Source organism: Barbus barbus (genome assembly GCF_936440315.1).
Source record: "Barbus barbus genome assembly, chromosome: 25".
In the NCBI taxonomy this organism is placed as follows: Eukaryota; Metazoa; Chordata; class Actinopteri; order Cypriniformes; family Cyprinidae; genus Barbus; species Barbus barbus.
Genome location: NC_136753.1, coordinates 16812840 through 17029964, shown reverse-complemented (window position 1 = coordinate 17029964; position 217125 = coordinate 16812840). Strand labels below are relative to the sequence as shown.

The window sequence follows — 217125 nt, the reverse complement described above, 5'->3', positions numbered from 1 at the left end:
CTATTTCATGTCAGTTACCCATGTCTTCAAACTGTTTTCCCATCGTTTATATAAATTAAGATGATATTGAGCACACTTTTGAGTATGTTCCAGGAAAACTAAAAATAGCCAGTTCTCCATCCTCTTTTACTGTTAATCAGGATACATATCGCAGCTGCTTCTGTGGAAACTATAGCTATAATAGTATAAATAAATACTTTGGGGGAAGTTTATGGGAAATGTTTAATTGGAGCCAGAATAACAGGTGTAAGGATTTCACACAGTAGCTTTGATGGGGCCCTTTATTCCGTCTGTCAAGAATAGAAAGCTTTTAAAGTTAAGATCACCAGATAGCTGTGAACAGCTGTGAACTGAGATACTGTGAGATATTGCAAAAGAGATTGTAATACATTTTTATTCAGGGAATGCAATGCAATGTTTACCACTTGAAAAACAATGATTAGGACCTGAATATTGACTGTATGCAAAACATTTATAAAGAAAGGTAAATATTTCTAATAAACATCATATTGAACTAAAATGCTATACTCCAGTTCACAATGTTTACTGAGAATATTTACTTTTTGTTATAAATATTCACTATTCTTTAAACAATTAACTTTAATGCAAACCATGCAACTGCCTAATAAAATATATTACAAACATTTTCCAGCAGGAAAATTGTATATATTGATCCACTGTTTTGCTGACGTCGAGGAACCATGCTGGCGCATAGTCATCCATGAAAACAGATCTGTCTTCATCTTTAGTGTCAGATTGACCTAGGTGATCATCCTGAATATGTAAACACATACAGATATTTTTAGCCAAAAATCTATTACTTTTTAAAACCCAGTATTTGTTGCCTGGCAAATTCAGAACAAGTCTTTGGCCAGATCGCACATGCGCGCACACACACACACACACACACACACACTAATAGTTGATTGGTGTGTATTTCTGGCACGCCTTCTCAAAATAGCTCCATGTTTGCCTAGAGACCCATGGGAAAGAAGAGATGGGGTCTACAAATTCACTGGAACAAAACTAAGCTCTCTTACTTTTCACAAACATTGACTGGTGGTTTCTCACTTTTGCCCACATAAACTAAATAGGTAAGTTTCTCAACTTTTTTGGCAAATCAGTGGCATTTTCTTCTTGATTCTTGCTTATTCTTGAGTTATCATTTATATATACTGTAACTGCTGCAAAAGGTAAATTCTTGAAGCCTTTAAAAGTAGGATTTATAAAGAAACTATGTAAAAGGTCACAGATGGTGATAACAGGTGGAAAATTCATTTGAGGGTTTCGTTTTGGTTGGTTATGGCTAACAGATGCAACATGTGTGGACATGACTGCTCTATCTATCCATTCCTAGGTCCCTGGTGTCAGTTCATCAATAAAAAAGGATTCATTTAGCTAGATTGAGTCAAACTGAAACCTAGGTTCAGGTGTTATGTCATATGTTTAATCAGTTCATCATGCACTAGGAGAACTGAGGATTGTTTTGTTGTCCTATAAGGACAGAAAGGGAGCCAATGAGGGCATCTTATTAGATCCTGATCTAGTCTTTGAAGTGTTATGAGCAGACTGTTCAGAATTACATCTAATTTTAGAAGCAGGTAAAAGCCCATTGTGTTGTCAACACTTGCATGAGGACTGTTCTTTTAAACTTGATGATGGCCCAGTGTATTCCTTACTTGTGTAAAGGCCTGTTTTGTGCTGAAATTTGAACCTAACCCCACTCCTAATAATCTGGCAGAGATTTTCAGCACAACAACAGTTCACAAAATACACATTTTAGTATTTCACTGCACTGCTTTTTTATTGCTTTTCAGTGTAAACATGTGACAGACATATTTGACCGGATACTATTGTGTGGTGTCTAATGGACCAAGGAAGTCTTGCTGATTAAGCAGTCCAATGGATTCACCAACACACCAGCAACCCAAACACTTCACATGCACATATTTAGATGCTTTTACCCCAAACAGCTTACATTGCATTTAAGGCATTTATTGGTTTCCCTGGAACTTTTCATCTTAGTATTGCTAGCACTATGCTCTACTGTTTGAGCTTGAGGAATGCTTGCTAGTCTTTTAAGGTCAATCTAATTCAGCATGTGTTTTTTTTTTATTTATGCTTAAAACCCCAAAGTGAATTAGTCATGGGTTTATAATATTTCATGGGTTTCTTCTTTTTAGCATAGCGGTTTTGAATGTATGAGCCAAATAAGGTCTGTGGTTAACATTGCCAGTGGAAAGCACACAGTGGTTTCAAACTTCATGTTTTTCGGTATTGACACATTTGTAATGGAATGGTGTTGATTTGCAAATGATGACTGAAAAGCCCTCTATAATATCCGGGTAGTAACTAAAATACTTTGCAGGTATTGTGTATGAATTCTCTATAGCATACTCTCATGCTAATTCATCATTTTTATTTTATTTTACATTTTGGTGAACTGGTGGCTAATTCAAATGATCTTATTAGTAGGTTTCATCAATTTCAAATTCATATACAATCACTACCTCATAAAATAGTTATGTTTCGGCATATCAGGTTTAATTCTGTAGGAAAACAGCAAAAGTTTGAACCACACAAGGTTCATTCCTAAGGCCAGAGAGATTTCAGAATTCAAATTCTGATTAGCCTTTTCAATGTGTAGCAGAATGAGAATGGCTCATATGATTATCTTCACTGCATTAACACCAATGACTTCAGCACAAAAGCTGAGGACCAGGCGAATGGCCGTTAGTGCAGGATGCAGGGTTGTTTTGTTGATGGGTCATCCAACGATTGTTCAGCAGTTCCAGGAATATGCACGCTGTCTTATTCCAATTATCAATTAACATTAGTGAATCAGAGCTGTGTGGTCTCGTTCCATTCAAGTGACAGTGTAATCCAGTGTATGGCTATATTATGTGCCATTAAGGCCAAGCTGTCGGGCCAGGTGGGTGGCAGGAGCTTGTGCCAAGACCCCTTCGGCACCCCATTATCCCAACGCTGATAGTTTACTTTAAGTGTTGTTCTGTTGTCACTGACATGAATACTAGCAATGGTCTGTTTATATTGTTAATTACTGAATGTCAGTGTTATCCCATATTATTCATCCAATCTAGATTTGTTTCCCTATTATATAATATATATATATATATGCTGTCAAACGATTAGTCGCAATTCAAATCACATCCAAAATAAAAGTTTTTGTTTACCTAATATGTGTGTGTACTGTGTGTATTTATTATGTATATATAAATACACAAACATGCATGTATATATTTAAAGCTGCAGTGCGTAACTTTTTTGGGTTAAAAATGATCCAAAATCAATATTTGAGCAAGTACATAACCAGCCAGTGTTTAAAACTATCACCTTACTTTAGCCTGATTCACAACGGTTAGCTTATAATGTTTTCTTTTCTAATTTGAGTGGTACGGTAGGTTTTCACGGGAAATTCAAGCATGGCACTGCATCATCACATCACGTCTGTAAACATAAACAAGTTATCCCGGCTAGTAGGCTATGGCATGTGAGGATCCTATAGGTGGGGGCTTGTTTATAGTCTTTTCTCACAGCAGCTGGAATAATTAAATGTATCATTTTGATGGCGGATTGAAATCCAGAAAGGATTATGCGTTTATGAAACACATGAATGAAATTAAATTATATGTGCTTCTGATTACAGATAGCCTGGGATTACACAAGATTTGTATTTTAAAAGACAGCCAGTTCGAAGGGAGCATAAATTTCTTAATATGAAATTCGAATGGTATGGCAATTAGAGATTAGACTGTACAGAAATTGAAATCTACAACCTAATACACACTATAGCCTACTCATAGTCACGCAATGCTGATGTTGTTAACATTAATAATTTGAGAATAAAGTATAACAATAATAATAATTTGCACGGTTTGATGTGATATGTGCTAACCGATCGTTAGATTTAATTACCATTGGTAGCGCTATTTATTGTAATGCTTTTTTCCTCAGTTGGTCAGAACAAACGTGGCAGACTTGTTGCTTACTTGTTCAGATGGCAATATACGGTGAAAATTATTACTTGGGGCATATATTCTAAAACGTAGGCTAGATTAATCTGTGATTCCTGAGTACAGTATCCACACCAGTGCGGTGACTGACAGCCAAACATACTCCTCATCCACACTGGAGCCTGCGAGAGTACAACCCCTCGCACGAAAGCTAATTCCACACAGAGCTGCAATTCCAGGTTTTCAAACAGAGATGGCGACAACGAGGCAAAACTTACGGACTGCAGCTTTAAGAAAATTTTTATATTTGCATATTAAATATATTTAAATAGAATATAAATTATATAAATATATACATGTAAATACATACTGTATGAAATATTTTCTAAATATATACTGTATGAGTGTGTATTTATATATACATAATAAATATTCACAGTATACACACACACACGTGTAAACAAAAACTTTTATTTTGGATGCGATTAATTGTTTGACAGCACTAATGATATTATATTAGTAATATATGTAGATTAGTTTCCTACCAATTTTTTGGCCAAGATCTTTCTTAGGATCTTCAATATTCGACATACACTTTGACCTGCATTAACTAGATTGCAAACACACACTCATTTTCCTTCTTTGAAAATTATATTAAATCACATTTAACCTCAACTTTTTCATTTTTGTCTTGAAGGAAATATTTTCAAATAAATGTTTTCCCCAAAGTGTAGAGCTGCTCTCTCTTACGCATTCTGTGATTTATTGCCCACATGCCATCAGTTATTTAGTTTGGCTCCATAACCTGCGCTGGTTCATTCAGAAAAACGGAGCTGTGCTGTGCATGAATGAGTCTAATAGGCCCCACATTCCCCGACCTGCTGGATGAATGGTGCTCATATATGAGACTCCGAATGTGAATTGCATTGTACAGTGCGCACATGCATTCCCTCTTCATGCATAATGTAGGATTATGTGGGTGAATTCAACAGTGTAATGTAGCTTTTATGGTCTATGTGTGACCTTTCCTGTCTTTATCTGACCCGGTTTGTCCCACCCTTCATCAGCACTCACACTCTGGACATGGATGATGTTAGAATTTATTTGATGCCTGCACACAGAGCAGTAGGAGACAAATGGAAAGTTCAGTCAAGTTATAGTTCCACCCACAGCAGTTCTCCATAGCTCTGCTGTACTTAATATAACAGTATGGTGTTCTAAACAAAACAGACAAAAATAATACAGGAATCTGAAATGTCAATTTCTCCATGACAATCAAACAGATGTTCCTTTTTTTCTAAACAATTCAATGCTGTCTCTTCCTTCTGTCTTTTTCTTATTAAACATATTGCCCTGCGATCGTATAAAACATTTTAAATCAAGCATGAATAACATGAATAGAAAAACTAAATATAAAGTAATGGATAATATGAGGTACATAAATTACACAGCTTACATCATCCATTTTATGGAATGTACGAGAAGTTAATGAAATACAAAATTTCTTAGTAAAACCATGAATTAAGTGCTTCACAAAATACAATTAGTACAAAACATTACTTAAAAATACAGAAAATGCACAACTGCATAAACGGAGTAAATTCGTAAACACTATGTGATAAAGAAATAATTACCTGCAAATGGAAAGTTCAGTCAAGTTATAGTTCCACCTATTCAGAATACGTTTCACTTCATTAGCACATGGCAAAATGGCGCACATGGAAAAGAGTAAGTTACACCAAAACGGAAATAAAAGTATCAAAATAACACGTATATAAAAGAAAACACATTCCACAAATAAATCAATGTCTATGATGTTCAGTACTTTTCAACCAGTGTATAACATTTCACATGAAACAATATTTTTTACTTTTAGTGTGGAGCTACAACAAAAATGACTCACCCACACAGCAGTTCTCCATAGCTCTGCTGCAGAATGTTAGAACTCATTGGGGCATAGCGCCACCGGCGCAACCAATAGGAAACGCGATCTCATTAACGCAGGAGAACCTAAGAACTGATATTTATATCTCGTTACATATGCATGTATTCATAACTTGCAATATGTTTTGTTCTTCATGTGCTGAGGACATTAGATGATTCAACTTATTTATACATTAGAACCAAGGCTATGATATGAAATTCCCGACAAGTTTCCTGATTTTCTGTCGACCCCTTGTGTGCTTAATTGCAGTAAAAGTGTACTTTTTGTGTACTTCAATTATTAAAAGTATACTTTTTAAAAAGTGCATATGCAGATAATATAATCTAAATTAAAGGCCACTTAAGTGTACTTAAAGAGAGTACACTTTAATGACAATAGGTCTTAACATTTTTAAAAAACATTTTAAAAATGCACTGTATAATAACTTTTACTTAAACATACATTTTACATAATTATGATTTTATTGTGTTTTAAATAAGTACACTTATTTTGAAATATTTATCAATATATTAAAGCACATGTAAATTAATTTATTTTAATTTCTACTTTAGTGTGTTCTTCAAAATTACATTTGTTAATGTATTTTAAATGTATTTAGTCTACAATATATACTATGTGCATTAATGCACTTGAAATGTATTTTTCTCCTAAACTTAAATGCACTTTCTTATACAGTATACTCCAATGAAACTTATTGTTGAAATATTCATCACCAGCTCTTGCGCTATGAACTTTATGAAGTTTAATTTTCGACATAACATTTGATACAGTGTCATTTATGAGAGTACTGCATTTGTATGTAATAGTACTGTACTTTACATCAGTGTACAGAATTATGTTGTTCTCACTTAAACACACATATAATTGCTTTAATTGCGAGCAAAAGTTTAACAGATCTACACTGTTAACGATTTTCTTGTATTTTTACAGTACAGTACTGGCAGCAAGGTTGCCAGCAAGTTACTGTATTTTGATTTACAGTAACTGTACTGTAATTTACTTTACAGTACACAGGATCAGTACTGTAAACTACAAAACAGTACTTTACTGTATTTTTACTGTATTTTTTGTAATGTTTCTGCTTCTGCTGTAATTAATTATACAGTATTGTACTGTAATATCTATATTGATACATTATTACTAAATATTATAATTTTCAAATTACTAATAATGATAATATTATATAATATGTAGTTATTACAGTATATACATTTACAGGTAATATTATAATGCAACTTCAAAATAACTGCAATCAATCAATCCAAACAATGTTATTGTCCAAAAAATTTTTTATTAATCAATTACACTATTGTGTATTCATGAAAAAACATTTCATTTAGGAACATTGCATGTCCAGTACACCAGCACTTTACAGGTAAACAGTTTTTAAAGGGATAGTTAAAGGAACACGCTGACTTTTTGGGACTTTAGCTTATTCACCGTATCCCCCAGAGTTAGATAAGTCCACACACACCCTTCTCATCTCCGTGCGTGCCGTAACTCTGTCTGACGCACCCACCGCTAGCCTAGCTTAGCACAAAGACTGGAGGTAAATGGCTCCAGCTAGCCTACTGCTCCCAATAAGTGACAAAATAACACCAACATTTTCCTATTTACATGTTGTGATTTGTATAGTCACAGCGTGTACAAATAACAAGGTCACATGAGACACAGCCATCTTCTAACCGTATACAAACTGGGAACTATATTCTCAGAAGGCGAAGCACTGCTACTTCTGCGGAGTGATTTGCTCGCAGCACCTGAGAAGCAGAGTTCGCTCAGAGTGTTGCACTAATCACTACGGTTGCACTAATCACAATTGTATACGGTTAGAAGATGGCTGTGTCTCATGTGACCTTGTTATTTGTACACGCTGTGACTATACAAATCACAACATGTAAATAGGAAAATGTTGGTGTTATTTTGTCACTTATTGTGAGCCGTATGCTAGCTGGAGCCGTTTACCTCCAGTCTTTGTGCTAAGTTAGGCCTAGCGGTGGGTGCATCAGACAGAGTTACGGCACGCACGGAGATGAAAAGGGTGTGTGTGGACTTATCTAACTCTGTGGGATACGGTGAATAAGCTAAAGTCCCAAAAATTCAGCGTGTTCCTTTAAAGAAGATATTTTAAAGAATCTTGGTAATCAAACAGTTGATGGTAGCTATTGACTTCCACAGTAGGAACAAAATAAATACTACGGAAGTCAATGGCTACCATCAACTGTTTGATTACCAAGATTCTTTAAAATATCTTCTTTTTGTGTTCAGCATAAGAAAGAAACTCGTACAGATTTGGAACAACATGAGGGTGAGTAAGTGATCACAAATTTCATTTTTGGGTGAACTTCAGGATTGGGTTATACAAAAGAATTACAAGTTAACAACTAAAACAAAAACAAGAACAAGTGTCCCACCAACAGTTTAGTTTGAGGTTTTCCACTCAAACTCCATCAAGGACCGAATAAAGCTATTTACATGAGGGTTGATGGTCGTCACCTTCCTCTGCACCACCCTCTTGGTCTTCTTGCTGACTCCCTGTCTGGCAGTAACTCTCTGACTGGCATTGCTGTCTTCAGGGTTGATTCTGACCAGGAACCTGTTAGCAATATCATACCAGTCAATAAATATGCTTAAAAAAGGAATAATGCACTCAACTTTGTCTTAAAATTCCTCCCATCCTGCAACTTTTAGTTCTTCTGTTGCACACCCGATTTAATAAAAATTCAAAAGCGAAATGCAGAAAGAAATTTACTTGCCTCTGAACAAGCTCTAGTGTACATGCAGCAGACTCCTGGTACTCGATGTTAAAAATGTAGTAGCTTGCAAAGAGCACTGCAAAGGCGAGTATAAAATTGTCACTGTTGTCCAGCGTCAATAGAACCTTTCCCTGGATGCTGTCATGTCTGAATCTCCTGAAAATTAAAGAACACAACGTTAATTACCTACAATGTTTTATTCTGAAACTTGCCGGCCCAGAAAGATAGTAAAGACATCGTTAAAATAGTCCAAGTGATTACAGTGGCTCAACCTTAAGTTTATCAAGTGACGAGAATACTTTGTGCGCAAAAAGCAAAACAAAAATAACGACTTTCTTCAACTAATAATTTTCTTCTGTGTGGGCCTGAATAAGTTCACGTAGTGTAACAGCGCATCACTTCTGGGTTGTACGTCAGAACGAACAGGTAGACTCACTGTTCGTCGTTATTTTTTTTGAGCACAAAAAGTATTCTCGTTGCTTGATAAACTTAAGGTTGAGCCACTGTAGTCACTTGGACTATTTTAAACATTGTCTTTTCTAACTTTCTGGGCTGGCAAGTTTCAATTCCATAGAAGCTATGGAGGAGTGAGACAGCTCTCAGATTTAATCAAAAATATCTTAATTTGTGTAACGAAGATGAACGAAAGTCTTACGGGGTTGGAACAACATGAAGGAGAGTAATTACTGACAGAATTTTCATTTTTGGGTGAACTAACCCTTTAATATGTATGGGTATAGAGTGTGTGTGTGTCTACATAAATAATAAATTGAAGGGGAAAACCACATACTTACCAAGCATAATGAGCCTGGGTGTGTCTGGTATCACCTGCTGTGCCTCAATGTCTGCCTGGGTTGCAGTGACCTAAACATATTAAAACAACACGAAGCAAAGTACAGAATATGAAGCAACTACATAAAACATGAGTATAACTCGTCAAATATTGTAATCTGCTTTTAGTCGGCACCAGTCTTGCCTTGCAATGGTGTCGATACATATGTGACTTAAAAGATTGAAAATTCTTAAAAGTGCAAGGGCACTCAGGTACCCCACATGCAAAGAGGTACTTAGCCACATTTCGGTGAACTTTTGCATGTATGGTGAGCGCATTTAAAAGGGAGGTTGAGAAACTGCATGACTTGCAGCTGTAGCTGGACATACTTTAAAATTTGGCTGGAACTTTGCTGAGGTGGTACTGGAACCTGGCGGTGACCAAAACTGAAAAAGACATGACAAACAAAAACACGTATGACAAAACCTGTTATCCACAGCACCAATAAAGATGAGCAGACTGTGTAAGAGAGAAATTGTAAAAGAAAATTCTTTAGAAATAAAAAAAACAGCCAATTAAAAAATAAAAATAAAAATGTAACCTTTAGATTTTAAAACTTTAAGTTTAAAACATTGTATTAACATGACAAATACTTACAGAAAACTCCTTCCCAGGCAGCACTGTAGAGCTGTAAGAAATCAAAATACATATTATTCAGTTATCTGTTATGTTTCTTGTTGAGGACTTCATACATCTGCTTATACATCTAGGTTAATAAAAATAAGCTTCACATTAAGCTTCACTTGACCTCTCTAAATATTCTAACTTGCTTTTTTGGCATGCATTTTACTTGTCTTTGTTGCCTAATAGATCATTATTAACTAGTTTTTTTAACAATTTACACCTTTATTCATATTTTTAATTATTATAATAATCATTATTTGTCATTACAAATCACAATGCTACAGTCTCCCGCCTAAATAGAAATTAAGTAAAATGCTAAACTGGTACCAATAGCCAATCTCTCTAAGCCCAAATCACCCATTTTGCGTTGAAAAGGAAAGTGCAGTATTTTTAACCCTTGTTTTTACGTGTTTAAATGACTTATTAAATTTAGTCCAGTATTTATGTCACCGGTTCTACTTCACCTCGCTCCGAGCGGGATTCGAACCGCGGTCTCCGGCGCGGGAGGCGGGCGCTCTAGCGTCAGTCGCCAGAGCGCCTCTTTTTGAGATCAGGGGAGTGAGGTTTACACGCACCAGCACTTACTTGCCTACGTCTGTTACATTTATCATAAAAGTTCGTAAAATCATAAAATCATCAAGTTCGCCATCCGAGAAACGGACTGCAAATATAGCAGTTTGAGCAAAATAACGTGCTTGTTTTTACCACTGACAGGATCGGATGTAATGGAAAGGATCCCTAAGTTAGCCATTTTTGTTATCATAAGATCCTTCAAACATAACATGTCAAATGCCATCGTATCACCCACATTTAACGTTAATTAACCACCTCGATTTGTCCTTCCACCGTTCCAACAATCACCAAGTCTGTTTTGATCGAAATAAACCGTGAGGTAATGTTAATTCAATGTTCAAAACTCGAGTTAGATTTGAAAATGTCGGACAAGCAACGGGGTGAAAGAGCAGATCTAACTAACGGTGTTTTTGCAACCGTCGCTGGCTAAACTTCCACTGTCATTTGTACACTATAGTGTAAAATCCTAAAACCTTATTATAAAATTGTAAATTAACTTACCAAATTTCCAAATATCCGCAGAGAGTGAGATCCATCCACCCAGCGAGTGATCTGCATCTGCCTGCAGTTGTGCTCTGACGTCAGTCGGGCGGCGCGCGCGCTCTCTGTTTACAGCAGCCCTGTATTATTGCCAGGCATTTTACAGCCAGGTTACAGCTAGGTTACAGCAACACTAAAATTCACTGTAAAATGTTCCCGCTCAAACAAAATTACCCACAATACAATCCAAATTACGGTACTTTACTGTAATATACAAATGCAGTATTGTACTGTAGGTTATTACAGTACTGTGCTGCTAAATCTACAGCGACATTTAACAGTGTAAACAAAATTCATTTGCATTCAAATACATTTGATTTTAATTAGACTAGGCTACACTGCACTGTCAAAAATGAATGAGTCTAACAATTTGGTCTAACTACACAATGAATTAGGACAACTTGAACTTGAACAGAAATGAAAAGCCTGAAATAACATGTAAGCACGCACAAAGTAGCTCTTTTGTTTTGCATGCGCCAAAAACACTACATCATGATGGCGTGCTACTTCAGCAGAGTTTGAAAAATGCACTGCGCGCCATGTTTCTGGAGTCTCGACCCGTGAGCTTCGCGGATCAAACGAGAACAGAGGATGAAGATGTGCGAGAGAAGCTTGCAAGACAAGATGAGGAAAAAAAATTGAAGGTACCTTTCTTCATTTTAATAGATTTTGGGATATTTATCTGTATTTGGGTAATTTATAAAGTTATGTTTTATTCCCTGTAAAGTAGGAATAACATTTTTTTGTAAAATTATTATTTATTTTTAAAGCCCAGTGTCAGTGAAGATGGTGTGGTCCGGAAATCTGAAGGAACATCTCCCAGCATTCTACTACGATTTTGCCCAGATGATTGAGGTAATTCACCTCTTAGGTGATGCAGATGTGGTCAAAAGTTTACACACACCTTGCAGAATAAACTGCTTCATCAGAGCAGAAATTGCAATTTTTTAATGATTCTATCCCTCTACCTTCTTACTGCTTAAATTATTAACATTTTGCAGATACTGCAAGATGCATATAAACTTTGGACTGCAACTGTCTATTGCTTTCACTCAACTGAACCATTTATAATGACTAGATATGTTTTATAACAATTGTTCTTCTTTTTTTCTTCAAGGAATTTTCTCCTGACTTTCCTGCCTCTTTGGAGCATTTCCGTTCACTGAGACTGTGGAGAGATGAAGAGCTTCTGGGACACTGACAAACAGCACCTCCCAGCAAGTTCATTTGGAACCTTATTTATTTAGTCAAACTTGCATTCACTAATGGTGGAGTAAGATTTTAGAAGAAACCTTTTGGTCTGGTTTAATTTTGGTGCTAGTAAAGGTTTGAGAATTTATGGCCTGGTTTCACAGACAGGGCTTAGACTAAGCCAAAATTCAATTAGGACATTTAAGTCATTTTCATTAACATGCCTTAGAAAAACCATTACTGGTGTGCATCTTGAGACAAAAAAGGCATTGATATTTTTAAAGACAGTCAGTGCAAGTTTCTTTCAGTCGAAACAGCTCAGACTTACATTTTAGTCTAGGACTAGGCTTAAGCCTTGTCTTAAGCCTTGTGGTAATGCTTTACAATAAGGTCTCATTTGTTGTACGAATGATCATTTTCTTTAATATTTTTTTGTATTAAGTGTGTGTTTTTGTGTTAGTAATCCTATACGATATGAGACCAAATGACTCCACAAGGATAGTAATACCAGTAAATTCTGACCTTGTGGACATTTTTAGATCCCCAATGAGGAAACAGGCTTATACTTCATACAGAATGATGTGTTCTATGATGGCGAGATTAGGTACTTTTGTACGTAAGTGATTTTGCATTGTTTTCCAGACTCTTTGTAATAAGTGAGTTAAAGTGTTGCAGCTGTGTATAGTTTTGGATTGTTCTTGTGCATAAGCAAAAAGCATTTTTGTGTATTTATTTTAGAGATTGTTTTGTCAATAAATGTAGTGGGTTTTCATTTTGTGTTTGTGTTGATTGTAACTAGATAATTAAGAGATTAAAAAAAAAAAATTAAATAGCCTGTACTAAATTTCAACTTCATTGCCAGAGATATATAACACTGAAGTACATTGAAATGACAATTAAGTATATTTTAGTTCACATTAATTGCTTATTGAGAAGTACATATTTACCATATTTCAAAGTGCATATAAAATATACTAAAGTCCCACTTAAGTGGTTCAAAAATATCACTCAAAAGTTCAACTAATTGCATTTAATGTAATTTTAAACTGTAATATATTTGCAATCAATTACAAATAACATACATTTAGTTGGTCAAAAACATTACATTTAATTCTTGCTTAAGTGTATTGTTAACTGACATTAAAGTGTATTTTAGTTAACATTAATTGCTTATTAGTATATTAGTGGTACACTTTAACCATATTTTAAAGACACTAGAAACAATTATGAAAGTACATATAAAGATGTACTAAAAAGTACCACTTAAGTGGTTTAAAAAAATCACTCAAAAGTTCAACTTATTGCATTTAATATCACTTTAAAATGTGATACATTTGAAGTTATTTATAATTACAATGTATTTAAACGTCGAAAATAACATTTAATTTGCACTTATGTGTTTTCTTTTAAAGTATATTATTTCTGCAATAAGTACACTTAAAGTATACTTAAGTGCACTTCTTTTTCACAAAAAATGGGGTGTGATGTGGCGCAAAAAAGGCCCAATCAGAGCAGTTGAAGCATAAACCAAAAAAATATCATGTACTTTTATGACTTCCATGATACTTGCGCGGATGTCTTTTTTATTGTGCAAACTGAGGGATTTGTCATATAATATAGACTACATGTCCACTTCCACAGTCGGTCTCTCTTGTCCATGCTGGATGTTTAATATACATGAGGGGTGATACTAAGGAACAGTGAGATTTTAGTGTGGGTGGAGCTACATGATGCGATGGTGAAAATTTAAGCAAAATTTATAGCAAAAAAAAAAAAATTCACGCTAGCATTCCGTTTGTTCAACTCAATGGTTCGGATACAGTTAAACTGACATTATGCCAGTGGTACAATTTGTGCTTAATTTAGAGCTCTGAAAGTTAAATTAATTTTATTTATGCTAGAAGAAGAGAAAAGTGCTGTTTTGACAATATAAGCTGTAACCTGAAAGTAAATCATGAACACAGATTGCTTAAACCTTGTTTTTAATTTATTCTCAAGCCAAACTAGGTGTCAGTATTAGTAAGATTGGGCTTCTGTTTTATGTTTCTAGAAAAGGCTCTGGTTAAACACATCTGGGAATGTTTGAATGCAGGACATGATGTAATACATTACTGCTCAGTTGTCTGCCAGCAAGATGTCAGTTATGAAAAACACTTGTTTGTTGTATAATCAGGCCATCCTGATGACACCAGACCCTTAGTGTTGCAATAGATCATTCAGAAGACAGGAAACTGTTAGTGCTTTACAACATGTAACCCTGTGAGAAGGTAATTGTTTATCTTTGCTTCTTAAAATATGAACTGAAATATTTGTTTTGACACAAGATGAAACAAAAACCATGGAAAATTTTGAACATTGTTATGTGGGCAAAAGTGTGAAATATTGATGAGATCTCTTCTGAAACTCTAGGAAACTCTGAGCAAAATGGGGGGAAAAATTACTCCTAAATATCCAGAATTTCCTATGACATTTTATTTTGGTAAAACTATAAACGGAATGTAAAGTATACTTCACATTACATTTACAGATTCTTATTGTGTATCCTGTTTGTGTGCTGCAATTCACACACTGATGAAGGTTACTTCCTCCCACTAATTTATTATTTATTTATTTCTTTTTGAGTACTTACTCATCATTGTGTCCTGACGTTCTTTGGCTGTGGGCGAAAGATGCTTTGGTGAATCAAACCTGTTTGTTTCAGAGTCCTTGTACCCAGTCTTTATTACTTCAGTGTGTCTCAGAGACAACACAATCAAGCAGACTGACGCAGTACAGCTGGGGGAACAAAGATGGGGAAGGAAAGTTAGAAGGCCAGTGGGTTCATGCTAAGGCCAAATGAGGACATCGCTATTTCTGGAGAACCAGCTCATTTGAGCTAGTTCACAAAAAACAAAACATACCCACAGTGCAAAATATTGTAATTTACTATTTATTTTTGATTACAGTATTTTGTACATTGAATGTTACATTTCACAAAAAAATGACAACTTGTATACTGGGACAATATGCATTATATGAGGCATTTTTTGTGCAATAAGGGTGAAAATGTTCAATATTTTTTTTTTTTTTTTTACTGGAGTCAAGTGTGACAACTAGCCCCAAGCTTGTACTGTTATATAACCATGAACATACGTTATGCTAAACATGCTAACAAACTGTAAAAACTAGCAAGTAAGCTCATACCTGAGGGATCTGTGAAATGGTTTTATTTATTTTAGTAAGACAAGGGAAGGTAGTTCATGTCATTTGGAAATGTCATTTGCTGTGGTCCCTGTTATAAAAACATTCAGAAAAAAAAAAACAGAATCACCTCCTCAGCAGTTTCAAGCGTTAACTTTCACTTTATCCGAATTGTTTTCCTTTTCCTTACTTTTTGGCGTAAAATAGACTTTGCTCACTTCTGGGAAACAAACATCTTTGAGTTAGGTTAGCCAGCTGGCATACACCGGTCAATCATGTGACATGACTTTATGAGCCACACTGCATAATTTCATGCAGTCTACAGCTAATACGGATAGTACTGCACAGTTTTCCTGCTCACACATATTAAACGCAAAACATATGAAAGTTTAAGTGGAAGTCACTGAACTCGTATATCAGCACAAAATCATAACACAAACTTTAGAGAAGAAATCCAGAGCTCAAATGTTTTCATCAAACCCATGTGCACCAAGAATGGAACTCTAGACTGACAACTGCACCATTTCACCTAGAAAACAGCCCTATACCTATTATGACGTAAACCTTGTGATTAACCTTTAGGCTAGAGCTAATTTCCTTTCTTTGAGAAGACAGCATTATTTATTCTGTCTCCTGTGGTGCTTAAAACCAAATCCAGTTATTGATCTGTTGACATGCATTCCGTTCTCCTATATCTGCTGGAAGACAAAGTCATTAATATTCCAGTTTGCGTCATTTTTCATAACAGCCATGATGGAAGCTTAAACCATCAGTGCAGGGTTCACAAATAAAAATTCCATCCACAGATAGCATAATTTTTAGCGCCCACTGTCTGTTTTGTTCTATCATACGATTCAGTAAAGGGATTATGCAAATCACGCAATGGCATATGGGTAAATACACCCAAAGTGGTCCTTGACTTTACAGAATAAGGTGAAATCTTTATAGAAAAGAGGTGTGTTTGCACTCAAAGTCATCAAATCAGAGTGCTAGTTCAGAACATTTTGCTCATGGTTAAACTGGATTGCATATATTCTATACACGTGGTGTTTTTCATTGGAATACTATACGCTAAAGTGGCATAAATTGGCATAACTCCCCCCAGAGTAATTTAGCATCTCAATGTGTCTAGTCAAAGTCTGCACACAGGTATTCATTCATATTGGACCCATCAAGGAACATGGCGCAGACCCAACAACAATAAGGTGGGAACATACTTTATAGACCTTCGACCGTCAGAAAAAAGGGCCTCTCTTGTATGATTTCAGAGGAAAGAAATGATTGCCTATGATTAGCACCTTTGCAGACATGAACGGAAGAAATGATCACTTATCATGTAGTTATGCGTCATTTGGCAGAAGTTGTTTTTCCAATGTGGCCTAAAGGTACACCTATTGCAGTGGTAGACCCCTTAGAGCAACCCAGTGTTAAGTGCCTTTCTCAAGGACACAATAACATGGTTAGAGCAACTAATAGGCTTTGCATTAGAAGTCTGGATCCTAAAATTTATGCACTTCTCTATAATTTACATAATTGGAATGTAGCCTTATCTTGAGCCTAAGCTGAGGTTTTTTTTTTCCTGTCACGATTTTGCCTACAGTATAGGCTTATCAGTAGATGCCAAATATCCGGTTCACAAGTCATTCCCCATTTTCAGGTGAAATAACATCAAATATGCAGTTGCCCAAAGACATATTTGGACAGTTAAGTCACACTTCAAATGTATGAATTTCATTGTATAATGTAACAAAACTGGACCAATTTATTTAAAAGAAATATAGAACAAGTAAAAAGGCATTTTAAGTGAATAAACAAGTATACAGTTCAAAATAAAGATAAAATGTCTTGAATGCATTTTAGTCAAAAGTTAGTAGCAATCCGGACATACTATTTGCCATGTTCGCATTGTCATGTGACCTACATTATCAGGGGCATGTTCAAGCTCAGACCGGTGCCCAACGTTTTGCTACGGTTTACGGGTTGAACGACATGTTTCCTGGAAACGGTGTGCAATGAGGTTTGAGATACCTTTTCTCTTGTTTGGTGGGTGTGTCAAAAATGTCAGCCCAATCAGCAGCAACATGTATATAAACTACGCGGTATTAAAGAGACAGCTCGCACTATGGGTCCATGTGATTCATGTAACATAAAAATACTGTATTTATATATTTTGCTATCGTATTGTGGAGTGACACTTTCATAAACTTTTCTATACTCCTCTGATTATATAATGATAAATATTACAATATCATAGCACAACAACAGTGGTCAGCAATAATGATAAGCCTAAAACTCACAATAAAAATAATAAGGTCATATAGATCATAACAGTCTCGGAGGTAAGAAGTGGATTATCCTTCACCTGAAATGTTTGTCTTTTCATCCTGAAATGTGAGGCAAATGTTGGATCACAATAATTAGGAACCACAGTTTCCTCAAATCCCTTGTTCTCTTTTATTTTGGACGGCAAGGGCCGTGACTGTAGCATCGAGCGTATTTTGCAGTATTAAAAACTTATTTATACTGATTTCATCAGGCTCCGAAAATTCTTCAAAAAGAACACAAAGAATGGCCTTCTCAGCTGCCATAGTTGCAACACTTGCGTCATCAGAACAGGGTGTTCAACACACCACCGTTTCCGTTTAATAAATGCTTTGCACCGTTTTGTTGGGGCTGAACGCAGCCCAGTTGTGTTGTTCCTTTTCCGTGGCCTTATGGGATATGCACTTCAGAATCTCGTCAGAAACAAATCTAATGAAAAGAAATGAAAAGAATCTTGCCCTTACATTTGTTAAAAAATAATCACAAAAATAGGTCAGAAAAGTGGTTCTGTGAATTTTTTCAGTTAGTGTTTTTTGCAGTTTGCTACTTTATCAAATCCAACTATTATTTATAACCAACTTAAACCCAATGTCTGTATATGCACAGTTTATTACAATATATTATGTGAAAAGTAGAATGTTGTCACGCTCATGGACCCGTTTTGTGTTTGTTTTCTTTCCCAAGTGCTCTGCATGACCTAGTTTTCCCTCATGTGTTCATGCCCATATTTGGTTTTCCTGTTCCTGTTCCCATTGTGTGCTAGTGATTTCAGGTGTATCTCGTGATCCCCTCGTTTAGTTGTGTATTTAAAGATTGTTCCGTTTAGTTTCCAGCGTCTGGTGTCTATTGTCATTTCCCCATGTTACTTTGTATTCCCTTTGTTTTTTTGTTATTAAAAGTGTGTTTTTGAGTGTTCTCCTCGCTCCGCACCCCCTTTGATGTGTGGGAAATGTCAAATCAGTAGCATTTGATTTATAATCGAAAAGTACAAATCATATACTATTTCTGCCAAAATTCTGAAGTGCAAATTCTATGGACATTGGAAATTGAAGTGACGAAACTGACAATGTAGGTCACATGACAATGCCAACATGGTGGCTTGTAAGTCCAGACTGCTAGTAGCTTTTGATAACTAAAATGTGAGTTTATTATTATTGTTTTATCATTTAAAATGCATTTTACTTCCTTTTTCTTTAAGTATGGCTTAAGTGTCCAAATTTAGAAATCTCTTAAAACTCATTACTCTACACAATTAACAGATTAGTAGTACAAACAGTATAGCCAATATCTTCCTTTGATTATAACTATAACTTAAAACTCTCCAGAACCCTTTTCCTACTGTGCATGTGCACTGATTTGTGGTGATTAAGCAGATGCTGCTATGAGTCAGCTCATTAGAGGGGGTTAATTGAAATGGTGACTTAAGCATCAAAAATGTGTCAGTTTGTCTGGGACCAACAGCTTCATACTCAGAATTAAACAACTAAATCTGTTACTGACCTTTTCAAAGCTTGCAGACCACGCACTACAATGACAAGAAAGAGAGGTGAAGTTCAAAGGGTTTAAATTGGTTTCAGGGGCGGCGTTTCCATATGGCAGTCGCCATACCTAGCCCAGTCAGGTGTGCCTGAAAATTATCCAAACTCTCTATTATATTTTGTTATTATTGTTTTAAATCACTGCTGTAAGTTGATGAAAACGTATAATGCGATGCACTTCAGATACTGCCGTTGTAATGACAGACAAAACACAGATCTCCGTCATTCGCTGGTCAAAAACACTGTTAACTCCATTTGAGCTTGATTTTCATAAAATGTTAAGTGCAAGTGTCTGATAAAGCCACATACCGACCCCCCCCCCGCCCGCCCTTCGATTTACGCCACTGCCATACCCTATGGTTTTGTGAAACGCCGCCACTGATTGGTTTCACAGATAATGTATCTTGTTATTGAGAAGATTGATATCTAGTAACAGCCAACAGTGAAAATAGAACATTTATTCCATATATATAAAAATGAGATGTTCGGTATAATTTCTCAGATTGGCCAAATGATCATTATCTTCCTGCTATCAACTAGTCTTCCTTGCTGTTCAGTTGTGATCTTGTAACCTAGAATAATAGCCAATAACATCAGAAATTAAGAGTTACTGTTTCTATCTGAAGGCTGAGCCAATACTGCTGACATTTTGTTCCTGAGTCCTTGCACTGATCGCCACGGCACACAGTGGATGCTTTGCAACCTCATTATGGTAACTATTCTTCTCGTTAGTTAGCCCATAAATCTCACAGTCCTCCTTGTAATATATATCTCAACCCTGTGAAAACAGGGGTACTTGTGAATGGTGCCTGGGCATTGGGTGCCAAAGGAAAGACTGTCTCAGTCATTGACTGTAAATCTCCTTTTGTGTTTAGCGTGCCGTAAAATTCTCCCTCACCAATTGCTTCATTTCTTCCCCAGGAGGAACAAATCTCTGACAGAGCTTGTTGTGCTTACAACGCTTTCACTTCAACATCTACCTCTGTATAGGTGTTGTTTTCGAATAAGGGAGAATTTGACCTCCTTTATTTTCAAAACTAGAGAGTGAGCAAACTTCTGAATATTTTATTAATGGCGCACATGCAAGTTCTCTGGAGAACATGACATATTGAGTGCATGAGGTCATATTTTTAACCCTCCTGGATAATGATGGTGAGAGATGACATCATTCACATGCTAAGTAAAGGAATTTGAGCACTCAAACCTCCCTGTCTTTTATCTAAATAATTGCTTCTGCCACACAAATTTGGACATACTACTCATTTAACAGTCATTCAATTTTTTGTTTATTCATTTATGATCATTCATTTAGTCATTTATGATCATTCAACTGAGACTTGTCACAGCACTTGTATACTGTTGCTCTGATTGATTCTATTGGTCTCCTAATTTGTAAGTCACTTTGCATAAAAGCATCTGCTAAATGACAATGTAATGCAGAGGCGTAAAGAGTACCTGAAAACCATACTTAAGTAAAAGTACAGATACCTTACAGTGAAAATGACTCCACTACAAGTTACAAGTCACCAATTCCAAAACAACTTGAGTAAAAGTATTAGAGTATCTGAATACTTATAATAAATATAGGCTCAAAGATGCACTAGTCAAAGAGACATGCCAGTCAAAAAAACTGTAACGTTGTGGAAAAGCTGGGAAAATAGGCAGAGGCAAAGATCTAAGTGCAGGTATTTCAAGGAAAAACTAGAACAAACAATAAACCAAAACCAAAGGGTACAAAGAACAGAATGATGGGCAAACAGACAACCATTACATTCAACAACTCACAAAGAACTAGTGAGAAACACTAGGGCTATATATACACACACATATATACATATATATACACACACACATACAGGAGGCTAACAAGCGTAACAAGATGTACAAACTGACTACAAATGCCATGACAGGAAGTGACATAAACAGGGCACAGAGGACATGTAATAAAGAAAAATTAAAAAATTAAATTAAAAAGTCAAAGTCTTCTTGCACTGGATGTGCTGGTTTCAGCCTCATTGCCAGCTACAGTCATGTCCTTATATTTAAAACACCTGTGATTCACAACTACTTGCTAAGGAACTCGCATTCATGTAAAGTAGCCTTGTTGACAAGTTTGGGTGAGTAAGGGCAAAACACACAAGATATAGTACCTTCAGTGCCCTGTAGTTGGCGATATCACATCTTTTGTAGCAGAAATAAACTGCTGCAGAAACGCTAGGTACCATGCAAAATGTAATGTGTAACTGCAACACTCATTTCAAATGTAGTGGGGTAAAGAGTACAGCTACTCATTCAAAAATGTAGTGAAGTAGACAGTAAAAGCTGTTAATATCTTTGATACTCAGTACAACTGTAAAGTATACAAAAATATACTCAAGTATAGTAATTAATTTTACTAATCTAAATAACTTTTTTCTACTATAAACAACCTTTTGTGCACTGTAAAGTTTCCATGAATTTTAAAGGTTCTTCAAGGAACAATTGATGTCAATAAATAACCTTCATTTTCACCTACAATGCAGTAGGTAAGTGTACATATTTTGAAACAGGCCTTTAGTTGGTTAAAAATAAATGCAAAAATGACTCAGAAAACTGATTATGAGAAAAGGTTTAGTAGAACATCTAAAACATTTAAATGTATTTATTTTTGTGGTTACCACTTGGTTTGAAAATTGCTGACACACCTACAGTGTTTTGAAATGACAGATGCAATATAAGAGTTAAAACAGATACAACAGATAAACAGACTCATGGCATTTTGAAGAATTTCTGATGCTATTATTTCATAAAAATCATTGCATATCGGTGCAACAGTTGCTGTGAAGCCATAATGCAGTATTAGAGGCCATGTCGTGACTCATTTGAAATGTCTCCCTTGGTGATGCTCCTGTGCCCTCGCCATTCAGACTCTGCAGGGCTTCCCAGGCGCTAGTGATTTAACCACAGCTAATGTTATGCATGACTAGTCTCATTCTTCAGGGTCAGACCTGGGCAGAAGGAGAGCGTCAACCCCCCTGCTATCAAAGAACACCTACACTATGCTGAGACTCATACCTAACATTGGCAGCCCACATGCAAACCCACACAAATGCATCTTTTATGCTGTAAATTTTTACTGCGGCAATATCTAACCATGCAAGGCCTGTGGGGAGAACAACATGAATGCTATGACTACTTTAAACAAACAAACATCTATTTGCAATGCATTTTAGTCGGTTTTATTAATGGATGATACAAATATAAATAAAAAAAAATGGCATGACCCTTAATACTAAATGGATTAATCATCTAATATAATTATAAAATTATAAAAAATGTAATTATTAGTACTGGGATAGCTGGGCTGCATTTCTCAAAAGCAGTGTGAGCTTAAATTGATCGTAGCTCCATTGGTTGGCTTGCGATGCTTTTGGGAAACGCAGCCCTGACCATTACACCAAAAGGGATTTAATGACATTGCATTTAAATACTTAAACATTAATATGGAGTTGGTCGACAACAGAACAAAACAAGAACAACAGAACAAGCTGCAACACAACAGAAACAAGCCACAAAACAACAAAATTAGCAAAACACACAGAAACAAGTCACAACACAATGGAAACAAGTCACAACACAATGAAATTAGCCCAATGCAACAGAAACAATCAACAATACAGTGAAATTAGCACAACACAATGAAATTAGACCTATGCGTTGTCTTGTGGTGATTTCAATGCGGAGATTTCGTTGTGGCCACCGTACGTTTTAAGTTTTTGGAGTGTTTCTATGGGAAGCTTTGAACATTTGTGAGATCAGGCACTGATGTTGAAGAAGGCCTGGCTAAAAATATCCATTCCAGTTTATCCCAAAGTTATTTGATAGAGTTGAGGTCAGGGCTCTGTGCGGACCAGTCAAATTCTTCCACACCAAACTCATCCAATCATTTCTTATTGGTACTGGGGCACAGTCATGCTGGTATTGAAAAGTGCCTTCCCCAGACTGTTCCCACAAAGTTGGAAGCATGGCATTGTCAAAAATGGTCTTGTATACTGATTAAGTTTTCATTGCTCCAGAGTTCAGTTGGCACCATGCCTTACACCACTCCATTCAACGATTGGTATTGTACTTGGTGATTTGAGGCTTGCACCTATTAAAGCTTCTACTCCTCAGCAAAGGCTTTCCCACGGTGGCCCAGTACTGCACAACACAGCGAAATCTCCATAACAGAATGGAACTAATAACAAAATTAGCACAGCATGACAGAAACAAGCTGCAATGCAATGAAATTAGAACAACACAATGGAAACAAGCCGCAAAACAACCAAATTTGCTCAACACAATGGAAACAAGTCGCAACACAAAAGGAAATAAGCCACAACACAACAAAATCAGCACAACGGAAACAAGCCACAAAACAACAAAATTAGCACAGCACAACGGAAACAAGCCACAACACAATACAATTAGCACAACACAACGGAAACAAGCCACAAAACAACGAAATTAGCACAACACAATGGAAACAAGCCACAAAACAACAAAATTAGCACAACACAATGGAAACAAGCCACAACACAATACAATTAGCACAACACAACGGAAACAAGCCACAAAACAACAAAATTAGCACAGCACAACGGAAACAAGCCACAACACAATACAATTAGCACAACACAACGGAAACAAGCCACAAAACAACAAAATTAGCACAGCACCATGGAAACAAGCCGCAACACAACAAAATTAGCACAACACACAGAAACATGCCGCAAAACAACCAAATTTGCCCAACAAAATGGAAATGTCGCAACACAATAGAGACAAGTTGCAACACAAAAAGAAATAAGCCACAACACAACAAAATTAGCACAACGGTAACAAGCCACAACACAACAAAACTAGCACAACACAACGGAAACAATCAACAATACAGTGAAATTAGCACAACACAATGAAATTAGTCCAATGCATTGCCTTGTGGTGATTTCATTAAGGAGATTTCGTTGTGGCCACCGTACGTTTTAAGTTTTTGGAGTGTTTCTATGGGAAGCTTTGCAAATTCATCCAGTAGAACATTTGTGAGATCAGGCACTGATGTTGAAGAAGGCTTGGCTCAAAATCTCCATTCCAGTTTATCCCAAAGCTGTTTGATAGAATTGAGGTCAGGGCTCTGTGCGGACCAGTCAAATTCTTCCACACCAAACTCATCCAATCATTTCTTATTGGAACTGGAGCACAGTCATGCTGGTATTGAAAAGTGCCTTCCCCAAACTGTTCCCACAGTTGGAAGCATGGCATTGTCAAAAATGGTCTTGTATACTGATTAAGATTTCCCTTCACTGGAAAGAAGTGGCCTAGTTTAGCTCCTGAAAAACAGTCCTATACCAATATATCTCCTCCACCATATGTGACAGTTGGGATAATACAGTCAGGCAGGTAACGTTCTCTTGGTATCTGCCAGACTTGCCCATCAGAGTGCCAAACACAGAAATGTGATTTGTCACTCAACAGAACACGTTACCATTGCTCCAGAGATCAGTTGGCACCATGCTTTACACCACTCCATTCAACACTTGGCATTGTACTTGGTGATTTGAGGCTTGCATGCAGCTGCTCCACCGTGGAAACCCCTTCCATTGAGCTGATACTAATGCCAGTGAAAGTTTGTAACTCTGCAGATGTGGAATCAGCAGAGCGTTGGTGACTTCCATGCACTATGTGCCTCAGCACTCGATGACCCCGCTCTGTGACTTTACGTGGTCTTCTGCTTCATGGCTGAGTTGCTGCTATTCCACTTTCCAATAATACCACTTACAGTTGAGCGTGGAATATCTAGCAGGGATGAAATTTCACAAACTGATTTATAGCAAAGGTGCATTCTATCACAGTGTCATGCTTGAATTCACTAAGCTCTTCAGAATGACAATGTTTGTAAATGCAGACTGCATGCCAGGTGCTTGATTTTATACACCTGTGGTATTGGGTCTGACTCAAACACCTCAATTCAATAATTAAGAGGTTTGTCCAAATACTTTTGGATATAGTTAATATTTCAGTTGTACACCCTATATCTTTGTTTTTTCACAGCTGTAAGTCTAATCCTAATATGTTTCTATGGTAATGGATTTTAAAGTTTTGATTTTGATAAGGTTTTGATAAGCTGGCTGCCACCTAAATTGCATCCCGCTGACTGTCTCCAACCTGCTGTGAACTGCCGAGGATATACATGGTGTTCTTGGTCTAGATCACAGCATGAGAGGGGCCACATAGTGCATGTCATGCATTTAAATGGTTATTGTGAACACAGGCTGTAGCAGCATAATGTGAATATGGGCCTGTAAAAGGCTGATAAAGGCTGATAAACATTTGAGCCTCTGAGCATCATTGTTAACTTCCGCTTTGGTGTTTGTTTCTCCATATGTATGTGACTCAAATTGTGAGTATTTTATGCAACCGAAAATCGCCCATGGCTTCAACATCATCCAAGGTCTAATAGATGTCAAGGCAGAGACAAATAAATGCTTTAATATTGCTATAATATTTAAGTTTAATAATATACCTAAATATTGATTAAATCAAATATATTTGCTTATGTTATGAAGAGCTATAATAAGTGAAGCACAAAACCAGTCATAAGTAGCACAGGTATATTTGTAGCAATAGCCATTGTATGGGGCAAAATGACTGATTTTTCTTTTATGCCAAAAATTAGGATATTAAAGATGTTCCATGAAGATATTTTGTAAATTTCCTACCGTAAATATATCAAAACTTAATCTTTGATTAGTAATATGCAAATATGTAAATATATGAACCCCTATATGTAATATGTAATATGCTAAGGACTTAATTTGGACAACTTTAAAGGCAATTTTCTAAATATTTTGATTTGTTTGCACCCTCAGAATTGACCCTTATGACTTTTTTTTTTTTTTGGTTCAGGGTCACAAATATGTTTCCATAATTGAGATATGGATTAAATATTAGTTCTACAGTGAAAATAAGTCGCAGAGTAAATTTAATTTGACCCCAGTGTGTGGTTACCACATTGATCCCATGTAAGATCATGTATATAAAGCACGTCACGTGGGAGCCTCCTCGCGCTCACTTTAGGTGATGACAGCATTTTGAGATCATGCGGATGACGTAATGTCGCTAAACTGCAACAGTGCAAGTGATACATTTTATTCAATTACCAATGACTCATTATTCATTATATTTAATTATTACCTTTCACAGATCTGTTGAAACAATAACTATCATTGTTAAAAATACCACATTATCATTTTTTTTGTGAGAAATTTCAGCTGAATATATATATATATATATATATATATATAGTTCTCGTGTAGCTTATTATTATGACTGAAAATAAATAAATTAGATAAATATAGGCTAACCAGAATATATGTAGGCTGGCTGAGTGAATTTCACTGGAATGGAGTACAATAAAGCAGTATTCAGGCATTTCCTCTAGGAAGGCGCGTACGTTGTTAAATAAAACAAATTCTGCAGACTTTCTTTCCCTTGCCAAAAATTAAACAATGAAGATGATTATAGTGTGACGCAATACGCTCCGTAGCTGGTGCCCCTCCCTCAGCAGCAGCAGCGGCGGCGCTCGAGCTCAGGATGCCGAGATCTGGAAACATTAGGAAAGTCTCACGCCTCTCCTAGTCTGTATAACCGACTACAGACACTCTTCATTACAGGAAGAAGAACTAAACTCTGAATCTGGAGCTTGAAGTAGGACACGTACAGTAAGACTTTGCCAGTATAGTTGGATCAAGTCCACGGACAGCCAGAGTGCGATCACCTCAGGTGAGACATTCTGCACATATTTCACTCGGATGAGCTCAGGCAGCTGTAATAGCGGTAAAACTGTCCTTCACTTAATCGCGCTTGAGATCTTTTAATCACAAAACCACGAAGACCTTTTTATTGGTTTCCTATTTCTTTACTCACCTTTTGTAATTTAGTGACCTGTTTTGTGCAGTCTTAAGTGTTCACTGGATAATGTTCTTCCAGATTAATGTTACACTGACACAGTTCATATTGTGGCTTTACTTTGTAGCTGAAGATTAGTGGCAGTATTATTCATTATCTTGGGGTTTCCTCATTTGTGTCAGTGTTTCCGTGCGTGGCCATATGTCCAATTCGTGACCGAATCGTTCTGTTGGAACTTTTAGTGAATCTTTTGAACCGGTTTACAAATCTGTCCGAGCAGTTCGCGAGTCAACTACTCACTGAACCGACTCATTGAACTGAGAATCAACTCTTTTTTTGGATGTGTCCGATCACAATGAACAGAAGGGCTGAATGAGCTGATAGTCATGTGGAGTGAACTGAGGATTTGATGGAGAAAAAAAGGTACAAATAAATGTAATGGAAGTATGATTACAGCTTCATTGTTTGGCCGTTTTAGCAACCCATACGAAGCAAATAAGAGATAAAAATTAATTGTAATATTGTTTAATGCAAATACATTATTTTCTGCAGATTATAAAATGAATTATAATTAGGGTTAAAATGTATTCAATATCATGCAACTGAAGAAAACTGAAATGGTACAAGAAATTACAATAAACATCCTTATTAATAAGGATAATCCAAACATACGTTTGAAGTTTTGCAGTGTTTATTGCCACTCTGGGATGTCAGCAACTAGGCCTACATGATAATCCAATTATGACAATCTCTAAATAGAGTGCAACAGTTGGTTCTGGAAGTAAAAATCCCAGTCCATTTTTTTACATAACTTACATAAACCTTTAAAGACAGACAGTGAAAAATGCTTTTGTCAAAACCATCAGCATAATGCAATCAGCTATGCACGATCGCCACCTCATTTTGCCTCAGTGGCCACAGACCTTCTGGTGCAGCATAGTGTATGGAAATTGTGAGAAAATCAAGCACAAAATTAAATCTTGAGGAAGTGTTATATGACAAAGGAATATTGTACGAATCACATTTACACTAAAGCTATTTAGAGCTTCTTGGACTCATAATTACAATGTATGGTTTAACATAATATACTAAAATGTTATGTTTACTAGTTAATAATACATAACATATAGAGTTAATAAGATATAGAGTCAATAAAGAGTTTGCTACTACCATAGCTTGTTATGAGAGAATGCTATACCAGAAGCTTGCGTACCACAGTGGAAATACATTTTTAAATTTGATTATATTATTCATAATGCTTCAATTTTGTGTCAACACCACCAAAATGAATAGTAACTCAGGCAGAATGCTAACATCTCAAAGCTGATGCACTCAATGTATTGCTTGCTTTGAATATTGCAGTGAGGAGGGAAACAGTGATACATTGAAGCCACTCAAAGGAAAACAAAGTCCAGATGTGCTAAGATAGGTTTTCTGTCTAACTTGAATGTGATGTGATTTTTTTTTTATTTTATTTTTTTACCAGTTTTTTAAAGGAACCCATCGAGCAGAGAATATCTGTTGGATGTAGCATCGCATTTGACTGTAGTAAATGAGAAGAGGAATTATTCCAGTTGATTATTAAGTCTGATACAATGATAAATTCTTAATCCTCTAATTAAAAATCATTGTTACTAGAATAGTTAAAGATCTGGGCTTGTAACTGAAAGATTGTAGGTTCAAATCCCTTAAGAGCATTAATTATCACCTTTGTGTCACTTTAAATTGGTCATTTAGGGGTTCATTGTTCGTTTTTGAAAAATTTATTTATTTTTAACATTTCCCAGTTCTGCACCATTTAATTCACACGTAGGTTAAACATGATAAGACCTATCCCAGAACATCTGGACTCTGTTTTCCATTGAGTGGCTTCACAATATTTCAGTTTTCCCTCGTCATGGCAATAGTCAAAGCAAGCAACGCTGAATGAATCAGCTTTGAGATGTTCTAGTATTCTGCCCGACTTAATATTCATTTTGGTGAGCGTTTGGTTTTATGTTGTTGACACAAAATTGAACATCATGAAAGTTGTTTTGATATTTGATAGGAGAATTTACATGAATATATGAGATGTTCACAAGAGCCTTCCTGGAAAAAAGGCTTTACTGAAGTGAATGGCCACTTGCCTTGTCTCCCTGCATATTCACGTCTGACCTGTTTTTATGTCAAATTATCTGATATCATGTTTGGTTCAGCAGCAACTCCAGGTGGCTCTAACAGATGGCGTAGAAAGCATTGCATTATGGGGCCTGTAGTGTTTTATTTGCAGGTTATGAAGCATATATTTTTTGTAGGCATTTACTTAGTTTATTAGGTCACTTGTGTTCTGACTCATCATCGCAGTATTGTAGCAAAACAGGTTTTAGATTTCACAATATTGCTCAGAATAAAATGCCAGGAAATGCTAAACATGGGTGTTGCTGTCGTTAACATGTTTGCGCAGGCACACAATCAAAATAGTGTTGCGCTTTGTTAATTTCACCTAGCATTTCAGTAAATCCAGGAACTGAGGATGTGGATAGCAAGAGGGAAGCAGTCATGCATGTTATTGCCTTGTACAAAAAAAGGTGACTCGTCTCATCAGAGAGAGTAAGCCAGGGAATCAAAAGCAAATATAGTCAGAGCAGAGTAATTCACTTGAAGCCGGTGTCATATTTCTGCCTGATACGTTTAATGCGGGCCAGAACTTTGCCTGCTTTATTTTCCATTAAGTGACTCAGGAATGACTTCTGCATCTCTTAAGAGAGTAAAACTATTCCTACGTTCTTCTTCTTCAGTGTTTAAGTTTAAATCAAATTTGTCTATCTTCCCACACAGAGGCCATTCCTCTCTTATACTCCATCACTCCATCAAGAAGAGAAATGATTCTCATATGAAATGATGTAAGTATCTCTAATTAGATTGTATTAGGGCTTGGATTTTAGCATGGCTTCTTTTGACTGTTGCTTTATATCATTGATTATTAATTTCAAAGGGATTAATAAATTAATGAGAGGGAATTTGTATTTCTGTGTGTAATTTGGTCATTTTGTTGTGGAATATGTACAACTGGCCAAGTAATATTGCACACACAGTGCACAGTATTGCTCAATATTACCCATTTCTTGAAATCTTGATGTTACGAAAGACAAATGTTCTTTAAGGGATAACTTTAACTTCCTTTTCTTAACGTTTTCCAAACCATGCAGCTTGACGGGTAGAGGCAAGCTGTGTGGTTTTAAGCAATCTTACTTAAACTTTTCTGCACCATGTATCCTTACCACATTGTTTATTGACTAATATGACAGATTTTTACTAGTGCTGTCAAATGATTAATCCCGATTAATCACATCCAAAAAGTTTTTGTTTACATAATATATCTGTGTGTACTGTGTATATTTACTTGTGTACATAAATACACACACATACAATATATATTTTGAAAATATTTACATGGATTTACATGTATAAATTTATATTTATATACTTTATATTATATATAAATACATTTAATAAACAACATATTTTTCTTAATTATATACATGCATGTGTGTATTTATATATACATAATAAACATACACCGCATACACACACACATATTATGTAAACAAAAACTTTTATTTTGCATGCGATTAATCACGATTAATCGTTTGACAGCACTAATGTTTACATTTATCAGTATCAGATGATATTGGATATTTATCATCTGGTATTGGATGTTTAATTGTGTGTTAATTTACCTTTGTCCTCAAATGAAGTTCCAAACATAGGTTCGGGAGGAGCCTAATCATTCAGTCCAGTCAATCATCACTGCGACTCTTAATAAGCAGCGGTCAAAGTTTGTTTACTATTAACCATAGGGCTGGGTATCGTTTAAAATTTTTCGATATCGATACCGATACCTTGAGTTCGATACCGGTTCCTGAACGATACTTTTTTTCGATACCAATTGTATGAAATCAGTTTTAACAAGATTACATTATCTCAAAAAAACAATTTTTTCAGCTTGTTGACATTTATACAGACTCAAAGCCTCATCTCCTCAGCCACTGCACAAACGAACAAAATATATCCTATTAACTATTAAAATTAAGACATGGAAGAAATGTTGTGTGATCATTACTAAAAAAAAAATAAAAAAAAAGTTTTAATAATTTGAATAGTAGGCTATAGTAGCAGTATGTACTGTCTGCTGAACAATATTAATATATGTCTGCCGCAGGGTCTTCCAAGCTAAACGGAACTTTTATTTTGACGGGTTGCCGTAAATCCCTTTACAGTTCTGTGTGTAGAATAGATGATATGACGCTAGTTTTACTCAAATCAAATGGTAAAATGTTCATGAAGTGACTTTCTGAGCAGGTCTGGAGATGTTGTTCATGTGTTGGTGTCCTCATTTAGCGCACTTCAGTCTGTGTGATAAACAAAACCGTGCGATGTAGAGAGCAGACTGCTCCGTAGGCTTTCGAATTGCTCTCGCGTATGTCAAACACTGAGTATAGTGTTGGAAAAATACTATGGAAGTCAATAGGGTCCAGGGACTTTTTGGTAGAGTACGAAACACATAAAAAAAATCAAGCACATAAAATTACTAAAACGCAAACTAAAAATTTAAATGAAAACAAAAATTAAGTATTAATAAAAAGTAATCGTATGTAAATAATACTAAACAATAGCAACAAGCTAGCATTGCGATGCTGACTTTATATAGGCTCCATTCAGAATTTTATAAGAAAATGTAAAAATCAAGTTAATTTAGCATTTTCAAAAAAAACAACAACAAAAGTGCTTTTGACTCAGGAAGCACTGGAATGGGACTCTGTAATATAATGAGTAGACTAAACACTGTCATGCTGTTTGAGCTTGAAGATTTGAGTATTCCATTGTGGAAGAAGATAGTGAGTCATATCTATACTGAACCATTTTACAGATGTCCTCTCTTTCCCGCAGGTCTCCGTTTATCATGCTTGCTCTTCTTGTGAATTTCATTACCATTTCACAAGGTGAGTCGTTGATGCATTAAGCTAAAATTACACTTCCTGTTTTCATTCAAATTCTGTAGCGTCTTTTCATTGTTTTCCATTTCCTATTTGCTGTCGAAGCAAAGACTTACGTAGTATGCTGGATACCCACCAGCTGTCAGCAGTCCCTCTGCCCACCTCAGAGATGCATTAGTGTGGGTTATGGTTGAGCGCACAGGAGTGCAGGAGGCTGATGAATGGACAGAGAGATAGAAGAAGACAGAAAGGTAGTGAGAGAGAGAGGTAGATTGAAAGTAAGGGGTGTAGGAGGGAGGTGATTACACCCACATCATGAATCAGACTATAAACTTTTAACGGTCGCCTAGGGGCCTCACATATAGATGGATGTACAGATGAGAAAGGGCCATAGGCCTTCAGGGTAGCAGTGCAGTTGATAACTGAAGGCGATATGTGTTGTCGCTTTGAAAAATGTTAAATTAAAATGGATATTATTGTAATTATTTAAATGAATAGGGATGGACAATTTATCAGAGCCACATTGATTAACGGATGATATCATGATATTAAAATAATTTGATAACATTGCTGAAATCTTTAGAAAATATAAACAAAAAATTTACATTGATATAAAATGTAAATACTGTGCCACTATTGATCATCCTGACCAGCCCGACATTTGGGGGCGGGGTCATCTATCTTACAACCAATGGAAGTTGGGGGAGTGTTTAGGAACTTGTTTCAAAACAGTTATTATTTTTGCAATTCCATGTGATAAATGTAGTGGTGCAGAAAGTTAACACTCTACATTTAATAAATTAACTGTGCTTTTTGTTTAAAACGAAATGTTAAGATTTCCTTAAGTAAGTACACACTTTTTTAAACTCAGAAGTACTAAATCTTTGTTTGGAAATATACTGTATGATGGCTTGCTTATGTTGCAGTCTTACACAGTTGTGTCGACCTTGTGTAGCTTTCAGATGAACGTTCAGTGTTGAGCACTTCTGAGAATTGAATCTGTCAATAGATTTTTCTATTATACGTAAGGTCTGTGTGTCCCCTGAGATTTTTTTCCCACTGTTTGTTAAATTTGAATAGTATTACAAATCAGTATCACTCACATTGAGATCCTTCTGTTCCAGGTCTTGCTGCTTTGAGCCCTTCTGATGGCAGTGGAGGTGTTTATGAAGACCTGAAGTGGAAGACTGTGCTATGTTGTGAGCTTCCCTTTGCTCAGACACTTGATGATGGTCTTTCAGAACACCCACCTGTAGGACGGTGTCAGCTACTAAATGCTACAAAACCAGAATTCTCAAGTAAATCACCCACCCTTTCTGGTAAAATCAATGAGATTTTACAATCATTGCTTTCGGAATGACATTTTCAAAATGAAGAAAGATCATGTAAAGTTTTTCATGTTTGTAAAATGTTGAAGTAGTAATATTTGTCAAAAACGTTGTTAGTCACAGTGTTGTTTATTTTCTAATTAAGTTGATAATATGTAAACCTAATCAGCATATTAGAATGATTTCTGAAGAATCGTGTGACATTGAAGACTGGAGTAATGGCTGCTGAAAATTAAATTTTAAAATATATTCAAAAGGAAAACAGTTATTTTAAATTGTAATAACTATTACTATTGTTTATGATCAAATAAATGCAGTCTTGGTTAGCATTAGAGACTTCTTTCAAAAACATTAAAAAACGTTTGTATAGTAGTTTCCAAAATAAATGAAAGGCAATTTATGACTTAGGTCTTGCCATTTTAAGGTCTCAAAAAAAGCAGTTATGTTTGTATTTGCATCAGATGACCTTATCTGTTATGTGAAGAGGTCTTGGCTACAGCTGTGAACTAGAGAGACTGAGAGGATTGACCTCTCCAGACAAGTAGATAGGTGCCATTACACATCCTAATCAATTCTCATTACTTTCTCTTCTCTGTGGTAGGCCTCAGGACAATAATTAAAGTCTACAAATAAATTTACAGCATTTAAATGCAAAATAAGTTAAGGTTTGCAATCCTATTAAAGGGTGAAGTTGCTCTGCAAAAACAGAAAATGAATCAATACAAATACTCTATAAACATTATAAAGCATTCATAAAACGTAAAGAAAAATCATTCCACATCTACTTTTAGTGGACTCCTGCAATAGTGCAAGTCTAAAACCAGAATTTCAACTAGACTATGAATAATTTATATTTTATGTTGATTCAAAGCATCGTGTTTGTAATTTTCATGTTATTTGCACACCATGTAATGCGGCTGTGTTCTGATTTATTTATTGTTATTTCTAGAGGATTCTAATTGCGATAGGCTGTGATGAAAGAAGCTAACAGGGGAATGCAATCTCTTTTCAGGAAACTGTTTGGACATCCTGTGCTGGCTTGAAGGTGAACGGACAAATTTGATTTGTGATGCAAAGAGCTACAGAGCAGCAGCCGCTGCAAGTCTGCTCACTGTTAGACCTCAATTAGTGTGAGTCCTCTGTTTTCATTCTGCTCTCCACAGACTACTGATTGGCTGTTGTGCCTATTTGTGCTTAAATGGGATTCAGGATAAATTAAGTGTGTATGTGGGGATGGGGGGATTAAGTAGATGATATAATGCATCTAGGCTCTATTAGTGTTGTCACGATACTGGAATTTATAACTTCGATACGATACCTTGAAAAATATCGATATTCGAAACCATTTTCGATACCACGGAGAAAAAAACTGCCACAATATTAAGGGTGTAATTTTTTTTAATTTAAAGATAAATGTAACAAGTCGAGAACATGCGGTATATTTTACATGAACAAAAAAATGTCTTGAGGTACTGCATTTGTTGATTTATTTATTAATCTTTTATTAATCTTAGTTAAATGTTAATTGAAACTAACGTTTGTTGATATTCTCATTTGCTTCATAACCAAAATATTTCCAGATATAGGGCCCTATGAAATCCGTTTTATTTTTCCCCAAATTCCGTTTTATTTTTTTCTACATTCAATTTTTTCTGTTTGAATTTTTCTGGACTCTTTTTTTTTTTTTAATGGTCAAATTAAATGCTATTAATCTAATTATTATACATAATTATTATACATTATAATTATACAATTTAACATTTAATTTATTAAAAGTGTAACAAAAATGACACGTTTAGGGCCGTATGAAATGTTTTATTTTTTTCTCACCTTATGTTTTATTGTTACCATATTCTGTGTTTTAGCATGTCTATTATTTGAATGCATACAAACAATGTTTATTTATTCTTACAGTAGCCTTATGAAATGTGTTTTCCCCCTCAGAAATTCTGTGTTGTGTATTTAAATTTTACTGGATATCAGATGAAGGCATAAAACTATTTTAATTAATTTATATTTGAATGAATGAAAATTAAACATTTACATTTTTGGCAAATGAAGGGGATTTACTATTAAAATAAAAATATTTTGTGATTATTTCTTTAAAAAAAATAACAGTAGTAGTAAGTAGTAGTATTATGTTCATTCTACTAAATAATAGTAATATAGCCTATTTCTGGCACACGGTCTTTAATAAGTTAAACCGAACTTTTATTTTGACGGGTTGCCGTGAATACCTTTAAAGTTCTGTGTGTGTATGATATGACGCTAGTTTTACTCAAATTAAATGGTAAAATGCTCGTAAAGTGCCTTTCGGATCAGTTCTGGAGATATTGTTGATGTATTTATGTCCTCATTGAGACGGCAGACGCTGAAATCACCGCGAGCGCCACATAAACAAAACCGCACGTGCAGCACATTCACACAGAGACGCGCAGAACTTGCAGGATTCATATTTAAATCGACTTTTGCTTAATATTTACAGATACTAGTCCATATCGCGATTTGATTTAAGTGTAATGACCTACTTTTGATTAATTCATCCAAACTTTGACAAATTCTGTGACATTCCGCTTTAAACTGTAAATTCCGTGTTTATGACTGGATTCCGTGCGCGTTCTCTGCATCGCGGAGATCATAGATCCCTACAGATAGCGCTCCTGCTGTGTTCTTTAACAACCAGAGCACTCATCTTTCTATTCACTTCACTTTTGCTATTTAACCAGAGCGAAGGAGACGAGTGCGGTCACGTGTGGTGCTTGTCCACGCGCCTTTGGAGAGAAGTGAAAGTGACAGCTCGGCTAGTATCGGTGTATCGATACTTCGGGAAATTAATATTGGTACCGTTCAGATATTTCAGTATCGATATTTATCGAAATATCGATATTTTTGACAACACTAGGCTCTATACTATATTATTAATGGTCAATTTTTACCTTTATTATTTAATTAATGTTTTTCCGGTGTATATAACGATTCTAACTTTGTGATTATTTCCCCTGTGATAATAATTAGCCTGTGCTGATCCCAAACTTAGGACACCAAATGATTAATTTTTTTTGTTTGCATGAGTTCCTTAGATGCTTAATCTAATGTTATGGATATTAAGTTTTATAAAATTATAAAATTAAAAAAATAGTTTTTTATGAACTTTTCTTTCATTTTAGTGTACAGATGAATGTACTTTCAGATGAAGCAAACCACGTTGCTCAGTGTGCCGGGGAAGATAATGCCATGTGCTCCATTTCTCTTCATGGCAATGATGCAACTGTCTCCTTGAACATCAGTATATCTTTAAATGGGAGTACTGCACTGTCACCCAAGATGCAAGTCAGCACACATCATCTGCGTAAGAACTGCATTATGATTTACAGTTTTATTTAAAGCTTTATCTATCTATCTATCTATCTATCTATCTATCTATCTATCTATCTATCTATCTATCTATCTATCTATCTATCTATCTATCTATCGTATAGATTTATCAATCTATCATTTTGTCTATTGTTCTGTATGTTGTTCCATGTCGTTTTATTGTTATATCCATGATTCTATCCATTCTGTCAGTCTATTCTGTTGTTCTATCATTCTCTCGCTCTGTCATTGTGAAATCATCAAGTAAAAACTGGAATCTGATTGCTTAGCTTCGGCTGACTGAACGGTAAGCGAGTTCCAGAACAGTTTTGCAAATAATGCTGATTTTGTTAGTCTTATGTTATCAAAGTGCAACCAGCTATTTCATTTCCTTAATTCCTATCCATGTTTACTTTGAGGGCTGTAAAGTTCCTAGAAGTTTCCTTTTGGCAAAAATGTACTGCAGATTTAGTTATTTCCTTCTTTTTTTTTTTTTACGTATAGGTCTTAAACATGGTCTCATAACAACCCTTTCTCAGGGAAAAACTGATAAATTGTTGATTTAGGTAAACTGTTGTTTTAGTTTGATAACTCAAGTAGAAATGGCCAAACATTTTATATATTGTTTATGATAAGTTTCCTTCATTTACTGACAAATGTAAAATATTACAGTAATACATTTGCATAAATGATGAATGACTGCTCATACAGCTTGTAGCAGGTTATTTTATAACAAAGTTATATTTATGGAGAAAAAGTTGTGAAAATACTGTATATTATTATGAACTAAAATTCATCTTCACAGTCACCTGTAAATATATGACTATAGCCCGTGACTTCATGGAGACTGATGCCAGGTGTTTTAAGACAAGGCAACAGGTGTTTTATCAGGGTGTGTTTGCTCTTTGGAACTGGAGGATAAAGAATACATATTTGTCTATCAAGTGTTTTTCCAGGCAGTGGATTGAAGTGGAATTTCACAATGGCACCGTTAAACGACTCACCAGGTCCAAACATGAAGTCAATCTAATTTTTTAGTCATTATACAGGTACAACAAAATTGTTTAACAAAGCAAGATTGTGTAACATTTTAGTAAGATTAGTGAGATTAAAGGGATACTCAGCAAATACATGAAAACTCTGTCATCATTTCCTTGCCTTTGTCATTCTAAGCTTTAGTGAAATATCCAAACAAGCAGCTGTCAAACTCCAGAAAGGTCAAAAAAGCTCATAAAAAAACTTTATAAAAACAAAAACAAAACATCATAAAAGTACTTAATGTGACACTTTCACTATATTACAAGTCTTCTGAGGACTTGTTATTCACTAAAAATCTGAAAATTAGACATAGTCACCATTTACTTTAATTGTATGGATAAGAGCAGTCTGGACATTCTGCAAAATAACCCCTTTTGTGTTTCATGGAGCAATGAAAGTGTTTGGAATTACATAACAATGAGTAAATTATATTAGATTTATTGTTTTTAAGTGATTGATTCCTTCAGGCTTAATTTTAAGTAAACTAATTTGTTCTGACATTTTCACTTCCTTCTTTTCTTTAAAGTACATTGAATGCTTGTTGGAAAAGACAAAACTAAACTACAGTAATTGAATAAAAAGTCCAAGCAGTCTAAGCCTATTTGTATTAATTGCAACAGAAGGGAGCCATTTATTTTATAATGTGTTCCTGTTATTGAGGTAGAGGTTTTAAAAGATAATGTTAGTCTGTTAATAAAGACTGCCTCACCTGATTAGTTACAATGGTATTGCTATTATTAAAATAAAGCACATTGCTTTGCCTTTTTTTTACAAAGCAGTGGCTGCTGAGGCCATCTTGTTCTACACAGACATAAATACTTTGTGCAGAACAAAATAATACTTGAATATGAATACCATCAAAAGGCACAAGACAACCTGGAAACGGAGTTCTCAGTTTTGCTCACATACTCTCTTAATCTCTGTAAATGGTTCACCATCGGACCTTTGTAGAATGAATGAATGAATTTTAATTGGAGGCATCTGGCTTGGTTTTCCATTTGCTAAATATGTTTTGCCAATCTTCAAGAATGGGGATTTCCCTGTGAAACTATTTTGTGTGAAGATGTTAAACTGGTGATTTTTGCCGTATTCACAACCCTACAACACTTTTTTTTACATAATGCAGTAGATTCCCCACCCACTGATAACAGCCGTTGAAGACACTCTCATGAATGTCAAACTGTCAAAAACAAAATCTCAAAGATCATTTAAAAAAAACTGAGAGACTTATTATCGTTATGAGACTGTGTCCTACCTTTGGGATGTCTAGACACAGAATTGTTGTAGGCCTTACAGGCGTTATTTGATGGTCATTATGGTTAATCACGATTATTCTTACAGGTATATATAAATATTTTTTACATATCCTTCTTTCGCAGGAAGACCAGAGCCACCTGTCAATCTGCATTACGATGTGATGACTGAAGGCGAAGTAATACTCAGATGGAGTGATGCACAACCTGACAGTGATGCCATAAACTATGAGATCCGATACTCATCCAATTCCTCACTTCAGCAGTGGGAGGTAATTGAACTCATTTGTTGTTGTGATGAATGTTTTGTAATAACATTACAAAGTAATATTTGTGAGAACTGTTATAGGCTCCCAGAGAATTCCTCAGAAAACTTTGCAGGTTTCCATAGAATCAGAATTACTGTAATTACTGTAATACAGTAACACACAATTCTATTCATGCATAAGTTCTTGTATGGTTGATGATTAAGGGGATTGAAATGTACCTTTCACCTTCCAAAAACAGCTATCTTTATCCAATGATTTCATTGGAGTTTGTATTTGTATCAAAAGTGTGATTTTTAGCTCCCATACATTTTTGTATATTTGATAGACCCTAAAATATACAATTTCAGCATATTGATCGCATCTAAAAAGTAAACCCTTGTTTTTTTAGTTCCAACCAGTCTCCAGGGGATTTTTATTGATTTGTACATCTCAAACTTAAAGGGTTTACAGAAATGTATAATATCAACATATTCATCGTATACCCAAAAGTACAAAAAATGGCAACTATGAATATTGTTTTAATGACTTTTCAGTATTATAGATTTAATTTCTGCAGGTTTACCACATAATTGTTAAAAAAATGTGAAAGGGTTTTATAATGGACCTTTATGAAACTATTACTCACATCTTCTGCTAGCTATAGTTATTTGTTTAATCTACACAGTGTGATTGAATCTGTTTGAACTATGGCTAGGTTGTGAAGCTCAAAGGTCGTTCCTGGGTGCCTCTGAATGAGCTCAGTTCTGGGATCAGATACATGGTCCAAGTGCGGTGCCAAAGCCACATCAACTACTGGAGTGAATGGAGCCAACCTTTCTATTTCACACTGGATGGTAAGAATCTGCAGTATTTTATGTACTAATACTGTTTATAATACTGTTTAATTAATATAGTTCCAGAGTCAAAGACCTCCTCCCATTTAACGACTCATAAGGTATAGTGAATAAGTAAATATATGCAAATACTGACATTTCAAAATGTAATCAAAATGTTGCTGCCTGGTATGCTCATGTTCCCATGACTTACAGCCTTAAGTTCTCACCAACAGAGTGCACAGGTGGACACATTTAACCTAACATCATTCAGTCTAAAAGCGGCTTTTAGTGGACGTCAAACTTAATGCAAATCATTGCTTTTGCTGTTCCAGTTATATTTATTTTTCAGGGAGATCCATTGTCTTCCCTAAGCCTCCACTTTAAGAGTTTGACGTTTGATAATTACTTTCATACTGTTTATAATCTCTGCTACTTTGCATCTGTATAGTGCTATGGCTTGTTGCACACACAGTATCTCTTTAATTTGTCCTTTAAAAGATGCACCCAATTCACTGTTAATTTTCAGAATGAATTACAATGCTAAACAGTCAGTTTTCTAATGTTTTGCGAAAGCATTAATATGCCATTTGCTTGCAAACTGAGGTCAGACATTGCATTTGCAAGGTATATGGTGTTTGCATACTTAATACTCTTAAACTAGACATACACTGTACAATAGGGGTTTACATAAAATAACCCATTTTTCATGTCCATTATTACCAATTTAAAAATGCAATAGAATATTCAGATTCATTACTAGATGGTAAGGTATTGTAAATGTTTACCAGGCCAGAGTATGTACTGTCCTTGAGTTCTTTTACATTGTCGCTGTTAAGTTTATTAGTAAGGTTTAGATTCCTCCTTGTAAATAGTTTTTGTTAATGGAAACCCAGTTTGCATATTAAAATTATTTTGCTTGGCATCATGTTCAATCTCAGGCCAATAAAATTAATTAAATTCACTGAAGTTGAATGTGAGCACTGTACATATTGGGCTCAGATAGCTAAAATGATTCATACCGATTCATACCACTGATCTATAATAGAGAATATATATATAGATCTGTGATTCATACTCAAGTTTCAGGGAACAAAACAATACGTTTAGATTCATCGGAATATATTTAGATTCATATGAACTGCTTGTAAATTTGTCAGATGGCTTACACACACTTGTAGCACACACAAAGCATATGTCCATACATGCACCTTTGAGTGACTCAGGATTATGAAATGAGCATTTTTTTGAAGCATGAAACAACTTCTAAGAAAATTCTTACTTGAGATAAACTGTAACATATAAACACTGTCCCGTGGTAGAATAGAGCTTGATTTATTATCTTAGCTGAATACTAACACAAATCAGGTGGGTTTTTATTTATTTTAATTTTTATTACTCCCTTTTTTCACTTGCTTTTAAATGACTACACCACAGCAGTGCCCATGAGTAATATACTGATGAGTTTGAAAAAATAGATTAGTTGAATAGCCAGTCTGAAATACTGCTGCCAACTAATGCTGCACTTAGCTGCCCTTTGGGCTGTCTGCATATTAGTTAATGTTTCAACTGTTTCAGCTTGATTCACAAGCTGAAACAAGAGACTTGATTCTGTCTCTGTTTTCCTACTTTGATGCATTACTCATGTAGCTCCTGTCATTTTGTATGTGTTTGTAAGCGTTTCAAGGATCATACATTGTTTTTCTGATATGCCAGTTGGGTTGTATATTTTCAGAATCCATGCTGCGCAAGTCACCATAGCAACTAAGCTTCAGTTTGTTCACTAGCATTAAAATAAACCCACTTTCTTTTTGCTGCAAGGGACCAAGATGGGAACAAGGGAAAATAAAAATCAATACAAGGGTGAATCTCAACACCTGTCAGAAGCATGTCTAGGTCATATTTCATCCTAAAAGCAAACAAAAATATTTTTTGGCATTGTAACATTATTATTTTAAGCATAAGTGTTGTTACGGCAATCCAGTATTTATATTTGTAATTTATTATTTTTACTAAATTTCAGATTTAAAGTTGTATAGTAGTAGTATTTGGTGTGCCTGTAATGTTTGTTGCAAACATTTTACTGCAGTAATTTCAGTACAATACAGTAAAAATTACTTTATTACAGTGTTGAAAGTCTAATGAAAATCATAATTAAGAATAATGAGAATGAAAGATGTAAATAAAAGATTGAGAATGAAAAATGCAAATTAAGTACAAATTTCAGCTGCATTGTGATATTTTTAATTTTGGAAGAAATATGCTTAGTTTTTATGAAAATAAAGTCACAATGGTATAAATCTTAATGGTACAAAAATAGACTCAAGTTTCTTTCTTACATTTTGGTCTTTTTGTTTTGGGATGAAAATTGAACCAGACGTTGTCAAGAGATTTGCCCGCTTGCTGATATGCCACATGCTATTCTTAAAGGGATAGTTCACCCAAAAATGAAAATTCTGTCATTAATTACTCACCCTCATGTCGTTCCAAATCCGTAAGACCTTCGTTCATATTTGGAACACAATTTAAGATTTTTTAAGATTTTGTTTTGATAAAATCCGAGAGCTTTCTGACCCTGCATAGACAGCAGCATAACTACTAATGTAACTTGAATCACTGATGTCACATGGGCTTTTTTAACAATGTCCTTACTACCTTTCTGGGCCTTGAACGTGATAGTTGCATTGCTGTGTATGCAGGGTCAGAAAGCTCTCGGATTTCATAAAAAAAATTGATTTGTGTTCTGAAGGTGAATGAAGGTCTTACGGGTTTGGAACGACATGAGGGTGAGAAATTTATGACACAATTTTCATTTTGGGGTCAACTATCCCTTTACGTCTGGTTTATTTATTTGCGAGTTTACTGCGCAAAATGCCTGCTTAAAATTTTTCTCTATCTTTCTCTGCTCCTTAAAGTCAGTTACATCCCTGCTGAAATCTTCACGACACCAGGGTCAGAGGTAACTGTTTATGCCGTCTTCCACAACCGCAGCTGGAGCGCTAGTAAAGCTGTGTGGATGCTTAATGGGCAGGTGAAGATTCCGGAAAGCCAGTACAGGGTAATCAACGAGCAGGTTAGCGCGGTCACTGTGACAGTACATGATCCAGGGTTTGATACTCTGATGTGCTGCCACCAGTGGGGAGAGAGGTTCAAGTGCATCATCGCCTATGCCAAAATATACACCGAAGGTAAGCTTTGAATCATGGAGGACATCTCTAAACAGAAGTGTAATAAAAGGTTGCTTTTTTAAAAATCTAGAAAATGTAAAATTGGCTCTTTTTTTCAGGGATGTTTAATGCAGATATTACCTGCCAGAGCAAGAATTCCGAGGTGGATACCATGAGCTGTGAGTGGAATAAGAGCGCTTGGGCACAAGTCAGACTACTTTACAGGTATTAATGCAATCATAGTTCATCCATTTCTATACCATGCATAGATGGTAAAAATATTACTTTTTGTTGTAGACAATATACATCAATGTGTGAGACCATATCAGAGATGGAGGGCAGCGAAGAAGCTGAAGAAAACATGGAGTGTCCATCTGGAGCAGGAGACCACAGAGAGTGCACTTTAAGAAACCTTAGTCTGTTCTCCTGCTACAAAATCTGGTTGGAAGTGGAAGGAGGGCGTGGCAAAGTGAGATCATTTCCTGTCTATGTTGCACCCATTGACTATGGTGAGTTCCAACATTTTTTCAGCAACATTCCATGTGGAAATCCATTTGGAAGTGACAGTATTCTGTTGACTTTTGATTATAAGTAAATATAATTAAATATATCTATAAACATACACTACTGTTTAAAAGTTTGGAATTTGTAAGATTTTTTTGAATGTTTTTGAAAGACTCTTTCAGGCTGGATTTATTTAATCAAAAATATAGCCAAACAGTAATATTGTGAAGTATTATTACAATTTAAAAAAAATATTTTTTTATTTTAATACATTTTGTTTTACTCAGTCTTCAGTGTCATATGATCCATCAGAAATCATTCTAATATGTTGAGTTAGTGCTCTGTATTGTATTTTCTGTATTGTATTAAACTGTATTTTCACAGTTAAAGACAACAGGCATGCTTAATGTTTTGGCGGAATCTGTTATATATATTTTTTCAAGGTTCATTGAATAGAAAGTTCTTAAGAACACCATTTATTTGCATTCAATTTAGACCGGTTTAATGTGTCCTTGCTGAATGAAAGTATTCATTTCTTTAAAAAAATCTTTTGAATGTTAATTGATCATTGTGAAATGTTTTGAAAGTAAAAAAAACAAACAATGTTCTCTTGAATAAGAATTTCCCCTGTGTTTTTTTTTCAGTGAAACCATCTCCTCCCTCAGTCCTGGAAGCAACCACTTTGCCGAATAAAACCTTGAGTGTAACCTGGAGACGCCCCCATTTACCAGTATACGACATGCAGTACGAGCTGCGCATTGTGGCTTTGCGTGGGATGGCAAATACACAGTGGAAGGTAGGAAGAAGTTTCTGGAAGCTGGGGTCTCAGATAGACAGTGAAACCAGAAAGCTGAATAAAATATATTTAAGTAAATGCTTCATGCATAGTGTTTAATTTCAGAGGGCAGGCAATGAATTACTGTGGTCTGATATGTTTATCTGTATAATTGAAATGTTTGGAATTGAAATGACAAGCTAAATTGATCCCAAATTAAAATCTTTTCCTCTAACTGTGCCCACTATACTTCATAGCACTTCATTTTCAATTTATCCCTTTTAGATTTCAGAAGGAAGATGGTTACACTCTGTACTCAGGAATGAGGTCTGCAATTTTCTGTGGCATTTACAGATGAGTGTTACGTCCCTTACAGGTCATCAGTCCTCTTCTGGAACCACAGGCAGAGATTCAGCTTGAAGAGTCCTGTGTTCAGTTCAAAGTAGAAGTTCGCTGTAGAAGACTGAATGGCTCTGGATACTGGAGTGACTGGAGCATGAGCTACACTTCAGTTGTTTACAACAGGAAAGGTAACATTATCGATATAGTTGTTCTACTATTACTTAGCCTATATATTCCAGAAGCTATAAGAGGTATGCATTATTTTGCATCTTTTTTGGTTATGTGAAATTGAAAACATGTTTAGAGCCACTGTAGTGTTACGATATGGTTGTAGACTCTCAAATTTTTGAGTTTGAGTCCTTGGTTAAAAAGTAGCTTTTGTTACCTCCAGATCAGTAAAAACAAGAAAAAAACAACAACTTTTAAGTTAAGGCATATTAAATTAACTGAATTGAAATAACTTTTTTTATTCACCTTTTTCCTGAATGCAGTCTCACCCACGTTCAGGAAAAGTCTCACCTGATTCATACTGGAACAATGCTTTACATTTCATAGTCAAATGAACGTAGCAGATAATATACTGAGCAGATAATATAACGTCAAACCTATGAAAATGGTTTTAAAAAGCACATGGTGCCATCATTTTACCTAATTTTAACATGGATTTCTATGCGACAGCATCCAAACAGAAGTTGGAATCCATCATGATGGTGCTCGTCAGTTAGAAAAAAGGTGGATGAATAATATATTAAATAAAGAGATACTGTTGTGTGGGGACCACATGAAAATTATTTATGTAAGCAATATTTATCATGAAATCCACAGTACTTTTTGATGACAGCAGCATTAAACAAAATCTAAATCAATCAAGCCAGACCAAACTGTAACTGGTGAAAGAATATACAGGCTAAAAAAAATATTTGCCAGCTGATTTGAAAAGATTAAAACAATAAGATTAGACAAAAGAAACCATTCTTTCATCTTAGCCTTGAAAGCCCATGTGAGTCTTCATACTTATTCTGAATGCACACCTGCTTCATGATATCCATCTGTATGTCTGTGAGTCATGATGATTGACTTTATAATTTGCCCGGAACTTGATAGGAATGAAGTAGACATAATGTTTACAAGAAGGCTGATGACAATTTCAAATAATAATAAAAACATATATTAAACATTCTTTTTAAAACTTGCCCTAAAAAGTCTTTATTTCTTACATTTAATTGTATTAAACATACAGACATCCTAAATATGATAAGTACTTAGTGACTAAACTAGTTCATGTGTAACTTTCGGAGCTGCAAAGTTTAATTTACAATCATATAAATGCCTCTGCATAATTTAATTGACTTTTATCTCCGTAGTAGGAATGTTTTGAATTGAACAAAATTATGGTAGAAAGTCTGTTTGCACCACGTATCACCCACCATGACTTGCGTATCACTGTAGGAATGTGAACTGGAACATAACTGCTGGGGTGATGATCAGTATGCGCTTGTAATACTATTTGTCAACTGTTTACAGCACCTTTCTAATATCTTTACATCAGTGCAGAGCTGCCTGTTGGTGCCAGTAACCGTTGTTAGCAGATTGCCATCAGCATTACAGGATATAATCAGTCATTTGTAGGAATTTGCCACATCTTTTTTCTAAGCTGAGAGAAGACTTAAATGGAAGTTTGTAGTCAGATATGCCAAATAACAGATAAGGAAGATCTGTTCAATAATAAAAACAAAACAAATAAGAAAAACAAAAATGTTGAAGTCATAGCCTTGTAGACAGCACTCCATATGGCGCAATAGCGATTTGTCTGATCCAAGTTCAAGTTACAGCTTTTCCAGATACCATTCCTCTCTCTCCAATCTAATTGTTTCCTTACTTTCTGTGATTATTCTATCTAAATGAAGGAAAAAGGGGAAAAAAGAAACTTGCTTACTGAATGAAAAATGCTTATGTTCTAATTGACATTTATTAAATTTGTTTATTGTTTATATTAATATCCATTTAATATTTTTGAACTGTATAAAAGTTGATATTTATAGTATTTGCATTCTAAAACAATTAATTTATATTAATAATTAAGAGTCAGCTGATGCGAGCTTGACTAATGTGACCTGCCAGAACTAATGTTATGCTTGAGATTACTATATTCGTAAATATTAAGTAGCACAACTATTTATAACATTAAGAATTTTTGTCTAGTGTGGATCTGAAATGTATTTTATAACTTTTTGTTAATTGTATACCTTGTGTAAGTTATTCAGAGATCGCCATAAAAATAGCCTAGTTTCTTGGCATGGCGTTAAAAAGTGAATAAATAAATAAATACATTCATAACATTACTAATAAATAATGTTTCTTGAGCACTCATTGCTTATTAGAATGATTTTTGAAGGATTTTAAATTGGAATATTTTACAGTGTTCCTTTTTACTGTATGTTTGATCAAATAAATGCAGCCTTGATGAGTATAAGAAAATTATTTTTATCGAAAACATTTTTAAAAATGTATCCCTATATCCCTAAACCTTTTTTAATATACCTTTTTGAACATAAGAGATAATCATGACTGTATGGTGTGTCATTTCAGCACCAGAGATGGGACCAGACTTCTGGCGCGTTATACAAGAGGATCCTGTTAGGAGTGTGACAAATGTCACACTTATTATTAAGGTCGGTAAAGATTGACTTGATTGATTTACTCTAGCAACAAAATAAATGTGATGTGTAAAGTTTGAGCTTGAATGTTTTTGTCATTTTTAGCAGCCTGTCCTGGCGGGAGATCCATATAGTTGCGTGGAGGGTCTGGTGATTGAACACCAGGACTCAGGCATAGCTGTGTGGTCAAATGAAACAACATTGACTCAGTTTCACTCGTTCCAGTGGAGGAAGGAAGCGCACACAGTCACCGTAATGTCTCGCAATGCTTTGGGCATCTCTAAACGGAATCGAAACATGAAGTTGTTGCATCAACCCAAACGTGAGCCGACTTGCTTTATACCCTTCTTGTAACATCACATGAAATTCTTTCTCTTCAGTCTAATGCAGTCTAATGTTATCGATGTTTTTGTTTGACGCACAAGAAGTTTTGTTTTCCTTCAAGCAAAATATGTCTATTTATGAGCCTGTTGATGGTGCTTTAATTCATCCAGCCCTAATTTTTCCGGGTAATTGTTTTGATAGAAGCTTGGTGTTGTTTGTTTGGTGAAAGGGTTGTTTGGGATGGAGATTCGATTTAGGTATTACACATATTCAATGAAACATAATAACAGTAAAGCACTCTAATATTTTGTTCCTGCTTATTATTATATGTTGCTGCACCGTATGTGTTTTTCACATAGAAATTATATAGATAACCCTATTTGTATGAATTAATCATGTCCTCCTTTTCTTTTCTAGGACGATGTGTACGTTCATTCAGTGCAACTGCAAATTCTAGCTGTGTGTATCTTTCCTGGAGCCTGTTATCTGATCATCCAGTGCCTCAGTCATTTGTCATTGAATGGCTAGACCTGAAAAAAGACCCTGAGCAGGATGTGTCTTTGACTGAGAGGCTGCAGTGGGTCAGAGTTCAGTCTGCATCGAGAGATCTCTCCCTTTGCCGTGTGTTATTTTGCTTGATATTCTTCACACATTCCTCACATTTGCATATCAGCACATGATATGCAGAAATAAAAAAAAGGTTTATCCGTAACAGTGTAAATGATCTTTGACAGTGTAATTTGTTTTTGTGCAGGTCGTTTTTATGGCTCAGAGGAGTTCACCTTGTATCCAGTGTTTGTGGATGGTGAAGGGGAGCCGGTGCGATACACTGGTGGGTTTTACAGCAGTGACATCAAGTAATGCATTGACGTCATCATGTGATAAATTTAACCCCTGAAGACATTTTTATGTGCATTTGGTGCTCACATTCACATTTATTTTGTGAAGTACACGTTTTGCAACTGGCTGTCTAAAAATATTGCCTGAAAATCATGTTGATTTGATAGAAAAATGTGTTTTTCTTTGGTTTGTCATCCAGCTACTAGGGGTGACCCTGCAGCATACATACTCCTACTGATTATTGTGTTCCTGTCAGTGGTGCTGTTTGTCACTCTTCTGATGTCACAAAACCAGTAAGACTTACAGCTATCTTCTTTCAGTCAAAATAAATATAGTTACAGTATGATTAAATTTTGTCTCTTAAAATAGTTTAAATGCTTATGTATGTTGTTTAAAGCTAAATGATTTGTTCTCAACTTGAGGTCCCTGCTCTACCACTGCATTTACTGTACCAGTAGATAATGGGTTACTCTAGAGAGTAAAACCAAGGCTAAAAATGGCCTTAAAGAAAAATTCTTTAAGTCAAAATTACAAAATCACAGACCTTCTGTTTATCTACCTGGATTTCCTTTTTAAGATGTTTTTGGAAGCTACAATATATATTGATTTTGTAAGGCCAGTTGTTTGAATTAAAGTAAAGCGTTGTAAGCTGATTTGTATAGGATTTATTGGTTGTAACGAATGTCAGGTATAAAGTGCATAAATTGGTTTACTGTATGCAATGTATGCTCATTCCTAGCAATAGAGTAGTTTGCTTGAGGGTAAATATTTCACAAGTTCTGCCAGAGATAATTACTAAGGTAACATATAAAATCATTTTATCATCTGCTTAGACTTGATTCTCAGGTCATATCGTGACTTTGTGTAACCACAAAAAAGTCATGCCTATGTTTGCTCTTGTAAGGAGTGGCAAAAGTGCAAATTCATTTTTTGTTAAGTGTGGATTTTTCCAGGGCTCTCAAGTTATAGCGAAAGTTTGGAGTGAGATTAGGGGAGGGGCCACACAAAGGGGAGGGGCAAGGCAAATATTTGCAGCACCCAAGTTTTTGCTAGCAGTTCAATTTTACCTATTGTTCATAGTTGACCTGCACAAATAGAAATGATAACATCTGGTAAATCTGATGAAAGACTAATTCATTCTAATAAAATAAAAATATATATGTATTTAAAAATACAAATGTATCAAAAATAATAAGACATTTTGCCCCAAACGATCCAACTGAACAACAGTACTCAATGTACATACTGTACACATACAGTAGGATTACAGAACTTACCCTGAGCGTGTATGTCAAGCTGTGTGTGTGTGTGAGAGAGAGAGAGAGACAGACAGAGAGAGTACACATTTCAGCTTGTGTTTCTTTTATGTTGTAAATGTTTGGTGCACATTTTAATGCATGATGACAGGGGTAGAGGACTCCCACATAAAGCACTGTCATGATAGATAAGATAGTGTTCCATTCAGAGTCAAACTGTACCTAGTTTTGGTTTTGTTCAAATCCACCATGGAAAACACACTGCATCTGAATTTGAGTGGGGAAGCCAGTGCTTTATATGGAAGCCCCCTAGCCCTCTCATCAAAGCATCAAAATATGACAGGAAAAAAAAAAAAAACCATAAGCTGAAATGTGTACTCTCTCACTCTCTCTCACACGCACGCACACACAGCTTAACATACATGTTCAGGACAAGTTCTGTAATCCTACTGTGTGTGTACAGTATGTACATTGAGCACTGCTGTTCAGTTGGCATGTTTGGGGCCAAATTTTTTTGTATTTTTTATACTTTTTAAATTTGTAAAACAATTTATTTTATTTGGATGAATTTGTCTATGTCTTTTATCAGACTTACCAACTGTTATAACATCGCTAGTACTTTCCTTTCAGGAAGCCAAAGCTAAGTTAAAACGTCTGGTTGCAAAGCAGTTGGAGAGTTTTTTTTGACTGCATCAATAATACTTTAGCACGAATTTGGCTATATTCCCCAACATCAACTCTCACTATCTTTTCACAGGCAATAGATTTCGTCCAGGAATCTTAAAATTGAGTTACCTACTACACAGCATTCATTGGATCATTCTCTTCCAGCTTACACTCCATGTGTGCGCATCCATGTTGCTTAGTAACAAATGCGCTTGCGGCAGAATCGCGCAATTTAAATGGAAACAACAACATCCTAATTTCTGATTGGCTGGTAGATGGCATTTAACTCTGTATAACTCGAGACAGCTGTGAACTTGGCAGAGAACTTACCTCCGTATTCCCTCATCTATTAATTGTACATATAGTGGGATAAGTTATCCCTTCTCAGCGTGAGAAATACAAGGTGTGGCGTGAGAGCGTGTGAACTGGTTGAAATGTGTGAGTCTTACGGTGAATGCGTGAGACTTGAGAGCCCTGTTTTACAATATGGGTGATGAAATCTGAATCTGCTCTAGACTTTGATAAAGCAATAGTTCACAACAAAATGAATATTTGCTTAGAATTTACTCACCCTCAGGCCATCCAAAATGAGTGTTTCTTCATCAGAACAGGTTTGGAGAAATAAAGCATTACATCACGTACTCACCAAATCCTATGCAGTGAATGGGTGCCGTCAGATTGAGAGTCCAAACAACTGATAAAAAACTTCATGATAATCCATAACTAATCCACATGGCTCCAGTCCATGAGTTAACTTCAAGTAAAATAAACATTTATGTGTCGTTTTTGTAAGAAACAGAACTGTTGCTTCTGTCCAAAACACAAGAATGCTTTTTCTAGTAAAAAAAGTCCATCCCCTGTTGTCCTCTCACATCAAAAAAACATATTTGTTTAGAATAGTTTTGGCTTGCAAACAGTGCTTGACCTGTGCATATTTCTTACAGGATGAAAAAACTCATGTGGAAGGATGTTCCAAACCCCAATAACTGCTCCTGGGCCAAAGAAATGGACTTCAGGCAGGTCAGTGTGACCAACCATTAAAACCATTTTTTTTCCAACATAAAATTGGAGTAGATCCATTCCAGATTCAAATAGAGGACCATTGTTTAATTGATAAATGAAAACAAAAGGCCTTTAATAATGCACATGACATATGGGGGAAAAAAACATGCTGCATGTTATGCTGGGAGGAGAAAGAGTTTTAACACATTCAAAACATATTGGTTAGTACATTTCCACAACATATATTTCTTTCTCCTTGCAGATTGACACCATAGAGAACCTGTTCCCTCACTCAGAGGCTCTTACTGCCTGTCCACTGCTGCTGGTCTCTGAGAGCATCTGTGAGGTGGAAATCATTGAGAAACTTCTTCCTGTTACGCTTGAACATGAAAAAGACAATGAAGTACCCATTTATAAATCTGGAGACCAAACAATTACAGATTCTGCCCCTCTAGCAGACTCCTCTGAACCTCTGTCTCTGGAGGCTTCCACTGCTGCTGCTACTCCAGAAACATCAGGCCAGTCTTCAGTGACGTACTCGACCGTTCTCCTCTCTGATCAGCCCAGTCTCCTTCGAAAGCAGCAGGAGAGTCTGAGCAGCTCCAGTGACGAAGGCAACTTCTCTGCCAACAACTCAGACATTTCTGGCTCTTTCCCTGGAGGACTCTGGGACCTTGAGAACCATGTGTGCTCTGAGAGCGCCAATCCCCGCCATTCCAGCTCCTACAACTCCGTGGAAGAGTTCTCGGAAACATCAGATCAAGATTATGAAGCATCAGAAAGCATAGGTGTAGCCAAAGACCTCTACTACCTCGGGGTGAACGAAGAGGAGGAGCAAGAAGATGAAGAGGAGATTGAGGAAACACAGGGTGAACAGGAAAAGAATGAAATGGTTCTGAAGGTGGATGCCAGGCCTCTTCTAGAAGGCAAAAATTCCACAGCCGTCCATTCCAATAATGTATCTCACAGCATTCCTCTTTATCTGCCTCAGTTTCGAACTGAATGCATTAATCCACCCTGAAATAATAACAACAGCACCACTTGGTGGTAACATGGGATAATGTTTTTCTTCATTGGATGGAGGTCCACAATATGCCTCAGCGGTTTTCCACTGGGGCTGCACAATTTGAGAGAGAAAAAAAGCTCAATTTAACATTTTTAACTCAGTTCAATTTAACATTTTTCTTTTATTATAATTTTTTTAAAGGGCAAGGCTGCATGATCTTGGAAAAAAATCAAATTGCAATTTTTTTTCCTGATAAAAATTGTGATTTTAAAATATCACAATTAAATAATTTTTTAGCTCCAGGTTTTCTGTGCTTGTTTGTAGGGCTGCAGAATTTGGCCAAAAATGTGTTTATGTATCAATATGACTATAAAATCACGATTAATATTATTAACATTTGTATTTTTATTATTGCTAAATGGAAAATATTAGTAACTGTAAAATACAGAATGGTCTATTTAAATACTATAATCATTTTGTTTTAGATCACAACTGTAAAATTACAGTACTAATATTTATGACTGGCTTAATTTTTTAATTTAAACTATCGGCTGCAGAGAAAACTGCAGGGAGCCTTTAAAGCTTCTCATTGCAAGTTTGTGAAGATGGTTGACGCATGTTGCGTTTTTGCACAATGCGCATTATAAGATGGCAGAGATGAGTTTATGTGAAGTAGCATTTATTCGAAACCAATTCACAAAACATATATTTGATTTAAATCACAGCCTTCGTGACTTAATCGCACAAAGCCATTTCACTATTATGTTTTTATTTTGATTAATTGTGCAGCCCTATTTTCCACACTCTTCGTTTCCTATTTTCCAACCTTAGATTAAAAAAATAACTTTTTTTTTTTTTTTTTTTTACAGTTCTCCTCCTACCAACCTAGTGTTTCAAATAACACTTTTAAGATCCATTTGACTTGTCCCTAATACATTATACCTTTTAGGGTTTACAGCCAGATTTCCCAGGCTCCATCCAAGCAAAGTTTAAACTCTGAATGTCTCAGTGATGGGTTGATGATCGGCCCGTCATTGCTGGAAATCGCTGCTTTCCATCTTCATCACATGGAACCTTTCGATGACCGAAGTAAAATCTTGTAAAAACCACTAACTGGAATGAAGCAAGAAAAAATCTGAAGTGTGGTGGACACAGTCACGGTTTAGTGGCTGTTTGTGCATTTCAGGTGCTTCATCGAGTCCAGGTGATCATAAGTGAAGGGGCTTTTGAAGAGGCGTCCATCAAAATATCAGCTTTGTGAAGTAATAGCCTCTCATGTCTGCATTTACATTGGGCTTATTCATTCAATATGAATGTATATTTTGTCAGAGGTCTGTGTTCTTTGGAAACTGAAATATTTTGAGTCCACAAAATGTCATCTATTTTCAGTGTATGGTATTTTTTTGATGAAATGAAGGTTGAATGTAAGTGAAAAAAACTAGTTATATATGTCAGAGTATCAGTAAGAATGTGTGTACAGTATACACGTATTTCTTGTCTATTTTTCTGGTCAGAATAAACTATTTATTGCAGTTATGGACTTAGTGTTTGTTCTTAAATTAGTTAAAACAGTACTACATAGTCTTTTAAGAAATAAAGCTTTTTATTCATAATATCTGTTTACATAAACTAGGCCTGTCCTTGCGCTGAGAATACCAGCAGATTATCTGATTTATTTCAAAACATAAGACATAAGAAATCAAATTTACGAATGAATCCAACAGTCCTGCGCGTCCTCACCTCACCTCAGTAAGTTCATTTAGGCCTATTTCAGTGAGTTAACTTTAAAAAAGAACAGATATCGTTTCTTTAGCATTATCTGATTACAGAAAGTACATACGTGAAACTATCCAGATTTAATCTGAATTAATGTAAACGTCTGATAACGATGTCTGGCTAAAGAGCTCGTGTTTGTGCACGTGAGTGAAAAAAACAACTTCCCACACATGCACGCAAAATGTACACTGGTCATCCATAGCTGGTCTTTATTTGTTTAGTTAGTTATTTGTTTTAATTTGGCTACTGGTTCTCCTGTGAATAGAGAGAAATGTCATTGCTTCTGACCAACAGATGGCACTGTAACACTGTTATGCCAACATACACCTTTCAGAGCAGTATTTACAATAATGCAGCTCAGTTATTCAACTGCATATTTTCTGCCTTGAATATTTGCCGGCTATGACTGTGAAATAATACACATATAGTACGTGACCCTGGACCATAAAACCAGTCATACCTAGCATGGGTTTATTTATAGTAATAGCCAACAATACATACATTGTATGGGTCAAAATTATCGATTTTCCTTTTATGCCAAAAACCATTAGGGTATTAAGTAAATATCAGGTTCCATGAAGATATTTTGTAAGTTTCCTAGCATAGGTGCATCTCAAAAAAATTAGGATATCATGAAAAACGTAATTTTTTTTGTAACTTATTTCAAAAAGTGAAACTTTCATATATATTTTACATTCATTACATGTAAAGTAAGACATTTCAAAAGTTTTTTTTTGTTTTAATTTTGATGATTAGAGCTTACAGCTCATGAAAGTCAAAATCCAGTATTTTTATATTTGAGTTTCCTTTAAATGACCATCTCTACAGTATAAATTCAGGGTATCTCTTGTTCTTTGAAACCACAATAATGTGCTAAAGGAGCCCCGACAAAGTATTGAGTGCATAAATGAACATACTTTAAAGAACTTGAACTTTTCTGCTTTGCAAATCCTTTTTTTGATTGATCTTAGGAAATATTCTAATATTTTAACATACTGGATTTTGACTTTCATGAGCTGTAAGCTCTAATCATCAAAATTAAAACAAAAAAACTTTCAAAATGTCTTACTTTACATGTAATGGGGCAGTCGTGGCCTAATGGATCGAGAGTTGGACTTGTAACCCGAAGGTTGTGGGTTCGAGTCTCAGGTGGAGGAGTGAATAACCAACACTCTCTCCACCCTCAATACCACGACTGAGGTGAGGCCCTTTAGCAAGGCACCAAACACCCAACTGCTTCCCGGGCGCTGCAGAATTGTATGTATGTACATACGCCACAGCTGTATGTTCACTACTGTGTGTACACTTGGATGGGTTAAATGCAGAGCACAAATTCCCTTTCCCCCTAATGAATGTAAAATATATATGACAGTTTCACTTTTTGAAATAAGTTACAAAAAAACGCAATTTTTCACGATATTCAAATTTTTTGAGATGCACCTGTATATCAAAATCTAATTTTTGATTAGTAATATTCATTGCTAAGAACTTCATTTGGACAACGATAAATGCGATTTTCTAAATATTTAGATGTTTTTGCACCCTCTGATTCCAGATTTTCAAATAGTTCTATCAAATAAGTATTGTCCTGTTTTCAGCTTCCCAAAAATAAAAAGGGCCAAAATCCAATAATGGTTCAATCAACAGGTTTGAGTGTGCTCCTCGTGTCTGATACTTTATGAAAACGCTCTGTAATCTACTTAAGACAGCTTTAACGATCTCATTAGAGACAGGTCAGTTGGTCACACACTCACTCATTCTTATATCCTGCTTATCCAGCTCAACTAATAGACACATCTGTGATTTAAAGAATCCCTCACATCCAATCCCTTGAAAGAAGTCTCTTATGTTCACCAAGGCTGCATTTATTTGATCAAATATACAATAAAACGGTAGTACTGTGCAATATAGTACAATTTTAGATAACCGTTTCATTCCTGTATTGGCAAAGTGTCAGTGTGACATGTGCACTAAATCAGGATGATTTCTGAAGGATCAAGAAGCATTTCTTCTATTATTCATGTTTCTGTGGAAAGATTTTTAATTTTTTTTAGGGATTCTCTGATGATTTTGAAGTTCAAAAGAATGGTATTTATTTGAAATAGACGTTTATAGAACAATCTAAAAGCCTCTTGTGTTGCTTTTGATCAATTTATTGAATTCTTACTGAATAAAAGTATTTACTTCTTTAAAGAAATATCTTACTGAGCACAAACATTTAACGGTAGTGTACAGTGCAATTTCGTAGCTTTGTGATTTTCTTTAAATATACTGTCAAATCTATGGTCCATGAAAAAATAGTTCTGAATAATAAAAATTATTAATTACAATTTACAAACAGCACTAACATTGATCATTTGGCTGATTGATTAACTTAATAGAGTAACAGTTAATGTTGTTTCTGTTGTCAAATTTCAGTTTCTGACAGGTGTACATCAGTGTATGCAAGTGTTTCCAGGATTTTATGATATTTTGACCAGTGTCTGTCACTTATCATCTTTTTTTTTATAAACATTTATTTATTGAATTTTAACAGTTTACAAAAACATATAACAGTCAAACTATAAAATAATCCACTCCCCCCACCCCAAACGAGAAAAAAAAAAAAAAAACACACACACTCGTTAACGACATTATATAATCATATACAGCTTAGGAGGTATCAACAATTAGGAACATATCACCTTCAGGTTTCTAGAGTATCCTCGATTTCACAGTTCTCCAAGAATGCAAGAAAGGGATTCCAAATTTCTCTGAATTCGGCTGATTTCTTTTTTACTGTGTATGTTAACTTTTCAAGGATAAGGCATGATGATAGTTCTTTCAGCCAGCGACCAACAGAAGGGCTCTTGACATCTTTCCAACAGAGAGAAATCAAGCGTCTAGCTTGTACTAAACATAAGTCTGTAATTTTCTTTTCTTTGCGGTTTAACATACTGTCACTTATCATCTACTAAATGACATGGCATCCTCACGTCACATATGTTGAAGCCTTACATGCGAATAACTTACCATATTAAAAAGCTTTTAAGAATTTTTGACATGGTGTGCATGGTGCAAAGATGATCTTAGTCAAATTGGGAAACACATATCAAGGTAAAAAATTTGAAATGTCATAATGGCAGACAATCCAGATGGATGGAGTTAAAAAAAACAACACTTTTGAGCTTGATATATGCCAAGGAATTACATTATTATACTTTGTTTAGGCCTCTTGTTAGATAAAATGTACATTACAGTTTTTTGAACTGTTGGTGGCGCTAGAGGGTTCGCAAGATATTCAGGGATATCCATCCAACCTAACCTGTCTGCCAAAACATTTTCACAGCTGCCATGGACTCCAAGCCAGAACACAAAGAAATCAAATGAAAACCAACAGATATATAGCTTGGTCCCTAAAAATAACCTTATTTCTCAAGATTTGGAAACAAAACATGCTTGTTACAGCCCAGTAAAACTATTGGGAAGGAGATTTTATTACATAACATGATCGTGTTCCTTGAGGCAACATTCAACCAGAAAATGGCGTAATAATCTGATAGATTTATGTCATATATCTATTTTGGTTAACCCTAATGGTTGGAAGTATGAATGTACAGAGACGTTTCACAAAAACTAGTGTTTAGACAAAAACTTTCCTCCATAGATAACCCTGTGTTCACCTTGCCTTATTACCTGTAGGCCTAAATGTGCCTCAGTGATTTGGGAATAATCCTCTGCTCAACCTTTATGGCCAGTAACTCTGAAGCTTTCATAAAGCCAGATCAAATATGAGACACTAAACAGCTCAGTGGAAAATCTGTGCTGGGTAGAGAGGACTAAATGGGTTGAAATGGAATCAGATTGTGCTGCGCTTGTACAGGTACCAGTAAGTGCTTCTAAGTGGCTCTTTCATCCAGCGGACAGTCCAAAAATTGGACTCGACTCCTGCAGGAATCGGCATTTCGTATGAGATATTCCATTAGGTTGCATCTGAGGACCTCACTTAGACTGCACAGGAACTCTAATGCTTTCATATTGAAAGCCTCTGATGCAAAGTGGTGATTCTAAAGTCATCATCAGTATTGTGGGTAGTAGAAGAAATCATTATCTTCTGAAGCATAAGCACTGGAATAGTATCCAAATAGATATTGGAAAGTTTACAGTAAATGGGAACATGGATAGGGATGAGAAAGAAAAGCATAACGTTGATTTGTGTGTATGTGTATGATGTGTATGAACGTGTGTGTGTGTATGATAGCTGCTTTATACAGAAATGTGTTTGAGTAACAGATGGGATTAGTGTTTTAAAACAGAACAGAAATAGATGGAAGAAATCATGGAACAAATCAGAAGGTTGACTGATTGGTCAAGGTTATTTTCCTCAGGGCAGGGAAACACGTTACATAACTTCACATATAGGAACATGTTCATGCTCAGCTTACAGTAATTGAAGGACAAGAAGACAGTTACTCATAGCACATTCAAGTTTACTTGAAAAATAAATAGAATATAAAAGCAAAAACTCACTAACATTTCCCATAATACCACAACTCATTCTCTCCCAAGACGTCAAAAACATATACCTATATTTACAAAATAGGAGCTCCATTGCTTATTGCTTATGTGAAGGGCATGGGAATTTTATCATGATGAATTTAAATATTAGAGTATAATTTTGTCATTATGACTTATATGTTGGGGTAAGATTCCCAATTTAAACAGCCACAATAATTTTATTTAGATTAGACTAGTTTTTGAGCGCCTAACCTGACCTTGGCCCATAAAACTACACATTTATCGATATAAAACAAAGCATATGCAACTACAGTCACTATTTATTCACAAATTACATCTATTCAGCTAAACGACTGCTTTGTGTGAGGAACAGAAACAAAACAGATCACCATCTCCATCCAACATAATGCTCAAATCACAAACACAAAAATCCAAAAATTACCACCTAAAGAAGCGCTATGTCAGATTTGAGTGTGAAGATGCCATTGGCTCTCGTGTGTCTCGTGAGTGATAGGGAGGAATTTATCTTTAGAATATGTGTTAATGAAGCAAGATCATTTACAGCAATTATTTTTATTATTTTGAATTTTACTACTCTTTTTAAAAAAAACGTTCATAGAACATTCTGAATTGGGAATGTTAGCAAAACGTTTTTGGAACACATTTGTTGTTATCTTGGACTACATTTTGTCTGCTTGGTGCTAACAAATATTTCTGAAAGTATAAATAAATCGATCTGATACATAAGGCGAGCAACTGAAATCAACTGAGTTCCTAATTCCTCAATATAGTGATGTCTAGAGTCTTAAAAGTGACATGCACAGTGCTTGACCATGCTTTAGTTTGTGACGCCTTGGGAATGAGAATGGGTTACTTACCATTGTGTTCCCATAAGCCCTTTAGTTATCCTGGGCTCTATGATGCATATACACCTATATAAAGTGTCCTCCATAAGTACTGGAACAGTAAAGACCAGATTGCTCTGTTGCCTGTGGAGTCAAGACATTTACAAATATGATTAAAAGATGAATATGAGACAAAACTACAGAATGTCACATTTTATTATTAGCCGTTTCAACACATACATGTTCTACCAAATGAAAAGAACAGCAGTTTTAGAGTTCATCCCACTCATTGATGTGAGCATAAGTATTGGGACAGTTGAACATAAGGCAGATATAAAAGATTAAAAGCTGTTATTTAGTTGTAGATCCCTTGCGCACAATCACAGCAGTGAGTCTGTGACCCATAGACATCACCTGACTCTTGGTCTCATCCTTTGAGATACTTTTCCCAGCCTTTAATGCAGCCAATCCCAATTGTTGTTTGTTTTGGGGAGTTTCTGCCTTTACTCTCCTCTTCAGCTGGTGAAATTCATGTTCAATCGGATTTAAATCTGGAGATTGACTTTAACAATTTAAGACTTTACATTTCTTTGCCCTTTTAAATTCCTTGACTGAACTGGCAGGGTGTTTTGGGTCATTGTCCTGATGCAATATGAAGTACTTCCCAATTAATCTGGTGGCATTTTCTTGAATATTAGTAGGCAAGATGGTTTTGTACCCTTCCAAATTCATTCTGCTACTGTCATCATACATTAAGCCATCAGTAAAGTTGAGAGGGCCTGTTCCAGAGACAGCCATGCATGCCCATGCCATGACATCACCTCCACCATGCTTTACAGATGAGCTGTATGCTTGGGATCATTTGCAGTTCCCTTTTTTTCTCCACATTTTTGCTTTCCCATCACTTAGATAAAGGTTCATCTTTGTCTCATCGGTCCATAAACACAGTTCCAAAACTCTTCTAGCTCACCTGTGTGCTTTTTTGCAAACTCTAATCTTGCCTTTCTATTTTTGGTGCTGGTCAGAGGTTTGCATCTTGCTGTGTAGCATCTGTAATTCTGTGTCAAAGTCTCCTGAGGACAGTAGATTGTCAGAGCATCACCCCAGCTTTCTGGAAGTTGTTGGAGATTTTACAGACACATCTTTTAGGGTTCATTTTCACAGCTTTTATGATTTGTCTGTCATCAACTACTGTTGTTTTCTCAGCTGATCAGGTAGTTGTTGGTTGCTGGTGTCGCTGGTGGTTTCCAAACTCTTGATTTCTCCATGCCCTTTGTTTTTGCTATAGCTCTAATTGACCTCCTCTTTTCTTTTAGCATCCAAATTGCTTGCTTTTCTCTCAAAGTCAGCTCCCTCATCTTCATCCTGGTTTATGTGTGTCATCATCGAATGCAAGATTCAGAATACAGAAGTAATGGATATAACTGATACAACACATTCCCTGCTTTTAATATCTGAAGAATTAATGCAACAGGACACAGCTGATCACTTAGAAAGACCTGTGAGGCAACTGTACTTATGCTTACATCAGATAGGGGGATGAAACTCTAAAAGTGCTGAACTTCTTAGTTGGTAAAACATGTATGTGTTGAAACGGCTAATAATAAAATGTGACAGTCTGTAGTTTTGTCTCATATTCGTCTTTTAAACATATTTGTAAATGTCCTGACTCCACAGCCACCAGAGCAATTTTGTCTTTATTGTTCCAATACTTTTGGAGGGCACTGTATGTGTGTGATAGCTTGATATGGATGGTTTTGTATTAATATTGTCACTTTAATATTTTAAAAGAGCGTGAAAACAGTGAATCATGTTCTCTGAATAATACATGAAGCTGGTTTGTCCCCTTCAGCTAGGTAAGGATGAATTCTTCCTCTGAGATACTTCAAAGGTGTTGCACAGTCTAATTCACATGATCTTTTATCATGTGGCAATGTCCTCCAAAAGTGAAGGAGATTCTGTTTCCTCCTCAAAGGCTCCTTACCTGTATTTTGATATATTTACATCATGCTTAACTAATCTAACCACAATTTGGCTTTGTATTTTGTCAGGCCACAAACTTTCTTTGCCATCTACAAATAATGATAATAATTATTATTATTGATAATAATAATAAAAAAATAATGAATGTATTCAAAATATTAAGGAATGAATAGCAATACTTAAATGAATTATAAAAATAAATCAATGTTTACTTTTTCAAATAACATTTTATTAAAATTTGATTTTGACATTATTACTGTTTCATTTTGCTATATGAAAATTGTGACATTGTATCATATAAGTATTTTATTATATTAAAATCCATATATTTGTATTTTCTCTTCAAATTTGTACATTTTACAGACAGTGCTATGATAGTTGGTTACAATAAATAAATAAAACAATAGCAGTAAGTAAATATGTCCCAGGTAATATTGTAATCACTTAATTTGGGTTTAAAACTAATTAATTATTTTTTTAAACATATTGTCCATGTAATTTCTTGCTTTTTTTCTAACACAGTACATTCTAAGAAAAGTAAAAATACCGCCCCATGTACCATGTTAATATGAAGGAATTTTCTGTATTCATTTTCAAGGTGTTGTATCTGTATTTTGCATTATGCATTGCATTATGTTTTTAATTAAATGTCTGTAAACAATGTAAAAGGTAATGGTTATTTCCCTTCAATTGTTTTTCTACAATTTTCTTTCTTACAGTATATAAATTGGTCTAATAATCTACAGAAACCTTCATATTTTAGGAACGGAGGTCCATTTGAAAGGGATCATTATATTCCGGGGTCTTTGGCATCAAACAGTCTGAAACCTCTTGTTCGAACTGACCTGAATCTGAAACCTCTTGTTCTACCTGAGTGTAGACTTATATTAAACTGAGTCTACTTTCTGTTTTTTTTCACTGGCCACTGAAGCTTGAATCCTTTGAAGAGTCTCTAACACTAGGACTCCCATTCATATTCATTAGATTCAGCCGCTGAGGTGAATAATATCAGCACAATATGATTGAATGGCCGTGTTTGGGCAGCCAAATGACTCATTAATGATGACCGCACCGCACAGTGGTTAGCTCAAGTGCAAGAATAAATTATAGACAGGACAAAAGGAGGGTGATTTATGAAGGGGGAAAGGAAATGGAGAGGATGGCAAGAACAGCAAAATGGCTTATTAACAAAATAAGATGAATAAATGATTCTAGGGTGTATGTGGATGAAAAAAGACTTATAGTTGGAAGAGAACAGGATCATGAGAGGATAGAAGGATAAGAGGAGAAGTTCCAACGAGGAGAAGGAGAGGGAGTGAAGAAAGGGAGATAAGTGGTATAAAGAAAGTAGAGAAGCAGTAGATACAGTTGAGAGGTTTAAGGATGTGGATGTGAGGAGGAGAGTGATATTGGAAAGACAAGAGTGGTAATTGACAGATCTAGAGTAATGGAACGTGTTTAATAAAGGAACGTGGTGGACTAAATCTAAAATAATCTGTTTGAAAGGAATAATAGAGAGGTGGGTATGTATACAGTATCTCACAGAAGTGAGTACACCCCTCACATTTTGTAAATATTTTATATCTTTCCATGTGACAACACTGAAGAAATGACACTTTGCTACAGTGTAAAGTAGTGAGTGTACAGCTTGTATAACAGTGTACATTTGCTGTCCCCTCAAAATAACTCAACACACAGCCATTAATGTCTAAACCGCTGGCCACAAAAGTGAGTACACCCCTAAGTGAAAATGTCCAAATTGGGCCCAATTAGCCATTTTCTCTCCCTGGTGTCATGTGACTCATTAGTGTTACAAGGTCTCGGGTGTGAATGGGGAGCAGGTGTGTTAAATTTGGTGTTATCGCTCTCACTCTCTCATACTGGTCACTGGAAGTTCAACATGGCACCTCATGGCAAAGCACTCTCTGAGGATCTGAAAAAAAGAATTGTTGCTCTACATAAAGATGGCGTAGGCTATAAGAAGATTGCCAAGACCCCGAAACTGAGCTGCAGCACAGTGGCCAAGACCATACAGCGGTTTAACAGGACGAGTTATGACTCAGAACAGGCCTCGCCAGGGTCGACTAAAGAAGTTGAGTGTACGTGCTCAGCGTCATATCCAGAGGTTGTGTTTGGGAAATAGACGTATAAGTGCAGCCAGCATTGCTGCAGAGGTTGAAGGGGTGGGGGGTCAGCTTGTCAGTGGTCAGACCATACGCCGCACACTGCATCAAATTGGTCTGCATGGCTGTCATCCCAGAAGGAAGCCTCTTCTAAAGATGATGCACAAGAAAGCCAGCAAATAGTTTGCTGAAGACAAGCACACTAAGGACATGATTACTGGAACCATGTCCTGTCGTGTGATGAGACCAAGATAAACTTATTTGGTTCAGATGCTGTCAAGTGTGTGTGGCGGCAACCAGGTGAGGAGTACAAAGACAAGTGTGTCTTGCCTACAGTCAAGCATAGTGGTGGGAGTGTCATGGGCTGGGGCTGCATGAGTGCTGGGGAGCTACAGTTCATTGAGGGAACCATGAATGCCAACATGTACTGTGACATACTGAAGCAGAGCATGATCCCCTCCCTTCGTTGACTGGGCCGCAGGGCAGTATTCCAACATGATAACGACCCCAAACACACCTCCAAGACGACCACTGCCTTGCTAAAGAAGCTGAGGGTAAAGGTGATGGACCGGCCAAGCATGTCTCCAGACCTAAACCCTATTGAGCATCTGTGGGGTCTCTAACATCCACCAGCTCTGTGATGTCGTCATGGAGGAGTCGAAGAGGACTCCAGTGGCAACCTGTGAAGCTCTGGTGAACTCCATGCCCAAGGGGGTTAAGGCAGTGCTGGAAAATAATGGTGGCCACACAAAATATTGACACTTTGGGCCCAATTTGTAAATTTTCACTTAGGGGTGTACTAACTTTTGTGGCCAGCGGATTAGACATTAATGGCTGTGTGTTGAGTTATTTTGAGGGGACAGCGAATTTACACTGTTATACAAGCTGTACACTCACTACTTTACATTGTAGCAAAGTGTCATTTCTTCAGTGTTGTCACATGAAAAGATAAAATATTTACAAAAACGTGAGGGGTGCACTCACTTCTGTTAGATACTGTATATACTGAGGAGGAATTAGTTTAGGGGTGGTGATATAATCAAAATCTTAAATCACGATATGAGTAATTTTTAGCTACATATCACAATATAGTTTTTTTTTTTTTTACAAGGTCTTTATGATATAAAAAAAATTGATACCATAGAAATTTTATAATTCTTGTCACCAGTGAAAATATCACAAAAACATTATACTAGAGTATAAAAAAAAAACCTCAGGTTCACTGAAGACAAGTAGATTGTTGTTTGATTAACATGAATGTCAGACACTCTTACACGTGTTTTCTTTGTTTGCTTTCACAGGGCATATTGCAGGTTAGAGACTCCAGTGAGTCGATGTATAGAAAAATACTGTAGGAACTAGATTTTCTTTAAAATAAATTAAGGCTTCTGGAGTCGTTTTTGTGAGAGAATTTTACTTCCGCATCTGAAACGCGCCAAAACCGGGAGATAGTTACGTTACGTACTGGGTCTTAGTGGAGAATGTGACCCCCACACTTGATGTGCAGTGTCTGACTCTACACCCAGGCTTTGAGGCTTGCTGTCTGAACCCATATGTGCTACAGATAGCCTATATGCACTTCAGACAGGAGCATAGACCTCTCCAGGCCAGCAGACACATGTTTTAAGGCAGAAATAATTTATTACTCGTACTCGCTAAATACTTGTATAAATACATAGTTAAAGATTTTAATATTAAAACAGTTAACTCTATTTAGGTCATGACTACCTATAAGTAACACTTTTTGATGCCATTGGTATAACACAATCAATAATGATAGCATACAGACAAGTTGTCCGCTGGGCCTATGGTGCATGTGTTGTGTTAGCCATTAGAAGATAGTTTACAGAGGAAGGAGGACTTTATAAAGGTTTTGAATGGCCCCATTTTGTTGACAATCAGTAAAAAATAAAATCACAATCAAGCAGATCTGCATTTATGGTTAATTCAATTCAGTTTTATTTATACAGCACTAAATCATAAATATTTCATAGCACTGCTAATACCCAACTCAAAACACAACATTTCAACTGTTAATATATATGTAGATGTACCAACCATATACTACTAAAAGAAATACCATCGGACCCATTTAAAAACATTTAACAATCTTTCAGTCTGGGTGCACTAATGTGTTGTTAAAGTGTGTTAAATGGTGAAGGCTGTGCCAGATATACACCAACAGCCTCATCATGTTGATCCTCTGGAGGGATCTGCAGAGAGGAGCAGGTGTAGTGGACATGACAGTGCTGTGTTCTCCTGCAGTATTCCTCTCTCAGACGGCATATGCTGGGAGAAGCAAACACAAGTTTAGATCACATTCACTGCTGACCATGCTTTTCCACTTGTCCTCCATCACATCTGCGTCTCCATTAGGAGTGGAAGCTGTGGTCCAGTAGAGGTGGTTCATAACAGCTGGCCTCCTCTGCTTCAGATCTTCACACTCCCATCTCCCAAAGCCTTAAAACACACAACATGACAAAAAAAAATTAACAATTAGCTGTGCAAACAATGTCACTAAGCTGCCACTAGACTTAATGGTAATAATATTAGCAAAATGAGGTTAACTTACCAGTTATACCTTATACGGTAACGTTTTTACATGGTTTTAAATATATAACGATATTGCAAATGCTTACAAGCTAGCTGCGGTGCTTTACAACAACTTATACACATCTCCTTGTGGCTCATTATTTAAATAATTATGTTCAATGATTTGGTAGTTAACAAATGTTAAAAAAAAACAAGACTTACGGTGCACAGTTGACATTTTTGTGGAGCTGCATCTCTGACGGATCCGTGAGCATCATGTCTCCCGCCGGCGGCCGAACACAGGCGGACCGAGACCGGGACCCGATGCACCGAAGGAACCGCACCGAGTCTCACTAAATTCTTGCTTTAGCATCTCATGTGAAACTCATATCGCCTGTATGATAATCCTCCGGTGTAAAGTGATCGTTAAATTACACACCACCGCGGTGTTTGAAGCAGATGCATTAGTGAAGTCCAGTCTCTTCACCTGCACTAACGCACCGAGGCCCGGAAGATACCGTCCTATTTCTTGTTAGGAAACCCGTGGACTCGATGTCCTGACAGGCTGGAGTTTGTGCAACCTCCATCTTAATTTGTGCCCTCGCGTCTTGTAAAACATTTTCAAATCCTGCATTAACGGTTCATATGATATTTTCATACAAGGTTATTCATTTGAAAAAAAATTTACCTGCAATATGCACTTTAGAGGGTTAGTTAACACAAAAATTTTAATTATCCCATGTTTTACTCACTCTCAAAGCATCAAGTGTTTATGACTTTCTTCTTTCAGACGAATCCAATCAGAGTTATATTAAAAATTATTCTTGCTATATTTCATCCTTGCTTTATTTTATCCAAATTATCCAAGATTTAGAATAGGAGTAGGCGGGTGTTTTTGTTCAGCAGTCCAAAAGTAATCAAATAAAGCGCACGCATCCATAATCAAATGTGCCTCACACAGCTCTGGGGGATGAATAACGGCCTCCTGTAGTGAATCACGAGGCGTTTCTCAATGTCAAGGAAGGATCCTCGGAAGCCAGAATTTCGAGGATGCTACGTCATCGACATCCGTCGAAGGACTGTTCCAATGTCGAGGATCCTCGGAATTTCAACCAAGGACTGAGTCCTTCGTTCAAAAAATATCCCATACACAGGAAAGGATGCATAAGTGTAGCCTTCGCGCTCTTCGCGCGCTAAAATCACCCACAATCCTATGCGCGCAGCTTTGCTATCTTGCTCAAAAATTCAAAATGTTGGACGTTAGCGGAGTCGGAGCGCCAACGGGGCAATATGCGTTCAAATGTAACTTAAGTATATTTACAAATTACAAATTACTTAAAAAACATTTTTGTATTAAAAAGTATTACTACCGTATTGATATTATAAATTCTAGAAATTACGTTATTGATAGCTAACTGAACCGGACTAACTTAGTTAAGTTGTCCAGAGTAAAAGCGGACCGTTTCACTGACGTAATGACGCAATAACATGCACTTGCTAGCCTGTTCCATTTACGTGTTCTCCGAATGCTTAAGAGGAGCCTCGCCTAGCCTCTGAAGGAAGTGACTTGGAAGGACCAGTCCTGCCAAGGACGTATCCTTGACATTGAGAAACACCTGATGTGTTTTTGTAAGAAAAATATCCATATTTAGAACGTTATAAACACTCTTCTCTCACTTCCGCTAACTGTCGTTACACGCAAGGCTCTGGGCAGATGATGTAGGAAGACGCCGGTGATTAAGTGATGAATGTGGAAGAGCGGAGGAGAGACAGCGAAACAAAACGCTGGCCATGAATTAGATGGCTTGCATGTATGACAGTCAGCAGAAGTGAGAAAAAAGTATTTTGTTTTAAATATGGATATTTTTTAATATAAAAAATAATTCGGTTAAATACTCCTATGAGCACCGTCGCTTAGAAACGCAGACAGCGCCACACGCATATAGCGTAATTAGTTCTCTTTCGCTGCTGATGGTGTTTCAAAATCCAGATCGCTTAAAATCAATGTCACACATGCGTGTAGCCACGATAAAGACGATAGTGGAAAATTCCTAACGTTTAATCGTGTCTACCGGTATACCGCCCACCCTTAGTTGGAATATATAGCCTACTGTATCACCAATCATATGAATTCATATTGGATGAATTCCTAATTTGTGCATGTTTTCACATACTTTACTCTGAGCTATGATGAGGCATATGGTAAACAATTAAATTTTCCTACCATTTCATAAATATAATTCCTACATGTCAAAGACACACACATGGCTGACAATGATAAGGCCGGGGGAGGGGGATGCTGGGGAATCACTCTTTGCTGAGGTGCATCCCAGGCTAATAGAACATTCTGTTTACCAAATGATGTTAATTACCCTTGTCCTGATGTGCAATCCGCTTCTCTCTCAGTTCTATTAATTAACTTAATCAGCAGGCTGAGACTTCACACAGCTACACTGTTTTCTTTTTAACAAGAAGTGGAATATAGCACTACAAAATGTTATTTCCGTGTCATCATATTAAATATTATCCCCTCTCTCACTTTTTTCCTCATGTGTGCTCCTAGGATGGTTATTCATTATTAATCACAGTGGCATGCCAGGGTTTATTTTATTAGTGCTTTCTTCTGACAGCAGGAAACACTTGTTACTTTGAAGGCTTTTTTAATAGTTTGGCAGGCTGAGTGAAGTTGGAGATTTCCTAGCCTTAAGTGTCCTTATAAATGATGGTATGTCATGAAATTTGTGTAACAGAGGGGAATCTGTCATTTTAAAGTCATCCCACTTGTTTATGCTGTTTAATATTTCAGGAAGTGTAGAAATGTAAATGTGCTGTTATGGAGAAGAAATGTAAATATGCTGTTATGTTTTTTTTTTATATTTTATCAGATATTTAGGGAGGGACAATGCATGAGGGGTCCTTATTTTTAAGAAATGTAATAAAAACATGATCAAGTGTGACTTAGTATTAAACCCTGGTATCAGCAGTAATATGGCAGCAAAGATACAAATTAATACAAAATATTACTGTCACAAATCCTGGCCATGAACCCGCATTTACTCACCACCAGAGGTCACTCACTCACCACATGAACTCTTGCACCACACTAACTGTTACACACCACCTCAAACTCCAATTCCCATCATGCCTCATTCCTGGGACTGATTGCACTCACACCTGCACCTCATTAGCACACATGCATATAAACCACTCACACTCTACAGCACGTCGCGAAGTCTTGATTTGCCCCGGCCATCATTTCTGAGCGTCTTTATTTACCCGTGTTTACTTTTCTCCTGTTGACCTTGGACTGCTTATTGTTATTGATCGTTTTCTGCCTGCCCCGACTTGGATTGTTTATTGGACTCTGCATCTCGCCGCCTGCCCCGACCTATTGCCTGTTTGACCTATGTCTCCGCATTGCCTCCATTGTTCTGTTTGCTGGTATCTGACCTCTCCCGTCTGACTTCTCCAATAAAGCTGCATTTGGATCTAACCCAGCCTGACTCCCCGTTACAATTACATTACAACATCACAAAAACTAATACTAATTTCTAAATATTTTTCTTTTTTTTTCTTTTTCTGTTAGGGATATTCCTATTAAGGAATAAGTCATATTTTTGACTAGCATAAAACCAGTTATTTAGATATTATATACATCCCTATATTATATAAACACCCTTACACTGAAATCAGCCACAGTACATTAAAGTTGGGAAAGACCACATTTGGATTCTCTGGCATTTGGTCCCCACAACGTAAGCAAAAAATGACACACACATACACACTTGTCTAATGCTGGTGAGATGCCCTTCAGTGTCTTTTCATTAAATCTCCATTTTGTATTTTAACTCTGAGGACTGTATTATGATGTGTTGATCACTGTAGGTTTCCTTCACTAGAGCTTCTTGGCATCCGTTGAAGTAGCCGTACTTGAGCATCAGTACTACTCACCCAGTGGGGTGGTGTTACTCATCTAATGGAAGAGGCGTTAGCAGCCACAGTACAGCCTCCCACCCAAATCAGAGGCCATCACCGCAACAACTGCTCACTCGACCTTGAGGCATGACTCATCACTCTTATATCACCATGCATCAGTCTCTGTTTAGTGCTACTATCATTTACATATTCAAACGCGTACCAGGCAATGCCTAAGGAGCATTCATTTTGAGCTGCTAAACAGGGCATGATAGTAAATGCTATACTTGCTTATGCACCTGAATGAGTACTTGTACTTTTTATTCTAAATATGTGGTTCGATAGAAAAATGCTTCCATGCACACATATGGACCAAAAACAAAGAATCTCTTATGCACAGATGCTACAGTGGGAGAATCCAGAGCTGGTTTTTCCAAACTTTGATTTAATGTGATTGGTTTCACCGTAATGGTGTAAAAAATGTGCATAATAACTACATAGCTTACATTTTAAGTCAAAAATATTATTCAACACTTAAATCGGAAAATAATAATAACAATAATAATGAAATTACACAAAATTTCATAATGTTTTTTTTTTTTTCATTTTTACAACTGCATCTTTGCTGCCTTATTACTTTGCAACAGTCCCCACAAGGCAAATGACTGATAGTTCACCAAAAAGCTAAATTATGTCATAATTTACTCACCTAAATGTGGTTCCTATCTATGACTGTCTTCTGTGGAACACAATAAGGATGTTTTGTTTTGTCTATACAATTAGGTCCAAAGTCAATGGGGTCCAAAGCAACTGTGGCTGACTTTCTTTCAGGAAAAACATGCATTATCTAAATTTTTGTACCTAGGTACCTATGCCATTACCTCGAAACACTTTTACCATTCTTTTACCATTACCATAATACATTTTGACATTTGCATTGCATAGTCAGCTTTATACGTATGGCTTTTCTGATGTAGTAAACTTGCTCAGTAGCTTACCTCATACAGCATTGCACTTGAGTCACAATAAGAGCTCAAAGAGGCATGGTTCTTTTACAAGCATTTTATATTACATTTGTTTTTTGTTAACGCTATTGGTTACATTTAAGAAAGGCTTTAGTTTAGGTGATATGTTATTTTTAATGTGAGCATTTAATGCCACTTACTGGACATATAATTTCTGATCTGCTGCAATATAACAACCAACGTAATTAAAATGTTGCCACATTCATGGTAATCTCTTTTAGACAAAACCGCTTTTAGTGCCACTTGGACATTTCACTTCAGAAGTGACATGAAAAGTGCATGAAACAACATATTAATTTGCAGAAAGGTCATCAACAACATTTTTTTTTCCCAGTGAGTCTGGGTTAGACAAAACCTTCTTTTGTATATATCCTCATTTGTAAAAATGATATAAAATAAAGTATTTATTAGTTAGTTTTTTTTACTGTAAAAGTGTAGAAGGTTTTCTGTTTAGGTTTAGGGTGTGGGTTAGGGCTAGATTACAGTATTTATAACTAGATGTATAAAAACAATAGAATGCCCCATTTAGCCAAGCATGAGTGTGTATTTTAGTAAAGTTTTCATCACTTCAAGACAGAAATAATGTTTTCTGAAAAAAGCATTTTCCCTCTTTAGTTTTCAGAAAGATTTAAGAAATGCATGGCTATTTTGCTATGACCTACAGTATGTTCTACTGCTGTTCCAGTGAACTCTGTAAACACATGTAAAAACAAATCTTGATTTCTAATCTAAACAAGGCCTCTGTGGGGGTGATTAATCGCTAGGCTAATTGCTGGTTGGTTACTAATGAGAAGACAGTGCTGGTGTTACAGTGTGTGTAATTGTGTCTTCGGGGACCCTGATATCCTCCTGCTTTGTCTAGAGTTAATGTGATATGTCTGAGAAATCGAATGCTGTCTTATTTGTCAAGCTTCATCTGTCTACAATGTCAGTGTGCCACGGAGTGAGAAGATTTCTGAATAGATGTTCTTGTCCACAAACATTTATAAGTGGACTAGAAGTTTAGATGGACAATACACAAACATATCATTTATAGTACCAATAAAGCATTTTCTCATTGCCACTAAAATAGGTGCTTTAGTAAAATGTGTGCCATAAATGTTAATGCATGAAAGCTTGACCATATTAAACATCTGTGTGCCATTTTGTCATCTGAGTTTTGAATGAATGTTTGTGCATGAGAGAAAGAGAGCGCGCATGTTAAAAACCCTGTCATTCGGACACAGGATAGCAGATGGTCTTGTTTCTTAATCATGGTCATGGTGCTTAAGCTCTAAATCCTCAGTGGAACAATGCAACCAGGCTTTAGCTTTAGGCTGTGCCTGACCACCTTTAGTTACTGACACACTCCCTGGCCTTGTCCCAATTCCCTGAGCGGTCACCCCGACCTCGTCTTCAGCCGTTATTGGGGATTTTCAGCCATCAGTAGTCTGAGCATCTAATCAATGCTTTATTACTAAGTAGAGTGATTCCAAAGCCGATTATGGAAATGATCAGTGAAAAACATTCATAAAGGTTTAACTACCTTGCAATTACTGTGTGCTTACAACGTCTGGAAAATTCCTTAGTTTCTTGTCTGCCAAATTAAACGCTCATGATGAAACTTCTAATGCATGACCTTTCATAATTGAATAATAGGCTCATAATCATGTGGATCATTCAGCTGTTCATTCATTTCATCATAAGCATTGAAAACTGTCCTGACTGTTTCATCTGTATTCATCTTTATATTTTAGATATGTAGACACTCAAATCCATCTAATAATCTGACATTGCATGGTGTGTTGTAAAAGTTAATTGTTCCATAATAATACATTAATTTGTGCGACTATAGAGCCCCCTATAGTTAAGTCAGGAAATTCAATTCAATTTTATTTTTGTAATTACTGTCCTAATTACAGTAGATAGCTGCTCATGTGCATTTGTTGTTGCCGTAAAGCAACAAACAATAAACTCAATAAACAGCTCAATAAACTCCAAGAACATACTACAAGAACAGACATATGGGAAAGCATGGGAAAGAAACTGAAGTATTCGTCTTATTCGTCAGAACATGATTTTGAAACTGACATTTCAAGGTAAAAAACTTACATACAGTTGCTGTAATAGTAGGTAATGTAATGGCCAACAACCACCATATAAATAAGAGATTTCCCATAGTAATGTGTGAAAACAACCATAAATTTGTCATAAAAAATGAACTTGAGAAAAGATGAGGTAAACTAAACACTTGGGGTTAAATAATTTAAACAATTATGAGAATCAGTGTAATTAAACTATGTCCGCTTGACAGCTAGAATCAACAGACCTAGTCAGTATGGAAACTGACATCCTCTTCATCATGTGGTGCATTGTTGTCTTTTTGACCACTGTGTACGTACAGTATATTCAACAAAGTGTCTGTTTCTGCCAAGTTGATTTATAAAAGCTCTTGGAAAAACTGACAAGACCAGCACTGCTCATCACATGACTCTACATTGTGAATCAGGGCTAGATGTCATATGGGGAAGTGTGTCACAAGGACAGTCTCAGCAAAGGTTTTGAGTCGAAAGTCAAAACTAGTTTGTTTTTTCTAGTTCTGATTAGTTTTCTAGGTAACAAGAGAACACAATAACACACACTGACATATATTCTGGTAAAGTCAATCGTATCACAAAGATAGATTTTTAGCCAAAAAATAGAAACCGTCTTCTCAAGACAAGTATTTTCAGGATGGGGAGTTGTCACATAATAATATAGTATAATATAAAAATTTTTGTTGACCAAAATTTTTGTTTTTATACATTGTTTTTTATAATTTTTGTATCAAATGAGCGTTAAATTAACTGTATCTCTTTTCCTGAGCAATAATGGTGGAAAGGGCCTTTTTTTTTTTTTGCAGCCAATGCTTAAATGTGTCCACCTATAATACAATTGACTTTCAGAAACCACCCACCCTAAAAAAGTGACAACTTGCCCCAATTTCCAGTCTAAATGAGTCATGCACGAATGGACAAATGTTTAGTTTGAACCAATGCCTGGAGACGAATATAAAATAAATGCAGTAAATTGAGCATTCATCCTCCCATCCAGTGACTTAATCACACGCATCCCACGTGTTTATAAGCGCTCTTGTATTGGAGATCCTCCTCTGCTTTGATAGTCACAGTGAACGCTCAGCATCTAGAAACGAAAACGCGAGCCTGGTGCTTGTGAAAACCTCTTGCATCTTGCAAAAGCGGGACCGAAACCGATCCAATCATCTTTTTAAATGTAGTTGGAGTGCTCGTTTCTGCACGGACTCCGTGTACCAGTTCAGACTGTCTGAGAGCAGCGGTGTTGAAGGACAGAAGCGGAGAGGGTTTCTATAGCGGGACAGAAGATGCTGCTGCTGCTTCTTCATTGACGCTCTGGTCCACCTCATGGGTTATACACACAAAAACACAACGGCACAGCACTCGTGTTCTTGATCACGAGTTTAAAACGGGATCGTTTTGTGCCTCTTTTGTCTCCCACGTGCAAGAAAGTGGATCCGTATTTGAGGTGAGAATGTGATTCTCAGATGCTTGTTCCTGCTTTTGTTCCTTTATTTTTGATATTAAAACATATTAGAGTGTTCTGTTTTGATACGGGAGTGTGTGTTTGCATCTCCGGATTCTCAGTTGGGATGCTGAGGGGCTTTTCATCAGGATTATTCAGTGATGTCTGATTAAGTTGCTCTACTAACGCGCATAACAGCGGGTTTTATTTACAACAAACATATTAAGAAAAAGTACCATGAACGAGATGGGTTCTTTCTTAGTGCTGTTTTTCTGTGATTAAGTCTCCGTTTGTACAGCAGCGTTACAATGTAGTCTTTGTAAGCAAGTGTTAGTTCGGAATCAAAAGAGTTAATTCATAATGGGAAAGCAGGGATGACACGGGGATTTCAAGTAAAGAAGACCAGTTGACACCCGTTGTAAATGGAACGACCTCAAAATAATTCATCTGTAAATTCGGTGTTTTCTCTGCGTACTAGGCTAATGGGTTTTTCGAAAGTCGGAGCTTCGGTGTTTTTCGTTCTACGATCACTTGGAGCGGGTTTCCTTCGGTCGTGAGTGGGACATGGAAAACCCGGGGTGGAGCTGAAACCGGATTGAGATCTCTGTAGATTGAAATAGAGACTGGCTTCAAGTTTGTGTGCGTTTTGTTGACACAAAAGGGCCAATTATGCATTCTTATGCAATCTTGTGTTTTCATACTACGCCATCATCAACCGTAAAGTTCAATTCCAGTATTCAAGAACACAACAAGTAGGCTACAGAGGATGCATGAAAGTAGACTATACCTAATGTGTTCTTGATATTAAGGATGCAATGAATACAGACTTGAGAGAATCAAACCATTAGAAATCCCAGAACTCATTGGGGGCAGATGACATGCAGAAGCCTGTAAGCTTTAAACTTCTCATTGCAAGTTTGTAAATACGTGTTGGCTTGTAAGTAAATATTTGTCCTTTGTTTGGTGTAATTTTAATAAAGTGATAAAGACCTGGAGAAATCCTGCAGTTTTTATTGGCATTTTAAAAAGAATCTTAGCATTTACAAAGCATAAGTATCATTACATGTACACACACACTCATTTACATGCAGATGTATACCAAATAACTGGCCAATGTATGTCTGAAATGCATGTTAATCAATATTGATATATTATTATTAACCAATTACTTAATATATTTTTTTTAATTATTGAACTGTTGTATAAAAGCAATGCCACTTGCATGTTTTTTTGTTTTGTTTTACTGATAATCAGCATGACTGATTATCTTGTTCATGACAAACCATTATAAAAAGAAAATGAGCTATTTTAAAACATTTCATCTTCTTCAGTGTGATTATGCTTTATTACCAAGTAAAGTGAAAGGACACACTGTAGCTGAATGGAAGTTTACTTCAGTAAATGGATTTGAATAGAAAACAACCATTTAAACATTACATGATTGAAAATATAAATGACTGTTATGGGAGGAATCACAAAATTGTCTAATTCTAGTATATTTATTCCTTTAGGAATTAATCTGATGCACCAGAAATATGTATCTGTCAGATTTAGCTTTTAATCTGTTGCGTGCAGTCAGTAACCAGTTGTACTGGCTTTCAGTTTGACTTACTCATCCATGCAATATGATTGTTTAAAGTCTGTGCAGTTATCCTTGCAATAAAATGATGATGATAGTAGAAAGAAGTAAGCATTTGTTAAACCCTGTTTTGCTTGTTTGAAGTCTTCAATGCCCGGCCAATAACAGCAGACTGAAGTGCTGTAAACTGGCAAGGCAGTGAGCCCTGGGAAATACCACCATCCATCTCCACATAACCACATTATATTTCCATCTTTGTATTCTCTGTAGTAAATTGGTGTGTGGTTTTCTAATATGACCACATTAAAATGTTTGTGTCAAATAATTTTACTTTCCCCCTTCCACCTTGTTACATTTATCGCACACATTATTTGCAACATGTATTGTTGTCAATATACATCACATTTCGACAGAACTAATAAGAAGATCTGTATTCCTGACATATAAAATATTTACATATCTTCTGCCCAAACATAATAAAAAAGCTGTTCGGTTCGTTGAGCAGTATTAAGGTAATTTCTCATATAGAATTGTAGCAGAAATGGCAAACAAGTCTGATACATTCGTATCATGGCATCTCTATGGTGTTCCACAAGGAGCTGTATGGGTTCAATTTTGTTCTCATTGTAGTTTCTTTAACCAACTAAAATAATATTTAATTATTTTTAAAAAATTAAGTTCCTTCAGGAGTGAATCCAGATGAAATAATCACATTTCCTTGTAATTATTATCCCTGTTCAAATAAGAGTCCAGAGACTCCTTATTAATATTATGCATATATTTTCTAGGCCCTAGTCAGCAACTTTAATTTTTTTGTTTTTGTTTTTAGATGGAATTGAAAAATCCCTAATTTTATTAGGTGATTCTAATACATACAAAAGGTCAGTTAATCAAATTACATGACATTTCTTTAACCTTTTTTATGTCTCTTAATGTGCCCATTGCTCTAAGCATTTTGAAAAACAACAATTGTGTTATATTATGACAGAATAAACCCCATACTAGAAAACAGTGATAAAAAATTTAAGATCTCACAAAAGTCCAAAAGAACAAGTGTATATGAGAGAGATCATGTTTGATTTAGTTTGCCCTCATAATGCCAGTTGGCTTTTCTCCTATTCTGAGGCTTTTCTCATAATTTCTTGCCCTGTTGAGACAAGCATGTTTGCTTCCATCATCTCATGGACAATCAATCAGGCCTTGGTTGAACAGATGTACCCTCAATGACAGCATAAAGGGTTTGCCTGATGAATTTCATACTCAAATAGCACATTCACTGCTTGGCTTGCAGGAATGTGTGTATTTTTATGTGTGAATGTGGAGGATTGCCGTCCCACTCAACTGAATGTGTGTTTTGAGCATGTGCATCTATGTTACGAGGTCTGTGTATTTGTAACAGGCTTGGTGAATTTGAATGTGTTGCTTTCCTAAGCAGATACCCAAGGGCTTTTCTTGTAGTTTGTACTGTGTGCTATGATTTCTCATGTATAATTGTTGGTGCAGAACCTCATCTGTTAGACCTCAGCGCATGGCAGTTGTCATCAATCTCTCCTTGTTCGTTTACTTTGGCTAATGAAAACCATACATTTCATTACTTCGGTCCATTGTTGGAAAAACATTATCAAGAATACTGAATAAACGTCTTTATTCTTCAAATGTGGATTAGTTTCTTGTTTATTTCATGGTAGGGAAAGGTTGATATAAAGGCAGAAAGTTTCTTGAGAGTGGCTGTAAAGGCTCAAACAGATGTCGGGTATGATGACCTCCATATGCAAGACAGAATGGTTATGCTGTTGGTCCAGAGGAGCAGGGACAGGTGGTCATTGGTGGCTTCCCAGTTATGTTGTGCTGTTTTGCATCTCAAGGACAAGCTCTTCGTGCACAGAATTGGCATGATATACACACTGCCTTGCCCCCAACAGGCTGATCAGCCATATAGGCTCAATATGGTTAGTTAAGGGTAGGTTTAGGGTCTTGTCAAGTCAGGGCACCTTTCACCACTGGGCTAGAACTGGTGCAGAGATTGAGATGGAGGGGTTTTGGCAGTGGTGACAAGGTGCAATAAGCAGCAGGTGCGTTTCGTTACTCTCTGCCAGCAGCAGTCATGCACCTCCTCATTGCCACGGACTCCTATTGTGAGCTTGGCCATGGACTGATGAGAGGAGGGTCAGGGTGGCATTAATTATTGGGTTTGGTTCACTGTCTGTTTGCATATGCATGAAGATGGAGATAAAGGGCGTCTTCAAATTTCCCAAAGATGAGACTTGGAGTCACCTAGCATTTTCCTAGCTTTGTATACACACTTAACATAGGAAAGTGATATTAGGGCTGCATCTAACATAAATTGCTGTAACCTCCGGCAGTTTAAAATATTGAAAGTATGATCAAATTAAATGACATAATTAATTTATTAGTCTCATTCTCCTTATAATATCTCTACTGTAGCTTAATTTTTTAATTGTGTAATAAATGACTGACATTTAGAGGACTTGTAAAATGAATGGTTTGTGATTAAGGAACCTAAAAGGCCATATGAATTAACTATGTCACATGTATTTGCAATATTTTATGAATTACCAAAAAAGCTAATTGTTAGACTCGTTTTGAAGGTATGCAGATATATGTAATATTAAAACTAAAAATCATATAGAACCCATAATAATTACTTACTGTCTTCAATTTCTGATGTACTCCACACGGTTGAGCTACTCCTAGTCTCAGCCTCAGACGTCACGCCCACGGAGCGTGGGCTAAACGTCTGATGCATATGACACACTTTTCTGGAAACACTTCAGGAATGTCGAAGTCGTCATCTGACTGGTTGAATTAAACCGGATTTCCGGGAGACGCGAGTGTCGCGTTTATTTTTGGTCCGCCGGGAAACAAAGATGCCATGGTGCCAAACCCCCTCACGAAAGAAGAAATCCGTTGTGTTTACAAATGTGACGACGAACACTTATCAGGTTAACTAAGCGCTGGATTTTCAAAAGTATGTGAAATATTTAAAGTTCGCGGCATAGAATCTTTTAAATACATCCGAGAGTTTCACACACCGGTCTGTTATTGTGGCGACATTTTTACGCCCTGAAACGTGACGCTATGAACTAAACGAACTATGATTGTTTGTTTGATATGTCGGTCAAATGGCCTCATGGGCGGGCCTTGGCCAGTGAAACCTGCTATAGATTCCAGACCTTCAGTCTGAAGGTCTGGCTACGCGAGACTAAGCTACTCCTGACAACAGGACGAATGTAAGGGTAAAGGAGCATTTGCTTTGACACGTCTGGTTTAAATGGCATATTTAAAATGCCTCTGTGCACAAATGATTTAATAGAATTTTAAGTCATATCAGAGGATTATATGTTTATTCGTGGCATTTGAATGCAGATTGTTGGAGGGATTGCAAAGAAACTTTTTTTGAAAGCTGACACAGTGGCCTCTGCATTAGATCTGACAGCAGCTACATCGCAAATCATAAGTAAAGGATTTCATAGTGTTTTCATGTCAATGACAGTTTTGCAATAGCTGAAGGTGTTGATACTTTTTCCTATGCATTTATGTTAGCCATTCATAGCAGTGACTCTATCTCTATCTATCTCTCTGGATATTTTTAGAATTTGTGAATATTACTCTTTTGTGCAAAAAACTTCATTAACATTTAAAGCGAACCTCAAGGGACATATTAAATTAATTAAATAAATATATGTCATGACCCTTTTAATGAGGCAATTATGCTCAGCTGTTTGTAAAAACACTCACAGATGCAGCCTTAATATCACCATAGGCTTATCAGAGATTTTTTTTGTTGATATTATTTTTCTGTTTTCATGTTCTTAATATTCTTCTTTTTCTTTTTTCTCAACTTTATGACCATAAGGTTAAAAGTTATGTAATTTTCTGTTATTGCTGTAATACAGGTTTTAAATGTATAATTTGTTCTATTGAAGATTGTCATAATATGTTCATTGTCTTGAACCGCTAAAGTGATTCACAGAAGTAATTGAAAGGCTAAACAATGACAAAGATATTACAAAACTAATGTTTCTATAAATGCGTTCTCATGCAGACATGTTTAGATTGCAAATGAATTCAAGTAAAACAGCCTGGCAGGCCACTGGGAAGGAAAAACACATGAACTGCTCATGTTGTGCAAAGTTGCATGGTTGTGGTTGCAAGCATGTTGGTTTTAGAGCAAACTGAAATATGGATGACACAACACTTTTTTGTTCTGTTGTAAGTTATTTGCCTCAAAGATAACAAGACAAAATAACCATTTCCTCTCACAAGACATTACCACACATGCTCTTCTCATGTAGACAGGATCTTTGTGTATCTATACAACTTAAATCCAGTTGCCATTATGTGCTCTTTAGGTGTTTGTTTGAGGGAAGACCCTGAGAGCATTGTCCCATGATGCCATCTCATTGCAAATGTTTGTTTTATTTAGCCTATTTATGTGCCAAACCAAGTGTTGAGTCTTTTGCACAAAACCTTGGGATCACAGCATGTATTAGCCAGGAGATGTTTGTCACCACTGGCCCTGGTCCACTCAGTTTTATGTAACACAGTTCAATAAATCTATTACGGTAGCAAAGGCTGAGTTTTATTCTCTTTTGATGAGATAAGTAGATGCATTTTGTCAACTGTGAATTTGCCTCTGTTCGAGTGGCATTTTCATTAGTCTACTCGAGCCAGAATGATTGGATCATTCTTCACATCAAGATTAATCTATTTTATTTGCCTACTGGAGGTCTTATGCAATTCTGTCTTTTGGGCAATATGCAGCTCATTTAGCATTTAGTTTTGGCAAGTAATGTTATAAATGCAGAACTTTTATAGCTCAGTAGTGATTTGAGATGATTGCATATGGAATTGTAGGATCTAGTGTATTTTTTATGGTCCGCGCGAATGTGTTTTTGCATGTTTTAGCAAGCTAGTCAGGGTGGCTGGCTCTCAAACAGAGAGAAGCCAGATAAAGTATGAACACATGAGGGTTGATCTGATGAGTATGTTGTCACAATATGTCTCAATATGCATGTGTTAGCTTGTATTGAAGAGAATGTTTTGCATGATTGATTGACATTTATGTGTTATGTACATTTCTATGGTACTGTTTGAAATTACAAATTGTAATTAGGCCTAGTTAAAAAATACATACAGAAATTTTTTATTTTTTATATTTAATATTAAAATATTTAAAATATTGTATTTTATTTATGTTTTTTTTAACGTGTTAATTAATCATCATAAATCACCCAAAGGCCCAAAACTGCAGCCAAGGTTTACATCAAGCTTTGACTCGATAAAAACAATGTGCTCCATTGTTATTGATTAAAGTGGCTTTTAATTGAGAGCCACTGAGCACAGTGTTTGTGTTGAATGTACATGACATTGTATCCGATCAATTGACAGTTTTCTTTTGTAGCAGCACAGTGCACAGTGTTGGCTTGACCTGATTCACCATGGCATTAACTAATTAAAAGTGATTTGAAAAGCTGCTGTTGAGATGATTTGTCGTGATCTCAGCTTCAGACGCATGGCTGAAGTCATATTATCTCTTTAGATTTTAATGCATGGAAGTATTTTAACAAGCAAAAAATCTGAATGTACTGTGGTTTGGCAGCCCATGAATTAGGACACCAATTATTCAGATTAAAAATTAAAATTAAATCCTAGGTTCACAGTTTGGCTTAAATCATCTTTGTTAGAAAATGATAAATGCAGAGGGAAGCAGAGACTGGATATGCAGAATTAAGCTAAAGCCTAAGAAAATCTAATCCGTGGCCCTGAGAATATTATGAAACCAAAAGGACCAAGGTGGATGTTAAAAAAAGAAAATTCACAGTCAAATGGCAGCAGTGATTGGATTCTAAAAGGCTGAAATGCTTTGTTTAAGGTCTATAGTTAATCAGTGAGGTCTTTAGGAGACCGCATGATGTAAATAGTAAACAGTGTATTCCAGTAATGCTTCAGATCCTGCATGTGGATAATTAACTGAACCCAAAATCCATCCACTTAGCTTTTTAATCATAGAGGAAATGGAGGAGGGCACATAATGTGGTGTGTAGAGGCTGTCATGTTTTACTCTGTGGTGAGTTATAGGCATGTGTGTGTGGAGAGAGGAAACCTGTTTTTTCCACAGGGTGTCTGGAAGGAGCTTCCAGAATTCCAGACACTTCCAGAATAATTGTGGGGGATTGTGTACAGATGTTATAAAAGTGCCATTTTTCTCATTAATACATAGGTCATATTATACTGTACACAAATTGAATATGTTAAAACAAACAAACACAAAAAACCTTACCATTCAAATGTTTAATGTTGATATGATCTCTTATGCTCACCAAGAATGCATTTATTTGATCAAAAATACAGTAAAAATAGTATATATTATTATATTCTATTATTCTGTTATTACAATTAAAACGATGTTGATACATTTATATTAATGTTTTTATATGTCACAATAAAACAATGAAAAGCCATGTCACATGATCCTAGAAATCATTCTGATCAATATGCAGATTTGGTGCTCAGAAAACATTTCCTAATATCAATGCTTAAAACAGTTGTGCTGCCTAATATTTTTGTGGAAACCATAAAACATTGTTTTTTGATGAATAGAAAGTTCAAAACAACATTATAAATGTCCTGTCACATTTGATTAGTTTCATGTGCCCTTGCTGAATAAAAATAATATGTTAAAAAAATGTTACTGACCCCAAGGCTATATCTAAAATGAGTTTGTATATAAAATGTATGTGTGTATATATACAGTATAAATAATAATAATCATATTTCTAGTTTTTTGTTTTAGATGCAAACCTTTAAAGTCCCTTTATCTAAGAGAACTAGTCACCGAATAAGAGTGCAATGTCACTATGCAGTTTTGTCTAGGATAATAAAAATTTTGGCAACTATGCAGAACTACCCAAACCTAAACTGACAAACTAAATACTGCATTTAAAGCCATCCACTGAAAATATGTAGGAAACAGAGTTAGAGCCTTTGTGACTCTATTCCTTTGTGACAGCATATTTGATCTGCATGCTGGCGGAACAAGGAATTGTTACACAGCCTCTCTGTTTTATGAATACACATAGTGCTGTTGGCTATTTTGAGAATGTTTTTTCATTTAAAGTTTTCTAGTTGGAGTATTTGAATATGTGTCTGAACCTAAAGCATATGTTCCTGTGAGTCTGCCCAAAATCCAGCCAATGCTACTTAGGTTCTGCTGGGCCAGATGTTGAATGCTTCTCTGCCAGCCATTGCACTATATCACAATGTCAATTGCTGGCAAGAGCCAACAGCTTGGCATGCTGTTCCCAGGTGTACCTAGTGTGTCATTCTGAGATGTCTATGGAAATCGTGCCCTAGTTGTGATGAATATTTCATGATGTTGTCAGGCGGTGGCTTTGGGTTTTCATATAGTGTGTGAATGTTTTTTTGTTTTTTTGGATAGAGAGACAGGCAGATCAGGAATAGGGAATATCTCTTACATATTGTGTAAAAGCTATTGTATATAGCTATAGCTATTATATTATAATATAATATAAAAAATATTACATATTAATTATTCTTGAAGTGCAGAATCCTACTTGTACATAACATTTCAGTTTTACAATAAAAAAGTTAGATTTTAGCTTTATTATCTTGTGGTTGAAGTTAACTTGATGCTATATCTTTTAAACACAGTTTTTTGTAAACTAATTGGCAGACCCCTTGCAGTACTGCCACAGACCCCCTGTTGAAGACCCCTGGTGTGATGGAACAAGAATTTCTAAGTATTGTATTAAATTTGTTTGTTTTCATACTGTCAGATATGCCAACTTGCACCATCTGGTGTTCACCAGTACATGAGACGAAACGTCAGTAAGTTTAATAGAAAACAGGATTAGAAAAGCACATGTGATGAAAGGGACAGAAATACTTGGGTGTATTTGAAAGAGTAGGTAGGAAGCAGTAAAATGCATGGATGACAGACAATTCCACTTGGGAGGATTTTCAGAAAACACCTTGTAATTAGTTGGAAAGCGCAGTTTCAAAGCACCTCGTCCTTTTCCCAGTCACCGGTGACTTCAAATTGGTGGAGCAGCTGGCTCAAAGGTAATGATCTCAGAATATTTGTTGACCTTCTGTTTGCCGTGTCTTTGCTTTTACGTTTCTCCATACACTTTCAGAGCAAATAACAAGAGAAGGTGACGGATGGAAAAGGAGAGTGGGAGGATAAGAGAGGGAAATTGGGCTGGAAACAATGGAAGCAAGTGGGAGAGATTGCATGAAATGGCTGGACAAAAAGAAAACTGCATGTGTTTTTCACAGAAATGTAAGAAGACAGTATATAACGGAAGCTGGGTGAGAATAAAAAAAAGAATGAAATCACTGACAGAAAGGTTTCCACGGTGGTGTAGAAACCCCAGAAATGGTCTCCTCTTGGATATTGTCTGGCTATTTTCTTTCCATTACCCACAGCCTTCTTTTTTGTGCTATCTATGGTACATAGGGGTGGTCAAGATGGTGTATATTGATAGTATGTACTCAGTGATTTTACTAGTAATATGTAAATATAACAATGGATTTAAATCATTTTTCATTTATTTGGCCAATAACGGGGGAATAGTACATCCATAAATGGAAATTGTTATTATTTACTCATTCGTATGGCCTTCTAAACCTGAATGACTTTATTTCTATCTAGAATTCAACACGACAGAAGATATTTTGAAAAATATCTATGCAATGAATATCAGTGTGCTTCAACATTCTTCAGAATATCTTCTGTCGTGTGCAGTTACAAAAGTATACATATTATCTATCTAAACTCTATTAAACTATCGATTGAAATATAGGCCCCTATTATAATTTAAAAATATATAAAATTACAGTTGATTAGAAAAAAAGCTTAAGCTACACATTCATAAATATACTGTAGATATATATATAATGATATCAAATGCCATCAAAAGACTATTGAGATATAATATTTTAACTCCCAGCCCTGCTACCTAAAAATATTACTTATTAGGCTCGAATACAGAAAATATGAAAAGGTTTTGTTTTTAGTCTCTCATCTGTAAGGGATAATTGTGAATTAATGTCTGCCTTATTCTTTAATATATCTTAGTAATCTTCAGTGATTTTTTTCTCTTGTGAGAAACCCATTTTAACGCAGTTGAATCCTTTAACACTCATCCATGAATCTTCCATTTGTGTTGATTTATTGCTGCTGATCAGTAAAGTCTTGTAATTGGATGGGAAGATTTTAGACAACACTAGCAAGTCGACATTATTTTCTTCGCTAATTGACAGCAGACCACAGATGGCTTCGATAGAGCTTGACTTGTGTTTAACTCTGTCTTCCTTTAAGATATTTTCAGCGTAAATTGGGATTTGTTTTCATTGTATTTATTTCAGTTTAAATCTGAGAGAAGCCATTCTGTCGCACCATATGCTCATAATGATGTTCATTTAAAAAATCTGGACATTTAAATAACCGTGCCCTGTCAACCACCCACAAACACATGCCCACACGAACATGCACATAAATATATGCACACACAAAGAAAAGTATTTATAATATATGTGTTTCTCAACATGTAATCTTAGTTGTGGATGAGGTGGCACCGGTCTTTTTGGAATGAGCTTATGACAGCAGCCATAATTCTTCCATTCAGCTTGGCAGCTTGGTTCCGTTTCAACTCTAACTAAAAGCTAACTAAAGCTTTGTCCTTTGAAATCAGCCTTCCCTTCAGCTGCATCCGCTGTACATTTACATGAAAATGCAACTATAGAATGGAAGCAAGATATGGAGAAGGCAAACTCTTTAAATAGATCCTTTTTCTTAATGTCCAGAGTACTCTATGTTTTGTTTAGGAGCACTTGTATTTCCTAGTTACAATTTTTTTTGTTAAATTGATGACTAAAATAAACAAACCTTGTACAACACAATGAACTTGATGACTGAAAGACTATTGTAATGATAACTCATTTAAAGGCTATGTGTTTTTCTTTATTTTTTTGAAAATGTTTTTTAGACAAGCAAGCATTTTCTAGTGTTCAGGATGTTATGAGCAATTTTTAAACAATTATTTCAATGTTCGTTTGACCTTTCATCTGCCTCAGCTAATATATATGCACAAATAGCTTCTAATGACAGATGCAATATACAGAGAAACTATGATTCAGAAATGCAATTAAATACAGCCCTAAAGGCATTACTTGCATGACTAGATGTCAGTAAACATGTTGGTGTCATTTTGGGGCAGAGGCAACATTAGCTTTGCACATACTGAAGTTTAGCCTCTGGATGATTAATTTTAGGATCAGAGAGTGATCTATAGATTGATATGGCGTAGATATTGAGTAATGCCTGGTTTTCAAGTAAGTAATCTGCACTTCACATTTTTGGAACTTTTCAGTGGGAGGCATATTCGTGTTTGAATATATGTCACCGTGCATACTAATTTATTCATCATTAACCATCAGAGACCAAGTTGTGCAGTGATTAAATATTATTTTTAGACAAATAATTGAATCTAAATAAAGAAAGAAATAAAAGAGGACCATCATAAATGTCAAAGCATCTGCTGTGAGCCTCTGTCTATACATGCATTTTCAGTGTACTTTACAGTGGGGTCAGAAATCTGGAGGAATATTTCACTGTTAAAATTATACAAATTTAAGCCTCTTAGCTTGCTGGGAAATAGTTTTAAGAATAAGAAAGCATTTGTACTTGTATAATTTGGGGAAAAAAAGTCAGCACAGATTTAAGATTTAAGAATGACATTCATTTACTCATCAATAATAATATTTGGGCCTCTAAGGGTTAAATCTCATAAAAGACGTGGCATTGTGCTTACCATTTGCTCATGTTGTCTGCCTGCCTGTGTCTCGGATATAACTAGAAGATGATTAGATGAAAACTCATTACACCATAAAACTCATTCCATCACTTCTGCTAAACTGTATTTCTGGATGGCTTTTCATGTCAGTGTTTTCTATCTATAACTGACTAGACATTGTAGTGGTTTTTAAGGTACATCGCAGAACCTGACCTGATTCATGTGTGACTGCATTCAACAGAACATGCTGCATTCGTGCTTAAATAATTAATGCTATCAACAGTTGAATGCTGTAAGTTGAATAGATTGAAAAGAAGCACATTCACAGTGTTTTCCTTTTTAGTATTCATTATGAATGCCATGCTTCACAGCTTCCAATTAATAGATACAATAACAAGTCTGTGTCATTTTTAAGCAAAAAAAAAAAAGAGTAAAACAGACACACAAATACAGGAACAGTAAAGTCAGGTTTGTGCATAAAATGACAAGAATTCTTAGAAAAAGGGTAAGAATATCACTTCTTTTTCTTTTTTCTCATGCCACCTACTATCACTGTCAGTATTGCCAGTATCAATACCTCTGTTAAAAGACCAGTTTGTATGATTTCTAAGTATAGTCTTTTGTTTGGTTTAAACAGTAAGCAACAAGTCACTGTGTGATAGTATATCAGATCCCAAATAACAAACTGTGCTAATATACACTAACATATAATTCTACCAAAATATCATGATCCTAACCTTTATCTCCATACCAAAATCTCCCCTGGCCAGACAGTGATTCATCTTTTCTGAATCGCCTTGAGGTCAGAGACTGCAGTGTACACAATTTTTTTTTTAAAGTAATTTTTTCTTCTTTTTTTTTGCTATAAATAGTCGTTATAAACGCTGATGTTTTTTGCTGGAGGAATCCAGTCATTTCAATAGGAATCTACACAATAGTGAATTCCACATGAGGACGGAAGATATTCGAATGTGTTTAAGTTGGTCACACAAATTTAATGTACTGACCAGCAGAAAGCAGCTTGGTTTGAAAGTGACTTCTTGAGCAGTATTATGTATTACTACACTATTGACGACGGATAGACATTGGACATTTTTGTGTCCTAAATGTTCTGAAAATGTGACTGCACATACATTCGTTCAAATGCACTGTTTGCTTTATGTACCACAAATATTTTGTTTAGATGGTAGGTATAAATAAGTGAAATGATGAATAATTTTTAACCAAAAAAAGAAAATTCTGTGATCAATTACTCACCGCCATGTCATTCCAAACCCGTAAGACCTTTCATCTTTGGAACGCAAATTAAGATATTTTGATGAAATCAGAGAGCTTTATGACCCTCAAACAACAGCAGTTGACCCAATAAACAACAACAGAACTACCACTTTCAAGGCCCACAAAGGTAGTAAGGACTTCATTAAAATATAAAAGATGGCCTTACTAGCTTTTTGGGCCTTGAATGCGGTAGTTACATTTCTTTTCATGGAGGTGAGAAAGCTCTCGGATTTCATCAGAATATCTTAATTTGTTTTCAGAAGATGAACAAAGGTCTTATGGGTTTGGAACGACATGAGGGTGAGTAATTTATGGCAGAATTTTCATTTTTGGGTCAACTATCTCTTTAATTTTAAGTTTTCAAAGTTATTTGTGTGTATTAAAAGCCCAAATTATATTGGGTCACAATATACTTTTGATTTTTTGATTTACTTCTGCATTATTATGTCTTAACAATCAATGCCTAAATCTGAGATGTGAGATATGAGATTCACTTAAAGGCAGCATTCTGTATTTTGCTTGCAAAAAAAGAAAAAAAAAAGCTTTTGGCTCCAAATGGTATAGTTTTTAGCATTTGTTAGAGGCAAACATTATCAAGGTTGTCAGTCAAAACTGTGGGAAAAGCTCAGTCCTTAAACTAAAAAAGGTTTTGAATAACAAGATAGCATGTATAACTAATCAAAAACTACATTGTCTGATGCGGTTATCTAATTCTTGGTACTGGTTCCCCAGAAAGGTGTCCCGAACTGCTGTACTCAGAACTCCAGTTTGGAGAAGCAGCCGAAGGGAAGAGGTGTTTGTATTCACCCATGTCCCATCTGAGAGCAGAAAGCCAGTGTGACTGGTGTCTAGTGGCGAGATTATGTCAGCTGGGAATCCATTGTATGCAACGCATTAGATTCAACAAACAGGAAATTTTCCATGGTACCTTCATATACATTGATTCCTGTGTTGTTCTGACGTCCAGGATCTTGTTTCTGCTCTATAGGGAAGACTTTAAAAGACACAGATCTACCATCACCAGACCCGCTGGGTGCAATAAGTCTCATTAACTTTTTAACAGATCAGATGATGACACCTTAAAAATTTGATAAGCTTTAGATACGCTCTGGAACAGCTTTCACAAACTTATTTCCTCCTGAGTCCTGGAGCCCTTGTTTGTGTGTTTAACAAGCTCCTGTGCTGTTTCACTGTCGACTATTGAGTGACAAAAAGTTCTGCCTTTCCAATACTTGTCACTTATTTTTTTTAAAAGTCTTTACTTTTCTAATGATACGTTTTGCTCATACAACAGTGCAGCATCTGTTCCTTGCTGCTGCTTTTTTCTTGTTCTTTGCTTTGGTGTTGGCACACCGCTCACGCTGTGTGATGTAAAAGCATTCGCCACAAGCATAATTTGCAGACTGGAGTTTCTGATGTCAGGCTTCTTTTGAGGGATGTTATCTGGGCTGGGTTAAATAAAACTGGTGCATGGCTGACCATTAACCACACTTTAAAATCTAAGCAAGCTGCAAAGCAAAGTAGCACCTTGGACTGAAAGAGCTTTTCTAATCGGGAAGTTAACGGACTTCATTTGCTTGGATAGATTGCTTGGATGAATGTAATGGCATTGTAAACAACTTGATAAAATTGTAAGTTATTTGAACTTTCAGCAGATGTCAGGTTTGAGCTGTGTGATATATTCTCATTTTGTATTCTCATTTAAAAGTCAGCCATAAGTAGAAAAGAAGCACAGTACAGTGCAATTAATAAATTAAAATGAATACTTTTTTTTTAATAGTTTTTGTTTTAGTTGTGGATAACAGCCTTCAAAACAGTACACTTTCATATAGTTTTAAAGATAATTTGCAGGTTGGTTGTTCTAAGCATCTTGTAAATGTTGCTATAGTTCATCTATGGTTTGTGGCTGGCATTTTTCCCACTTGCTTTAGTCCCTTCATGTAATTCCAGACTGACTTGATGAGGTTGAGATCAGGGCTCTGTGTGGGTTATACCATCTGTTGCAGGACTTGCTCATACAAAAATCTCATCAGATTAAGAGAGTATTTGGAAAAGGAAGGTCTGTTTTTTTGTGAAGCAAATATCTAATATTCTCAAGGTGGGGTTTATTAGACTTATACACTTACTGTATCTTCTGAGCACTCATGTCTAATCAACCTAATATTACTTTACCAAAACTGTATGATGCCCCTTGGCCCTGTTAAAGTTTTCTTTGTGAATCTTCAGTTCAGAAGAGCTTTGCAAACGGTTAATGGAGGAACATTACGGCTTGTAGGGAAAAGATGTCCTTTCACCACCTGTTTGCTTCTCTCTGGAGGTGTTTTGCTCTCTTTACCTGTCATGATAATAATTGAGCAGAGGTGTTTCAAATTAACTAGTGTTGCTTGCTGTGTCCACTTGTTGTAAGCAAATTTGGGATTATTTACCTCAAAAAGTCACTTTTAATATTGGAACTAATGACTGTCTCTTTATTTATATCTCTAGGTTCCCTCTTAGTTTTAAAGCTCAATAGAAATGCTGGTGTTCCCCGATACACGCAAGCCTTTCTCCTCTTACACTCTGGATTATTGCTATACTGGAGAAGGAGAGAAGAAATCCCCTGCTACAGACACAGGTTATTAAGGAAACCTAAATTGCCTCACTGGAGGGGAGAGCAGCCCAGTGACTATGAAGTCATTTTCATTGAGTCTTGATCATTAGGGCAGATTAAACACTAAATACCCATTATCCAACCGTAATTAATATCTGTTTGGTTTGATGTCCAAATGGGTGCGCGTGACTTTAGAAACAGCTACAGCTTGGCAGTTTCCTTAAAACAAATATTTCATGCAGAGAACATCCTGCTGGCATTTTATGGTTTTAATTTTACTGTTGTAAGTAAATCTACAAAACTGCAAATTGAGCATAGTATAAATGTCAAACTCACTTCCAAGATCATGATTACTGGAGCAATGAAGGAAAGTCTAGATTACCGAAAAGATTTATATTTTTATATAAGGAGTTTTGCTAATACATATTTAAAATAATAATATCTGCTTATACCTGCCATGAATGAATATTTAAAAAGTGGTGTGTGTGTGTGTGTGTGTAGATTGTACTCAAAAGAGAGAAAGAGCAGAGAAGTTTATTAATTTTTATTATTTTTTTTAATCTAAAACAGATAAATAATAGAAAATAATAAAACCGGTATTGACATTTTAGTACAGTACAAACGAAAAAAAAAAAAAAAATTGGCAATACACTTTATGATTTTTTTATATAAATGATAGACTAGAAATGAAATTCCGTAACACTTTACTTAAAGTCTTTATGTATAATGCATTATAAAGGGCTATTAAAAGGTAAAATGCATTATGATTATTTATAATACATTATATCTTGTCGTAAATAATTATAACTGAATTTAAAATGCATAGTGTAACAATGAATTGATTAGTGTTATAATGTATTAACTGTGGTTTACGCCTGTCCCGATTCGTCGATTTTAGTCGACTAGTCGATTTTTACAAATCACGAGGCGTTTCTCAATGTCAAGGAAGGATCCTCGGAAGCCAGAATTTCGAGGATGCTACGTCATCGACATCCGTCGAAGGACTGTTCCAATGTCGAGGATCCTCGGAATTTCAACCAAGGACTGAGTCCTTCGTTCAAAAAATATCCCATACACAGGAAAGGATGCATAAGTGTAGCCTTCGCGCTCTTCGCGCGCTAAAATCACCCACAATCCTATGCGCGCAGCTTTGCTATCTTGCTCAAAAATTCAAAATGTTGGACGTTAGCGGAGTCGGAGCGCCAACGGGGCAATATGCGTTCAAATGTAACTTAAGTATATTTACAAATTACAAATTACTTAAAAAACATTTTTGTATTAAAAAGTATTACTACCGTATTGATATTATAAATTCTAGAAATTACGTTATTGATAGCTAACTGAACCGGACTAACTTAGTTAAGTTGTCCAGAGTAAAAGCGGACCGTTTCACTGACGTAATGACGCAATAACATGCACTTGCTAGCCTGTTCCATTTACGTGTTCTCCGAATGCTTAAGAGGAGCCTCGCCTAGCCTCTGAAGGAAGTGACTTGGAAGGACCAGTCCTGCCAAGGACGTATCCTTGACATTGAGAAACACCTATGGACTTCATTTTGCTAGTGTCGACTAACCGGCAAAATACCGGAAGTGGCGCATTGCACGGACGAGAATGCATAAAACACATTATTAGACTATTTTCCAAGGTTGCATGATATATTAAACCCTCTAATTAAGCAGAATTGTGAATTCACAAACGCTATGATTTAATTAAATAATTATATGCGATGCAGTTTAATTATTTCCATGCGTGTAAGTTAGTTAAGCACGTGCATCTTACAGAGGCTCCGTTCACAGTATTTCCACAGAAACTGTTATCATTTACATGTGGAGCGACTCAAACTCATCTCTGCATGCTGAGTTTGGGTTTATTATAACGTTCATCTGGGAACGCAACGTGCGCAATTTCATCACATTTGTAAGGTAAATTATTTATACATTTACACAAACACAGGAGAATACATCGCGATTTCAAAATAAAAGCTCAAACCCTCACTCAAGTGGACATTTGAATTAAAGGGCACTTGGTCATTATTAAACAAGGTTTAGATCGCGCAGTATTGTGTAAAAACAATCATCAGGTCCTTGGCTCAGGACTTTACTGTAATGCGTAATGCATATTAGCTCTTATAATAAATTATGTATTTTAACAGTTTTGTTCAATAAAACCATATGATTTCTTGCTTTTGATACTTTATTTGAACTAATTATTATTGCATCATTGCTATTATATATGTATTTTAAGCCATTTATTACCACAAAAAAATTTAAATAATTATAATTATTGGGCCCTATGAAATCCGTTTTATTTCCAAATTATTCTTTTTTTTGCCATTTTCATTTTTCTATACTCTGTTTTAATGATTAAATAAAATGTTATTAATCAAAAAGCCTGTCTAATTAATTGAGTTTTACAGTTTTATCTGTACCAAATTCTGTTTTCCATTATTTTCTGGATTCCATTTTAATGGTTCCATTAAATTTTAATAATCAAAAGCATCTCCAATTAATTGATTTTATATAAATATATATATATATATATATATATATATATATATATATATATATATTTAATTTTTTTCAGCAATACTGCACATTTACATTTTTCACCTAAATAATTTCTGGTAAATAATATTTCTGGTAAATACTCCTTTAAAAAGTGTTTTTTGATTATAATTTTTCATTATCATTCTTACACTATAATACTGAACTTTGATTTCAGTGATTTGGACTATAAGATGGACACTTGCTTCTTGCACTCTATGTTGCACTTTACTTTTGCTTTAAAAGAAGGATTTCATAGAAATTTGGATTTCATTTAGTTTAATAAAATATTCTTAAGTAAAATTGTTGATTTTTTTCTTGTGTGGGAAATTAATCGTTTAGATTAATCGATTAATCGACAAATTAGTCGATAGATTAATCGAAATAAAAATAGTCGTTAGTGGCAGCCCTGTGTTTAAAATTATTCTTGAGATTGTACAATGCATTATGCATTACAAGGCATAATTAATGCATTAAAACTACTTTTATAATGCATTACACATTAAGGCTTTATGTAAAGTGTTACCAGAAATTCTTTTAGCAGAATGCAAAAACATTATTTTTCTTCAAACATTTTATTTTGTTTATATATGTATAATAATGGTGAAAATCAATACTTTGTCTCATAGAAACAGTTTTGTTCAGAGTTGTTGCTGGTTCTGCTTTATTCAAACAGACTGTAACTAATTGTGTTTAACCACTGAAACATTCTGTCTCAGAGTATGTACATTCGCTTGAAGGGGCATTATACATGCTGCCTGTCGTATGTCAAAACATCTGGCAAAAGAAGAGCTTTATTCACAGTTATTATTTTCAGGATGTCAGAGCCTTTCACAGAAGAACGGCAAAACGACAGCAGTGGGACCAGATTGTGCTGTTGCTCAAAGGACGCATCAAATATTATAACCCTTTCATGTGATTGTCTAATGAGAATAGACTCGTCAGTGCATGTAAGGCTGTTTTAAAGCGCAATATTGTTGTTGGAAAGTGAGCAAAGCAAGCGAAGAGCGAAACAACAAACTTAACCTTTGTGTCGAAGAAAAAACAAATCTTATTTTGAAATCCATTAAATTTATTTGTGAAGTGCTTTTTACAATACTTGTCATTCTAAAGCAGCTTTACAAAAAAACAGTGACAAGAAAAACTCCCTCAGATATTTATCTATTATTGATAGTTTATTGCTTAATTGAATATGAATACAAAGACAATACAATCTGAATCCATGCAAAATGCAAATATTTTTTATAATAAACCAGATAACAAACAAGTGTGAAACTGAGCTCAAGGTCTATGTGAGAACATAAAGAAAAACAGGATTTGAGATCCACAGATGCTGACATATTTGTTTTGCATCTGTACAAGACTTTGTAATCAGTAAGGGGCGTATATTGATTTAATGGGAATGGTAATTTAGCTGGCAGTGACTCACCTCCATTTCTTTTGTGGGCTGGTGATTGTGCAGGTTGCAGCAGCTACACTATTATATTAGAACACATTTATCATTCATTTACTCTTTGAATGGGGAGAGGTGAATAGGCAAATAGGTAATTGGGCCCTCAGACTGTGGAGTATCTGTGAAGCTGATGTTTTTCCTGATGCTGCAGTGCATGTGCATCCATTCTGAATGGATATGAGAGGTTTGCCAGACTCCTGGGCCTTTAATTCCAAGAGTTTCTGATAACAGTCTAGTTGAAAGTGTAGACCACTTTGAACCTCTAAGCTCAAAGGGTGATGATTTTTTTTTCTTTTTTTTTTTTTTTATACAGCTTTACCTTTAAGGTTTAATTTCTTGGTAAGAAATAACCTATTGCTGCTGCACATTTAACATATATGAAATAACCCCAATATATAACATACATGAAATTACCTTGTAGCTGATCTACATGTGGAGCTGGGGAAGGTGGAGGGTTTCTGAAGAGCGCTGCAACTGCTACTGCAAGCACTAGCCAAATATTTGAATGTTAAGTAGCAAGCTGCTGATATGAAAAGAAACCAATCAGCTGTGGCATGTGAATAATGATGTTATTGTCAGAGTTAGAACCATGTGTCACAATTGCAATTTTATATCTACATATATTTTTACATTATTTTCTATCTCAGTTACCGGTTTTATTTTGTACTCAAAAATGTGTTTCCGTAGTTGTGTGAAGTATTTTTTTTTTGTACTTGTATTGAACAAATCAAGTTGCAAGACATTCACAGATTTCAGAAACACAATGAAATGTTGATATCAAGTGATTGGTTGTTAAAAATGAACATTTCCACATTGAAAGCCACCTGAAATAATTTAAATCTCAAATAATGCTTTTTGGGGCTCACTGGGCAAAAAAATTGGAAATCCCCCTTGTAAGTGTCTAAGGATGAATGACTCATATAAGTGCCGTTAGACACCTTTACACGCTGCATGAATTCAGTGACAGTGGCAATATTTAAAGCAAGCTCTTACTTACCATTAGACTTGACAGGCCATCTAACTCCTTCTCTGGTTAGTGTCAGTATGGCCAGGATGCTGAGAGCACACTGAACAGACAGGATAAGAAAGCAGAGGTCAAATCAATAGAAAGTGGTTATAAAGTCATGTTTTTCAGGCTTTCAGCTGTTGAGAGACAGCTGCCAAATTCCCAATTCCCCACGGCCTGGACTGTCCGTAGCATTCAGTGTCTTTGGATTGAGCTAGGCAAAGTGGCTGACGGATTGACAAGAGAACACAACCTTAAAGAGATACTGAAGAGAGAACCTTGGCAGTGGCTGCAGACAGACGTGGCTAGATGACTAAATAAAAAACAAGATGTTCAGCCAAGTTCATTAATGTTTACTTAGGGGGAAATAAAACACTAGTGTCGTTGTTGTTTTTTATTTTGCCAGTAGAATAAAAAAAAGATTGACAAGAAGACAGAGGAAAGAGAGGAATGAGACTGGCACATGACAGTTGAGCTGACTGTAAACTACTGTAGAGATTGTGCAGAGCAAGCATGTATTTCTTTTCTAAATCTGATGCATTCTGACCTGTAGACATGCTTCATTCAGACAGTGTTTTTTTCTTCTTCCATAGAAAGTTCCTTAAATTTAATTTTCAAAAGCATTTGGTGTCTTTACAGTTGAGCAGCTCCAATTTACAGCAACAGCACATTGTCAATGTATTATTTTCCTGCTGGTTAATGTTGCTTTTTAAAAATCATATTCAAACTGGTTTGCAATATTTCATTCATTCAGAGTCACATATTTGCTCAGCTATAAAAAAACAGCCCATCTGTATAATAATTATTATTCAGTACACGACCATAGAAGAGCAGGATCCTCTAAATGACCCTTCTCTTGCACTGTTTACAGAATGACCCACCCCAGAACATCTCAACTATAGACTTATGTAACTAGCATAATTCAGTAAAATGTACTTATAAAGCAGTAAAAAGTGATTGAAAATTATTAATATGTGGGAACAAGTTATGATATTGCAAAGTATGCATATCTATCTTTTTTTTGTTTGAAAGAAAAACAACATAACATGCATCTAACTTAAGACAAACAAACATAGGGTACCATCTTTTCACTACAATTACATTACAATAACATTATTGTAATTTTTTTATTATTATTTACATTTTAGCAGTAATAAATGACCCAGCAGCAATAATTTACAATATTTTTGGTTAATTTCTGCAGAACTGCAGATTTTCAAGCATTCACATCATTCAAAGACTTGCATTAGACAAGAGCAAAATGGTGCATGGCAACAGTTGCTAATGTAGGATTGGTCACTAACAGTTTTAAGGTGTGGCTTAACAAAGGGTATTTTTGCAGTTTCGTTTGGCACCATTAGTGGCCCAAAAATGTCACACTTCACCCTTATGTACTGCTTTTTAAATAAATAATATTGATCCATGTGTTTTTAGGGTGTAAATCCCTGCTGTTTGAATTCATATTTTACAGAAGTGAATCATACACAAGGGATGTAAAAATGCTTCCATAACAGCCTCTGCACAGGGATTTCTTCTTAACATCATTTTTGCAAGTCAGTTTAGACAGGCTGGAAAAAACATTGAGCGCAAAAGCTGATAAAGAGGTGGCTGTGAGGGTTTAAGAGATGCTTGTCACTGTCAGACTGCAGACAAACTGTGCTGCTCTCTTTATCACTACCACTGAAGAATAGCGAAAGACTCTCTATCTTAACATTACCCTGAGGCATCTCTCTCACGAGCAAGCAAGGTCAGATGTCTTTTCTTTCTTCTGTTCTTTCTGTCTTTGCTGTGAGAGTTGATTGTGTGGGTTTGTGTTGATGTTTTGTGCAGGAGTGTCAGCGGAGCAGCCCTGTGCAAGACAGGGAGAGGAAAACTTCACAGAAGATGAGGAAAAGCCGAAGCGTTCTGACTGTGTCACCTAATGAGGTGAGTACTAGTGATACATAATCACATATTTCCAAAAATATAAATAAGTGTTGTCCCCATAAATTTGGGTGTTAGTGTTGAGACAAACAGATGGAAGATCTTTGATATACAATGTAAAAAGCAATTGACCCAGAATAGATCCTTGGGGGTCACCTGTGGATATACTTTTTTGGGGGCTGATTTATAATTCTGTATTCTGACATACTGTGTGATTTGTCGTGCACTGCACCAAGAAGGCTGATATTTACTCCACTTGTGTTACTTGTATCACTCTGCTTGTCTGTGTTTGCATGTTTTAGAAAACTGTCAGTCTGTGCACTGATGTTGGGGATTTTTCAGTGACCCTTTATTAAGGTTATATCTTTACACCCCTAGGTGGCAACAAGTAACTGTCTTTGAGTAGAATTAATAATTGTGTCACAAATGATGTATTATACATTTTGCACTTGACATTTACTGTTGTTCAACAAATTGTTCAACAAAAAACAACTCACCATTTTCGCTCATGAAATTTCACTAATGTGTCCACATCATTATGCTTTGGACTACTCTTCCGTGTAGTGTATGAATTTTGTAAAATTATTTTGTCATCCAGCTTTGAAATCTGATGGCTCCTCTTCAGCTTAAGGAAAGTTGCGACTCTCGAGTGCAAGAAGATTTCAACACCCCAAACTTATTTTTTCGGTTAAATAAATGCATCATCTGGATATTAAAAATGCACTATCTATAATACAAAAAGGAACAGAATAGTACATAACTACATAAATTGGAACAAACCTAATGAGTCAGTCATTGAACTGGCTCATTCCAAACACTCAGGAGTTCAGGAGTGAAGCATGTGACTGTCATTATGAGTCACTGAATCAACTAGTCAATTCAGGAACTCCATCTCTTAAAATATGATGGTCATTGCCTAAAATGGCTTTATAATGGTTGTTGCAAGCATATGTGAAGACAAGGACGTTAAGAAGTGGATATATATCCCTGAGGTTGGGAAGGAAATGACATGGAAAGGAACGGGGAAAGTTAAAAGAAACGTAGAGGAGATGAAGAGGTTCAGAGAAATTGTCCCTAGATAAGAGCTGAGTCAGTGATCAAACCATACAAAGTGTTCCTTGACAATCAGACTGTAGGAAGATGTGTGTCTGTAAAGATAAACAGTGAAGATATACTGCATTTCCTTTGTCTCTCTTACTCATATTCTCACTTGTTCAACACTCTTTTTTGACTATTTTGTGCAGATCTCTTTATCATCTCTGGCTTCCTCTTGGTTTGCATGCTGCCTGATTTCCTGTATGTGTCTTGTAGTGTTTTCAACAGCTTTTGTCATTGTGGTCTTTTGTGTCATGTCAGTTGACCTTGCAAAACACTATCCTTATTACAGAGGATGTAACCAAATATTCAAGATTAACCAAATGTAAATGTTTAATAACCATAATTTTACATCACATAGAAACCAGTATTTACTATATTAGAATATTATTACTATAAGGCCCACATTATTACTAAACTTGAGCTAACAAACATATGCATCTTACAAAGGAGTACACAGTAGCTGGTGAATATCAATGCCTGATGACATTTGGAAGCAGTGTTTGAGGGTTATCTAAGGAGGTAAACCAAAGGTCTCTTTTTGACACATGAAGATTAAAGATTTTTGTAGGACGTTTGTGTTTTTCAGGAGACTTTTCAAGGAAATTAGGAAATTCGTCTTACTCTCGCATGCACACAAAGACACATGTGTACTGTCATCACGCATTAAAGACATTGTGCACTTCATTGTCACTTTTTGTTGTTGATTTGTGGCAGATATTATAAGTGAAGTTCAAAATGAAAATTTGAGAAGTTCATGTTTTTTTTTGTAAACTACTACTAACCTAGCTAGAGGAAAAGTGTGCAAATACTAGTAATATGTAACAATGTGATGTAAAGCGTAAATACATCAGAAACTTTTTTGACGGTCACTCCTTCACATCATGACTATTAGCTTTCTGGCCAGCGTTTTTCACCTCTCATTTGCATAACTTGAATGTTTCTCAACTTTTTGACACTTTCCTTGCTTTCCGTGCTCCTTTGTCTATCTCAAAATTCCTGTGCGAGTCCCTTAGAGAATAAATTGAAAATCCCCACTTAGCTCAGCACACTCCATCCCAGTAGATATAGCACATACTTTTTCTATCAGCACATGGTATGTGTAAAGCTGATCCTTTATCAGCACTCTGATTTAACTCTCCACCTGAACGTTCTTCAGTCTATTTTCTTTGATGAGATTGTTGTTTAAATGTGCTGCAGTATGGTCTGTGGCCTTGGACCCATTACATTGAGCTCACAGAGCTGTTTAAAAATTGATAGAGGCTGTTGCCAATGCCTGACATGATGAAGACATGAAATGCAATAGATTGATTGTGTAACCACAAGGCCCATACAAATTGACTGTTAACATAAAATATTGAATATAAACCGCAGAACACTATCAGACTCAATAGTTTTGAATTTATATTGCAGAATTCTGGTTGTGGAGTGTTTGAGTGTGTAAACATATGCTTTGATCCAAAACCTAGTGATTTTCTTATATGGGTTGCATTTTAAGGCATCGTGGATGCAAATGCTGATCTAATGTCTAAGTATTTTAATTATGCTGCCACCTAAAATACCCAGTTTTCCAAATTCTAAGGCACTGTGGCATTTGTCCTTTATAGAAAATGCAAACATTGAGATGAGTTCAGTGGGAAAAAAAAGAAATCCAAAATGGCAGGCAAGGCAAAATAAATCTTTAGAAATAAACACATTTATAAGAGTAGTGATGGGATTTTATGGATATTTTGATGTATTTATTCTAAAACATTACAAGAATACTGGATGATTTTTAGCAATAAAAATGAATGTGTATGGCACAAATGGCATTTATAGTCCTTATCTCATATTTCCTTAATTTGTTGTACCTTTGTTAAACATGGTGTCACGTGGATGGGAATATGCATAGACATGATATACAGATGAGTTTATGTATAGTAAAACTAGGCGTTGTAAGCTTCATATATGGTGATTTCGGGAAGGAGTGGAGATGCACGTACGCACAATCTTCCCCTGACTGGGATTTATAAAGGAATTTTTACGCAGGTTTTGGGGTAGGCATGGTTTTTATAAATCTGAACACTTTTATGCGTGTGCAAAATCTAGCTTTTGTGCCTACGTACACTTTTATGATGAAATCTACAGAGAATTTTATAAAGGAGATGCCTGGTCAGTTTGGTGCACACTTTATGGTTCAACCATAATCTCATAAAGCTATGAGAATACTTTTTGTGTGCAAAGAAAACAAATATAATGACTTTATGCAACAATTTCTTCTCTTCTGTGCCAGTCGACAAGCGTTCACAAGAGTACCACGCCGAAGTCTGACACGGAAGAGAAGAAATGTTGAGTAAAGTTGTCATTTTAGTTTTCTCGTAGCTTCATAAAATTATCGTTGGACCACTGATGTCACATGGACTATTTTATCGAAGTCCTTACTACGTTTCTGGGCCTTAAACGTGGTAGTTGCATTGTTGTCTTACGGGTTTGGAACAACATGAGGGTAAGTAATTAATGACAGAATTTATATTTTTAGGTGAACTATTCGATAGCCACTGACTGACGCACACCCGAAAAAAAAATTGCAAATTTCCAGCACAAAATATACAAATTTTAATAGCAAAAATAACGGAAAAAATCATAAAATCTTGGTGGGACTGGCTAATATTTTGAAGCAGTGTACCTATCACCTAGTTCAGTCTACATTCATTTTACTCAATATTTGTGTGTGCTGTGTATTTTATGCTTATTAGACTATCACTCCCATGTGGCATGCTATTTGTGTCGTTGAAGGATTGCTGCCTATGTAGAGTGTTCCAAATTAGCCACTTATGAGGTTCAGTTAGTATGCTGCCAGATAGAACTGCCTATTGTGTATTGTGTCTGGTGTCATATTCCTGGTTTCCTGCTTAGCATGAGATGGATGGGCAGAGATCCAGCTTGAGTGCTCTACTCTTGATCTACTGATCCTTCCTCTATGCTCTCTGCTTTCCTTGCATCTTGCTTCTGTGTTTGCTCCCTGCTTGACACATATTGATGCTTGACAAACCCTCTTGTTAGCAGCAGGATATGTGATAAAATACATGTGTTCTGTTTGTGCAATCATGTGTTGAGCTCATCTGATAAAGCCACAGAAACAGTGAAATAAATGTCAAGCAACAGCATGATTCTTTTTCTCTCTTACTATCTTTCTAAAGAGATCGTATCTAGAATAAGATTCAAGTAGTTTTATTGGAATGGTAAAAAGAAGCTTATATTGGCAAAGTATTGCTAACATTATGCATGGCAGTGTTTTCCACATAATTCTGCTTTGCAGCAAAAGGGTCCCCATCTATTATTCATTATTAATATTTATTTACGACAGTTACTTCTAGCCCTTGAATTTGATTGACAGAGTGGTGTTCCAAACTTATTTTTGTAAATGATTTGGCTATACAGAGCGGTGTATGCTTGACTTTTAAACATACAAGACATTGTATACCTGATGTCATTTTATGGTTGATATTTCCTGCTGGTTCCTGCCCTTTTGTGATGTCAGGGCTTCTCATAGCTTGCAGATGGCATTTATCTTGCTAGAGTTTCACCTTGCAGGCCTGAGAGTTTGTCCTTGTGTGCTTTCAGATGGAAGACTTTGGGGTGGGCTGTGAAATGAAGTGTCCCTGGTCTGTGTGTTGTTCAAACATGAGGTCAAAAAGTGAACTTCTGTTTCAACTTCATTTGTGTGCAGTGGGGACACAGTCTGTCATCTTTCATGTCTGTCCCTGTCCCTGTCTGCATGTATCTTTGGATACTTTTCCTAGTCACTCTGCTCAAATATTCCACCAGTTTCCACCCCCTTTGTTTAGGGATAAATAACATTCCAATGCACTGTGTTGTGATGTTGCTTCTGTCCAATATTTGAGGTATTTCTCTGTTTGTGTTTCAATAATTTGGCTTGGTCAACTTAGTTTGGATTGCTAAGCCGTGTCGTTGACTAAGCCCTTGAAAGCTTAAAACCTTGTGATGGAAGGTTTGTTTGTCACTATTTTAAGTGCATGTGGAATGTAATGGCTATTTTGACTGTCAGTTATTAGTGGATACAATTCTTATTCTGTTACAGGCATTATTTAGAATTCTGCCTGCAGATTCTCAGTCGGGTCTGTCCAATTTATTGAACTTTTGTTTTATGAACTCACATCCATAGTGTGATGTGTCTCTTCTGTCTCTCCAGTCACCTTTTTAATGATTCTCTTTATCTGCTTTGGGATAATGGGACTAATAGTCATTCAGAAAGGTACTAAACATAGTTAAGCTACTTACCTCATTATACAGGATTAGTTATAGGATTACATGTAATTAGTTGTGAAAGTATGTATTCTGTACACTTGGGTTTTGTATATACAATCATTTTACTGTAAATTTATGCTAGGAATAGAAAAAAGTAACAATTGCAGTCCTCATACAGTGCATACAAGGAGTGGTAGTAATGGGTAGCAATGTATATATTAACAATAATTGTCATTATGGCACCTAATGGCATATACTTGAAAACTGCATTTTATAATAATAATAATTACAACAATAATAGCAATAAATAATAATAATAATAATAATAATAACTTAATGGAAAATACAATTACATTTAATCATTTTATATTTATTATTATTATTATTATTATTATAGCTTTAAATAAAACATTTTAGTACTAAAAAGCAATATAAATAATAGTTGTTATTATTTAATATTAGTCTTAAACAAAATTAAAAGCAATAAAACTATTATTATAAATAATAGTTGCCATTATTTAATCTTAGTATTAAACAAAAATAAATGCAATAAAACTAATATCAAAACTAATTATAATAAAACTGCATTTATTAATAATAATAATAATAATAATAGTTTATATATTTTTTTAATTTGAGGTTAATTAATAATAATGTTGTCTTTATTTATTTTAATTTATTACATAACATTTTTAATAAAGGAGACTGTTCAATACATTTTTTTTTTTCTTTTTTTTTCTGATGTTGAATGTTGTGAAAGTACGCTTTTATTGTTAATGATTACAGCAGTGGTTAATTTTAGATAATTTTATTGAACTCCATGAACTGAACTAAATGTATCAGATAAAAGAGACATACAAAATGTGCAAAGTGATGGGTCGCCAGGACTAGAACTGAGAACTGCTGGACTACTGAAATTTTGATATTTTGACAATCATATCATATGCTGTTCATAAATGTTCTGTGTTTGATGCAACACTTTTCCCTCAAGTTTTTTTTTTCTTTCAAACAAAGTCAAAGAGAGTCAAGCACCATGTGGTTGAAGGTATTTTGTTTGAGTGCCTGTGCTTTGGGTAATTTTAGTTTGAAGGAGAAAAGGTTATCCGTAGAGCACATGGCTGTTTTATAGCTCGGAGAGCCGCTGCATTAGTCTAATGAATTAAAAAAAACGTGGTCTCGAGTGACTGCAGGTGTTGGCTGCGAGCTGACCGCAGAGTGTTCCAGACACAGGGAATCTCAGGAGGTCACCTTGGTCATCCCTGGTCTGGCTGATTGCTCCGTCGTGCTCCTGTGCTCTCCCTCTGAGTTCATTTGGGGACAAAATGCTATAATTCTGATGCACAGACAGGGCTGAGCCAATAGTCCGGAGGATGCTGTCCAATCACAACATGATACGTTTACCGTGAGCTAATGTTTGAAACTGTCAAATACAGATTATGTCCTTTGCCAAACTACATGAGCTCATAGATGCATCTAAATCTGAAAAATATCTTCAGATTTGTCATTGAGTGAAGGGGAATCTGAACACTGTGTTTAAAGGACACAGTAATATTTCACCCTAAAATGAAAATTTGTTGCTGTTTTGGACACAGCTACTAGTAAATAATGGAAGCCTAAGATTTTAAGTCTAAAGGCATCATAAAGTATCATCAAAATGTACTATATTCCAAGTCTTCTGAAGCCATACGACATCTTTGTGGGAGAAGAAACAAGCCAAAATAGAAATGATTATTAACTGAAAATCTTCCCTTCCAGTAAGCTATTAATCTGATTACCTCTACCACAACTGAAATACCTCGAATCATTTCGATTTATGATTGAATCAGAATGGATCAGACTGAATGATGTTGTTTTCTGACTCATTCACAAACGATCAGCACTGTTTAAACCCTTTCAGGGGAGAGATATCAGGATATAACAGGTTAGTAAATAACAGGTTAAAATCAGCATGAATCAGTAGTTGCAATCATCTTTCTTACCTATTGTGATGTTCTTCTTGAATGAGAAGAAACATGGTGGGAAATAATTTTGTCTGCTTTATTGTTTCTGTTTGCTATTGCTTTAATTTAATTACTACAGGCAGGGTTATTATCGTTAACTAAAACTCTCTCTCTCTCTCTCTCTCTCTCTCTCTCTATATATATATATATATATATATAAAACTATTAATAACTATTATTTTATTGCAGCTACATTTATCATTAAAAATAGTCCAATCTGAATAGTCAATTTTGATTTAATGGTGACTTTAAATTTTGTCTTTTACATAAACCTATGGCTTTCAACAGAATATCGTATATGGCTTATAGAAATCATTTTTATATTGTTTTGTTAAGTTCAAGTTCAAGTGAGCTTAGCTTTACTGTTTTTGAAATGTCGTGCCTCACAGGACCTTGGTGGTACATATAGACTAGTGGTCTGCTGGAGGAACTGATGAACTTCTATGGTGGAAGTTCTTCTTTTGAAATCAGTTTGATGCTTGAAGGCCTCTGTAACATCTGTCTTTATAGTCACCTCTAGCCAGAACACGTTTTGTCAGATACAGCATGTTTGAGGACTGGAGAATGCACCAAACCTTGAAGTTATCTGCAGCATCCATATTGGAGTATTTTGAAATATTGAAATGAACTCTTGAGACTCTCAGCATGATTCATCCACCCAGGATGTGATGTGAAGGATAGCAAATTGTTCACAGCATTCAAAGTGAGCAATACATTTAAGGACAAATGCAGCAAAGTGAAGCACATGAAAGTCCCTATTGAAGGAACTACATTAAGAGTTTTTTGAAGGAAAGGCTTGAAGGGGAAAAAATCTGATCTATGTGGGGATGTGGAGTGGAAGACTTATACAGATTTCTACAATTTGGCAACATATGGAGATCTGATCTGTGGTAATGCATTTTCTATTATGTTTGGCATCATTTGGACTCCACCTGCTCTGTTTTCAGATGAATAGCTCTCCTTGAATTGGTGCTTGTAAAGAGGGGTGTAGGAGTGTTTTCTTGTCTTAACATTCAGAGCTTTGCAGCTATGTCTGTTTAGATGAGATTTTTAGCAGCTCCTGTCAACAGTGTTCCTCTTCATAACATTGAGCTCTGTTCACTTCTGAGAGTTTTTTCAGTACCCGACAGATGATGCAGAAACACTCTTCTTTCCTCAGCTGTTCTGATGATATCAGTTGCTGGCGAGTTTCTTTTGCTTTCCAGCCAGTGTTGATCTGCTATCAAACATCTTCAGCTGCCCACATATCTTCCCATCATGCTCCCTACCACTGTGTTGCAACAGCACAGCACACAGCATAGTGTGAATGGTTTTACATGCACAAAGCTATAACTGATATTGTATGTTGCATATAAATAAATTGGAAATTAGGAAAATACAACATGAATTTGAATAAAATGAAAACTAAAAGACTTTCAAATCACATGAGCCAATATTGTATTCACAATAGAACATAGATAACATAACAAATGTTTAAACTGAGAAATTTTACACATTTATCCACTAAATGAGCTTGTTTCAAATTTGATGCCTGCTACAGGTCTCAAAAAAAGTTGGCTTGGGGGCAATAAAGGGCTAAAAAAGATTCAGCTGGGAGAACATCTAGCAACTAATTAAGTTAATTGACATCAGGGCCCTTATTCATGAAACATCTTAGTGCTAAGAGTTGCTCCTAGTAACAAAATTCTAAGAAAATTCTTAGAAATGTGGGTGTTTCCTCTTAAATTTAAAGAAAAGATCCTAATAAAGAAAACAGTCATTCAGAAAGCATCTTAACCCTTAAAAGAGGTCTTAATGTCCGAAATTGTTAGGAGTACGGACGAGGACTTTTAAGGGGCTGAAGAGTTTCTTTAGCAGTGGAGAAAATGGATAAAACATGAAGAGGGAGAAGAAATGTGTTGCACACAATGCATGACAGTGAGTTAATAAGACACTACACATTAGATTGTGCAGGGATCATGTTTGTGACCGATCTTATTTGAGACACTCTAACATCTCCGACACCATGCAGAAATGCCATAGCGCCAGAAATCACTACATTAACATATTTGGCAACTGGAAAAATGCAACTATGCAGCAGCGATGATTTGGGTCTGTACCTGACAGCACTTTCAGAACTTATGAATAAGAATTTATTTTCAATATTTTTTAGAGCTTAAAATAACTAGAAACAATTATATGAATTAAAATGATTAGATGAAAAATATTATTTGCTTTTAATATTTGAATGAATTATTATATGCTTTTAATATTTATAAGATACAATAAAGTATCAAATAAAATAGCGTAAATCAAAAATAATCAAAAATTACTTCATACAAAGCTGTCACTGGGGTGGAACCGTAAGGTACAGAAACTAAAAGGTACATATTTTTATCTTATCTAACCCTAAATGATACATATTAGTACCTTAAAGCTACATATTAGTACTTTAAAAGTGCATAATAGTACCTAAAGTATACCTTTTGAAAGGTATCGCTTTATTTTTAAGAGGGTGTTGTATCTTAAAAACTATTCTATTCGCATAACCTCCTAGAAAAACTCATCACACTGATTTAAATTGAACTAGAAGCAGTGCATATGAATAATTTGTTGGTGACTACTGGTTGTGCATATGTTTTTGTGTGCACCTCGTGAGGATGACTAAATTGAAAGAAGTCTTTGCTTGTCATGGTTTTGCAGTACATGCAAATGAACAGCATGTACGCCGGAACACAGCGGTAATGGAAAATGTATTAGAGCGACTACAGCAGATATCAATCAATGCAGTGTTTCTCATATCTCAGTTCTGTGGGGTCTTTCCCTTTCCTTACAAAATGTACAATGGAAGTATCTTGGTAATATTTTGGTTTTTAGGTGGTAGTACTTTGCTAACCAGTACTTATCCAGTAATATTCATCTAAAAATATATATCACATGCAAAAAACACAACGTTTTTTGCATGTGTATATCACGTTTTTTGTGCTTGTTTTAATTTTGTAACACTGAATATATTTGACTGTGAAGATTTGACACGTCTAATCCTAATATTTAAAATATTAATTACAGCTATTTTCTGTTTTGTTTAGACTTTCCCACATCTAGAGCTTTTGTCTGTACAACAGACTTCAGTTAAATCTCATTTTATGTATTTTCAAGAAACATGGAAGTTGATGTTGAGTGAAAGGCTTTGGCGCCCTCTAGTGGTATGAAATACGTTATAATGTCTTAATTTGTCTCGTTCATTCAAATCTTAAGCCCACTGAAAGCAATTTTCCTTTTTGCTCTGTCATTTCTTTCTTTCTTACTTGCTTTTATTTTATTGTATATATACAACTCTTATGTAACTGGCAGAACATGTACAATACAGCTCTTGCCATTAAAATAGCCTCATCTGCTGACATGGCATTACATGTTTTTACTACCTACCTACCTACCTCTCTTTTTTCACTCCAGGACAGTAAAGAGCCTCCGGACTGCAGGCTAAGTGAATCTTTCACATCTTCGGGTTGCACGCTGGGAGTGGACCTGCGGCGGAGGCGGCGCCGTTTCTCTGGTAACCTACAGTTGCCTCCTTTATCATGGCGGCAGATGGAGAGGTCCCGGAGTCCAGATGACGAGATCATGGCAAGACCAACTACACTGCCCTTCATTACACCCCCTCGCATTGACATCACACCTGTGGACTCTGAGTGGTGAGTCCGTGTCAATCAGCTCCTTTCACTGCTCCTCAACATTCATTTCAGAAATCTGATATCTTATAAAAGATGTGTGTAAAATGTTTGACGTTCAGGAACTTTCCATCTCAGTTTAAAATGCATTGACTTTTGTACTTTTTTTGTCTTGAGAAGTGTACCATTTATTTTCATTTATTTGGTTTAGTTTGGTAAATCTGTTTGGAAACACCAATTAATTTAACAAACCTTAAGTGTGTAGATTATATAAATGTAGGCTATATTATACGCTTCATTTCAAAAGTTTGGGGATGGTAAGATTTTATTATATTTTTTTAGTTTTTTAAAGTTTTAGAAGTCTTTTATGCTCATGAAACCAACATTTATTTGTACATTTGAACATAATTGTTTTCTATTTTAATATATTTTTAAATAACAAGTAGGATATTCTTGTGATGGTTGTTCAGAAATCATTCTAATTTGCTGCTGTGGCGCTCAAGAAACATTTATTATTATCAATGTTAAAAATATTTTAATAATGCTTGATATTTTAATGAAACGGTGATCTTTTTTTTCATGGACTCTTTGCTCTTTGAGAAAGAGTCGCTCAAGTCCATGAAGAAAGTTCAAAAGAACGGCATTTATTTTAAATAAAAATCTATTGTAACATTTTAAATCTTAACCCCAAACTGTTGAAAGGCAGTGAGTATTACTTATATTGTATAAGCATTTTGTTTTATTTGGTCATGTCAGGTGCCCCTGAAACAAACAAAAACGTCTTATTTTAGCTGTAAAAGTCAGGTTGTTGTTTCCTTAACTGACAGTCTGCATCGGCCTTATAAAAACACTTATTTTGTTTTGGTTGCTTTGGCAGTGTTACTTAAATTATTTTAAACTCTCTAATATTAATTAAGAGGAATTGTGAATTGTGTGTTTATTTATTTTATCTACATAAGATGTAGATTGTGGCTGTTCTGATTTATGTGATTGCATGTTGCTTTTGTAGAAAGATGTTTCAGGAGTAAAAATTCACCTCTAATTTCTCACTGTTTCTGAAGTTGATTCTCATCACTCATGATTTGCATAATTTGCTTTAGATATGTAGAAGTGTCTGCAAAGCTTGTAAATTAGCACACATATTATACAGTATTAAATTATTTGAAATCTACCTAAAGGTTTGGTTTACCCAAAACTGAAAATTCTGTCATAATTTACTAACCCTCAACCTAATTTTTTTTCTTTAGCTGAGCACAAAAGAAAATATTTTGAAGAATGTAGGTAACCAAACAGTTGACGGTAGCCATTGACTTCCATATTATGGAGACAAAAGAATACTATGGAAGTCAATGGCTACCGTCATCCCTTTGTTACCAATATTCTTCAAAATATCTTCTTTTCTGTTGAACAGAAGAAAGAAACTCATATTTGGAAGGTGAGCAAGTGATGACAGAATTTTCATTTTTGGTTGAACTATTCCTTTAAATGTTTTATTCGGTCTTTCTAATGTACTTGTTTGTCTTAGCATCTGCAATATGCCTTACATATAACATATGTAGATATGGAAATCCTAAATTGCTGCATGATAAGAGATGAAATATATTAGTTTTGCTTCCAGCACTGGTGATTTAAGCTGCAGCTGCTCAGTCTTGTTGCCATGAGGAGAGGGAAATCTGTCTGGCTGTGCTTGGAAACACAGCAACATCTGGTTTGTAATCATCAGTCAATCATTATTCCTTTAATTTGTCTGCTAAAAAGATGTGATTTGACAGAAGAGTTGCAATTAGTGAGTTGCAATGGATGATGGGCTCACAGCAAATGCACCAATAAGTCCAAAATAAATTTGTGATTGGATACTTATTATACTTTATATTATAAGTGTAGCCACAAATTAGATTTTTGTTTTATCTGTCTGAAAATAAACAGGTCTGATTTTCAACATTTCAACTTTAGAGCACACAAGTTTGATGTGTTTGCTAAATGTTTTCCATCAGATTACAGTACATGTATTAAGTTGGTAGTTGTTGTCATTGTTTGCCAGTGGAGGACAGCATTGAGACTAAAATACGTCATGGTTTTTCTTCTCAGGCGTTTCTGTGTGTGACAACTTTGGTTTGGTAAACCTCATGAGCATTCATCAGTCTGCTCCCCAAAAACACTCCAGACCCACATTTGTCATAAAATGTATTAAAGTAGGCCGTTTCATTGCACGCCTCTTTAAAATGGATGACAAATTGAGATAAGATCTGGGTGTTAGTCTCATAATGTTTATTTAAAGGAATAGTTCACCCAGAAACATAATAGATCTAGTTGAATATCATGGCCACTCTTTTACATAAAATGAAAATGTATGAGGACTGTCAAGAACAAAATGATTAAAAAAAGTGAATCATACCACCCTATTACAGGTGTTTTGAGAGAAACAGACCAAGATTATATCAGTTTCCACTGAAAATCTTGACATCTGCCATAACGATCTTTGGTGCATTTATGAGAAAATTATTTCCAATTTGTGAATCTGTCATTTTTTAGGATATTTTCAGTGAATCGGTTGATCGGGGTAACAAAACACCTCACTGGAAAAGGCACATAATCAGTGAAAATTGACTTAAATTTCATAAGCTATGGTTTGACTTCATTCCAGTTAGAATACTGAATATATATATATATGTATATATATATATATATATATATATATATATATATATATATATATGTTACATAAACGAATAAAGACACCCTGGCAAGCATTCATTATTTGCCCTGCTATCTCACACTCTTGCATTTCTGCTCTTGTTAGAGCTGTCTGTTTGATGTGTGTGTCAGGAGAATCAGGAGACAAGGTTTAGGGAAAGTGCTATATTTGGAGCACAATTATTTTCCTGCTGACGTGACTCCGTTGCAGATTGATTTGGGCGCTCCCAGGTGGCTTGTGGGACAGCTTTATGGGCCAGGCATAAGCAATGATGCTGGAGGACAGACACCACAGGGCACTGAGCTGTCTGCCAAGCGAATTCAACAGTGACTTTACCCACTTTCTGGGGGCTGAGCGCTCTATTGTGTGCATGTGATTGTGTGTGTGAGAGAGAGAGAAAGAAACATTTCTGACATCAAGTCATCCAGACAGTGTGAGGCAGATTCATTCAGAAGTGCCATTGCACAAGGCTCCAGGGCAAGAGACCTCCTCACGCTCTTGTGTCCGGGTCAGATCGAGGTCTGTTTAGTTCTAATATGTCACTTCCTGCAGGATGAATGGCTGTATGATGTAAGAACACTTCTGTCTCTTTGACTTTTAGTCATCATCATCTCTTAGAAATATGAATATACTGACCCTAAATTTTCTCAGGAACACAAAAAGAGAAGTTTAACAGAATGTTGTAGTTGCTTTTTTTTTTTCAACGAGGCTTGAATGGACCAGTTAGTGTGTATACACAGTATGTAAAATTTTACATCAATGTGTGAGTTTGTGTAAACACCCTAACAACATTTACATTGGCCAATATGTTGATTTATATGCTTTAATATACATTATCAGTTAAATATTAAATAAATATTTTTTTTTCTGTATCTAAGGATCTCTAAACCTGTTGCTAAATATTTTTCAATGTGCTCCATAGAAGAAGGAAAAAATTATGGATTTCAAATGACCTGATTAATGATGTCCAGTGTTGGGTAAGTTACTAAAAAAAGTAATTGACTACAAATTACTAATTACTTCTTTAAAATTGTAATTTGATTACATTACTGATTACTGCATTTAAAAAGTAATCAGATTATAAATTACTTTACTTTCAAGTTTACTTTACTTTTCAAGTTATCAAACCTAAAAAATACTCTACAGAGTGAAACTCATAGTTCTTTCATTAATTTAATATTGACTGGAAATTTACATTAGTTAAACAGCAACTTGAATGATCACTTGCATTTTTTCCTGATAGCAGCGAAAAGAACTGTTTCGTAATTTTTGATCATACAGATAATAGTGATACATCATTTGAAACTGTAAAGGGTCTTTTATTTGTATGCACTTGCAGTACTAACAAAATATTGTGCTTTTGTAAAATAAAGAAAACAAATAGCTTTCTGCAGTCTCAGTCTCTGCAAATATCTTCCTAAAATGCATCACTAAAATGAACGAAAACACACAGACATGGGAAATATATCTAAAGAAAGCTGGAAGTGTAATTTTAGTAAGACATAAGTCAGCCATGTCAAAAACAAAAATTCTCTGATAAAGAAATTAGTTTGAAACCGGTTGATGTACAGTCTTTCCCATCTGAGTTCATTATCTGTATTGTGGTCACACCCAGGCGCATCGTGCGCTATATGATAATCATCCACATGAAACCAGGCTTGAGACGTGCCAACATGCAAATGCCCACATCACCCAGTAGCCCCTCACTGCAGAACAAAGATCCAGGGGGCGGGGCTGGATCCACACCTAGGGGATGGATATTGGTAGGTTTAGGGGTGGAGATGGGTGGGTTTAGGGAACAGGGGGTGGAGACGGGTAGGTATATGTAATGTGGGAGGAGTTGGATCTGGATCCAACCTCGCCCCCTGGATCTTGTGTTCTGCAGTGAGGACCATCTCACATCACCTCTGTAAACTAAGCATTAAGATTCATCAGGTTCATCTAGGCTACTTTTAGTTTTTGGAATAACAAGCTGGACACGCTGTGAGGAATAAGCCTTGAATTTACCTCAGAAGAAGATTGCAGTGTGACGCGTGGCTTAATTCAGCGGAGGATCTCATTCTGATGAGTCATTTATTTTACATAAACTTGTACACATGTACTAGTCGAACTTTTCCCAAGCTATAATGCCAGACTAAAATATGTGAAATCGAGTGAAACATTTTGAAATATGTTAGAAAACCTTTCATTGCATCTAAATTTTGTAGGACTCGTCTGCATTTTATCTCGCATTCTCCGGTGATTTATTAAAGGGCATACTGACGAGCAAAACATTATTTTTTGATTTTTTATATATTTTTTAACATTGCATTAGTAACTTAAGTAATGTAATTTAATTGACAATTAATTTGAGGAACTGTAATCAAATTACAGTACATAAATTTAAAGTGTAACACATTACATTTCTGCGTTATCAGGAAAAGTAATTAGAAGAATACATAATACATTACCCAACTCTGATGTATCAGAAATTGTATTTATTTATTTTTTCAACAAACTATCACTAATAATAACATTACTAATGTAGAAACTATCCCCCGGTTTCATAGACAAGGTTTAAGCCTAGTCCCAGACTAAAATGCATGTCTGGGCTATTTCAATTGAAAGAAACTTGCACTGAGTGATCTTAAAATATGTTAGATTCATTGTTTTTCAAGATGCACACTAATAATGTTTTTATCTAAGGCATATTTATAAAAGCTACTTAAATGTCTTAATTGAACTATGGCCAGATTCTGGCTTAACCTAAGCCCTGTCTGTGAAACCGGGCCTATATTATATTATATTATATTATATTATATTATATTATATTATATTATATTATATTATATTATATTATATTATATTATATTATATTATATTATATTATATTATATTATATTATATTATATTATAATATATATGTGTTTGTGTGCCATATTTTGGGGTCAGATTTGTACTCAGAAGCGAGCCACTTTACTCAGTAAATCTGATAAATACTCCTTTAAGGGGCATCCTCATTTGTTAAAATGATACAAAATACATTTTCTTTTCTTTTTTGGAAAAATGAAGAAGGGTAAAGTTATAGTATTGATAACTAGCTGTAAATAAAAACAATAGAAGTCTATGGAATGTTTCCATTTATACTGCTAAGTTAAATCACTGTCTGTGTGTTTGTGTATGTTCTTTCCCAGTCTGTGTTATTTTCTCATTACGCTTGGCCTTTCTTGAGGAAGATTAGAATTGTCTTTCTCAAAGGCTTTTGATTTTGTCAATTGATGGTGTCCTTCAAAGCTCTTAGTGGAGGATTTTAAGACATCTCTTTTCATATGACCCTTCACCTGAAAATGCCAGAGGAGCCATCAGACAAGGGTGAAGATGAAGGATGACTGTGTCACACACACACACACACACACAAACACACCGACTGTACCATTAGAACGTGTTCACACTGTGGTCACAGTCAGACATTGTATGTGCGCAAACAATTTTGTTGGATTAGAGGCATGAAGCTTTTTAGTTTCCAGGCTTGATTTGTGCTTAGAGACCAAGTAATGGAGGCTGGCTGCGGCCTGCAGTAATCAACTATCCTCCAAATCACACTGACCTGCATTTCCCACATTGTCAGCTACAGTGTCTCCTGCTGTGGAGTGGAGTGCTAATTCTAATCATTTGATGCAATTTACTAACAGCTCAAAGAGTCTGTCCCACATATCCATAAACTATAAGAACTGAATTTCAGTGCAACTCCAGGAGTAGTACCGGCTGTAGCACAGTAACAACAGCAATAATTAAACTAGATTTGCATTTCATTTTTTTTGCTTTGCTTCTGTGTAAATTACATACAGCATCACAGCTGCTTTGCCATTGTTAGGTAAATTAGCATGACTTGTTAATTCATAGCACAACTTCTGTGTTGCCTTTGCTGTAAAAAAGTAGCAATACAGTATATGGTTACATATATAACAAATAAAATAATAGAAATTGGTTAAACATAAAAAAAAAAATCACTTGCGGACGAGGGCAAGAATAAAAGCCCAATTGCAGTTCACTTGTAATATTGCAATGGCACCATCAAGGTAATTAGATTATAGTAAACATCTCAACACTGCAAAACAACTGGAGATTTTCAAACTTTAATCTTCAATCTTTAATCTTCTAAAGTTCTTAACAGGGTATTAGTTTACAAAAACTAGAAAGTGATGCGACTGTATGTTAAATATTTTGGGCTGAATTAATGACTTCCTTTGTGTTTCTATATCTACAGTAGCTTTCTAAAAGAGGGATTTTTGCTGGCTGTAAAAATAGATAAATTGAATCTCCTTGTAGCTTGATATGTTATTTAATATTATAGGCAGAAACCACAACTGATACATTCAATGTTTAGTGTAGAGGGAATCTTCTTGGTCTTACAGGCTCACAAAATACTTAAAGGTGCCATAGAATGAAAAACTGTCTTTACCCTGGCATATTTAAATAATAACAGTTCTGTACATGGAAATGACATACAGTGAGCCTCAAACACCATAGTTTTCTCCTTCATATGTAAATCTCGTGATTAAAAAAGACCACTGAAAAACAGGCGAATCAGAACATAACACCGACTGTGACGCAACAGTCAGGATCACTACGCCCCCAACATTTGCATAAACCCGTCCTTGTTCTAAGCCGGCCGAACCATCAGAAGCTCTGCAGGTATTGTAAATAAACAAGTGCGGACAACAGCGAAAATAACACAATAAATGTTATGTTCCAGGCCGTGCAGGGGGTGGGAAGTGCAGGGATGGGTTGGTGTCTGTATTCAGAAAGGCACAGAAAGCAAATAACGCGAGCCACTAAAGGGACATGGTTAGCTCCTTGCTAGCGGTAGCCTGTTACAGTACATAAGATTTCACTCTCAGTAAGGAGAGATGAGGATGATGGCGAATGACTTACAGATCCTGAGCACCACTGACAAGCATCTGATCTTGTGAAATGTGTGGTAAGTACTGTTGCTCCATAATGTAAACATAGTTTGTGTGATCGCGTCTCTTGAAAGTGAACTATAATGCGATCGATGGATCGTTCAAAAGCAGTTTCAATGCCTCGCATATTAATAACGGCTCCCCGATGCCCGCGTTTTATATACAGTATAATTACCCGACGATATAACTGCGAGAGAAAGTATTTAAATATATATTTTCCTCCCTGTGCTTCCTCCTTGCTGATGATCCGTACTGTGAAACAGCCAATCAGAGCAGAGCTCATTATTATTCATTACCCTGCCAAATAAGCCAATAACAGACCGTTTCATTCTAGGCAGAAATCCTAGGGTTGTAAATGGACATGTAAAATCGTTTCTGGAGATTTTTTGCCCTTACCTAAGCCACATACCTTCTGTGTAGATATCAGAGAACAATTTAAAATACTGTATCAAATGCATTCTATGGCACCTTTAATACCCAGCACTGTGCAAGGTGAGAAATGTAGTTGGGAGATCTTGGTAAGCATTTACAAGACAGCTTATAACAAATTCTAATCCTGTGAAATGATTTTAAATTTCACTCTGCAGGGGTTGTTTACACCCTCATTCTCATTCCTCTCATCTTAGCTTTCTATTTTTCCTCATAATGTCCGTGTTGGTGCCCAGCATCTCTCATCCTTTTTACTATATGAGCTAGCATTGGGAGCCATATGACTTCCCTCATCGCAGCAGTCAACAGTATGGAAATATCTTTATGTAAGACCTTCAGTTATGTAAGACCTCTCCACTAAGACTCCATCAGTGAATAGGCTCCCAACTCAGAAAGGTCAGTCAGAGTGATTTGATCACATTCCTCGTCATTGAACTCGGTGCTAGCCTCACATTACTACACAAGGCTTGGATTTCACAATAATGCAAACCCCTACTAAGGATAGTAGTAGTAGTAGTAGATTAGTAGTTACTGTGGGATGGTAGCTCAAAGGTTATAGGTTCAAGTCCTAGCAGCAGTGACTCATGAACTGTTGCATTTAATAAGCCACTTTACTGAAGGTTGATCCCAGAGGACTGTCTGTTGGTTAAGGAAGTGTCTGCTAAATGGAAGTCATATCACCTGCAGGGTCCTCAAAATTGTGTTTACAGATTTGCACTGTAGTTTTCCACTATGGCTTTATCTCCCTAGGGTAGTTGATATGTCAGTAAATAGAATAATTGCCCCAGTTTCCCCTCTGTTGGAGCCAGTTTACCACAATGGGGCAAGATCTTTAGGGGAATACAGAGCAGATTATACATCGACAGTTGTCTTTACACTGCAAAAACTGCACTGAAGCCATGTTATTGCCGTGTTTACAGAATCAAACATATCCTGCTAAAAGCATGCTTCCTTTGTTCATGTTACGTTCGTATAACAATTTTCGTTACAGTGCATTGATGTCTGCACACACTTTGCACGGACTTGTGCACATACAGCTAATGTGTGAGTGATTTGAGCGCTCCAAAAAACAAAAGTTCACTGGGTAGTGCATGAGTGCCGAACATGTCCATCAGCACTATTGGTCCATATAGTATATGGCTTGAATGCTGAACTGTGCACTAGATGGAGTAGAACACAGAAAATGAAGTGTACCCGGGCCTTAAGGTTTCCTGGAGAGGAGGATGTTTGAGACTCATCAGCTAGTCACTGAGGTGCCTCAAGGTTCAGTTCTTGGTCCCTTTACACTTTTCAATATACACAACCTCATTAGATATACAAAACTTCAAGGTTCAGTAACCCTTAAACAACTTGATACTCATTCCATCCATACTGATACTTATAGTCAAACTGATCTCAGTGGCTTTCTAGTATCTGTCTCTCTCCTCTTTCATAGCAATCTCAGAATCTCAACCCAGTTTAAACAAGTTAAATCTTTGCTTGCTAAAATAAGGGAATTTAAGTTATATATCATAGGTCTCCTGTGTTGAAAGATCTGTCAAAACATCTCATAAAATATAAGATTTTACCATCTGTTCCAACTTTTTTGTTTATCCTCTCATTCATAATTTTTTCCTGTTCTCATTACTTCCTCCTCTTCTTCGTCTCCATGGTGAAGTCTTGGCTGCCGGCGGGTGTTGACTGGCAGGTTGATAGCTGGCTAGCGTACTTCCATTCTTCAGCATGTCTCTATGAGAGCCGGAGATAATCCTGCTGTGTTGCTGTCACACAGGGCGAGCGGTATGCTGTTTCACGTTCAAACGTGCTTTGAAGGGCATTCAACAATGCACCTCCAGAAATCACATCACGGTTTTGCGATTTGTTTCATTAGGTATTTATTGGTGTATAGGTGTCTAGGTGCTTTCTGACTGAACATCTGAACACATATAAAATGAAATGTTTGTGTATTGGAGCTTGTGTATTGATTTTCCTGGGTGGTTGATAAAGTTAAGCATGTTCGGTTAAATATATATTGAAGGAATTCACACATCATGTCTTTTTCTCTTTGTTTTAAATTGCTTTTGTTTTCTGTCCATCTGTATGTTCCATTTAAATAATTTTCTCTTTCCAATTCACTCCCATTATTTTCTCTTCAAACCAGCCACTTTAGTATCTAAACCTTCATTTACCTCATACCAATATTTATTTCCCCAGACACTGCTAATCCTGAGCTTAAATTGCTTTTTGGATTTTTTCTTTTATCAGTGTCTTGAACACCACTGAGCTGTGAAAGGGCAGAAGCCCACATCAGAATTCAGCCAGAGACATCCATAACTAACCACAGCTCAGCCAATCAGTCGCAGGGAGGGGCGGAGCTTTTACCGTCACTATGCACATTTTCTCATGGCTTTTTTTAAATCCAAGGATCTCAAAGCCATTCCATTTATTTACAAAGCAGACAGCACCTGTGGTAGCAGAATTAGGTGCGCTCAGTCGATTCCTTCCTCTGGGTTTTCTCCCTGCATCACGAGAAGCTCTACCTGGTAGTTCCTAAAGAGAGGAGTCGCTGATTGGAGAGAAGACCTGCTCTTGCCCACTGTTGAATAATTTAAGATGGAGTTTCCTGGAGCTGAGTGAAGTAAGTGCGAGTCTGAGGAGCTGCGAGAACAGAGCAGGAGGACTGAGTGGGAGACAGACATCTAAATAAAAGAAAGAACACTGGACATCCAAGATCCTATGAAATCAGTTATGTCTGTGTAGGAGAGACAGACAGTCTTTCTTCTCTCATTTTGCCTAAATAGAGAAAGATAGAGAGAGTTGTGGTTGTAGATAAAGAGAGAGAGTGTGTTTTTTCTTTTTTTCTTGTTCTCACAGGAAGGAGGTGTGACTGCACTGACGGGGACTGCTCTCAGTGTGTCAGTGGAACTGAACGAGAGAGGATTATTCTACTGCATTGCCGAAAGCCTAAGCTGACAGAGGAAGCGAGAGAATAGAGCAGCTCAAGCGCACACATTTATTCCTGTCTGACACACAAAACATCAGCCTGCATGGCATAACCTCTAGTTGACTGAGAGAAACGGAGGGAATAACTGGTAGTGTGACTCAGAAAGGACGAAATAGGGCTGTTTCAACCTGCAGCATCACCATGTCATCCAATGAGCTGAGTGCTCCGGACTTGGACCCCTGCATTCGTACCTTTAAGGAGCACATGCATTTGGAGCTGGAGCCTCCAAGACTGGGTGCCGGCAACAAGCGCATCACCTCCCCCAAAATATCTCCCCGCAGCTCCCCGCGCCTCTTCCGCAAGCTCATGGTTAACAAGGGCAGCCGCCACAGGCGCCGATTCACCGTCGCACACACCTGGTAAGCCTGTCTGGGGTATGAAGGGTAAAGAGTGGAGGATCGCAAGAGGAAGTGTAAATTGGGAGGGTTTCAGTTTTTTATGAATGACACTGAATTAGTTTGGGCAAATGTTATTATGGGTCAGTAAGGTGTGCTGTCACTGCAGGTGTGATTACCGTAGTGCTATGACCAACATTAGATCTAGTGAAGAAACTAGTGAATAATGTGTGATGTGTTGACTGCCAGACAAGCTGAAACAACAGGGTAATTCTGTCAATGTGACATGACATATTGCGATGCTCTCTTTGCTCTCCCTAAGTGGAACCATCTCAATCTCCTTTCAGGAACAAGTAAAGACTGTTAACCCTTTCTCTGCAAACTGCTATATATATTTTAGAGGAATTTTATGCTAAAATGGTAGACATGAATTTTGGCAATGTCAATAGCCAAAACAAACATAGTCTAGTCAAACCCAAAGTATATATAAAAAAAGTGTATATACATAATATTTCTTATATATTTTAAATAAGGTTGCATTGATTTCTTAATCACAATAACTTAATCTTAATCTACATAAACGTAAATACATATAATGTGTATATATTAAATGTGTAATGTAATTTTTTTGTGATTATGCGAAACTACGTTTCAAAATGGATATATGTGTATATGCATCTATATTTGTATATCTATATCTTAACATCTAGTTCAAAGCAAAATATGTTATAATTTCATAATTGTAATGTATTTTGGCATTGATTTGCAGTGGATGTTAGGCAGTTGATGTTGATGCCAAATAAACTCTCCTCCATATTTTTTATTTTAAACATTAATTTAGAAAATGAGTTGCTATTCTTGTAATTTCTCGTAAAAGTGTGATGCTCAAAGCGTCAGCTTTAAAAGAAGGTTTTGCGTTACTCAAAATAATAACGTAGCAAGAGTCATATCCACTCTTATCGCTTACTGTAACAAAATTAAAGCTTTGTGCCGTCAGATGCTTCCTGTCTATTGAAGAGATTGGATCAGTGCTAGGAGGATGTGGGCAGGATATGGTGTGACACGGAAGGTTTTTATCCTTTAGTAAATAGAACATTTGTCATCCTGTCTAGACTCTTGCTACGGTTATGTTTTTATAACAATGGAACACTGAGCCGCTTTTTATGAGAGATCCTATTGGATCCACTGAAAAATAGTGACTGTGTGCAAGAATATTTGAGATTTATCTTCTAGAATGCAAGGTTTTGTTTGCAAGTCATGATGTATGTGAACTGGACCAGGCTTTGTGCTTGTTTTAGCACCTGGAATTTAAACCAGTAAGATGTGTTACTCTTGGAATTGAGCCTTGGATGTTCCTCACACAAGTACCTCTATGGGAGGACTGTTTCAAATCCATTCTGTGTGTAAAATGTGTCCTTTCATCTGCTTAGTTAGCTAGGCAGAGTGTGTTTAAGGTTTAATGTGTCAGGTACAATACACACTGTGACTGGATTACACCATGAAACATACACAGCCACCAGCACCTATGCATTACTCATCCAGACAACCATTAGACACAGACAGAAGAGCATTTAATAGAGGGAGTTTAATGGTGCAGACTGCAATAACTGCAGTGATTTGTATGATTATAGTGGCTGAGAATTTTAGCACCAATCTGCTGCGCACAATGTCAATGGAAACGCACACTTTCAGTCTCAACCATTCATAAATTGAACCACAAATGGAATCAGAGTGATTTGAAATGTCATAGCAGGTCTCTAAAGGAACACTATAGCCTTGAGTTATGGATGTCATCTTTTCGACCTGTCTTAATCTGACAGATTCAAACCTGTGTATAGAGAAGTGGTTTTCTTGACCTAGATGCTACGTCTAAATGCAGCCTGAATGTCCTTAGATGATTGAATGGAACTTTTGCAACTCATCGAACATCTTATCCCAGATGTGCATTGTGTAACCGGTGGTTTCACATCTTGTGCAACAGAGCATCTGAATTATTGTGAGCGGAGGCTTGTGTCATAGTTCTGTTCATGGTTTGGTCCTTGCTGTGTTAGGTAACACACACGGGAATGGAAGGAGGGGGCAGGGTTGTCTTGAGGGAGTGAGGTGGTGCATGAACATGGAGGTGGAGAAAAGACAAGTGCAGTGGTGTAGAAAATCGCTGAAGAGAGTCTCATCCCTTTGTAAATGACGAAAATGGAAGGACAATTTCTGATTAACCCTAAGTGTGGGTTTAAATGTGTTTTTATTCATATTAAATATATTAAGATATATTTGAGAGCGGCAGGAAATTTTGGGGGTTGAGACATGTTGCAGGTCAGACTCAAACCTGCAGTTTCCACATGAGCATCAGTGGGCAATGTGCAATAATTGCTGTGCCATGTCTCTGACACATTTCTCTTATGGTTTTTTTAAATGTTAAAATTGTATTTTTTTAAATTAATTATTATTTATTCATTTATTTTGGTTGTTACAAGTAATTATAATACCATATCCTAATTAGGCAATGAACACAAGCTTCTTAACCTGAATATCTGTCCTAATAAGCTGACAAATGACATTACTTTTTTTTTTTTTTCATTTTTATTCTTGATCTGCTAAATGACTTTAAATTTAAAAGAAATAAAATAAAATAAAGTTTAAAAAGTCTGAAATTTACAGGTGTTATAGACAGAAGGTTTTGATGAACATTTAAATTCCCAGAATGCCTTGAAAAGTAATTTCTTCAAAATGCAGTTCATTGCAAATTCCACTTTCTGTCCTTTTAATTCCAATTCCAATTCAATGTCTCATGGCACATGGCCAATTTCATTAAAATTCCAACTCATGAATTTAAAGGGAGCCGATTCTTTCTTTCATTCAGCTCTGCTGGTTGTATCACTTGATTCACACTATCAGTGTGAACAGACAAATTACTTGTTGCTTGGTCATGACGCAGTGAAAAACATTTTGAATTTAGAGATTTAGAATTTAGAATTTTCTTCAGGTGTTGAATTTAAATCTGAAAGTTATCAAATGCATATTTCAAAAGGGAGGACCATGCAAGGCAGATGTTGCTAAATATATAACGCTAACATTCCCTCAGCTGTAAACTAGAAGAGCTCTAAAACTAGAAAAATCAACATTCTCCCCTTTTTCATACTAATCTGCTTTCTTCTTCATCTAATGAGATATTGTTTCATTCTGCCTCCCCAGGGCCTAATATTTGGATCTGTTCCCTCTCTCTGTGGGAGACATTATACTGCATTAGCATACATAAACATCCGAAGCATCCTAAAAAAAGTTTGGTACGCTCTGTTAAAAGTTAAGCAAACAACTCCTTTCCGTTACTCAGCTCCGTTACTGTGGCTTTGGTGCAAAACCGTGTATGAAAGGGTTTTATTCACATGGCATATTTGGCAAATGCAAATGTCTCTGCATCACTTTAAACTTGGCTCAGTATTTTCTTGAGGAAATCTGATTTTAAACCTAGCTTTATGCTTATAAGATACTTTATTTGGACACATCAGTGACTTGTATTTTAAATGGGCCAGTTGTGCTAATTATGTTGGCGTGTTTTGTATTTTGTGTTGTAAACTAGCCTTCCTGTCCCTTAGTCTGTCTGAAAGTGCTTGTTTACTCTGTGTTGTGCAGCGTGTCAGTGTTTATGCTCCTTTGCCTCCTGGATTCATAAGGCCACTGGACTGGAATGGTTGATATTCAAAACAGTGGGAGAAGAAGAAAGATTTGTGCAAACGTGCACGCACACACACACACACACACACACACACACACACATACGTTGGTTTTGCTATACTTGAGAGGACTCTCATAGGCGTAATGGTTTTTATACTGAACAAACTGTATATGCTATTGCCCTACACCTACCCTACACCTAAACTTAGCCCTCACAGGAGACTTTTTGCATTTTTACATTTTAAGATAAACTTCATTTAGTATTTTTAATAATTTATTTCCCTTGTGAGGACCGGCCAAATGTCCTCACAAAGTCAAAAATCTCAGGCTTTACTATCCTTGTGGGGACATCTGGTTCTCACAAGTATAGCTAAACCCGTACACATACACACACACACACACACACACACACTTGTGTGGAGTCTCATACATATTTGCTTTCTTTAATATGACAGGCCTGAATCAAATTCCGGGTCACATCTCAGCTCTTGGCACATATCAAGAATTTGAGCCTTTTAGTGTGAAATTATATTTTGTGTTAATCCAAGCACAATGTGGGCAATATTCAGATTTTATCTCTTTTTAGTTGGGCATGTACACTTTATCATTTTGTATTATATTGGTGTTAATGTTGCTATGCAGTTCCACTTGAATTTCGTAACTTGCACAAAATTAATGTGCTTGTGTTGTACTTGGATGTTTATATCCAAGCACATTTAGATGTTTATATAACTTTATATTTTAGAGTGAGAAGAACCAACTATACCACACAACATCATGTAACTTAAGTTCAATGAATTCCTCACTAATACTAAAAGTTCTTATCCTGTGACACTTCCTGGAAGAGATGTCATTAAAGGACAGGTATTTTTTTAGTGGTATTTAGGGAATATTACAAATGTCTAACTAGATTGCATGCAAGCCACATTTAGCATATATTTATTACTTGTCATTCATGATTTATTAGTTATTAAAAAAATCAAGTCTGTAACACCATATCCTGTATTCCATATCGTAGTGTTTTTAAAGAAGTGCATATTGCACCTGACATGGTGAAAAGGGCAAAACTGGTGAAATTATTTTAAAATTTACCCATATTGTGATATTCTGATTCAGAAATACTATCTAATATGATTCCATCTTTAAAAAATTGTGAGTTTAATACTTTATACAACATATAATGTGGACATGAACATGTAGAGAAACAACAATTAGGAAAGCAGCATGGTCGATAGGCATATTGATGACTTGCTTTAGCACTAAAGGGAGGAGGGTGGTGTGGTCTTTAAACAAAGTGCTGAGTAACAGGATAAACAGAACTAACACAGCAACACTCCCATTAGACGCATACAAGGTGCAATGCTAACTGCTTTTTGAATCAAAGCGAGGTGAAGTACGATTAAGAGCACAAGTAATATGGTTTCAGCATCTCTTCCTCTCATTCAGTTGACGTTGCAAATTTTGGGTTAAGAGATAAAAAGATTGTTTGTGATAAACAAGTTTACCAACAGCTTTATCACAGAGCAGCTGCAGTGTTGCCTGCACTTTAGATTGAACTAGTGATTTCTGTCCTCACATTCAATAATGAGTGTCAATAACCCTGATGCAAACACGCATTCACAGTTCCTTTGTTAGGCTGTCAGTACATTTAATTAAAGATGTGAAAAAAGTGTGTGTGTGTGTGTGTGTTATACTTTATGTTTGCTGTGTTCACTTCAGCATCATGACTCATAGTAACAAGATAAAGATAAAGTTTACAAATTTTCTCATGCATTGACAGAGCTATAACAACCAATAGAGCCATTTTATATAAATGGGGTTCAAAATTTTGATACCACTAATGAAAATGGTTCTATTTTGCATTATCTTTCATTACAAATATCCTTGTATCAATATAATAATTAGTTTTAGATCATTTTTACCATATAATTACGACTTTTGAACCCAACTGTAGAGAAGAAAATGTTGTGCCAACATTGTAAGAATAGCTAGTTGACCTTTTCATATGCCTGTTGTTGTTAATGCACCTCATTCTCTGGCTCTCAGACATTTTCAGGCTGGTAGACTCACTTTTTGCCAGCGAGTTAATCAGTCTCCAGGGCTGAAGTATCTGGAACACAGTGGGTCTCCTGGAAGCAGACTCTCTCAGCTGGATTTATTGCTGCAGTCTCATTTACTCCATAATTATTACGCTATCTTTTTACAAGACCGCCGGTCAAGGCCCACATACTTAAAAAAACAAACACACAAGGGACTACAGTAGTAGTATAGGGTTTGAGAAGCTAAGATTCACAATTGGTGTTACCAAATAGGCCACATCTATAAAAGAAAATGTGAATTGACCTGCAAAAAAAATACTTGCTTGCGTCTTTATGAAGTATCAGTACACTGTAGTAGACACAGTTGGTTCTGTTTTTTAAAAGATATTTTTTAATAAATGTGTAACTGAAAAAGATGCCATTGTTACTGTTCCCAATGCATACAGGCTTTAAAACTGCATTAAAAATTCATGATTATAAGACTGTTCGAATTATCTGCTCAAATGATCTCCTCAAATGAGTGATTACTGTTTACTGACACCCTTTGCCAGCCTCCATCCCTCCACCCATTTATTGTGCTGTCTGCTAGATCTTTAATCAATCAATGTGTCTCAGACAGAAAGTAAACACTTGTGACATTCGTTTTTTGTCCCAAAGCCGTGATTAGGATATCAAAGTGGGCTCAGCGAGCTGGAGAAGATGAGGCAGTGAAATATAGAACTGCACAGGAAGAGCTAATTTAAACGCTGACGTTAATGATGCTGATGTCATGCATGCCCTGGAAAGATAATCTTTCAATGTCCACATGGATTTTGTGAGATTAGAGCATATTTGAGTTTATATGATGTCCATTCTGTTGCAAACATATATTATATATTTATAACACAGTCCGATTCTTGCTATTAACAAACCATTAACTATGACTTTTGCCTCAATAAATAGTTAGTAAAGTAATTGTTGAATTTAGGTATTTTGTAGGATCAGGGATGTAGAACATGGTCATGCAGAATATGTGATTTATAAGTACTAATAAACCACCAATACATTATTAATAGGCATGCTAATAAGCAACTAGTTAATAGTGAGAATGGGTCCCTAGCGTTTACTGTATTTGTTGTATTTTTAGTTGATTAATAATTTTGTTGCTAAACGTGGTAAGCATACACAAGAAAGACTGAACTCAAGACTAGTCTGTGGTCTGAATGTAGCTGTGTTACTGATTCACCTGACTTCTTTTGCCATGACAGCAACCCTGTTGAGAGATGCCCTCGCACTGTATTGTGGGACCATTGCAGCGTCTGCCATTGCAGTGGTTTTGTCATGAATAAACCAAAAGCCAAATGCACTCTGTGCTCTTAGTGTTCCCCGTTTGTTTGAGAGTGATTTCAGTTGAAAAGCTATAATGGATATGTGTGTTTGTGTACCAGCAGGACACATTAACTAATGGTCTGCTCTAATTTAAAGCATACTTGAGACATCACGGCGCTGTTTACTCTTTCTATTTTAAAGTTGAAGCAAACACTTTTCTGTTTCTCTGTCAAGATCTCCCAAGCTAGCCAGTATTGTGGGACATTTATTGATATTGCACAATTTTACACACTTGTATTTTTATCATCTTTATGTGCAGAAAAAAAATCATCCATGAATAGGAATGCCTAGCTTTCCTAGCTTTCTTCAGGTACACTACTGTTAAAATATTTAGGATCAGTAGAACAGTAGAATTATATATATACATACATATATATATATATATATATAATATGTATATGTGTATAGATATATATATATATATATATATATATAATATTTATTTATTTATATAGAGAGAGAGAATTATATATATATATATATATATATATATATATATATATATATATATATATATACACACAGTTTACATTGTCACAAAAAAAAAAAAACAGTTTCAAATATATAGTGTTTTTGAACTTTCTAAAAAATTTCTAATAATTTTTTAACATTTAATTATATGAAGTGTTAAGCATATTACATTATTTCTGAGTAATCATGTAACACCAAGGACTGGAGTAATGGCTACTGAAAATTCAGCTTTGCCATCACAAGAATAAATTATATTTTAAAATATGTTCAAATAGAAAACAGTTATTTTAAATTGTAATCATATTTCACAATATTCCTGTATTTTTTATTCAATGAATACAGCCTTGGTGAGCATATAATTCTTTAAAAACAAAACATCTTAGATTAACTTTTAAACAGTAGTTTGTCATACACCTACTTGGTTTTCTAATCAAAATAGGATTTATAAAGAGACTGTATGTTGCATTTGATGTGTCCTTCCATTTCCAGAATGGCATGTGCACTTTGAGTCATTGGATGTCAGCTGTAACGCCAGATCAGTTTGTCATCCTCTCCAGATTGCCAATGTGAATGCCAAGAGATTTATTAGGGGCTTTTTCTGGTCTTTGATTCAAAAGCTGTCTCAAAATATGAGCATGTATCCTTTTATTGAATATACGTTCTCTTTTAATCACTACATACTGATGGTACACGGTCCGGTGCAGTTTTCCAGTGCCTCATTAGTGCCTGCAAGATCCAATTTAGCTTCTTAAGAAAGTCCACCCACTCTCTCAAAAAAACTCTTAGTTCTCATTAACAGCCTATTCATTATGGAGTACCTACTGAACATATACGCACACCACAGGTGACCACTCTCCTACACACTGTACTCCTAAATCACAACTATAATTAGAGCAGGGAGTTGAATTTGGTTTTGTTTTTTAACTTGCTTTCATTCCCTGTACCCACCACAGCATAGACACTGAGCTGTCTGTGACACTCTCGTGGGAATGTGTTTCTGCGTTTGTGAAACCGAAAGTCTAGATTTGTACAATAAACCAAATCAGATACTTGTTTAGAGAAAAGCGAACACTGGAAGAGTGTCACTGTAGTCATTTCATAAATGTGCACAAAACAAAAAGAATAGTACTTTTGAAAAATATGATTTAAATGATGTACAATCACATAAGTTGAACAGCCCAGTCATATCTATGGCCTAGAAAAGTTGTTTGGTTCTACACTTCAAAGGTTTGGGGTCGTTGAGTCTTCTATGTTCACCATGGCTGCATTTAATTGATCAAAAGTATGGTAATACAGTATTATTACAATTTAAAATGACTATTTGAATATATTTAAAAAATATAATTTACTCCAGTCTTAAGTGTACATGATCCTTCAGAAATCGTGTAATATTCTATAAATGTATTAATTTAGAAATAATGCACTCGTAAAAGAGTTTTGAGGTGATAACTTGATTATCGGTATGAGTGAATATCAATTGATAATCTGCCGATGATCATTCATCTGACCATCATAATTTGCATGAAAAGGAATTAAAATTGTTGGTTTTTAACAAACCTGTTCATTTCAGCTGAAACTTGCAGTGAATTGTATTTGTATTGAATGTATTTGGATTTTTGCAAAAATATTTGTAGAGGCACATTTTCCAGTAAGCCTGAGTTGGCAAATTTACACTTTTTCTGCAGGTTTCTCATCTTAAAAAATCCCACAGCCAGGGTCTTTTCATTGAATTTGAATATGTATTTCAGGTAGAGAGGCTTGGATTGGTTTGTTTTATCAATACAATGTCTTTCTTGAATATGGCACAAATAAGCCTAATTTACATTGAAAGAAGGAAAGATTTACTCTGTAAAGTACAATGACTCATGCATGGCATAGAGCTAGACTGGCATAGAAAGAAGTTTAAACTGGTTTACTTTGGTTTTTGTGCTGAAATACAGAGCACTGCTTAGTGAATTTGCAAGTCTTTTTTTCTCCATTGGTAATCACAATAAAGCTTTCCATTCCACAATAACAAGGACAAGGAAGGTGGCACATTGCTCTTTCTGAGCGTGTATGCTTGTATGTGTCTTGCATGTGTATGTGTTAGCCTCCTCCACTCAACGAAATCTATTAATTGCTCTCCAACCTTTGTCCTTGAGTCGTGCATGTGTATTTATGTCTCCATACCTTTGCGCATCGTGCAGATGGATTGTTTCTTCATTGTATATAACCTAATTCCTATTGGAACTGAGAAGAAAGTCCCGCATTTAGTTGCTGAAGCATTGGAATGCGTAGTGTATAGTATGGCAACCTTTACCTGTCTGGTAACGCTCACGTCATTTGAAGGTCATCATTTCACATTTCTCTGGTGGAATGCTGTGATACCAAAAAGGTTTTCAGTCCTCCGGACTGGTGTACAATGCAAGTTTGGGTAATGGTATTTTCATTTCTGAGAAAAATGTTGAGTAGAATGAGATTTGAATTCTTTGATGGACATGCAAGTCCTTGCAAGAGAGCAAATTAGTTTTTTTTTGAAATACTTGAAATGCTTGGTGACACTCATGACACTCATCAGACACCTTAACATATAAAAATGTAAAGGCAGCTAGAAGAAGTCTTTTATGCTCACGATTCAGTAGTCAATATTTATTTGATGGAAATACAATACATTATTACAGTTTAATATTGTAAATATTATTACACATTATTATTATTATTATTATTATTACTGCACATTTATTACTGAAGTATTTTTAATTTTATGTTGGTAACAATTTACAATAAGATTCCATTTGTTAACATTAGTTAACTACATGAGTTAACAAACTAATGATGAAAATACTTCTATAGCATATATTAATCTTAGTTAAAGTTCATTTCAACATTTATTAATACATTATTAAAATAAAAAAGTTGTATCTATTAATGTTAGTAAATGGACCTGAGCTAACATGTACTAACAATGAGTTGTATTTTTAATAAACTAACGTTAACAAAGATGAATAAATAACGTAACAAATGTATTGCTCATTGTTAGTTAATGCATTAATAAAGTTTACAAATGGAACCTTATTGTAAAGTGTTACCATAATTTTTAATATTTACTATTACTTACTGCTTACTACTTTTATTATTAATATTATATTATTATAATTTAAAATAGCTTTTTTATTGGAATCATTTTTTTTCCAGAAATCATTCTAATATGCTGATTTGTATATACACAATACATATTTTGATATTGTGTTATGTAACTGCACTGCTGTTAAGAACTAAATAACAGTGTGCATTTGTAGAAAAAAAAAAACTAGAGCTGGGAAAGTTAACGCGTTATTATCATCGCCGATAATTATTATATCGCACATTAACGCAGTTTTTTATTATTATGAAAATTCGTTGCTCACTGGCTTTCAATACACATAGGCTACAGTCAAACCATGGGTCACAGGAGAGGTGGGATGTTGATCAGTACTGGCTTGGGATGGGTGTCATCATGCGTCTCAACCAATGAGAGCATTTGGGGTGGGCCTAACACTGCAGCAGCGCTCATATGAATGCTCCCGATAAAATTATTTAGGCTAAGCATCAACATTCACAAACCGCTGTTCACTGTTATTTTTAACAGAAAAGAATGCAACATGCTCGTAATCATGACTTTATAAGTGGGAAATAGGAAGTTTACGATAGCACGTGAAGACAGCAGAGAAGCATTTGGGACGTGGTAACACATGGCCCTCTCACAATATTTAGCTTTACAAATCTATCACTCTTGCCGCTCAGAAAGGTTCATGCAATCATGCTGCACATATCAGCGCTCACACTACAATCTTACCGCGCTCGAGCCCGAGCCCAACTGAACTGTGCTCTGGTGCACCTCTTCCAACCAAGCTAGGGATGGCTAAATGAACTGCGCCTGAGTGCGGCACGGAGCGATCACACTAGTCAAATGAACCGGTCTTTGGGGGTCAAACGCGCTTGGGCAGTTTTTTTTTATTTTTATTATTTTTGGAGTATACAAAGGATACTGAAATATCAATTTACACTTTTTTTTTTACGTTACTAAGGGTGAACATGAACAGTCAAAACCTTAGTGAGCCCTTACCCCCACAAACCCACCCACCCCCAAGGAGGAGAATAAAACAAGGAAGTACCTTGTCAATGCAACTAAATAATTATACCTTAAAGTATAATGAAAAAAAAGCTTGGGCACAGTTAAGATTGCCTAGTGCGAGTACACCATTATTCTCCTGCATCCCACACACACGAGTCTCTCTCCCGCACACACACTCGCCCATCAAGTGTTGTCCCGCGCTATTGCGTTGTGTCCTGCAATCATGCAGGTCTGAGGTCTCTACTCGGAAGCTTCCTGTTATAACCGAGGCTCTGGACTTTGAGCATAACTTGCTTTTCTATAACAAACTATAAAATATTTTCTTTAAAAATGATAATGCCATGGCAGTGGCAACTAGCTTTGGTTTTATATTTAATTTGATTACATTCATGTTATAAGTTGAGATTTACAATAAATATTTTTACTGCTACTATGTAAAAGGAATGTGGCTGTAAAATTTGTTACAGCACCTTATTTGTTTAAAGTGTTTGCAAACTAAATGTTATTGGATTTTTGTTCATATCGCAGTATTTTAAAATGAAAAAAGTGCACAATACACTACTTTTGAATGCAGTTTTGAATTTTGTGCATGCAATTAATCGTGATCATCATTCATCATTGCCAAGCACTAAAAATAACACTTTAGAATATTTAGACAATCATAATTAACCATTGTAGGGTGTATACTTTTTTTTTAAACAAAACAAAAAAGCTTTAAATAGAGTCTTTCCAATTATTTTGTTGTTTAGTAGTCTTCATAAGAAGAAACAAGCAACAGTAGGGTATAAGTTTGGAAGACTAATTTTTAGAACATATATAGCATATACTGTATAGCCTACTCACTACTACACTGAATTTTTTAAAATTTATTCCAGTTTTGTCCTCCATTTCATGTCATATTAATAACATATTGTTTACAATATTAATAGTAACGCTATCTACAGTATTAAGCAATATTAGAAAGAAGAGATCATAATGTTTTCATCTCTAATTAGATTACACAGTGGACTAGCTTTTCATGTTGAATATATGCCATAAATCAGAATAAACAAACACACACACATGAGTATGAGTCATAGAGTTGAGAAAGAGAAGCACATTTCAGGAATGTGTTTACATGCTTCCTCAAGCGGCTGATCGGCTGTGTCCAGCATCTGATTTAATGAGCATATACGAGAATCCCTCATAGAGGTTAATGTAAGGACAAGAGCAGCGTGAAACTCTCTCATTCTCTCTCTGATTAGCATTTATTACAGCTCTACTATAAGCTTTGCTCCACAGCGAGAGAGAGATAATAATATCCTGATTTTAACTACATTATGGTTATTATGTTTTTTTTTTCGAATATATGATTTTAAGAGTTGTTCATGGTGCGAGTTTGAAAATGTTGTATGAGATCATTTCTGTAGATTTATTTAGATTTTTAAATGTTAAAACTAATACCTTTGTGTAAGATTTCTTCATTTGTAACCTGAATGAAATATTTATTTAATATGTAGTATTCAACCTGAATATACAGGTAACACCAGTGAAAATAATTTGTATAAATATGTGAGAGTATATTTATCTAATTTTGTTTACTTTATAAACTTTTTCTCCAAGTTTATTTATAACTCTACCCCCCCCCACACACACTATATAACATATGTAGAAACATTGAGAAATATGTAAAAATGTGGAGAAACACTCTCATATGTATCTATGAGCTGTCAAATATGTTTTTAACTGGCCTGTTTTTTCCAGGGCTGTCCAACACACACAAATATAAATAGACCACCCTCAGTACAGGTCATCATGACAGAGGAGGTTGATGGCTTCATGCACCACACACTGAAGAGCCTGCCATCCTTTATAGAGACAGTACATACTTGTCTCATTACGCTGTATGTGTGTAGGTGGATCATCAGGATAACAATATGCAGTTACAGGTGTTCAGCCGAAACACAGACACACTAATTTTGAGGTGTAATGTGTGTGCGTGTGTTGCCGTTTTAGCAAGGACAGCTATTGGGAGGCTGCTTTTAGCTGGATGATTTATTGGTCCTGTTACATTTCAAATGAATGCAATTGAGAGTCAGTCGATAGCAGCGGCTGCTGTGTCATGCAGTCTCACTTTAACCTGTTACCCAGCGTTCAGCTTAAATATTATTCAGCTCCTCTGGGAGTGCAGAAAGTGAGAACAATGAGGAGAGAAGAGAGCGGATAAAATACATTTCAGGTACACACTGAAATGGCCCTTGTTGTTTGCAGTTCGTTACATCACATGGAATACAATAAATACAAAGGAACAAATAGCAGTACATTTGCTTTGTCCTCTTTTCTGTCTCCCACAACACTGACTAAATCAAACATTCAGTTTGAGCACAGCTTGATGCATGTTTTGTTGATGAGAAGCCTTTGCTTGTTTGTTGCGATTGCCAGCACGTCTGGTGGATTAGGTCACATTATTAGGATCATTATTGATTTGGGTGCCGGGGTTGAAGATTTAGTAAAAATGCCTAAAACATGGACTCTACGTGTGAACATCTAAATTAACTGGCTTTAAGTTGAAAAACACCTATTAAAATCAGGGTCAGATAAGTTAGAAATAGGTTGTCAAAGGGATTTTTAACACAAAAAATGAACATTCTGTAATCATTTACTCACGATTATGTTGAAATTATTGAGGAAATCAGTGAGGTTCATTTTTTTTTTTCTGGACCCTACTGAGTTTGATTATATAGACCAAAACTTTCTTTAAAATATTTTTTTTTTCACAAAAGAAAGAACGTCAGACAGGTTTGAAATGACAGAATTTTTATTTTTGGATTAACTATTCTTTTAAGGTAACAAATGCACATTTATTTTTATACAGTGTACAACAGATTACAAATGCCTGCAACATTAAGAACAGGTGAAATACGAAGTCTAATAAAAACATTTATAGCATATTTAATCCCTTTGCCTGCCTGCCAGAGAATGTTTCATGATGAAGTCATAAAAAAGCTGAGTTTTAGCATGAAAAAACACGAGGTCATGTTGCATTATGCATTATAATGTGATTAATGTGAGACGTTAATGAACACAGTCTTTTATAAAGAAGAAAACAACCACAATTGCTATGTAGGATATTTATTAGAGGAACTGAACACTCATGGATGGAAAATGGTGAAAGAATGTTTGATTTTGCTTTAGAAGAAGCAGCTGGATAGTGGCAATTTTTAGACTCATGAAACATGAGGGCTTTTGGTCGGATAGTCTGTCATATTGTCAATTCAGACATTGACGTCAAAGAAATCAATTATTGAATCAAAAACTTTGATTATAGGAGATGTTGATGTATTAATGTGTTTTTATATCAAACCATAATTAAGCACAGCATGATTCTCAAACTTATTAAGACTTTGATGCATTTTACTATATTTAGGAAACCATGAAATGAACTGACAAGTGCAGTTTTCCTGCATGCGTTTTTTCCTTTTGAAACAGAGGTCAGGATTATTTTTTGGTCACGATCATTTTTGGTCCATTTTCTCAGAAGAGCATAAATCTGCTTAAAATGCATAAATCTGCTAAGGGTTTCAAGGAGTAAATTAGCATATAGATGGTCTAAAAATTAATAGACATAGACCAAAAGCTTAAGCAGAGCTGACTTTATTCGACCTTCAAATGACCTTCAGAGATTTTATCGGTCTTCCTGGTTAAACAAAAACTGGTTCACCATAAAGCATCCAAATCTTGCAAAATACTGTGACTAATGTTTGAGCACCAACTGAAATTCCCCTATACGCTCTATTAATACACCATTTTATTAACAAAGAAATAAGCAAATATTTAAAATCCCTAGCTACTCTATCCGTGTTTGAGACCCAGGACACATAAAAAGTATGTAATGTCAAACATTCATGTCCAGTATGGGTCCAGTATGGGTCACCATACTTGACAATACGTCACGACTTCTTTCATTTTGAAAGACAAATCACTTTAAGATGAGCCTGTTTACACTCACTCACTCACACACACACACACAACTTTATTCCCCTCACATAAGCAGCATGTTGCTATGGGGACAGGCCCACCAGCTTGCCAAGGGTAGAAATTATAGCAGGTTGTGTATCTGGCTGACCGCTGGCATCTCTCCTCTTTACCTTAATTTCTCCTCTCAGCACAGTAACTGCACCCCGTAAACCTGTTGTCATCGCAGCCCATCTCTAACAAAGGTTTTCCTGACTCAGGAATGTGAGCCAATTGGTCGATCTCTCATTAGTGTGGGTCATTCAAACTGAGCCCCTTTTGTCATCGATTTTCTTGCTGAAGCTTTTGCACATCCTGTAACAAGTGCTCTTCTGTTGGTTAGGAAAGCTGGCCTAATCCAAGCCTGTTTTAAGACATGCATGTGCATGTCTGGACTACTATGTTGTGGTTTGATTGTATAGTTTTGCATCGAACATAGCACACCCAACAGACTCTGATTGCATATTACACCCGTAAACATTTCCCACAAATTTTATATTTTGTGACCTTCTCATACTGTCTTATTTGCTGTTTTTTTTTTTTTTGTATGGTACATATACACAAAACATTGTCATTCTTCTACATATATACATGTAATGTTGTCCTACATTATCATTTAAAAGTCTGGGGTTGGTAAGTCCCTTATGCTCACCAGAGCTGCATTTATATGGTTAAAAATACAGTAAAACCTGCAAATATTGTCAAATATTATTAGAATTTAGAATATAGGTTTTCTGTTTAATATATTTCAAAATGCAATTTATTCCTGTGATGCAAAACTGAATTTTCAGCAGCATTTAGTGTCACATGATCCTTTAGAAATCATTCTAATATGCTGATTTGTTGCTCAAAAAACATTTATCATTATCATTGCTGAAAAAAGTTGTGCTGCTTGTTTGTGGAAAAAGTGAATTTTTTTTCAGGATTCTTCGATGAATAGAAAGTCCAAAAGTAAAAAAAATTCCAAATGCTTTGTAAGACATAACAATATAACAGTTTTGATAATGTATAACGAGCAGTTTACCTACTTAACATACCTGATTATTTAATATTTTAAAGTAGATATAAAATATTTCTTTCAAACAATTGTTTCTTAGATTTCTCAGAATATTTTCATTACATCTGTGCCTTAGTCCTTGCTAATATCATAAATATATGGTGCGTGATGACGCGGTGTTCATTACATTAAGCGCTCAGCTTAAATAATATGAACAAGTAATATTATATAAACAGCCATTGGTTTTAATACAAATTAATGTTACCCAAGCATATCTGAGCCATTGCCCACTGGGGGATCAATTAGGATGAGCCAAACTATATTTTTAAATTGGTGTGCAAGCTGAAATTTTGCTGATCACAGCATCAGTTTCTCAAGACAATAGCATTTTAGTTTAGTATAGAGTCGTGACTGACTGTGTCCATAAATAATTCAACATACATGTCACACTGTATTTTGACTCAGGCAAACAGGAGCAAAGTCTAGGCCCCAGAGAAACAGGTGGAACAGGTTGAACCGCAATGTATTTATGCCTCTGTTAATATCTGGGGCAGGCCATTCCGTGCCCCTCTCAGCCCTAATGTTCATTGCTGCTGGGTAAAGTTGCTGAACCCTGTTCACAGACGGCACCAGCTCGGCCAACTGCTGCCATCTGTGCCACCACATTTGCAGTGTTCCTGAACAGAGAGGGAGAGAGAGGCAGGCGGGAACGGGGGCGTTTGGCAGCAAGAAGAACAGTCGCATAACAGACCCATTGACTGCACATGTGGTGATGGCTGTAGTGATGTAAATTACTGCAGGGAATCGTTTGGATGATGATGATGATGATGATGATGATTGTATACTTTTAAGATTTTTCATTGACAGTTACAGTTACTATTACATTATCCTACTGGGATCTGTCTGTCTCTTATTTTAGTATTGTTTACATGTTGTTGTATTTATTTAGTATTTTGAATTATTGTACTTATTAACTTTTATTTTTATATTTTCATTTTTTTTATTTTTTTATTTTAGTCTAAGTTTGTCATTTCATGTGCTTTTGTCATTTTTATTATTTTAAAATAAATATTTCTATTTAGCTTATAGCAAAAGTTAAGTTATGTTTTTGTATTATTTATTTATATTTTATTATATAGTTTTCAGCTTTATTCCAATTAATGAAAACAAATAAGCAAATGTTATTAATATTTGTTTATATAGCTTTTATTTGTATATTTATTTCAATTTTGTTTTAATTTTGGTGTAAATTTTAGTAATTTTGTTATGTACTTTGTCATTTTTATATATTTTATTACATTACATATTTTTATTTAGCTTTATTTTTCCTTTTTCCATTTGAGTAATTTTAGGTTATAAACTTATTCTATCTATCTCTTCCATATTTGTGAAAGTCATTTAATATTAAATTATCTTTATAGATCCATCTGTTAAGGTCATGTAAAAGTAATGGTTCAGTTCTCTGTTTTCATTTAATTAACACAAATGTTTTGTTTCTTTTTTCTTCTTCATGCTTCTGAATGGGGTTTAGGTAAGTGCCCACATCTTCTAACTCTTTACAACTTGCTGTCTTGTTCTCTGTGTCTTTCTCTCTATCCCCATATCTCTCTGAGCTATTAGTGAGTGAGATCCAGCTCTTACATAAGAGGAGGTGAAGTTAATGAGATGGGAGTTATACACTTTTACCTCCGGTATCGTATATCACTCTTCAATAACACTACTGAGGAATTGGCGGTCGTGTGGCTGCCATTACTTATGCAGAATCTATTTCCCTGCTGCCGTCAAAGTGAGGCAATGAGCTTTTTAATTACAGGCCTCTTATACCACCTTCTAGAAATTACCATCTCCTTTTGTTGCACAAGCAGCTTCTTGGGGCCACTTAGCTTTGTTTCTCTTGTCCCTGTTCAGTAACATAACATTTATGTTTTTAATGCGTCTCATAAAAAAACCTTTAAGAGTAGAGTTTTTTCTGCTGCTGTTAACTTGGAGTTTTAAGGCTTAATGGCTGTATAGATGTAGATTATTATCACAATTCCATCAGTGGCTGTTACTCTGCGTCATGATCTACAGAGCCAATTTCCTTTGCACTTTTTTCCATTGCAAATATATGTCTCGGTGAAGGGTTATTTTTAGCTTTAGGGTTTTGTTGAGTTCCATTTAATTGCATTCTTCTCTGCGTGTTCCAATTCCGTGGCCTTTATTTAATGTCTTCCATTTCATTTGCCACAACTAATCAAATTGAACAACTCTGTTTTCCACTAACAGTGTCAGGGACTTTTGTAGCGAAATAGCCATTGGGGAGGAGAGAGAGGAAACATTGTGGTTGCAGAGGTGCAAACAAATCAAATCACACTTTGCAGGTTCAAGATCACTAAGCCCATTTCTAGCCGCTGATCAATATTGTATGGCGGGTGTAGGTAGCGGAAAGTGGTACTGGGGACGGCCATAAGGGTTACCCTGGAAACAAGCTCCATGGCATTTGCGTCCCTTAACCAGCCAGATTGTTCACCCGGAGGTTAATTGTCTCATGTCGATACTGGAAATGGCAATATTGGTAGTATTTGATTTCACTGGCATTTACAATGTGTAACGTCTCGGTTACGTACGTAACCCTCGTTCCCTGATGGAGGGAACGGAGACGTTATATCGTGACGACATAGGGGAATTTACTTGGAAGCCCCAAACATCTCTGACTTAAGAGAAAACGCCAATGAAAATTGGCTAGTAGATTTTGCATACCTGAGCCACTCCCCGTACATACTGGTATAAAAGGGCGACAGGTGCATCCACTCATCAGGTTTTAGCCGCTGAGGAACCAAGAACGAGTCCTCGGCAACCAGCAATGGTTCAAGATTGTGGCATGGGGACATAACGTCTCCGTTCCCTCCATCAGGGAACGAGGGTTACGTACGTAACCGAGACGTTCCCTATCTATCGGTCACTACGAGTTATGTCGTGACGACATAGGGGTCATATGGAAAGCGCCACAACCTGAACCCCGTCACGACCTTGTTCATGCAGATGTTGACAAGCTGGTGCGTGACAGACAAATGCCATGCGAAGGTCGCAACCTTCCCATCACCCCAGCGCAAATTCGCTAACCTTGGTGCCCGCAGGGACCACTGAGTACATTGCTGCTGGAGATAGCCAAGCCGCTGTTCCTTTCCCCAAGAAATCAGAAGGGATTTCGACCTTGTATTAAAGACCGCTTCAAGTCTTTCCTATTTGTTGTTACAGCTTGGCAGTAACGACAGGGAAGCGAGCCATGCCCAACCCTCGAACGCAAACCGTAGGAACGGTCTGTGTCGCGGAAGGATCGAAACATGAAAGTAAGCATCCTTCAGGTCGATCGCTGCAAACCAATCCTGGGGCTGGATGCACCTGATCATGCGCCTGTGCATCAACATCTTGAACGGGAGCCTGTGATAAAACCAATCATCCAGCCGCGAGGGCTCGGGACTGGGTGGTCTGTTGACCTCCAGCCCGATGCTCACGGCTGCCCGGGCAAGCATGGCCGTCAACTCTGGGTCCGGTGCAGCGGTGGGGACCACACCCGAGGGGGGTAGCCCCGCTGCACCTTCATCCTCTGAGGACGTAAACCCGTCCCCTGATGCTGCGATCGACATCCTATCCTCGGGAGGCGCACCGAATGAAATACTGGGCGTCCCGTGGGGTGAACCAGTGAAATCACCCAGGAGCTGGACGGGACATTCGCTGCGTGAGGAGTAAGAGGTCCGTGGGGACGTACCCGGCGGAGAGGCTCTTACTGTAACCCTCAGATCTTCCAGAGCGCCAGCCGGCGGTCCTCTGCTCGAGTCAGAGAGACCGGGGCGGGTGGCGGCAGAGGGTGCCAATCGTTTCAGAAAGGAAAGGCGAGATTGCAGTGATGTCATGCTCATACGCCCACAACAGGCGCATGAGTCATCCACGAACGCAGCTTCAGCATGCTGGAGACCCAGACACTGAAGACAACGATCGTGTCCGTCGTCCGCGGACACGGACGAAACGGCATCTTGAAAAAGACGCGATCGTCCGTGATTTGCTCTTTTAGATTTGCTCTTTCAGTTGAAGTGCCCAGGGGAATCGCTGGTGAAAGGGACTCCGCTGTCCAACCAGAACAAAACAAAGATGAGGCTTTGTGGAGAGCAGCACAGTCTTCATCCACTTGGCTCCGAAGCAAAAATCTGATGAGTGGATGCACCTGTCGCCCTTTTATACCCGTATGTACGGGGAGTGGCTCAGGTATGCAAAATCCACTAGCCAATTTTCATTGGCGTTTTCTCTTAAGTCAGAGATGTTTGGGGCTTCCAAGTAAATCCCCCTACGTCGTCACGACATAACTCGTAGTGACCGACAGATAGGGAAAGACCCTTATGTTTAATTTGATTCTACATTCTAACATGAAAATGAATGTTAACATGTCTAATGGAACATTAGACATTTTGGTTTTGGTTAAATAACAGTGAAATAATTAGATAATATAATTTTTTTTTCCTTGTACTTTAAATTACAATACAGTTCAAAGTTTTTAATTTAATTATTGTTTTTCAAACTGTCTAGTTGACTTTTCATAATTGATTCTGTTCAAAAAATAGATTTTTCTGTTTATTTATGTGAAGCTGTTTTCATACAATCTGTATTATATAAAGCTCTATAGAAACAAAGGTGACAACTTTTTTTGAGAGAGTTATAGAAAAATGTATACCTTAATTAATACCAACATGGAAATATTAAATTGATCAAAAAGTAGAGACATTTTCTAATGTTACAAAAGCTTTCAAATAAATGCTGCTCTTTTGAACTTTCTATTCATCAAAGAACCCCTAAAAATACTTATATCATGGTTCGCACAAAAAATATTAAGGTGCACAACATTGTTTTCAATATCGATAATAATAGAAGTGTTACTTAAGCATCAAATCAACATTATAATGATTTCTGAAGGATCACTGAAGGGACACTGAAGACTGGAGAAATGGCTGATGAAAATTCAGCCACGACAGGAATAAAAAAAAAAAATAATTTTAAAATATGTTCAAAAAGAAAACAAAATAAATTGTGATAATGTTTCACAATATTACTGTTTTCTTTTATTTATCAAATAAATTCAGACTTGGTGAGTACAAAAGACAAAAAAATCTTACCAACCCCAAACTGCTGAATGGCAATGTAGGTGATGCCACTGTTGTCTGATGGCCATCTCATTAGCCCTATCTTCTTCATTGTTTGTGCAAAAATATTATAATTCAGATTATTCATTGAGCCATGAGAAATAGCAGCACATTGTCATGTGTTTCAGGTACTGGAATTTGCTGCCTTATACTAGGTGTGATTGACAGACGCATGCTTTGATTGTTTTCCCTTCCCTGTGTTCTTCACCTTTGATCCGGTCTGTCTCCATTTGGCAGGCATTTCCTGAGATTTATGAGGCCGTTTTTAATATCCATTCACCGACTTACTCCACTCAGTCATCTTTCAAGTTTTAATACATGTTCTTTTAAGAAAATTGCTCCTGAAATTAATCTTATAAATCCCTTTAAGGCAGCACTTATCAAAGGCTACCATTTATAGTCAGGTTTACACTGCCTACACACAGACTTTAAATGTTCTTTCACTTCTACTTGCACAAACAGCTACATTTGGCACAGTAGCCTAAGAACCTCTGGTTTGCATTAGTTTGCTTTCTTCAAGTACCACTCTCAATGATGGCTCTCACTCTTTTTGTTTTTTGTTTTAATAGAATAGTTCACCTAAAAATGAATTTTCTGTTATTCACTTTCTTTGTTAAGGAAAAGAGCAGCATCGACATTCTTCTAAACTTCTGTTTTTGTGTTCTATAGAAAAAAGGAAGTAATACAAGTTTTGTAAATAAACAATCAAAGAATTTAGTTTTGTAACCACTTTTCCTTTAAAAAGTGAATGATGTGTAAGAAATCAGTTTCTTTTGAATCTTTTGAACATGGCCATTCTTTATATTATCATAATTTGCTGAAATTCTCAATGCCTTTTGCACAATGATTCTTTGAGAATGATGAAAAGCCTTACGTTCGTTAAAGCTTTTTTCAGTTCTCTACTCATTCAAAGGTCTACACCCCAGCTTGTACAAAAAAAAAAAATTTCAGGTGCGGTATTAATCATTGGTTCTTGCGCATGACACATCAGTGAAGTTGGCTTTACTTTGGCATTGTGTAATAGGTTATAGTTTCTATGGTGCTGTGATTTGATCCATGGGTTCCAATTTCGAGCCAGACTCCAGGAGATGTGATGTGACATCTCCTGTATGTGGAGGGGGTGTAACACTGGTCCACCTGGGGGTATCAGACAGTGCCGTGTGACAATGACATGGGGAAAAAGGAGCCTATACACATACTCTCTTCACAAAAGAACCAGCGTCACTGATGATGTCATTCCATCACTGAAAGCTTTCCCGGGTAGTGCTGGCACAGATTAGGATGGGATATTTTGTCACAGCACTTTCAGACAACATACTTTATAGTTAACTGGTACTGTTCCATTTCAACTAACAATGGTTTTCTATTCTTGAAGGTATTTTGAGATGATATCACTTGTTTGCTGAGAATGCATAATTTTTTTGATGGTGAATTAGAAATGCATTGGCCACGTGCCACAGGAAACTGAACTGGAATGACAGGAAGAGAAATTTTATGAATTTCAATTTAAAGTGCTGGGGTCCGTAATTTTTCATGTATGTTTTAAATACTTTTATTCAGCAAGGATGCCTTTGTCAGTCCTTTGTCGTCTGTGTCATGTGTTCCCACCTCTTCTGTCCATATTTGGTTTGTTTCCTGTCCTTGTTTAATGTGATTATTAGTTTATTCTGTTCAGCTGTGTTTGTGTAATTAACTTGTGTATTTATGTTCCTGCCTGTTTAGTTTTGTGTCGTCTGGTCTACTCGTTACTCCCCAGTGTTCCTGTCTGTGTCAGCCTTGCCTTGTCTTGCCCTGCCTTGTTTGGATTTGATTAAAGACTGATATTTTTAGTTTACACCCTCGTCTCGTGTTCCTGTATCATCCTTGCTGTGTGCACCGTGACAGAAGACCAGACTACAACAGTAAGCAGCGCCCCTGTTCACCGTTTTGTTTTCCGTTTTTGAAAGTTCTTTTGTTCATGTTTGTTTGTCTGTCAAGTTCACGGGTTGCCGCTCCCTCAAGCACACCTTTCGAGGGAGATCGACGGCACCATCCGTGGCTCTCCCAAGCCCGCCGCTGACTCAAGCCTGCCGGCCCGCCACTGACTCCAGTTCCCTGGTTCCGGCCAGGAGTGCCGTTTTAATTCTTGTTGTGCTCACAAGAACAGTTTTAATGTAGTCATGTCGGTCTAGTCCACGGAGGCTCATCGAGACCTCCTGTCGTGGAAGTGGAGGTGGTTGCTGAGGGACTCTGTGAGGGCTCCTGACTCCTTGTCATGCTCATAAGAATGACTCCTTGTCATGCTCTTGTCCTGTGTGTCTAGCCCTGGAGGGCTGTCCTGTCCTGTCTTGTTCCTGTGTGTCTAGCCGTGGAGGGCTGTCCTGTCCTGTCTTGTCCTGTTTGTCTAGCCCCGGAGGGTTCCTGATACCCTGTAGCTGCCCCATGGAAATTTTTTTTGTGTGGTGGTAGAAGGGTTCTGGTTGGAGTGGCCAGGCCGAGGGACAAGGCCACGGCCACAAGCTCCACCTGCCATGGCCTCCAGAGCTCCCTGCACCTGCCATGGCCTCTAGAGCTCCCTGCACCGCCATGGCCTCCTGGCCCCTTGTTCCGCCATGGCCTTCGGAGGTCCCTGCACCGCCATGGCCTCCAGAGCTCCCAGCTCCACCATGACCTCCGTTCTGTCTGTTCCACTCTGGAGGTCCCTGTCCTGTGATCCTGTCCATGTCTGTCCTGAGGGGCCTCCAGAGCGCCCACCCCCCTTCCCTGGTGGAACTGTTAAGGCGCGGGACATGTGTTCTTGGAGGGGGGAGTTATGTCAGTCCTCTACCGTGTGTGTCATGTGTTCCCGCCTCTTGTGTCCATATTTGGTTTGTTTCCTGTCCTTGTTTAATGTGATTATTAGTTTATTCTGTTCAGCTGTGTTTGTGTAATTAACCTGTGCCTTAAACAGCCTTAAACTGATAAAAAGTTATGGATTTTTATGTTACAAAATATTGTTTCAATGTTCATTTGAATTTAATATTTGGTAACACTTTATTTTAAGGTGTCCTTGTTACATATACTTACTATTAAAATTACAATAAATTATGCATAATTACATGCAGGTAACCCTAACCATATAGTAAGTAAGTACATGTAGTTACTGTAATTAATATTACTCAATACTGAAATGTATAATTACAGTGTAATAAGGACACCTCAAAATAAAGTGTACCCTAATATTTATATAGAATAAATATTTATAATAAGAAGAAATGTTTCTTGAGCACCAAATCGCCATATTACAATGATGACAAGAATCATGTGACACTGAAGACTGCAGAAATGTAAATTGCAATTTAACATATATTCAAATAGAAAAGTAATTTTAAATTGCAATAATATTTTTGATCAAATAAATGCAGCCTTGGTGAGCATAAGATACTTCTTTAAAAAAAATTTAAATTAAATCTTGCTCCGTAAAGTTTTAATGATGTGTTTTGGGAAATAAAGCATTTTTCCACCTTGAAATATACAAACTAAAAAAGTAAATGTCTGTTTGTATCCTGTTTATTACCAGCAAATTCAGGAATCAAATATAAATTTGAAAGGCATCACACATCTTCCTTTATAACCATAGAATTTATGTAACCAGACAGAATGTCATTATTAACCATCATCGTCTTTAAAATTGGTCATTTAGAGACCTCGAAAGGGAATTAGTTTGCACTTATCTTAATATTTGTAGTGGTTTAATTCTAACATGAGAAGCGTTTGGAGCAGTGGCAGTTCTCGTGTGCTCTGAAGTGATTGTTCCTCTGAAGATACATCACACTGAGATGAGTGTTCCTGAGTACATGCTTCGCTCTTCTTGGAACGACCCACATTTTGCGCTTATACACACTTATGCACTCATAAGAGCATATGAAAATGAATCTTCTGTGTTTCTAATGCCTTGTGAAATGTATTTCATATTGATTAGGAGAATATTAAGAGTGATTTAGCATAGCAGAGGATGTAAATTGGGGAGGATTGCTTAACGCTTTTGCAAATGCATCACAAAGTGGGATTCCCATCCGTTCATGCTGATCATGTGATCTGTCTTTCCCAGAAGCCTTTTTTTGTGCTGGTTTATAGTGTCTGCTAAATGCCAGTAAATGGAATAGAATTTAAAATATGTAATTGCATTTAATTATGAAGTTTTATTGGTCATTTAATTTAAAGAAGGATTTTAGAAGAATCTATTAAATGCTGTCCTTATGTATGTGATTTTCTCAAGTGTAAGAGGAAGTACAGGGGAGTTTTTTGGAGGGGCTTCTGTCTAGATGAGAGCTAGAAAGGAGAAAGAGCAAAATATCAGTCATCTGATGCCTTAGAGTCATGGCAACGGAAATATCTTTTGTTTAGCTTGCGTCATGCCCAGTGCCTCATAGTGGGCCCAATTCAGCACAGACTTGCAAATTAGCATTTTAGCAAAGTGCATATGCACGTCTGTTTCTGTATGCTGGGCTTGAAGTTAAATTTACAGTCTTTTATCTGCAAACAGGTCAATTCCCATTTTGTTGAACACATTTTATACACATAGAAAGCCTACCAGGCGCACATCAAATATCTGATGCAGGTCGTCCTGTGCATTTAGCCAGTAAGAATCGTCTCAAATTGCCACGGTAAGACAGTCAAAGTAGATTGTTGAGTGACTGATCACTTCTATTGCACATATTCTGTTATTTTTAGTGTAGGACAACATGAATTGGTTTGTAAGTGTGAGTCATATGCTTATTAAATAAGTACTCCTCTGTACTCCATATAATAAAAAGCAGACTTGATTATTTTTTTCAAATGAAGCATAGTGCATTTGTCTTCATTAAATAATTTCCATTTCTTGATAGATTTATATAGGTAAGGGTTTAAAATACTTGATTTACTAAGGTCTCACTAATGCTCACCAAGCATTTATTTGATCATAAATACAGTAAAAACAGTATTGTTATAAAATATTATTACAATATAAAATAATTGTTTTCTATATTAGTACATTTAAAAAAAATACCTTTCCCCTGTGATGGCAAGGCTGAATTGTCAGCAGTCTTCAGTGTCACATGATCCTTCACAAATCATTTTAATATACAGATTTTGAGCCCAAGAAACCTTTCTTATTATTTATCAATGTAAAAAACAGTTTTGCTGTTTTATACAGAAACCGTGATACTTTTTTCATGATACTCAGGTGAATAGAAAGTTTAAAATTTCTAACATTATAAATGTCTTCATTGTCACTTTAGAACAATTTGATGCATCCTTTCTGAATAAAAGTATTAATATAAAAATAAAATAAAATCATTTTTTAATCAGTAGTGTACATTCATGTAATAACAAAGATAATTCGATAATGCAACTTTCATAATTTTCATTTTTGAGTAAACTATCCCTTTAATAATATAGGTCTTCATTATCTATTCTCCATTTTCAAAGTTTGACCACAAAGAAAGCAGCTGTTGTGCATGATAAATCTGCCTTTCAATTGCATTCAATTGCAACTTATATGCATGTCCATAAATACATGCATCTTAAAAAGGCAGTACTCTAAATATACTATGTTATAATATTAGATTAAGCTCGCACGTGTTATTATCCACACAAAGCCTTGGTAAATTTGGTCCTTAGTCATGTAGCCAAATGTGTAATAAATTTCATGATGATGAGCTAATGTTTCATCTTCTGGGAAAAACATTGCCTCTATTTGGTTGTATCACTATTTACCACTAGTTCTGGGTCCAGAGGTTATTTCTGAATCACCATCAAATGTTTCCCGTGGGTGAGACGCAGCCTTTGGGTGAGTGTGCACATGCACCTGTTTTATATAGGCTAGTTTATTGAACGGCTGTGGTATCTTGGCCTTCTTTCACAGTAATCTGTTAACCCAGCCAATTATTTTGGCAACAGCACACCATCCACATTTGTCTCCGTCAAGCTGGCAACTGCATCACACACACACACACACACACACACACACACACACACACACACACACACACACGCACGCACACACGGAGACCCTATACCTGGGTCAGATTCTTGCAACATTGCCAACCTCTAACCTCTAACCACAGAGGAGTACATGCTAAATACACAATAATAAAATTACATGTTTGATATATTCCAAACAATTATTTGCGATCTGTATAGCGATTTGACCTATGTTGTAAATGTGTGTCAGCCACATGTTTCTGATATTAACAGCCACCCTCACATGCAAGACATACTAGGTGTAGATTTGCTTTGGGAGGGGCAAAGTTACAAACCTGGTTGCCATGGAAACAAAGGCAGGACATTAACGAGATTAAACGACGAGGTTGTCTTGAGGACTTGCGTGAACGTGACTAGCATGAGCATGAATATCACGTCATTGAAGTGTGGTGACGTTGTTTGTGCATCATCACGAATGCTGTGGATCCGCTGCATCCAGAGGAGCCAAGTTTTGCTAGTGATTTGTAGTGCGGCATGTGTGAATCATCTGTTATTGCTGAACAAAGCCACAGATGACGCTTGAAATGACAGGATTTTGACTGGCTGGTTGGATGGTTGTGTGTGTGTGTGCGAGTTTGACAGGAATGTGAGAAAAACGTCAGACTTTGATTGTGTTTTATGTTAAGGTTTTTAGCTGCAGCATTAATATGGTTACTTTGACTTTGAGTAAAATATGACTTAGGATGACACATCAGGGTTAAACAACAGAATTACTGATACAAATGTTTCTTGTTGAAGATTTTTTTCTATTTGCCAGTGTTAATGAAGAAGAGATGAAAAAGACACACCGTGACAGTTATTTTAGTGTTTAATCACAAAACACATGAAACCATTACCATTTAAGTTTGTGGTTCAGGTAAAAAGATTTTTCAGTGTTTTTGAATGATGTATTTTATGCTTACCAATGCTGCAATTATTTGATAAAAAATATAATAAAAACTGTAATATTGTGAAATAGTATTACAATTTAAAATAACTGTTTTCTATTTAAATGTCTTTTAAAATGCAATTTATTTGTGTAATGGCAAAGCTGAATTTCAGTTTTCAGTATCACATGATCCTTCAGAAATCATTTTATGCTGGTTTGGTGCTCCAGAAACATTTATTCTTCTCCTTCTTTTTCTTTGTCTTATTATTATTATTATGTTGAAAGCAATTGTGCTTAGTTTGTGGAAATCATGAGACTTCGTGAGACAAAACCCGCCTAATTGCTACTTTAGGTAAAAATCCCCTGGTAAAAATCGCGTTCCAGGGGGAAAAATACACGTTTTTTGGCGGGGTTCCCCTGGTCAAATTTGCATTCCAGAGGCTAAATATCACGTTATTGGGGTCGCTTCAACCTGCGAACATGAAAAACAACTCGCAGCAACAGTGTTAAAGTAGCCCATTTCGGCAGGAAACCCACAGACTTGGCAACACTGGTCTGCATAGCTTACGTGAGCGCGCTGATGACGTGTCCTGTATATATAAATACAGATAAATACATTTAGACCACATAACTTAATGAGTGCTATCAGGATGTGAAGAGACTTTCAACCAGCATAACAAAAAATGTTTTTGAAGACAATCACCTATTGCACCTTTAAACCTTATGTGACAAATTCTTTTTAAAAAATTATATATTTACCTTTTTCTTTTAGTCTGACTGCTAATAGCCTATTAACTCTTTGTTTAATGAGATGAATTCCTGCTGACATGCAGGTTTAGGCCTTGGATGGAGAGTGATCTTGAAATGAGAGAAAACTTAGACGCTCCAACAAAATTCTCTTCTTGTTCCAGCCGTAATCATGCAGCTTCGCTCCCCGCTCCAATTTCACTGCACACTCCTCTCAAACTCTGGATGTACGGACACACAGTAGAAACTCTGTCAATGCTCTTATGAGTAGAAACACCTCTGCCAAAATGAGGTGACTGGACATTTTGTTGATTCAGGAGCACCATCATTTATAAGGCCATTGTTCAAAATTGGTTCTCTTACCTAATCAAATGTCATTACCTTGGTAGCAGCACATCATTCTCAAACAAATTGCTTGTCTGATGGGCAAATTTCTATGGTAGTATGGTTTTAGTTTTTTTTTAAATTGTCTAATGATACTTCGGTGACAAATTCGTGCATATGAAGCACAATCACCTTGACAACTAACGCCAAATTCAGAGTGAGTTCAAAAGCACAGTTATACAAATCTGATTGGAGACTGAGGGACCATTGTATCTTATGTTCAAATGCTTTTGTCCTTGCATTAAAGCCTAGCTGAAGAAACTAGGGACTAGTCCAAGCAGCATATGGCATAGATGTTGCCAACAGGATAGGCCTTTGGCAAGTTTGAGTGCACTCAGATTCCATCCCTAGGGTACATATGTGCAACAGCTGTGTTTCATGTTCCAGCCTTTTGAGAGCCGAGTCCATCTCTAAAATGAATTTCCATCATTGGTTTCTGTGTCCGAAACAGGTATCATCTCAGGCGGTTTCTCTCCCTGTAGTAAAAAGCACCTGACCCAGGAAATTTGCCTTCTAAGGATACACCTGAATATTTTGATATACTTTGCTTCAACAACAAGCAATTAAAATTGAATTATTAAACCTACCCATACCACCAAACCTGTCCCTAACCTCAACTGCAGCAAAACTGTTTTACAATACAATATGAACACAGTAAGTACAATGTACTTATTTTTAGATGTATGTACATAAGGCACTTAATATAAAGTGGGACCCTTCGAAAGATTAGTGTAGGGAGGCAGAGAGAGTTTGTAACCATAACTGTATAAAAGCATAGAAAGAAATAACTTACTGTTGATCGGCACTTCCTTTTTGCTGACTTCCTTCTCCTTTTTTCTGTTTTGTGGCTGGTGGCCACCAGCATTAAGGTACAATTATTTTTTAACATGATTTTCATTATTTATTAAATATCACAGTTAGCTGTGTTCTGGACTGAGTCATTTTGAGTCTCAAACCTCCTGGTAACCATGTAAAAATAGCTAGCTAATGCTGCTGATGTTGTGTTCTTTAAATGATTTACAGTATGGCATCTAACACTGTATAGCTGTTCGGTCAGCCGTGTTTCATACTGAGTCATTCTGAGCTGGTAACCATGACATATAGATTTAGATATGATTGACAGGTGCAGCTTTATTCCATTTTCTTTTACTGACCTCTGTTTCTTCAAAATAATCATTGACCTCTCTTATTCTTCTCTTAAGTCTAATTTTGGTCACATAGATACTGATAAATCCTGACCAACAATTGTTTGCACATCCAAACATATATTATTGTTTCAAATACTTTTCTTATTTTACATATTTATTTTATGTCTAATGTCATTGGAATGCAGTTTCATTTTTACAGCTGTCCTTCAGACTGACTACTTGTATTTGAAATTGTGGTAGTTATTTTAATAATTCACAGATCAGTTCATAGGCTAATTGCAAGGCAATTATATCTTTGTAATGGGCAAAATAGGGCTAAATATTTAAATGTCTGTTAAGAATATTTTACTGTTGCAGTAGGTATCATATTTAGAAGCAATTTATTGTTAGATATTTAGTGATTTTCTTCCATGCATTTCATTCCTAAACTAACTGAATGAACTAGGACATCTCATTCATGAATGAACAGGGACATCTTGATTTTTAACAAACTAAATGAACTGGGGCATCTCATTTGTGAATGATGATCTGTTGACGACTGTCGTTCGATATTTTAGTCTTGTTCAAAATGTGTAAAAATTACTGATGCTGTACACAAAATGATATTACAATCTTATTGAAACCTGGTATCGAAATTTGTTATGGCTATTATTCTTGTTTTTATACTTTGATAAAAGTAATGCTGAACAATTTTAGCAGATTTGTAGACAGTGACATTTTAATAATGAATAATAAAACTTGTGAACTACTTGAGATTCACTCAGAACACAAAAAGGGCCCTGACTGACACAAAAAGTCAGCAACTGGTGTTTATACAGTATGCTACTTGCAGAAAGAGCCACAGAACAAATCAATAAACAAATGTGAATTGATCTTTTTAGCAAACAGACTGACTGAGATGAGAATGAAAATCCATACCATTGCTTTGTAACAGAACCTAAGGAGGTTTTACCGCAAGCAACTAAAATGAGGATTATTTCAGAATAAGAAGGCAGCTTGCGACACATATAAAAATGAATAAACATTTACATTAAAGGAAGAAATACATTTGATTATAAACACATGCTGACACTTAACTGAAAACAAACACAACATCAGTGCAAATAATGCAAACGTCAGTAAACAGTGAGGTGGCAATTAGCATGATATATATATACTGTGATGGTGCATGCTGGGGAAAATAGTGGGAGAGAAATGGATGTGAGGTGCCTATAGTAATTAACAAGAACAATTAAAAAATGGCACTTCATGTTAAAAAAGGTAAATGAGTTCAATACTATTCAAGTTTGGGGTTGGTAAGGTTTGTTTGAAAGAAGTCTCTTGTGCTAACCAAGGCTGCATTCATTTGATCAAAAAATACAGTAAAAACTAGTGTTAAATATTAAAACTGTTTTCAATTGTAATGCCAAGGTCTGTCATGAAACTCTAGATGACACATACCAGTGACTCCTTAACATCAACTGATGATATTCACAGCGTTAATCGACTTGGCATAAGCTGATTGGTTCATGTTGCATACGCAGCCAATGAGCTTGCTGCTTTACTTTTAAATGGCTGGTTAGCATTCGCTTGAGCATTTTGCAATGCACTTTCAGAGCTCTTCTGAAACCCTCTACCTTTCCCAGCTCCACCGGTATAGATCTGCTATGGGTTGTTATATATGCTATTTCTGCAGCAGCAGTATGTCTTAAATACTCACAGGATCGCATCGCCGTATGTATTGGTAGTAGCAAGTTCCTGTACTTGCTTGCAGCAGCAGCACCAAAAATCAACAACAACAGCAATAACCTACAGCAGCAGCAGCGTAGCAGATCTATTCCGCCAGGACCAAATACATTAACAAAATGCAATACTATGCTAAAAATCTCCCGAGATTTATAACATTCCCGATTTGGAATATTATAAATGTCAGTTTTGATAAATTTAATGCATTCCTGGGGAATGAAAGTATTATTTAGTATTATTACTATTGTCATTATTTACATCTTACTGACCTCAAACTTTTACTTAAACCATTGCTTTGTATTAGTATGCACCCAAAAACTAGATTTCCAGAGTCTAAATAAAGCTACAAAACAACTCAAAAAATAGTCCTAAATATAGAACCGAAATAGCCAGTCAGGGCCAGAGAGATACCAAATAAAAGGGATCATCTGCTAATCTCTCTCCTTTAGGACAGAAAGATACAACTATAATGGGTTTTGGATAAAGCATAAATCCTCTGAGAATGTCATCACCACAGAGATCAGGGCGTCTGGTTTCCATTTTCTAGACTGTTACCATGTGTACAGTCTACTTGTTGATAAAATCCATCAGCGTAATGTTTAAACTGTGCAAGAAGAATAGGCACGTGTCTTCTGTCTCTAAGTGCGACTAGAAACAGACTTACTGACTGTGTGACTGACTGTGTGATTTCCCCCGCACTCCGGATCTTCTTGTTTACTGCTGAGCAGAGGCCACCGTCTTCCTGTTTTTGAAAGTAAAGAGCTGCGGTACACTCAAGAGACACAGTTTCTGCCAGGTGTGAGCAGACCTATGATACTTGATGCCCTGAGGAGGTAGAAGCGTGACCGACTGACAATGCAACCAGAGACTGCCAATAACAGATACAGTAACCCTCTCTCTGCTGCCGTGAGTCCCTCCAGCGTTTTTGACTGGTGGAAGGATGAGTTTAGAGTTCAAAGAGCTTCCATTGGACGACAGCTGAATCTGTTGGGAATTTAAATATGACGGATCTTAACCTGTCGGACAGCAAGAACTTTCTAAAGTCGTGTCTGAGTCTGGGTACATACTCATACCGCCGACACTCTTGGGTCTGGTAAGCACAAATGTGGGTGTAAGGTTGTAACCGCTGCAGCCAACTGTTCGTTTGTTTGGATTAGTTGACTTAGCTTGCGTAATTTGTAAAGGCAAATCAAACTAATTTATGTTTTAGGTGCACAGTTGCACAGTGTTTTGGGAGCAGAATGTTCAAAATTGGCTCTTAAACTTCGTGCCCTCAGTTTTAAGGTTATCCGTTGCTTGTATCAGAGGCTTTTAAGGAATTTGAAAGCCTACATGGCACCCTATAACTCCAGCATTCTGAGATCCAGGTGGATGGGGTTTCATTTTATTCATGCAGAGGAGACTTGGCTAGAGCGTGGCTGTGAAAGAACTTTTCTCCAGTAATTTCTTAGAAAAGAGAGTGAATTTCTTTAAAGAAAAATCAGCTGTTTTGCTCTCGAAAATGTATGACCTTTTGCCACACTCTCCAATTCACTCTCACTCAGCTTGACATATTCTCATCACTCTCTCTCATTGATGGCCAGGCTTAATGGAAGAGCGAAATGGGTTCATTTTGTGGTTGATTTAGCGCTTACTTAGTATTTTTATATATATATATTTAATTTAATATAGTAGTATATTCAATATACTGCGATATTCAGTGTATTTGTCTCCTCTCTACACTGAACTAAATAGGTGTTTTAAAATAATTTCTGAAGCTCTTTCTTGAAAGAGATGCTTAAAGATGCACTCTTTTCTGTTTGTTTTGTTGGTTGTTATGAGAGTTATTTATTTTTATTTTTTTATTTAGTCATTTAGCAGACGCTTTTATCCAAAGCGACTTACAAATGAGGACATAAGAAGCAATCAAAACCAACAAAAGAGCAACAACGTGCAAGTGCTATTACAAGTCTTGGTTAGCCTAACGCAGTACAGATAATTATTATTATTATTGTTATTTTTAATAAAAAGACATAGATAAAATACAATTAGAATAGATAGTGCTAGAGTTAGAGGGTCAAGTAAAGATGAAACAGATGAGTTTTTAGCCGTTTCTTGAAGATGGGTAAGGATTCGGCTGCTCGGATCGAGTTGGGCAGGTCATTCCACCAGATGGGAACAGTTAATGAAAAAGTCCTTGAAAGTGTTTGTCTGTGTCTTTGGGTTGCCTTAGATGTTATACTAACACCTAGTGGATGGATGATGCACCTTGCAAAAACAGTGTCTGATGCCGTTGCAATAGAAATTTACTATTTATAGTCGGACAATATTCAGTGTCCTAAAATATAGGTGTTAGTTTAAGTAATAGGTGTCGTTTTTGGTTGGTCATGTGATCTCACAATGGCTGCCCCCATGAGGGTGACCCTCTCCTTCTAAAAGAGTTAATATCTTTAATTAATGGCATGGCCTTAGCCAGGGTTTGAAAATTAGTGAGATCTGGGTTGGGGTTTACAAATACAACTCATTAAGAGACAGAGATGTAGATGTTTGTGAAAGATGTTTTCTCTGTTTTGGAAGGATGAGCACTGCATTCACATTTTTTCATATTTTACTGTAGGTTAGGGGTGGATAATTTTATCAGTTGTTTATTTATCATGCAACAATACATATACTACTATACTGTAATTAACTATTACTGAATGAAATAGCAGACTTCTTCATGGCTAATGTTTGCATATTTAATTTCATTCTGTAACTGTTTCACATATCTGTGTTCTAGTGTTAAATGTTTTTGACAGTGTTGATAGCGTTTCTGACAGATAATATCATGATTTTTTTGCATTTGCGTGATCGAATGTGCTATCCTGTCCGTGGGCTCTTTTGATTACTGTCAGTTTAAGTGCCAGCGATGCAGTGTTGCCAGATATTGCTATAAAACAAAACAAAAACAACAGCAAAAAATAATAATAAACCAAATTTATTTCAAATAGTTTGCAAATAACCCTAAACTGGAACTTCCCACTTTACTAATTTTCTAAAATGTCAAATTAAGTGTAAAAGACAAGTCCAAAAATGCTTATGACAGCTTGATCTGGCAACAGGGCTGCGCCCGCGCATTCACTCATGACTCTCTCAAGCCTTGTTCACTCTGGCAGCGTCTCGGTGCGATCATTTTCATACGACGGGCTAAACCTTCTTGCAAACTGTCTAAACTTAATTATACATGCAGACACTCATATAATGAGTTTTATTTGCAAACTAGTCATTCAGAAAACAAATTTTATTTTTGAACATTTTACCGGGGTCCGGGCCTCATAGCTGGCTACAGGCCTGATTAGTTTATATTAATTGTTAATTCAGCTCAGTTTAACAATTTAGTTGTAGATAAATTATCATAAGACTGTTGCTTTATATGCCTGTACTGTGTTTGGCAGGATTAGGTGCACATCCTCCCCTCAAACATTTGGTTTCAGAAGTCATTTGTAAAAGCTGCACACAGAAGGCAGCTGTCATGCCTGAATGGCAGATCAGCTTACAGTATGCTTTGTTACAGGGTCATAGAATACTCTACTCTGCGCATATCATGTCCAACAACAGCCCTGACCCCTCTAACAGTGTAATACAAGTGTCTGATATGGAAAAAGCTTTATGTTATTGTTATAGCACACAGCATTCAGAAAACAGTGAAGTCAGGGTAACTTGTGGATTGAACTAACCTACATGATTTTTGAGTTTGTACAATTTGGCTGTTCAAAAGAAAGTATCAACAAGGTTTTACAGAGTTTCCACTAAAATTATTACATTTAATGTAGAAAATGCATTGAATTAAAAGAACAAATAGATATAGCAATATAGAGTTTTTTTTATATATGCTGTAATAGAAATAAAATATGTGACAAATACTGTAATACAAAGCACCTTGGCGTGTCTTGTAAATACCATGGAATATGAATAGGTTAGTTGATTGGTAATGTGGCATATACTGTATATTAAAGTTCCATCTAAAAGGACCAATAGAGATTACCATGGTTTTGTGGACATATATTGTGGCAATACTAATTACATTAGTGTACTTATAAATATGGTCTCCAAATATGGCACATTCAGTACTATGGCATATACAGTATTTCCATCTAAAAGTACCCTTATTTAATTGTTCATGGGCAGGTTAGGGCCATAAAATCCAAGTAGATGGATAGGAAAAACATAATTAGCTAAATTCCATTCTGCTTTAGCATGTCAAGTTTGTTTATTATATGGCTTTTTCATTAGTTTTTGAATAAATATTTATTTATTTAATAAAATATAATTAAAATGTATTTTAAAATAATAAAAATAAAATATTTATGACCTAATATACTGTATGATATTTTTATTTTACTTTACTTTACTTTACTGACAGGGTAGTATACTGTCAGTAATTATGACAAACACACAAAAAAAACAGGGTGGCACAGCCTTTACCGGTCTGATCAGGGATTATACGTTATCCCTGATAATACATATTTAACTCATAGTAAGCATTTTTTTAAACTCTTTGAATCATTGATATTTGAAGCATTCCTATTACCAGTTCTGCCACTTTTTGAAATCGACCTGAAATGTAATTCACAGCTCCGCATCCCTATACCTCCACTTCCCCACCTCACCTCCAACCTAAGTGAGATTTGAAAATGCCTGCATTACAGATGGAACTGATCCCAGTGGTTTAATACAGTCTATTTTCTCAATTATGGAATACATTACGCATTAAGCAGCCGACACCTGATAGGGCCGCATTACTCATGAAAATGCAAATCAGCAGTCAGTTATCCTAGCAGCTGAAACCTTAAGATCAGGATTTTTATTCGTCACATGCACAATTATACAGAGTATAACCAGCAGTGAAATGTAAGTCAGGTCTGCTCCAAGGACAGTGCAATTGTATAGACAAATATTAAGAAAAAGAAAAGTAGAAAAAAAAAATAAAAAGAATAAAATAAAAGAGAAAAAATATAAATATAAATGTGCAGGTCAGTATGTTGTTGACATAAATAGTAATATAACAGGAATGTGCAAAAGAATGTGCAAAAAAGTTGTACAGGGTATTTAAATAGCAGCATATGAGGTAGAAAAAATTATGAATAGCTTATTGATATAGTGATGTTAACATGGAGTCAAGTGATGTTATGACACAGAGTTAGAGTTTAGGAGCCTGATGGCCTGGGGGAAGAAGCTCCTCCTAAGTCTCTCAGTTTTTGCCATCAGGTTACGGAAGCGCTTGCCAGATGGAAGCAAAGTGAATAGACGGTTACCAGGGTGATTTGAGTCCTTGATCATTTTGACAGCTCTACTTTTGCAGCGTTTGTGGTAGATGTCCTGCAGAGAGGGGAAAGCAGACCCTGAGATGTGCTCAGCTAAGCGCACAACTCTCTGTAGTGCTTTGCAGTCCTGATTGGAGCTGTTTCCATACCACACTGAGATGCACTGAGTCAATACACTTTCCATGGTCCCTGAATAGAAAGTTTTCAGGATTGCTGGTGAGACCCTGAATTTCCTCAGCTGTCGCAGATGGTACAGTCTTTGCCTGGCTTTCTTAACCTGTGTTTGGATGTGTGTAGTCCAAGTCAGGTTCTCAGAGATGTTTACACAGAGGTACTTGAAGCTACTCACCCTCTCCACAGGGGTCCCACTGATCATGAGAGGAGTGTAGGGCTGCTGCTGTCTCTTCCTAAAGTCCATGATCAGCTCTTTAGTTTTGTTCACATTCAGAGAGAGACAGTTGTCCTGGCACCATGATGTGAGTCTCTCTACCTCATCCAAGTATGCGGTCTCATCGTTGTTGGAGATGATGCCCAAAACCACAGTATCATCAGCGAATTTGATAATAGATGTGGAGCTGTGAGAGGACACGCAGTCATGCGTGTAGAGAGAGTAGAGCAGGGGACTCAGGACACAGCCCTGTGGGGCTCCTATGTTCAGAGTGATGGAGTTTGAGGTGAACTTTCACCACTTGAGGTCTGCCGGTGAGGAAGTCTTGAATCCAGTCACAGAGCGAGGAGTTTAGGCCGAGGTCTATGAGTTTAGATGCCAGCTTGATGGGCACTATAGTGTTGAAAGCTGAGCTATAGTCAATGAATAGCAGCCTTACATAATTCCCATTGTTGCTGTCCAAGTGTGTGAGGGAAGAGTGGAGGACGTGAGAGATGGCATCGTCCGTAGATCTGTTTGGGCGATAGGCAAACTGAAGAGGGTCCAAAGTATCAGGGATGGAGGAGCAGATGTGGCTCTTAACAAGTCTCTCAAAAACCTTCATGACTATAGATGTTAGGGCAACTGGGCGATAGTCATTCAGTCAAGAGGGTTTATTGTTCTTAGGCACAGGGATTATTACGGATTTTTTAAATGAGGTGGGAACCACGGAGGTAGCAAGGGACTCATTAAAGATAGATGTGAACAAACCAGCGAGCTGATCAGCGCAGGACCTCAGAACACGGCCGGTTATCCCATCAGGTCCGGCTTGTTTCCTGACGTTCACTTTCTTTAGCGCCCTCCGAACCTCATCCTCTGACACGGTGATTACAGGATCATCGCTGCTCTGCCTGCTGCTTCCTGACGCGCTGCCGGCATTGCAATCGAAGCGGCCGTAGAAGGTGTTTAACTCGTCGGCCAGCAACGGATCTGCTCTCACCTCCGCAGAGGATTCGTTTTCGAAGGCACAGATGGTCCTCAGTCCCTGCCACATCCGTCGAGAGTCATTGAGCTGGAAATGAGACTCAATTCTCTCTCTGTATCTGTGTTTAGCGGCTCTTACTGCGCGTCGGAGAGCATAGCACGATGCTTTGTACTCGCTCATATTGCCAGTCAGAAGAGCCTCATTGTAAGCGGCAGTGCGTGTGTTAACCGCAGCACGGATTGTACTGTCCACCCACGGTTTCTGGTTGGAGAATGTCCTTATCGTTATTGTTTCTGTAGCTTGCTCGGTTAGCGTGTTTACAAAGCTTAATGCTACATCCGTGAACTCGCTGACGTCAGAAGAACTCGCCTGGAACATGTCCCAGTCAACGTCATCAAGAGCCGCCTGCAGCATAGCCTCTGAGTGGGAGGACCAGTGCACTAGGCTACTCTCTGCACCAGAGGATCCTGAACGAGCCTTTTTTTGTATTCCGGTGTGAGGAAAATGGCAGCATGGTCCGATTTACCAAAAGCAGGTAGTGAGCGGGCTTTGTAGGCATTCTTGAACTGAGTGTAGCAATGATCCAGTGTGTTTGGTCCTCTAGTTGAACAGGATACATGTTGGTGAAAGTTTGGCATGACCCGTCTGAGGTTAGCTTTGTTAAAGTCCCCCGCGATGATACAGGCAGCGTCAGGATGTTTGTTAATGTAGCCGCTGAGCACATCGTGAAGTTTAGACAAAGCCAAGCCGGTGTCCGCCTGTGGTGGAATGTACACAGCAGTAACAATGATCGAGGAAAACTCCCGGGGCAGATAAAATGGGCGGCAAATAATGGAAAGATGTTCCAGATGAGGCGAGCAGGAACGCGACAGAATGGAGATATTCCTGGGATCACACCATTTCTTGTTAATCATGAAACACACTCCTCCACCCCTGGATTTACCGGCCTCTGCTGTTCTGTCCGTCCGAAAAACAGAGAAGTTATCACTTGGCATTACAGCAGTGTCCGGGACCATGGACGAAAGCCACGTTTCTGACAAACAAAGGATGTTACAGTCCCTTATGTCCCGTTGGAAACTAATCCTGGCTCTAAGATCGTCCATCTTATTCTCCAAGGCTTGGACATTTGCGAGCAGAATGCTCGGAGGAGGAGGACTGTGAGCCCTTTTCCTGAGTCTATCTCGAATCCCAGCACGTTTTCCGCTGTGTTTCTTGATCCTTCGCCTCGGGGGGTTATTGTTCATCTCTGCGTTCCGAAGAATCTCCAGAGGCCATGCTGGATTTCTGGATAAAGTGTCCTTAAACAGGTTGGTGTAGCGGTTTCCAATGTCCAAAAGTGTTTCTTTGTTATAGGTGATCAGTGCCGACGTGAGATGTGTAAAAAGAGAAAGTAAAACTAAGTAAAAAAGTAGATAAAAACACAATCTTAGCGGAGCGACCTGGACGGCTTCCGAACAAAGCGGCGCCATCTTGGCGCTGACAGCCTTAAGTGCTGTCATGTGTTTTTGCCAGTCAGATAAGCTTGTATAGAGCTAGCGGTGAAAGGTGAAAGCGTGCAGATTGGGTCCACTGCCGGCTTCACAGTGGGAGTCAGGTCCTTTTGACTTCTAGCATTCACCTCTCCATCTTCCCTACCTGTGCCCATCTGGAGAAAATTAGCCCTTAAGGTCATTATACACCAAGTCTGAAATTTTTGCACGTTAAAAAATAAATATGACCTTACATTGGGTCAATCACATGAATACGAAAAAACTGAAAAAACACATACGAAAATTTAGGACTCAGTGTGCAAGGACCTTTACTCTGCTATTTCATTTCCCCCTTGCTAAGTTATTTTCTTTTTTCACCTTTTAATAGCCTTCCTGACTTCTATTTCTTCTTCGTGTCTTTTTCTTCACTTGCTTTAAAGCAATAGTTCATCCAAAAATGAAAATTGACAACATTTTCTGACCATCATTTTGTTGTGCTCCATATTCTAAACCTTCTGAAGCCATAGAATTGTTTTATGTAGGGCTGCATGATAATGGTTAAACGGACTATCACAGTTATTAATCACAATCATTGCCATTTTAGAAATGTCTTTTTACATTTCATCAGAATTATTCAGAATAAATCAAGAGAATGTCAATTGGTTTATTTTGCCTCATCTTGTTTCCTAATTAATTCATCATATAAATTAACACATTCAATATGAAGTCAAAACAGGTAAGAAGAGGCTTCTTTCAAAAGCTAAACCAGTAAAATTCCTGATACTGACTATTGAATTTGTATTGTGGCACAGAGGTTGTGTATTTATTCAATCGCAAGCGATAGTGTCAAGATTCAGATTCAGATTTATTACAGTTCAGGTGTGCTTGCAGATTTAGTCGCAGCAAAAAATACAAATTATCACACGAAAGAAAACAGACTGGCGAACACCAGGTCATTTAAGAAGAAAGCCCTGATTGGGGGATTTAAGCTCTTGACATCTGGCAACCACAAGCTTGAGGCTTCTTCCAATGCAAAATAATGTAAAATGAAACATTTTTAGTATAAATAACCATCAGGTAAATATTGCAGAAATTGTGATCTGGATTAAAATATGATCTTCCATGCAGCCCTAGTTTTATGTGAGGAACACACCAAAATCGTAATTTCAGTGTGTTTTTCATTCAGAATTCTCAAAAGGTTTCAGATAAAGCAGGGTTTTCATTTCTGGGTGAACTGTCCCTTTAACTGTTCCTTTTTTTTATCTCTCTCTCCTTGGCTGTCCTCTGTCTCACACCTGTCAAAGAACATCAGATCTGTGAATAAATCAAAGAGGTGCATGAAGTTCCTATTAGACTTGTTAGATTGAATTAGACAGAGCAGGTAAACAAAGGTCTGTGCACTTTGATTAGAAGTGAGAGAGCGAGTGTGTCACATGAATCAGTGAAATATCCCCTATAGTGACAGGTATGTGGCTGTTATGCAATGATTCTGTGATTTTAAACATATTAAGATAGAACAAGACAATGACTGTGCTTGGTGTTAATGCAAGAATGATATTCACAGAGAACAATTTAAGACATTTAGGAGAAATATTTTGTCCAGAGTTTACAGTTTATTCATGTTTATAATTAGAGGAAATGAGTAAGAGTTTAATCCTGTCAACAGTACAGAATTATATAGTAACAAAAATATATTTTCCATAAAAAATAAACTTTAAATCCCAATATTTTTGACGTGTTTTCTGTTCCACAGTTCCTGTACTACTTGAGGTAGAATTATAATCAAGGATAATTTGTAATCAGTTTACTTGAGCACCTCAAAGTCAATCACAAATCAACCCCAGACACAGTCAGAGAAATGACATTAGAACTGAGAGCTGGCGTGCTGCTGTCCTCTCTTTGTCTCCTGTGTGTCAGTGCTACTTGGGTATCAGGGTGTCAAGTATGGAGGTTAGTTGTAAGTAACGGCTCAAAGTAACCAAGTAGGTAGAGTCTGTTTAGGGATTCTGGACCGTTCAGGAATTAGACAGTTGGTTCACACTGACAGAGATGAGTGTCTTGATACTTCAAACAAAAATGAACATTGTCAACATTTACTCACTCACTCTCAAGTTGTTCTAAACCTGTACAAGTTTCTTTCTTCTGTTGAACACAAAAGAAGATACTTTGAAGAATGTTGGTAACCAAAGAGTTGACTTGAGTAGTATAGAGAAAAAAATGCTACAGAAGTCAATGCCTAACGTCAGCTGGTTATCATTTTTCAAACTATCTTCTTTCGTGTTCAACAGAAGAAAGAAACACACACAGGATTAGAACAAGTGGAGGGTGACTAAATGATGATAGAGTTTTCATTTTGGGGTGAATTATGCCTTTAAGATCAGCACTTTTGTATTTTCCACCTTAAATCTGCTGGATTAAATTAATGATCATTTACCTAACATAATTCTCAATACATCAAAGTGCACAAGCTTGTAATACACTTTATACTGTTAATGTGCATGAGAAATGTGTAAAGTAGGATTTTCTTATGTATTTGAACATTTGAAGATGTAAAAAACTATAACCTAAAGTAGACAGGTTTGGTGATTAAAAAAATTTAATTAAAATAAAATATATACTGTTATTTGCAATGTTTAGGAAGCATGGGAGTTATTGGGTCATGAAATATTTTAGGAGTATTGCAGAAGCAAATATTACTCATATTTGAGTCAACCTGTTTATTGTTGAAGTTTGATCTATGTGTTCATTCTTATTAATCAGTTGCTCGTCATCTCTTCTCAATTAAGTTGTACTAGCTCAAATTATCATAAAAGACTCAGCAGGCAAGGTTTTTATTAAATGTCAACTATTGCTTGATGCTTGATTCTCTTTATTTGTAAACTCTGCCATCTAGTGGGCAATAGTTAGTGTTATCGGCATTCGTAGTGTCACAACATTCTAGGTTTCTGTGCACCTCAAACCCATGAGCCCTTAACAGCCATTTCCCTTTGCCTTATTTTAATAAAACATCTTTTCATTAAAATCATTAAATTGATGACATTAAATAAGTAAGCATATTAAATAAATGATTCAATCGCATGTGTAATCATGGCTCCTGAGGCTAGTGTAGTGTGAAGTGTTTCATTTTTAACCTATTATGTTCTCACATGTTTAGAGTAGACACATTTTGAGGAATGATGTTTAATTGTTTCATTTCGACATGTCGGGTTGTGGCATTTTTTCACACTGAGTCAACTCTGAATTCACACCAACCTGTTTGACCGGTCTTTCTTTTCCTATTATAATCAGCTTTACGGCAGACACATCTTCCTCTGCACTGCCATTGTCTCCTCTGCTCTTCTGCTTCTGCTTCTCTCCTCAGCTCAAACTTCACACTTAGAAATAGTTTTGTCTTGTGTCAACGTTTACTCTGTTTAGCTTCATGTTCACAGCTTCATTTCCTCTCAGCAGAGCTCATGGACAAGTAAGCATCTTAGCATTGCACACAATGACGACAGATCAGTCATCTTTAAACAAGTTTTTTTATGATGACTAAAGATCGCAAGAGATTTTCAGAACTTTTTAAACCACCCGCCACGTCATCACACATCAAACAACAGTGACTTGTTGTGCAGGAAAGACTAGTAAGGAGGAATGATTGGAATGTTTTGTAATCCTATAATGCAAAACACTTCTCATTGATGGTAATAATGTTTCCTGGAGTGGATGTCAGTTTTGGACTATTTTTTTTTGCGCGTTACAGAACTTAATTTGTTACATGTTCCACATGCTCAAAAAACTAATAATAAATAAATAAATAAAGCAAGCAAGCAGCATTCTCTATACTTGATGCTCTACTTATATGCATGTGACGGAAACACTAGACCGGAAACACAAGCTCATGCAATTTTTTCTTTCACTGCATACCAAAATTCAGACTGACAACCTCTGACCTGTGAATTCACATTGCACAAAGACATTTGACCAACAGAGGATCTAAGCATCACAGATTGATATCTTGGTAAAAGTCAAACAGCACACACACACTGAAAAATGGCTGACATCAATAGGTCTGATGTCAGTTTGTTTCAGGTAAGATGATTACAGAAATAAAATACAATAAAATTAAATTAAATAAATAAAACATTAAATTAAATTACAAAATTTCCACTATCAACTTTTACTTGTCTGACATTCAATAAATCTATTAGCTGTCTGTCAAACTATTATGCAGACAGGCATATCGTACAGACAGAACATACTATATAATAAATAAAAATCTGCTGCAATTAGCTGATAATTATTTTCATATATTTGACTGATAAATTGTACAGACAGAAAATACACTGAAAACAATTTAAGTAGGATTTCCTTTTAGACAATTTTCACTCTCACAATGGCAAGTAGCACACTGAATTAAACATGAATTTTTAAAGTAGAAAGACTTTTATTGTAAAATTTACTTCAATAATCTTTGTCTTATTTGCAAATAGGATTCTAATATATTGAGGTGTAATGATACTAAAGTTCTGTCCAAAGTGATAAGATGAAAAGTATGTTTATATTTTGACTGATAAGTATCTGAGGATATTTTTATATTTTTTATTTTTATATTTATTTTTTATATTAATTATTTGTGTGTGTGTGTGTGTGTGTATAGAGAGAGAGAGAACAAAACACTGCTAACTAAAATCATTTAGTGAATTTAAGCATCTCTAGATTATAATGTACTGTAGAAAAAATTTATTCATTTGAGATTTTCTAAATAATTATATATATATTATTAAATGTATTAAGATTTTTACATATCAACTTTAGGCAGGCAAAGGAAATTAAAATGTTAAAATTAAATAGTTAAAGGGGTCCTATTATGCTCTTTTACAAAGTCTTGATTTTGTTTTGGGGGTGTACTAGAACATGCTCTCATGCTTGGTGGTTCAAAAAATGCATTACTTTTCACATAATTTACATTATTACAATACCTTTCTCCCCAGCCTGGAACAAACGGCTCGATTGGTTCCGGGTTTGACGAAGGCCCACCTTCTAAAAAAACTAAATGTGTTGTGATCAGTTAGCTGTCCTGGTGCGTTGTGATTGGCAAACAGCTTAGACAGTGTTTCACCACTGCCCCGCCCCTTGCAGGCCCCGAGAATATTGAACAAGAACCTCTGCACACACGGATATTGCAAGACATATTAAAGTGGTAACATTATTGTTATTGTTGTTTTTTTTGGGGCTAAATCACATTTTATATAGGATGTCAACAACAGCTTAAAAATAACTGCATTTACTATGTACAGATAAGCGCAAAGGTAATATGTATTATGTTTATTGGTCTTTAATTCTAACATTATTGCATTAATTGCAGTGAAACTGTTATATAGTTGAATTTATAGTCCCACAGACATACTCTGTTTGTGGCGGCATATATATGCAAATAAATTGTAGGAGTGAGAGAGATCGAGGTTTTCCCGGTAACGGCTGTACACAAAGCAGAGCTCCGCTCACAAATGCTGCTTTATCAGACATTACATGCAAGATCAAATGAAAATGACATCCAAAATTTTCTTAAAACAGTCGGTTTCCATCAGAAACAGTGATATAAAACCACCCGCACCGGGTTTTGATTTTGAAACGTGCAGTGCTCAAGCAAGCGTTCTACCCCCCCCCCCCCCCCCAACTATTTGAATTTCCGTAGACGGGATTTATTTTTCTGATATATCAAATACAGGAAAACAATGCTGTAGTACCATGTAGTTCATTGTAGTTCTTGAAAAAATTTAATATCTCCCTAACTTTGTAGATATTTTTATGCCCAAACATGCACACTACACACTGACTAAAATTCAATAAGCGAAAAAGGAAAATAGGACCTCTTTAAATTCTGTAGTTTATGCATTAGCAATAATTATTAGTATTATAATGTTGGTCAATATATACAAATTGCGGTGACGTAACACTCATAGTTTTGGATGTGTTTGTTGTAAGTTCCTCATCATTATAGCTCATAAGTCTTACCACAAGTTCGTCACAGAAATAGACAGTGTTTAATTTCAGAAGTCGCAAAAAGCTCAAACCCCTTTTACACTTCTTCAAAAGTATTCCAACCACGATGTGAGGCATTCAGAAAGCAATAAAACATATTAATAACCTTTTGGAAAGTCGAATAACTGCATGTATTTTGTTTGTGTCTGCAGCAGACATTTAGGAATGAGACATTCCGATTCCTTGTTGAGAGCTCCGCCCCAGGTTTCATGTGCGGTCGTCTTCTTTCTCAGAGCTGAGTTGAGTGCTAGCGCAGCTGGACTTCAAAAGGAAGTGGCTGTGCGGTGAAGTTGAGCTCTGTGGGAGGGCACTAAGTGTTAGGGGAGTCATGCAGGGGAGACGCTACTAGAGCACGCTGAACAGCACAGCGGTGTGTTCCAGGGCCATGCTCCGCAGGTCGCCCTGCCACAGAGGCAGGGTTCATTTTGACTTCAGTGAGGAGGTGGTGAAGAGGCTGCACACCTCCACCTTAAGGTTAGAACTAACCTCCTTTTCTTCTGACTCTGTTACGTCTCAGACTCTATCTGGTTCACATGCTTTCACACACTCTCTCTTCCTCCCTCTTTTTTTCTGCTTGCTTATGTATGCAATTACTACAGCTATGTATCCAAAGTGCTACTTTAAATATGGGCCACTACTTGTCCATCTCTCTGTCTGTCTACATCATGAATATCTGTCCCTTTCTCCAGGACCCTTTTGACATAACAATCAGATGTCATCTTCATCTATAGTATCACTTTTCTGTACTTTTTCTATTCTAACCCCTTTTTCTGGGCTTATTTTTGAGTTCATGTGATGAATTTTTGTTACTCAAGCAGTTTGAATTTGTGTTCGTAAGTAAACAGAGCTCTGTGTTTATATAAGAGTCAAATTTTTCACAGCTGTTGTACATTTTCCATCGGGCTATTGTGTGTATTCACTGGATTGCATGTTATACACACTCTGTGCGCTTGTGATATCAGTTGACACATTCGCCTCGATTGTAATTTCACACCTGAGACCTGTTCTTGCTTTACTTTGTTTGGTTAAACATTACCACACAGCTTTAGCTCAATTCCGAATTAAAATAAGCTTCTGGAAGGATAACATTTTACCCTAATTGGACGGAAGATTGGTTTTAAGTACCCTCTCATGAGATATTTGGAAATGTGTTTTGCATAGAAATCAGTGTTATAATTTAATTTAATTTTTTTTTTTTGTATAATTGAGATACTATTATGCTATTATACTATTATTATAATATACTATTACAGTTTTTTAATTTAATATATTTTTAGTTAATTTTTTTTATGAATTATTTTTACTTCAAGGAGTGCATATTTTAATGGTTTTATTATTATTATTTTTTAGTTTGTTAACTATAATTACCTTGATTCAGTCATTCCCTGGCCCATTCATTCATTTAATTATGTATGTATGTATGCAAAAGTTTAGCGTTCAAACTTTTAATCAGTTCTGCTATTTGTTGCATGTTTCAGTTGTTCCATGTGTATGAGTGCACTGTTACTTCAGTTATGAATATATCTTTGTGTCAACGTGTAATGCATGTTTATATACACTCTAATTGTCAAACACATGAATGAATGAGTTTGTGAACATCTGTGTTTACACACAGTCCTCTGACGTCCAGGCAGGGTGTGTAAAGGTCTCCTATGACTCCAAATGCCAACAAAGATAATCTCCACATTGTTTGGATTTGTGCTAATAGGCATAAATGTGTGGCATGAAACTGAGCTCTGTGAGGTACTTTTACCTACAGAATATGTTACCTAGACAGCATATGTGGATTGTGTTGAATTGGAGAAATATAAATGCAACCTTTGAAGTCAGAGGTATTTTGTTGGGTTTTATTTATGCAATCAAATCACTTTTGACACTCACCATATGCATAAGTGTAATGAATGAGAATAATGTTCTCCTGATTCTATACAGTTGTACACAGTTAGAGGAATTTTATATAGAGTGTACAAATATGCATACAGTTTACAATACAAAATATACATAATATAAACTATATTTTATTTTTAAAAGAATAAATTTATTCAGCAAGGACAAATTAAATTGACCAAAAGTGTCAAAGACATTTATAATGTTACAAAAAAATCATGCTGTTCTTTTAAAACTTTCTATTCATTGAAGAAGAAAAGCAGAAAAGTAAAACAACTATTTTCGACATTGATAATAACAATACATATTCTTGAGCATCAAATTAGCATATAAGGGTGATTTCTGAAAGATCATGTGAAAAATCTGAAAGCCCTGAGAAATAGCTGCTGAAAATTCAGCCTTGCCATCACAGGAAAATATATTATAAAGTGAAGTGACATACGGCCAAGTATGGTGACCCATAGTCGGAATTCGTGCTCTGCATTTAACCCATCCAACGTGCACACACACATCAGTGAACACACACACACCGTGAACACACACCCGGAGCAGTGAGCAGCCATTTATGCTGCGGCGCCTGGGGAGCAGTTGGGGGTTCGGTGCCTTGCTCAAGGGCACCTCAGTAGTGGTATTGAGGGTGGAGAGAGCGCTGGACATTCACTCCTCCCACCTACAATCCCTGCCGGCCCGAGACTCGAACCCGCAACCTTTGGATTACGAGTCCGACTCTCTAACCATTAGGCCACAACTTCCCCACGAGAGAAGATACAACATATTAATATCTTACATTAAATATTTATATTAAAATATATAAAAAATACATTCAAATATAAAAACTGTTCTTTAAAACTGTGATAATATTTCACAATATTACCGTTTTCTTAATACTGTATTTTTCATCAAGTAAATGCGTAAGAAGTAAATGCATTTTTTTTCTTTTTCTTACCTACCCCAAACTTTTGAACAATGGTGTACAAAGATTTTGAACTGAACACTTAAAATATACACATGCATAATATACAAAACATGTTAAGTTAAGAAATTATTTATAAATGATCTGACATTTAAAAATGACTTTGATTTAAACTTGTGCATTCTGGTTGATTAAATCATATTAAATAGTTTTTAGTTTAATAAAAAACAAAAAAACTGACAAACAGTGTATTTACTGTGTCATATATGTCTGTGGTAGTGATCTGAACATACTGTACAGGTTAGAAAAAAAAACAAATATAAAGTTGACATTAGGCGAGTTAAACCAGGCACAACCGATTACTCCAGGGGGTGTTTTTCCTGCAATTAGTCTACTAAAGTTGGCACAAGCAAACATTCTTTTGCATACCAACTGATTTCTTCAAAACAACCACGTCATCTTAAATGATCCCCAGAGTTGGGCATCTGTTTATTCTGAAATATGTCATGGAAAATCAGCAAGCAATCTGCAATTTTCAGTCTTGTAGAATGCCATTTAAAGCAGGGTCCACAGCCTTGAATATTCTCACGGACCGACTCGTATGAACTTCCCTCTTCTGTCTCTGAGTTTCTGATGCCAGAGTAGAATCCAGTGTAACTTGCAGTCCTTAGAATTCCCCTTCTTCCCCACGAACATGTGATCAAATCAAGCATTACAAAAGATCTATAATGCCTGATAATGTAGTAATTTAATTGCTCATATGTTACAGTGAAGTCCATTTTGTAATTTTGTCAAGAAATTCCACTAACAGGCAGAGGAACTGAAAATGTATGTGAGACACAGAGACCTTTATGATTTGAAACCCATTCTAATGTCTCTTTGTGTAAAGATGGACCATCGTTAGAATGGTGGCAATTTAAGCAAAGCAGACAAGTAGAGGATGTCTTTTGGAGCTGCCCTATATAAACTATTGTTCTGTTGTGTATGTGTTACCAGACAGTGACTCAACAGCAGTCACAGGATAATTAGATACTTACTGGAAACAACATTCTCTCCTTTTTGTTTCATGGTTAGAATATAAACACCAAACAATTATATTATACTGAAAAACATTTTCATTAGCTTAAAACCATGTGATACTCTGTCTCTGCGCATTTATTACAAATCAAAGCAAGTGAGGCAATCACGGAAAAATGTCAGATCTTAACTTTAAAACAACAAGGGGATCTTTGATGAAAATGGTCAACTCTGATGTCAAGTTTTATTGAGCTTGAAATTGTTGATGATTACCATTCATGTCACAATAAATATTTTGTCCCTTCGTTGAGCAGTGTTGTTATAGTTAACTAAAACTATTACAAATATTGTTGTTTTTTTCAGTAATTAAATTAAAGCTGAAATAAAATAAAACCTAAATATTTATATTTAATAAAAACAAAGTCTCTAAATTATACTAAAAAACAACTGACTAACTGAAATAAATAAAAGTTGAAGTACTAAATTTACTAATACTAAAACTGAAATAAAAATAAATTAAAGGGAAAAAACTTAAACTAACAAAAGCGCATAACAAAATAACTCAAACTGAAATTGAAATTAAAGTAAAAATTACAACTATAAAAATAAAAGTATATATAAATAATACCAAAATAACTGTTATTGAGCGATAGTGAAGAAGCTTTATTTTGTGACTTTTTTGATTGTTCTTTGAGACGGTCTATATGCTTGTGTACTCCTCAACATTGACATAATTAACATTTAGTAGATATCTAGTTCTGACCTAAAAGTTACAGTTTAGTCTTTCGCTTTTTGGAAACAAATCAAATATATTTATGACTCATCCTGCACTACAGATTCTTGTCCAATCTTTAGAATGAGCAAATCATGGTTGATAGTTGTTGATGTACTGTAAGTTTGTTGGGCTATTGAAAAAAACTTTTTTTTAAAATTCCCAAACTTCCTGTTTCAATATATACATCATTACAACATGGGGCCTTTAAGTTGTGAGATGTCAGCTTGGCCACTTTACGTGTTGTTCTTAACTTATCAAGGTTAATTTCCTCCCAATGTAAAACTACGATCACCCTTTACATGAACTCTGTAATTATAATGTTATGGGAATCAGAGATACTGGTTACAGCTGAGGTCAAAGGTATCGTTTCCTGGTAGCTTTTTTTCAGTCTTGACCTCTCCAGGGAGCTCAAATGACCCAGAGTGTATTCTGCTTTAGACACGACAGCTACTTCATGAAGTTGGCTGTCAGACTAACATTGAAAGTTTGTTACTAAGAATTTCCATTTACTATAATAAAGAAGTTCACAGTGAAAAAAACACAACTGCCAGTCAGTCATTTTCCATGTAAGTGTCTTGTCTGGCTTTGCGTCATCTGATTAGATTCTTTTGTTTAGCATTTGATGTTGAGTCAACAGCGGTTTTTGCTTTATATCATGAAGCCTTCTATATAGTGGAATACATGATCAAGCAGGCTGAATGTATATTGAAGATAAATCACCGAATTTTAGACCTGTTTCACATGGCTTTTATAAGCAGTGTTGTTTACTGGTTTGTCACGCCCTTCCTGGATGTTCACACTTAAGCAGAGTAGCATAAGCAGTATAGAATTAAGTTTTGTTATAACTATTTTATAATTACGGGTGTTATTGTAGAAAATAATGAATGTAGTAACCCAAAAAAATCACTTTTATATTTTCTGTATAGAGCCGCAACGGCAGAAATGTTGCTGTTTTTCACTTATGTGTCACTTCTGTATGTAGTCAAAAGAGCATTGCGGCCACATCAGAATTTTTTTTGTGGTTTTCCTTCGTAGTGCAGTGTCTCACTCTTCATATCTGACTGATCTCATTTATCAGATATTTAGTTTGGTTGCTTTCAGTTGTATTGTACCTTTCTGTAACATTAACAGGATTATTAAAAATAATAATTTAAATAGCATCATACTGCATGACACAAAACAACTGCAACTGAAACTAGAAGAACAAAAATCAAATGGGACAAGCTACACTGCAAACAGAAATACAGAAGATACAAAAGATACACAAGATAGGAACATTTGCAACAAAATGAGGGATGAATTGATTGTAGTCACAAGACAGAGGCACAATGCATAAACACTTCGGTTAGACCAAGTAAACAGATGCATTTATATTGAGTTTTGATGATGAAATTTCAGAGATGCCGGGGACAGGGAATTCCAGTATCTAGAGGCTTTGTCGATTTATTGTTCAAGGAGGACAATCTGAACTTCTGAATTTATTTTTGATGGAATTATGGAATTATGTACCTAGAGTATAAAACAGCTGTACAGGCTGTTACTTAATTATGTTATTTCCCAACAATTATCCATAAATTCTGATCTCTTTTGTATCAAATCTTGGGTTAATATTCTTATTTACATATCTGAGGTGTCAGTATCATAGACTGATTAAACACAGCACACAACTTGTTTATATAACGACTTGTTTCGCTCTTGCACAACACTTGTACTGTACAATTTAGCATGTCCTGAATACATTTTCCCAGACCATGGCTGCAAGAAATGTGCTTACCCATTTTTAAAGATGCAAGTGTGAAAAGTTGCTTTGCTGGGTTTAAACAGACGATAACCCGGGGTTAAGTGCAGTGTGAAAACACACAAATGCTATTGATGGTTGTTATGAATGGCAGGCTAACAGGAAAAAGGGGCATAATAGGAGGATGTTGATTCAGTGTTAGCTGTTGGTTGTCAGACGCCGGACCTCCGCATGGATCAGGCCACTCAGAGACGTCTCAATAACTCTCGTTATCATTGGAGAAATATTCATATTCAAGCATGTATGTGTGGTTTGTAAGTTGTAGTAAATTTCCATTGGTCAACAGCAGCAAAACAAGGAACTGGTTTTGAATGGTTCTCCTATTCCCTAGTTTACTTTAAAACTTGTTTTATTTTTTTTACTTTGAGACTCTCCAGTGTTTGGAGCAACAGTGAAAGGTCACCAAACCTCTGGCATTCCGAGTGTAAAGACCATCACTACTTCCTCCCTGTTAGCGCTGAAATCACAAGCACATCTGAACCGAACACAAGCGTCTTTTGAAACTGTTTATTTGACTTGAACGTAATGTGTTTCCCCTTGCTTCTCTTCTTTTTGATGTGGGCTGAGACCTTCTCCACTATGTTTCCTTATGGTTTGGAAAGATGAGATATGCTTCTGCCACAAGTGCTGGGAATCTTTGAGACTTTCCAGATCTCTCCGGTCCCAGGGGACAGCTTGTGTATTTCTCCTGAAATTTTCATTAAGCTATATATAATCTTGAATCTTGAGGATGACCAAGGTGGATCAGTATTGACTTGTTTTTGGTTTCGAATTAACGGTCTTAGTCTTCAGTAAGAGAAAAGTGAATTAAGTAATATAAATAATATTGTTTATGTTAAAATGACAGTATTACAAGACCATTAAATAGGTGTATGTGTTCTTACCTTAAGTTTTAATGTACTGTTTTTGTGCCATTTCAGTTTCGATGTGGAAAATGGCCCGTCTGCAAGCTGTAGTCCTTTGGACCCCCAGGCCTCACCAGGTTCTGGCCTGGTTCTGCACACAAACTTTCCCGGCCACAACCAGCGGCGAGAGTCCTTCCTCTACCGCTCAGACAGTGACTATGACCTCTCACCAAAGTCGATGTCTAGAAATTCTTCTATCGCCTCAGAACTGTGAGTAAAGTTGTTTTAAATAAGAGCTACTTTTATGTATTAAACCTGTTGAAACAACATTTAAAACCAGCCTGAACTGGTTTGCTGGTCTTACATCAGCTAAGACCTAGGTTGGTTTAAGCTTTTTTTAAGAGAAAAATGTATCATTTTGTGGGTTTTTCCTGCACATTGCATCTGTTAAGGATGGATAGAGTAAGTTCAGTTACTTTACATTTCTTTTGTACTTTTACAAACAGTAATTACTGAATCATCGTCGCTAATGAGCCAAGTTACTAGGAAAGCACTTTAATTTATTTGTCACCACAACTAAACCATCCAGCATCTGGTAATCTGAGGACTTGAAGTTGTTTAATATGCCTCTTTTTTCACCAACGCTGGTATTTCTGTTTCCAAACATTTCTGCGGGGTAAAGGTGGAGGCGGGGCTGATTAGTGGAGTTGATTTATGCGCTGCTGCTTACGGCAGTGAGATTTGCATGCCAGAACGTATCTCAATCAAGGCCTTAGTTCCCAAGCCTGGAATTATATAAGAACGCATTTTCCAGAGTCTTAGATGCCAAATATCTATTGAACCCTGAGGAATGTGCTGGATTGTTCTTGGAAACCCATATTTTGGTGGCATTTAGGGTCCTGAAACTGAAAGGAGCCTCATCTGAAAATGAGTCTAATGAGTGAGGTAGTATTACTGACTAGAATAAAAAATGCAGGACGGGAATAGGAGTTTGCTAAAACAATTAATAGCTATTTAGTTACTGGTTACACTTCCAGTAGTCTGCATGGCGTAAGAGATGTCAGGCAGAAAAGGAAAATCATTTCAGAAAAAGAGCCACCAATGAATCATTCACGATCAAGAACATCTATTAAAAAAGTAAACAGGATCAGTTTTGTTTTCATGTTGACTTTAAATTATAGTGTGTGCTTTGTTTAAGTGTCAATCGCTTAAGATGTTAATGTATTCTCACTTGATTACAGGCATGGGGATGACTTGATAGTCACACCTTTTGCTCAGGTAAACACATCAGTGTCATGTTTTTTTAAGGATTACATTTCAGATGGACGTGTGCTTGGTTTTACCTCACAGTTTTTGTCTTTTTCTAGGTTCTAGCAAGCCTTCGAAGTGTCAGAAACAACTTTACCGTCTTGACCAACGTTCAGTGCGCATCTAACAAGTGAGTATTATTGTAAACAGAAGCTGTACTTTAATTTAAACTTAAACAATTCAAAAACACTAAATTCAAACTTTTTGTCTCAAAAAATTAGCAGATTTTTAAAGGATTGTTTCTATGTTCAAAAAATTATAATTCTGTTGATTACAGAAATGTTTGCAATATTTTTGACTTGCCCCACAGTAAAAATAATGCAATAATGGACTTGTTGTGTTGGAATACAAATGTGTTGGAATACAAAAAGGTGTTGTATTGGAATACAAATTAAAAATTGAAAAATGTATTAGAAATTACATCACAAAATTTTATACGTGTTTACATGAGACTTGCGTGATAGAATCTCTTACCAGCCTGAAGAATAAAATCACTTAACCTGTGGAAAGTTAAATCCAATCTTGTATCTCCTCGGACAATACAAAGCTGCTAAACCTGGTCCCTTTCACATGATATCTGTAATGAAACCAGAGAGGAATATGATATAACTATCCACAAAATACTGTTTACATGGACTAAACTCCACCAACAGGGATGATGTCAGTAGTGCAGACCAAATAAAAGCTTGAAACAGTATTCTTAACCCCTTAACTCCCCCCCCCCCCCCCCCCCCCCCCCTTGAAAATAGACTTGAAAGTACACTATTTAAAGTTAAATTCTTATAATTCATGAACGTTTTTGAATACAGACCTAAGGTTGGTCTCTTTTTAAAGAAGACAATCAGCAGATTATTGCAGAAGTGAAATCATTTCAAAAAATGAAAGTAAAAGTTATAAAAGTTTAAATTTACTGGAAAGAAAATCTACTGTACCCTTTTTATTTTATAAAAAAAAAAAATTGTAAAAAATATTTTACAAAATAGGTTTTAATCCAAATTTGGCATAAAATTAAAGCCATATGTCTAGATAATTTGTGTTTCTAATTTGAAGTTAAAAAAATGTAGGTTACTATTTTGTTTAGGCGTTATACCACAAACAGCCACCGGGTGCCATTCAAACCCCATTGAATTATTTTATGCATTTTTCTGTCACAAATGTATCAATTTCTCTCTCAGTATTACTCCTATAACAAAATAACCACCAAATATGGAATCTTTGTCAAGATTATAAAAAGTTTTGATTCTATAATGTAATACATTTGGAATATGACACCTCCCACTAAGGGGGAGGAGCCCGCTAAAAGAAATTAAAGTACCATTTCTATGGTAATGCAATGTACGATTTCAAAACGGTTTTCACAGGATGAATTTTGAGGTTTTAAGCTTTCAAATGATATATAATATATGATGATAACTAAAACGTGATAGAAAGAAAAGGAAACTAATAGAATTTTTGTGTCAAAGGTCAAAGCTCCTGTTATGCTGTATATGTTTTGAGGTGCACTCTTGTCATAAATTAATGTTGCTAAAATGCCATTTTAGTCTTAAAAGCTCAAATAACACACTTTTATTGTATGAAATTATTAATATGTTATGTGCTTCACATCTCTTGTATTTAAGCTTTACAAAATGTAAATAAATAAAAAAAATCATAAAATGTAGTATAATATTAGTGTTCTTAATTTACTAAAAATAGTTATAGTTATTATTATTAATAAAAAATGATAATTATATATATATATAATATACATTTTAATTATTCTCTTTTTTACAGTCCACTCTGTAGTTTGTAGGACCACCCACAAGAGGGCAGTCTTTCCAATCATTTGTTTTATGGACTCGGCCACCCATGCACTCTGACATTTCACTAGAGCCATTTTCCACTTGACATGTCACCAGTTTTCAAGATTTCAAATCCCCGCCAAAAAGCACTTGCCTACAGAGAAGATTTCCACATGCCCCTAAGTTCCATTATTCCACCTGAGAGATGAGGGTAAACGAGGAAAAGGTGTTTACTTGGTGTTATTCATGGAACAACTATTTTGCCCTTCCAAATAACCATGGATCTACGTCAGGGCAATTATACCGCACTGTTAGAGGCTTTTGTTGGGTTCTTCGCTAGTCTGTCCAAGGGCAACCCAGTTCAGATGAGCTTGCAAGGAAATTCTACGGAAGTATGTATGGAAAAAAGGACACACCCTGTGATATCATAATAATAAGTCTGTATTAAAGAGGAGTGTCACATCAAATCCATGATGCACTTAAGAAAAAAATATATTGCAAAATGCACAGGCTTGAATAGAGCTTCTTTCATTTTTCTTTAATGTGGAAATATGCTCTTTGCTTTGACATTATGCATCCTGTTACAGTTAGAGATGACGCAATGGAATGACACACAGAAGTGTTTGAATTTTAGGGGTTTTCTGCTTGTGTCAATTGCTTGCTTTTATTTATTCGACCACATTTTCAGTAATTCTTCAACATTTCCTCTTGCAGGAGGTCCCCCGTGTCCAACCAGCCCCCCATCACCAGAGTGTGCCTACCTGGTAAGACCTATAACTGCAAAAATGTATTAAAAATGAGGTCCTAAAGTTGTAGAGCACTAGTGAAAATCCTTGTATTTTTCAGAATTTTTAAATTACAAATTATACTAACAACAAACTGATTTAAAGGAATAGTTCATTCAAAAAATTTTAATTTGCTGAAAATTTACTTGTATCCTCAGGCCATCCAAGATGTAGATAAGTTTGTTTCTTTATCGGAATAGATTTGGAGAAATTTAGCATTACATCAGCTCACCAATGGATCCTCTGTAGTGAACGAGTGCCGTCAGAATGAGAGTTCTAACAGCTGATAATATAATCCAAAATAATCCACATGATTCCAGTCCATCAAGTAACATTTTCTGAATTGAAAAGCTGTGTGACCAAAAACACATCATTTTTTTAAACTTTTTTTTTTTTACTTCAAATTGTTGCTGAGATCTAAAATACTAGTCCTTTATCCCTAATATTGCTTTTTCCTATGATAAAAGTTGATCAACCACTGTTTACAATTAGAAACCATCCAAAACAGTTCTCAACAAACATGTCTCTGAATTTTGATGTGAGAGGACAAGAGGGGATGGACTTTTTTACTGATGGAAGTGTGATTATGGATTATGGACTAGCAAAAAGTTTAAAGTTAAAACACCTTAATGATGGATTTATTTCTTGTGAACATGCAGCTTTTCGCTTCACAAGATGTTAATTAATTATTGCAATGTTTTTATTAGCTACACTGATTTTGTTTTATACGTATTTATACGTATATATATGTATCAAATTCTAGATATTTATTAATTACTCTTTGGATTAAAGACATTTCCCATACTTTTAAAATAACTCCATCTTAAAGTTAAACACGTGTTTTGTTGTGCTGTGTTTAAGTATATTTTTAATGACAGAGAGACCTCTTGTCATGCTACGTGACTGCTCACGCCGTTGCCCTCTTGTATCCCTCATCATCACTCATCTCCACCGCTGCTTCTGCTGATTGGCCCGGCAGTGGTGAAATGTTTAGTAGACTCACGCACACACACATTCAAGCACGGTGCCCATATTAGTGGCTGTTTTGTCTATTCGCTCAGAACGTGTTAGACTATAGGAAAAGGCCCTGGCTGCTACGTGTTGGTCTCTCACATGCATGCACACCTGCCAAATACAATAAAACAACGGACAAACAGGCTTGCCACAGCAGAAGGCTTAGTATAACGGGTGGGAAAATTCCTCATAGTTCACTCTCTGTCCTTGAGGATGGCTCCCAGTGTGATATCAGAGAACACGCCAGACAGAGATTTCAGAAGAACTGTAATCTATGCTAACTAAACAGAACAAGGCCATTCAGTGGAGCCTCTATTATACTGCCCAGACTGTTTTCTTAGAAATGTCAAGAAAACCTTGGCGGAGTGAGGTCATTTCTGAAGAATAATATGAGAGAGATTGTTCACATTTAGAGAAGGAATGGAAGAAAAAGGCTGCATAAAAATGCAATCTTCAACAAGTTTTGTTTTAATTAGATGCAAGAAGATTATGTAGTTGACTGTATTCTTGTAACACAACCTTATGTATCAGATCATAACTCAAAAACCAAGACAGAAAAATTAGCTTGGACAGAACATTCCCATATCAAGAAGCATTTACTTGAGAAGCAAAATTACATTAGACATAAAGACTTGTTTTCTGAAATATTAAGTGAGTTTATGCCAGATATCTGCATGTAGGGTAAGAAACAAAACTTGTTTAAATTATAACTTTGTACTGTGAAAAAAATTAAACTGAGAGATAATAGAAATACTTTTTGCAGTGTAAAAATAGTAATAAGAGGTAGAGAAACCTGTCTCCTCACTTGGAGGAGACAGGTTCGAATCACGGCCCAGCCACATTTTCTCTCCTCAAACAATTCCTGTCCTTCTCTCTACTATCTGTATAAATAAAAAATAACAAAGGCCCCCGAATAAAACAGGCTTAGGAACTTCAGAGAGCACTCTGGGGGAAACTTGTGTCATAAAAAAAAATATAAGCTTGAAAGCATATAGAAAATGTTGAACTGTTAGTACAAATACTATAGATTGCTGGTGTTTGACCTGTACAGTCTGTTTTGGTGGTTGTAATTTGGATGCTGTATTCACAATCAATATGTTTCTAGGAAAGATGGAAAAATCGAATAGAGTTGAAGAGAAAGGATATAATATGTTGTCTGTGTGTCTATCGTTTATGTTCTTGTTTCAGGAGGAAAAAGTATAAAGGGCACAGGAGTTCAGCTCCATGTAACACTGAGTAGTTTCAGTAAAACACACTTGTAATGTCAATAATCAGGCCAAACAGCATTCAATGCGTAATGTGGAAGAAAAGTGGTAAGTGCCATTATACTGAAGCGAAGAGCATGAGAAATGCAGTCAGTAGGAGTTCCTGTCAGGTGCAGTGGGTTGTGATTGACGTCAGTCAGCTTGCATGCGGCTTTGTTGACTTCCTCTTAAACCAGACTGAGATTCACTTCCTGATGCTCTTCAGGCTTGATCGGTCTTGATAAGTGCCTGCTATTATGCAGCCAGTAAAATGTTATACTTAATCACCTCTTAGTAAGCTGTTAGTTTTGTTATGTTGAAAAAATGCAGTTGTCATGCAGAATTCATGCATTTGTTTACAACATAAATGGCACTTTTTTTGCAGAGGTTTTGCATGGCTTCTTAAAGCTTTTATGTATCAGATAATGCTATACTGTATGTAAGATGTATTACAACAGTATTTAATAGAAATATAAGTGCCTGTGTGGTAATGTACTGTAAATTATTCTGGGCCTAATCTACTTTCAATCATATTTTTGTGATGCATGATAAGAAAAAAAGACTGCTGTCATTGTTTTCTTTTCAGATTAGTCCCTTTAACTCTATTTAGAAAAAAACCCTGCCACTGCAAAAGCATAGATACTTTCTCTTTTCCAAAATCTAGTATGCTGCCTACAGAGACAATATTTTAAGAGATCAAAAGGGCTTACGGTGTGAATGTCTTTCTATATTATGCTTCCTCCAGAAACACCTTTTTTTTAGCCAAATTCAAAGGCAGCATAACATGCCATTTTGACAGTTGAGGCAATCTTAAAATGGTAGTGAACAAAAATAGCAAGCACTTTTTTTTTTCTATTGCCCTTAAAGTTATTCCAACAATAATGTTCTTTGGTCGCTTTGGTGTGGACTTCCATATTCTCATAGAACTAAAATGATTAGCAGTAGTTTACAGTTATTGTCATATTTATCATCCTTGGTTTGAACGGGCCTTTAGCGTAGCAACATGCTAATGTCAAGCTCTATTGAAATTAATAGCGAGTCTGGATTTTGTGGCAATTGCTTCCTGTGTAGAATGTTCCAAATCGCTATTACTGTTAGAGGATGTTCACACTTAGTGTGTTTCTCTGCCTGGCTTCTATGTAAACATGTGGTAGATAGACGTGTTAGCGCTCACACCTCGCATCTTATCTCTCATCTCGTACATGACACCCACTGTAAAAACGTGGCGTTTATTTCAAAAGAAATTAAACTAAAAAAAAAAAAAACTTACAGGAACTCCACTGCCCTTTTAAACACAAAAAAACACAAAAAAGTTTTTTTGTGAATCACCACTTAGAGTGTAGCAAGGCAGTTCACTACATACTGGAACAGAGAAAGTATGTTTTTGCAATGACAAGGCTGTTTTTATTTATTTATGTTTTTTAAAAACAGGTAGCGGGACTAATCTGAAAGAAAACAATGACAGCAATCTCCATTCACAGTGTAACCCCCCCCCCCCCCAATGCATGCAGAACTGTAGTGATGTAACCATAACCGAGACAATGAGACGGAGCCACTGACTTATTGCCTGCACCTAAACTGCCTCCTGTGTGTCATACAAACAGGGTCATTGGGCAGGAAGGAGAGCGCAGATTTTTCCTGTTTTTCCCATACCGCTGGAATCCTCCGGAACCCAGGAGGTGTTTTTCAGTGTGCGAGTGTTAATTCCTCGCACACACAGGTCGTGAGATGAACTTGTCTGTGGCTTAATGACCACATGGGGAAAATAGGATGTAGACTGACAAATACCATTGTCTTCTCTTTCAACACACACTGATGCGGACACACGCGCGCTCATAATGTCTGCTGCCTTGTGGTTTGTTACACTGTATGCAATGAGCTGAGAGCTGAAAATTAATATTTTGCATCCGCAGAATGAGTTTTTCCACATTGGTTTGTATGTGTTTGTAGGGTTCATTTATCCATGATTTGTGGTGTATGAGGAATTTGTTGTGATGGCCAGAATTTCCTGTCTCTGGCAATGTTTTTAGGGTTTTTGTGAGCTCAGGAAAGTCACAGGTAAGACCGTGCTGTTCTTCATGCTGAGGAGAGCAGACATGTTAACGACTGCAGCGGTTAATCAGGGGTTAGGACAAGATAAGGAGGAGATTTGGATCTTGAGAACTGATCATATATCAACATCTAGAGTATTTACAGAGAAGGCAGATTAGCCCTGGAGTTTATTTTATGGCTTGTGAGAGATACGTTTCAGAGAAGTATACAATAGCAGTGTTTGTTTGACTATACTGTAGTTTACTCTATGAGATTAATTCATGACTGACATCTCTGCACATACGTATTTCTATATGGAAAACATCAACATGTATGATGGTTGCATCACCTCAGGCAGAACCAGTAGAAGGGTTCGTGGCACTTTGTTAGTGACATTGTTTTGAAAACTAAGGGAATATGTTAGGTTCCTTATTCCCATCTTCCTTGCTCTTGGTGCTCAAGGACTTTCTGATAAAACTTTTACTTGTTATAGAGCATAATTCAGGGTGTGGAAGCACACAGTGAACTTGTATAGCATTCGCACCAAGTACATTTTTTCATTAAAGTACATTTACATTTTTAAGTACATTTTTTCATTAAAACATTTGGTGGTATCCAAAATAAAAGTTTTTGTTTAAATAATAAATGTGTGTGTACTAAGTATATATATTATGTATATATAAATACAAACACATACATGTATATATTTAAGAAAAATATGATATGTTTATATATTAAATATATTTATATATAATATAAAATATGAGAATATGTATATATAAATGTATAAACGTAAATATTTTCTAAATATATACTGTATGTGTGTGTCTTTATATATACACATAATAAATATACACAGTACACATACATAATGTAAACAAAAACTTTTATTTTAGATGCGATTAATCAGCACGCATTGTACCAAATGATTTATTTAAATGTAAGTGCATAGTAGTTAAGGCCACCTAATATAAAGTGGGACCAAACATTTTCTGGTGCATTAGCATAAAAAATAATCAGATAATCTGACATATCATGACATCTAATCATCCACTCATGACATCACTCAAAACATTTACTTGAAAACTTTTATGCATATTCAGTACTTCATACTTCAGTACATCCTAGCTGGCCTGCGCATTCACACGCACGCAGTTATAAGGTCAGCTTACTGTAACCTCTGTAAAACATAAATAAGTGTTGTCTGCAGCACGTAGAAGAAGCCACATGACTGACAGCTGTAATGTGTTCACAGAGTACCTAGAGCCGGACAGTGCAAGGTTCTTATCAGCTGGCTGGCCTAGTTTGGAATTGAGCTGGCTGACTTTCTCCAACTGAGTCAAAACTAAGCCCTTTAAAACATCTGAGTGCAATGAAATGGCATGTTATTAAACGTCTCTTTTATTTCCGAAAGGACGAATAGTCTACCCAAGCTTGTCAATAAGAACATCATTTAATTAGTCTTTACTTCACTTCAAAGTTTTCTTATCTGTCATAACCTGTGTTTGTTTGCTTAGTCGTTTTGGAATCCACGGCTTTCCCAGCAACCAGATCTACCCAAACATGGTGCCAGGAAGCTCTGGTCAAGGGCACCTGGATTGCAGCGTGCAATTAATTTTAATCCGAAATGATACCAGTGTGCGATTCACCCTGAAAAATCTACCAAACAATGTTGCCATGGCTATCATTTCCTGCCATTGCTCTATTACAGTATCTACTACATGAGCTAGATTTAGTGACACTTCCAGTCACAGTACTAGTCAGGGTGCATAGTTTTAGGCTGTCCGTGTTTGTTTGTGCTAGACTTGCTGAGCAGTCACTCTTATGTCCAGTAACTATGCATTTCCTTTTCCCCAGGGGAAATTCTTTCTTTTCCATTAAACTCTTCTCTGTCACTTTCAGTAATGCTTGTCTAGGTCTATATTTAGAGTGAATTCTTCATTGAACTGTCACCATTTCAGAACCAGTTACTCATAGTAGCCCCACATTTTCGGACTGCATTGCTACTTTGAGTGATATTGTCTAAAAAAGTGATCTTGATTTAGATCAATTTGAAATAGGTCCCCAGTTGCTATGTACATTGTAGTAGTGCATAATGCACCATATCATGAATATTTTATTTTATTTTGTCATTGTTATTCTAAGGTGGAAATCTCACTATTTGCAAACCATTAACTATGACTTTTGCTTCAATAAACTCCCAATTTGCTGCTTATTAATCGTCAGTAAGGTAGTTGTTAAGTATAAGTATTGGGTAGGATTAGGGATGTAGAATATGGTCATGCAGAATATGTAAAGCACATATTCTGCATGACCATATTCTACATCCCTAATAAGCACTAATAAACAGCCAATATGTTAATTATAGACATGCTAATAAGCAACTAGTTAATAGTGAGAATTGGTGCCCAATTGTTTTTTTTTTGTTTTTCTTTTTTTCTTTTATTTCTTTTATTTTATTTTATTGTGTGTTTTGCTTTTGTTTTTATTTGCAATGTCAGGAAAAATGCACATTTTTACAATGTTTTTTTGCTATCTTCTACATACTCTGTCCTCATGTCACTCAAAACATGTATTTTTTTTACTTATACAAAAGGTTGCTCATTTTTAAGTTTCTTTGCATAGAAACATCATCTAAATGAATAACAACATGAATGGTTATCAGTGTGAAAATAAATCTCATCTTGCTGATGCTTGATGACATGCTCATTTACATAGTTATTTTTTCATGTTTTTCCAAAAATCAACAACTTTCATTATAAAAGGTATGGTTCTGGTCATGTATTGAGAGGGAGAAGTGGCCTGGGAATGCTTTCCGGGAAAACCTTTGAAGTTCTCGGCTCAGCACTCTTGTGCGCTCAAAGTACTGAATAAGTGTGCAGATTGTTCACGTGCCACACGTCCAAGCTTAACCCACAACTCAAGCTTTGATCCGTGATGCTTACGTCAATAGCAAGCTATTCATGCTGAACCTGAATCAGCTTCATTTTCTACGTTTTTATAATAAAGTGGAAAAGATCAGATTGTGGCTCATTTAAATCTGAATTTGCGTCACATCTTGAGGAATGGCTTGCTTGTTTGGGTTTAATGGTTTAGATTAGGATTGACAGGATGAAATGTGATCTCAGATCAAAATGTTGTGGGTAACATTCCCTCTGAAGTTATTTCATCAGCAGGGGTTTTGTTGGCTAATGATTTTAGTGTTAACAGCTTTAGCTTAAACAAAACACTCAAACTCCCCATCTGGTATTATCTGGCAGGGCTGTTTTTGGAGGTTGTTTTCACTGGATATCACAATGGTGGTCTTTATAGTGGTCCACCCAAGGGAGCGAAAAACTGCGTCAGTGTCATTGTCACGGCTATTGGGGTCATGCTTCAGAATGGCACGAGAGGTAATGCCTCATGTGTTAAACCGCAGGTTCAGTTTGCGCACGAGTGGAAATATTGTGAATTCAAATGGGACTTTGTAAACCGAGCGGCCACAAATGTTTTGGCTAATTCCTCTGTTATCTGGAGGCATGAACTCAGATTTCCCTTCCATATTAACTGATATTTTATGAGAGTTTATTATTCATTCTTTTTTTCTCCATTGATTTGCCAACACTACATGAATAAAGTTCAGCTCACAGCTTGATGGAAGACAAGAGCACCCAGGGTGTAGGAAGGTCTTTATGAAAGGTGAAGATTATGAAAAGCTCCAAACAATGAGCTTTGTATTTACACTTGCTTGTTCATTTACCACAGGAAAGACCATAAGAAGACATTTTATGGTTATGACTAGGAAGAAAGACAGACTCTTCCTGTTTGTTCTGCACGGATATGCAAAAACACGCATACCTGGTTAGCTCTGTTGTTTTGCATCCATATTTCCATAAGAAAACGATGCAGGGTCCATCCATTAGAATATGCGTCATTACTTATGTGTTTGTGCATGATATTTGTTTAGTTGAAGCATGCAATATTGCTTGGCATGCAATGGGATCCAAACGTCTGAGATCAAATTGAAGATTTTAATTAATTTATTTTTTAGCGTGTCAATGCACATTAATAAACACCTGTAGTCCCTGGACAGAATCTGGAATGTAATTTAAATCGTAAAATAAAATTTTAAGATTTTGAGCATGAAAAAAATGGATAAAAAAGAGAGAAATTTCTTGGCAGAAATTGCTACAGAAAATATTAATAATTTTGTACTATGTATAGGTCACTAATCAACAAAAATAAAATAAAAAAATGAAATAAATAAATAAAATAAAATAATAAAAAAGTGTGTATGACTTTTGGACCAAACCATATAAATCATTGAATCTACCAAAACCATTCCAGGAGAGGAACTGCAAACTTAGTAGTAGAAATCTCTTTTTTGAAAGCAACATGGTACCTCTGGTCAAATCATTTCCATTCATCATCTACCTCAGGCTCGGGTGTCATAGCAACCACTCTAGCAACAGCCCACCCAAACAGGCAGGGTCTGGCAATAAAGTGGGAAAACGTCAACAGAATGAAAGCCTTTGAGGCTGGAAGACCATGATGGGTCAGTGATATTTAAGTACACCACATCCTTACCCAGTAAGGGACTTGTAATGTAGCTGTAGAGTCTAGAGACATTTTTCCTTAGCCTTTGTGTGTGTGGCTTATGTGTCTACGTGACCGTATCTGCATTTGTCTTCAGTATTTGACCACTAGCTGACTTAACTGATGTGTGTGTTTGTGTGAAATGTGTACATGTCATCACAGCCCCACTGCCTGACTGATGTCTTGATTCTGTGTGCAAAAGTGTGGAATGCCACACTCTCTTCCCAAAGCCCCTGGTCCACTGTTGGGTGCCAAACCGACTTCAGATCCCTGCCCTGCACTGTGTTTATACACACAAGACCCCTAGAGACGGTGTGACATCATCAATAATATTTTCAAACACCTCTGGTCTCCAGCAAGGGGAGTATCTTTTTGCACAAAGACTTATAGGAGGCTGGATTGAAACACGCAAAGTGCGTCATGCACGTCTACATTATGTATTCATTATGTGATATCCAGACAGATGGCATTTATATATTTTTTTTTTTTCTGGTTGTTAAAAGCAGCTGGATTCACTCTGAACCCCACATTGTTCCACTATGTAATAATTATGGTATGAATGATAAGACCAAACCTCTTGGCATAGTCTAAAGACAGGTGTTTTCAAATGCCAATATAAATGTTATATACGCTACACCATTGACATCACCTTGGATTGTTCAGATGCTCGTACTGAAGGACTAACATAGGTCTGTTGAGACACAGGGCTCCTAAACTGTTTTGATGATATATTGCAATGGCAGCACAAACCCTTTTTCTCTCCAAGGAATATTACATAACTCACGGTTCTCTATCAGTTTTTGTCTAATCAAATCTATTATAGTTTCATAGAAACTTCATGAATGTTCTTCACCAAGTGCAAGACATTTACATAATTTCTTAGTATATATATGTACTGTATATTTACAATTTAAATAGTCAAATATATTTTAAATGTGCAATGTCTAGTGAACAGATATTATAATGTTGTAGTATGCAACTATGATTTTGCATGAAATGTTCTTGTGGTTTGTGTCTGTGTTAGTAGCTAGAGATAATCGTTAGTTCAATTTGGACGCCTTGCCCAGCACTTTTCTTTTAGGGAATGACAAACACATTCTCATGGCTAACTATTTTTTGTTTTGGCGAATATGTGGTTATTTTGTATGAATTCATACAATTTCATTTGCACGTTGTACAGTCTGTCTGACAGAGTGCACCTTTGCATTGTATGTTCTCTGTACAATCACATTTTACAAATTCGTACAAAATCACCACGTCGTGTATTTTTTATCCGTCATATCCTGACAAAAGCGATTCTGCTTGCTTAGCCATTTCAGAATCCACAGTTTTTCCAGCAGCCAGATCCACCCAAACTTACTATTTCTCATGAGATTGGGTTGGCAATGACCATTAAACAGGGATTTTCTATATTTTGGCGGCCTTTGTAGGACATTGGTTTATAGAACATTGCAGGTCTTAAAGGGATAGTTCACCCAAAAATGTAAATTCTGTCATTAATTACTCACCTCATGTCGTTCCAAACCCATAAGACCTTCGTTCTGCTTCAGAACACAAATTAAGATATTGTTGATGAAATCCGAGAGCTTTCTGACCCTCCATAGACAACAATGCAACTGACACGTTCACGTCCCCAGAAAGGTAGTGAGGACATTGTTAAAATAGTCCATGTGACATCAGTGGTTCAACCGTAATTTTATGAAGCTACGAGAACACTTTGGTAACACTTTACTTAAAGCTTTTATGTATAATTCATTAAAAAGTGTTATTATAGGATAATGCATTATAATTATTCATAATGTGCGCTGTATTACATTATATCTTGTCGTAAATAATTATAACCAAATTTAAAATACATAGTGTAACAATGAATTGATAAGTGTTATAATGTATTAACTGTGGTTACAATTATTCATGAGATTGTATAATGTATCACAAGGCATAGTTAATGCATTAAAACTACTTTTATAATGCATTATACATAAAGGCTTTAAGTGAAGTGCTGCCAATACTTTATTCTTTTATCATACATAGAACCCACATGCGCTGTGCCTTGTTTACAAGCAGAGGAATGCACATGCATGCGTCGTGGTACTCTTGTGAAAGGCAGTGGAGACTGATCCAGAAGAGAAGAAATCGTCGAATAAAGTTGTTACTTTTGTTTTCTTTGCATACAAAAAGTGTATTCTCGTAGCTTCATAAAATTAAGGTTGAACTACTGATGTCACATGGACAATTTTAATGATGTCCTTACTACCTTTCTGGGCCTTGAACGTGGTAGTTTCTTTGCTGTCTATGCAGAATCTCTCGGATTTCATCAAAAATATTTTAATTTCTTCTTCGTTCTGAAGATGAACGAAGGTCTTGCAGTTTTGGAACGACATGAGGGTGAGTAATTAATGACAGAATTCTTATTTAAGGGGAAGTCGTGGCCTAATGGTTAGAGAGTCGGACTTGTAATCCGAAGGTTGCTGGTTCGAGTCTCCGGCCGACAGGAATTGTAGGTGGGGGGAGTGAATGTCCAGCGCTCTCTCCACCCTCAATACCACGACTGAGGTGCCCTTGAGCAAGGCACCGAACCCCCAACTGCTCCCCGGGCGCTGCAGCATAAAATGGTTGCCCACTGCTCCGGGTGTGTGTTCACGGTGTGTGTGTGTTCACTGCTGTGTGTGTGCACGTTGGATGGGTTAAATGCAGAGCACGAATTCCGAGTATGGGTCACCATACTTGGCTGAATGTCACTTCACTTCACTTATTTCTGGGTGAACTATCTCTTTAAGATGAATGATTTGGCATCTGGAGTTATGCTGAACCTTGGCATCTGTTACCAGCACTGACCTGCTAGCAAGAGTCAGTTTGTAACAACGAGTCTTTAAAACAACAGTGTTTTAAACAGTCTTCACAAGCTCAAGCAGAGTTAATCATGCCAATAGGAGCAAGAGGTCTATGGCTCGAAAACACTCTGCTATCTTTACTCACAGGAATTAAGGGGCATAGCTGGAAAAGCAGAGATATTATGGGTCAGTCAATCTGTCAAGTGTTGGAGTCAGCTAGAAAGAGTCATGTCTTTTTCTGTCAGTCTGTAGACCTAACGCTTTCAAATCTCAAAACAAAAATTGTAAAGTCCCAGTCAGGAATGAGCATCTTAAATACTCAAAGCACTACCTCTTTTCCATATATATATATATCAAGCTTTGTCCAGACAACAGTGTTGATGAATCTATTAGCAAATGTATACATTTTAAGATGAGTGGTATTCAATGAGAAGAACAGATGTCAGCTTAGACTGCTGTCTGAGAGAAGTCTGTCTCGGGTTTTAGCATCGGCTCAACTGTGGTGCAGCTTTTGAAAGCTGGGAGCATGCACCCTGCTAACTATTTGAGTTATGCCATTGACGTCAGCACAGCCATAAAGCAGACAAACTGCCCTTCCCCAACGAACAACCCTGCCAAATGGCCTGCATGTCTTCAAATAAGCTCAAAGAGAAAGAAAGAGAGAGAGAGTTAGGAGTAGATGCTTTTGTTTGGGTGTTTTAATCAGATTTAAATCATCTGTGCACAGCTGGGAAAAACAGTCTCTAGTTATTTAAGAGAACTGAGACAAAAATGACATTAGTGGCTCAAAGTTTTATTTCCTTTTCAGAATATGAGAATGAGGAAATAAATCACAAATAAAAACATGTGTGAGTCAACTTATTGGAAGTTGTTTATGCTAAAGCAGGTGAACTAACAGGTTTGTTGGTTAGAATTTCATTAGAGAGGCTTTTTAACGTTCATTCCGACACGTGCATACTTTCCACTTTTGAGAAACTTTCACTTAATGCTTCACATTAGACAACACACTATTATACTAGACTGACTGCTCACAACTTTTAATTAAAGGATTAGTTCAACCAAAATTAATTTTACTCACCACCATATTTAAGACGTAAATATTGAATTACCCATTTTTTGTTGTTCTATGAAAACAAGTAGATTTGGCCTTCTACCCAACATTTCATTTTGTGTATGACGAAAAAAGGTTGGAAGAACATGATGGTGTGTCAAAAAATTATAATTTTTGGATTAACTATCCCCATAATGATCTCTATTAAGTTGTTTGCTGCCAGATTAATGGTCTAATATACCTTGTTGTTGTTGTCGTTGTTGGGAAACTTTAACTTTTGCGAAGAGATACTTGTCAAGCATGAAGAAATTCATGCATATTAATCTACTATGAATTTGTCTTTATATGTGTATATGTAAAGAAAAAACAGGTTTAAGTAGCTAAACCTTAAGTTTAGCTTTCCTTAGCAGCGGTATGATTGGTTGGCATTGTTGCATTATGGGAAATCACAGGTGAATGAGTTGGGATGCTCTAGACACGTTGATCGTAAATCTTTCCTCTCGTGTGCACCTAATATATCCTGTCTATCCTGTTTCCTGAAAGAAAAACCAGAGTGATGGAACAGTGGTGAGCATGATGGCTGCAGGTTTGTTTATTACAGTGTATACTGTAAAATAGTTTTTAGCTTTTAGTTGGTAATGAGTCGTCTCCACCCAACTCCCCTCTGCCACCCTTTATTCCACCCCAGTTCTTTCATTTATATGGATTTGTTTATTGAACACAGATGAAGTTACACGTGAATTGAAATGTTGGCGAACTCCAAATGGCATTTTTGGCATTTTCACTGCTACCCTCAGGGTTGTTTCAAACTAGAGTGGCCAAGAGACAATATTGGAGTTTTTTTTAATCGTACAAGAATCTTACATACATTTGCTACATCTCCAAACATAATTTTTTGCTTGTAAATGCTAAAAAACTAAAGTGTCAGTGGCGTACAGTTGCAAATACACACATACAGTATGAGAGAGTAATGCACTGCCCTTGTGGGTAGGACATCATAATGTTTACTTCCAAATTGATTTCACCCATTATTTGGCTGCGATTCCAAAATGATTAAAACTCCAGCTGGTATCCATTAAAACATCCATCGTGAATTTCTTCTAGCATTGCACATCATCATATGCCGCTGACCCCAGATTCCCTCAGGAATCTCTGTTGGCGTTCCAGTAATGGTAAGAGTGAAAGAAAAACCAAACCTGACAAAAGTTAGAACTAATTGGGTTATGTTGGCTTCCTAGTCTATGTAATGGGGTTGGAATGGGTCAGCGAGTTACTGACAACAGCCCTATTGAGGTCTGTCAATACTCTAGACTTTGGTGGCAGGGTTCAAGCCAGGTGAAAGGACAAAGCCTTCCCTGTGTGTGTATGTTCGCTTTAACCACCCAGGACCTCGTGAATACAAGTTTGGATGTTGTGTGGTCGCTTACCCCACGTCCCCTCACTGAACTGACTATTGACTCATGAAATTCTGCTCGTCAATTCTGAATTTAATGGAACAAATATGGAAACTTCCAGATGCCACTGTCAACAGAGTGATCTCATGCGGATTCTATGTGTTTGTACATAAAGAGAACATACAGTTTGCTGCATTTGGATAGACACTGAAATGTAAAGTATTAACATATTGACATATCTAAAAAGGATTGTAAACCATTTTACACAAACTTTAGAGACATACACATCTTTAACTGGTGTCAAATCAAACGTTAACATGTTTTACTCATTTTGCTTAGTTATTATAAAAACAATCAAATCAACCAGTTGTTATGCGTCGGTGGTTGTAGCAATAGAGGCGCAATACGAAGGAGTAAACAAAAAGGAATATTCTTTAATCAATGGCATCAACACACATAAGACATTAGTTAACTTAAGATCAGACAAACACAAAGGCAAAACTGAGGACTTATAAAGGGGCTGGAACAAACGAGGAAACAAGGTAATTGAATCAAACACAGGTGATGAATATAACTAATTAACAAAACTAGGTCAGAAACTAAAACAGGAAGAACCAAATAAGGACAAAAAGGAAACTAAACAAACAGTTCTGTTACAGATATCGCCCCCCCTCCCAGAAGGTGCGTCCCGCACCGTAACAGTAACATCGGGGAGGGGGGGCAGGCGTCCTGGAGGCTGGAGCAGAACCAGGCTAGGACAGTGAAGCCTCCAGGACGGATCAGGAGCCTTTGGAGACCATGTCAGGACTGGAAATTCGGGAGGCCATGGCGGAACTGGAGACTTGGGAATCCATGGTGGATCCGGAGCCTTAGGAGGCCATGGCAGGACTGGAGATTCGGGAGACCATGGCGGATCTGGGGCCTTGGAAGGCCATGATGGGTCTGGGTCCTCGGGAGACCATGGTGGATCTGGGGCCTTGGAAGGCCATGATGGGTCTGGGTCCTCGGACGACCATGGCGGATCAGGGTCCTCGGGCGACCATGGCGGATCTGGATCCTCGGGCGGCCTTGGCGGATCGGGGTCCTCGGGCGGCCTTGGCGGATCGGGGTCCTCGGGCGGCCATGATGGATCTGGGTCCTTTGTGGCCTTGGCCTTTGGCCTGGCCACACAAACTGCGGCTATATGGCCCCCCCCCAAAATTTCTTTGGGAAAGTTCCCCTCTGGGGCCCACCTTGGAGGAGAGGGTTCTTGCGGGCGCTCTGGAGGAGCGGACTCTTGGGGGCGCTCTGAAGGAGCGGGCACTTGAGGGCGCTCTGGAGGAGCGGGCGCTCTGGAGGAGCGGACGCTTGGGGGCGCTCTGGAGGAGCGGACTCTTGGGGGCGCTCTGGAGGAGCGGACTCTTGGGGGCGCTCTGGAGGAGCGGGCACTTGAGGGCGCTCTGGAGGAGCGGGCACTTGAGGGCGCTCTGGAGGAGCGGGCACTTGAGGGCGCTCTGGAGGAGCGGGCACTTGAGGGCGCTCTTGCAGCGCAGACACTTGAGGGCGCTCTTGCAGCGCAGACACTTGAGGGCGCACGGGAAGCGCGAAGCTGGATAGAACCAGCGGAGACGAAGGAGAGCTGGACGGGACCAGCGGAGACGCAGGAGGGCGCTCTTGCAGCGCAGACACTTGAGGGCGCTCTTGCAGCGCGGACCCTTGAGGGCGCTCTTGCAGCGCGGACACTTGAGGGCGCACGGGAGGCGCGAAGCTGGATAGAACCAGCGGAGACGAAGGAGAGCTGGACGGGACCAGCGGAGACGCAGGAGGGCGCTCTTGCAGCGCGGACAATTGGGGGCGCTCGGGAGGCACGAAGCTGGATAGTACCAGCGGAGACGAAGGAGAGCTGGACGGGACCAGCGGAGATGCAGGAGGGCGCTCTTGCAGCGCGGACACTTGGGGCCGCTCTGGCAGCGCAGGCACTTGGGGGCGCTCTGGCAGCGCGGATTCTAAGGGGCGCTCTTGTAGCGCGGACATTAGCATTAGAGGGCGCTCTTGCAGCGCGGACATTAGAGGGCGCACGGGATGCGCGGGGCTGGACGGGACCAGCGGGAACTCAGGTGGGCTGGACGGGACCAGCGGGAACTCAGGTGGGCACTTGCGAGGTGCCGGAATTGGTTTGCTCAGACGAGGAGCAGGCACAGGAAGGCACTGGCGAGGAGCTGGCACTGGAGGGCGCTTGCGAGGAGCAGGTACTGGATGGCACTGGCGAGGAGCAGGCACTGGATGGCGCTGGTGAGGAGCAGGCACTGGATGGTACTGACGAGGAGCAGGCACTGGAGGGAATGACATGCCCTCAAACTCAATTAAAATCCCCACCGGCACCTGTTTTTCCCCCCTCGGTGGTTCGGGGGAACCGTTATTGGCGGCGGAATCCCTTTTCTCCGCGGACGGCGCAACGTTCATCGCCCCTCGTGGCGGAATCCTCCTCGCCGTGGGCGGAACATTCATCGCCGTGTACGGCGGGATCCTCTTCGTTGCCGACGGCGCAACGTTCATCGCCCCTTGCGGCGGAATCCTCCTCGCCGCGGGCGGAACATTCCTCGCCGTCTCAGGCGGAGCGAATTTCATTGGGGCGGTGGGTAAGGGTGTGCGGCGAATGGCGACCCGTTTTCCCCAAAACGGGTGGCCAGGGTAAGCCGCTACAGGCAGCCCGACATCCCACGCAGCACGGGCAGGGGCGAGCCGCGAACGGCGGCGTGAACCCCCGCAAACAACGGGCACAAGCTCCAGCTTCCTGAGGAGATCTCGTCTTCGGTAAGCGGTCTGATCTTCTGTTATGCGTCGGTGGTTGTAGCAATAGAGGCGCAATACGAAGGAGTAAACAAAAAGGAATATTCTTTAATCAATGGCATCAACACACATAAGACATTAGTTAACTTAAGATCAGACAAACACAAAGGCAAAACTGAGGACTTATAAAGGGGCTGGAACAAACGAGGAAACAAGGTAATTGAATCAAACACAGGTGATGAATATAACTAATTAACAAAACTAGGTCAGAAACTAAAACAGGAAGAACCAAATAAGGACAAAAAGGAAACTAAACAAACAGTTCTGTTACACCAGTTAGTTTCTGTTAATTCAGTATTTTTTTAAGTTGTGGGTTAAAGTTAAGGCATAAGGGAAATTTCTGCAAAAAGGTCTGTTGTCTTTTGTTAATAATATAGCAATGCATAAAGCAGCTCACACAAAAGTCTGTTTCAAAACAAGGTAGTTTCTGTTGGTTAACACGGTGAATCTGCATGACCAACTAGAAATTGTTGCAAAACCTTTGTTCATTGTTGATCGTGTGGATTCCTATTAAAATGACTGGATTTCACAGACAGAATTTTTTTTGTTTTTTGAGCAATGCCAAATTGTGACAGCACCTTTATAATGAAACTTTACAGGTGCATCTCAGAAAATTAGAATATGGTGAAAAAGTAAATTTTTTCTTGTAACTTATTTCAAAAAGTGAAACTTTCATATATTTTAGATTCATTACATGTAAAGTAAAACACTTCAAAAGTTTTTTTTGTTTTAATTTTGATGATTAGAGCTTACAGCTAATGAAAGTCAAAAATCAGTATCTTAAAATATTAGAATATTTACATTTGAGTTTCAATTAATGACCATCCCTACAGTATAAATTCTGGGTATCTCTTGTTCTTTGAAACCACAATAATGGGGAACACTGCTGACTTGGCAATGATCCAGAAGATGATCATTGACACCCTCCACAAAGAGGGTAAGTCACAGAGGGTCATTACTGAAAGGGGTGGCTGTTCAAGGAGTGCTGTATCAAAGCATATTAAATGCAAAGTTGACTGGAAGGAATAAATTGGGTTGGAAAATGTGCACAAGCAACAGGGATGACCGCAAGCTTGAGAATACTGTCAAGCAAAGCTGATTCAAACACTTGGGAGAGCTTCACAAGGAGTGAACTGAAGCTGGAGTCAGTGCATCAAGAGTCACCACGCTCAGACATCTTCAGGAAAAGGGCTACCAAGCCACTTCTGAAACAGAAACATCGTCAGAAGCATCTTACCTGGGCTGTGGAGAAAAAGAACTGGACTGTTGCTCAGTGGTCCAAAGTCCTCTTTTCAGATAAAATTAAATTTTGCTTTTCATTTGGAAATCAAGGTCTGGGGTCTGGAGGAAGAGTGGAGAGGCACAGAATCCAAGCTGCTTGAAGTCCAATGTGAAGTTTCTGAAGTCAGGGATCATTTGGGGTGTCGTGACGTCTGCTGGTGTTGGTCCATTGTGTTTTCTCAAGTCCAAAGTCAATGCAGCCGTCTACCAGGAGATTTTGGAGCACTTTATGCTTCCATCTGTTGACAAGCTTTATGGAGGTGCTGATTTCCTTTTCCAGCAGGACTTTAGCACTGGCCCACAGTGCCAAAACCACTTCCAAGTGCTTTGCTGGCCATGATATTACTGTGCTTGATTGGCCAGCCAACATGTCTGACCTGAACCCCATATGGAATCTATGGGATATTTTCAAGAGAAAGATGAGAAACAGTCGATCCAACAATCCAGACGAGCTGAAGGCTCAATAGTGCCTCAGCAGTGCCACAGGCTGATCGCTTCCATGGCATTCCTCACTGATGCTGGAGTTTGTGCTAAAGGAGCCCTGACCAAGTATTGAGTGCATCAATGAACCTACTTTAAAGAACTTGAACTTTTCTGTTTTGCAAATCCTTTTTTTGATTTATCTTAGGAAATATTCTAATATTTTGAGATACTGACTTTTGACTTTCATTAGCTGTAAGCTCTAATCATCAAATTTAAAACAAAAAAACTTTTGAAGTGTTTTACTTTACATGTAATGAATCTAAAATATATGAAAGTTTCACTTTTTGAAATAAGTTACAAGCAAAAAATAACTTTCACCATATTCTAATTTTCTGAGATGCACCTGTACATAATAATAATAATAATAATAATAATAATAATATTGATTGCAAACATGAAAACCATTGTTTCAACTCCAAATATGGACCTACTGTTGATATCTGTTGTTGTTTTCTAGCTCTACCTATGTTTACAACTGATTTCCTAAGTCCTGCTATGTTTTTCATTGCCTTATTGGGCAAATGTGAGTTTTTTAGCTTGGAGATGCCAGATGTGTGTTTCGATGAAGGGGCGATTTTGACTATAACTGAACAAATGGGTGAAAAATGAGCAGAAGGGTTTGGATCAAGACTGGGCGGGAGTTTTAGATCACTGTTGCTTGGTTCTTTGTGTGCCATGCCGTATCGTATAATTTCACTCTTGGCAGTTATTTTACCAAGTTTTGGTTCTTGATTCTGAAGCGTACCTTGTAAATGAGTGTAGAATATGTCTGGAATAGTTTTAGAGAGGCTGACGGACAGCTCTGTGATGGAGAGAGAAGAACTGAGGGGGCTGTTTTTCATCAGACAGGCCTTTTAATTTGGGTGGATTTGATCTGGTCTCTGTCTCTCTCACACCCACACATGGAAATGGGGCCAAGTTTGTATCACAAACTGGAAAAAAAGAGAATGCTTTAACAATTAAACATATTTAATTGAATATTAATTTTTTATGAAAAACGCTCAGCCATCAATAGCATGTTAGGAAGAAACTTGTCAATAACTCATTGGCTGTCCTTTGCCATTTTCTCTTTTAAAAATGTGGCTTCAAAGTCTCATGTTTTGTGTGGTCTAACATGCCCAAATCAACAAGCACCCGTTTCAACTTCTGCAGAGGATTCCCATTCATGTGGTCGGGTCGTCTCACTGCGGTCTTTTCCAGCACTCTTCGTTTATTCAATGTGTCTGTTGTTGAAGTCTGCAGAGTCAAAACAGTGGCTTCTGCCTCCTAATGGAAAACATTTTATTTGAAAATTGCCATGTTGAGACGAAACCACCATAAACTGAACTCAGGGAATGTCCCACATAGTTCTATGATGCTCCACTGTTGCATCTAAAAGTGTGTAACATCTGTTGAGAGGGGTTATTGCATCATACATGAGCTCAGTATCGTCTTTGTACAGTTTCAATTACAGAATTGTCTTTCACATTCATTTTGAAAAAAATCAAGATCCTCTAATTCTTCTTAGCCATGCTTAAGGCTCAGAAATGAAGCTACTGTATTTGCTTTATATTAAATTGTCTGTATGATTCTTTGGAGGTTAAAAAACTTATGTCACAAATTACTGGCACTATCAACCCTCACAATCCTACAAATTGCTGCATGGTCTGTTAATATTGAGTAATATTTCACTGTGAGGTCCACACCAGTGTGGGTGCATAGTGGACACAAAGGGGGCACTCTTGAGCATCTCTCTAAAACCTACAGTACAATGGCAAATAAGACTCTTTATGGTCTCAAGGACTTGACAGATTTTTTAAGTAAAATATGCACAAACCCAAAGAGAAGTAATTTCGATTGAATTCCTATTTATTTTTATAGCACTTATGACAATACATATTCTTTCAAAATAGCTTTACAGAGAATTTTACCATTTAGCAAGATGACAGCGAGGAGAAGTTCCACAGAAAAATACTAGACAAACTATACCTAAAAAGATAGGAATGCTTTTTTTTTTTTTTTATTATATTATTTTATTTTCATTTATTTTATTTAAAAGTATATTTTTTTCTTTTTACTGTTAAAAATATGGTTGTCAGTACAATAATCATAATTACTCATTATTACATAATTATCATAATAACATCATTACTGATCATTCCTGACTAGTCATATACTAATGAATATCTCTCTCTCGCTCTCTTTCTCAGGAATTTCCCTATTTTAAATTACCAGTGCATATTTTATAAAGGTTTATAATTCATTATAATAAATTAAAAAAAGATTAATGTACTGACTTCTGGTAAAGAGTCTCCGATCCCAAATGGCTACATAATTGTTCATATATATATATATATATATATATATATTTAAAAAAAAATCTGAATTATATAGAATTGATGTAATTTAAATGAGATTGTTTATTTCCCTTAAATTCAACAAGCCATCAGTTTTTCTCTTCTCACAGAGAGAGACCAATCTGTTACGCTGTTTCACAATGTCCTTTGGCTACAAACAAGCTTTTCCAGAATTTCCCCAACTCTTTCTTTCTTTTCTTTCCCCCTCTCTTCTTACAATCAGAACCAGAGGAAGTGTTTTCTTATTAGGTCCATTGAGATTTGAGCTGACATCAGACGTCATGCTTCCTCTTTATTGGAAATGCTATAGTTTATCCTTCCTCTGCTTGACTAAGCGTTGAGACACTATGCAGGAATTTAGGAGGAGCATAGATGAAGGAATGAGAAAAAGAGTGAGAAAGGAAAAATGACACATAAGCACATGCTCTCAACTAATTCTCAATGCGCATCAGGAAGACAGACACACAAACCACATCCAACAGCTCACACAAACGCACAGCATGCAGCCATGACATTAACACCCTCAAACGACCAGAAGACATGATTTGATATTTGTGATCTGAAGTAACCTCAAATGACACATATGCAAGCATAGTTTGTGGCCACAAAACCCAACCTCTCGGTATGCTGATACTTTTTCTTATAACACCACACCTACACTTGTCCATAAGTGATGCAAGTCAAGTTCACACACATAGTTGTGCCGAGAAATGATCATTAAAAGTTGTATAACTGAAGAAAACTAAAAATAACTTACACATAGGAAATTCTTTTACAAATATTTTAAAAATTATGCTCATTTACATATATAATATAATAAAATATAATATTTGACTGCAGTCAAATCTAGGCCTAGAAATGCAATTAAATTCTACATAAGATGTGTCACCCACTCATGGTGACCGCCATGTTGAGATCACTTGACTGGCTGAATACATATTCATATTTTTGGTAAATGTAACTGCATGGTTAATGCACATTATTTCATTTATTCATTATTTTTGTTTGTTTATGCATGCGTAATGGCAGCTTATTAGCTGAAATCTGTCCCCTTTTGTCTGTAATTGGATGACCTCATGGTATGTGGGCAACTGCAGCAGGGCCATATGTCCGCATCTTTCCTGGACTGTTGCCTCTTTTTCCGAATCTGCTTGGGCCGTCGGCGCTTGTGCGTCTGTCTGTGTTGTGCACGTCTCAAAGGAAGAGAAAGGGAAAAACCCTTCTTACGCACATGTGGTCAGACACCTCACTGGTCCTGTCAAACATGCTTTGCCTCATAATGACAGATTTCAGACCCAAGACGTGTATGCATATCACCTTTACAGAGCGGTGTACAGATAGAAATGAAAGGAGGAAGAAATGTGAATAAAATTTATAGAACACTTAAAAGATACACCATAACTATCCTTTGTAATAATAAATGAAGTTATCTAAACCTTAATTCTTACGATCTATCCATCCATTCATCCTCCATATATCCATCTATCCATCCATCCATCTGCCATCCATCCATCCATCCATCCGCCATCCATCCATCCATCCATCCATCCATCCATTGATATATTATAGTATTATTTACATCTGCTTTTGTAATATTTATTTATTTTTCTATTGAAAATAATTCAATAATAGTTTAGAAAGATTTAGATTAGATTGTTTAAACTAATTCAAGTATTTCATGTAAATATTCTCAAAAGCTAAAACTGGATTTATCGTTGGGACTTGAGTCTTATCTAGAGACGAGAATGTTAGAGACTTGAGGGTGGTCTCTTGGCTTGGGTCAGTATGCAACCACCTAGCGACCACCCAGAACGAACACCCTAGCAACCGGATACCAATGCACTACAAACCACACAGAACACCTCAGCAACCGCATACCAATGCTCTGGCACCAACACGCGCACCCTAGCATTATGGCAGTTTTTCATGGGCAGGCGCTATTCACATTTTCATCAGGAATATAAAAACTTTGCTTATGCTTAGCTGCTCTCGTTTAGGTATAAAACTGGTTTGGTCCAGTTTTGTGAGAATGTAAATCTGGTTCAGAAAATCCACTTTCCGGCTTTTTGACATTGCCTTGGTGTTGCAGTCTACAGGTACCTCTCCATACGCTTAAAAAAAGAGAAAAAAATAATTACCCACACCAAAGAGCTTTTTTCTCCCGGTGGTCGGAGAGCAAATATGCTTGTGTGCCTTTGAACGTGTGGAGATTAGAGAGAAGTGCCGTCATTCGACAGGGCCCTGCTAAAGTTCTGCTGCTGTGTTGTGCTGCAACTAGGAGACCCACCACAGCAAAGTCAGACGCACACAAGGGCTCGTCTGTGTCCCAAAGCCACAGGGCACTGATTCACCAAACTCCCCTTTACTGTAAACACATCTATGCTTCAAGACCCACACACACAGCTCACGCCTATGCTTCATACATTTCTGTGGCGTGCAAGGAATGATGCAGACCCGTTTACGTACATCTTGACATTAATTCAAGCGCATGGTAAAACGTGATGGTGTGTCATTTATGTGTGTATGTAAATGTGCTTTTTGTTGCTTTTGTTTCTTTTGTTGTTTGTTTGGTTGAACAGTATACCCGTTTCAGCTTTTTTAATATATCTAATTATATTTAAAAAGTATTTTTTCCAAGTAGATTTAAAATGATAAATATAAAAAAATAAATATTGTAAAAAAAATAAAAAACTTTTTTTTACATATAAATGCACCAGTATAACAAATAAAACAGCTATGCAGCTTATTTCTTTACTTTTATTTATTTATTTATACATCTTTTTTAGGATTCTTTGATGAATAGTTATAGTTTAGTAGTAGTTTTGTAAAAGTCTTTATGTCCATTTTTGATCAAGTGAATGCTTGCTCAATAAAAATCTTAATTTCTTCAAAATAAAATTCTACTGACCTCAGACTTATAAACAGTAGCGTAAGTTTTATGAAAACTTTTAAATACATGCAAAATACAAAAATGCCATGCAGGACAAAAGTACAATGAGCATTTTTGAGTTATAAAGATGAATCTGATTCACAGAAATCAAATTTACTAAAGCTTGAATTAAAGATGCTAATAAAATGTCTTCCAGAAAATCACCTTTAGGAAACCTAATGATCTCCTAAATAAAATATACAAATAAATTGAATCATCAAGATGTAGCTTAATTTTATATTGCCAGTGAAATCACTGTGAATATACAGTGAATATTTGTCTTAAAATGTGCATGCAGTTTTAATTTAATGCATTTTTGCAAGATAAAGTGTTTTTCACAACAAGAAAATGTGTGTGTGTGTGTGTGTGTGTGTGGGTGTGTTTACGAACAAGTTTATACAGCGAGCTTTGCAAAGTAGCCCCCTTTGTCTCTTCTCTATTGACATCAGAGCCTACAAGTACCAGAAATGATAAAAAAAAAGGGGAAGGGACAAGAGAGAGTGAGAGAGAGAGATACCAAACGGGGCAATGAAATGAGGAAACACAGAGCCAACAGGCTGTATCAGCCCACCGCAGCCAACTCTCAGACATGAGTGAGAGTGGCACGCAAAGAGAGGGTGACACCAAGAGAGGCAGGAGGGGGTGAAAGGAAGGGGCACGAAGCCAAAGAGGCAGTATCACCTAGCCACAAGGACTGGGCCAATGAGAGGGAGCGAGCAGGGGGGGAGATCTCTCACAGCTAGTGGTCAGAAGAACCCACTCTCACTCTCTCATACAGTCTGGGAGTGTGTGTGTGTGTGCGTGTGTGTGTGTGTGCGAGCCCAGGATGAAGGAACTTCTGGCGGGCTTTGCTCGAGTGGCCGTGCAGCAGGATTTTCATGGTGCCCCCGTTTCTGTGTGTCTCTGTCCAGACGAGTCCTACCAGAAGCTGGCCGTGGAGACCATGGAGGAGCTGGACTGGTGTCTGGATCAGCTGGAAACCATCCAGACGTACCGCTCCGTCAGCGACATGGCCTCCAACAAGGTGAGAAGATGCAGCACATCACTTTTAAGAGCTCCTCTGGAAGTTGTAAAAACTCTCAGAGGATGCTTGCACAGTATATCATACTCAAAAACATTTCGTGATAATTTAGAGTCTGTTTTTGTTTGTAATGCTTCTCTCAACGGCCGCTTTGTGAATGGGGCTATTGAGAGTCGGTCCTTGTGCCAGTTAGCTTGCATTAAAAATTCAGGCTGCTGTTTTCTAGCAGTTAATGCAATTTCAGATGGAATCTGTTTGAATATGCAAAATAGTTTTGAAATTCTAAGCTTTATTATGATTTAGTTATGGTGCGTTTTCCAAGGTATTTGAAGTATAAGGCTTCCTTAGAGATGCCACATCACTTTACTATCATAACAGTCTCACACGTTGTCTGCATAAATGTGTTAGCAAGTCTTCCCAGCGTATTGAACAGGTTTTAGCATGTCTCTTTTCCAGCACGTTCTTCCCACACCCCTTTATGTTGCTTTGGAAATGCGGTGTACTGCGGTATGCTCTGAAACTGATTTGATTGACAGCTTGTTGAACAATTTATATTAAAAATGAGGTTTATGAAGTTAAATATTAACTTTTTATTAGGAGACCTAGTTTTTTTTCTCTTCTTTTCTAGATTTGAATACACGTACAGCACTTTATAGCATAATCAAAGCAATATGATATACAGTATAATTGAATTTGAAATGTCCGATGACAAGCAATCTCTGTCAGTGTTACAGACACATATATACATGTTTCAACCTTTATTGTTTATCGTCTTTTTTGTACTTTTAAATACTATGTGTTGTTTTCACATCGCTGTCAGTGTCATCTCATGTGATTTACTGCATAGCTCCACAGTGTGTGTGTGTGTATGTCCTGCAGCTGTGACTCAGGTTTCCTGTCTCCTTCCTAAGCTCTAGCCGGGTCCAGACTACAATGGGAGTGAGTTCTGTATGGCAGGGCAAGGCCACACTCCCTGTTTGTTTCTTCTTCTGCTGACGTCAAACAGGCATACACTGCAGCACAGGGACTTTTACTGCAGACAATAGAGATGAAATACACACTAACTTCCGTACACACACTCAGAGGCTCAATCATACAGATACATGTGCAGGAAAGGGACAGATTTTGGGATGACAGAATTCTCAAGTATGTAAACATCCTTAAAACATGATCATTTTACTTTTCATGGAAATACGCATGTTAATGCTTTTTATTGAGATTTAAAAAAAAAAAAGAATTTGCATTTATATATTTTTATGTTTTTATTATTTATTTATTTTTTTCATCTAAAGTAAAATTACGAGTCTAAGGGTGTATATATAATTTTTACTAGAGAATCACAAAAATACTCGTCATTTTATTTCAGTGCATGCAGGCCAACAATAATATTCATGAATGAACAATACAATACATATGCAAGAAAATGGGACATATACAAAACCTGTGACTGTGTCATGATTGGCTCAAGACATGCTCATATCCTGGGAGCTTTTGTATGAGTTTGTGGAAATAACACATAAAGATAGCCATCAGACTTGTACAGAGAATACCAGGACGTCTGACCTTTTGCTGCCCTTTTGAATGCCTGTGCTGTTTGATGTGTATTACACTTTAGCTGTGTGTGCATGTAAAATCTTTACAGTATGAGCTTCAGGATTTCTCGGCCAACATGTAATATGCATATTCTGTTTCAGTCAACTGGATATTCCAGTCAAGATAACAGAACTGCAGACTCGCTCTTTTTGTTACAGTAAATCGACAAAGTTGTTTAAATAGATACTAAAGTCCATGGCCATGAATCCCCAAATGTAGTCACCAAGTTATGAGAGAAAATTTCCTTTTCAGACTATTTTGAAAAAAGTTAAGTCAAATTTTATCAAATGGCAAAGATTTCTTTATTATATTGTATACCATTTATGTATGTTTTACAAATTTGCATACATTTTATAGCTTCATTGGCTGTTTTTTTTTCAGATGTTTGTCATGAAATTCCTATGGAGACATAAAAATAAAATTAATGTAATATATTGATATTTGAATTATTATAATAACTCTTTCTTATAAATCTCTTTTTTTTGCGATTGTTGCATTTGTTGAGATCTCTTTTAAAAACTCTAGACACGTGAAGTTAATAATGTCCTCGGGAGAGAAATCTAAAAAGCAGGATACTTAAAAGTTTCCATTTCCTTTGGATACAGCTTATAAACTTTCTAAATTTGAAAACTTTCAGATTTTTGTAAGTGAGGACTTCCTATAGATCTGCATGTACGTGGCAGTATATGTTTGCTCTGATGACTTTTTAGAAATCACATCAGTATGCTTGATCTGATTCCAGAGCACACTATTTACCCTATAATCTATGTTGCAATGGGATTAGAGTTCCAGTGTATGTGTGTGTGTGTGTGTGTGTCGGAAGGAGGCGGTCCCACAGTGAGAAGGGGAGTGTGTATACAGTGACACACTCACACACTGAAGTATAGTCAGCGCTCACAGCTCAAAATTAGTCAGTAACGCTATTGTGCCTGTCAAACGTCGAAACTTAAGACTAGGGTGACACAGACTCACAGCAAGCAGGACTTAGAAAACTTAACTCACTTAAAATGGGAGCTTGCTGCTTTGAGAGGAAAGATCAGAGAAAGATTGGAAAAGTTAACTGCTGGAAAAAGGTGAGCCTCTGTTTTAAACTTTTGTAAGTTGTTAGTGGGCTGTTCATTTTTTGTTGGATGTTACTTTGTGGACTTTTCAAGGGCATACCTGTTTTTTTCTTTCTGAATTCTGATGATAAGTGTGCTTTAAAGATGAAAAGGGATTTCTTGGAAAGGTTTATTTTTTGTGCAGTGCTTTCTTTGTGTTGAAAAGTTATAATTAAGACAATGTGGATAAAACAGTGTAGTTATAAGTTATAACTTTAAAATAATTGGTTGTATAGTCCCACATTTATAATAATATAAGCCAGTCAGTGCATGTAATATTGAGCTGATGGTCTCAAGTCAAACTAGTGTTAGTTTCTAAAGTTCCTGCATATTTAGTTGGTTGTAGACTGAGAGCACCAGTATAAGCTTGCATGCAAATTGTTGTTAAAATAGTTGTGTAAATGTTCAGTTGGAGTGTTTTTATTTTTGTTTTCTGATAATCACAGAAACAGTCTTTGTCAATTTTAAACAGTTGAAGTTCCTTTCTAATCTTAATGGATTTAGATTGCTTTCTCATTGTGGATATACTTGCGACTAAAGCAGCTTATAATGTATTAGTCTGTAATTTAGTAACTGCTTATTATTTTACTTTGTCCATTATTTGACTTTACACACACACACACATTCGTGCACATATTGAGAAGTTCAGAGGAAGTGAAACGTTGGGCTTATATCCTCAGGCATTGTTGATATTGCACACAAAGAGCTGCTGGTTTCTTCAGAAGCTGTTATGTCATTATTGATGTTACTGTTCTAATATACCAGAGAACTCGTTTGTCATCTCAATGTGCGTCACAGTCTTTCAAAGTCTTCTTCCAGCGATCATCATATATCAGTGGCTGTTAAGAATTTGCTGATTTTGCAATTATGTGTTTCTCAAGTGACTTCATTCAGTGCAACAAACCTCCCACAATTTCTGACCAAGAAACAAATTTGGATTTTCCCCACTAGATGATGTACACAAGACATTTGCTGTAGTTAGATGTAATTAAAAAAAAAAAAAAAAAAAAAACATGTAGTGTGACATTTACATACAAGTTTAAATACAGAGAGAGCGAGAGAGAGGAGGAAATAAGAACACAGATCTCGACTGACAATGGACAGCTGAAAAGTGAAATGTATTTTGATGATTGATTGATTGATTGATTGATTGATTGATTGACTTGTCTGTCGTACATCAAACACATTGATACTTTAGACAAGGTCATGATGACAGTACAAATTGACTGAAAAGCCCGCCGGCGAACAGTGTGAGGTGACCCCACAAATCTATCTCACTTAATATCTGTGGGTTTATGCCACCCACTAGTGGAGAAAATAAAATAGCATCCAATTTGCTGATTATCCTATTTTAAAGAAATGCAAAAATGAAAACTTGCATCTAGGTATATAAAAAATTACAAATTATTATGATATGCATATTTGCTGCCAATGGGTAGTTAACATGAAATATATTTGGGAAGCTGACACGTTCTTGAGTGTCACAGGCTCCATATAAAACTATTTTAAAAAGCAATTTGCATATTTTTTAATTACAAGGTAGCTTTTATGAGGTAATATTAAATGATATATAAAAAGGAAATTGGTTACAGGACAGATGAATACACATTCATATACATTTTAACTTTAAATCTTGATGTTCAATATGTGTCACCGACCCAGATATAATTTCCTAAATAAATTATTTTTGGCCTCTAAATGCATTACACCGTTAGCTGATAGAATCGGTTAGATTTAATCAAGTGTTTGAAGGGTCTTTCTCTACAGAATGACGGTCTTTCAGAATGAAATTCCTTCATTCACCCTTTACTCTTCTCAGAGCAGAAGTTGTTGCACATCCGCCCCCCTACAGCCATGTTTCTCACAGAGCTTAGAGAGAGACACTCACATGGATTTACTGATATGGATGATAAGAAATATGAGCCGCAGAAGGCAGCGCGTCTTTGATATGTCAAAGTTGTTTACAACTCGTCTCACGCATCGCTGAGGAACCCCCACTGCAGCATAATGCAGAGATTCTCGCTATTTTCTGTCTTTCTCTTTCCCCCCTCTTTCCCTTTCTCCCTCCCACTCGCTTTTTCTCATGAAGGCGCACAAACACAGACACGCACACACATTTCACAGTTTGAAGAATCCAAAAACATTGCATGAATCCTTTTAGCTCCTCAAATCTGAGACCTTCTCTGTGTTAAGTGGCGAAAACAAGCTCTGTTTAAAAGAAAATGCTATTTCAGTATTTCTACTCCAAGATTTCCTGTTTAATTGAAGATTACTCGCTGTTCCTTTGTAATTATTTATGAAATGTACAAGCAGCTGAGTGTAAATTGTTTCAATATAAATCCTTTGTGTAATTATGCATCTAGTGTTTTTTTGGTTAAGAAATGCACCATTTGATCCATCATAGGTGAGGATGATGAGGACAGCTTTGTCTGGTCTGCTGGTTTTAGTGGTTTTGGGTACTTTTAAGATGGTCCATTTAGGAAATCAATAGGTTGAGCAGCTAAATCATCCAAACACCATCCTAATCCAACAATTGGCTTATTTTTTCCTCATATTCACTAAGGGTTTTCTCTGTCATTGGACTCTGCCTGAGGTGGCTTTATCAAGTACGGCTCATCGATTTTGGCCCTTTGCCTCCTCCCCGTTCTGTTGAATTTGGGGTTGATTTGGCAGATGTTACTGAGACGCAGTGGTGTCCTCGTGATTCCTGGGCAGCCATCTTTGGAGGCTAGGGAGGAAGGGAGGGAGGGAGGGAAGCCTCAGTGGCAGCCCATGTCACATGACGCTGTTGCCATGGCGTTGGGATGTTGGTGTAATTGGTGTTTGGATGTAGACAGAGAGGCAGAGAGAGAGAGAGAGTCGTGGGGGGTGTTGATGTCACCGAAAAAAGACAAAGAGAGGCAATTATCCAAGCCTACATATGAAGCCTCATGCATTATGGGAATGTAATAAAGAAGGCTGACCAAGCCTGAAAGAACCCAGACTCATCTAAAGTTCCCATCTTCGCTCTTACAAGTTGTACTCGATTAGGAATCCCTTAAAATCGATGAATTGTTCCCAAAAAGCCGAGGGCGTCCTTAGACTCTGTCCTTCTTTACGTGTCTTTTTCTTCTCGCACTTTCCCTGCATAACAAAGCAGGGGCTCCCCCCCTCCTCTGCCATCTCTATGTCAAATCATATGTACCCGTGGAGCGTGTTGCTGGGGCTGACAGACTCGAGACCGGGGGAGAGACGCATGAGGGAGGGGGCGAGGCAGAAGGAGAGAGAGAAAGACAGAGCGAGATGATGAGAGAGCACAAGCTTACTGCAGCAGTGGAGCGGCACTAATCCAGCAGAGGAGACCCCCCCTCCAGCCAGATGAGCATCCCAACGTTTTTTTTCCTCATCCCTCCCTCCCTCTGCTCCACTGTTCCTTCATCTCCTCCATAATTCATTGGCAATTCCAGACCCTCTGCTTCGCTTCCAGCTCCGGCCGTTGCTCTCTGGATCATCCTCCAGCCCAGGACGGGTGTTCCCATCCGCTGTCGGCCCCCGCTCGTATCTGCAGCCATGGACAGTCAACAGCAGAGCGATTCGGCCGAGAGCTGCCGTGAAGACTGCTTGTATCTGCTTTTTGGCTACTAATCCATACCTAGCAGAGTAGGAGAGGAGAGAAGAGGGGATTTTTCGTTTTTCCCAACCAGAAGAATCCCTTTCGTCTGCCTCTCTCTGGCTCTTTTCCTTTGTGGTATAGGAGTGTGCTGTTGTGGATTTCGGGAGCTTAAATACGATCCAAAATGCCTGAAGCCAATTACCTTCTCTCTGTATCCTGGGGTTACATTAAGGTGTGTATGGCGGCTACTAAGCTGTTTTTTGGTCTGCTAATGGAGGTTGGTTTTGGTTCGGTGTTTGTTGGTGGTCTAGAGAGACACTGAGGAGGAAAACCTACCGCAAGTCTCGCTGTGTGGCATCCTGTGCTGGAATGTCTGCATCCGAGCTCTATTTTAAGCTGTTCTTTTCAAATGAATCTGTTGTATTTTTGCTAAGATGTTGATTTGGATGTCAAAGCACAGTTATATGGGTTGTTTTTGTGATTTATCCCTTTGTACTAATGAAGCTTAAAAATCAGAGATGTGGCGCAGGATATGGCTGCCGTTTTTTTACTTATTTAATTATATATGCATTTCTTTATTTATTTCTTATCAACATTGCGTCGTTTTGGAATCACATCATTGCTTTGGGAACATATATTCATACATTATATGTGAAAATAAATACTAAAGAAAAAATTACTTTAAACTTGGCAACAGTTTGAAAATTGCAGTTTACAAATGAAATCTCAACCAGTGTCTACCTTGTCTCTTGTACTGCACTTCTCTCTCATTCTTTATGCATTTGCATTATTTATGCTTGGTATGAGGTATTACAGATTTATTAAAAAACAAGAGAAATTAATGCATTAAAATAAATGCATGAATATTTTTAAAAGGAGATTTAAATATATTAGCTATTAAGATATTTAGAGATAAGTTATTAGATTTTAAGATATTAAATATTATTTTTATATTATTTATATTTATTATATTATTTATTTGGTAATATTTAACATTTTGTACCCCATAACACATTGCGGTATTTTATGTAAATGCATGCCCATATAAAGGAATTTTAAAAATCTTGAAAAATGGCAGCCCTGTTGAAGATTCAATATTGAACCTTTTTTGGGGTTTTTGACTAATGATTCTCCCTCTTTTTCTTTTCCAGTTCAAGAGAATGTTGAACAGGGAGCTGACGCACCTCTCTGAGATGAGCAGATCTGGCAATCAGGTGTCGGAGTTCATCTCCAACACCTTCCTAGGTAATCACACACAAATTCACTCTTACGCTAAAACACTAAGTCATCGCTAAACATTGGCTATATACAATATGCGCCATTGTGGATTGAATTCGGGCTGCGTCATGTCCAGAGCTGAACTGTGGTTTAGACTCACTGATGCTGTATATCGAAAATCTATGGAAAAAAAACAAACAAAAATCCATTAGATGTGAAAATATTGTAGATTAAAAGATAAGACATGCAGTACAAAGGTTAATTTTGTTTGTGGAATGCCGTGAGATGGCATCAGACTTTCGTTTCTGCACGAGGAGAGAGATCCCCAATGCAGCAGTTGGAAAAAAAGAGGAAGGGGAGGGTGGAAAGGAGAGCAGGATTAGGGGAGGGAGGGAGAGACAGAGGGGGAAGGGATCCTGCTGTAAAGCAATGCTGATGGTGGAACCCCCCAGCACGGAACATCCAGGCAAGAGAACCTGTGACTCATCCAGCTCCTGTGTTCTCATTGAGAAGCCATCGCATGCCCCATCTAAACACACTGACGCACCTCATGTACCTTGCCGCAGTGTGCGGTCCCGTTTCACTGCAAAAAAAATTTTTTTTTTAATCAGTATTTACTAATAAAATGTAAAAAAAATTTTAACATCTGTATGAAATATTATAAAATGTAATGCATTAGAAGTTATTATAATATAATTATATTATTTTTATCAATTCAAATCCGTTATGGTAAAAAAAATAATTTTTACTTGATAAAAAGGCAAAAATATAGATTTAAAAATGTTTTTGCAGTGTAAATTTGAAAATTTGATGACAAAATCTGCAAAAAATATTGGTGTCCATTCTGATGGTGTACAACTTTGTGTTCGGATTATTTGGGACTAAACGTGGTTCGATTTTCCTGGGATTAAATGTTAGCTGTGAAACATCTGTGCGCTGTCACGTGTGACTGCTGTCTTTATGCCTCTGCGATTTCGCTGTCTGCATCAAAACGCGTGAGTTTAGCAGAGATGAGATTAAATCTGACCCGGACATAATGTCTCTTTCCTTTTTTCTTTCTTTTTCTGAAATCTTGGATCTGTGCACACAGTCTGTACATGTGGCTTGCCTTTGGTTGTTTGCTTTTTTATATGAGAAGGAGACATAAAGTGACATGTGACAGAGAATCCTGCAAGGAACGAGGTGAAAAGAAAAAAGAGCTCTGATGGATGTTTGTGAGAAAACAAGCAAATTGGCTATAATGAGCTCTGGGAATGCTCTGTGGGATCAAATTGGAGGCATTTTCTCTTGATCATGCATCTTTACTGCAAGAGAAGGAGCAAAAAACAAAGGAAAGAGAAACGAGTACTCCCTCATCCCTGTCCCTTTCCGTTCCATCATCGTAATAGGGCGCCTCGCATTTCTTCACTCAGGATATAAGCCCATCTGAATGACTGCGGTGCTGATTACGGCACGGGTTCATGTTTAACAGAGACATATGAGTGAAGAGGATAATGACTAATGAATTAACCAACCCTCATATTACACCTTCTCTCACTCCCCATCAAGCCAGCGGCTATTACCAGGTGTTATCGCAGTCTTACAGCGACGTGCCAGAGCTTTATGGCTAGAGAGAACAACGTTATCTGCAGTAATTGAGAAATTGAAAATAAGAATTCTGTCCACTCATGGCCTGTGGCTCCTTCGGAGAATTTGGATTAGCATTTCCACATGAGAAAATCCCTAACATGAAAGTTTATGGCATTTTTGCCCCAGAGATACGCCCTTGCTGTGCTGCCATTTTTTGTCAATTGATATTTCCTGAGGGTTGACCTTTGGAGATGCCATATGAAACAGACATGGGCTCCCCTGCAGTTTGTTGACAGGTCTGTCACAGTGAAAATGGAGAGTGGAACTGGAGGAGAAGGATAGGAGGGGCAAAGCCCCACTTGAATAGCTCAGTGGCAAAGTCGCTGTGAATTGGGTGTCTGTTCTGCCGTTCGAGGGCAACGAATCCTGAGAAGCACACGCACTGAGTGCAGATATGAGCTATTCAGCTGTGGCGCTGCACCTGGGCCAAAGGCGTCTGCTTACGTCACTAAGGGAAACACGATACATGGCCACCCGTTTCCCAACAATGAGTTTTTGTGCAGGCATGTATGTGTCTCGTCTGTGTGAAAACTACAGTGAAGAGATTGAGTAATCTGGAATGTGATCTGCCAACAACTGTAGTGCACAGTAGTGCATGATCTGTTTAGAAAGATTTGAGGACCATCTCGGTTTCGTGGTTATCAAACGTTCATTGTCCACATTGCCTATGGAAATTTGAGTGTAAGGCTAGAAACCACCAGGAAAGAGACCAAAATTGTTCTAATCATTTGTTTCTCTCTGTTCCTCACAGATAAGCAGAATGACGTGGAGATTCCCTCGCCTACACCTAAAGCCCGCGAGAAGAAGAAAAAGCAGCAGCTGATGACTCAGATCAGTGGTGTGAAGAAAGTATCCCACGGGCCCAGCCTCAACTGCGAGATTGCTCGCTTTGGCGTCAAAACCGACAAAGAGGATTTACTGTCAAAGGTAGGTAGAAGATTGACTAATACTTAAGTGCTCTTAGGTGTGTTCAACTGAAAATTTGTCTTGATCTCATTCCCTTGTGTCTTCTCTTTCCAGGAATTAGAAGACCTGAACAAATGGGGCCTGAACATCTTTACAGTTTCAGAGTATTCTAACAACCGGCCTCTCACTTGCATTATGTACGCCATCTTCCAGGTCAGTTCTTCCTCCAGCCTTTCTTTTGATTTTGACCTCCAACATTTTGCAACAAAAATGTCATTGTTCAAGATTGTAATAATATTGCTTCTCTCTGTAACAGGAACGAGACTTGCTTAAGACATTTAAGATCCCGGCAGATACTTTTGTGACGTTTATGATGACCCTTGAGGATCATTACCACCAAGATGTGGCCTATCATAACAGCCTTCACGCTGCTGATGTGGCCCAGTCAACTCACATTCTGCTGTCCACACCTGCTCTAGATGTAAGAACGCTTTTCTTCAGGTGCAATTTTCAGAGTTTTCCCTCAAATGATTTCATATATCTCACCATTTTTTTCAATTTGTCCTAAACAGGCTGTCTTCACGGATCTTGAGATCTTGGCAGCCATTTTTGCAGCAGCTATTCATGATGTGGACCATCCTGGAGTTTCAAACCAGTTCCTCATCAATACAAGTGAGTGTTCTCAGTTCCCACCCTACTATGAGTATAACACTTATGGATACACTTAAATTAATTGCGTATTTGCTCATTTCTTACAGACTCTGAGTTAGCACTCATGTATAACGATGAGTCAGTTTTGGAGAACCACCACTTAGCCGTGGGCTTTAAACTTCTCCAGGAGGACAATTGTGACATCTTCCAGAATCTCACTAAGAAACAGAGGCAGTCACTCCGAAGGATGGTCATCGACATGGTGAGGTTCTTCACTTCCGTCCTTCCTTTTAGGCCATCTGCTTTCATTTACATTGCAATTATTTAAATGCTAACACATATTGTTCAATGTTTCCTGTTAATAGGTACTTGCCACAGACATGTCTAAGCACATGACCTTACTGGCCGATCTGAAGACCATGGTAGAGACGAAGAAAGTGACAAGCTCAGGAGTTTTGCTTCTGGACAACTACACGGACAGGATACAGGTACATGTCTTTCTGTTCTCCTTCCCATTGGAAAATCCAATGATTTCATGATCTCCATAAATTAGAGGAACATGATGAATTGCAGTTGACTCAAATTGTGATGTTACATCAGGTCTTGAGGAACATGGTTCACTGCGCCGATCTGAGCAATCCCACCAAGTCTCTAGAGTTGTACCGGCAGTGGACCGACCGCATCATGGAGGAGTTCTTTCACCAGGGTGACAGAGAAAGGGAACGTGGCATTGAGATCAGCCCCATGTGTGACAAACACACTGCCTCAGTAGAGAAATCACAGGTTAGTTACTGTATGAGGTGTAACGGTCTCATGAAGTACCATATTTGAAGTGCAACATCTAACGCAGTTTTCTCTTCAGGTGGGTTTCATTGACTACATCGTCCACCCGCTGTGGGAAACCTGGGCTGACTTGGTGCATCCGGATGCCCAGGATATCCTGGACACGCTGGAGGATAATCGTAACTGGTACCAGAGCATGATCCCCCAGAGCCCTTCCCCACCCTTCTACCAGCCCGACAAAGAAGGCAACGGTGGGGGTTCAGGGCCTGACAAGTTCCAGTTTGAGCTCACGCTAGAGGAAGAGGACTCAGAAGGCACGGAAAAAGACGAACAGAGTCAGGGTGACGAGGAAGAGGATGTGGAAGAAGAAGAAGACAGAGGGGAAGAAATGGAATCCACTACACACATCCAGATAGTTACCGAAGACGCCTCACCTGTCGACACATAGGACTTGGCATCTCTTAATAGGCGGTAGCTGTTTTTTTCCCTTGCGAGAGGAGCAATCTTGCAGTTGATGCTTTTTAAAAAGCCCACATGGGGTGCTTTTTTAGGCCCTCGTGGGAGGAGCATGTCTTGCCCTCCTTGCACTTGCGTTTGGAGACAGTTTGGTAGGAGCTCTCAGGAAATAAATGCTGCAGACATTTTGGACCTGAACAATTGACAGGCGACTTTGATAAACATGAAGGATTGGGGCCAACGTGGACAGTTTGCTTGTTTGTTTACCTGGTGGTGAGGAGGAGACACTACTGAGAGGATTTCTCTGTTTTTGTACCAACACAAACTTTTTGTAAAGCTATGGGTGTGTGATGAGGTCAAACATGAACTACTGAAGAACAACTATTTGTAAAGAGAGAAACTGTTTACTTTTCTGTACCATTTGTCTAAAGACTGTGTGCCTTTTTACTATTGTCTTTTTAATAGTCTTTTATTTATTGAACACGTTTTAGTATAACTGTACGTTGAAATGTTTTCGTTTTCTAAAGCAAACCAGACCGAACATGCAGAATTGTTTTATATCTACGCTGGAGAGAGAACTTAGTGTCTTCCTTTGTTTGGCAATATAACTTAATAATCCAAACATCTGACAAATGATCAGAAAACTAAGAAATGATGACAGAAGCACTTTCTGTTTATTATAGCTACATTTGTGTCGGACTTTTTAAATATGAGCACAAACTCTGTTTATTTGGATCCGTACATCATCCCATCCACATTAGGGTAAAAAAATCTGTTAGGTAAATGCATTGTTGCACAAAAAACTTTAAATGCCCTTAAATATGAAGACCCCATTTACTTAGATCGTAAAACAGAATACAAGCACCCCCCCCCACCCCACCCCCCCAAATGCAATCACTATGGGTCTCATTATGTACAAAATAGCAGGGGAAGCCAAAGCTATATTCACTTAAACGTTAATTTGCTTTCGTCTCATCATAATTGTCTTCCTTACAGCAGTCGCTTTTCATTCTTCCCATCATACCTCAGACACACACACACAGAGTAAAAGCAGTCTAAACTAGCTTTTGTAGCTTTTTTACACACTTTGATACAGAACAATTCCTCATTCGTCTTCTAAATAAAATGTTATCTTTTCTCATGATCTGCTCACTTTTAAGACAGATAAAAACATTGACGTAAATTGATTTCCTTCCCCATCCCCTAGAACACCAAGATATGATTTTTAAAAAAATGTTTGAAACCTCTTACTTACGTTTCCTCTAGTACTTCAACAATTTCACTCGTCAGTTTTCAACATCCCAGTTTTATAATGAATCTATTGACATAGCATTGTCGTCTCACACATTTAGTCACCATTTCCATTTAAGTTTGTGTGTAGTTCATACTTTGAGGTACTTTACCTACCTTACACTCAAAGTCTCAACAGTGGAAACAGTTAATAGCCAAAGTAGCATGCAAATGTACGTTTGTGCGCACATATATGTATATATATATATATA

The 217125-nt window shown here is 36.8% G+C and overlaps 2 protein-coding genes across 12 annotated transcripts; both read left to right on the top strand.

The window, feature by feature from the left end:
- Positions 1-974: 974 nt before the first annotated feature.
- Positions 975-54509, top strand: LOC306845383 (leptin receptor-like; the record flags this gene model as incomplete). 7 transcript variants are annotated; one of them, XM_079378157.1, is made up of 20 exons in its annotated part: positions 975-1094; positions 30219-30283; positions 32331-32383; positions 33502-33675; positions 34718-34835; positions 36873-37054; positions 39477-39622; positions 40314-40452; positions 43347-43619; positions 43718-43823; positions 43896-44107; positions 44747-44898; positions 45254-45407; positions 47809-47891; positions 47982-48198; positions 48618-48821; positions 48955-49032; positions 49240-49333; positions 51907-51982; positions 52227-54509. In XM_079378157.1, 19 exons carry the CDS (start codon positions 30279-30281, stop codon positions 52983-52985), a joined length of 3225 nt encoding a protein of 1074 aa, XP_079234283.1. In that variant the 3' UTR covers positions 52986-54509. The 7 variants fall into 7 exon arrangements, with proteins under 7 accessions (XP_079234283.1, XP_079234281.1, XP_079234284.1 ...); XM_079378155.1 differs by having other exon boundaries at positions 33502-33696; positions 52227-54508; XM_079378156.1 differs by lacking the exon at positions 975-1094 and adding an exon at positions 27056-27275 and having other exon boundaries at positions 52227-54508.
- A 20289-nt stretch (positions 54510-74798) lies between these two features.
- pde4ba (phosphodiesterase 4B, cAMP-specific a) lies at positions 74799-216830 on the top strand. Of its 5 annotated transcripts, none has more exons than XM_079376699.1 (17): positions 74799-75188; positions 98306-98401; positions 109177-109415; positions 174875-175069; positions 176041-176077; positions 176167-176237; positions 178603-178652; positions 203586-203698; positions 211132-211225; positions 213579-213754; positions 213848-213946; positions 214050-214214; positions 214306-214405; positions 214492-214646; positions 214750-214872; positions 214985-215167; positions 215247-216830. In XM_079376699.1, exons 2-17 carry the CDS (start codon positions 98360-98362, stop codon positions 215613-215615), a joined length of 2211 nt encoding a protein of 736 aa, XP_079232825.1. In that variant the 5' UTR covers positions 74799-75188; positions 98306-98359; the 3' UTR covers positions 215616-216830. The 5 variants fall into 5 exon arrangements, with proteins under 5 accessions (XP_079232825.1, XP_079232826.1, XP_079232827.1 ...); XM_079376700.1 differs by lacking the exon at positions 74799-75188 and adding an exon at positions 98195-98222; XM_079376701.1 differs by lacking the exons at positions 74799-75188; positions 98306-98401; positions 109177-109415 and adding an exon at positions 154183-154530.
- Positions 216831-217125: the final 295 nt, after the last annotated feature.

Bases quoted from the DNA above. Each gene is read 5' to 3' on its own strand.
- pde4ba (XM_079376699.1), top strand. From the start codon at position 98,360: ATGAGGAAAAGCCGAAGCGTTCTGACTGTGTCACCTAATGAG. The intron at 203,699-211,131 runs GTGAGAAGATGC...TTTCTTTTCCAG, and splicing joins GCGACATGGCCTCCAACAAG to TTCAAGAGAATGTTGAACAG. The intron at 213,755-213,847 runs GTAGGTAGAAGA...TTCTCTTTCCAG, and splicing joins AAGAGGATTTACTGTCAAAG to GAATTAGAAGACCTGAACAA.